This window comes from Dicentrarchus labrax, unplaced genomic scaffold (genome assembly GCF_905237075.1).
Source record: "Dicentrarchus labrax unplaced genomic scaffold, dlabrax2021, whole genome shotgun sequence".
Lineage (NCBI taxonomy): Eukaryota > Metazoa > Chordata > Actinopteri > Moronidae > Dicentrarchus > Dicentrarchus labrax.
In genome coordinates, this window is record NW_026136719.1 from 8,090,020 (window position 1) to 8,357,994 (window position 267,975).

General features: G+C 39.1%; 8 protein-coding genes and 1 long non-coding RNA gene across 36 annotated transcripts; 5 read left to right on the top strand and 4 right to left on the bottom strand.

Annotated features, from left to right (window-relative positions):
- Positions 1 to 6,424: 6,424 nt before the first annotated feature.
- On the bottom strand, positions 6,425 to 19,357 carry muc15 (mucin 15, cell surface associated). The gene is made up of 4 exons (XM_051378937.1): positions 19,190 to 19,357; positions 13,641 to 14,597; positions 10,890 to 11,060; positions 6,425 to 8,264 (listed from the first exon to the last, which is right to left on the bottom strand). The coding sequence occupies exons 2-4, from the start codon at positions 14,575 to 14,577 to the stop codon at positions 8,143 to 8,145; spliced, it is 1,230 nt and encodes a 409-aa protein (XP_051234897.1). The 5' UTR covers positions 14,578 to 14,597; positions 19,190 to 19,357; the 3' UTR covers positions 6,425 to 8,142.
- Positions 19,358 to 19,664: 307 nt separating this feature from the next.
- On the top strand, positions 19,665 to 23,774 carry LOC127351423 (uncharacterized). The gene is made up of 2 exons (XR_007880897.1): positions 19,665 to 19,903; positions 20,004 to 23,774. It is a non-coding gene; the product is annotated as an uncharacterized LOC127351423 (long non-coding RNA).
- A 31,976-nt stretch (positions 23,775 to 55,750) lies between these two features.
- Positions 55,751 to 59,168, top strand: fibinb (fin bud initiation factor b). Its single transcript, XM_051378948.1, has one exon. It carries the CDS (start codon positions 56,216 to 56,218, stop codon positions 56,837 to 56,839), a length of 624 nt encoding a protein of 207 aa, XP_051234908.1. The 5' UTR covers positions 55,751 to 56,215; the 3' UTR covers positions 56,840 to 59,168.
- Positions 59,169 to 60,803: 1,635 nt separating this feature from the next.
- Positions 60,804 to 84,207, top strand: bbox1 (butyrobetaine (gamma), 2-oxoglutarate dioxygenase (gamma-butyrobetaine hydroxylase) 1). 2 transcript variants are annotated; one of them, XM_051378936.1, is made up of 8 exons: positions 60,804 to 60,888; positions 63,828 to 64,260; positions 65,352 to 65,466; positions 77,932 to 78,130; positions 78,988 to 79,093; positions 79,293 to 79,489; positions 80,482 to 80,648; positions 82,079 to 84,207. In XM_051378936.1, exons 2-8 carry the CDS (start codon positions 63,856 to 63,858, stop codon positions 82,237 to 82,239), a joined length of 1,350 nt encoding a protein of 449 aa, XP_051234896.1. In that variant the 5' UTR covers positions 60,804 to 60,888; positions 63,828 to 63,855; the 3' UTR covers positions 82,240 to 84,207. The 2 variants fall into 2 exon arrangements, with proteins under 2 accessions (XP_051234896.1, XP_051234895.1); XM_051378935.1 differs by lacking the exon at positions 60,804 to 60,888 and adding an exon at positions 62,495 to 62,578.
- Positions 84,208 to 84,275: 68 nt separating this feature from the next.
- On the bottom strand, positions 84,276 to 135,326 carry madd (MAP-kinase activating death domain). 22 transcript variants are annotated; one of them, XM_051378895.1, is made up of 37 exons: positions 134,972 to 135,326; positions 128,421 to 128,634; positions 126,810 to 127,451; positions 123,170 to 123,473; positions 121,801 to 121,932; positions 121,561 to 121,674; positions 121,350 to 121,430; positions 119,132 to 119,188; positions 118,107 to 118,279; positions 117,736 to 117,971; positions 117,468 to 117,624; positions 117,253 to 117,356; positions 116,966 to 117,171; positions 116,531 to 116,667; positions 116,021 to 116,160; positions 114,602 to 114,703; positions 112,181 to 112,240; positions 106,898 to 107,006; positions 106,546 to 106,732; positions 105,839 to 105,989; positions 105,290 to 105,493; positions 103,821 to 103,871; positions 102,043 to 102,146; positions 101,587 to 101,670; positions 100,684 to 100,842; positions 98,868 to 98,988; positions 97,764 to 97,826; positions 96,687 to 96,807; positions 96,439 to 96,544; positions 96,198 to 96,308; positions 96,009 to 96,116; positions 95,739 to 95,903; positions 95,582 to 95,654; positions 95,037 to 95,143; positions 91,208 to 91,277; positions 88,808 to 88,854; positions 84,276 to 86,952 (listed from the first exon to the last, which is right to left on the bottom strand). In XM_051378895.1, exons 2-37 carry the CDS (start codon positions 128,477 to 128,479, stop codon positions 86,839 to 86,841), a joined length of 4,959 nt encoding a protein of 1,652 aa, XP_051234855.1. In that variant the 5' UTR covers positions 128,480 to 128,634; positions 134,972 to 135,326; the 3' UTR covers positions 84,276 to 86,838. The 22 variants fall into 22 exon arrangements, with proteins under 22 accessions (XP_051234855.1, XP_051234847.1, XP_051234846.1 ...); XM_051378887.1 differs by having other exon boundaries at positions 101,590 to 101,670; positions 116,414 to 116,667; XM_051378886.1 differs by having other exon boundaries at positions 116,414 to 116,667; positions 134,972 to 135,325.
- Positions 135,327 to 136,843: 1,517 nt separating this feature from the next.
- nr1h3 (nuclear receptor subfamily 1, group H, member 3) lies at positions 136,844 to 150,500 on the bottom strand. 3 transcript variants are annotated; one of them, XM_051378932.1, is made up of 10 exons: positions 150,346 to 150,500; positions 145,637 to 145,719; positions 144,921 to 145,163; positions 143,553 to 143,819; positions 143,179 to 143,384; positions 142,374 to 142,553; positions 141,924 to 142,023; positions 141,302 to 141,415; positions 140,965 to 141,059; positions 136,844 to 140,604 (listed from the first exon to the last, which is right to left on the bottom strand). In XM_051378932.1, the coding sequence occupies exons 2-10, from the start codon at positions 145,677 to 145,679 to the stop codon at positions 140,458 to 140,460; spliced, it is 1,395 nt and encodes a 464-aa protein (XP_051234892.1). In that variant the 5' UTR covers positions 145,680 to 145,719; positions 150,346 to 150,500; the 3' UTR covers positions 136,844 to 140,457. The 3 variants fall into 3 exon arrangements, with proteins under 3 accessions (XP_051234892.1, XP_051234891.1, XP_051234894.1); XM_051378931.1 differs by lacking the exon at positions 150,346 to 150,500 and adding an exon at positions 147,210 to 147,412; XM_051378934.1 differs by lacking the exon at positions 150,346 to 150,500 and adding an exon at positions 147,205 to 147,412.
- A 1,374-nt stretch (positions 150,501 to 151,874) lies between these two features.
- Positions 151,875 to 158,514, top strand: arl14ep (ADP-ribosylation factor-like 14 effector protein). Its single transcript, XM_051378947.1, has 5 exons — positions 151,875 to 152,079; positions 155,750 to 155,945; positions 156,065 to 156,190; positions 156,794 to 156,834; positions 157,997 to 158,514. The coding sequence occupies exons 1-5, from the start codon at positions 152,009 to 152,011 to the stop codon at positions 158,223 to 158,225; spliced, it is 663 nt and encodes a 220-aa protein (XP_051234907.1). The 5' UTR covers positions 151,875 to 152,008; the 3' UTR covers positions 158,226 to 158,514.
- A 7,642-nt stretch (positions 158,515 to 166,156) lies between these two features.
- LOC127351422 (gonadotropin subunit beta-1) lies at positions 166,157 to 177,514 on the bottom strand. Of its 4 annotated transcripts, none has more exons than XM_051378951.1 (3): positions 176,755 to 177,514; positions 167,110 to 167,293; positions 166,157 to 166,439 (listed from the first exon to the last, which is right to left on the bottom strand). In XM_051378951.1, the coding sequence occupies exons 1-3, from the start codon at positions 176,790 to 176,792 to the stop codon at positions 166,236 to 166,238; spliced, it is 426 nt and encodes a 141-aa protein (XP_051234911.1). In that variant the 5' UTR covers positions 176,793 to 177,514; the 3' UTR covers positions 166,157 to 166,235. The 4 variants fall into 4 exon arrangements, with proteins under 4 accessions (XP_051234911.1, XP_051234913.1, XP_051234912.1 ...); XM_051378953.1 differs by lacking the exon at positions 176,755 to 177,514 and adding an exon at positions 168,167 to 168,339; XM_051378952.1 differs by lacking the exon at positions 176,755 to 177,514 and adding an exon at positions 168,163 to 168,337.
- A 602-nt stretch (positions 177,515 to 178,116) lies between these two features.
- kcna4 (potassium voltage-gated channel, shaker-related subfamily, member 4) lies at positions 178,117 to 227,341 on the top strand. The gene is made up of 2 exons (XM_051378914.1): positions 178,117 to 181,459; positions 219,426 to 227,341. Exon 1 carries the CDS (start codon positions 178,118 to 178,120, stop codon positions 180,227 to 180,229), a length of 2,112 nt encoding a protein of 703 aa, XP_051234874.1. The 5' UTR covers position 178,117; the 3' UTR covers positions 180,230 to 181,459; positions 219,426 to 227,341.
- Positions 227,342 to 267,975: the final 40,634 nt, after the last annotated feature.

The window sequence follows — 267,975 nt, forward strand, 5'->3', positions numbered from 1 at the left end:
TTAACGTGGATTAACTGATTTTTTTTGGCCACTTCGGGGCAGTGGAAACAACAGCATAAACACAACACTGACATATTGTCACCTTTTTAAGTTGGTGAACTTTGTTTGTTGCATATAAATCCTGCAGATATGGAACAACATTAGCATTCATATACAGATCATGTTTCTGGTGTTTCGGTAAATGTCTAATATTCATTCCCCTTTAGCGTCTCTTGTATGTCTCCACCATTCCTGAGGGAAATATGGAGTTTTGTCATCACAGTGAACCTCACTTTATCCTAGATTCCACGAAAACTAATGTCAGGAATGAACAATAACATGAACGCCTTTCAGAAACTTGACCTGCATTTGTCTTTTGAAAACTTGAGACTTGACTTGCACTCTTCTCAAAACATGTTCTCATTGGCTAGATCTGGTCGTTGCAGGTCAAGTCAGACCACATCAGCTCAGGTCCCTTGTGGGGACACTCTTGTCTCAAAACAACTGGAATTAAGCCAAGTGACCCAGCAACGTAAACTAGTCTTTTACCTTATAATTTCATTGTGTGAAACCTGGTCCAACCTCTCCTGAAAGTAGGTAAATCTAATGTAATGATGTTCACACAGACAAAAAAGAAGACACATTTTTCATTATTATCATCTCTTTTTATGCCTGATTGATTATAAGGGTTTGATGAAAGTATTAAATCATTATCTTTGGCTGCAAGGCTTTATTACAGGGCTTTAAAGCTTTTTACTGGATTGAAAGCACACTTATCGCTGTACCTTTATGCAAGAGTTGCTGGCACTCTCTCCTTGTAGCAGCCATTGGTGTAGTTTTATTTATAAGTTCATTCTTGGCCCACTTTCTGTCATATCTTTGGAATTATACTTGTCCAAGTCTGGTGCTACATTCAAAGGACTTGTTCCTATTATCTGTTTGCCTTGAGTCCATGCATAGTTGGATAAAAGGGTTTTAGAAATACGCTTATTGACCTCACTGCAAAATGACTTCTGCTGGATGGACATGTGTCACTTGGAGGATTTAAAAATTTCACAGAGAGCCTTGAGAAAGATTTCTCAAGGGTTCGCAATTTTTTTTCATATTTTTTAGTTTCACTCCACCTCTTTAATGTACTTACCATAAATTCTCCTTTTCGCTTTCATTTCCCTCAATGGCAGAGACAGCCAGGGCTTTATTTTAAAGAGTCCCAGTTGATGCAAATTCAGATCGTCCTATTATAATGATAAAATCAGTATAAGGTTTATTTCCAGAGCACTATTTCCATCAGTTACGTCAAGACAGTCCTCCCAATACTGCCAGCATTAGTCATTTCAGCACACGCCCAAAAATGACATTTGTTTTTATTTTGCTGTGATAAAGCCCTCTAGAGATTATATTAGGTCTGCCTCACTCCATCAAAGAAGGACATAGTGTGACGCTGTTACAGAGCCACACAGAGGGATGAGGTTATAGGGTTTATGGATAGGTCAACAAAATGTTGGACAGTTCCAATTTCCTTACCACATTCAATATTGGTTTCCACTGACCATGACCACAAGACTAACAACTCTTTTCGGCTATCTGGCCCACTGGCCCCGTCTGCTCCTATCCCTGCAGCTTTATAGCAATCCACCTGATTGCTGAGGTGCTGCAGGTGTGCCTGACTAGTCAGATGGGGAGGGCGGTACCTGGAACAGGACACAAGACAGCAGAGGCAAAACATGCACACGTAACACCTTGAAGTAGTCATTTTAACCAGTATCTTTCCCTAACCCTAACTAATTCATTATTTGTGCCTGAACCTAAGCAAACCTTAACTGTATAGCAGATTTTATCTTTTCAACTGTAATTTACAACAGTTTTTACTCATTCATGAAGTATCATTCTTAATAAGTGTTAAACTACTTCTTCTCTTCACATTACTAGTCCAATTTATTCTTGGCTTTTCATGTGAAAAATGTGCTGGAAGTGTCGAGTTTCATTAGGTTTAGTGAAAGTGGAAAAACTAGAATTTATCAGTGAATGAAATTAGTTTTTCAGTGAAAGAGAGAAACTTGAAGCAGCAGAGTTATGAACCAACCAGTATTTTAATCCTGGGTTTTATAGCAAAATATACTGTACTTATACTGTGCGGTTGTTTGATATCAGTGGGGCTTAGTGAGGTAACAGCAAAGTGAAAGTCAAACTATTCTTTACCTGGCAACTGTGCCTGGAGGGTAAACTGTGTATCATGCTTTGAATATCATCGCCATGTTCCACAAGTTTACAGGTGTCTTAGTTTGCATAACTGATAGTGAAAACCCTGCATACTTTACACAGAACTCGTCAGTATTCACATTCTGTCTATGCAAATATCACTCCCCTGTCTCATCTGTATATTTGGAAACCTTTCATATTTGTTTATCTTTCCCAGAATGGGCTCTGTCAGAAGAGGACACTGACCTTTCAGATCCACCCCAGTGACCCAACAGCAGCAGCAGCAACCAGTGTGGAAAGATTCCTGACAGACAATACCCTGTCAGACACATGGGTAATGTATAAGCTGCAGAGCGACCGACCTGTGCAATGAGACAGTGACAGAGGGAGAATGTGAACCTGCTGTTTGGCCTCATTTCTCAAACTCTCTGTCATAACCTATTGAGTTAGCTTTTAAATACACCCCAGGAATCTCTTTTATGTCAGAACAGTCTGAGCTGTAGATGTACTCTTAAAATGCAAAACAATACCTTCAATTCCCCCCCCACAGTATGTTAGTTCAGCATACTTTTGGGAATATTAATCTCACTTAGTTAATTCCCTGTGGGCTTGCCCTAAACTTAGTTTGCCCAATTAAGACAGAATCCAGTCTATATCATTCTGGATACACCTGCACTGACACAAAATTGGCAACACGAGTTCTGTGCCTCCATAAGAAAAAAGTTTCCTTAATCAGCTGTGGTTTATCATTTTTATTGTTTCATAATTTTGTCATTTAGACTAAACTAAAATGTTGTTGTTATTATCCCACTCTCTTATTCTACGCTCTATTGTTTTATCTTAAAGCAGCTTTTTTTTGTACAATTGTATGTCACTCTGATTTCTTCTTTCTCTCTGCTAAGTTTAGATATTTTGCCTGCCAACACCTCCGAAGCTCAAGTTATATCGTGTTTGTTTAATCCGTACGCAAACAGAAATGTGGAAGTGAATACTAAGAGCTGTAAGTATTTAATAGAAAACTATAAATTGTCACTTTTACATTTCTGTTTGTGCACAGATACAAATAAGATGTAATTAGTGAGGTTTAAAGGTGCTGGGAAGTTGATTTTTGAACTTTAGACAGAGCTAGGCTAGCTGTTCCCCCCTGCTTCTAGTTGTTGTCCCAAGCTAAGCTAATTGCCTCCTGGCTTGAGCTCCATTATGAAGTTACAGTTATGTGTGTGGTATTGATCGTATCATTTAACTGTCCGCAAGAGAGCAAATAATGGTGTGTCCCAAAATGTCAAACTATTCCTCTAAAATGCTGGTAATGTTGTTTTTACTGTTTTTGTATGTCTTGAGACAATCAGTGGTGATAATGCACTTTAAATAAATCATAATTTTACTTAGAGAGATGTGAGTTACTTCAAATATGCCACAGTCATGTGTTATTCTGTGATTTATTAAAACTTAAATTAACTCCAAGCTAACTGGATAAAGTTTGAGGAAAATATGAGAACTGTGAAATTGTGATTTTACCTGCAACAAACAAAGACTGAAGCTGACAGTTATTTTATTTTTTGTAACCATTTCAGTGATTTGAGTGTTTTTAAAAACAAACCTAATTTTGAGAGTAGAAATTCACATTTTCTGTGTCACAAATTCACCAAATAAAGACAGGAACAATATTTCCTGAGCGTGCCAGACGCTGTAGCTGTTCAGGTGTTTTGAATGCGTTGTCAAACTGGAGTTCAAGCTGTTCCTTCTTTCACCAGAATTTCTCTCTGTGGATTAGTTGGGCAGGTTTGGCAACAGAGCCTGAAACAGCAGCTGCACATCAGCCTCAATATGTCACAGATTCCTAGTCCTCCCAGTTATTAAGTAAAACTTGGACATTTGAGGTCTACTGGGACGTGCTGATGATTTGTTCTAAATATTAATGGGCTTTTTTTCCATCATAGGTTCAATGTGGCTTATCAATAAGAAGAAAAGAACAAACTGAAACAAATTTCTTTGATCTTTAGTAATGTCAGACTATTTTCATTCTGAAAATAACATAATTACACAATATCACTGCATTAAAGACATTAAAGTAAAACTGAAGTCTGAATTCTCCTCACTTTTAATATAAGGAAATAGATGATATTGCAGCTTTTGTGCATATTTTTCTACTTTTCAAAATAGGATAACTTTTTGGACATATTTGTGGAAATAGCATCTAAGCTTAAGTCTCTGTGGGTCTTTTCCAATGGCATCGACTGCCTGACAATTGAGGGCGGGTGTTGCCTGGAGAAGCGCTGTCAACTTCCGTAGTGCTCTTCTGACTGGAGCCTGTCATATCCCAGTATAGCAAACGCTGATACAAGAAATTATTTCCCTTTTTTAACAAGCCTACATGATGTTGGTTTTGTACCATTAGCAATTTAAAGAGATAATTCGACAATTTGGGAAACACTCCAGTAACTTCCGATAACTTCTGCTGGTTGCCTGACAACCGGTCCTGTCCACAGTCCGATAGTGTGATACATAACATAAACTTTTGCATGGAATACACAAACAGGACATAGTGTGGTAATTAGTGAGATTTAGGGCCATTTCAGACCAAATGAGGTGCTGTGGTCAGTCCTTCCATTCATTTGAGTGGGGGTAGTCGGTTTAGGCTGCAGCAGTGGGGGCCGCAGGGGACACAACAAAACACTGCAACCTGTGACAGTGACCAAATGGCAATCAGACCGTTCAAACTGCTCCAGCCACCCTGAAATATCGCTGAAACAGGCGCTATCCAGGCACAGTGAATGAGGAGAGGGAGTGCCGGTAGTGAGAAAGCGACTTTTCCTATTGTTTCACAGCATTTACGTTCTAAAGCACAAATAAACATTCCCACACTGCCGAACCACCCTGTAAGTAATCGCTGGGGTGCCTGATTTGGTATCAATCTGCCCTTAGAGGTGATCATAGGCAGATTCTGTTACCATTGAATGGAGTCAGGCTAGCTGTTTTCCCTTTTTTCCAGTCTTTGTGCTAAGCTAAGCTAACTGGCTCAAGCTACATATTTATGGAATGAATATAGGAAGTCCTTAAGAATGATAAGTCCCTCAGGAATATGTGACAGTTATGAAGGAGAGCTTCTCATTGAACTCATGGCAAGAAAGCAAATAATTACATATCCCAAAAAGTAAAATTTGAGACTCTTTGTGCTGTTAAGTTTGTAGTGAACCTGCAAAGAGGAAACAGTTGTGGTGATCAGTAAATGATCAGACTGTCAAAACTCACATCAGCAGCAGGTACTCCTGTATTCTCAGCACTCAGTAGTATGTTACCTAATGATGCACATCATAGCACAGATTATGTAGGGAGTGCTCAAATCAATAATGGGACTAAGCAATGGCAGCCACTGTCAGGGACCCAGCTTGTTAACTGCTTGTGTGGCTGCTGGAATTGCATTGCTATTACTATTTTTTGTGCCCACCCACACAGATATTATACTAATAAAATGTAAGACAGTACCCCTGGAAACGGAATAAATTCTTCTTTTTAGTAATTGCAATTTGAAGTAAAAGCACATGTTCCAAGTGAAAGCCAAGTGAAAGCATCAGTAATCTGTGCACAGACTAAGTATGCAACTTTGTTTCTTGAAAAACTTTAGGTCCTTTAGCCTTCACCCTGACATAAAAGCCCCGTGTTCATTAAAAACCTCAGGATTTCAGCATAATGCACTGTTGACCGTTTAATTGTTGTCGAGGCTCATCTGATAAAGGAAGTGTTTTGGCTTATTACAACAGGTTAATCTTATAGGTTAAACTCATTTCCAGCGAGTTAGCTGGAAGAAAATGAATTTGAATTTAGCCAATAATAAATGTGACATAGCCTCAATTTAGATAGCAATCGTTTAATTTCATTTGAATTAATTTGGCTCAGCTGGAAGTGTAAATTGACCTGCCAATACCCCCCAATGAAATATGTACATTCTTTAGCGAGGACTTGGCGTCAGTTAATTGATTCCAGCACCCTGCCAAACAGTCACATCCGAAATTGTTGTGCTTAATTAAAACAGGCACAATCTCTCCACAGGGCACATATTTTTGTGATGAATGAACAAAACCCTCACTTGTGCAAATATATTCTTGATACTGAATAAGCAGTGTGTGTTTGCCTGCATGTTTTTGTGTGTGTTCAATGAATATAATAACCATTTCTGTTAGAATACCTCAAATATCTTGGACGGAGAACTCATATAAACGCATTTCATATCAAATCAAAGGAAAGGTTTTTAGAGGATTTGGTTGTTTATTAAGGCATCATCAGGTCCCATTACATTTCATAAGCAGTTGCAACTGATGTACATGTCTCCCATTATCCATCCGCCCTGCAATCTTTCTGCAGAAATCACTGTGATTCTTTAACACTGCGACACAAAATTCCTCTCTCTGATTGATGTCTGAAATTAGAACATGGAAAGAAGCAGACCTGCCTTGGCTGCCGCCGAACCGTCTAACCACACCAAATAAAAATCACACATCTCCGAGTTATTGTTGGCTGTTTAGGCCGAGCTGAGACACATATCAATCATAATAAGGACGCATATTGATTGAGTGCAGGCTTCACTCACGTAATGATGAGTGAAAGGATCGAGGGAGTTGGAAGATGGATTTTTGGGATGAATTTTTTTCATATATACAGTTATAAAAGTGTAATTTTTTTGTATAACAAAGAAAAGTAAGAAAGTTTAGAAATGAGCAATTATGAGATATTGTTAGATCTTATCATACAAAGGCATAAGATACATAAAAGAAGACTGTGTAGTTCCCTTCCTATTCCCTCCTTTCCCAACCGCATTGTCTCAGTGTAAAAAAGAGACCCTGTTCTTGCTGAAGGTTGTCACTCAAAGTTAAAGCAAACTTAGGAGAATAATAACAATAAAAAAATAAAGTTTAAAAAAATTCTGCATCAGATATGTTCTAATTTTGCTCTAGATATGCAGCAGGTAAATGCTATGTAACTCTCCAAGGTACACACAGTCGCTAGGAGAAACTCAAATCTCTGTTTGGACACCTGGAGGTCAGAAGATTTAAGCAGTATATTATGATGATATAGTTGTTGCTACTGAGTAGTGCTAAGACCAAATACACAACTCCCTTCCTGAATACCAAAACCTCTGTCTATGAATAACAAAACAGCACCCAGCCTCCCTCCACCTCCCTCACTGGTGTAGAAAAACAAACTCCAGTCTTTGGTTTGACGGTTCAATTCTCAGACTCTGGCTGTGACTGCCAGTTGTGGAAAATCTGAATAGCGCAGTTTAAATTTAACTTCTTATTTCCTTCCTTATGCAATACCAGCAGGTGATAGTTGATATGGATATCGTATTGTTCACCATGGCTCCTGAATTTTGTTGCAAAGACCTCAACAGGGCAGCTGTGTCATCTGTTATTTAGGCTGCAGAACAACAGCACTTTTCTCTTTTTCTTTTTTTTACAAATGTTTTGCATCAGCAGGAATCGTTTCTTATCGCCGATCTGAATAGTGCAAATTTTCTTGTCTTTAAGAGCATTTTGTGGCTCCTATTCACACAAAACATCATTTAAATTAAACCAAATGTTATAACAAATATACATTTTTTAACACCCTTCATTGACTGCAAAGTGTATTCTTCATTAGGAAAGTCTTCATTTGATTCCCTTTGGCAACATACATAAATGGCTGACAGTTAATTTTGGCTGTAGTAGTGTAGTTCAGATAGATTGCCTTCAGCAATCCCTCTATTTCAATGCAATAAATTTACTCAACACAATGCATAATCTAACATAAGTGCCATTTGTGGTGGCTGACAACAGACTGTTACAAACTCTTTTGTAATTTCCATCCACCAATGTCACTTTCAGACAGTCTTATTTACAAATCTCCACATTATAGGTTGTGTATTAAATGCCAATATTGGCCGACTTTCTTTCGAGGGAGTTCATGACTTTGGTCTTGGGAGTCGTTTCAGTTTCCACGGCCTCCTGGAAAGTTGGTCATTTGCATGTTGTCCCCTTGGAGTCCTGGGTTGTAATAGGCCGAACCACCAAGGTTCAAGTCCAAAGGTTCGGTGTTGTCTAATCTGAGAACTAGAAATTAGACAAGTTAACATTTGTACCATTAAACTCTACAATTAAAAGCAAACTTATGGTGAACTTATATTACACAGAAAGTACTTTACTTTACTTTACATACATACAAAGTTCAAATAGTTTTTGGTAAATTGTATGTCTATGTCTATGTATCTGACTTGCAACTAAACTTGGAATTGAAGGAAAAATCATAAAGAAACACTGTAAAGCTCTTATTCCCACAGATAACTGGCCTAACATAGACAATGCAACATCATATTGATGTATTTACAGTCCAACTTTGTGTTTTAAAACATGGTTCCCTTGTTGAGCCTCTATTTTGAACCATTTTGACCCAATATTTGTTTTTTATTTTAAATCAATCACAAAAAGAATGTATTTTCTTGCATTCAGTACTTGTAGGTGCAGAGGACAATAATGAATCAACGGGAGTGATCATTTTACTCAACAGGTCCATACACATTATGAGGAGCTTTTTGAAAGTCATTTGGGGAAGTGTAGGAAATCACTACACGTAACTGACTAAACCAAGAAGAGTAAACAAGACAGATTGAAGGTAAGTGGGTACACTTCAGCTTAACTACCAAATAACAACTGCACACAGAGACAGGGTTGCCAACCCTCCTGGGTCCACTGAGAAGAATTTGCCTCAATTTCTGGAGAGGAAAAATGATGAATTGTAACAGAAGCAGACGTTAAAATGAATTTAAGAAATAAAAACAAACGTGTTGATTTAACGTTTAATAACATGGCTAAGTAGTGAGCGAGCTTTCTACCTTATATTTTTCCTCTTATAGCATATTTTGGGAATTTTTTTTCTTACAAACAAACTGGGGTCAAATGATAGAGGGTGGCAAATTTGTAATTTTAGGATATATATAAAACTAACTTGACTTGTATGTGTACTATAGGTGGAGTAGTTGGCCTTTGGTAACGCAGGTTATAATACAAATGGGATCAAGTATTCCAGCAGGGGAAAATCAAACTGTAAAAGTGTGTTTTTTAGATTAATTTATAATTATTATTTTTTATCACTGAAAGAAAAAAAAATCTTTGGGGATCAGAAATGCTCCTTTTGCCTCTGTGTGGGCGGGTTGGTGTGTTTGACAGTGTAGTCAACAATTATTTATTCTCTGTGGATGGAATAATGACACATACAAGTGGCAGGCTTTCTCTTGCTTCTCAGAAATCTTTTATCATTACTGTTTGAGCATGCATCTTATGGGCGTGTTCGTGTTGAACAAATGTTCATACGCTGCTGTGACTGGGTAGTTCATTTCTCATGTTGCCACAATACAGAGCGCTGCATCCCTCTGCATTGTTAAAGTTATGTTGTAAAAAGAATTGCAGAGCTGTTTACCACAACAGAGCTTTTCCTCCATTTTGTTTCGGCAGATTGCTTTCGGGCATCGCCAGCATGTCCTTTAAGGATCAGTTCACATTGAAAAACATCCTGTTGTTCCTCCAATGTTACGAATGTACAGCATGTATGAAATGGGCATTCAGACCTGCCATTTAGTAATCTGACTCATTTTTAAATATGTTGGCATACCGGTCGGTATGCTGCAGCAGAAAACAAAACATGCAGCTTGATTTCAGTTAGCAGAAAGGTATGAGGAAGTGTGAGAACATTCAGGGAAAGAATGAAACTAATTGCAAACTGTCATAGTGCATGATCCTATTTTGCATGGTAAGGTTACCTTATTAGAGCAGGATGGAGTTATGTGCTAAGGCTTAGGCTAAAGGCATTTGGGGAAATACATGTATTCAATTTCTTGCTGTGAGTTAGATGAGAAGATCAACGCCATCCTCATATCTTTATGTTAAATATGTAGCTACAGCCATCAGTTACCGTAGCGTAGCATAAAATCTAGAGGAAACATGTTCTAGAGAAGGCTGTTTCCTTAAAATGTTGAACTAGGGGGAAATAGTACCCGAGTGACAGTGCACAATAATAATGAGAAACATATTTAGCACTGTTTTATTTTAACGTTACATTTCGGGTTTGCAATCTGCAATTTACAAAATGAAATCCTTAAAAAGACCTCATTAAAAGTTCCAGAATCTATAAATATGCATATGTTGTTCGTTTCTAAAGGTTTCCTGCTGGATACAAGATGCCTCCTACTTCACTGTAATGTCCATTCTCAGTGTATGTGCACTGGTGGCTTCAAGTTTCTACATCACACTTTTATGTAAGCATATAAATTGCACACTGCACCAGGATTAACCTCTCAACTATTTATGATGTCACAAATCATGCTTGTAAGCCCCGCCTCTTAAAATCTGATTTTCAGTGAGCGCAGAGAAACTCTTCACTTTCAGCAGATGAATGTGAAAACATCTTTCTAGTGTCAGACTCTGCTCATACATCATTCTGCACAGTTAAGCTCAAACATTCAACTGGAGGAACAAGAAGAAAAACATATTTTTGAGTGGAGAGGGACTTTCATATTAGGAAATCTTAAACTTCAAACTTTTGATCAAGTTGGCAACCCTAATTACAATTAATGATCAAGCAATGACGGATAACAATTACATATGCCCTAGGGTTGAATGTTCCATCAAAATACCAACCAAGTTCAGCCTTTACTGTATAGGGGCGTGTAGGAATTAACATACCTGGGTCTGAAGGATACTCCTCAACCAGTTTCCTGTGAGAGAAACCCTTCTGGTGTTTCTTTTTCAGGATGATGTAGGCCACCAGTCCCACACAGGCCACAGCCACCGCTGTTCCCAGTACAGCCCCCCACGCTCCCTTTCTTTTACTCCTCTGGAGATCTGATTCCAAACCTTTATTGGAGGAATGAGGGGTCGAGGGCATTGGGAGAGAGTAATGCATAATTTGTCAACAACAAAATTATTTATATCAACTGCTGTCTTTGAGGGTTAATTGTCAGATAATTATGGCTGAAATGTGTTTCTGAAATTGTGTTTCCAGTGGCAGCACTCTGCATAGATACACATCCCAATTAGTCAGCTGTACAGATTTGTCTAATTTGCGCTGCGATAATTAATGCAATTAACATGCCAAAATCATAATAATTTCTTGAATACATTTGAATATTTTAAGGCGTCAGGCTGTGCTCATCATCTAGATAAAGTGACGTGACTGAACATTACTTTAGTTCTCCACAGATCATTGAAATATCACAATTCTTTACATGTAAATATAGCACAGAGCTAACCATTAAACATCAACATCTGTGCCCTTGCATTATGACAGCTGCTGTACAGGTGTGGAAAAACATCAAGTATGAACTGACAAGTGCTTCTACTAACAAGATTGACCCATTCTATTCTAGCAATGAGAGTTTTGACATACAAAAGCGTAATTGTTGAAGTTACATAAAGAACTTTATACTTTACAGTTTGTGCTCAGAACAACAGCAGTGGGAAGTGGGCAGTTTGTGAAAGTGAAATTGTTTTCAGTATGTTTTGACACAGAAATAGTACATTTCTATTTTATCAGGACTCACACATAAATAATTCAGTGGCTCAGTTTATCTACATATGGCTCAATTTACCCACTTGCTAAGATCAATTTACCTCTAACCTGGGGCAAGTTGAACCAAAAGACTTTTCTCACAGTGTAGGCCTATCTCAATTCTTGTTTGCTTTAGATGCATTTTTTGTAGACATAATAAAATATGAGTGAGAGTATTTGTTTCAGTTATGTCTTATATTTCTTTTCTTGCTAGGGAGCTTTTAAGTAAAGACGTCATCCCTGTATATGTATACAGCGATTCTATGTATTAGTTTCTTTGTCTCATGCCAATAGATTAAGCAAAAAATTACATACATAAATAAAATTTGTTCTCTTGTAGGTTATAGGTGTATTCAGGTATGCTGGCTCCATGGATTGTAATGTCGGTCTGATATAGCTCAATAACTACTGGATGGATTGCTTTGAAATTTGGTATATAATCATGATTCCCCAAGGATCCCTGACTTTGGTGATCCTCTGACTTTTCTTCGATGAGGCTGATATTTATTTATGGCTTTGGCTGAAATTTATGAACAACAATTGGATGGATTACCATGAATGTGAAAGTGATCCCCTGACTTTTCACCGACTTTATGTCCAAATACCTGTAAAATTAATTACATCCCCATCATCCTCAGCTGTACATTGTGTTTAGTGATAATTAGCTATGTTTTGTTGCACGCTAACAAGTTACAGTCAACTAAAATGGTGAACATTATGCCCTGGTAAACATCAACCTGTTAACAGTGACATTGTGAGCATATTAGCATGCTGATCTTAGCCTTCGGCTCAGGTCACCACTGTGCCCAGCCTCACAGAGCTGCTTGCAAAGCTGTAGACTATTTGTCTTGCTATATTATGATGAAACATGATTCATGTAGGACCTGATGTCATTGTAATAACTGTATGTTATCTTGGTCTTGTACGGTCAAGCCACTGGAGTGAATGTTTGTTTTTTGTTTTTGATGTCAGTAAAAGCAAACTTGCCTTGTAAGTTTATATTTATAGACTATGTTTATCTGTACTCAACCGTCTGTGCTTTTGTGCACACACTGTGCCTGTCATGGTGACTGTGGAGCAGTTTTTTCTTCTTGTGTTACCCGCAGTTTCACAACTGTTTTCCCACTGTTTATTGCCGTCATCTGTTAGTGTTATGTCCTGCTGTCACATCTGTCCATGCAATGTGAGTTTTATTTTAATCCTAAACTCGCGCCAGCTCTCTAGAGGCCCCTTTTTCCCCCCTTGCCATGGTGCAGGAAAAGTAGACTTTCGAGTTGATAGATATGATAGATATGAACATCTATTAGCACTATTGTATATGGCATGCAACCTTTTCCAGACCTATCTACTTGATCTTGTGGTCGACACCAAAGGCTAGTCTCACGCCCCTGCAAAGAGGCAGCACAAGTATCTTGGACTTCAGTCCCTCTTTCAGTTTTTTTGCCACTAAAACAGGGTTTCATTGTCCTGCTTAGAAGGTGGTTGAAATAGACCCCTTCCCTCATAGCGGATACATCGATAGCACCTGAAACCCAATCCAACCTTTTCCTTTGAAAGAAGGGACGTTTGTATTCTGCCAGTGGGAAAATAGATGCAAGCAAATGTGGGTCAGGGAAAGGGCGGAATAAAAGCAATGTGTAAAACAACAGTGATATATGCTCTTTAGCAATGAGCATAGTGTTACTTTCAAACCAAGTCTCTAAAGGGGATCTGTAAAGGATTTTCTGCCTTAGTCAGTCAGGAGGTCTTGGAATTTCACACAAATGCAATTTTTCCCCGGTATCGGTCTATAATGTGATGTCATGCTTCTAGGAAAACACACAAAGCGGTTTTCTGGACACAGCAATGTGCACCAGATACTGTGACACCTGAAACTGCAGCAGTACCTCTTTCTGAGTTGGTCCCTAGGGCTGAACCTTGTTCTGTCTTGTTGGCCTTCTCAGGTGTGTTTGGAGCGGCGGCAGTTGTAGTCTCAGGGCTCATTTCTGTGGTCTCAGATAGGAAGACTGTTGTTGATGAAGAGGTGGTGGGTGTCTCGTTTATCTCTGGTGTCGTAGATGAAGACGTGGTGGGTGATTCGTTTATCTCTGGTGTCATTGTAGATGAAGACGTGGTGGGTGTTTCGTTTATCTCTGGTGTCATTGTAGATGAAGACGTGGTGGGTGTTTCGTTTATCTCTGGTGTCAATGTGGTTGTTACAGTTGTCGTCGTAGATTCTGTAGCATTAATTGACCCTGTATCTTCGTCGGGTTTTGTTGTGGATTCTTGCGTAGCGTTGCCCTCTGGAGCCATGGTTGTCGTCGGTAGATCAGTGTGATTGGAGTAATCTGGCAAGGTTGTGGAGTTTTGGGCACTCAGATCAGTTGTGGAGTTTTGAGGAGTGGTCGTTGAGTTATGAAATTCCTCCTCAGCGTTTGTCATGTTGACCTGGCTTGAGTTTGTGGGATCTGCAGTTGAAGTAGTTGGAGAAACAGTGGCGTTTTGCAATTCAGGTTGCTTGGTTGTAACATTTAGCATTGCGGGAGGCTCGGTGGTAGCGATAACAGTAACATCATCAGATCCATCATTTGCAATGGCATTCTCCTCTTCCTCATTATATATTGCCATAAAGCCAGATGGTGTCCCGCTGTTGGCCTGATCGTATTCTGTCTCAACTTCAGGAACTGTAGTGTTTTGACTTCCAGCTGTATTTTTGAGTAGTTCACGGAGCCAGCCTTTATCAATTGTCCGCCCCGGAGAGTCGGTTGAGTCTCGGAGCGATGCCAGGTGAGAGGCTTGGACAAGCAGAAGGAGGACTGCTGTGATTTTTAAATACACTTCCATTTTCCCCTTTTGGTTTTACTCTGAAACACATGACAGAACATAAAACATTTTTGTATTTCTTGAAATAAATGTCATCCATTGTGGTTTTCAAAGTCATAAAAGTAACTTTAAACATCTACAGTTCTACATCACTGAGTAAACTTCATCTGCTAATGAAGACCATGCTATACGATTGATAGCTCCACAATAGGTAAGCAAGTGGATCTTGAGTGACTTATGTGACTTTACATACACCTGCCAAGTCACAATAAACATTAACATGGGAATAATTGTCTTATCAGTATTATTGATTTCAATTATATCCCCCAACTCTACATAACTGTATGTTGACAATATACTAAAGTATATCTGTGATACGTCAAAATGAAACTTGAAATTATACACAGATTAAACACAGAACAACCTCTTAGAAACTGAGTTGCAATCATGCAATTCAGCATATATTTTTGTGGCATCCCTCCAAAACTATACCAATATAATTACATTCAATGATTAATGATTACAAATCCTTCCCTTGTAAATTTGAGTCAAAATATAAAGACATTGGAGGCTGGACATAAATGCATCTTTACTTAGAAAATTACAAAAACAAATATGTTTTTCTTTTCATTTTGTTTCCTGCTTTCTCCCAGTAACTTTGTATACCTCCTGCCTGGGATAAGCACCATCAGGAAGGAGCCACAGGTGTTAAACTTGTGTTCATCACTGCCTTTGAACTCTCCCTGGCCACACACGAAGGCTCAGCGTGTAACAAGACATCTCTGTTTGTTCCTATTTTCCAGGAGCACAAAATCACCAGCGCAGGTCAGCTGCACTGACACAAGTCATAATGAAAATCCTTGAGCGACTAATCTTGTCCCACCTCCTGTTTTTGAGGGAACTACTCAGTTGATGGAGCCTACAACATTATGAACATGACATCCCCAGCTGGTACATCAGGAGCTTGTTGGTGATTTTTTAAGGCAGTCGTCCCTGCATTGTTACATGGCGAATTATCACAATTCAACACAGTCCCAACGCAATCTTTGACTTAGTGGCAGCGTGAATTTACAGAGGTACCCTGTGAGCAATGTGTTCTCCCCTCGGCTTCACTCCAACACACAAATGACTGCAGCTCCAGTTATTCCCTACAGGGCACTCTCGTTGCAAGTCACTTTGTTGATTGGTTGCTTTGTTCTGAGCTGATTCTTATAAAGAGTGCAAAAGGCTTCGTCTACAGTGTGTAATGCTGTGGCCTGCAGCAACATAGGTTTGAACATGCAAATCTGTCATATTATTATACTATATAATTATATATATTCTGTGATAGTATTATCATAACTAGTTCCTGTGTTTAAAAAAAAAAAAGCACTGTAGAATTATTTCTTGGGTATATATGTTAATGTATATATCTATATAAACAACTATATATTGTTTCTATTTTATTGGTTTTCTATGTAATCCTATAAATATAATTATCTTTTTATTTGTGTGTAGCATGAAGGAACTGCAAACTTTCACAAAAACTAAATGTCCTTGATTCCTTGATATCCTCTTTTAATGAGTCAATAGGACAGCTGTGGTTCAGGAGCTAGAGCGGGTCATCCACTAGTCTGTAGATGGGGGGTTTGATCCCCTGCTCCTCCTGTCCACATGTCAACGTGTCCTTCGGCAAGACACTGAACCCTAAGTTGCTCCCAGTGGGCAGGATAGCGCCTTGCATGGCAGCTCCGTCGCCATCTGTGTGTGTGTGTGTGTGTGTGTGTGTGTGTGTGTGTGTGTATCAATGGGTGAATGAGAGGCCAATTATAAAGTGCTTTGTCCGTCAAGGTACAAATGTACTATATACGTGCAGTCCATTTACCACTTACTGAAAATAAATTGAAAAGAACTAAATTTCTTTTAAACCAGTGGATTGTCAATCAAATCTATCCATAGTCTTTTAAATATATATTGGAATTTCTTAAAAAGGGTGCAAGCAATTTCTCACCCATTTCAAAAATGAGACTGCTGTTCTTAAATAAGGATGTAAACAAGCAATCGTATTGATTGGCAATTAGCAATGAGACAGGAATGTTCATCTGTGGTCACTTTCTCAACGACCTTGTTTATCATCCACACATCAGCCATGTTTCTGTGTTTTTTTAACTTCTCTGTGGGAAATAAATGGAAAAACCTGTGGGTTGTTGATGGTGCAGTCTGCTGTGTGAACGCAGGATCAATCAAACGGCTCAAGTTTGCTGGTTATACCACACTATGAGCACATAATTACAGAAAATAGCTCAATCTACCAAGATAGAGTGAACAATTTAGAGCTTATAACAGTTGGACTGTGAAAATAATATTTAAGACAGCTTCATTTGCACCTAGAGATTAAAATCCACATCTGTGAACTGGATTCTGGGTCCATTTAGAAAACATGCGGTACCTATGGTGGTGTGTTTTGTTCCTAATTGGAACAATGAAGGGTATTGAGTATTGCGGTTGGAATTTCTGCCTTTAACTGCCATTGATTGATTGTATTTAAGGCTGTCTGCTATACCAATCTGACAGAAAAAACATGATTCCTCACAAAGTTTAAATTATAAAAAATCCCAATTGTAACATTAACTTGTAGCATTGTTTAATGAATTCATTGTTAAATTCAGAAGACAAGTTTTGAAGTTGCAGAATATTTAAAATTGTATCAAAAGAAAACTCACAACTCTATCATTTATATTTTTACATTTACTTTTTTGACATGTCACTACTATCAGCAACTTTGCTCCAAATTCTGTGAGATTTTTTGGGGTGGTTGTCATGGTGGTCTAGGGACTAAAATGTGTACCATGTAAACAGCAATGACCTTTGTTGCATTTCATCCCTCCCTCTCTCCACATAATACAACTAGCAGAGCATGTTGAAGTGTGACTCCTCACATACTGAACATTCTGTGGAGTGTAATTATGCTGCAGGCAGCTGAGAATTAGGTGTAAATGAGACATGTTAATTTAGAACCAGTGTAACAGGCGCAGCAGAGCTACTGGTTTGTTTTGATTTTGCACTGCGTAAATTAGCACATGGTCAACGCAGACAAGATCACGCAAAGATCAAATGATAATCTATGACTCAAAAATGTAACAGGTGACCTGTATTGAATTATATCTGCCGACGACAAATATGACCACTATTTCCTCTTTGTATGGCATATGCAGGCTATTGAATTTCAAACCAGTGATTCCTGTTTTGTGTATACTCAACATGTCACTTCCTGTCGATACTAAAAATATCCTTACATCCGTCATCACATTGGGCATAGCTGTGTGGAACAAAATCACAGCGGCAAACTGTCCACCCCACTGAGAGAGTATTTGGCTGTCAGCGCCCTACCAAAGACTCTCTGCACCGCAGCGGGTTGAAGAAACAGGCAGGGATGTTTACTTCTTACCCTTCGCACTCAGAGAAGTGGTCTGTTGAAAAGAGTTCCCACTCAGCTGGTCTGTCAGAGTTTGTAGCAGCTATCACCTCCACAGCTCTGTCAACCGTGACTACACAGAGATTCAGTCCCACATAAGCATACCCAAAGACTTAAAGAAGCACAATTATACATTCTGTGAACACTGTGAACTCCTTCAACCCACATGCAGACACTAATTAACTGACGTTTATGCCGTGAATCATTCAATCTTTTTAAAGTTCACCTGTGTTATTATCACATTTTAATATGTTTACATTTATGTTGTACATTTACTGCATCGTAGAAAGCTCAATATCTGTGTTAGACAAAATCCTGGTTGAAAGTAACTAAGTACATTTATTCAAGTACTGTAGTGAAGTACAATTTAAGGTTCTTGTAATTCCATAATATGCTTCCTATTACCTCTACCCCTTTTTCAGAGATTTCAGAGAGAATTATTGTACTTATTCCTCATAGATTTATTGAGGGTCTAGTCTTTTTAGTTAGACTGTATAAGTTGAAACAATATCCATGATCCAATAATACGATAATAAAAGACTGGCATGGGCCAATTCCAAATAAAGAGTACTTTTACTTTTCATACTTAAGTAGAATTTGTTGTTAATATTCATGTCATTTTACTTTGAATAAATGCAGGGTGTGTATTACTGTTTAGAAGTGATACTCCACCGTTTTTCCCAAGTTCATAAGTCACTGCACTACAGGGTTCTTATTTTTGAGACTTGACTTGTGTAACTACTTTGTATATGTTCCCCTGTTTAGGTTATGTAATACAGTCTACAGTATGTATGTCCCTCGTTGTTGGGATGTTTTGGCACCTAGCAACAAGCTCCTTTTACTTTCACATTGAAAATAAAAGCATTTCTGTTCCTGGAACTCTATTTTTACTGTTTCAAAGGAGGAAACAGTGGCAAAAACTACCCAAATTTCAAACATTTTACACGTTTTAAGTGTATTGTGAAATAAGTCTTTAGATTAAGATATTTCTCTAAAAAAACATTATTTATTATTGGTAATTCCTTTAGTTTAGTTTAGTAACTAACTTTAAAATATGACAGCGACTTAAATCTTATTAAACAGATTCAACATAAAAATTCCTCCATCCACTTTAAAGTCCCACACATTTCCTGAGAAAAACAAGACAAAGAAGTAAATCCTTCCTCAGTAAATCCTTACCTTATTCTTAGCCTTATATCAGATGAGAACAGGTGCACAGGCAACAAAATCTCTTCACTGAGCTGCCAACGTGTGAGAGTGAATCAGCAGTCGGCCTGGAGAGAGAAGCAGGAAAGGAGGGAGGAGGGCCCAGCAGAGTGGCATTCAGGGACCAACCTGCTCAACCTGCTCTACACCTGCCAGCAATAGCAACACACCCTGAATGGCATCCAGTTGCATGCTGTGAAAAGGCCAAACAGGATAGGGATGGAAATGAACGTAAGGACAAGAGAAGGGACAAAGGATTCAGGGGTTTGGGGAATGAGTCAATTTGTAACCGCCTCATTTCATGTTCCTATCTAAATAAGTTGATTTATATTCATTTTTAGTTGCCAGGTTGCCGGGTTGCCAGGTTAGATCTGTGAATTCCCCCAGTGGGTGGAGCCTCTGGCCAAAGGTCCTCTGAGTCCTTTCTTTTTTTTTTCACAGAGGCACTGGAAACGGCTGCTGTAGTCATGGCAACAAAAAGAAGGCTGGCGAGCTCGGGTTTCATCCACGCCTTTGTCTCTGGTCTATATCAGGCTACCAAGTGACGTGTGACTTTGTGAACTCAAAGGTATCGTGCGTCAAATGAGCCGGGATTGTTTTTGTCTCATTCCTCGGTTAACTGAGTCATGAAGCGGCTGAATTCACAAGTGAGGCGGATGAAGTGGCACTCAAAGCTGCAATGCTTTGGTGAGTCAAGAACAAGGAGTCGTACCTCTAATTCCTTCAATTTATTTTATTTTTGTGAAGAAAAGAAAAATAATGCTAATGCTCCGTTATTATATTCCAGTGTTCATGACAATGTCACAGTGAGGCAGGATGCACAACACCAGGAAGGTGAAACTGAAGCAGCAAAATGGAATACAGCCATCATTCCTGTTTATTATGTACACGTGTGCTTTTCCCGCTGTGACCTGTCAAACTGTCCTCTGTGAAAAAGGCCTATTGTTTTTGCTGCTGACAAAAATACACACAATACATAACACATGTACACTCACACTGAAGAACCCTACCAAGATTTGAAAAGCCTCAGTGAGATACCTTCATCACTTGTTTGTATTTATTTATGTATTTATTGTGTGTGTGTGTGTGTGTGTGTGTGTGTGTGTGTGTGTGTGTGTGTGTGTGTGTGTGTGTGTGGTTTGTCCACAAAAGAAATACCTTTTTTATTCATCTTTGTATTATTTATTTTCTTATTTAAATTTGCATGCTAAAGCCAAAAAGAGCAGCTGTGGCTTAAAAAAGGCTCGATCCCACCCTTATGTTGCTCCTCCTGTCCACATGTTGAAGTGTCCCTGAGCAAGACGCTGAACTCCAAATGGCTCCAGATCTTCAGACCAGCACCTTGCATGGTACTTGGTGTGTATGTGAATTGATGAATGAGAGGCACATTGTATAAAAGCATTATGTAAGCACAGTCCATTCACCAGAAATACACAAAAATACAAATATATGGATTAAATAGATGATCTCAGTGTCACCACTTGTAGCTACAGCCCTGGCTTCAGAACTGTTGAAATATTATTACCTAGGGATCAAAAACATGAATATGCATATCTAGACATGTGCTTTGTTGTCATAACCAAATGACATGTATTCAAAGTAGTGCAGTGAAGGTATCATTGTTTGGAGGTCAGCTGTTGATATACTGCCATAAATGAGGTTTAACAGTAGCTTACTGTCCCAAGCACACAAACAGCTTGTCACTGGCACCTCACATGGCCTGCCAGTGTTTGAAGCTAATGGGATCGTGTAGCCTCATCAGGGACGTGAATAATAGAAATGTCTAAATCTTGAACAGAGGATAAACAGGCTTCAGACTTCAGTGCAATACAAAAGCGTACAAAGTCATGAAAAAGTAAAAAGGTGGAGCACTTTGAAACCCAGTAAATAAAGAGCTTCATAACAGCGACAAATTTATGCACATTTATGATTCAAGTTTTATGTCAGCTTTTACTCAGTACCCAACATGACAGATATACAAAGCCAGTTTTGTTTTTGTTTTGTCTTTGGCAGTAGAGATGTGCAGTAACAGATTAAGTGAATCTGTAAAGCTGAAGTCATAACGAGATATCAGTCATTATCAGGATTACAATCATACAAATTAGCATGCAGCACATTACACAATTCCTTATGTGAGCTCATGTAACTGCATCCAAATAGTCGATTGCGTCCATTCCTGAGACACTGTCTCAGTACTGAGCTGCCAAATATTTGTAGTGCAAATAGTGAAATTAAAGCCCCTATATGTAAGATCTGATAATGTCAGACTTTGGTGTCTCTTAGTAGTATCAGAAAACATTATTTTTTCACTTGTTTTATTTGCGGTTTCCGTCTCTTAACTTTGGTTGTTGTTGCCAAATATAGTAAATAAAAGAACACAATTGCGTAGGAGAAACTACGGAGGCCATGTAATGCGCAAAAAATGCAAAGGGCCTATCTAGAGTCACTGTTTGATTTGTCTGTTCTGGGCTACTGTAGAAACATGGTGGTTCAATATAGTGGACTCTGTGGACGAGGACCAGCTCAAGGTGACGAAAACACAATTTTCAGGTGATTATCCACTAATGATATATACTATTGAGATGTCAGGGGGTCTGTCACAATGTCGGTATTTGATGCCCTGGGAATGAAAACAGGCTACATTTTCATATTTGAGCTCCTATATTCTCCTTCATTCAGTCATTCTGTCAAAAGCTATAGCTTCATAAAATAACTCCTTAAAATTGAGTAGTTTTATACACCATCAACAAATTAAATTTGTTTATAATCCATCCTAACTTATTAATTAATTCTTAATGACATCAGCATACAAATAAAAAAATATGCTGGTTTTATTTTAATTTTCAAAACAAACAGAACAAACGGGATATTGTGTTTTCTTTGGATGAAGGAAAGGAGGCACTGAAGCTGAAGGAGTATTTAACTGCTTATCTTGATTGCACAATACTGTAGATACAAATCAATTTGTTTAGGTTTTCATTAAAAAGACACCTGTAGTAGAGAGATTAATGAGCATACAAAAGGATGTCACCTTTCATTTAATAAACCTGGCCCAAACATGTATTCATTCATATGTATCTTACATTTTTTCATACACATGGAAAATGCATGATTCAGAATACATACATTATACATGTGTATATATATATATACACATAGGCCTACAGAGTGAGAGAGAGAGAGAGAGAGAGAGAGAGAGAGAGAGAGAGAGAGAGAATAAATAATTGATTCATTCTTTTTGGTGCTGAATAGCAACATAACTGCATAAATCCTATTTGCATTTGCTGCATAGCTCTTATATTTGACAATCCAAACAGACAGCTTGTAATGAAACTACAGTAACAGTTTACATTCAGTATACTGACAATCCAGAAAATAAGTGTGTAAAATGGAATACATTAAAGCTGCCTTTTGCCTATTTTTAGCACTTAAATAATTCTCCTATAGACATGGGAGACTGATATAACAGATATAAGTACAACAGAACAAAGTAGAAGCATTAAAATCACCAGAATATGAGGCTTTTCACTCAATGACAATATAATTTACCAATGTATGATTTATAATTTTGTGACATTAGGATATGCTCACTCTGATATTGGATAGACAAAATGAGTGTGAATATGTGGAAATGGACAAGCCTTTTCAGACATCTGAGGCTGCTGGCTTTTTTTTTAGGAAGCCAATTTGGAAAATGGCTGCGAAAGGGAACATGAAACAGCTAAAATGCCATAATGGGTCTGCACTTATATGAATCTTATGAAACATCCTTTGAGCTATTATTGCATTTAAGGTTAATTCAATCTGATTAGAAGCAAACACAGAAAAACAGGTCACACTGTGGATGCTTGTTTGTCTGTGCCTGGTTTGAAATTAGAAATGTGTTTCAAGATATTTTCATAAAAAGTGAAAAACAGTGTTTTCATGCTGTTACAAGCAGTTTACAGCTGTTTAGATTTATGTTTCAATTTCACAATTATAATTCTGAATTAAAGTTTTATGTGAAGAATCAAAATGTTTTATTCCAGTAAGTTCTCCAAAATGAAGCTCTCAGATGCTCTGCATAAACATTAGATTTGATGAGTGTTTTCCTGGTATGCTGAAGACTCTGTGGCTCAATCTGAACAGAAACACTTTGCAAGTCTTCTGAGAGACATAATGAAAAACTCAAACTGTGTTTGCGCTCACTTATTTCCTCAGTTGATCATAAAAAGTGCATCATTTCTACCAAGTCAAATCCTGTGGTTTTTCTCGGGAGGTTTTAATGGTTTTTGACTCAGAGTCAGTGAAAATGAAATTTAGCAGTAAATTGCCTCTAGAAGACATATTCATCTGGGTAACAACATGTAATTACACTCAAGGTGTTCTCTGTTTCATAACATGCTTGTGAAATTTTAATAACAGCTGGCTGCATACTAATTCAGTCGACTTTCTGGAGGTGTTCAATACAGGAACAATGTGTACATTTAAAGTTAAAAACAAAAAGCAAGCCCCTATTTTAACAAAAGAACATGGCTTCAGGTTATCCATGAAAATAAATGTGTTTTTCCGACAGAAACCAGGTTGTAGCTTTATATATCCTAGTGCTTTGAGCTCTCTGGGCTTGATTACAGTCTACGTCCAACTGTTATGTTACTGCGAGCTCACAAAAAGCATTAATGATACCCTCTTAAAACTCACAAAGAGCATGTGATTTGTGTGTGTGTGTGTGTGAGAGAGAGAGAGAGAGAGAGAGAGAGAGAGAGAGAGGATGTTGGCTACTTCTGCAGGTCTGGGGAGGATACTTCACTGTCAGAGTTGAATTATCTTCTTTAGGTTTGTGTCTGGCAGAAACCAGTGAGACCCAGAAGGCAGGAGGGAAAGCTGAATGGCTCTGTCTTGATATATTTTAGGTTTAACATTGTACACAATCTAACATTTCCTATTTGTATACCACTGGTTGGCATTTTTATCCTACCTTAACCCCTTAACATGTTGTTTTCCCCTGTTTTTAACCATAGTTTTAAGGTTAAAATCATGCTATTTATTATATATTCTGTATCAGCTTGTACCAACTGTTTATTGAAACTAAATCCTTTTAGAGTAGAAAAACACTTAATTTGTCAAATAGAAGTATGCAGGATTGATGAAAATAAAAGAAACACATAATACAGACAGAGAATTATAAGAAATACCTAAAAAATATTAGGAAAACATATCTCTGATATTAAAAGGAAATAATCTGCTCAAAATTATTCAAAATCGCTTGCTTTACACAAAATTCCTGCAGTTTCATTCACTGTTGATTGTACAGTATCAGTTGTTATGTAATGCTATCATTATGTAATACAAAATATCCATAAAATATGTCAGTCAGGGGTCGTCAGTTTACTCACTGATAGAAGAGGGGGGCTTTAACGAAAAAGGTTAGGAACCACTGTCTCATTTTATGCACCTATTTGATATCTTTGGAAGATTTGGTTGTGATCCTAAATGAATAAGTAGAGAAACATGACAAATGTAGATGCTTTGATACAGGACACAAGGAGTCATTGAATGGTTGGATGAGAATAGAAATGAAGTGAATCAATTGAACACCTGAGGATGGAGAGGGTTCCAGAGACTAGGAGGTTCATGTTGGTTTTCCCTTTAAATTGTCACCCATCTGTATATTAAAGGTTCGATCTGTGTCTGGTTGCAGCGAAAAATGCCACATTTCAAAAGCAGCCTGAAGTATTACAGTGTCACGATCTGGAATCAGTTAGACAAAGGAACAAAGAGATCTTACCGGCTTTCAAATGTAAATGTGGATACTAGTACAATAGACTCTGCATCTGTTACTACTGTTTCATGCATTTTAATTGTTTGTTCTTAATATATGTATCTCTGAAAGTAGCAGTATTCCTGAGTGCATTATCCTCACAAAATCAATGAAAATGCAGTAACACTTTAATTGGATAGTCCGCCTACAGATTATAGACTACAGTTTATGCCACATTTCAACAGTTTATTAGCTTTGGTTTAACAATTCAACTGTTTTACTACTATAGATGTGGGGTAAAAACTAAGCTGTATAAATGCAAATATGAACTCAGTAAGCCCCCTCCCAGTGTGTTTAGTAAATGAATGATATTACTTATAGTTTAATATTATTACATATATTTTGAATATTGAACATCTTGAATACAAAGATTAACTTGTTACTCCACTGTTACAACTTGTAATAGTGTTTAACAACATTCAACTGTCGCCTCACAGCAAGAAGGTCCAAGGTTCGAGTCCCACTTGGGGCCTTTTTATGTGGAGTTTGCTCTGGTTTACCCCCACCACAAAAAGAAAATGTTTGCTTAACCAGGAACATGTAAGTGAAAGCTTACAGATGTTCAATATTGATAAAAGAAATATAGCAGAACATGTATTTTAGGTAAATTTCTTCAGTCAGTGCCCTCGAGCAAGGCACTGGCTTAGATCTGGAGTTTGTCCACAGGCAGTGTACAGTAACTTCTCACTGCTTCAGATTTCACTATACATTGTGTATGATTGTATATGTGACAGTAAATCTATTCATGGTAGAACATTTGTTGAGCATTAGTTGAGCGTTGTTGAATATTTATAAAGTGTAGATTTTCAAGTTCCACTAAATTATTCTGAGGATATGTAAGTCTGTTCATGAATTGTCACATTGTCACACACTTTGCACTCCAAAGTAGATTGAATTCTACTTCTCTGAATCCAACACACATCTGCCTCACAGCCTTCATAAGGGACACAGGCTCAATCAGCTTTCATTATGAATAGTCAATAAAGGCTTTATGAGGCTATTTCAGAGCTTCCTGGATCTCTTTTTCCTCGTGGCTTTCTTTAAAGTCAGAAAAGCAGCCCAAATGCTCTCAAGATCTCAATAAGAAAGTGGTAAAATAGAAGATATGTATGTGGGAAGAAACATGTTGTTACTCAGTTCCGAGAAATCTGGTTGAGATGCTTTGGTTACTGTGTTACAAACTGGGTCACCCATCTAAAATTATTTATCTTCCTTAATGTGTGCAAAATGTCTTTTATGGTACATTTGGGTATCAACCAAAAGCCATTTTGGACAAAATAATAATTTCTTCAAATTATGAAGCTGAAACCTGCATTTTATTTTCACCCTTGTTTCTGGCGAAGTGTTGTGTCTGTGGGCAGGTACACACCTCAGGTGGCACAAGAATAATCTGGTTTATTAATGGACGCTGAGAGACTCAGTTACAGGGTGTTGAAGGTGGATGTAAACAACTTAACTGGAGAGCAGCAAGAAGCAAGGTTATTCTCTGCATGGAGCCAAAGGACAAGTTTGTATAAACCCTGATTATTCAGGCTAATAATACAACAGAAATCATCATGTAAATACCTCAGTGTAATTGGGTTTGGGGTTTTTCTTGAGCTGCATAATTTGAAGTCATGTTTCTGGTCACCTGATTAATATAAGTCTCTAAGTTTCTTTAGCTGCTCAATTGTCAACATCCTTCAGAGCAAGTTTATTTAAGCTGACACTAAAACTGACACAAAACCAGAAGTTTGGTGATAATTCTTATATGTTTTCTCTCTATGAAGGATCTCATACGCAATTTTATTTAGTAATTTGATCCAATGTTACTGTACTATGTAAAATACTAATAAGTGGGGCTTTAAAGCTCCAGTGTGTAAGATTTAGGAGGATTTATTGGCGGAAATGGAATATAATATTCATAACTATTCATTCATGTATAATCACTAGTGCTGTCAAACGATTAAAATATTTAATCGCGATTAATCACATTAATGTCATAGTTAACTCGCAATTAATCGCACATTTTTATCTATTCTAAATGTCCCTTGATTTCTTTTTGTCCCATTATTTTTTCTCATTTTAATGCTCTTATCAACATGGAAAAGTGGATCGGCTTGCTTTGTGCAAATGTTGTTTTTTATTGAAAACAACATTGGCATATACTGTAGTGTTCAATTTCACACTAACATTCTCACTTGGAGCAAATAATCTCTCACACAATGTAACACTGTACATCAATAAAAGGGTGAAAAAAATACTTTGTCACACAAACAGCCCCTTCAACAGCCCTTTCTAAGGGATCAAAACAGGGCGATACAAAATAAAATTACAAAGTGCACATGTAAGGTAAACTAGGACTCAGCCTATAGTGCAGTTAAACCATGGCTTAATACTTTTCTCAAGTTTGCTTTGAACATAGCAGTCAGGCTACTGCTCTTTATTCACCAGAGGCTCAACCCAGCCTCTTATTTCAAAAAGAATGAACAGTTACGGTTACCAATAAAAGGTAAGCCTACTACTTCTTTGCTTTGAGCCAGTTACTCAAACAGACAAGCCTGTTGACACTTTCAGACAACAAGGAATCCATGATCTCGCGACAAAAAAATTGACGCCGTCAAAATGGGTTTGAGTTAACGGCGTTAGTAACGCGTTAAACTGACAGCACTAATAATCACCTGAAATATTTGTGTTCTCGTTACCTTTGAATTAACAGAAGGAGCGGGTCCTCTTCTACAGAGGCCGCCATGTTGAACCGCCATGTTTCTACAGTAGCTCATAACGGACAAACCAAACACTGTCTGTAGATTGGGCATTTCCACATTTTTCATGAGTTTTGCTGCCACCGTAGTTTCTCCTTCACACTTAGAATGGGAGGGCGACGCGAGGGAGTTGCAATCTGCAACTACACCACTAGATGCCACTAAATCATACACACTGGTTCTTTAAAAATGGCCATGTTTGTATGAACACTCACAATTCACACTAATAATATAGCACAGGTGGCGATGTGTTGTTCTCTTTGATTTGATATGTTTATAACTTTAGCAACATTAGCATTTATTAGGAGTCGTGCTTCTGTCTGAATATTCACTCTCCCTTTATCTCTGGTTTAGTCTCCACTAACTTGTGAGAAAAAAATCTGGTTCTTTAATCAGATGGTTGATTTTTTTCACCAGGTTTGTTGCCGGGGAAACAGCGTACATTCAGGATTAGGGGATATGACTAAATCATACATTAAATATACTGTAAAACAACAATGTGCAAACATTTAAAACCTCATAGTGCCGCAGAGTTTAGGGTGTTAATTCTGTGTGGGGTTCTACTCTGATCCACTGTTAATATAAAAAATGTTCAGTGACAGCTGAGTTACCACAGACGTTTCTGTTTACACTTCAGTTTATTTGGACAAGTAAACTCTGATTTCCGTCACATTTGAGGCTCTGTATGAGACAAAGGAAGCTGATTTGGATGCAGAGCTTGTTCGGACAAACAAATGCGTCATGTCATGTCACTTGTCAGCCTTTGGGTGACTAATACTGAAGACATGTACAATAAAAACAAATACCAGAATCATGTCCACATACTGTCTGACACACAAGACACACCTTTACATGTTTTTGACAGTGGCTTAAAAAAAATTGCATTATAATGTGATGTTTGTTTATCCTTTATTTTTCAGTGTCCCAATGACAAACGGACAACAGCAAACATAATGGCTTTGAAATACTGTTGCCAACCAGCACTTTTAAAGGATCCAGTCCATATATCTGGAGATTCTTCCCAAAATGACTGATGGTGGCAAACACTTTTTGAACCATAATTCAAAAAGAGAAATTATCAAGAAAACATCCAGGACAGTTAAAAGATACTCTCAAACTTACTGAGTTGTCACCATCCAAAAGACATCCACTGACTCTCAAAAGCGAAGAACTGAAAGTGGTTTCTGTCACTTTTCTGGTTTTGATGTGACATAAGAAAGGTTGAAACATCAGGATAAAGCGAAATATCACAGGAACCAGCAGCTCTTAGATTATTAGCATGTGACCAACACAAAGAAGCCAAGAATGATTCCTTTGAGGACCAAGCCTGCAGGTTTTAGTTCACCTAATTTATATTTACCATCTGCTCACTAATAATGACCGATTGATCTGAACTTTCCAGTTTCATTAACAGGATCTTTATATTGAATAAAAACTGTCTCGCAAAATGTCAAACATCATCATTTACAATAAGAGCTGTTAAATCCACTAAAGCAGGAGTTCCCACACTTATAAAAACGTATTCGTATCAACGTTTTCTACAATAGATGCACGACAGACCATGGGCCCCCAATTTGAGAGGATTTTGTCTTATTGAATCTCCTCTGAGTATTTATTTTTATTTTTAGGTTTGAATATAATAAAGTTGTCAATCAGTGATCAACAATCAATCAAAAAGGCCCTCATATTTCTTCCCTTGTTGTTCCAACTTTCAAAAATGTGATAAAGGTTACATTGCTCCTTTTGCTGGGTCCCCTTAAGGACCCCTGTTGGTCCCCAGACCACAGTTTGAAAACCACTATGCCCAATGGTAAATTTCCAGTAAATCAGTCAATAAACATATTTCTCAGGAGTATTTTTAATTATTTTAATAAACTGTGTCTGTGTCCGGTTGTAATATATCCTTATTGGATCATATCATAATCAGAAATTTACAAAGATTTGTAATCATCACATTTAATTACAGATTTTAAGTAAATACAATTTGGTTTCAATAGAGAACAGCAAAACAGAAGTGAATGGCATTTTAATTTAAAATGTGAATGTCAAGACGGAGACTTTGCTCTTGGAAGTGGGTAAGATATTTTAATTATTGCACAAGATCAAAGACCTTCAGTGTGTCTCTGCTTCATTTTGAATGTATTTGATCAAATGTACTGTGTGCTAAAGGCCAACAAAGGTTTCCTTCAAGAACTTAACTTGCGAAATACAAGATTTAAATAATGTTTCAGGATGACATGTTTATTTTGTTTAATTAAGCCATTCGAGGTTTCACTTTAAAATTTAAATGCACACAAACATCAAATAAATGATGATGTATTTTCTTCAAGAACTGTCACAGTCAGTAAATGACCCATAAATAATGCAAAGTGCTGTCTTTGCATCTCAACTCAAGGGATAAACTAAACATATAAAGGTTGCTGAATGTTTGATGAGGTGACTGTGTGAAGTAACTTCCAATCACCTCTATTACAGGAGAATCACCACTTCAAGGGGAGTTGGACAATGCAGTGTATCATTCTTTTTTCTCCCTGTGTGTTTATTTATTTATTCATATTTTTGTTTCCCCTTCAAGCATTGATAAGATAGTGCTGATGCATTTTACTCCACTAGATGTCAGCATCAACCAACACCTTCACCTGTGATTATAGACTGTAAATGCTTGATAACAACAGACTGACCTTTCCAATAACACAATGACATGGCTGTAACACTAAATTAATAACTGACTAAAATCATTACTGGGAAAAAATGGGACAAACCTTCAGGAAGAGCAACACAGTGGGGATGATTCTTGCAGGACAGACAGGAGTGGAATTATAACGTAGAGAAGCAGAATTAGAGTATACAAAGAACTTCAAGGTTGCAACACTCCAAAGTACTAGAAACACAGAATGACAGAATAATGATAAAACTGCAAGGTAGCTGGGCTAAAATATACTGTACCACAGAGGACTTTATGTATAAATAAAATATAGCAGATTTGTGCAAAGTGACTGTAGGACTGAAGAGGGCAATACAACAAATACATTACAATATTCCCTTGGCAAATTCTTCTGCTCTCACACCATCAGTGCATGTAGGTGCACAGCTATGCAGCGAACTAAGCACACTTCTTCCAATGGAGGTTGAAGGCAAGGAGTTGGTCTTTGAAGTTTTTACTGGAAGCAATTGTGACACTGTGAGGACAGTGTTGGATAAAACAGCAAATGCAATGATAGCAAATCAGAAAAGGCTAATATATTATACTCCACTACATTTGTCTGACAACTTCAGTTACTAAAAACTACTTTTTTTCTGGGTTCATGACAAGTTTACTTTTAGAGATGCATGGTTCTCACGGGACAGTAATACTATAGTCATATGATGAATATGATGCATTACTGTCATTAAACTACCCAACAATACAGTTAGCTCAACCTTAATCAACTATGGCAGTGAAATACAACATGCACATTAATGCAGCAGCAATACTAATCCAAAATAAACATATAAAACACTGACAGGGACCATTTTTCTGCATAATGAGTACTTACACTTTTGATACTTTAGTTAAACTGTTTAAGAACCTTCCATGTAATCCAAGGACACTTTATATTAAGAAAACAATCAAAACTCCACATTAACAAAAAGTCTGGCTAAAAAGATTAGTCTTAAATCCAGATTTCAAAACAGAACCACACTCTTTGTTGATTGTGGCAAGGGGGGCTCTTCCAGAGCACATAGGAGCAGCAGCACTAAAGACGGTCTGATGTGCAGAGTGGCAAGTGGTTGTATTTAAAAATTAAATTGGCACCAAAACAAGATAGACTAACTTTTGTAGTTACATTGCTCCTTATTCCTGGAAGAAACAATATATCACCAGTGAGAGAACAAACTGAAGTCCCCAAAGTGTAAGTACAACACAGCAATTAATCTAGTAAACATGTGCATAACACAAGAGTGAAACTCAAGAGAGCAACATAACACCAACAGTAAATTAAAGTCTAGCTGCTTAGAATGTTGTATTAGTCTGTGCACATTAGCCTTCAACAGCTAATATAACATTTAGCTTGGTTAGCACAAAACAGAAAAACGAACTGAACAGTCACAAATTATAAACAACAATGAAAAATAGGCTTTATTAAGTGAAGTACCCACATATAATGCTCCAACAAGGGTGGATTAAAGAGGCCTGTCAATAGTTGCTTGGTCACAGATCCAGAAATAACAATGTCCGTTAAACTGTAACTGCTTTATTTGCTGTGGTTACTACAAAACATAATATCTGCAATATCTCTAATGGAAGAATAATAATCTTCCCTTGTTTTATCACAGTAAGTAATAATACCTTAAGAAAAAATGTACGATAATCGGTTGTTTGTCAGTGCCTTCAATAACTCTTATGATGTACAACACTTGGCACACAGTTAGATAAACATGAACACAGCTGAAGATGATGCATAGTGAAAACAATCAAAGTCTGACAACACACCAGAGGAAATAAGTTCTGTGGTCAAAACAATCACGCTGTTACACTGTAATTAATCCTCTGCTAATCTAACAGTTATTGTAGAAGAAATTCAAACTGAGATTTGTTTCCACTCATTGTGTTCATAGATTCTGTTTGTTAGTGTTTGGGAAGACTCCAAGGAAAAGATAGTGTTACAATGTAATGAATACTGTATGACGATGGCCGATGATTCTTCTACAGCCGAGTAAAGGGATGAAGAGCACATTCTGCCAATATATCTTGTAACAATGTCTCTTTGTGCAGCAGCTTCACTGCTTCATGCTTGTTGACACGAGGGTCATGTAACGATTCCCTCAATGACTCTAGGAGCATTACATTGTGTTCAGTTTACTCCAGTGACCTGCAGAGTCCCAGATCCTGACCAAATAAAACACATTTGACATAAGGTGGAAAGGTGTATGCTATGAGGTGAAACTGTATACGGTGTGTCATGTAACAAGAATAAAAGGTCTCCTGCAGTTTATTTTAAAATCTTGACGGAATACCTAAAGGTCCAGTGTGTGGGATTAAGTGACACCTAGTGGTAAAGTTGCAGATTGCAACCATTTGAATGCAGCTCAGCTTTCCAAGTGTGTATAGGAGCAATTACAGTGGCCTCTCTGTAGATAAAAACAGCTCATTCTAAGGTAACAAAAACACAATGATTCTTATTTTCAGGTGATTATACACTAATGAAAACATACCTAATGATAAAAAATACTCAATGAATAAACACAGTTGGAAGCTTTGCCAGTAGCTCCTTTTTTTACTTAACTTGAAAGTTGCACAGTCTTTGGCAGTGGACTGACATTCATCAGATCATACTTTACAGTTTCTTAACATTTTTAACTGACAAATAGCCTATAAACCTTGCTTTGCAGTGCTGTGAATAGTTTAACTGAACTAAAAACAGAATATACAAAGACAAAAAGTTGCTGTTTGAGCCCCAGCCTTCTAAATATGACATCGCTGCTTGGTCCTCATTGGAAACAAAGCAGAAAAAACTGAGGCCTTCCACAGAGATGACATCACCACCCAGTAATGAGCTGAAACTTCTGCCGCCCTAAAATCCAGACTCACACAAACAGTGAGACGGATAAAGGAAACAGACACAGAAATGAAATAACACATCACACATGCACGAACCATCAGACCTGTGAGAAAATATCATGAAAGATGCACAAAGGAATAATTGGATTTAATTCCATTGTTCTTTTGACATTTATTGGATGCTCAGTGTGTCCAATCTGTGTTGGAAATGGTTCACTTGAATGAAGTCCTTGATGTAATCCGTGAGATTTTTCACAGTCTTCACAGACATCAATGTCTGTTTCCCTCTGTGCAACAAAACCTCAAGTAGAATGAACCAGTTTCTCTTTCCTTTAAATAAGTATATAAAAGCCAGGACTACATTTCTTACTGTAATGTGGTCTGCAGAAAGCCACCACCACCTATTACATGACCTGTAAATTGCACAGAAGATGGCCCCATGACTGAAAAAATATTTTTACTTTTGTCAAGTTTTGTACAATATATTGATTCTTTTTGCATCTGCAGATTCTATTCCTTTTGTTGTCAGTGTGCATTTTCTCCTGCAAAACGGGACTGGCTACGCATACCTGACATTACTTTTTGAAAAGCCTGAATTCAAGAGCACAAACCCTTTCACATTTGTTTGCTTTGCAAAAAGGAAACATTTGATGCAATGTTCTATTACAGTACATTTTCGGTAGGACCGGTGCACATGCAAATTTAGACAGAATGTCCTGTGCCAAATGCAATTACTGTCAGAGTGACATTAAGTGATCCAAAGCACAGTTTCAGACTGAAATGAAAAAGAGGGTTGCCACACACCAAACAAATCAGCTCTGAACTGAACTTTAAGCATTTCCTGCAAGTGGAAGAGCAAACAGCACTTTTCACATATGTCTAAACAGGCTCACTCATCAGTTGGGAGAACAAATCATGGGATTCAGTGAAACAAAATTACGGTCCAATACAGTAATATTCATAAATGGCCGGAATAGGCCAAACACTATATAAATATACACATTGAACATTTTTCAATTGAAACAAAGGTTTGGTATTTGTTGCGATTTGGCGCCCCAAGTTTCAGAGTGCAAGTACCACTATGGTAAATATGGACAACTGTATGCATGCATTTGTTGTGATTACATAACCTATGATAAAAAAGCAACGAGTCCACCTTGCTAGCAGCCAAACATCATGCAACAATACAAGTTAATATTAGCCTTTTATTTCATGAAGCTCTCGCCAACGACTAAAAGCCAGTCCGAGATTTATTCTTATCCGATGGCTTTTCTCGCCTTTTCTGCTCTTAGCTTCCTCCGTCAATGTCCTCTTGGGTCTCTTTGCCTCTGCCATGTCTGCAGAGGCTCCTGAGCCTGGTTACGGTGCCCACTCACCCGGCTCTGGTTCTAGCATGACACCAGCTCCGCACCCTGTATGCATTCCCCACTGGTTCCCCCTCGCCTCGGGCCGGAAAACCTCCTCTCCCGCAGCGGTCCAAAGCTTGTTTGCTAGTGCCGTAAAGACACCATTCCTTCTTCGCTGCTTTAAGCTCCCAGTCCCAGAAGTCAGAGTAGCATCAAAATCATTTTAAAGCTGTTTTTATAAGGTAGAAAAGTTATATAATGGGGCTTTAAGCTACAATTTTATCTAAGAAATACACATATAATCCAAAATAGACCTCTAAGAATATTCGATAAAATAAAATACCGCATGTAAAAAATAGAATATGTTTCACACCACTTCTCCAGCCACGATGGGTAAAAAAATGAGTTTTAGCTGGTATTCAAATATAGTTAGTATTTTAATATGTTTATTCAAATGACCCCAATAATACTACTATATTACTATAATAACATTGTGAAGGAAGTCTGTGGTTCAGTATGTTTGCTCCCTGTGAAATTTACTACTTTGGGTATTACGGAAAATCTGTCACTTGCCTCCAGCAACATTTACCCTGTTAGAGATGTTCATGATTGTTGTAAGTTTGAGCCCACATTAGCATTTAATAGTTGTAAGAAGTCAGGATTAAAGCTTTTGCCAGTTTTGGTAGATTTATAGCGATGTGGAACAAAAAGCCAGTGGCCAACCCCGTCAAAATCTTTGATCTTTCTCTACAATACTTCAGTGTTTGCCCACTGATTAGATCATTCTCCATTAATGTCCCTTTGCCCAGCTATAACATAATGTGTCCAGGAAATGTCTCAAAGGCTCAGTTTTATTTTAGAACCTGGAGTTATTCAGTGTTTTGGTGACAAATGGAAAGAGTTGCGTATTCAGCACCTCTTTAAGTTCACTGTAGGAGAACAGAATTGGAAAAGCTTTGTTTCATGACACTAAAACCACAATGCTTACCTCATATGCTCCTTTATATGGTTTTCTTGTAAATCATAGTCCACATCATTTAGCTGTGCAGTGTGCCACAAAAAGGACTTGACTATTAAGGAGTGTTTACAACCAAGGTTGAAAAGGTATTTTTTTAAAGTTCTTTACGATACTTGGGAAATTACATCCTTAAATAAAATGGAAGTGAAAAGAAAAAACAAAAACCAAATTGCAGGACCAGAACCAGAAAACCACAATATCAATAAAGAAAACCATAACATATAAAACTTTAACATGCAAAGTACATAAAAACACATGCAGAATGAGGTACAGAGCTTAGAATAAAATTACTGAATGACCATTCAGTAAAAATTAGTTTAATAAGGTGTGGGTGGGCGCAGTGGGCACGTTATGAAGCTGCAACACAGATGTTAAAGACAGTGTTTAACATTTAATGGCCAAATGTCCAGATGGAGCTACACTAGTGCATGGTCACAGTTGGTCAAAGGCAATGTTTTCACACTGCTCTTATGTAACTATAGAACGGAAAAAAGTCTTTGTCTTTTTGACCATTTGTAGATTGTCCCATCACAGCACTATTGGTACAGCAGGTCTTTCTCTGCTTGTTGAAGTGGTGTGCATAAGGATATAATAGGGCAATACTTTACATTTAAAGTCTGCAATGATGGTGTTGCTTGTGCTGCTTGCCAAATAATAAATAAGCCTATTATCTCACATTTTAAAAATCTAAAATACAACAATGACCCAGCTGCAGAATCTGAATGCAAAGTTGCTCAGAATCTCCTAATCCAGTTGATTTGAGCAACGTTGGCTTAGCACTTTAAAATCAGTTCCAATCAGACATCATTCAATAATGTTTTCAGCAAGAAAGCGGAAAAATCTACAGATTACAACAGAAATGTAGAAAGTTTGAAAGAGCTACCAGCCACTGCATCTACATGAGCAGCCGTTGCCATGACGACTCCTAACAGTTACTGTTTCAGTTGACAAAATCGACAGTCGCTGGCTAGAAATGCAAAGTCTGCTTTTGTCTACTGAGATCAAGGACCCATATCAATATCATTGTAAATTGCATGTGCATGTCATGATGCGCAAGAACAGAAACCCTGGCAGGGTTGGAAACAGTAGGGTCTGGGCTAAGTGTATGCTTAAAAGGCTCAAATATATGGCAAAGCAAAGCCCAAAGGGACCTAAAATGGTGATGGCACATTAGGAACAAGAGTCCCTTTAGGGCCATGTGATGCACTCCCTCCCTGACTTGTAAAATAGTTGGTGAAAAAGTTCTGTTGAGAAATTAAACAAGAATAATATTAAGAAAAGGGCAGTCTTTCATGCAGCAGAAATTTCTGTCTCAGTCCAGTACAATGTGGGCATTAACGGTGTCGTTCACAGGCAGACAGCGGTGGGGATGGGCTCATTCCCGCGGCCTGGCACCCAAGCAAACAGTCAGGATACTCACAGAGCCTCAGCCACCATTCATGTAGCAGCACGATCCAAAGATTACCGCACTGGTTCAGCTGTCTTGCCAACAACCACACAAATTGCTTACAGCATGTGGAAAGCATGCATGCACACTGAGCTAAAATAAGTGACCACGTGGCAGAGTTTCAAGAGGCACTCAACAACTCCATTGTGCTGTGTTTGAATGGAGGTTTTAACATAGGCTGTATATACAGTGTATATATACACAGCAGAAATAGCTCTAATCAAAGTGTTTTAGTAGCTGCAGTGTTTTATTAGTAGCTCTACAATTATTCCCCTCACACCTGGTATATAAACCAAATTATTTTAAAGATTTCGATCTGGGGTCAGATCAATTTCTAAATCATCTCCTCAAGCTGTACAAGAGGCATTTAGCCAGCCCAAAGCAACAATTAATCCTTTTCCATATTTTTATCCTTTTAGACAAAATAGTTAAATGAATAAATGTGGGCAGTCTATACATTTTTTTTTCTCCTTTCAAAACACAGATAACTGATTTTTTGGTTGTACTTTAGGGACTTGTCTCAATTAGCAATGCAAGCCGCAAGTGTGCTCTCTCATGTTTAAGTTACAACAGTTAAGTTTAAGCTCCTCGCACAGACCCCCACCTTCTGTGACCTTTACCTGGGGCTAATAAGTGTTCTTGTGTAATTACATGCAGCAGACCCCTGCGCCGTGGCAATAAAAGCATACGCTTATTAAAGGGCAGCAATGGTTTCTTTCAGGACTTTCAGCACTAACTTGACTCTTGCCTTTCTTCCAATAATATGGCTAGACAGTGATTCCTTTGACAGTCTCCGGAGTCAGGATTCTGTGCCAACAGTTGATCCTGTATTTCAACATATATGTGAATACAAAGGGAGGACAGTTATTATTGTCATGTTTATATATGATCTAATTCAGTTCAGTAGTCAGAATGTTAATAATTATCTGTCAGCAGGGGCATTGTATTCAAGAAAATAAAGGTTTTAAGACTATATTTTCATAGTGATATCTGCATGCACTAAGTTGTTATTTAGGCAGTATACTGTATTTAACCAGTGTACAGATAAAATCATAACTACACTAAGATCAAAATCATTTTAGAAGCAATCAACCAAGAACCCCCTAACCCCAAAAAACATATTTTTTTACATTAGTTTTAAAGTTACCTTTGGACCAGATTTACCTTTATCCCAGAGCTCGTTTACCATTGGCTCCAAAATTAGAGACAAGGCCTGAGCCAGAACTTCCAAGAATCATTGCTAGCACAGCTCATTGACAAACAACAACGCGAAAGAGTTAACTAATCACAGTCATCAGGTGGAGGTGTTTATGTTCCTCAGAGACCCTGGCAGCTCAAACACAAAGCAACTGTTCAGACCGTAGACTGTATAATAAAAAATGGCGGTGGACTCGGTGACGTTACCCATTGGTCTCTGAAGAGCCGTTGTGAAGCTCAGTGAGGTTGAGTCTTAAACAAGTGAGTTCTATAAAAATTCACCCCCGTACAGTTTTCATGAACGCAGAATTTAGGTATAAAAACCAAAAGCTTTTTGTTCCAGGCTGTAAACATGTTTATTTCTGCTATAAAGTTGGGTATTTTAATAAGGGGGCCTAATGTACATTGATCCCTTCTGTAGCATGCTTAAGTGGCCATTCAGGGAACTGCAGTTTTTGTCTAAAATGTATTGACAAAACAGTCTCAACACAATGTGTATTTAATACCTGATCTGGAGCTTTTAATCATATCACGTAATCTTCATCAGCAGTCATGGAGGGTGTAGATGTTTATAATTTTTCCGTTTTACTTTAGCTTAGAACTTGAGAGTTCATTTTAAATCCTAATGTAGTTGACAAAACAATCACTGTGAGGTGGTTTGTAGCTGTTCTGTGCGTTTGAAAGCTCCAGAACATTGACTAAATGGCACTGCTGCGTTTACGACTACTATTTCCAAAGTAAATCATAACATCACTGGTGTCTTTGCATAGCATATAATTCACAAATGCAAATAGAAAATTAAATTGGAAATTGGAAATGAAACAGCATGAGCTCAACAGATTCATCTGGTTCCCAGGCTAGCCTTTGCAGAAAATGAAGTGGAAAAACTTGGCTTAGAATGACAACAACAGCCAACTCCACAGGCTGAACTCACAGTTCAGCACCTGTTGGCCTTGTGACCCCACAGCATGGCAGTACATAGCCCATGAAAGCTAAATGGTAACACTGCTTTGTGAGGTCACCACCTAAAATGAGAAGGACACATCAGGTACAGTCCCTGTCAGGGCAGAGCAGCTTCAAGCATCAACTGAACATGGGAAATAACCTCTCTGAGGTAAAAGAAACAGCACAGTTCAGGAGGTTGAGAAATACCAACTGAATTTCTTTCAGCTCATCTCCTCACACACTCACCAGGTGAACTTCTCTTGTTGATGGAGCCTTAGGTAATGATGGGGAATTTGGAGAAGTGAGCTCTGGGGAACAGTCTTATTGATCCGGAGCATTGTTATTGGACTTTTGTGCTGGAAATGAATTGTCTATATAACAACAGTCCTCAGGTTCATATGGAACTGGGGCTACACTGCTGAAAGAGACCTAGTAAAAATCAAACTGCAGAAGCAAATGTTGAACTGTTGAAGCCATTGTGCAGTTGTTTGGCTTCAGAATACTTTGACTGTTTGGAGTAATGTTAAGATTGTGGTTACTTTTCCATTTTAACATCTTTTTTTTTTACCTTTTACTGTCTCTCCTAAATGAGAGAGCCTTTTCTGTTTTTGTGATGACATGAGGGACAGTAAACTGTTGCTCAAGGGCCTTTACAACTTGTAACCAATTTTACTAGCAAAACAATACAACTTGCAGTACAATATAGAAAATGTAATTACACATAACAAAATACACCAGCTCAGATGATGGAAGACATATTAGGCATATAAGCTAGACTAATCACCTCCCAGTTCCAACTCAATACTTAATGCACAGACGTGAAAGTGGTAGCAATCTTCTCACTTAACTCAAGAAATCAATTAAGTGTATTTCCGACAGTGTCTATTGGTCTGATCCGTTTGAACAAAACTGTCTCAAAGAAATAATGAACAAGTTCTTGAATGAGGCCACTGATTAAGTTTTGAGCCTAACCTAGCGTGCCCACATTCTCTCTTAGCACCTCTGTGGCTGTTCTGCCACAAGTTGAACTTTAACAAAGATCAAATCTAGTCTTTAGAGACTTCTGGTATTTGTAAGTGATTGTGTCAATTTTCTGGGTTCAGGCATCATTAACCTATCTGCAGTGGTTGCTGTGGTGACAGCATGAGCATGTGCACAGTATGCTAATAAATAAAACCAAAACAGAAAGCTGCAGGCAAGATGAGGAATACAGATGTAGCCTCCTGCACTCGAGGCCAGAGCATTTAGTTGCAGTGTTTAACTCCTCGGTCACATCAGGCAGAATAAGCAGGGACAGAGGATGTTCATATGCAACCATGTTCCTGATGCAGCCTGCACTCTGGTTTTGGTATCAACATCTTTCACAAGTGGTGTAAAGAACTGCTACTTGTCAAACTCTATTTTGATGTAAATTGGTTTTCAATCATCTATGAGTGCAGTTTGCGCCTGATTTGGAAAAAATCTATATCCATGAATGCTTTTTAACGCCAAGCCTAGAGAAAAGCAGTTTGGCTTAGACTTGGTTGGCCATTCTTGACATACTGTAGCTTTGGAGATTTTCACGCCTGTCCCTATCACAGCCTGAGATTTACACACAGCGCTCGATGCAATATGGTATATGAGTCATTTCGGTTTGCGTCCAAGTGATTCTATGGTTCGTATCAATTCTCCCAACACACTGCCAGACTGATTCACTGTGGTCAAATGAATCATCTCTCAGTTAAACCAATTCTTATTCCATTCTTCTTTGAAACTGTGTGTGTGTGTGTGTGTGTGTGTGTGTGTGTGTGTGTGTGTGTGTGTGTGTGTGTGTGTGTGTGTGTGTGTGTGTGTGTGTGCGTGTGCGTGCGTGCGTGTGTGTGTGCGTGTGTTGTAGACTCTGACTCACTCTTTATTTTCACCTAATACATTGTGAGATGTCCATCTGGCCAACGCTTTGGATTCCTCTGATTGTTTGCAAAGATGACTGAGTGTTCATAAACACTCATATTCAGCCTGTTTTATACTAATGAGTGTGAGTGTATGGATCAAATCCTGTGTGACAATGTGGATGAATTAATTCTGAATCACTGCTCTGTTTCTCTTATATTTGTCATCTTCCTCTCCATACTGTAAGCACATAGAGCTTGATTTGTTTTCGGAGTAAAATTAATTTGCGTGTCATCAGCTCTGCATTTTCCAAACCTCTTGAAACCGCTTATCCAAGCTTGGCCATTGTTTAAGAGACACAATACTACTATGTGGTTTTCTGCATTTTTACCCATTTTTCTCCCAATTTGGAACAAGCACTGTGGTCTTTGCTACTGCTACTCCCACTCAGTGCAGGACAGGGCAGGGTGGAAAGCGTTGTATCTTAGTTTTATTAAGTTATACTTCTCATAGTTTCTCATTCTTGGCTTCTTCTCTCTGTCAGTATGATTTTTTCAGGTCCTTACAGACTTTGACAGGATTCTAAAGGAAGAATTCAGGGTTTTACAATAAATTATTTTTACTTTTCATCCTTTAGCGCTGTTAAATATGCATGTTTTTTTGTTTTTTTTAATTAGCTGTCAGAATATAGTAATTCTACAAAATAAAGATATATATGTAACTACAGTTGCATTATTGCATAAATGAGCTATTGGCCCCTGTTGACCACCAGGCCCCTTCCTCCTACTCTCTTTTCATTGTAGATTTACGCTGTTGCCTTCAAATGCCAACGAATAGTGCACACAGTAGATTACACTCAGCAGCTTATTTATATTCTTTGAGGGCTCTATATTATCTCAATGTTCCCCAAATGTTCTATGTGTTCTATGTGGGTTAAATTGTTATAAATTGATTTAATACAAATTTGCCATCTAGCGTTGAAGTTTTAGATTGCAACTAACTGAACAGTTTGCATCTGTATTTGACGAGCCGGCAATGCGAACGGGCTGTGAAGTGTGGAGAAACTACAGTGGCTGCGAAACGTACACAAAAGGCCAGTGTTTGGTTTGTCCGTTCTGGCTACTGTAGAAACATGGCAGAGTCCATGCACATAGATCCTGTAAATGTTACACACGGGACCTTTATAAGTGAGATTTTTTCTTCACTTTTAAAGGTCACTGGGTAATAATGTAGGAACCACATTAAGGCTCTTTTATTTCAGTGGGTATTATACCTTGAGGGTGTATTCCCAAACAAATTAGCAATTCATGATATTACCACAAACCAATTGACACACAGTGAACCTGGCACCCACAGAGCCCCTGAGGGTCTGGGGCCCTGGGGCAGTTGCCCACTTTGTCCTGTTGGTAATGCAGCCTTGGCAGGGCCTGAAAGAAGTGAGTTGGCTCAAAGATTCAATTTTCCATTAACTTCCTAACCTCCTAGGGCAGAGGGCACCACATTTAGACTGTGAAGAATCATTGCAACCAGACTCTTAACAGATCAAACACAGAAAGCATCCCTGGCAAAACTACTACTAACTATAAAACTATAACCATATATAATAATCAATATTATTATTATTATTTACAAACCACATTTCTAAACAAGGTTACAAAGTGCGTTGTCATTAAATAAAGTCTTAATTCAATCATTCTTGGTATTGTAAAATAAACTGATACTACACTTCTTGGACAGGATGTTATCCCTCAAACTCTGCAGTGTTGTATTCTATACTGTATACTATCTGTCAGTGCAGGAATTTAACATTTAACACATCTTTCCAATGTTACAATATGGCACAAGTACCAAACCATAAAGATTATATAACTGTACAGAAGTAAGTGTCTTAGCAGGCTTTTAGTGCGTGGCTTCTTTTACTTTAAAGGGAACCTGGCAGACGAAGCCAAATGAGAGATGTGACACTCAGGTGATGCAGCCAACCACAACAAATATATAAAACAAGTAGGTCTTCAACCACTAGCAGCAGCAGCATGCTTCAGATTCAGATACTTTGGTCAGTTTGCAACAACACTGTTAAAATCATCAGCAGTTAAATGGATATGTTGGAGACTGCTATATCTAAGTATCTGCAGGAGATTGCAAACTAATCATACAAATGCATATAGTTTTTGCTATTGGGCATTCTCACTTCAACACTGACTTAAAAACAACTCCCCTTTGACTTTGGTAAAGTTAGACCCTTGCCAATCCTTGCTGTTGCACACAAAACCGCAATCAGCAAATCTGGCTCTTGAGACTAGCTGGTAACTGTTTTCATCGGAACTGCAACTCAAAATTGAGTTGTGCTGAATTAACTGGCTGCTTTGTATGTTTATTTTTCCAAATTTCCTGTGCTATGACTGAAGTAGTGCATTATTTATGCTTCCCAAGTTCAAATACCACACAGTCCCTGAAGTCATTATCTACTGAATGAGACATGTACCAAATGACGCCACTCCTGACTGCATATGCAAGGCATTATCATTTTATAGTTATAGTTCTCCTGATGTTAGGCTGCGGCTTTGAAATGGAAAAAGGTCACATGTCAGGTCTCCACTATGCTTTGAGAAATACTTTTATCAGTCATGGTATATTGTTATTCCCTTTAAATGTATATTCATTCTGCACACAATTCTGTTTATACTTGGAAAAACATTTTTCAATTTGTGTTACTATATTGATTGGTTATATTCGCAGTAAGTATTCCAGTGCAAACATTCTTCAGTGTTTTCCCTTTACAATAACAAGAATCATTAGATAAACAGAGGGTATTATGCTACAAATGAACTCTATTAAAATTAAGACATCCATTTGGTTACCGGGGATTTATCTCAAAGCTGCCACCAATTTAACTTCAAAAGTTCCTTCATACCAAGTCTCAGTGAAGGTCCCTTCAGTTATTGTTGTCTTTTATGTCAGTAATTGTGTAGTTAAATTGTTGAAGTCACCACTGGACAGAGTACAAAGCACATTGTGCCTCTGATCACTCTGACGAAGACAAGTGACGCAGGACTACTTCAGCTGCAGCCAAGCTTCAAAATCTCTTAATGAAGAGGTTTCTGGGGTTTTTGTTCCTAAATGCCTGATATTTCTTCCATAGCTCTGTTAATTTTGTAGATCTGTCTTTATAAAATAGAGTTGTCTTGTTAAATTTATTGTGCAATATGCTGAGAACTACTGGAGCAATCAACAAGCATCCGGTTTCCATTCAGTTTGCCCCTCAGTTAATTTTGGTGTGATACATTTTCTCTGTTACATACATCATAAGAAAAACAACCCAGTGTCACCCGCAGATAAAACTGCTGCCCTGCTAAAGTGCAGATTGGAATGTAATGAAAATGCAAATTAAATTAATTATTTTGTAATAATTGAAATAATGTAACTGGAGATATGACATAAATTATGCGTTATGCCTGGTAATTGGCTTTAAATGGGTTTTGTTTCTGAACTCGGAATATGAGTAAGTGGTGGTATAACATAATATAAAGAACAAAATATAAATCATATCATCCTAAAAAGGCTTGATAATTGAGATAAAGATTTCATGGGTGTTAAAGCACAGCGTCGTTTATCACAAGCTGTACAGACAGTGTTCGTCAAACTCATGTCAAAGCAATTCCTGCCTCAACATTTAGAAATAGAAAGAAGAAATTGTAACATTACATTCCATCCATCTGTTTTCTTTCGCTTTTCCGGGGTCGGGTCGTGGTGGCAGCAGGCTAAGCGGGGGATTCCAGATGTCCCTCTCCCTAGTAACATTTTCCAGCTCCTCCTGGGGGATTCCGAGGCGTTCCCAGGCCACATGAGTTTTGTAATCCCTCCTGTGCTCCAATTATGAGGGTATCACACTGCTCAGCCTCCCTGGGAGAGGGTGCTGTAATGGAGGCTCTGACCGACTGTCGAGCATCGCATAATAAAATAAAAACTATGACCAGTAACTTCCTCCTCCGCTGGTTAGTTAGCGACTACTCAGAGAAAAGTAATAATTCTGCAAATAACCCCCTGTAAATTGCTCAATTCTTGCTTTTACACGTTTTTGTACGGCTTAAACAAATGATATATAAAGTGTTAATTTGTAAGTTTTAGGGCCTGGACACACAGCCCGCGTGAGCAGTGAGAACTGCTGCAGCTCGTACGACCGTGGTGTCCACACAGAGAGCGTTACTGCTGTACTGCTGCTGCCAGCCCTCTCTTTCTACATTACATTTTGCACGGTCTTTGTGCTAAGCTACGCTAGCTGGATGCTAGTGGTAGCTTTACATTCAATGTTATTTTCTAATTCCCCGCCAGAAAGCCAACAAGCTAACAAGCCAACAAACATCTTCCTAATTGTAGAAACTTTTGCTTTAATGCTAAGCTAACTGCTGTAAGTGGCTGTTTAGAGATTGATATCATAAAGAACAAAATGTGCAACTGTGTGTTCAGACTGAAGTCATTGCTCCTGTAGAGCATATAAATGAAGTCCAGTGGCTGTGTTTCATTGCAGTTTTATGTGGGTGAATCATTTTTGGCATCTGAGGAATTGCCAATAAACATTATACGGCACTTGGAAAGACAGTGCCACGCCACAAACAGAAAGCTTCATTTTCTCTGAAAAAGCAGAAATGGAAGTGAATGCATTTAATTTCTTATTAGTCTCCATAGAAATAATGACGAAACACCCACTGTCCTAAATCCAGTTTTTTTTTTCTGGCGTATGGACAAGTTCACATGAGGTTCACTGTGGTGAAGTATTCCCTGTTTCTCAGAGATCAATCAAGCCACACATGTGCGCGGACACAGTGCCAGTACAAGTCTGTGCTTTGCTGTCTATTAGTCAGATCTGTCTCTATTTTACACAGTGAGTCAAAGGATATGAGCTAGCCTGAAAAGCAACAGCTGGAGCCTGCCAGTGGCCGTAGGGAAGAAGACCATGATTTGAAACAGACAAGAACTTAGAAACTTTCTGGCAAAAGCTCTCAATAGCTCTCATAGACTGCTATATTTTTTAAGTTTTCAAATAAAAATCCATATCTGACATATATCTGACATCTTGAAAAATGTATTTGAATAGCAATATAAAACACTCTTTTCATCTTTTGATTCATAAAACACCTCAGCGGTTCCACCTTCAGGAATGTTTTGGGCGAAAGGTTAAACGTTTCAGTTGATACAAACCTCAGGACATCAAAAAACGGTCTGAAACCCATTTGAAGTAAAATGTTCAAATAAATTCATGTAGTCTTATTATGAGCAATAGTATTTTTCTCCAGTGTTTTTGTCCTGTGTGGTTGGTGGCTCTATCATGTCTAAACTTTATCCTCAGTTGCCAAAAAAAAACGTTTTATCTGACAATTTACCACAACAGGATTCAATAACATTTAAGAAAACATCTGTTAGACATGCTACTTTTTAAAAAAAATAATGGCAATGATGTTATATCAAGCAAGGAGAATTGTGTTTACAGCTGTCAGGGACAACAATTTACCAGTCACAAACCATGTTAATTAATGAAGTTATGTTCAAATGAATTGATGAATGAAGACAAAATGACATACCAAGAAACATCTTATTTTAATCCTGCTCATCTCCCAGGGACAATAATTACTTACTAAAAGAATCATGGAGTTAAAGTTAATCTTGCAATCAACATCCCCACAATGGAAATGGCTTATAGACATCACAGAGGAAGAGATCGAAAGTGGATCCACATTAGTACATTAGGTTCACATGAGGTTCATGCACAATAGAACCACAGCAAAAGAGCACATTTTATATATTACACAATGTATTATAAAATGTAAACATGTTGCTTTTTACCCCAGAGCTGGCTAAGATCAACTGTGCCTTTAGTATTTTTCTCCAGTGTTTTTGTCTTGTGTGGTTGGTTGCTCTATCATGTCTACATTTTATCCACAGTTGCCAAAAAAAAGTTTTATCTGACAATTTACCACATGAGAATTCAATAACATTTAAGAAAACATCTATTATAAATCAACATTTAAGACAAACCAGAAGAAAAATATAATGAAATGGAATAATGTTTAAAAAAGAACTAATGGTGCTATATCAAGCAAGGAAAACATTGTTTACAGCTGTCATACCAAGAAACATCCTTTTTTAATCCTGCACATCTCACAGGGACAATAATTACTGTTTTGAAAAACAGACTTACTGAAAGAATCATAGAGTGAAAGTTAATCTCGCAGTAAACATCCCCGGAGTGGAAATGGCTTGTAAACATCACAGAGGAAGCAATCAAAAGTGGATGCACATTAGCACATTAGGTTCACATGAGGTTCATACACTATAGAACCATAGCAAAAGAACACATTACATATATTACACTATTTTCTTGAGTAAAACTGAATTACCAGCCATTCTGAAATGTCTTTTGTAATAACACGGACATTGAGTGTGCAGACAAATGGATTTGTTCTTGGGCCATTATCTCAAGCTGAAATGAAATAACTTTATTAAAGTGGGAGGCATACTGTGTGCCTGGGTTGCTGGAGCAGGAGAAGATAGACACAAAGAAAAGAAAGGAATAAAAAAATAAATATGGATGGAATACATTTGGTGGAAGTAAATATAATGCAAACAGCAGTTAGCATTGTGAAAAATATAGAATATGTGCAATAATTAAATAGAGGAAATGTGTGAAAAAAGCATGTATGCTGTGGTGTTAACATTATGCATATTATGCACAATATAGAGAATATATAATACTGCATTTTTTTCACACTGTATAACATTATACAAAAATATTCAATATAGAGATATGGCTATAAAAACCATTAAGGGATCTGAAATACACCCATAAAAAGGCAGGTAGTGTAATAAATTAATATTGACAATACATAACAATTATCAGTCCAGATCAGAGTTGTTTTCATCAATAATTGTGTGGAAAAGGGAGAAACATGAATACATTTTAAAATTAGCTCTACTAAGAAAATCTTTTTGGATGAAGCAGACATTCCTCCTATAATATACATTGACTCAAAGCTGAGAAAGATTAGTTCAACAGTAATGTAAAAAGGAAGAGTTTGGTAGTTGCTCTCTGAGACTTTACTTTACACAGCGATGCTTTGAGCTAAATGCTTAAGTCAACATGCTAATATGCTAACAGTGACAAGGCTAAGATTGTGTATTTAGCTTGCTAACATTTGCTAATTGGAATGGAAAATCATCCAATAGATGTTGAGACGAGTCCATGGAGCTAGCATGGTTAAAACAGTAAATTTGTTGCTGTGCACATGCTCAGTTTTTCTAGTTAGCTGAGCAGGAGGGTGGCTAACAAGACCGCTTTGCAGGCATTTGTAAAAATGCTGCCTGTTTGAGACGTTCGACCAACATCTGCAAAGCTGGATTGTGCTAAAAGATCTGGAGAAATCCAAAAATCTGATCCAACACATCTGTTGTTATGGAAACAAGGTATATGCTTTGTTATGCATACTACAGCTACGTAAGCCTGGTGTAAAGGCTGGAAAGGGTCCAGGCCTTCTGTTAGGATTAACACTGAACCAACAGGATGGCCAACATTTATCACAGCTGTAAGACGAGGAAATCTCACACTTATGCATTAGCTCTGTCTCACCACAGCAGAGAGACAGTTTTATGCACAAAAATGATAGGAGAGTCGCCTCCATAGATACAAAGGACAATTCGCTTTACAGATACATAGTTTGAGGCTCTTCAGACAGGCCCATGCATCTTCAGCATTGGTCTGTCTCCCTGCTGTATTATCTAAATCCTCGTTGGCCCACAATCTGTCGGAAAATACAATAAATTCGCTGACTAGGAGAAACAACTGATAATGAAAAAGGATAAGAATGAATATTGGAATTTCTCTTTGTGTTACATTTTTACAAGGTCTGAGTTGCTGCACAAACAAACTCTTAACAGTCCACATGATGTATGATGTCACTGTCCCTCCCGTAGTCACTGGGTATGCTGGGCCATCATGTCTTTGGCTTTGGGCTGAGCTACAGACTGCCAGAGGGTATTGAATGGTGTCTGGATATAATCTGAGACCAACTGTGACATAAGGACTTAAAATTAGTCATGCTGTAAGAAGTGCAGCCAAAAACATTTTCACAGAGTTATGTCTAATTGAGTGAGGCTGGACGAGCGTGGCCTACATTTCTTTAGACATTTCACAATATGCAGACTACTCTAAGTCCTGGCATAAGTTGGTAAATTCTCCATTCATCCAAAAATCAATGATACATTTATGTATATGTTTTTATTCCAGATTTCATTCTCATAATTTTAAAACTTTCATTTTATATGTCATACCAAATCCTTTGAAACAATGATCCATATCATATGTTAAATGAAAATAGTGATATATATATATATATATATATATATATATATATATATATATATATATATAAACTTAGCACAAAAAGTAAATTTGTGTTTGGTTGATTATTTCTCTGTGGTAACAATGCTTTTTGTCAATAAATCTTATACCGTTGGAAAGCCTGTTTAGTTCCCTTTCAAATGGTGCCCCATTTGTAAGGAACATGCACTTGTGGGATGAGCAGCAGAGCTGAGTATGTGGGTTGTGCCCATCAAAATTTTGCCAAATCTTCTCTGCCAATGCCAAACAGGTTATTCTGCCATTGACTCGTTTGGTGCTTGGTGGATTGGATGATTGAAGTTTGAAGAAACAAGACATATTGGCAATTTAACAATTTATTCATTTCACAAACAGGAGCCTCAGTAGCGTGTGGAAGAACCATACACAGCCACAACAGCCTGGCTACTCCTCCTCATGCTGGTCACCAGCCTGGTCACACACTGCTGTGGGATGGCAACCCATTCTTCAACCAGCATTTGTCGCAAGTCAGCCAACGTGGTTGTGTTGGTCACTCTGGCATGAATAGCACGCCCAAGCTGATCCCACAAGTGTTCAATGGGGTTGAGGTCAGGACTGCTGGCAGGCCATTCCATCCTCTCCACTCCCACATTCTGGAGGTAGTCTCTGATAAAACACCGCCCTGTGGGGGCGGGCGTTGTCATCTTGGAGGATAGAGTTCGGTCCCAGACTGTGGAGATATGGGATTGCCACTGGTTGCAGAATCTCATCTCTATATCTCTCTGCATTGAGATTTCCTCCAATGATGACAAGCCTCGTTTTTCCAGTGAGGGAGATGCCACCCCAAACCATCACACTGCCTCCACCAAAAGATGTTATTCTATTGGTGCAGCAATCAGGATAGCGTTCTCCGCGTCTTCTCCACATTTTGACCCCTACGATCCAACTGCCGTAGGCAGAATCTGGACTCATCACTGAACATAACGTTCCTCCACATGTTCAGGTTCCAGTGCACGTGTTGCCGACACCAGCACAAACGGGCCTGACGGTGAAGGGCAGTCATGGCAGGACTCCTGGCAGCCCTATGAGACCAGAGATTGCCGGCGTGTAGTCTGTTCCGGATTGTCTGGGCAGAGAGCCGTCGGCCATATCGTCCTGCAAACCTTGACTGCAAATCTGTAGAAGACAGCCTACGTGCTGACAGGATGAGGAAATGGTCTTCTTGGGGTGTCGTCTTCTTGGGACGCCCACGTCGCGGCCTGTCTTTGACATCCCCCATTATATGGAACTTGGCCTTCAGTTTGGAGATGGTACTAGGGCTCACTCCAAATAATGCTGCAACTTGGTTTTGTGGAACACCAGCTTGAAGTTGCCCTATTGCTCCATTAGTTGCCCAATCAGATGCCAATCAGGCACCAGATTGGCAGCACCTGGGGGTACCAGAAGCTCAAAGCAAGTGTCAATAGCAACATCAAATAACCTGTTTGGCATTGGCAGAAAAGATTTGGCAAATTTTTCATGGGCGCAACCCACATACTCAGCTCTGCTGCTCATCCAACAAGTGCATGTTCCTTACACATGGGGCACCATTTGAAAGGGAACTAAACAGGCTTTCCAACGTATAAGATTTATTGCCAAAAAGCATTGTTACCACAGAGAAATAATCTACCAAACACAAATTTTGTTACTTTTTGTGCTAAGTTTATATATATATATATATATATATATATATATATATATACAATTATATATTGTTTATGTATAGTAATGTGTCATATGGCTCAACCTACAACATGATTCTTTTCATTTAAGTGTGCCACAATGCTACGACAGAGATTCTGGAGATAAAAAAATTATCACAACCTTCAGATAAAACAGATTGATGCGATTCATTTGTTGAAACTGATTTCTCTATTTCATGTACAAGAATCAGTAAAATCATACTTAATATTGGAATAGATTGTATTTTAACCAGGGACCCAGGACTCTAGCCCGGACTGGTAAGAAGAACCCAACATTGTTCGCAATGTAAATATCATTTTTGTGAAGTTTATAATGCCCAAGTTCAGTTGACACTGTGTCAAAAAGGTGTTGATTCAACTGTAAAGCCTGACATATACTTGCTGTTCAACCACAGTTTTCCATCGTGTTCATTTCTGAGGATGTGCACAATAGTCCGTCCAGACGGACTCATGAGGCAGCCACCATGCAAACGCATATTTAAAAGCAAGTCAGTCTACAGTACTTTGGAGGCCATTGTTTGTGACCTCTCTGCTGGACCATTGTATCAGATGGTAGTACAGTGCACAAATCATTGATGTGGATTTTGTTATGTTCACACAATTTTAAATACAGTTCAGTTTTGTTTTATTTGTGTAGCACCAAATGTTATTTTCAGTTAGGCAGTCAGTTACAGGAAGTTAGGCTGCAAGTGACTGTACAGCTAGTTGGTGAGTCACAATAAACAGATTTAAACAGTTTAAAGTCTTGGATTGTGTATCTTTTGGGAAACTGTGACATTATTACACTTTTCATTTAGAGCCAGACCATACTCCTTGTACATTTATTTACAGAGACCAAACAATTCCCACCATGAGCAAGCACTTGGCGACAGTGGCAAGGAAAAACGTCCTTTTTTCGACCAGTTGTTTGGTTTAGAGAGAGAGGGGGAGATTAAGAGAGAGACATAGAGATGCACAGCAACTACAATTGTAACAATAACAATAATAATAATAGAAATATGCCAAATAATAATAATAGCATGCCTGTCCGCTCTAACCAGTCCTGTTGTTCCCTTTCTGACCAGCAGTAGGCCTCAGTTGTTTACCCCCATTCCACAGTCATCACCTGCCAGCACACCTGTTCCTTATTCCCCGTAATCAGGCACCTAGTATACCTGTCCATAAACACTAGCTCTATACCTGATTGCTCAATGTATGCCATTGTGCTTCAGCCAGCCTTCCATGTCCTTCCTGCTTGTTTGTTAAGTTTTGATCTCTGCCTGTTTTATCCGCCTGCCTGCTCCCATTTGGTCTCGTTTACCTTTGCTGACTGCCGTCTTCTGTCCTGAAAATAGACCAAATAAACCCCACTTTAATTTTTGCCTACTCTACTTTTGTGCTCTGCTTTGCGACACAACACTTACCAGAGCTGTGACAGTAAGTGGATCCATTAATGATCATGCTGTCTCATATGAACCCAGTAACAAGGTTTCTATTAACATAATACAGTTCAGTGCAGAAGTCACTCTTAGTCTGGTCCCAAACATGGAACATAAATAAACCCTTTTTGGCAATCACAGGAAAAACTCTTTGAGCCAGATTGCTGAATCACTTTGAGTCAAGCTCAGTTTGGGAAGCAGAGGTTTGCCAAACTGGAATCTAATCCCAACTTGGTCAATTACGCTCAAAGTTGGACGCACTTTATCGCAAATTAGGTTGTTAAATGTTGGTATTGTATTGTTAAATACAAATTTCATCCAATATACAGACTGGGAGGATACAAACAGACGCCTCAGCAGCTCACACAGCAGAGAACGAGTGAGAGAAATAAAATGTCTGGATTGTGTTTTGCGTTCCAGCTTTAGTGGAAAAAGAGGGAGGTCAGTAACAACTTTTTTTTTTTTTTTTTTTTGTTAATGACTGTCCTATGTGAGTAGACGGAGTTCTCCTCTTCCAAATGACTTAATGTAAATGTAACAGTGCCACAAAAGCCTAAACAAAACATAGTGACACACCCTAAACCCAACATGACTTCATTGTCTTACTTTTTTTTCTCTTTGACACCACATTGAAATTCGCTCGGCAGCATAATGTCACAGGACAGCCACTGTTCTGCTGCTCCAGGCTGCCACTCTGCTCTCTGACAGCATATTCCCTTTTTTAGTGGAGTTAGCGCTGCAGGTTTATAATAAAACTGCACTTGCACACATGCCAGTGCATCTTATTACTGCCGAAGTAGAGGATACCATTCGTAATTGTGAAATCTTTCAGAAGCAGCAATGACACTGAGACAAGAACTTGGTGACAGACATCAAATTATGTCCTTTCAATTTCTCAGTGTTATCACTGAGGTGAGATACAGATGTGATGAGCAGTGAAGTATTTCTCCACATCATAAATCAGACTGATGCACATTGCAGACCTTGGTTTATGTAAGGCTTATGTAACACAGTCATCCAATTTCTGTTTTTGTATTATAATAAGGTATTCTATTTTCTGAATAAATTGGATATATAAACCTACTTTTAACAATGAGTTCACCACTTAAAACTTGTTCTGCTCAAGATTAATTTATGCAGGTCACAACCCTGAATAATCACTCATGCAGTGGAAAAATGAGTGCAAGACTCAGAGGTGGGTGATGGCGTGTAACGTCTGCTGTTTCCACTGGAAAGATATGCACACATTGAGTGGAATTGTGGGTTTAGCTAATTACATCACTCTTAACATGTTAATTCTTGAGATATAAGATCACATTTAAAAACAACTATACTTACCCTTGGGGGATTGCCCTTAAGCCTCCTGGAAAAAAAGTGCATCATTACATTTGAATGGCATTTCTTGGATCACCATATTAAAATGTGCCTTCCTCTTTAAACACTGCTCCCATACTGTTCCAGGAATATATTTCACAACATGTCTTTTATTTCCAGAGTAAGTACAGTTATTATCAGCGTATGTATAGTAAAAGATCTTGGCAGATTATAGGTCTAAGCTGTAACAAAGGTTTTCCGCTCTCATTACTCAACAGGTGACCATTACATGTATTTTTATTGCCTTTGAACTGAACTGGACTTGTCAGTTGATGCCAGCAGACCACTGAAAAACAGGTGGTCAGTGTGGAAGCTTCCTCAGTGACAAAGTTTTCATGGCTCCTGAATTCAACTTTGCAGTCTATGGGCTGCTAACTGCACTGGCCAGACATATGCTTCATTCCTGGTATTAGATAATGACTTGCACACATTGTCGTATTGTTAAATAAAACGCTGAACAGTTGCAGATAAAAAAAAGCTATTAAAGACATTTTAAATTCCATTCAAATTGTATTCTTAGATATGTTTCAACAGGGATACTGTGCAGGGTAAAATGGACAAAAGTCGGGTTTATCTCCACTTTAAAGAGTAGATATTTCTAACAGTGAATGACTGATATACTTTTGTACGAGCCTATATTATAGGCAGCGGTGGAAGAAGCATTCAAATTCTTTACTTAAGTAAAAAATGGCAATACTGCTGTCCCGACCTGAATTGAAAATATTATTTAAACACAAGTATGATCAGCAAAATGTACCCTATAAGTATAAAAAGCAAAAGTACTCAACAGCAGAATGATCCCTTTTATAGTTCTCCCATTATACTATCAGATCATTATTATTGATGCCTGAATCTGCAGCATTTTACTGTCGTAGCAGGTTGAGCTGGAACCAATTTGAACTACTTGATATATCCTGTTATAGTCTGAAGTTTCATCTATAACAGTGCATCATATTTTGCAAGCTCACCTCATGTAGTGTATGAAAAAACTTCATCTGTCAAGAGACTAGTAATATCTGACCGATAAATGTAGATAAAGAAACAGAAGATTTAAATACTGAAGCAAAAAGTACTTTTTATAGTACAGTAGTTGAGTACTTGTGCATATTGTAATGTAATTCATTATATTAGTCCCCTAATGGTCATTTTTTAGGATGCTTGTGTGCATCATTTATATATTGACTACATTATATTGACAAAGTAAAAGTCATAATTACACAGAATGGCCAATTTCACAATAATGTGTATTATATTATTTGGTTATAAATAGTAATGTATTATGTGTAAGCATGTTGCAGCTGGTAAAGATGGGGGATTTGAACTGATTACTGTGTATCTTCCAGTAATCTATTACATCATAATTTACTGATATTTTGTATTAATAGGCTTCTCTAAATCTTCAGTAGTAACTATAAAGTTAAGCTGTTTAATAAATTAAACAATTAAATTATACTTAAGTAAGCTACAGTAGGCCTACTTGAGGTAAATGTTTATATCCCACCACTGGTTTCAAGTTTTTTTTTTTTATAGGACTATGTGGCCACTCGTGTATGTCTCAGCAGTCTAATAACTTTTTTTTAACCATCCACGCCAGCTTGTCACGGTTATGTGAATTAACACAAACTCGGTCTTTCCTGGTTTGAGTGAGGCTCCAACAGCTTGGCCCCGCTGGCTGCCTCCTCCACACTGAAAGCAGCCTTTTAAGTGACGGAGGGGCTGTAATTTGAGAGTAGCACTGAGGTATTATTAGCCAAAAGCCGGAGCGCGGCACTTGAGACATCCAGATGTTGCGTTTGAGGCACCAAGTGAAGTCGGGTGTGCCGCTTTTTCACGCTTAAAAAACAAACTTTCATACATTGCTTTTCCCGTTCGCCAAACAGTGATGAAGGCTGGCAGGCTCGATTAAAGGAAGAGGAGTGAGGCTGTTTTACAAAAAAAAAAAAAAAAACATTTTCACACCACTTTTATCTGTTCTGGACAAAGAGGATATTGAAGAGGACGTGAAAGCAACAACATAGCCTCAGCCAACTGCGCACTTCTGGACGTTTATTGATTGATTGTAATGTTTTTCTTTCTACGCCGAATTGGAATTAAATAGTCCACCAGGCTTTACTTGAAATAACGTTTTTAAAAACTAATATTTCCCATTTTGTGAGTGTGTGTTTTTGTTTTTTTTTTTGGAGGGGGGTGGACAACTTGGGTGCATCATGGCTTTCCTTCACTTGCTCCTGTGCGCCTGGATGTTGTCAGTGCCGACGCGTGGAGCGTTTTTCACCGGCCCGCTACATCCGGAGATGTCCAACGGCACTTTCCATCATTACTTCGTGCCGGACGGAGACTACGAGGACAACGACGACCCGGAGAAGTGCCAGATGCTCTTCAAGATGACCGACGAGCGAAAGTGCGGTCTCGACGAGGACCAGGACGCCGTCATACGGGACGACTTCACCATCATCAAGAGGCAGATCGAGGACTCGGCCAGGGTGCTGGAGGGGATCGGGAAGAGCATCACGTACGACCTGGACGGGGAGGACAGCTACGGGAAGTATTTGCGCAGGGAGACGGCGCAGATAAGCGAGGCGTTCACGAACTCGGAGAAATCTCTGCTGGAGCTCGAGGTGAAGTTCAAGCAGAGCCAGGAGAGCGAGCTGAAAGAGGAGCACCGGCTCAACGACGACTTTCTGAACATGATAGTGCACACGAGGGACGTCCTGAAGGACACGTTGGACATTTCTCTGGGACTGAAGGACAAGCACGAGCTCCTGTCTCTGATCATCCGCAGCCACGGCACGAGACTGAGCAGACTGAAGAACGAGTACATGAAGCTCTGAGAGAAAATAGTTCCTGCTCGTCTCATGACAGTACTGTTTTTATTTTTCTTATGGTGGAGTGTGACCATGAGGCAGAGGCAGGGGTGAGACATCATATCAGGGATAAACCCCCCAAAAGTTTAACTTAAAGTTTATAAAAGAAAACTTTTCCCGTTTAACTCTAGAGCAGTGGTTCCCTACTTGTGGGTCAGATGATGATTAATATGATTTTTCTTATAAAATACTCGCCTTTTGGATCTATATGCAAATTAAATTCAACAATCTGAGCAGTCTGGAAGGGAATGTGCTCAAAACTTATGGACATATGAGACCAAAAAAGTTTGGGAGCCACCGCTCTAGCCTTGCAGATAGTTTTGGTTGAATTTGCCCAGGTTAAGTTGTAAAGAGGGCAACTGCCCCACAGCCCCGGACCCCCTGGGCCCCCCAAAAGCCCCACATTCACTATGTATCAGTTGTTGTTTTTTTTTAAAGAATTTGGTTATTTGCTAATTCTTTTGCAAGTTTACTCGACTAAAGTACAATACATGATGGGTCTGGCATTAAACCCTGATCTCACGGCCCTGTTTGTAAAGGGGGCCTTGTGTCAGAATCAGTTTTAAGACCTTCATTAATTTGGTCTATATTGTACCAAGTTCCCTTTGAACTCATTTAGTATCAAGATAACACACTGATCACATACAATTTCTAATGTTCCTTGACAACAAAGCTCTTCTAACATTTTCATTTAACAGTAAAAGCTTATTCAACTCACTTCTAACAAATAAAAATCGAATAATGTGAGACACAGAAACTGCGCCATTTACATCCATTGCATGGCAGAAATCTCCAAGAGGGACATATAAAAACCTAGTTATATTAATCCATTGCTACGTACTGCTATTGGTGAGTAAGAAAATGTGTTTTAAACTTCTGTTGGACTTTATCTGACCAACAATATTACTTTTTTATAGAAAGACCATGAGGGGTGGGCAATATAGATAATATCCCATTTCACAGGATATGCAGTTTTTATGACAATATTCTGAAACTTTTTCTGGATAAAAGCCATCTGAGAAATTGTTAATGGATAAAATAACCAGAAAGGAAACTGCTTTTGGCTGATCCAGCAAACTAAATACCTAATAAATAAAAAGAACTTCATCATATTGATGCAAAATGTCATAAAAAATAAAAATCCAGTATTGCCATAATGTGTTTTTTGCTCAGTGATTTGCAAATCAGTTAGAGACGTTAAAGAGATAGCTACCACAGATATGGCAAACTCTCCATCTGCAGAAATTGTCATATTGCCCTCTCTTAGAGACCATTGTCGTCAAATAAAAACACACACTAGTGGTTACATCACTATATTTAAAAAATCAGAGCAAATGTATGGCTATAATGTTAGATAAACATTATCCGTCCAAATATCAATTAACCAAAACTGCCTCTTTTCTTGGTATATGGTCATTTTTGGTCAGTGCATTGAGGTGTGTGTGTGTGTGTGTGTGTGTGTGTGTGTGTGTGTGTGTGTGTGTGTGTAAAACAACGGCTTCCAATATGAGTCAGCCTATTAAAAAAGTGAGAAAGTGAGAACTATCAGCGTTCAAAAGATGAATACTGTTGTCAGACGAAGGGTTTTCCAAAACTCATCCAGTCCACTATCAGCCAAAAAAATAGCATAAAGAGTGAGTTTTGGGGAGGTTTAGCAGATTCACGTAAATGCTGTGTTTGGTTTGATTTTGACCCCAAAAGTTGAATAAATTAGTTTTGGAAAACTCTTCATAGAGCAGTGAAGCAGCTGACAGGGTGGACCTCATGTAGCCTAGTAGCCTGGTTGAAAGCTCCTAACCAGAGCAATGCTATCGTTGCTCTTCTCTGACACGAATGTTTCTAGGATTATCAAGAATGTTTACATATGGACACCTATCTGTTGTTATTTTTTTTTTGCTTTATAGGCTAGCACACTTTGCACAATTCTTCACTGTCCCGGGTGCTAAAGGTTGTGACATGGTTTAAAATGCAAAGCCTTTACTGTGCTGTTTTTGCACAGGCAGTATAATCTTGGAAAATGTACAGTGTATTATTAGTAAGTAAGTAAATACTGTGAGTGCCAATATCTTTATTACAGAACACCCTAATATGTATTCATTGTTTATATAAAGTTTTGAAATAGAGCAGCATATATCTATTCGTGTTCACCATTAAGATATGTGGTGAGACGTAATACTTTGACGGTTAAGACTGCAGGCAGCACTCATGGACTTAAGTGTCGAACGTTAATCTGTGTGACAACATTCTTAACGGATTGTGTTGTGTCTTCTCAAATAAAGAGTTGGTGTTTGAAGTACAGTGTTGTTGCAAGGACATGTTTTTTTATGACAGAAATGATCCATTTCATGAGATAATGTTCAGAAAACGTGTTATGATTTGATCAAGAGTTGCAACTTGGGTCAAAACATAAATCCTTTCTGCTATTATTGGTCTCTTCTAGTAGTTAGTGATGTATAATTGAGAGTAAACCATTCCTTATGTTGCTGGGAATTCCATGGAGCTGCATCCAGGAGGCTTTTGTATTTAGCAGGCCTCACAATGTGGCGGTAGCGCTATAATCATTTGGACTGCATACTGTATTGACACGTGCTTTAAAATTACAAAGTTCCTCTCCATGTTTGCTTTACAAGGTTTGAGGTCTGCTGTTAATTATACACACAGGCCCCCCCCGTGAGTGCTTTGAAGGAACAGGCTGGTTGTTGGTATTTATGAGCAACAGAGATGTAAGGAAGTTGTGTTGATGGTGTTTTGAGTGGTGCGGTGGGCCTCACAAACAACTGCATTCTGCTCCAGTCTGCTGAAAACAACATTTTTTCTGTAATACTTGAGCCTTTTAACGTTGTGAATAAGGTTCAGTGAACACTTTAAGGCTCTGAGTGGAAGGAATTAAAATGTCACAAGTATCCACAACTTGTTGGAGTGCCAACTGACGTAAATTATGTAACACTGCAAAGTACAGTAGGACAGTTTCTCTTGTGGTTCCACACAGTCAATAGATACTTTGAACCCACTGATTACACTCACAATGAGGCAACATGAAGGACACACAGCCCCAAAAACCTTTAGCCTACACTGTATGTTTCCATTAGAGGGAAAATCCCTGGTTTTCTCATTTAGGTAAACAGATTTTTGGCATCATCTGTAGGAAAAAAACATTTATGTAGCATTTTATCAACAATACAGCTACCATGAGACTCAAACTATTATCCTTAGAGGAAATATAGAGTAATTTATATTTAGTACTTTTATTGCGCCCTTCAACCTAACCTTTGGATTATCTGAGATGAATCACTTCAGTGAATTTATTATGCAAATTTAAAGAGCCCCTCCAGGCATGTATTATGACATGCCTGGTTGGAACAATAATGTGTGTGTTGTTTTTTTGAGTATCATTTCCACATTAAAATCCTTAAAAAGGAAACTGCTACTTCTACCTAATTAAAAATCCCAGAATCTATGTACATGGAAATTCTGTTCATTTCTGAAGTTTTCCTACTGGACATAAGATGTCTCGTACTTCACTTGTGGCTATAAGTTTCTACATCAGATGTGTATAAGTTACATACTGGACCAGGGTTGACTTCCATATTATTTGTGAAGTCACAAATGATGTTTGTAAGCCCCGCCCCCTTAAAAATCTGATTTTCAATGAGCACAGAGAAACTTTCCACTTTCTGACTGCATATATCTATATATCTTCAGCACATACTGTATTGTATTTTTATAAAGCTCAAAGTCCACTATACGTTACAACTAACTAGTGTTACTGTTGTTGTTATTAAATAACACGTGTGCACTGATGTCAGTTGCAAAGGTGACTGATCATAAACTTACCCTTTGAATCTCGGGTCTGAAACTCTGTGAGCGTGTGTGATCCTGGGTTAATGATTGCAAAATGAAGCTTTTAAAATCTGAACTCAGGTGTTGGCAGGTGTCACTTGGATTGAACACTGTACTACACTTCTACTGTCTACTACTAGTCATCTTCCCTGAACCTGCAAAGGACGTAGAAAGAGGTATGACTGAACACGGAAAACACTCATCACTTACATTACTTTAATTATGGATTAATGGTCCAAGATGGTGTCCTTAAATTTCTTGTTACTATTGGTCCAAAACCCAAAGATCTTCAATTTACTGTCTTAAATGAAAAAATAAAGCAGCAAATCCTCACATTTTAGAGCCAGGAAGCAACAATTGTTTGGATAATCAAGATACTAAAATAATTTTTGTGCACTCAGCTGTGGACAAGAACGCAAAGGCATTACTAAGGGCATAGAGAAATAATTGTCCTAGCCACACCATGGCTCCAAATGTTAAAGTGCCAACTTTACCATCGTCCACCACTTTTGTCCAGACTGAAATATGTCAACTTAACTACTTAACTACTTACTTAACTATTAGATGGATTGCCATAACATTTTGTACTGACATTCATGATCCCCAGAGGATGACTACTTGACTTGACGTCACCTCTTGTGCCACCGTGAGGTTAACATTTTTGGTTCAGAGTGAAATATCTGTTACCGTGAACCAAATACAATTTTGCAGTCACATTAGAATATTTGTAATTATGAATTTCTTCTTCTTCAACGTCAAAACATCCAAGTCCTAATTACTACTGTGAATGTTGCACTTTTCTAAAATCTCCAGAACAGCCTCAAGTTTGTTGTTCAGTGTAATTATACCCACTTTGAATGAATTTGGTGTTATATTGCTAATGCACAGCATATTTAACTCTCACACAGCTAACGTTCTAATCATACAACTGTCTTGTGCTGTCCAATAAAGGGCATGGTTGCCAGTTGTTAACATGGGAATCTTTCCCTCCTCTACCATTTATCCAATATGGTGCGAACACTGCATTTGCTACAGATATTCAAGGACTCAATAGACCTTTTTCACAGCAGCAATTTTACATGAAATAGAAGGGTAAGCACAGGTGTTACAGGTGACAGATCGTGCAATCAATACTAATCAATATCAGACTGGTGAGACAGCTACATCAAGATTATGCAATTTGAGGTATTCTTTATTCCTTCTACTCATGAAAAGTGGACAATTATATCATGCCTTTGCCATCCTAGGAAAACAATCAGGACACCTCTGAATGATGCAGAGGGGATTTAGCAGTGGGTATAACCAATGCCTACTGAAAAATAAGTGGGTACACTTGCCTTTAGTAGCCTGCACTACACCACTGTACGCTCATTTGGTTTTGTGAAGCAACAGCTTGCAGCTCTGTGCCCAAGACAAATTTCCTCTCTGGAACAATAAAGTTAATTGTATTCTATGAGCATGCTGTCCTCTGTTGTTAAATAAATTGTTAGAGCTCTGACCCCACAAAACCATTAACTTGCCCCCCAGAGACAATAAATTTGTGGTTTAAATTCTAACTCACAACTTGCTCCCTCCTCAATTGTTTCAACACAGCAAATAACAGAAGAAAGAAAAAAGCCCTCCTCCCAGGGTGAGCTTTACAGTAAATCTCTATTTCAATCACCATTGTTTATTAAAACACTCCTGAAAAGTAGGGCGAGGTTCATGCACTTGCAGTTATTATGTCATCATGTACAGCCTCCCGGTCAACCTTTCACCTACTTCCTCTCTCTCTCACACACACACACACACACACACACACATGACAGCTGGCTTGTGTTGACGGAGGAAACGCTCGTTGGGGGAAACGTCGGCAAAACATTGCAGGTAACGTCTGTTAGTGGCAAACACTTTTTATTAATACAGACAACTTTAAAAGCAAACCGGTAGAGACACTGTGAGAGAAACCGCTGTTCGCTTCTCTGTTAACCGAGACAAGGATGGAAACTGTCGGTAAACAGGGAGGGGGGGTGTTTACGTTAACTAGCCAGCTAACAACCGCGTTAGCTACCGGCTAAAACTGTTGTCATGAACAACGGGAAGTGAACGGGACGGCAAGCTCTTTGGTTCACACACTCTTTGTTTCTAGTTCATCTACAGACGTGTGTTTAATGTTCTGTATGTTGTGTGCTATTTAAAGGGGGTAGCTTAGAGAGATCCGTTGTTAGTTTAAAGGAACTCGAGTTAGCAAACAAACAAACAAACAAACAAACACTCATATTTACCACAGAGAGGAAGGTGGATCAGAGATTGGATTTAGTACACAAACACATGGTTACACCGACTAAATCAAGTCAACAACATAAATAACAACAAAGAGCTATTGTTGGTATACTCTTGAGAGCTGTATTGACTCATTTTCTGTCAGACTGTATTGATTCATTGTCTTCATACTTTCTCTTTTTAAGGGTCCAGGTTCTCAGATGTGACAATTTGCTGCTTTCCTTATCTTAAAATACCAGTAAACTGAATTGGTTTTAGGCTGTTTGCTGCACAAAAATAGACATTTGATGACATAACTTTGGGCTGAATGGGAATTTTTCATTTTCATTGACAAAATGATCTGTCAGTTCATCCAGAAAATACTCTGCTGATTAATCACCTATGAAAATAATTTTCAATTGCAGCCCTAGTTAAATAATTGAACGCTGCTAATGTGTCTGGCACGGGGAAACCAGCTCAGCAGAACTGCACACAGGTGCGGCACACTTTGTATTTTGCTTCCTAAAATAATGTTGCCGTTTTGCACTGCAGCTTTTGGCCTGGTTTTACCTACACACAGTCATCAGACCAAGATTAGAAAACGCCTCTGGTTGGCACATGATCAGTCACAATTCCCACAGCCCCTTGAAAAAGCTCATGCTCATGTTGAACTGTATCAAAGGAGTTTGGCATTGTTCAAAAACAAGTGTAGGCCCATGATTTTGCTTTTTAAATAGGATGTAGATATAACTTATACATTTGGTTTATTATACAGCCCTAGTTTTTAAAAACACATCAACTGGAAGACTGAAATACATGATTCTATATCATCCAATTTTTTAATTTTACTGCATCTCTTTCTCATTAATTACAGAGTTGGTGGCCCTTTCTGATCTAGAGACATGTGGATGAGTACACTTTCACGTTTTGCCCTGCCTGCCCTGCGGAGGAGCACCGCTGCCATGGCGTGCCAAGCTCTGAGGGCTTGCCGTAGACCTGGACAGGCTGCAGGTCCACTACCCTCTTGTCTGTCATCGGTGCAGCTTCGTGGGCAGCATACGCTGGGGTCAGCTTCCGTCTCTTTGGCTTGCCACTCAGTGAGGCACGTCCGGGCTCTGGATGAGGACAGGCTGATGGAGGTGGAGTGGGAGGATGGAGGACACAGTCTGTACCCGTTCACCTGGCTGAGGGACAACTGTCAGTGTCCACTGTGTACCCTGGAGTCCGCTCAGGCCCGGAAACTATTGATGTCCGATCTTGATATCCACACAGGAGTCGATGTTGTGGAGGTCACCAATGACAACAAGGTAGGCTGCTGCCATTATCTGATTTGTGGTTTTTAGGGTTCACACCCTGATGTATGAATGTTATATATATATATATATAAGAAGAGAAAAAATGTTTAAATTATAATCCAAACTGGGTGTAAAAATGTCCAATAAATTTTTACAGAGCCCATATCCTGGTTCAACATTAACTTCCTTTAAGTACAGTAGTTGTGCTTTAACAGTTTTACAACTCCACTGGATGGTAATAATGGACATTTTGGGGTGCATTAAGTTTCTAAAGGTTAATCTTGTAAAAACTAAAACCCGTAAACCTCTAAAACACTGTATCACATTGCTCTATTTCTCTACCTATCTGATCTTTATTGTTACAAGATGAATATAACTTGCACATGCTTTTTTTCCTACAATGTTTCGACGATACTCTGAATGTTTTGTTTATCATTGTGTGTCAAAGTTAAACAACATAACTCATATTGTACTGTACAGTATCGTGAAACCTGTTTATTGGCATTTTCACTTTGCTGACTGTTTGAGGGCGATAAACCTGATGATAATCTGTTCTGTTAGGTAAGACAATCTAATTTTGGCAGCACACGTTCAGCCTGACCTTTAAGTCCTCCAAAGGGAACTGCCTTTGTGAGCTGTGTCCTTCAGAGGATTCAGCCCCTGGAGTGGGACACAGATATAAACAGGTTGCTTTCAACGTGACAGTGCTGCTTGCTTTTGTTGACAAAAATGCACCAAGTTTCCTGTATTGTTTCCTGTTCCAAGATTTACTGAGTAGCCTATTACAGTAAACATGTGTTTGGGGTACCACAACAATGGTTTCATGCTTGCCTCTGGCTGTAGGAGACTGGATGACACATTGGCCAAAAGCCCCAAGAAGTATTAAAAAAGCAGGTGGTAAAGATGGGAAATACTCAAGACAAGTTTGTGTTTTTTAAAGCATTTCTTTCTCCGTTTGTTGAAGCCAAAGAGCCAGTCAATAAAGTTGTCAATTACTGTTTAATTGAAAGACAGACGGCAGACTTTCAGTTGATGGCTTACCACAACACAATATTAAGAAGTGGAAACATGGAACAATCAATAAGCTTTTTGTTTCTCCACAGGTGTCCATTGTGTGGCCCGACCAGCACACCAGTGTGTTTGACGCAGAGTGGCTGAAGAAGCGCTGTTTCTCTCCTGCTGCCAGACAAGCAATGCAAGAAGAGCTTTTCCTCAATGGTGAGTCCTTTTTTATAGTTTACTTAAAAATGTTTAAAGTATATGTCTGTACTGTAGAATTTCATGTGATGAATCGGTATAGGGGACCACATTATCTCTGTAGGCACAGCTCTCGTAAGTGCTCTAGAGGAATTTGTCCACTTATAGAAATACACTCAGTTGCCAGTTTATTGGGTACACCTGGTACTTTGGAGTATGTCGTTTGTGGTAATATTGTATTGTTTCATACTCACAGGTTTGAGGTGTTATAATTATTATTATTATTATTATTATTATTATTATTATTATTATTATTATTCCTAAATTAAACCTGAAATAACAGAAATACCACTCCATATAATGCAGTACAGTTCAACAGCACCAAAAACTACAGCCTCTAAAATATTAACAACGATCTGAATTTCACCAAAAAGTTGTAGTACATTGCACTTGTTATAGCTACTGAGTGTATGCTTAATGTGTATGAGGGGCTTTTTATGCATAATTTTCAGTTAAATTTGTAAAGCATTTGAAAACTTGAATGTGCTCCTCTCCTCCCAAATGTTTTACATACTGCAACTGAATCTGGTGCTTCTCAATTCAAGGACAGCAAACATGCAGAGAACAAAGGAGTACTGGAGCACACTGATTAATTCATAGCCTTTAATTGTGCAAACAGACTAACGTTTCGACACTAGTGTGTCTTCATCAGAGTCAAAATTGACTTTGAAGATGCAGTAGTGTCAAAACGTTAGTCTGTTTGCACAATTAATGGCTATGAATTAATCAGTGTGCTCCAGTACTCCATGGTTCTCTGTATTTTTTTATGTGTATGCACGCATGAAGTCTGTGGTGTAGTACTGAAAGATAAGAAAGATAAGAAAAAAATACGCATAATGCATACAAACTGCTGTTAAAAAAGGCCTGTACTGATTGGGCTGCACTGGTCTGAAACTGATGATTGCTCTCGAATGGATTACCTTGTGGTTGATGGTAATGGTCAGAGAGATATTTTTAAAGGAGGCCATAAATCAAAACGCAGCTGTCTTAGAATTAACAGGATGAACAAAACACTGTCATGAATTATTGCATTTTCAAAGCTCAATCTGAGAACAGCAATTTGTCCGCTTGCCAAGCAGCAAGCGTTACCTGTTTGTACATCAATAACAAACCAGCAGGCCCATGAAGCTCGTCATGGATGACAATTTCCATACTGTGCTCCAATTATGAACCTTAATATTTCACATTTTATACACATCATTACCATTAAAAGTATATCCTCCTCATATCTCATATCCAGTCCATTTAGAATATCAGTGACATGACAGATTTTATACTTCATCACAGAAAGGTGATGAAATGGACAATTTCATCGATTTTGACATGTTATTAAAAACATCAATACGGTCCCACAGTCGCTGTAATTTATTGATAAATGCAAGTGGATCTAATTTTCATATTTTCCTTCCTCTGTAACCACATTAGAAAGTGTGTAATTGTGTACTTCCTTGCATTTTTTAAAAGTCAAAATAAAAATTAATGTGCAAGAGTTTCTGCATTAGTAGTGTTACAGAGAAACACAGAATTTTAAGTGTTCAGTTATATCACTTTTATGTTTTCAGACAGCAATTCTTTGCTCTCTAATCCTTACTGCTGGTTTATGAAAGAGTATGTCAAGGTTACTCCGATAGTAGTTTGTGATTTCGTTCTGAGAGTGTTTTTTTTTTTTTTGGGCACTTCAGAGTTTTTTAGAATCATAACCTTTCTTGCTATTATCTTTAGCTTTAAAAATGTTGTCGTATTCAAATAGATTTGGCTGACAATGGTAAGCTTTGCTTATAATGAAGAACATCCAAATTGTCTTAATTAGGTGTGTTCAACACCTAATATTTTGAATTGATATTTAATAGGATAACACTTGGCATATGGCAACAGCTGGAATTGAGTGGTTGTGAACAATATTCTTGTTCACGTTATGTATTATCTAATTAAGCAGCAGCTCTTGTGTGTGTGTGTGTGTGTGTGTGTTTGTGTAGCTGTTATAATTAAAAATGAGTGGACTTTCTCTGCTACCCTTTCCTGAGGAAAAAGATGCCCCTGATTTAAACTCTTCTTTCCACACTTTTTTTACTCAGTAACATAACAAGGTTGTTAAGGAAGGAGGTTTGTCTAAAGTCTGGAAAGAGAAGTCATTTTACAGTACATTTACAATGGCCCAATACGCTTTACAGTCTGCCAGACAGCAGAGGAGAAAGTTTAGCTGTCTGGAACAAGGTAGCAGCATTTCAGTGGAGCGGGGGATGGACTGTAGTCGGTTTGTGTACACACACGTGGTCCTGAAGGACCCACAGGGCTGAGCGGCTCCTGCTCTGTTCCAGACTGATTAAGGTGATGTATGTATGTGTGTGTGTGTTGCAGGACTTCATTCATGGTGAAGTGTAAACAGATCCCCCTCATAGCAACTCACAGACAGATAGTCATTTTGTAGCACAGGCTCTTTTCAGCCTTTCTCAGTGCAGAGCTAGGAGCGCTCCTGGAAGACACTGCTAAGCTCATACACCAAAACACAATACAGGATGACGTGCACACATACACACACTCTGGGTTTAATTATTTCCTCATGAGCGCCAGCCTGAAATTCCTTGCACCGAAAAATACTGGAAGTTCTACAGGCTCAAAAGATGGATGATGAACAGTGTTCACCTCCGAGGATTTCACTCACATTCTCAGTCCTCACTCCTTCATGACGTTAACTCACTGAAGCGTAGTCCACAGTTTGAATTTCTGTTTCCTTTTTCATGCAGTGCACCTAGATTTTACAGGCCCGAGTATGCCTGTTAAAGTGTTCTCAACAGTGAAAGTTAAGCGCACACAGGACACTGTGAGGTCAATATGAAAATTGGAGCTCTGGGAATATTATTCAGCCTGTACTATACCTCCTGCTTTTTATGTCTGAAGTAATGTTTTTGTCTTCTGCTTTTACCGTTTCTATGGAGTTGTGCAACTCAAACCGCAGTATGTAGTTCAGCAGCAGCTATTATTGGAGTAAGACATGGAACTTGTACTACAAGGGCACAACATTATAAAGAAAACTTTTCAATCTGTTTATTTTACAGCCACAAATATATGAATCAACTAGAACATGTTCAGATAGATAGAAATGTAGGCATCCAGTAGCTAGTACATGGCACCTACAAAAGCAGATACAGACAGGAGTAGAAGAATAAAAACATTAAAATAAAAAAACAGCAGTGAAGTGATATGCCAGTGTAATAGAGTATGTACTAATGTAAGTAGTGTAAATCTAAGGTGATTTTCAGTGTTGCTATTGCACATGTAAGGTGATTAAAAAGTGCAAGAATAATGATTACTATGGGAACTTTAAATAAAATGTATAAAATAAAATACAGATTAAAGATAATCATAGCCAAGTAACTGGCAGTCCAGCAAATGTACAGTGCACAATTTGTATAGTTTCTGATGGTGCAGGAAAATGTTAAACTTTAGGATTCTGGTTGATTAGTGACCAAATTCCCATTTTACATCATTGTCAGGCAGTACATTTTGCTTTTAAAGGACCAGTGTGTAGGATCCAGCGAAAAACGCTTAAAGCCCTATCTAGAGCCACTGTTGGCGGTTTAACGTGGCAGACTCAGTAGAAGACACAATTCTTATTATCAGGTGATTATACGCTAATAAAAACCTACCTATGAATATTATATTCAATTTCTGCTGATAGACCTTCATAAATGTTACACACTGGAACTTTAAATTACTCTCCAGCCATCTTAACTGCTCAGTCAGTTCTTCAGGTAGGCCATTATTTTTTACATGTCTATTGTAGCATATTGGAGACACATGATTTATCCGCATCTCTAGTTTATTGTCAGACCTAGCACATCTACCTCAGGCAAAGCTGAACCGAGCCACAGTACGTCTGCATCCAAACCAGCGTAAGGCAGTAGACCTTCTGAAAGGCTGACGTCTGGATAAATGGGAGCCTCGTTCAGACCCCCTACTGCCTCTGCCATATGGAAAACCGATTTAGAGTGAGGGTCAAGAAAAGATCTGCATGTTCTTACCAAACACAAGCTCACTGTTGTCAGTATTTCCTTTCCTGGGAACGAACAAATCCCTGAGCCTGTAGGCATGTGCAACCAGGAATTTAAACTGCCTGGTGTCGTAGACGGAGGAGTTCTTGGAACATTTTCTTACTAAATCTCTAATATTCCAATATAAAGTTGTTACTGTTTGGACGCTGTTTTAGTTTTGGACTGTGTTTCATGGTCGGGTTGTGAATTTTATAACTTTTGTTACACGCTTGTTACCGATTTGGTTTGTATTTCTTTGGACAAACTCCTTTGTGGGCCACTGAGTAGCGTTTTTACATTTCTAGTCAAATATATTATACTAGATTTATTTGTTTTTATCAAGCACCTTCATCTCTGTAATTGTCAACACAAGTACTACATCTCATTCATAGACCTTTAGGACCTTTGGAATTCACACGTGCCATTTTCCTGCTGGCATGCGCACTTTGAACCTTTTGTGTCACTCGGAAGAGAGTGATGATGTTGAATTGCTCTTGGAAACACCAAAAGCTTACGTCACTCACAGCCTTATCTGCACTGACTCTTCCTTTCACTGATAAATCTGTCAGTGATTTACTCAAAACGGCTGCCAGATGCTTTTAATATTTGAACCATGTCATCGTCTCAGGCCTCCCATTTTGCGCTTGTCATGTTTATTTAGCTGGGGTGGGAATCACGACTAATTTCATGTCACTAGTACTTAAAAGATGGATGTAAAACAGGTTAAATGGATTTTTAGAAATGTAAAAGTATGCCTAAATGCATAGCTTAGAGCATTTTCTCAAATATTTATCCACCAGCTTGCATGGGTAGTTTGTAAAAGGAGTCTGTCTTCTTTCAGAGATGCCTTTACAACCATTCTCTAATTCAGCAGGCTGTTTGAATTGCTCGCCCTCAACAAGGCAATAATGGAACGTCATTTGCTGCGATCACTCAGAATAAGTGCATCACCTTGTACTAACAGTTACTAAAAGTAAGTACCGCTGCCTGGGCTTCTTTGGCCAGCCACCCTTTCACATTTCTTTCTGCTCCAAGTTTATTGTGGTTTTATCAGAGTGAGAATTACCACCTACATGTTTAAAAAATAACATTTTGAGCTATGTGTTTCTGATTAAACTGATGCATATGTCTTCATACACTTATCATTCTTATTCTATTTTGCACCTAATTAAATTTAGGGTTTCTCTTTTCTTAATTTAGTCTGGCCTTGTGTTTGGTGTTTCAACACTTGCATTGATCAATACTGCACTGCATGTGTTTAAATAAGAAACTTTTATTCTAGAAAGTTCTGACCTTGGACACAGGAATTTGCCAATTAATTGTAATTTAACTATTATTTCATTGACTAGAAGTTAGCCCAATGAGACAATGTTTAAGAATGCCTATTCTGTTATAAGTTTCACAGTCTTTGTTTTTAAATTGCCAATCTACAGTTTGGACAGTTTTGGAATAACTAAATCCCTGGGACTACATTTTATCAAATATGGGCCTGTGGCCTGATGTGTATCAGTTTGGGGGGTCCTTGACACCAACACTAGTGAGAACCACTGCCCTACAGTGTAGTTTAGTCCAATGCTTTGTACCATAGCACACTAGAATATATGTGTGCAGACATATGCCAAATAAAAGCTCACAGCATAATGCTATTTTATATATAAATGACATCGAAAGGAGTATGCTGGACCAAATTTGTGAAATTTATTGTAAGAACATTTCTCAAGAGTGTGATTGACAAAAAACAATGGTGACACTAAAAGTGTGATGAGATTTCTCTCACTGTAACAGCTGTCCCTGTTATATCCTCCTCTGGCCTGCCAAAAAATGTCCCTAGTTACAAATCGCAGCCAAAAATGTGAAAAATGTCTAACCTTGAGCTGTAGATTGTCTGTCAAAACATCCCTGGCACTTCACCATGTCTTTACCTCAACTATCTGGTCTTAATCAAGTTGCAATATGAAAATCTTTGTGAAGCTGTCAAAAGTCTGACAAAGACCATACATGCAGTGTACTTTATATTAGACAGTGGTACTTGTTAATACATTATTCAGATAGATTATCTTTAGCAGGCTTGACAAGTGTAATTCTTCTATCTTAAATTCTTCTATGATGCACAAAAACATCATAAGTCATTTAAAGTTGATCCATGAACTTTGCTGTCTGAGTGCTGACAAGGACCAGAAGAACAGGAAACATTGCACCCGTTTTCCAGGCCTGAACTCTTGTTGAGTTTACTAAAAATCTATGGAGAATAGTACTTGTGAACAGTCCTTTTACTTGTTTGGAAATACAGAAAGGGACGTTCTGTGCAGCAGCTTTTAGCCTTTATGCTCAACAGCGCAAAGCTTATATTATAATTTCCACATTCACGTAGCCATGAAGGTCAGTGATGTGTATATTTTGTCATCTGCCCATGTTCACGAGAATCTTTGCTTATTCTTTGTGGATGTCCATGTGCTGACGAAAATGTATGACCACAAGCAGTTTGCACATGTGCAGACACATCTGTCTATGCAGACGCTGGTGTCTGCAGTTATTTAGAACAGTTTATCCTAGGACTTAAGGGGAGCTGAAATCTTTGAAAATACACATAACACTTTAAACAAAACATTTTTTTTGCCTGACTTTTGTAAGTTTTACGATGTCTTTAAAAAAAAATTCTTGCACTTAAATCTTTATTTTTACTTTTTTACATATTAAGTTTTGCATTTCACGTCATAGTAGTCTTACATTATTTTACTGCTTAAATTTGCACCGGTCTATACATTTGTCAGTCATTTGAAAATCACATTGATCTTCACACGCCTGTATGGATATAAATGCTATAGAGGTAATGGTTTCCTTTGTAGGTCCCATGGCAGTAGTTTGTGGTATGTCGTGTGGCATTCGGGATTCTTTGGTTTCATTTCCCAGTTTTTAATATCCTCAGCATATGTCAATTACTGTTTCATTTGGATTGGACAGTTGTCGTAAACTTCCTGACCAATTGGTCCGAGGCTCTCCTAAACAGACTCAGCTGAGTTTGGACTTTTCTCCATTAAGTCTACTGACTGATTCTATAATTCAGCCAAGTAGCAGCTGATTTGTCATTTCCCTGTCTGGCTGGTGTTTCCCCTTTGCCATCTGGTCTGAATTTAGCCTGCTATGTCATCACTCGTCAGTTGACAGAGGCTCCTGGAAACATAGCTGCGGAGGGCCATCCATGGAAAAACTTTTCCAAACCTGACCGTCACTCACAAGCAATTTACAGCTTCAGCAGACCTGACTTCTCAAACACGTGCTTACATACACGTGTACATGCTGTGTTATCAACCTAAAAGGAATTTGAGCAATCTAAACTATATACTTGAGTGTATTCATTTGTCAAAATTAGTTTTTATCACTGTGCAGTGTGCTATAGTGGACTGCAGAGGGTTTTAGCAACTCAGATTTGTCAAAATAAATGGTGGTCAGCCAAATCTTCCACAGTTTGGATGTCTCTTCGAGAGACACTGGGCTTCCTTTCAACAAATTTCACTTTTTTCCACCCACACAGTTTATTTTTCACAGTGTATTCCTGTAATTCCTTCACAGATCAACTATATTTGGGTTAAATCCCTTTTCTTTGTCATCTCTTTTGAAATTTCAACACCTTTACATCAGACAGCACGGAAAGCTCTGTGATTATAATTATTGGATTTTTCATTTCTCTGGCACGCCAGACCTCCCGCTTGGCACTTTAAATAATACTAAAAGCATTGAGTAGAAGTTGGCAAAAAGGACATAATTTGACAAAATACTGCAAGGCTCAGTAGAATATTGGGAACATGAACTTGCTGATGTAGAAAGAGTTGAGTTTGGATTAGTGTGTGGAGGGCCTGTAGCTCTCCAGTGAGAAAACACTGCTCACTCTGTCTCCTCCAAACTGGGAATGCAGAGGTTGGCTGCTCTGTCTTCCAGGCATGTTTCATAGATAAAGGTGTGTTTGTTGAATTAGTGGAGGTTGGGGTGAGTTTCTTTCAGCTCCATTGATATACAGACACACATTAAGTACACTGTGAAAACACAAACGTACATGTGAATTGTTGAGCGGAATATAACTGGGAAAACAGTTTGTTTTTATTTTTCAAATGTCTGGGCTGATGGGTCTGGTCAGAAAGAATTATTTTGAAATTTCTGAAAATGTAAAACCTTAATGAAGGCCTGAAATGACTGCATCTACATTTTCTTCTTTACAAGTAAAGCTTTGCCAACTTTGTAAGTAACTTCTTAGTTACTTTACCATGTTGTCAAACCTTTGAGAAGAAACAAAAAAGTAAACATTTGTTTTGTTGCAAATGCCGCCTTTGGCTTTGAAAGAAAAAAACATTTTACATTTCTCAATATAGATATAAATAAAACAAATAACAAATTAGCCGCTCTAAGTTGTCATGTTAATTTAATAAAAACCAATGAATGCACAACATGTTGGCAGTATGGTAATGTGATGGGTGCTATGTCTTCTCAAGAACTTGAATAATTTAGCAGATTTTTTACTTGCTGATTACAAGCTGGTTTGAAAAGGAGCTAATCTGAATTCACGTACACATGTTTTAGCAGAGATGGAACAATGTTAATGATTTATTACTTTCTACGATTAATAAGAGTCAGTCAAAAGATGCTTTATTCAGTGGTGGAGGAAGATCAGATCCTTTACTTAAAGGAAGCAATATTGCAATATAAAAATGTCACTTAAGATGTACATAAATAATATGAGCAAAACGTAGTAGTATCCAAAGTAAAAGTACTAATAATGCGGGAAAAGAAGTTGAAATGTTGTTTACAAGTGCCTAAGATCTATACTTAAGTACATTACATAAATAAATCTACATAGTAACATTCCACCATAAGCTTTATTGATACTGACATGTCACTAAAATCAAATAAATTGGAAATTTGGGGGTCAAATTGCAGCCGAAATAATGAAATCTTATTCTACTTTATTTCAGTAAAATCTCTCAAATGTGCTTTAGTACAAACAACAGCTTGAATCTAATTTATGAATCTTATTCTTTCTATAAAAAAAAAGGTTGTTTATGCCCATCTGGCTCTGAGCCCTCCACTGTGCATTCCACAGACAGCCCATTGAAGTGAGCTGATCCGAACTCTGTGATAAAACTTAACCAAGTCAAAACAAAAGCTCTCTCTGGATAACTGCAGTGATTCAAACGGAGCTTTGAAGGCGCTCCCAGCTGCAGAGGAGAGCGGCGCAGCCCTCTGAGCTTAAACAGAGCACAGTGAGGGGAAAGCCAAACTGCCATGAGCTGCCTGACAGCCACAGGAGCCTCGGCTTCAGGTTTCCTCATCTGGAAAAGCCACTGTAGCAGACCACAACCAAGGGGGGAACAGGAGAGGGGATTATGCACACATACTATCTTGTCAGACTGTCAGAGGGGTCCCTTCAAGCACATGCCAGCACAGTCTTTCCTGTGAAATCTGCAGTGATTTTACACAAATGAGCAAACTCCAATTACAGATTTTCTTCTTTTTTTTTTTTACCCCCTTGTGGGCAGCGGGAACAAGCTGTAAACACAACACTTACATATCATTACCTTTTAACAAACTTAAAAGCAAAGAACTGCTTTTTTTTTACACACCCAGCAGTTACAGATGAACAGTATCATTCATTTGAAGTTGTGTTTCTGGCCACCTGGTGAATGTAAGTCTAATATTCACTCTCTTTTAGCTTTGTTTTTGGTCTCTACTGACTCCTGAGAAAAATGTCTGGTTCTTTAGCTGCTAAATACTCCACTATGTTCACCATTTTGGTGTTGAGCAGGTTGCATACAGTGGCTTCTTAGAGCTTGTTTGCTGGAAAGAGCTGCCTGCTGCCAGCAAAAACGTTGCTGAGAGCATGGTGAGTGAACCGAAGCAGTGAAGTTGTGGGTCAGACAGCTAAACAGTGAACTGAAACTTGCTACGTAAAGCTGAGGGTAGCTGCAGATTGCCTCTCATGAATCATTTGATACATTATGATAGAAAATAAGGATTATACACGGACACTAAAAGTATCTAAAAGAAGTATCATCAGTATCATGTGTTGAAGTGTCAAAATTAAAAGTTCTTGTTATCAGAAAGTGTGTAATGTTAATGTATTACGATAACTGGATGCTAATGCATTAACAAGCAGAATTTTAAGACACAACATGTAAGATGATGCAGCATAAATGAAAGCAAACCTATTGAAAACAATGACAGAAGCAGAACAAGACCAGAGATTGGACCACAAAACTGTAGTCTAACAAGAATACACCAAAGTCTGTAGCTGTTTGAAGTGGAGTGGAATACTTTCTTCTTTAATTAAATGGAGTAGAAATACAGGGTTGAATAACACTCTATCTGCTTTAAATTTGACTGGATTTGTATCTACAGCAGTTCATGTGAAAAGGCCATAATTTGTTCTTTAATCTGCAGCCAATGTGAGCTGACGAGACAAAAAAAAAGAACCTTGTGATCCCTCACATCCAAGATTTGTGATTAGCCTTCCCAGTTAAAAACAAAGCATGTGAGGAGCTGATTACATGATTAGAAAGCACATATTCATGCAAAGTTCTCATCTTTTGTTCGACCCGGCCGCTCCAGCGTGAACTCACTCGACAGCAGCGAACGTGGTAAGGGTTCAAAATGAACTCCGAGCTTGAACTGCAGCCAGGACTGCACAGCTGATGTATATGCACACTGCGACCAACGCTCTAGCCTCTTTGTCACGAGTGACACCCTAAACCGCGGCGCTGAAACATGGCCGTGCCTGTCTTGTACGGGCACGGCCATGTTTCACAAGGTCCAGTTTCACAAGAGTAGTTGTAACATTCAGGCTTGACCTTTGCCCCAATTTCTCATTCTCTGCCTTTGTTTCCCTCCGCCCTCTTGACAAGTTTTAACAAGCAGGGGGTTCCTGACCCTTTGAACTGTGCGGCCAGAAGCTGATTATTTGTGACAACAGCCTGGAGGGAGGTCTGCAAGTCATGATGATCAGTGGTTCTGACGGATGTTGCATCTCTGTGTGCTTCGTGCCTCACTGCCTTTTAAAAAACGAGGCCCTGAAATTCCTCATCACCAGTTAAAGTCTGTCTGTTGCAACTGTAAATGTTTATGGCCTTCAGAGTGAACAGTCACATTGTCTTTTAATGTTTTTTAGACACTTTAGAGGACGATAAATTATGCATGAAGACCAGCATGCTCGCCCTGCTCTGTGTCCATCTCCTGCAGGCTTTAGCCTTGTAATCTGTTTGCGATGCAGCCTTTTGGAAAGTTGTTTTGAAGTTGGTGGGTACTGAAAAGAGACACGAGGAGGAGGCACAAACATCAGACAGGTACACAATCTCCTCAGCTAAACCCTCCTCCTCCTCCCGCAAATGTACTTAGCAGCTGTTTCTGTGGAAGTCACTGGAGAGAAGCTGCATGGAAAAACGAGCCGAGCCAGCTGGGTGGAGAGCTGTGGGAGGATTTTTTCCACTTCTGTCTGTCTGACAGAGACAGGCAGATTTTTCTCAGCGAGCTATTTAACTTTAAGTGCACAGTCTATCGCATGCAGTGGCAAGTTTTCAGATGACAGAGACCAGTGATTAAGTTATGAATTGTTTCCTTTTTGTAACGAAACAAACAAATCTGTCATACTTTTAGATATAGGTTATCCAAAGTTTAGTTTTATTTTTAAGCCTGAACAATTGCAACTACACAATGATATTGTGTTTTACTCTATACAAAGTGTGTGTTACTTCCTTTCCCTGTAGCACTCTTCTAGAACAACACCTTCAAACATTATTCAACTTTTTTTTTTACATCATCCCATAATGAAACGTGTCCTAGAAGTAGCACTGAGTTGATGGAAAGTATAAAGGAATGGACATACTCTATAGCTAATCCCTGCTGCACACCTGGATGGCCCTGGCCTATTTCTATCAGTTAGACCAAACAGTGGGATAATGTCGACACAGGTGTCTGTAGTGAATACATTATACAAGTATCTTATGTTGCTGGATTCTGAATGGTGTCCACTTGTGGCTATCCTTTATGCCTGTGCAAAAACCTGCCAATATCCTGCCAATAAACCAGTTGATGAGATTGAATTATGTGGCATGGAGTAAATGTGCATTAGAAAAAGAACATGCAGGTTCTCACTCAACAAGACAGACAAAGGGGAGAAGAAAAAATGAATTGAACTACTGATAAAGCTGCTGTGATACAGACCAGTTCTTGTTGTACAGCCTTGTTTGTTTGTCTGTTTGTTTAACAGAGCAGATACAGGACAGGACAAAAACCCGCTGTTCGTTGGAAAAGCATATGTTGGCTTATGTCTTGACAGACATACAGTGTGTTTGTAAGTAAGTCTCCGCTAAGATTAAATTATATTTCTACCTTATCCTCTTTCTCATTTCAGAGCGTTATTATTGGGACTCCAAGCTACGCATTCCCACAGCGGACTACCAGGAAGTCCTCCACGACGATAAGGCTGCGTTGGCCTGGCTCTCGGCCTTGCGCCGCGTTGGCATCGTCTACCTGAAGGGGGCTCCGGCAGAGCAAGGCCAAGTGGCGAGACTTGCTGAGAGGATTGGCTATCTCAGGCTGACATTCTACGGGTAAGACTCTGACGTTCATCCATCTTGCTGTAGTCATCCTCAGCCAAGCCGCTGTTTAATAATTGGACTCCACACTAAATCTTGAACTGCTGAATTTTCCACTGATCATATTTTAGCTGGAGCACAGCCCAGGGAGTGTTATTAGTAAAAAAATAAATACAAAAGACCTTTTTATTTACATCCCTTTTCCAGGAAATAATAATAAAAAATGTTAAAAAAGCAGCTAGATATTTTGATGAAAGAAGTGCTCACTTTATGATGTTGATGTTTAGGAAAATGTGTCCACTAGTCAATTATCTGTAGCTTTGATTCATTTTGGTTCCATGGAAACGCTTAGAGAGTGTCAGCCGTTCATCACTTTGACTTACTGCAGTGTCGATTATTTGAGGACAGAGACGAGGAAAACAACCTTAAAGCGTTCCAGCTTTTTTAAGCCAGAGGAATTACCTGGTGCACTCAGTCAGAACTGAGGTTTGGAGCGTAAAGCTTTTCCGCTGCCAGCGGATGAGCTCATACTGCTGGAAGTAGAGACTGCAGACTAAAGCTGAAGGCCTGCCATCAGAGAAACTAGACTGTTTTACGAGTCGGGCATCCAAACGAGGCATGCAAACAGAACATGGAAGATAACTTTACCTCATTAGTGCTCGACTCTTGCTGCATCTCAATGAAGTATCAACTTCACGGACTACAGTCTACGCATTCCTGTGAAGCTGCCCAGTTTGCCCTCAGGGATCCCTGCAAAGTTCATCTCATCTCTTTCTTTTCTCCACACAGCCTAATTGTCACTGCTTATCTTCTAAAGCCAAAGTTAAATAATTAACGTGGAGTTTATTAATGAATGTTATCTTTGTCCTCAGGCACACATGGCAGGTCCAGGACAAATACATGGCAAACAATGTAGCCTACACATCAGGAAGGCTGAGTCTCCATACAGACTACCCCGCTTTACACTTTGCACCTGGAGTGAGTAAAACCTGATTTGTATGGTCTATTGAGAGGATTAAACTGCACTAAACAGATATGGTATCACTTATGAATTTATGTGCTGCTTTTATAAGTTAGTTTCAACTGCTGGCATTTGGCTGGCATTTGGCTTTTTTATGTCATTAAGAGTTGTAAAACGAGCATTTGTGTGGCATGTGTGTGTTGTTGGCTGGGGTAGGTGCAGTTTCTGCACTGCATCAACCAGGCTTTGGAAGGAGGGGAGAGCGAGGTGGTGGACGGCTTCCACATGGCCGAGCAACTGCAGAGAGAAGACCCAGAGGCCTTCTGGACACTCACCTCGCTCCCCGTGGACTTCACCGACACGGGGACGGACTACTGCGACTTCATGCTGCAGTCCAAGAAATGCATAATCGAGTAAGTGGAGTTGTCAGATCATCATTTTATTCCCATACGCACGCACACACACACACACGCACGCACACACACACACACACACACACACACACACACACACACACACACACACACACACACACACACACACACACACACACACACACACACATTTACGGTCTCTAAGTGGAGCAGAGATTCTGACCTTGCAGAAATGGAAAGGACTTGCATTTTAAAAAAAAGATGCAGTGGTACATTGCACAAGTGTGAGTGTGTGATTTGAAATGGGACACTGCCATCTGCTGTTCAGAATTATTATATACCAGTAGATTCAATATGGCCTCCAAAATCATGTGGAAAGCCTTCACAGAAAGAGTGTTACAACAGCTTAATAATATTCATTGTGTTGATCAACGACCGCATGTCGGTCTAATGTTCATGTGTCCACATACTTTTGGCTATGTAGTTGAAAAAGATGTTTATTCAATTTGCCCGATAAACGATGAAGCCTTTCAATTCCTTCCCAGGTACCAAAACCAACAATTATTTTAATAATTGATGAATCTATTGATCATTTTCTATATGAATTTGTCCTTGAGTTTCCGAAGGTCTGACCAACAATCCAGTATCCAAAGATATTTAATTTACAATTGTCTAACTAAGAAATCGTCAACCTGAAAGAGCTGGAACTAGTTCATAGAGATGAAACAATGAACAGAAAAATAATCTGCAGCATCAATCATGTAAATCCTTTTTTTAATGTTAAAATTGGGATAATTTCTTTTTTTTTATTTCTTATATTAAAGTCAGATTGTACCAGATTAATTGAAAAAAATATCATTAGTTGCAGCTTCACTAGTGAATTTGGCATGTTTGCTTGATATTTGACTGATTTGACTGTTGATTGTTTGATCAATAAACACATATAAACATACAATATGTTTAAGTTGTAAATTTCACTATTCATGTTAGTTTGACACTGAGCTTTGTCCTTCCCCGTTGTCTCCGAGCAGCGTTGACACCGAGGGCCGAGTTGTGAGAATAAACTACAACAACGCCACCAGAGAGTCAGTGCTGGACCTCCCCTTACATCAGGTCCAGCCCTTCTACAGAGCCCTGAAGGCCTATGTGGATATCATGAACCGACCAGAGAACATGGTCACCTACAGAATGGAGCCAGGTCAGTGTGCACCTCTACGAACGCTACTCATTTAAGAAACAGTAAAAACGTCAGTGAGACTTTTAGGGAACAGAACATGAACTTGTACAGCCATGTAGCTAACAACATCTCCGTCATCATCATCATCAAGCAAGGTCAGGATGACATCAGAGGCAATGTCATCTCTGTCACTGTAGACTAAATCAAATTACCCAAGACTGGTGTAACCCTCTCTAAATAATCACTGCTCAGCAAAGAGATGGAGTAATGATATTGTACGAGACACTAAGGACATCAAAGTGAAGCAGAATGGTGCCATTAGTAGGGAGACGGTGTTTTCGACAGCAGCACCAAAGGTTCAGGCCTCCATGTTAGAGAGCATCCATCCTGATGACGTGTCCTTGAGGTTGCTAAAAGAGTTATTCAAACTTCAAACTAATCTGTCCGTACATTGTGAGCACGACACGGCAAGAGTATCAAACTTTATCCGTGTGTTTAAGTGGTGTGTTGTCTTTTTAACATGAGATTGCTGACTAGCTTACTGACAGTAGTAACCCATAGTTGCTTCCAAGGCCATAAAGCAGTTCACTGTTCAACCACAATATTTTGTGGGACTATACAAAAGACTATGAAAGGAAAAAAAAAATGCAGACCCCCAAAAAGATTTCCCATTATCGTGATTTTAAGTTTTTTCCGTGAAAATTGAATTTTTGATGCCAAAATCCCACTAATCGTGAATCATATCGCAGTACCTGTCAAAATATTGAAGTTTTTATCATTTCATGCAGCCCTACCCTAGAGTTACAGTTTGATCTTAACATGTTTCCTTGTCATAATACTAGGACTGACTTTTTGCCCCGGACATGCAGCTTTAGCCGTCTTTTACTGTGCTATCAACTATGAAACCATCAAGTTCACATTTTAAGTCCCTTTTTACAAGATTAAAATTCAGCTGGAAATTATTAATATTAATACCAGTTGTCATAAACCTCTTTGACAGCAGCCGTTTTTACATGAAATCCTTGGGCCAACATGCTCAATAGCAGCACCTTGACAGACCTGATTGGACCTGCAATTAATGTTATTGGAAACACCTGTGTTTACCCTGCTATTTCATGTCAAAATGGCTGCTGTGAAAAAAAGTCTTTCAGTCTACAAAACTGACTGTTGTTGGATAGATATAGATAAGAAGCCTGTGTTCCTGTCTTGAGATCAAGGACCCAATTTTACAAAAAAGACAAAGAATGTAAGGAGGAGGCTTCAGTCATTTAGTTTAAAGCATGAGGCCTTTGATCTCTGCCGATTGCTCAGCTGTTGACCCCGACCTCTGACCTCTCTGTGAATGAGGTGGGGACGAGTGACAAAATTAAATTCTTCCCTGAGAAACGTAGGATCAGATGGAGCGTACGTCAGACCCTTGTTTCTGATCTCTGGGTGTTGTTGCATTTCAGGTGACATAGTGACCTTCGATAACTGGCGTCTGCTGCACGGGCGGAGGAGCTACATTAGCAGGCCAGACAGGTTGCGACACCTGGAGGGAGCCTACCTGGACTGGGACGAGGTCATGTCTCGCCTCCGGATACTCCGCAACTCGGTCCACAATGACGCATGAGCCAGATTCAAATGGGTAGCTTTACAGCCTGTGCAATGTCGGACGGCTAAAAAAAAACGAGTTAAGCTAAATGTTGCTCTGAAGACAGACGGAAGAAATTGCAAAGACATTGAAAGAATCAGGTCAAGAGCTAAATCTCTGACTCTGAAGTAATCGAGCATCAAATCATGAAATGAAACAATTTGATGAAATACACAATGATCGAGTTAGGATGCTTTAAATAATGAAATAATTTCACATACGCAACGCTTGAATGCAAAAAGTATGAAAAAAAACCTTTTAGGTGCTCATAATGACTAGTGTCAAAAATGTTTCTAACTTAAATTGAAGAGGTTTTATACATTGTCCTGGGTACTCCACAATATGATATTGTGGAATTTATACGTTTTCTAAAATAAGTTAATAATAAGTTATCATTCCCACCTCTCTGCTTTTAATATTTGACTCAAGACATTCTGTTTATGAAATCACTCTATTTATTATGTAGTGCATTATATTTACTGGCATTTTGTTTGGCGATAAATCACAAGTCTGAAATGTCTTCTTATTGCACACTACAGTAAACAGAGTCTCTATTACTGTACACAGGAAGTTATGAAGAAGGGAGTGACTTCGGACTCAGCCCAGAATGCAAAATTTGTTCCATTACTGAGATTTGTTTGTTTTCTTACTGCCTGCTACAGTATCTTTCTACCTCTGTCTAATCCTGTGCCTACACAAAGAAAGTGATGTCCTTGACTTTCCCTTCATTCTGTAGAACCGCAGTCTGAATTAAAAAACCGCCTTAAGCTACAGTAGCCGTGCCAGAAACGGCAATATAAAATAACTTTAAACTTACAATTGACAAGATGTGTACTTCTCTACTTAACCCTGGTGTCATCTGGCCAAACGGCTTTCCTTTTATCTGCCGAGGTTTTTGCCGTGCATTTCCAAATGTTGTGCTTCCAAATGTTTTCAGACAAACTGGAGGATTAGGTATTTTGTTTTCTTCTTCTTAAGATAAATAAACCATGTAAAAACACGTGTTTATTATAAGCCACGTGTCATTGCAAAGCAGAAAACTGGCCTGTTTACTAAGAGTTGACATTTTGGGGATGCATGAATGCAATGGCTGTATGCTTTTACTAGTGCCTGTTTGAGGTGCACAAAGGATCACATCAACAGCAGCTTGTATTTCCTGAAATATTCTCTGAATAATCCACAGGTTTTTATTTTTTTTTTTATACCAAAGGAATAGTTCCTGTGGAAACTATTTACAGGAGTTCTGTGGATTATCCAGATTAACAGAGATACAGTTCTGTTGTGTCTTCTCAAGTGTCATTTTTAATATTTTGCAGCATACATTAAATTCTCCCCATCAAACTAGGATGTGGGCAGGTTTCAGAGAAAGGGATCTTAGGCATTTAAGATCCAATCTGCATGGCTACCAGGTTTGTGGTAAAATACTTTTTGTAATAAAGAAGCTGACAGTGTGTTCTTATTAAAAAGCACAATGTGCTCAGGTTTCAATATGGAGTTTGTGATGGCTTTATTCTCTGTAGCTGCTAGAGATTGGACATTGTGAGTCCTGCTCACTGCTGTTACTGAAACTTTCAAATCTTTTCCTGTAGCCAAAGAGCCCAGAGACAATCCAGAGACCGCCTTGTTTTATGTATTTTTATGTAACCTAAAGACAATATGGATGTACTCCCCATAGCAGAACCAGGCAGATAAATCCTGATGAGGCATTCGCTTACCTGTGATGGGTACGGCTGATGTTTCATCCTCTGTGGCTGCTTAAACCTTTGCTTACAGGTCGACTTAATAATAATACTGATGTACCTTTCTCCCCCTTCCTTCAGTCTTAATACTTTTGATGGTTGTGCTGCTGTTCAATATGGATTCAAATATTCAGCAAATTTGCATTTTGTAAAAACAAGTTTGAATAGTCACACCATTTGATAAAATAAATCTTCAAAGCTCCAAAAACGTCTGTCTTCCACTTCTTTATACATTTCTTTTCACATTTTTTGGACGGACAATGAACTAGGCTGAGCTTTATTTGCGACAACTTTATTATATTGCCAAAGCTGTACATATTCTATAAATACTTTTTCAAATACTGGAATACTTACACCTGGCATCTCATTTCATTTATTCCCTCTCATTACAGCAGCTGGCTAGTACAATGACAGAGATGAGTTTAATAATCCAGTTTAAAAAAAAAAGTCATTTTAACTTAAGCAGAAAGAGCTGTGTCCCGTTCCCACCAATCAAACCAATGCTGGAGATGCTTCAGATCTTATTTACACCGACGTGTGTGTGGTGTTATTAACAGAACAGCATCTTCTGGATATTCTTCTCAGTATTTCCTTTGCACGGTTACTAAAAATACAAGCATGTCAGAATAAAAAAAAACAAAACATCTTGCAGTGACATAGCTGTACCAATATATTGCTGATCTGGAGAAACTGTTCACCACATGGACGCACACACACGCACACACACACACACTCTCACTGTGAAAGTTAATGGGCCAGCGATGGGACCAGATTCAACCGTTCTTTACTATCACAGAACAGAAAACAACATTAAGACTCGGTGATCTCCTCTGGGAGAAGATCACCACAGCTGTAGGCTTCAACACATCTGAAAGATCGATCACAGGACGCGAAACTGCTGCTGTGGCTCGGAGGATTGTGTACTTTTGTCGCAAACTAATCTGTAAAAAAAAAAAAAAAACGCTCTTTGTCCTTGGCTGCTTGTGGAGTGCACTCCAAAACCGGTTCAAACTGTACCAGTGTCACAACATATTCTGTGACCAAGCTTCTATGATAGTTAATTAAATATGTTTATATAACTCTTTTTTACTGTTTGTTGGACGACACAAATGTAATAAGTCAACTTAAACTATAATAAATTATCATTATTTGCAGCCCAAGTGTGACTGCAGGACAATACTGCATGGATGTTACATTTTCTTGCTGTTGCTGTTAATATCATTCAGACTTCAAAATAATTTAGAGAAATGCCAAGTGGATGTTGCTTTCGTTATTTTTTTCAATTTCCAGATAAAGTAGGGTCACACTGTCAGAAGTTGTGATTTTATTTCAATAACTGCCAGTAATGGAGGCTTTATGGCCATATTCCCCACTCATAGTTCTTTTTAAGTGGTGACACCAAAGCTGTGGGAAACATCCGATATGTCCAACTTGGAATTACAGTTCTGCATGCAGCAAAGTTCATGTACGTGACAGTATTTGGACGTTTAAAAACACATGATGTGGGGCGCCCTGGCAGCTCATACCGCACATTAAGGCCCTACCGCAGTGGCCCAGTTTCTGGTCCTTTGCAGCAAGTCATTCCCTCTCTCCTTCCTGACTTTGTCAGCTCTTTACTGTCAAATAAAAGCAAAATGCCAAACCAATAAATTATAAAAAGATCACTGATTGGGGGTGTGGCCTGGTTTGCACCCGTAGAGAGCAACACAGCAGCAGCTTTTCTCCTCACGTGATTCAGAGTTCAAAAGACAAACTTTAAACAGTCATGTCAAACTGAAGTCATCATTTTCACTTCAATCAATAAGTACTATAGGGAAAAAAAAAGTTCTTTCTTACATTCTTCACCCTGTGAACGCCAGTTAACTTAAGAAAACCTGGCTCTGGCAATGGCTAACTACTTATTAAGTATTGCACATCTAGCAAATCAACAATTTGTAACATTTTTTTTCAGAGAAATTTACAGTCAATATATGTATATATTAAATAAATACTATATATAGAAATATATATAATATTTATTTTTCATCCTCATAACATGCAATTGATAACAGCAGACCACAGACGAGAAGTTTTACAGTAGAACTAGAACAGTAATTCAGCCTGGCGGGCCGATATAGGGCAAGAGATCACATCTGAGAACACTCACATTATTTTAGGGTTCAAACACTTTTAAGAAGCGTTTACATGCGGTGCTCTGGTGCAGTATACAGTAGCATGGGACGTCCTGCACTACGAGAGGGTCTCTGGGTGTTTCACCAGTTTAAACTTGGACAGACTGGAACTTTACAGTAACCACATATCACAGAATAACTCACAGTCATATGGAGACGGGTAGAGGGGGCGGGCGGGCGGGCGGGGGGCTGTTCTGTAGTGAATTGTCAAGGCTGTGCACGGGACCTGCATGCACTCTGTGCCTCGGGGCTATCCCTCACATCTCCTCCTATCGGTGTAAACATTTGGGGTCTTGGCAGCGGGATACAATAGAAGACTTTCACACTGAGGAGGAGAGCTCAGGGGGAGTCGCTTCTCCCGAGTTAAGGAGCAAGCAAACATTAAGCGAGTTGGTATAATCATCAGGACGACAGCAATGAGGGGTTGTATTTATTTACACGACATCACAGACCAAACACGTCTACACGACAGGGTCGAAAAAGGGGTCTTAGGCTTGTATATACAGGAGGAGGGAGCAGGAATTGTGTGCTTAAGAGTAGAGTTAGGGATTGTCAGAAGTCTGTGGTTTTAGAACTGAGATGCCATTTCAAGTAGAGAGGCACACCGAGGACAGGGGGAAGGGAGAGAGCGAGAGAGGGGGGGGGGGGAGAGGGCGCGGGGGTGTAGACTAGCTAGGAAGGGGTCTCGGTGACAGAATCTTGGGTTTTCCTTCTGCCTCCTTCCCCTTCACTGCCGCCACGTAGGAGAAAAGGCAGAGGACGGAGTAACAGATCTGATGTGCCTGCAGAAGGAAGAAATAACCATGAGGAAGATAATGGCCCAGGTGTGAGGTTACATCTGCACAGTTAGAAATAACACAAAGGAGCACAGCTGGACAAGAGCGCCCCGCATGCTTCAGAGTTAACAAAAGGTACCACGTGTTTTTGACCACTAATAACACTGGCACTGCTGATCGGCGCTTGGTTACAGTAAAGACAGCTATCGAGTGAACATGGATGTAAACAATGCACAATTTAAATTCTTTCAAAACCCTCTCTGCAAATGTTCTACGAGGAAGAAAATGCATTCAACATGTTTCTTAGACCTCAGGGATACACACAGCGGGTTCTGGTGAGTAACGCTGAACGTAAACAGGACTTTTGTTTACAAAGGGGGCTGACCAGTGCATTGTAGTCTCTCTCTAATTAAACCTATTTTCCAGTTATTGCTTTACAACCGAATACGGCTGGGTGTTCAGAAATGTGAAGAGTTTACTCTCAGTTGTCACCTTACTCAACAAGAAGACTGATACACATTCTACTTTAACCTAACTATCCGGTCTTACAGCTGTTATATTTCCTCATTTAGAGATCATGACCAGAGTGCAGCGGTCAGCACAGTACGGAACTGCAGCAGTGGGATCTGGCAACAGACTAAAGAATCAAAACCTCGCTCTACATTTGTAACGCAGTGCGCCGTTATGCAACAAAGCTCTGCACTGGACAATCGAATACATGCAGGCGCACATTCTTGGTAGATTCAGCTTTTAACTTGAAGTTTTGCAGTTCACCTCAGGATCAATCGGAGGATAACATGGTGAAAAATGTAATTGTACATTCCTGTCTTACAGTATTATATACCAGTGCAGTGTTTTGGCTTGGATATATAATCCTCCCCACTAGTGGTCGCCAAAGCTTTACACTTTAATAATATCAGGAAAACTCTGATGCAATATTGCCCTCACTGTTTGGTTTCATTGTTCAGTTTATCAGTTGTTCTGTACTGTTATTGTTATGCACTGACTATAATATGAAATATCCATAAATAAATGCAACCGATATTAGAAAAGGGGTCCCTCAAGGAAAAAGGCTGGGAACCACTGTTCCAATCCACTGGTTCTCACACTGGATGGTGAACTCTCTCTAGTGGTGCAGAGAGAAATCTCAGAAATATATTTTTTAAATTCATTTAATAACATATGATACTATCAACTTTGAATGGAAATATTTAAACTGAGATGGCTGAAATGTAATTTGGTGGTACCCCTTTGTACAGAACTCAACAATAAATAATGTTCTTATTAGGAATAAACCTGCTACAGATAAGAGCTGTCTGTAGCTGAATGGGGTCGGGCCTGTTGTAATGGTAGTACTTCTGAGGTTGTACGTGGTGTAAAATGTTTGAGAAATGCAATACCAACACACACTCTCTTTTCTTTTTTTTTTTTTTTTTGAAATCATTGCTACTTGCAATGATAATTGCTGCTTTAAGTCTGAACGCGCTGTAAAATACTGTAAGATGAAGTTTAAACATAACTCATCACACTGACTAAGGTGACTAAGGGGGGCAAACTCTCAAAAGGTTCCGTAATCCTTTAATGACCGGACGCAGTCAAATTGCTTCACTGTTGGTGATTAAGTTCACACATTTTTATAAAGTAAGTGTTAAGTGCTTCCTAGGAGACTTTGCTTTCAGTTTTCAGACTTAAATCCATGTTCATTTTCCCTGCAGGGACTCCTCCACAGTGCTGTTTGATGTTTACAGATACAAACGTTACATTTTATGAGGCCCATTTATGCTGTGCACACCCGGTGACTAACTACTCTACATGCACTGGTAAGAAGTATCGACTCAGGCAGAAGAAGTGAGGGACTCACCATGGGGGTCTTGTACTTGTGGATCACCACTTCTTTAGTTTCAGGAACTATGCCGATGCAAGAGACAAAACAAAGAATTCAAAGGCAGCAGGAACCGCAATGAGTTAACGTTTGAGAGCTTTGGGGGTTACAGAGGTGGACTTTCAACAAGGTGTAAAATGGGATGTGGGCCAAGAAGAGTCCACCTTCACAGTCAGGAGTACATTGAAGTTTAGACAGAGAGGGTAAAAAGGCCAAGTTGTTAAATCCTGCCTCTGCTGGAATACACTAATACTCTGACCGTGAGAATGGCTAATGCAATGATTAAACCGTTTATATAAAGGGAAAGCATTCAATCTGAGCTGGTGACTGTTGGTGAGACGTTCATGGCCCACAACATGGACAAATAAAAACACAAATGTCTTATAACAAGAGACTGGAAAGGTCTCAAATATGAAAAATAAAAAACAAGGGGAAAAAAAAAGGGACAACCTCCCCTCCCCAACCCCTTCCACCCCGGTGAACTGAAAGTTAAGAGACATCACAGAAAAGCAGCTACAAGAGGCCAAAATCCTTTGACCTAGGACCATGTCACTGTCCACAGGACAGATTGACTTTTCATTAGTAACTGTGAACCCATAGCAGAGATGAGAAGGCTGAGATCTGGACAGATGAAAGGGCTGGGAAAAGTTAAATCCCTCTGCTCAACATCCCCCAAAACAACAGTCTGACCAAAGATCTCCACTTGTTGAGATACAGAGGCAGACTATCAGAGAATGATAGACCACATGTTGAGATGGAGTCTGGGGTGATCTCCGAAATGAAAAGCAAGTGATGAAGGAAGCAGAGGAAAACTCATGGTACAAGAAAAGAAAAAAGGAATCCATGGAAAGGGTCGAGTGTGGACATACTTTGAATTAGTTTGAATAAGAAAGGAGAAAGGTGACAACACTTTACCTGCTGGAGAATGAAGGTTTTCATAGTGGCAAAGATGAGGGCAACATTACAAAAGCAGCACAGAGACACGACAGTAACCCAGCCTGGCACTCAACTTCCCCCTCTGACGATCATATACTGCACCGTCATACTGGAAGTCAGTTTTTTTTACCTCCTCCTACAGATGTAAACCACGCGCTAACCCTTCATTAGGCTGTTATACACCTGATGAAGCTGTATGAAGTTGTTTTTCCTCATGAAATAAAATTAAAAACTATTGGTTTTTTCAAATCAGTGTTTTTTAATATAGCAATTATATATTTTATATCTTTTATTTTTTCACTTAATGTAGATAAATTAGGTGTTCTTCTGATTCTATCAGAGCAATGAAGGCGTTTAGGAGCTAAAACTACTTATTATTATTATTAGTGATTATTGTGATTATTTTCCAGGAAACTTCATATGAAATGGTTTGAGAATTGGGTGAAATATTTTTAGCTGTTACCTTCATTTATTCATGTGTACTTGTACTACTAATTTCAAGCTGAATACGTTACTCATGCAGGAAAACATTAAAAAACAAATTAGTCTTCAGTGCTCTTAAAGCTAAAGCACAGTGGTATTCTATATTTTTAGTACTGTCAATGAATCACAGGAAAATGCTAAAACCAACTGAACTTGTGAATCTTTAAGAACACAAACATATAGCTTTATATTTCCTGAAATATCTGGGAACTGTAGTTTTTAACAAATATTACTCACACTGGAGTAAATAGTACATTTGTTTGGGACTATTTTAAGCTGAGGATTAATCCACATTTGGTGCTCTGGTGAGTGTTCACAGCAGCAGGATGGTGCGTGTGGGACTGACTGAAAATAAACTACTGTGTGTGTTCATTGTAATGAAGGAACATCTCAGCCAGTGCAACAGAGAGGCTCACTGATGTGTTTTTAATAGTTTCTGGGGAACAGTGGATCTCTGTGGCACAGCCGAATAAGGTATATATACACAGTCAATACTTTTTTTATTGGTTTTGGTCTTGGTTTTTTTTTTTTTTTAAAATGGGATTTGTCAACGATATGAAAAATATAGAATACCTGCAAACATATCCTTTCATGTTTATATTTCTCTTTTAGCTATAATGATATTCTTGTTATGGGAATATGTGAGAAAGGCAGCTCGACTCCGTCCTCACTCTTCTTTTTACTGTACAGACTTATTATTTCTCTTCCTAACTTTATGGACTAAACGAAATGTTGCTTGTTGTAAACGTCTACGCTACCATGTGATTTAAAGAAAAGCACGTCCTCAGAAGAATTGGTCACTCACTTAATCACCCACAGACATCATTGTCTCAGTGTTCCTCGAGGAGAGCGAGTATCCAATTTAGTGAACCCTTATTAGCTCTCGTCAATACGTTTGCCATGAAGCTGAGTTACTGCCGTGCCGAGTACAGGCCTAGAATCAATAGATGGTGTAATTACCAAATTCCTCCAGGACAAAGACTCCCTTCACTGTATTGCACTTTTTAATGTGACTCAGCTCTATGAAAACCTAAAAACAAACAAAAAACAAACAAAACAAGACAGAACATTATTAACTCAACAACACTGGATGAAAAGTAAACACTTCATATTTAAAAATTAACCATGTTAAAACTTGTTTTATTCAGTATGAAAGGTAAAAATAAAACAACTACACATGGAATGCAAGCTTTTAACAGCTAACGAAAGAAAAGAAAAGCACACTATGAGAAGTTTCCATGATCAAACGCATACATGGGCGACGGTTAAATGAGGAGAGATGCATTTAGTCTGCTCAAAGCTCAAAACTAATTCAACATGACTTGTTTCATCAATGAAGTGTATGAAGAATAATTTATAGTTATATCTGATTGTAAACAGCAAAGGTAGTTAAAAAAAAAAAAAAAACACACACATTTCTTTTTATGCTCAGAGATGCAATATGGCCCATATGATGCATACATGGAAGTTCCATATAAAAATGTAGACAAGGACACAAAATTAGATTTGCCATACAGCTACAACAGTTAAAAGAAAAGATAGAGAAAACAAAAAGGAACCCAATAAGATGTAACTGCTAATAAGCAAACACAGCAGAGGTTGTGTACCTTCCGCTCCTTGCAGGGGGAGAGAGCATGGGAGAGAAATGGTTTGGATTATTATCGGACAGAAGAGCACAAACACTCGACGACACTCCGAGAGGGCGCTATCCACAGGAGCCTCGTACAGATTCAAATCAAGAATCTAGCTAAGAAGTTACCAGAGCCAATATGATAAACCCGTCACAAGAGGAATCAGCCCCAAAAACTAGGAAATAGGAGAAGGAAAAAAATAAAATAAAAAGAGGACTAGAGGTTTGACTAGGGTATTGAGAGCTGGATTCACCTTTGTTTTCCTGGACTTTAAACATCTCAGTCCCCCAGAGCCCTCCATGCCTCCTCCTCCAGCAACAAGGGCTGGCACCAACACCACTTGCTCACACAGCAGACCAGATAAATGAGGGCAGTCACTGATGGACAATAAATCCCACTAAGATGTAGGATGTCACCTCCGACACCATCTCACTGCAGCTGCCCGGGACCCGACCCAGTGCTCACTCACTGAAATACTATCATTTAAAAAAAAAAAAAAAAAAAAAAGCATCCAGTGCTAAATAAAGCTCCTGCTGAGGGTTTGGTGAAACTGATTTCCTCACAAACAATTAAACCATCCGTGAAAATTCCCAATCTAACAACTGTAGCAAAGCTGCTCCTGAAAATGTATTCCAAAAGAGCCTGAGGTAGAAGAAGCAGAAGCAGCAAGGAAAAGCAGGCAGTAATCATAACAGTGACTCAGTGCAGCAACATCCAAGTTAAAGGGTCTGTCCACCTGAATTATAAAAAAAAAAAAATACATTGTATCTGGCCAAGAAGAAAGTTTTAGTTTTACAATAGAGTTTAATGGAATTTTATTTGTGACGTTCACAGCAATGAATTATATTTAAACAGACACTGACTGACTCTTTAGACACTTTGGAGAAGCAGAAACAAGCTACAACACAACATAATCACCTTTACCTCCGACTGTCCTCAAGATTATCCCACTATGGAATATTAATAGGGTTTATTCAAAATGCCCCTTTATTGTCACGTAGGTTATGATCTTAATAGTGAATCAATGATGGCCACAAACAGTGTCTGTGAAGCTTCATGTTGTATGTAATGGTTTGAATCTGATTTAACTAAATACTTGTGATTGAGCCCTGTATATTGGACAGGGGATAAGATAAATAATTGGTTCCTAAATAATAGGGTCCAACTCTCAGCTGTATATCAACTGTATATGAATATTAGATTGTATTGCTGAACTGAACCTCCATACCTCACACCCTCTGATGAATTCTGTGAGAGCCAGTAAATAAGTGAAATATGAACATTTCGTCCTCTTAACTTGTGCACTTCATACTTTTTTTTTGGAACACACAATTCATAATGATGATAAACTTGTTAGGAGATAGTCGTTTATGAATGCATCCAACAGACAGTGCAGAGCAACAATATCATTCATTTTGCTCTCAACCTGCTCTTTCTAGCAGCTAAATGCTCCACTTCGTTCACCAGCTAGTCGCAACCTCTGCCCTTTGGTGCTGAGCTGAGTAATGTACAGTGGATTTTAGAGCTTGACATGCGTAATTCTTCAATCAGTGGAGCTGATGAATAAGAATCTATTTGGTATCTAAACTGGCTGACGTGGACATTGTTGTATCGTCATATAATAATAACATTACTGCTTTATGCAAAATATAGTTTAAAAATAGTAGAAATTCACTGATTCCAGCTTCTCAAATGTAAATTATATTCTCGTTTTCTTCATGCTTTCTGTCATCTTAAACTATACATCTTTATGCTTTGGACTGCTGGTCATACGAAACAAACTATCTGAATATATATCACCTAATTATTGACTTATTGATTTATGGACTCATCAATTTATTGTAAAAATAATTAGCAAATTAAATCGACAATGGAAATAATTGTTAGTTGCAGTCCTAGTTTACACATGTTATTACGATTACAAACAACCAATTACATTGTAACAGGGGGACATCATAAAACCAAATATTATAAAGTACATATTATAAAGTACAAATTTCTCTCTTTTGGGTACTTACTTATCAGTAACCAGGACATTTTATGCTGCTGAATACTTGAAATGAAATTTTCTGAGCACCACAAATATGATTCCCCTCACCTCCACTGCACTTTGGTTAGAGGCAGAAAACTCAGACAAATACCTCAAAACTGAATTTTACCAAAACTGCCTGCATGACTGGATACCACTAAAATGTGAAGATGTTTTTTTTTTTTTTTAATTTGGATGAACTGACCCTTCAAATTGCTTTTGCTCTTGATAAATTAGTTTTAAGATGCATGTTCAATCTTGTTTACTCTTTGGTAACAACTCACTCTTTTGTTTTGTTGTTTCTAAGATGCTAAATACGTATGCAGTGTCCATCAGCAGCAATGGTCTCTGATATTTCAGCATGGTCACTTCTCAGACAATTCAACTACAGCACGTTGTTCACTCACAGCTTCACATTCTAATGAACCGGAAGAAATATACCAACCCCGACTATGACTACCTGCGCAGGTGTGAAGACAACACAAGACAATGTCAAGGGTCCAAACTTGCTATTAAATAGCCAATTATTAATGAAAAGTCTTTGCTCAAGGTCATCTGTCTTACCACTGATGCACGATACACAACACACACACACACACACACACACACACACACACACACACATATTAACACTTCATCTCCTCCCACACAGTAAATGAACAATGACATTTGAGCACCACGGATGTCAAAAGAAACTTGTGTGGAAGGATGTGTTAATATTGTTTTTAGGAAACGCATGCATATGAACACACACAGACACACACAGACACACACACACAACACACACACAGACACACACACAAACACAAACAAACACAAACAGAAACTGAAAAAAGCAAATCCAAAAAAGCAAAAGCACAAACAGGAATTCTTCCTCTAAGGGATAAACATCAGGTACGAGTAAAGGCCAATCAAACGTGTCGTCAGTCATGGCTAACATTTTGGCTAAGATTGATTTTTGATGACAATAGAGGAAGACATCACGAGATGAAAGGAAATGAGGCAAACAGGAGAGATGAACAGAAAGGTGGACAGAAGGACGGGATGAACCATCATGAGTGATCTTTATTTTCATGCCCTTGTGTGAGAGATGAGAAGCAGTTTCTCTGCTGTGGTACTAGCGTCTTACCTGGCTGTGCATGAATTTAAGGTTGATTCCTTCCAGTGTGACCTGAAGCAGACCACCTTCACCAGTTTTCATGTCCTGGACAGGGAACTCTCCGCCCAGCTCCGGACCTGAAGGGAACCACAGTTGAGTTTACAGCTAGTATAGATAATAAATAAAATCCCTCAAACCTTAACGGGCATGCAGAAAAGAAAAACATGACACACTGCTGGGATGTGGGGCAGGAACAGTTTTATCTCGTCCTAGTTGGATTTTTATTTTAATGTCAGGGGTATAATGGTGTTTGTATTCTTCCCAAAGTGTTAATCACAGTAGGTTTAGGTCAGTATGAGACCTTTATGGTTCGGTACACCCGACAATATAATCTGTCTTTCCCCTGCTGTACTAACAATAGATAACTATAATTATAAAGATAATTACACTCCAAACAATCACAAGTGTCAAAAGAAGCTATTCTCGTTTATACTGAGAAAAAAAAGGGTCAAAGGAAAGGCTAGATGGAAGCAAGAAAGAAAAACAGAAAGACAGAAAGCTCACTCCCTCCGTACCTGGTTTGATGCTTTGCTGTCTTGCTGCAGCTCTTTCCATACTGTCTTTAACACAGTAGTAGAGTTCACGACACTAGATACAAAGAGGAAAGTTATTTGAATTTGTGATCGATGCTCTGGATGAAAGTACAGGATGCTGAGAGAAGCAGTTTCTGACCTTTTTGGTATAGAACTTGTTGAGCTGCGTCTCTTGGCCGTTACGTCTCCAGAGACAAAGCACCTTGGTCTTGGGGCAGTAAGTCATATTGATGAGCTTCTCGTACCACCAGCGCTCGTACACTGTGCCGATGTTGCTGCGCAGGACTATGCAGTCATCACAGACCTGAAACAATGAAGTTTAATATTAGTGAAATAAGCAACAACATGCTCTCTACACGCAGCATTAAGGACAATTACAGATATAGTACTAGGAATTAAACATTAGTACCTCCATGAAAAAGATGTCTCCTGTGGTATCAGTGCCAGCATGTACAACAAATGTTTGCTTTTTGATGTGACGGCTTCCACTGGGCCTGACGGGAAGCTCACGGCCGTTCTAAAAATATAGTTCAGTACAAATAATTACAAAAAGGATGAACAGAAGTTGAATTGAGTTAAAACAAGGACGGATATTCACCATGTTGGCCAGTTTGTCCAGTATCTCGTTGATCTCTTGGCTGTACGTGAGGCCTATGTGGGACTTCCCCATCAAACGCCTCACTTTCTTCTTGATGTCATTTTTGTTCAACTAAACAAACAAAAACATCCACAGGGAACGTAAGCTGAGATATCCGGAGGAACACAAAAAATGTAATTTGGAATAGATCAACAAACAATTATGCTGTCCTGTGGTTAAAATGACAAACAGGCTTCCGTACTTTCATCATTAGCATGAATGCAATCATATTGTGCAGCAGCGTGGCCAGAAGTCTGTCTTCATCATCCTCCAGTCGCTTGCGGTCATGATCTCCTAGCGACAAGTATCTGTTGACCGACAAAACACAAAGAAGCAAGTATTAATAGTTCAGGATCAGAAGGCGAAGCTACATAAATATAAAACTAATTTGGCAAAACATTCACGCATCGTATGAATAACAGATCGAATAAAATGTCAGCCATGTTGAACCTTTCGATCATCTCCTGGGGTCCCTGGTCCATACCCATGCCTTCACGCTCCAACATCACAGCATCTAAGTAGGCGTCCTCCCAGAACTGCAGCTGGTCCCACAGTGTGGAGCGCTCCTTACCTGAACACATGGAGACAGTACTCATGTAGCTCCTAAGCGCTGGACAATTTCACCCACAGCACACAACGGATCCATTCAAACACAACTTATTCTGTCAGTTCTAAGTAAGTAGGTTATTTTAAAAAGATAAAATGAGATGGGAAGAGTCGGCGATACAAATGATTTATCCAGATATTATACTGTTTGCATGTTGCTTTCAATACCTCGATTTAAAGTTACTATAAAACTTCCGCAAGTAAAGAAGTACTGATATTGTAACATTTTATTGTAGCTCTCTGTTTCAACGAAGCCAGCTTTAAGAAGATGAACAAGTAGTTCATAGTTCTCAGTCATGCAGGAAAATGAGTAAGAATCAATTAGACCTTCAGTAATAACACTTATAGTAACGCATAGTAAAACCTTCACTTCAAGTGTTAGCAGCTATCCTTTATAGAGCTTTTATGGAGGTGGCTGACGTTGCATTACAGTAACTCATTGGAAATCTTGACATTTCCCAATGGTATTTACAAGCTGGTGGCTTGTATGAGTGTGCTCAACTCATAATTACATTTATGACAGCACTTGAAGGCAACATGCGCTCATCCAATATGCAAACCCATGAAATGTTAAGCTTTTAGGGCGACATGAAAGTCAAAAAACTGGGTGAAATGAGCGGAATTAAAATAAATGTTAAAAAATTAGAGCGAAAGTGGATGGAAGTCACACACACACCGTTGCTGTCTTTGAAGTCCCTGTGAGGGAAGACTATGACCAAATTCTGCACGACTACTTATATATTCCACTTCTATCTCATGTTGCGAAACACACAGATGTGCAGCTCACAAATGGACAGGAAAAACCCACATCACATCACATCAAAGATTAAACTCAGAGCTAGTCCGTGTGAACAATGGATACAACCCCCGTACACACATACATACATAGGAAAAAGGGCAAAGGCAAGAGATTAGCCCTACTTAGAGAAAAGGTTTCCATGGCAGCATCCTCTAGTTGATCCCAAACGGAGCTCTTATCGCGCCCTGGAAGAATTTCCCAGGAGGAGCAGCAGGAGGGATGAGAAGCAGCGAGAGCAGGAGGGGGTTAGGCGAAGAGGTGAGTAGGTTTAATGTCAAAAACAAGAGCAGAGCAAGCCGAGAACCACACCAGAGGAACAAAAACAAGGACAAACAGAGACATATCGTGCTAATTTACTCACTAATTTACGGCCGATAGCTTGCACTTATACACAGTGTAATTTAAAAAATAAATGTTTAGCACAGTTGAGTAGATGAGCAATGACATTGTTATTGGGACTGTATGTTTAAATATGATATTGACTTTAAGTCCTAATTGTTTTTACATATTTAAAGACTGCAGTTTAACATAAAATGTCAAATGAATTCAGTTTTGTTATGATAAAAATATGATTACAATTAAACACGACTAATTAATCTGCAGCAGCTGCAGTCATGAATTACCATAATGCAAATAAATATTCTTAAAAGGACCAAAATTTAAAAACTTTTTTAATTTCTTCATTTGCTTTGATGTTAATTCTGTTTTCACATGCAAGTATTTTCAGACAGCAGTGAATACAACTTCCCACTTAAATCAGTAGTGTTAATTCATCACTATGTAAAACTGGACAAATTACATCTCCATCAGCATAACTGTTTGTCTTTTAACAGATGTTCAGTTCACTGTTTCATAACAAACATTTAACATTACACTACTTCTAGGTAATCACATGTCTGACTTTTGGCTGGCCTTTTTTCCAGTATAACTCTTTCCATAATTATTGAAAGTTCACTGTTGTTACATTAACGAGGCAAACCAAAGCCAGAGCTGGCACAATCTGAAAGGTCATCTAGCGACAATGTCTTGAGTGGAAGTGATTTTTAATATTATAAGGTTGTTTGGTTCAAAAGACTTTCTTTGACAAACAAAGATAATGTTAGTAAAGCAAATACAGACAAAGAGAATACTAAGTGTTTTTAAGAACACCGGAAGGAAACTTCAGAAGTGTCAGCAGACATAACTATAAGAGGAAGTATAGCAGTAAACTAGAGAGCGGAACATACCCAGCAGGCCTTCACAAAGGTAAATCCTCATACTGATGTCCTCCACGGGCTGCGCAGGCGGCCCCTTTGCCATAGCAAGTACATGATCTTTTGCACTTGGTTTCAGAGTGTGGGTCTTTCCCTGTGAAAACAAGAGAACAACATGCTGTTAGTATATTGTGTTTTTATAGTTGTACTGGATTTATATGCTGCAATGTGTGCCTGTAGATATGTGTATATAATAGTGTGATAGAGATTATGTAATGCTGTTGCATGTGCATGAAATGGTTTTAGTGTCTGGTGATTAGTGTTGCTTTGTTGCTTCCTAAGGAATGGAGATGGAAATGAGCTAATAGCTAAATCTGGCATAAACCATCTCTTCTCATTTTGAGATAATTTTTTTTTGCGTTAGTTCAGGCAGGCCACAAAGTCAAGCTCAGCTCTCAATTCCAGCTACATCAGCTGATCACAGCTAATCATAAACACACAGTCAGCTGACAGCTCAGCTGATTCCCTCAAGCATCCAATTGGCAAATATCATTCAGGGCGCCTTATTTAAGCTGCTCCAGCCTGCCTATCTTTGCTGTTTCCTCTACAAGCTGTTTTGCAACCCACGTCCACCCCAGCTCCTCCTTTTATGCTGTATCTAATTAATCAATGTCATTTTCTGATTGCCATTGATGCTTGCTCTGTTCTATACCCTGGGGGGTCTCTGCTGCCGCTCTCCTTGTCTTAAACTTTTCCATGTATGCAACTGGAAGGGCAGGAAGGTGTGCTCTCCCTGCCTTAAGGTTGTCCTGGTAGGCACGTGGAAGGACAAGGAGGTCCCAGAACAGAGTCATACCGCCAGATGTAACATTCTGCTTTGGAAATAAAAGTTCTTTTGACAAAAAGTGGTCCTGACTGAACTACTAATAATAATGTTTGTGACATTTTTTTTTTAACAGCCAATTTAGTATTTTAGTAGTCTAGTATTTATGATGTTTTGGTTTTGCCCGGTTGTGATCATAGGATCATGCGTACTGCAGATTTTATTCAGGTCGAGTACTATTATCCAAACAATAGTCTGGCTCTAGGAATCCCAATCAACATAATACCAATGACTTCGCTGACAACAGGAGAAAAGTATAAACATAAGATATGAATCTAGACATAATAGTTCCTTATTGCAATTAATAATCATTCAACTTACTAGCAATACTAAAACTTAATTTATGCAGCAAGTAGCAAAACATAACACTATTGAAGATAGAAACTCATTCTCAAACTAATGAAGCAATCTTGCATATCGACATTTACACAGTTGAAACTATAATCAGTGTCTACATAGAAGGATTGTAGAACTGATGTAAAGACATCTTCCTGCCCAATTTGATGAACTTAGGTAGAGGAAAGTTGGAGTAGGAGGGGATTTTCCACACGTACAGTCCTCCAGACCCGAGGTGCATTCAGAGTCGTTTGATGTTGCACATTGAAATACTCTCAATCATTAACCAGCAGTTGAGCTTTAACACATCACACATTTTCAATTGCCGGATTGCAGCCAGAGTTCATTCTTGGCAAAAAGGAAAATACAGAAGCAATTTTCCAGGACATTAAACCTTTTTCTCTCATTTTCAAGTGTTTTTCAGTAGTGGAAAACTAGCCTGCAATATTCAAGTTTTTCTCATATGCATGGGAACCCTGAAATCCCATCCACTTCAGGCACCTTCTGTAGAGCTTTTCAACTTATTCATGACTGTTGTTTGTAATTGAATAGTCTTATTTTAAGTTGGCTATTATGTACTGTATCTCACTGTATAATCTACATGTCACTTATAGTGAGTTTTATACTTACAAACACTGTACTTGTGGCTGGATTGGTTTCAATCTCACTGTCAGAAAGAGTTCCTCTGGACTGATTTAAATGAGGAGCAATTCTTCCACCGAGGCCGTCTCCCGCTGTGCTGCTCAGGTCACTGTCGGCGCCAAGAGTCTCTCCAGAGCTATTGCTTATCTAAAAATAAAAATCCAGGTGTAACAACAGTACACAAGTGGAGGTGTTTTATGTCCAGAAGGTTTGGTACAAAGAGCAGGTTTTGGCATTCATTGTAAGTAAGAAAAGTAACACCAACCTCACAGTCACCAAACAGTCGAGACTAAGTGATCTGTTCAATTTGTAAACACACTGCCAATAATATGTTCAACATGCCACCCATTTTCTTATCTATCCTGTTATTTTATTATGTTTTTAAGGAAAATAAGACTTTAAAGGTTCAGTGTGTAACATTCAGGGGGATCTATTGGCAGAAATATATGTTCATAGGTTTGTTTTAATTAGTGTGTAATCACCTGAATATAGGAATTATAGTGTTTTCGTTAGCTGAGAATATTTTTATCTAGACACTGCAGCACTCTGCCATGTTGAACCACCATGTTTCTACAGTATCCCAGAACAGACAGACCAAACACTGGCTCTAGATAGGGCCTTTCCTGTTTTTTGCGTGTTTCACGACCACCATAGTTTCTCCTACACACTTCATAGCCCGTTCTCATTCCCAAGTCATCAAATTCAGACTTGAGCCGTGTTCAGTTAGTTGAATTCTACAACTTCACAGCTAGATGCTACTAAATCCTACACACTGGTCTTTTAAATGGTTTGGATCAAAAATACCATCCTGGAACCTGCAGCTAATATTGTGAAGTGTCGCTGGAATAGAAAGGAACAAAGTGCGTCATATCTGAGTTGGCTGTGCCCTACCACTGTGCTAGCCTCTGAGTCCTGGCTGGTGCTTCTCGTCAGAATCGGTGGCTCTGAGCTTGTTACAGACTCTGTGTCGCTCTTCTGTAAACCCAAAGAAAAAAAAGAAAGAGGAGATATTTCATACGTAGACAGTAAAAATGTGCTCTTCACAATTAGCAGTTTTGAACATTTAAAGACCAACACCATAGATTGAAGGTTACAAGCATAGCAGACTTTGGTGAAGGCTGAAAGTGTAGCTATACAACTGGACACTGACACTGAAGATCAGTTTCATCTTCAGGCCTGTCTGTTGTGTGTGCAGCCTGCAGCTCTTAGGGTGTTTGACTATGATATTAGTATCTTGTTTGTTTAGCAGCATGAAAAAGAAATGACTGGTGAACCCCATCTAGCTATTAAAATTCTTTAATTGACAAAAGTTTAAAATTTTCACACAATAATTCTACATGAACAAACCTGAGATCCAGATGTGACACTGAGGCCACTGTCAGCACTGATCTGTGATTTCTTCTCCTCTGCATCTGTCACCTGGGGGCGCTGCTGCTTCGCTCCTTCAGACCCTACAGGACAGACATAATTATCAGCATGGTTTCCATGAATACGGCTGCATTATCTTTTTGCCTCACTGAGAGTCGCCTCACTCAAAGCCACCACAGCACAGCAACACTGATGCTACGTCAAAGCCTCTATTTAAACACTGCATGACACAGCAAAGCATACAGTATAACGCTACTTTATTTATGTTTGTGAAATTATACTTATATCAAAGACTCAGAGCCTTAAGCTGCCTCTAGCTAAAATGCAGGGTGACTATAATACAGCTATTTAATAGGAAAACTTGTTTTTTTTTTACACAACTTTCTCTATACAATACTGGAGCTTATATGAGCAGTAACAGATTAAGTTTTTAAAGACCAGACAGACAAGTTACAAAGGGGCAAGCAGAGAGCGCCATAAACTTGGGGGAAAAAGTTACAAATGAAAACAAAACTGCAAGAGCGCGACATTAATTCTCAGTCAATGCTGCAAATGTGGCCCAAGTTACACCAAAAACAACAAACAGACACAGGCAGTTAGGCATGCAGACAAACTGATGGACGGTAAAGGGGACGTTTTCTGTTTCAAGTGTGATTTGTACTTTGTTATTTATCATAGACATGGTGACAGGTAGATCCTGACACTTCCTTGTTTTTCAGTTTTTTTTGTGTCACTGGACGTTTGCAAACAGTTTAGTATAAAAAGGTGCCAGCAACTGTAGAATATTGGCTGTAGATACAAAACTCACAGCAAGCCACTTGAAACTGGAAAAAATACAGTTAAAAGAGCAGGACAGGGCAGCAGGTATTCATTTCTGCTCATCTTGATGCATGGTGTCAAGGGATAAAAATAAAACACTGGAAAACAGAATGACATATCGCTTGAAGCTTAAGCCAGTGACAATAACATAAAATTCCCATATTGTTTTTAAATCAAGGACCCTATGAGTATGAAGAGTCTAAATGTGTAGAATGAGATATAAATATATATATATATATATATATATATATATATATATATATAAATAAGATATAAACCTGTTTAAACTGTCAAAAAAAAAAATATATATATATATATACACACACAGCATTACATTCCCGTGTTTGCTTCTACAGTATGTTCTGCAACACACCTTCTGAGCTACAGCCATTAGGCTAACAAAGCTAAGGTGATTACATACTGTATTAAAGTAAAACTAGCACTGTAATGCCTGCTGGAGGAACTTACCAAAACATACCGAGACTTGCTGCCATCTCAAGTCTTGATTAAACAGAACATGGAATATTTTTGGAAGTGAAACAAGGGTGTAATTTCTCTCAGGGTAATATCTGTCAGAGATTCAGTGACCCTAGTTGTCATATAGCAAACACAGTAAATTTAATACCACTAGAGGATACCAACACTACTGCATATGATTCCAGTGTCATGTGTGCGAAACTAGAAAATCATTCAAATAAACTGAGCTAAAATCAAGCTGATACACATCTCATTTGTAGTAAAATCTTGATCTTACTCCAAGGCACTTATATTTTTTCACTTATCCATTTTGACATTTTTTATTAGGAGCAATCCTTTTCATTTATTCATGTAGAAAGACACTGTTGAGTTTGAAAATGTGGAGAGAAGGGGGTGGGAAGAGGTCAACAGCTGAACACCCCAATCCTTTTTCTTTTTCTGGTGTGTGAAAAGTCTCTTACTCTGTGGTTTTTCCATAGCTTTTTGCTTATCCTGGTGCTTGCTCCACAATTCTACCCAAGATGCATTGCAAGCAAGGAGAGAAAGACAGAGAGAGAGTCAGAGAGCTGGTTGAAAAGGCATGTATGGTGGATGAGCATTAAAATAAAAACAAAAACAAAATAAGCATTGAGAATCTGTCATTACTGAATGAGGGTGTTTTGTAATGTTTGCATGTAACTGCACTTTAATCTGGACACAATAAGAAGAAAACAAGAAGCATTTTGTTGTCAAGTTGGATCCACTGTGTGTGACAGCTACTACGGTAACATTACAACACACCCAGACCTCCTGGCCCAAAGTCCTGGAGAGCCACACAGTGACGTCGGACTGAGCTTTGGCTCTGACCACAGGCCCCCGGTTTCATCGACTGCATTTGTCTGGCTCTCCAGAGCAAAGGTGACAGAGAGAGATGGGTGATTCGGAAAAGAGCGTGGGATGGGGTTGAGAGGCCGACTAGCCAGCAGGTGAAATGGAGCAGTTGCAGAAGCCGGGATGCAAGTCTCACAGCATTCTGTAGAATTGAAGGTGCAACTTCTAACAGGAAAAGAAGGGGTGCGGGTAGGAGAGGTGTCAGGGTGGTTGACTAAAAGTGTCCCCCGTATACAGACCCAGAATAATTCTCTGAACATTAAGTGGTAAAGAGATTATTTAGGATTTTCTAAGTCAGTTGGTTCTTTGTCGACCAATAGCAAACACTTGCTGCTGTGAAATTTGTCTCTTTACTGGGACTGTTTACTGGGGAGTGATGCTTCCACCCTCCATGCTGAGAGCAAAGGGAACTGCCATTTTCTACAGCACGCCTCGCAGAAACCTGCAGTAAAGGCAAACCTGGGACGATTTGACTATCGATGCGCATACCTCTGGTTTCCCTCGTCCACTACTGCAGATTTAGGTATTGGAAGACCAAAACAAAGACATGCATTCAAGGTGCTAAGAGGCTGAAAACAGATCTCCAGAGAGGAGGCAAACAGGGGCACAGATGTTTAAGGAAGGGGAGACAAACACACGCAGTCCAGCCTGGAACACAGGGAAATATTCCAGACACTTTTCAAGGCTACTTCAGATCTGCATTGGGAATATTTTAACCAGAGCCAAATTATTAATTTAGATTTTCTCTTTAAATCATTTTTTATTTTTAAAAGTCATTACCAGACACAAATTTACCAATACTAAAGTATTGGGTTTGAAAGGCACAGATATTTTGAAACGTTGATATTGCTCACTCCAGTGATTATCACCAGTATTTCAGGTCAAAGTGTGTGGAATATTATAACACCTGTAAGAATCTGCCTGGGAAAAGTAAAGGGATCTTTCTTTGAGACGGTTGGAGGGGGGGTGGGAGACTGGTAGTAAGGTTGATGAGCTTGTAGGGGATGGGGTAAGAGATCTCACAGTGCACATGCAACCGGGGCTGGAGTGGTGTACACACCAATCGAGGCAATAAAGTTCTCCTCATTCAGACTCCGGGTATCAAAATGGCGGGCTCCTTTGCCCGTTGTGTGGTGCGGCAGCTGCAGATGAGGAACATTCAGAAGGCCCTGAGGTCTGGCAGTCTCCATACGACCAGTAGGACTCTCTTTACTCCCCGGGCTGCCAGCACTGTCTGTGGGGCTTCGCTTGCGTTTTTCTGGGTCTACCAAGTTACCAAAATTAAGGGGCCAAAGACAGAGTTCATCAAAATTACAGAAAGAGGTAAAGGTTTAAACTGGGAGAGGATTAACAGTATTAGAAAAAGAAGAAAAAACACTGATAGGATCTAAATTTTACAATTACAATGTCTTAGTCGGTCAACATAGCATGCTGCTTAAAGCTTAATTTAAACACAATGCAAAGACATGGACAAGTGTTAGTAGCACAAGCCCATTGCTGTTATGCACAGGAAGACTTAAAATAATAAACTGACACATTTTTAAATAATCTACGTTGTATAAATCAGGCAATCCAGCACTAAATGTATACATTTCTGTGCTCCACGTACCTTTGGTTTGATAGTGTGTGCGCGCTATTTCCAATAAACTGAAGACACTGGCCATTCCTCCGAGCCCTGCATTAGTGTAAGAGTGCTCCAGACTGGAAACTGTGCACTTCAAGATGTCCAGCATGCCTTTGTACACCTTTCTGCTCACCTCCTGGAAACAAAACACAGTAACAAGGTTTATAATGATTTTAACAGAACATAAAAAAAGCACAACTACAAGTACCATGGTCTAAAGATAGAGGGTGTCTCACTAATCTGAGAATAATTTCTTGCAGTGAGTTCATGTGACTTTGTTGTCAATCATCAAGTAACGTACAGCTGCAAAACATCACTTTATGGGTTTATGGGTTTGTGTCATGACAGTAAACTGGATATCTTTGGATTTTGGACAGTTAAACTGACTTAAACTAATATTATAAACAGGCATTTTTCACTATTTTCTGACTTAAGGATAAATCAGACTAATCAACAGAAAAGTCGACAAAGAAAATTCATTAGTTGCAGCCATAATAAAATTTAATTTGCTGGACAAAAAACCTTGAATGAAGAAAAACACAGTATTTGCAAATCACCATGCTACCAACAATAAAGAATTAAACTGCATAATTTAATTTATGCAGACTTCAGTGGTCTAAATGTGCCTTTATTCCTGCTTCCTTTCTTTGTACATCAATTCACAGTGGAGAAGGGAAAGGCAAGTATCTCACCACATCACGTATGATCTCCTGTCTGGCATCTTCCTCCGACTGGATGGCTCTGTTCAGCTTACTCAGCACAAAGACACGGAGCTGCTCATTCTCCAAGAGGCGGCGCACTTTCTTCATGTTGAGCCAGCCGACTCCCTGACCATCCAGAACACTCTGCACCACTTCCTTCAAGAACTGTTGGTTCTCACTGAATCAAAGGAACACAGTTTCAGTCATATTCACGAGATACAAGTAATTACACAACACTTACTACACACACCGTAGCATCCCGAAATAAAACACATGTAATGACAATATGCTGTAGTCTTTCATGTTGGAAGACAGAAGTTGTACATTTATAAGAATTGAATACCTTGTGTTGTTGACTCGACCCTGAGGAGAGGGCGATTCTCTCTTCACTGTTGGACTGTGCTTGATTACTGAAGACTTCTGGTCCACAAGTGCTCGAGGTGCACGTGCGCCTGGAAGAAGAACCAAAATCAGTTTTCCGAACACCACGGAGCAAAAATAACCAAAATAACAAAAAGTGCAAACTACTAGGTCACTAGACAGAAAAGCACTCAGCAGAGGTGGACTGGGAACACACAAAGGCACTTTCTCACCAGGAACTGTAAACCAGGACAGGAAACAACTTTGAAACTAGTCTTTTTTTTAAGCTACCACATCAAATAGAAAATAAAGCAGTTCACATCACTATGTGAAGAGGACAAACACACACACCTGGAATCTAGTGAAGGTTATCTACTGCTGAACAGACGAATTACTGTAGCTGCTAGAGTCTATTATTACAACAAGAGAGGTGAAGGACAAATCAAACAGGGACATGGTGCCCACACACACACACACACACACACACACACACACACACACACACACACACACACACACACACACACACACACACACACACACACACAAAAAAAAAAAAAAAGTGCTCTTGGTGGTGGCATCACACATTAGCATAGATATGGGAGGTCAGACGGAGGATAGTGTGTACAGCAACTACATCAGTGACATCATGCATGAAAGAAAGTATAAGGATGTGTGGATGGCAAGAAAAATGAGCTACACTACAACGTCACAAGCTGACTCATTTTAATACACTGCTGCAATGGGATGCTGATCGGCATCTGCAAGTGAACCACTTGGGGGGGTTGGGTCAATCATTTTATCATTATATTATAATCACTAAAGGACACTCGCAAAACGTTTCAGAAAGTCTATGTTCTTACTTAAGTGACTCAAACAAATACATATGAGACTTGACCCAGACTTCACTGGATCCATTTGAGTCCAAACCACTGCAGTATTTATTGAGGCTGGTCATTAATGACTGTCATATCTTGATGCAGAAGCCTTTTATAACTTGTAACTAGCATCTCAGGACAAAATAAATTCCTCTGATGTAAACTTTCATTCTATCTAAAGCGTTATTTTTATCATCTGTGTCCTTAGCTCACACTACACGCTTTAATCAGCCTCTCTGCAACTTACAACTTCTATGACCCGCATTGAACAGCTCCATTGACTCGCAACAACATGGTGCTCACACTACATGTAAACACTGAAGCCCCGGGCAGTTTAGTCCATTGGCAATTCCAGTAAAGTTAATTCAAATTAGCAGGTCGCATCCTCATCAATGCTGACAAAAAGAGTGAAAGGCAGCATTGTCTTTTCTGCAGTTAAGTTCTAACCAAGCATCGGCAGACTAATCTGCACGTGTAACCCATCAAATGAAACCTGAGCTCACGTATTTGTCTGGTTCAAAGGCTAGGGAAGTTTTATATTACAGATATATCACATATCTAGTAAAATACTACTCCAGTAATATATAAAGTTTATTACAGTTTTTAACTATTCCACTAATCATCCAACAGTTAAAAAGTTGATGGTTCAGGCAATTAATCAGGTGTCCAGACTGCACAACAAATGATAATTTGGCCCAATTCTAACATTAGTGTGTGCGGTATATACTACGAAGCCTGTATGATTACTATCATTGTTGTATGGCCTGGCTCAGATTAAACTCTTTGTCAGAGTCAGAGTTGGGCAGGTCATGACTTTGCTATCCTGGGGAAAAAAATGGGACACTGCTGGGAAGTGGCAGGGAAGCGTTCTGGGGCTATTACCTTACATGGTATCGGATTGGCGCACAGACACATGTACATACAGGAAGGATTTCCAATACTGGTATTGGAGCAACTGTAGATGAAATAAAACCCAACCAGATCAAGCTATGAGATAAATTAGAGCCATGCTGGAACACATATGGTCAGGCCTAATTGGGCTTAGGTTGAGTCACAGCTCAAGTGAACATTTAAATATATAACGATAATCATGCCATCGAGCCATCATAACAATGTGTTTCTTTCATTTAGAAATCTTTAACAAATGTAGCATGTTTAAGAGTATCTATCTTCAGCAATTCTCTGGCAACAGTTTTACTTTAACTGCAATACATTAAATCCTCAACAACACTTGAAATAAAATACAAGCACACGACTTTCATTCAGTCATTAGCTGGCTAAAAAAATCCAGTTGGTCTAAGCACAGTAATCCACAGCTCTACAGATCTATACTGTAATGAGTGCTCATGAGTATGTCCTGAAATAGACAAAGACAATAAAGTCAAATCTAAATGTGCGATGAGCTCACAATTTCTCCATTTTGTTACTTGCTGATTCTGTTTCTAAGCATGAAAGGATGTGGGAGGAGCACCCTCCTACAAGGACAGAAAGCTTCTCTGATGGAACATCTGTCATTACAAGGCTGCTTTATTGCAAGTTTTTGACAGCGGGGATCTATTGTTTATTATTGTTGCTGGAGTGTCATGGGGACAAGAAATTAGGTTTTATTCCAGATACCAATTCTCTACACAAGCAGAATGTTTCAGTATGTTTTAGTTTAAAAAACAGTAATGCTTACCTGCTTATGACTTATTCTCAAAATGACTGCAATAGAAACATCTCTTGAAACCCAGAGGCCCTTGATGAGTATATTAAACACTGCTGTAGGAAGATGGTAGAGACTATGCACTAGGGACCTATGGATTTTGTCCACCATGGATATGGGCAGATATATCTCAGGTTACATGAAAAAGTTTGTGGTAAACAAACAGTAGTAGCACCAGTGGAGTCTGTGGCTGGAGGCCTTCATCAATATGTTTTGCTGGACAGCATGCAGGTCTTGGCCATATCTCAGCTTTTAACTGTGGCTTTTACAGCGGCTAGAAAAAGCCCAGAGGTATATCAATGGAGGATACTTTGAGGCTGCAGCTTTTTTAAATGGTCCTTGACCTTAGTGGTCAAATGATTTTTTGACCTAAGTAACAAGGGAGAGATTGTAGCAAAGCCAATGTGAAACCCAAGACTGAGCCAGCAAAAGCTTAACTGCACAAACAGGTCAGCTTGCAAACAACAACTTAGCTAACAGATCACCAGCATACGAGTCACTCTACTATCAACATCAGTGTGATTTTAACCCTGTACTGACATGGCCAGGTCGAAAATCATAAGACTAAATCCAGTCAACAGACACTCTAAAGCATGACTCAAATTAGACATAGTCAATCACAGAAAGACTGTGAGAGAAATATCACAAACGTAATACTAGTTTACAATTAAAGGATTCTAGTCTATATATCATCTAGGGGGACTAGAACATTACATGTTATTACATGTGCTATTCAGACATTTTTGATCCCATTAAAAGTGCATGTATGTAATTTCCTCTTCTTAGTCCAGTATTGCCGTTGGCCAGAGGTGGAAAGTAAAGAAGTATAAATACTTTGTTACTGTACTTGTTGTTTTTTACAGGTACCTGTACATTACTTGGAGTATTTATTTCCCATATACCTTTTACTTTTACTACTTAGGTTTGAATGAATTTGAGGGGAATTATTGATTAATATATAGTTTTTAGCATCATTACACACCTTCCCAACATCATAAGTACCTGTACTTTACTTGAGTAAATAATGTGTGTACTTTTGCCACCTATACCAGGCTGTGGCACAAAATACCCCTTCAGATGGTCCACCAATAATAAAAAGTCTCTTCTAGACATTATGTGTAGCAGACAGACAACTGAGAAACCTTGACAGATAGGAAACCATTTACACCAAAAAACAAACCTAATTGGAATCCTGCAAGTACAAAGAAAGAAAAACCTGATAGCCTTCAGGGAAAATGAGCCTGCAATTCAGTAAATTCACTGTTATCATGTGAACTGCAGGTAAGCTTTCTATCAAGGCTAGTCAACATGATGAATTGATTTAAGATTTCATAATGGTAATGTCATCATGATTCTGCATTACCAGAAGACAGCAGCCCAAAACGATTGGCTATCACAGACGAGGACTGGATAACTAGTTTTCATGATGTGTGTTTACTCAGATGGGTTTTTGATACTCATATATACACAGTGACCGGTTTAGGTGTGAATGACGTTTCCTGAGAAAGGGGTTGTGTTTTCTACATAACTTGTAAGGTCTTCTTTTATAGTATTTTATTTGCCTTTGTTATTTTCTGCCTGTATTAATGGTCCTGTTTTAAGTGCATCACTAATGGTAAGCTTTTTATTTATCAATTGATTGACTGTATTAATATCCTGTGGCTAGCCGGACTCCTGAGCTCCATTAATGCCCTCATGGAATATGTGTTTGTGTGTTAGTGTTACTACTGTTGTGGCATTATGTCTTTCATTGTTGTCTGACTTGTCTGTGCTTTGTTATTTTGCATGTGCAATCAATCTAGCTTCACCTCTGGGGTTAATAACCACCACCAAAGACAAAATTCACTTCAAGCAACTAACCACAAAATATATGTGAAGGCACATTTCTTCTAATGTTGTAATTATACCAACACATACCCAAAGCCTCTTGAGATAACTGACAAACAGTGACAGCCTCAGTTCCCCAAACTCCCCCAAAAACTGCTATGAAACACATGCCCCAGAATATGAAGTCGGAGTGTGTAATCTAAATAACTTCTCATTTTATCTGCCAGGTTGTATCTTTATGACATAAAACAACCATCTAGACAACCGGTATCTCGCCTGGCAAAAGCCTGCATTAAGTTCGCTGATGATAAATAGGGATTTTCACCAAAATGTGCATAATTTTACTGTAGTCACTGCTCATTGTGTACAACACAATTACAGCATGATTGGGCCCAACCCCAATTGTACTCTGTGGGAGCAAAAACGACAAGAAAACAATGACAAACAACGGATGCTAACTTAGTCAATTCTATTCTTATTCTGTTTGTCCAACATCCTGTCTTGTGCTTCATTTGCTTCCCTGTGTTTGTTTGCATAATGGATTGTTTCACTGTTTCCTATGATTACCTGATGTTAGATCTAGGTATACTTCATCATAAGTCCTTTACAACTCACTTCTGACAAGGACAGTTCAATAAATAAAATGAATCATACTGTGGGGTGAAACAGTTAGTCTGAGGAAGGGGAACAGTCACTATGAATGGCGGCGTGGTAAGACAACAAACTCAATGCTCCACTGGATCTTTGATGACACACACGGTGACTGAAATGAGGATAGACAGAAGGGGATGCTGGGAGATGTAGTTGACTGGCTTGGAGAAGCATGCAGCTCACTCGATAAAAGGGCAGAACCCACCTTCTCCGCTCCCCGGGCCGGCCTCTGTAATTATCTCCATTAGAGAATTTAGCCCAAATACTGCACACAAAACCCAGAATTAGTGCCGCGAAAAGGTGGACAGAGAGAGGGACACCGGCCCAGACACAACCAGTCTGAACATCAACCCATAACAGACATGCACACTCAACATGGCGCCAAAACAAAGACAATAAAAAAGTAAAAGAGAAAAGTGCAGACAGAAAAGAGAAAAAGACAATATGTATTGATGATGGTTTCAACCCTGAAAGTGTCTGATAAGATGACTAATGCCATGTGTTTGGCAACACATTCAACATTTACAGTACCAAGTAGGAGCTGTGTATAGCTCATACTTTGTTGTATTTATCAGCTTGAACCATGTGAATAATGCTGAACTGTCCAGTTCAACAATGAAAATGTATATCTAGAGCAATGGATGGATTTGTTTCTTAGCAATTTATGCATGATGTAAGGTAGACATCTTGTTTGGAGCACAAAAACACAAAAGACAATCATGATACACAGTAAAATTCTTCAGTAGAAAACCTGTGAGCTACAAAGTTTCATCACTGTTTTTGTTAAAATAGTGAGTGACCTCATAAAAGGGTAGGAAACACTCGACAATGGGAGCCACCAAACAAGCAAGCAAGGCAAAAACACACAGAATCAGGAGGAAGGAACTAATTTCCATTCACTGAGGACAGATCTTTCTGTGAACACCATCCACAGACATAAATGTAACTATATGAATTAGGTAAATGCAGTTAAAAAGGACTGAGCATCCTTCTTGTAGTAATAAGGATGTGCAGATGCCACACCAATAACAGTTTGTAGTCACAGAGGAAAAAGTGTGCATCATAATGCACCAAATAGACTCTCACCAGTCACACAGAGCGGAAGGGCAAAGGAACAGAGGGGAAGGTATGGATATACACGAATGGCATTAAAGGTGTATCTTCTATCTTAGTCCTATGCTGAGAAACAGGGTGTAAGATAGGTATAGGTCACTTCAAGGATAAAGAAATACCTAGTCAGGGGGCTAAAACAAACTATCACACCAGACATAACATACCCGGGCTGTCAGGGTCATCTGAACAACAAAGACAAAACACATCATAATCAAAGGAACAGAAATTTTTTTTATGGCAGCTATTCCACATGGAGTGGAGCTATTGAGTTAGATTACCATGCTTCACCTGTTTTTTCTCTCAGTTAAAGTGAAAATCCAGCCTAAACAGAATTCGTAAACAGAATTGAAAAAAAAAAAAAAAACTAAACTATTAGCAAGTTTAATAACTCCATCCTGAAGTACAATTTTAGTCCCTGTAATGTTAGCAAAGCATGACAGATTTGTCTAGGCTCTGCATAATATACCTTCTCTAGTGTTCATAACAGTTCATAAATAGCTGAAAATGAGAATCAGCTGCCACGGCGGTTTGATTCATTTTATTATGCTTAGGTTTCCACTCATGTGTAACTGCAGTCCTTATACCCATAAAACCATAAATCATGCAGTTGCTTCATCTTTCTCTGCTTGATTGGAAAAAGACCTGCCTTATTTCTCGGCTTCCAAAAGATAATCAGGTGTGCATTTGATCCAATGTATCGTATAAACTACTCAAAACATGCTTAATGTGAACACGTTCTACACCATCAGCTAATGGTATAGTAGAAAAATAAAAAAGAGATCTCATCTCTGCAAATGAAGAACAAACTGTGCATGACCACGGCAACAACAAATGGGAAGTCTGTTTTTGTCTGGATTTTCCCATTACTCTCGAGAGAAAAACTTTGTTTGATACATCCTCAATATTCTCCTTTTAAATAGTGCCATATTTGTTTGGCAATCCAGTGGGAAGAAAGTCAGGCCATAAAAACAGCTCTACAAACCTGCTTGCTCCATTTCCTCCTCAATATCAAAATTGAAATATTCTTATTCCCAAAAAAGTAATTTAAAAAAAGAAAACAAAAAGGCAGAGAAGGACAAGCGATAAATTAATTGAATAAGGATACTGACGTTTAAAAAATACTAAATAAAAAATGCAGGCCATTAGCATGATGAGTTAGGAATTGTATTAAATGAAAGGATTCAAATTTGTGAATAATCTAAAGTATGATAAAACATAATTTACAAAATCTCTTAATAAACAGTTAAATGACGTAAAACATGAAGCCAGTGATAAAAAAAACAACTAAATAGGTGGGTCAGAAAAATGTTGACAATAATGGCACGAAATCTTTTCTTATTAGCTCTTATTCTTTAACTTCATCAACTCACCCTACTGCACATTTAGTCCTAAACAAGAGATTCTATAATGATACTTATTACTCTTGAAACCACACAGAACAACTTGGACAGACAATAAAAACACCAATTGCATGAGGGATATAAAGGTGGTCAGGTAAGCTGTGTTGTCCTACCTTTTAGACTAGGGAAAGGTGTTGCTTTGTCCCTCGCTGCCTTGTTGGGAAGCGCAAGATTGGACAGACTGAAACTGGTGCCATGGTTCTTGTAAAGATTGCCTGTAGTGGGAGTTATAATAATATAATCAGACAACAGAAATACAGTTTAAATGATCAAGCAAAGCCAAAGGTAACTAAGGGTGAATAAATATCATTATTATTATTAGTGCTGTCAGTTAAACGCGTTATTAACGGCGTTAATGCAAACCCATTTTAACGGCGTACATTTTTTTATCGAGAGTTTAGCGTTTGTTTAACTTTGTAGTTTTTTTAACATGCTGTTGCAACAACTAGTTACGTTAGACAAACTACAACAACACACCGGATCTAGCTAGACCGGAAACAAAACAACAGGCACGCCGCACACACTTGTTTAAGAGTAGTAGACGTTACGTTTTGAGTGGATGGCGAGCGCGAGACGCCGAAATGGATGCCAATAATATTCTGAATGGAAAGTTTACTTTTAAAAAGTTGCCAAATGGTTCCATTGACAAGACCAAAGTGATCTGTGTGTTTTGTCCTTGTGAACTGAGCTATCATCGCAGCACGTCCAGTCTGAAATGCCACTTGATGGCCAAGTACACAGCTGATGCCAATTCTCCGCCCCCTTGTCAAAGCCAGGCAACAATGGATGATTTTTCAATAAAAACAACATTTGCACAAAGCAAGCTGATCCACTTTTCCATGTTGATAAGAGCATTAAAATGAGAAGAAAAATAATGGGACAAAAAGAAATCAAGGGACATTTAGAATAGATAAAAATGTGCGATTAATTGCGAGTTAACTATGACATTAATACGTTTAATCGCGATTAAATATCTTAATCGTTTGACAGCACTAATTATTATACATATTTACAGAAAAGTGCTTAGTATGTGAAGAGTAGTAAGCATAGTAAATACAGTATGTAAATGGCCACATCTACAATAAAAACAGACTCTTCGAGTGATCCCTTTCACATTACACATTGTATTTTAAACAATTCACATTATAAAAGAGTACATTATCATAAAATGTACTTTTATGCATCTACTGATTCTAGACCCAGTCTATAGTGTTCATTGAAATGGCCTCAGATCAGGTATATTCTGTCCTCTAGACAAAACAGAAAACAATATGACAAGGAGAGATCATGTTCAGTCTCTGGTTATAGGCAACCACGCTCACTGTATAATATGCACTTTAATGCATTTTTGAATTTGTGAGGGGGCGTGATCAAGCTTAAACTGGGTGTTAAGTCTTTAAGAATGGGTGAATTGAAGTGCTTTTGGTTTTGGCCCTCCAATTCATCATCACCCACATAAATCAGCCCACTTTCCATGTTTTACAATCTGGACTTAGCTGAAAAGCAACCAAATGAAATTCAAATGTTCTTACTGGCAAAGGACATGAGTCCTCCAAATCCATCACCGCTGCTGTTGGAAATGGTGGAGTTTGGTGAGCTGTTGCGGGAGTCTCCCTCCCCATCAGACTCTCCTGGGAGCCTTAGGCTACTAGGACGTAAGGGGCGCTGTAACCTAAAATGAATGACCAAAAGACATTACCGTGTGTCACAGGCACAGGAACAGGAAAATACATGCATACTGTATGGGAAACTCTCAAGCATTCACACCACATCACAACATCACACCACCAAAGATTCAAGACCACCATGAATGGAAGAATTAATTTGTCATGCTGGGTTTTGAGAGAATATTGCATGGTTTGGTCATAGAGCCCATTTGAATGATGATAATGTAGTCATTCAAGTGATGAACAAGTTTAACACACTTGTTGCCATTGAGGTTCTGGTTGAATCGAGGGGTGTATGACTCCACTTGCTCTTCTGCATCAGGGTCATCCTCTGAGGGGAAGCCGTACTGAGGCTCAAAGTATGGGTTATCATACTCTTGCTTTTTGTTGGTTGGGTCCACCAGGCCAGCATCAGCTGGAGGTCTGAGGAATGGCTGACTGCCCAATGCAGGGACAGGGTTCTGTAAAGCGGCACTTGCTGATGCTTCAATTTCAGGTGCGTCCCCTTGCTCCTGGAAAAATGAGCACACAGATTAATGGGAATTGAGAAAATTCCTCCTTGTGTAAATATTGCTCTCCTTTCCTTTATTTTACATTTCACATACAGATTATATCAGTTCTGCACTGCTTTAGTTTGGCCATATTCATTATTCTGATAAATATGACACTGACAAGTCTACAGCTCATGTTAAAAGTTTTATCTAGAAGAACATAATAAAAAGCCCCGTCCAAATTAGTCATCAAAATATGAGAAGTTACTTTCTACAAAAAAAAGACGTTTCCGAGAGTGAATTTGGAATGATCACACACATGATTGACTCCCTGGATGACTGTGCTGGGACTTGAGCTTGCAGTTGTGCTGGAGCTCGAGCGAAGAGGTTGGCCATCAGAGGGTTCGGTGGGACCGTCCCCACTGGGTGGACCCTCCGAGCCATGACGTTCCCTAAAGTCCTCAAAGTCTTGAAACTCAACCTCACTAGCATCTCCCAGTGCAGCATGGGTAGGCGGGTCCAAGCCTAAGACATCAAGGTAAAATATTACAAGAGAGAAAATGGCATGAATGTGGTCAATGCGTATCTTGTAATGAAACAACTTACTTGGTGTATCTCCCTGGATGTCACCTTGGATCATCTCACTCACAAGGTCGCCGAGTGAGGAATAGGACGAACTGGAGTCATCGTATGCCTCACTATCACTACCACTGCAACAAATACAACGTATAACCAAGAGCTGCCTTATTTAAACGACCTAAAGCAAATACTAGCAGATTTAATTGTAGTGTTACGCTTCAAAGGATCTTGTTCTTTCTTACCTGTCTGTGGGGTCAGACTCATTGCCCTCATCCTCCAAGGGACCGGCCATCGCTTCAACCAGCTGGGAGCTTCCATCATACACTCGGTAGAGCACTGGCTGTAGCTGGTGAGCATACCACTTGGGCTTGTCTCCAATTAGGGAGGGGTCAAACACATCTGAAACAGAAGTGTGCAGACACCATCAGACACACTTCACTTACTTTAACATATTTTCTGTAATGCAAACTGAACGAGATACAGATTACTTTCATCTTAAATGAGTCTTACTGTTATGTATCCTCTGAAAGGCAAGGTTGGTAGGATTGAGAGCCCACTCTCCATAGAACTCCACTGCCTGGGTGTGAGAAAGTTTATCTGCAAAGCTAGTGCGTCGTGGCCGGGATGCAAGAAAAGAAGTTGACTGGAAAGCCACCACAGGCCGGGGGAAGAGGCGCAAGGTGCGAGTGTGCATCTGGAACCCTTGGAGAACATTGGGGGAGTTGAAGAACCGTACCATGGCGACCCTGTAAAGCAGAACAATAAGTTAAACTTAATATTTCTTTTGATCTGTAAAATAAATATTTACAATATAATTAGGACTGTACAATATATAGTGGAGTAAAAACAATGGACAATGAAAAGAGACACTGGTGGCTTACCTGGTGGCTACATCCACAGAATCAACGTCATTGCCGTAAATTAAAGGGTTGAACTCTGTGGAGGACGGCGAAGCTTTGTCTCGCCCAGGTGGGAGCAGGGGCATCTCCTGACCTTCCTGGAACTTCTCCAGGTTCAGAATGGGTTGGGTGTTCAAACTCATACTGGCCAAGGCCTAGAACAAGTGACAGTGACACAAATTAGAAACACAGCAGTGGATCTGAACACAAAAACACAGCGCTGTGATGGACCACTCCCACGATTGGCATCAACATTTAGTTATTAAAATCAATTTCTATATTTAATGGGACCTTTTCTAAATGTTTGCCCTCTCTATAGAGGGGAAACAATTAGGGCCAGAGTGACTGCTTGAAAGGGTACTTGCAAAATCTTGCAAAAATTTTATGGGATGATTCAGATTGCTAAAACTGATAAAAATAGATCCTTCTTACTACCAAGCATGCTCAGTAGTGTGCTAAAGGGAGGTAAGAGGTGATAAACTATAGGTTCCCAATCCAGGTTTTCCCCCATCTTTAAAGTGTTCACAATTTTATTTCACTCTCATTATTAATAGCAGCTGAAGGATCAGTTTTGTGCATGTTGATGCCTGTGGTGGGTGTGTCACTTTGGAGAGGAGGGGCACAAGGGAAGTAAGTCACTATGCATGGTTTGCTTTGAGGGAACTGCTGCAGACTCAAGTGTCAATGTTTAGCTTAGCATAATGGAACATTTAGTTGCTGGGTCTGGATGAATGTTAACTTTGTCAAGGTGATTAGCCTCATCATATCTTGTTTTGGTTACGAGAACACTCACTGATGCCAAGATAGATGCACGCACATTCAGTCATGCTCAAGCCAGAGCTAAGCAGTGTATCAAAAACTGGTCCGCAACATTCTGTGACCCTGTTATGCATTTTATTCAAGTCTTGGAGAGTAGGAGACAAGTAGTAGTGACAAGCAAAATAATGTGAGAGAGAAGATATCCGTGCAGGGGCATTACACATTCCACAGGAGGAGAAATGAGTAACCTTATTTTCAGAGGAGAAGATCTGCTTTTGGGTGATCACGGTCAACCTAACCAGACACTAGGAAGGGGATAAGAGAGATGCGAGGAGAATCACATGAAGGCCTGGGATGATAACTTTGTGACTGACACTGGAACAGCACATGACGGAAGGGTCACCACCGTGGCCCTTTCCCTTTCTTTTCTTTGCCTCCTTTCGACAGTACTTCCCTATTTGTCTATTTTAGCTGACAGTGAATAAAGTATATTTTGACACCACCCAAATGTGACTCAAATAGATCTAACTAAATATGCTGATGTTATTTTCGCAATGAGAAAGAGGTGTCTTGCCGCTTCATCATTTTCAATTTTATAATTTACTGAAGAAAGGAGATAAGAAAAGATACATTTGTGTTCGTTTTGACAAGGTGATGGACGGCCAGTAGAGTTTAATAGAGAGAGAATTTGCAAGACTGAGTGAGAGTGAAGACAGAAATTCTGAGGAAACAAGACCAGAGGAGAAAGAGGAATATGGGGAAAGAAGAGATGTTTTTTTATGCCTAACATGAAAGACAGTGAAAAACACAGACAAAGCAATAATGTGACCAAAAACCAGACTTCACCTACAGAATCCAGCCACTAAAAGACACATGAAGGCCATCCATGGTGACCAACTGGGACAAACCAGTGGTCACAATGGAGACCGATGACAATGACAGACACAACACAGCAGATCTTTTCATAAACACAGATAAAATACTTGCACAATAAAGCACCTGTAGCTAAATTTAAAATCTTACTTGTGAGTTCTTATTGTTCTTTAAAAAAAAAAAAAAAAAGGCGGGTAAGGAGAAATAACACAAGCACCATTTTTTGTAAATAAATTAGCCGCTTGTTAGGGACCAATTTATTTTAGTTATCCAGTGTTAAGTGCAAGTATTTTTCAGTGACTCTCACATCAGCAGCATTCTGCTTTGGCATCACAGTCTTCAGATAATCAGTTCAACCATCTTCAGTGACATTTTCTCCATTCACAGATGTCAGTATTTTGTGTTTTTTTTCTCTCCAAATACACAACTGCTAATCTGAGGCTTTGCACACTCCTACACACCAGCCTCTCGGTCACACATCCGCACACAGGGAGAGAGCTGAAAATCACACAGAGCTAACGAACCGGTTCTGATTCAAGGCATATTAAACAAAATGAGTATGTGTGCAAGGATTTTAATCTAATAACTGTTTGTTTTAATTAGTATCAAAACCATTAAGCAAGTTCAAGTTTGAGTCAAGTTTGAGTTGGCTGTATTCAACGAGACAGTAAAATAAAAAGTTCTACTTGGAACATAAAACAGCTTTAGTGCATTTAATTACTTCATAGATTGTGAAGCTTTGAGCTTGCTTGACTGAAAAAAAAATCCTTAGTATTCATCTGCAACACCTACATTATTTTTATTAAAAGCAATATTTGACTTCATTTTAATGTTTTAGGTCATGTTAGTATGTTGATCTCATTTTATACTGAAGAAAAATGTAGATAATTATTATAATAATGCCATATGTGAGCCTTACTATACCTGGTAAACATAAAAGGACTGTGATTAACTTCTTACTGCAAATGATGGCTGAAAGTAGAGACATGATGAACGTAATAAGCACACTCAGGGATCATATCAGCAGTTTCCATATTTGCGAAGAAGGGCCTTTGTGTGCTATGTTAATGGTGTTGCAAGGCTTTTCCATGAATCAGAACCAGATTCTGCTGTTATGTTAGATAATTGGGTTAGGGGGGCAAGTTAGTTACTACCAGCATTACTAAAGGTTTTGCTTAGGTAGCAGGGTCCTAGGGTCTGATTTTACCTCCAAGAGCTAGAGCATGCAAAGAAAACAGGAAAAAAAGAAAAACATTTGTTCATGTTAGTGCACTACAAAACCCATTTCAAATGCGCTCACACCCGTCTACAATACATACAACTCTGTTGAAGAAGGAAGCACCTACTCCTTACACTGCTGAAAGAGAAGTTTTACATTCATATGATTGCATTTAACTAAAAGTTACAAGAACACACAACAAAGGTGGGCTCCAGAGCAGCACCTGGATTCCAGAAATTTCTCTGCGAAATGTTTGTATGTGTCAGTAGTCCCACTGGTTTTGGGCTGAGCACTGGCTTTCACAGTGCAGCAGATTCAGAAAAACTTGTAAAATGTAAAATGTAAAAGGGAACCAGACAAATTGCATGCAGTACCTGTTTCAGATGTTTCTTAAGCTCGCCTGCTTCAGGTTCTGGAAGAGGTGGTAGAATCTCTGCATTGGTGGGTGCTATAACCTGCAGACAACAATTTAAATTTAGATATGAAAAAAAAAAAGGTGTTCAACTAAGATGAATTAGATTTTATCCGTCAAGTTAATCTGGATGTTATAGAAACATCATTAAGACACCACGTTGATGTGCTGACCTTGCTGCTGTCAAGGTCCACAAGCCACAGATCATCTGGCATTTTGAAATCCGCTTTGTAGAGGAAGAAGCTGGCTGGTACACCTATAATGTAGGGAGTGGGGGCAAGAAGGAGCTTTGGGGAGGAGAAAATATGCCAGTCAGTCGCAACTTGATATGTCCACAACAAACAGCATTTGCATTTAAAACCTGCATGTTTGGGTAAAATATTGTTGTGTTTAAAACAAATGGCAAGTTTTACCTGTTCGGCAGAGGCCATGCATGTTGGCAGTAAGGGGATGACAGGAAACATGTACTCCAGAGGGTAGATCATGGCGACAAAGGCCATGACACTCATAGACAATGCATTGTAATCTCTGGATTGAAGAATGACCTGAGAAAAAAAATAAAAAACACAACATACATGGGTTTTATAAGGCAAGCATTACAAACTTATTTTCCTGAGTATTTCAGTCCAAACTTTGTGGGTGTTCACAGCCCTGTTATGTTCATACTGTCACAAAGTCACCTGGTTGACTTCTTGCTCTGGTGCTGTATCACACAATCCTCCCATCTACCCATACTTTCTCTTTTTGTCTGTAATGTACAGGTTTGAAGGTCCAAACTGTGCCTTGGATTCATAACCACAATATTAAAATTGAACCGTTATGAAAAATTCATTTGGTAGCACAAAGTCCTTGAAAGGAAACAACTCTGAAAGCTTTCAGGCAGCACTTAGTTCAGCCTGACTGAATTTAATGATGTATTGAATTCTTATTCAAAAAACCAAAATGGATGAATACAAGATGGCAGCGTTTCAGGCTGAGAAGGTCTTAGAGGTGGTCGACCCCGAGGAGGAGAAGGGTGGAAGGCTGCAAACAACGCTAACTAATCATGCATCATGGATGCAGCATTCTGCATTTCAAGCTTAATATTTTTGGGTGGAAAAACATCTATTCAGGCAGTTGGCCCAGATAAATTCTATATTTGAGAAACAGTAAGTGACAGAAAAGCAGATACTGCCCAACATTTGTCCAGCAGTATGTGCTGCAGCAGTGTGACGGAAGCTGTGAAGCTTAGGTTTGATTCAGGGTGGCTGCAAATGAACCAGTGTATCAATGTCAGTGTAAACCAAGAGCAACAACAGAACACTACACCAGCACCAGCCAAACAAGGACTTCTATTACATCCCTACTAATGCTTCTAGTGTTAATGATAGAAGAGAGAGATGAAGAGTTTTTCCTTTCAGTGATACGATGTACATGGCCTTCTTTTTACCCATCATGCTTTGTCCACACTGCAGTAAAATGGCTTCAGTGAGCCTAAGTCTAACAGAAAATGTCTGATGAAGGTCAGTCGGGGCATTTCTCAGGAGACCTTTAAAAAAAAGTTCTTTGTCCATGCAGGGACACACAGCTACACTCCAAAAGAAACCTCTGGCCAATCACAACATACTAAATATAGCCTTGCTTGTTATTACACGTTGACTCTAATAAAATGCAGTCCAAGACAACCACACATCTGCTCCTGTTTTTTAAAATAAAAAAGGAAAAAAAAGAAACAGGCCCATGTGATGACTTATAAGAGACAGTTTGCATCCTGAACTCACTGCTGTCTCTCTCTCTCCTTACCTTGTGCTCTAGCAGGACACAGCTGAGGACCTGAAGACAGGCGTCTACACCCAGCAGCTCTAAGGGCAGGTGCAGTGGGAAGTCGACCATGGAGAAGCGAGAGTTGTCAGGCAGGGCAAAGGTGAGTGGCCGTTTGAGTTCATGGGGCAGCACTTCCACATCTACACGCCTCTGACCCGCCACTGGTACCGGTGAACGCAGCAACCGGTACACCCAGGATTCGATCTCCCGTAGGTCGGCCAGCAGCTGGCTTCCTTTCTCTTCCACCGACAGTGCTCCCGTGAACACCCGCCACATGGTGTCCCTGGGAAGGAGACAAACCGAGTGCATGTTCAGAACTCATTGTATACATGAGGATTTTCTTTACATTAATTTATTCCTTTTTTTAATAATTCTGGATCTATAAAATAGATAGTAAAAAACGCCCCAGTGTGAGGTCTACAAATTGCTTATTTTTCTGTTTTTTTCCAACCAATTGTCCAACATAATGACATCCAGAAGCAATTTGAAGACATCCTATGACAATATGACTCTTTAAAATGTCTTCCTTTGTCCAACCAGCAGTCAAAAACAAAATATATGAAATTTAATTGGACGGCCTTGGAATAAGACTCAACTATCTTTCTCTAGAATGTCTGACCCCACCTTTAAATACCCAAAGACTAATTGTTTTAGTGCTAGCTGAAGCAGCATGCAACAAAGGAAGAATAACATACTTTGGCTTTATCATACTGCCACTCATCTCCCCAAAGAACTAAACTAAACCAGAAAAACCCACAGGTATAAATATTAAAGCAGAAGCCACTCTTAAAATGCCTTACTGGAACTGATGGTGTCTCAAGCTTAAGCTGTCTCAAACAAAACACTGCAACAGCATGATCTTTTTCTTCTTCTTAGCACTGATATAATCAAAAGTGTTTCACCGACATGTAAAATATGTTAAGCTTAACAAATAACATGTATCGATTTTAGTCAACAGAGTTAGAAAACGATTAAACTAAATAATTTGCTGAATTTATTGCTACAAACAGCTACCACAAGGCCTCAGCAAACACCCAGTGAAATCACTATCATGATGAGCAAATGAGACGGCCCTAATTAGATTGGAAATGCAGGAGAGGCTCTTAAGCAATTGGCGAAATATTGATGTGAAAACTCCACTCTACTCACACATGGTGCCATTAAACCCTTTCTAGAGTGTGTACTCTGTGTGTGTGTGTGTGTGTGTGTGTGTGTGTGTGTGTGTGTGTGTGTGTGTGTAGAAGGAGGGAGATAAATCATTAGTCCTATGGAGCCCTCCCACCAACTGCAGCTGCTACCCAAAGGCAGCCAGAGACCTCAATCTGTCAGCGCCGCCATAGTACAAAGCGCTCGCAGCCATTATGCAATGGCTCTCCTCCTTCTCTGTCATTGCCACACCACATTTCAACCAACCATCTCAGGTCTGTTGAGCCGTTGGCTCGGATGGCCTTTTCGAGGTTGTCAGAGAAACCACAATTCTATACTGATGATATGTGGATCCGCTGCAGCGTTTTACCAGAGAAAATAAATGTTAAGGTATGATATTAACTGTGCATTACACATTCCTATGGTCCCTTGAGGTGATGAGGGGAAAAGCTGCACTGGTTCTACAGCTATATATAGATGACTGTGGAGAAAACACGTGTACCTTGGGTGACCAGCAATCATACTGGGCCTAAGCCAGCGTGAAGTGACAGCCTCATTAACACTTTGTCACTCCAAAATTGCAATCTATTGTATCACCCATGGCAACAGGAGAACCAAAAGAGCTTGGCAAATAATGCCACATCACAACACAATGTCACTAAATAATACAGCAAACAGCTGTGGGTATTTTCTGCAGCTTCAATAAAATATGAATCAATAACGACTGGTGGTTGATAAAGAATAATCAACATACAGTATTATCGACTATTTTCTTCAAGTCTAAAAAGCAAAATACCCTGCTACACTTCTCCATAATGCTGTCTGTATACCATGCAGCTCCTGCAGAGTTCTGGTTTTATTTTCTGGTTTATGGTTAAAACTTTTTTTATAGAATGGATGGCGCACAACTAAAAAGCAGCTCAAGTATCAAGTATCTTACTTACATGTTCTGTGGCCTTGTGTTGTATATGTATCTATATGTTCTGTGTCTTTGTTGATGTCCTGAGCACACTGAAGCAAATCCCTAGCAACTTGCATCGAGTTGTATGGCAATAAAGTATTGAATCTTGAATCTTGAATCTTGAATAAAATCTTGGTGTCTCCAACTAAACTCTCACCAACATTTCTGGTCACGTGTCTAAGACATGACTTCAATACACAATGCAATACAACACACAATTATATAACATTTCTTCATACCTCAGTTGAACCTCTAACACTGGATGTAATAATATTTGCTGTAATACAAATCATTCAAAGCAAAACCTTTTAAATGCTCTGTGGATATTTTGGTTGCCATTATTTATCATTAAGGTGGAGTGTGATAGCATAAAGCGTACTGTGAAAACATGACACAAGCTGCAGATGGCCTGAAAAAACAGACAAAGGCTCTTGTGTTAATTCTGCAACACAAACATACACAAAACAGGTGGACAATGAGGGAAGCAGATGGGTTGGGGGGGGGGGCAGTAGACATTGCCAAAAACATCAGCAAATAAACAACATATTTTTACTATGTCATGTCAACATGAATGCACTGATGATATTCAACCTGATGACGATGAAGAAGACAGGTTACAAATAAATAAATTATTACTATTATTATAATGCATGACCTGTTCTTACCTACTTTTCTTGCATTTTTAAGCAGTGTTATTAATTCTTTTTAAGGAATTTATAGGTGCACATGTACACATTAACTATGAGCCAAATGCTTTCAAACCAGACTTATAGTGGTTCAGCCATTTATTTATTCTTTACTTCCTGTATTTAACTCTAGAGTTAAATTATTTACCATGTTTTAAGATATTTAACTCAAATGTTCTTTAACAGAGTTGTTTAAGAAAGCAGCCTTCTGAGTACCTTATTGTGCATCTTTTGTCTACATGTCTATTTTCATTCCAACTGAAAAATAAAATATACCATCTTGGTCATTTTTCCCCACTAAAATCAGCATCTGTCTCAAAGGTAAGGCTCTACCTCGAGGGTGTGAAGTTAGTTACATTACAAGATGGAATCATTTTGGAAGGCATGAACGTTGCTGTTTCTGACCAAGTTGAGGGACTAAAAATTGAAGGCATCCATGAGTTCATTAAAATCGATGGTTTTATCCCTTTGGTAATATGAATGTACTCAGAAGAGTTTATGGCAATCTGCCTGTTAAAGTATGATATCTTGTGATCAGAGCTGACATTTGGCCTAAGGGTGACACAACAGAAAAGGCCATGACAAAAGAAGTGTTCATCATTTGGCAAGCATGAATGTGCTCAGCAGTTTCATAGCAATCAACCAGATTTTGTGTTTGCTCTGATATTGGCCCTGTGAACTTTAGCAGCCCCTTCAAACCACATTAGCTATGTGCCTCTAAAATAGTATGTTTGTCTTCATTCCCACTGGGGTGAAACGGTAGTAGCACAGCAAAGAAACAAAGAAAAGCTGCATGTACACTTGAAGATGCAATCTTAAGCCTCACCTCTGCGTGGCGCGAGGGAGCCCAGCTCGTTGAGTGAGCCTCTGACTGCAGCAGTCCACCAGCCTCTTGAGAATATATAAGCATTCCCTAAAGGTGGAGAAGAAGGGGTAGTGACTGAGTATGCACAGCGAGGTCAGCGTGCTGTTGCGATTCCTGGCTGCCATCTTTGCAGCGCTTCGTCTGTGCTGTGGGGACTTGCCGGCATTTAGCTCGGCACTTGGTTGTCCGCTCTCTTCTCCGGAGGCAGACGGAGGTGCTGACTCAGCAGTGTTAGGTGGAGATAACGTGGAGGGTGGGCCTCCGCCGCTGCCATCGGACCCTTCACTAGCGGTCTCCGCCGCCTGTGATGCGGCGTCCGTGTGGCCGCTCTTGTCCACTCGAGTACGGTGATGTCCCCGTTGGAAAGAACGGTAGAAGTTGACACAGATTCCGTAGCGGGTGATTCCTGAGTCCTTGTCGGTCAGCGTGAAAACAAACGAGGAGTCGTCACGAAGGCTAACCCTTCGCTGGCGTATACTTAGGCATCCCTCTGGTTGGCAGAAAAACACCACATCTGGTGGGAGCGGGAAGTCATGGTGGTCCTCCAGCGGGTATCGGCGGAGGAGCTGAGGTGTCTGGGCCACACTGTCACTACTTGGTTGCCTGGACAGAACACAGACAAAGATTTGTTTAAAGCATAAACGTAAATTAGTCCTATCTGGTTTTATAACTCTTTTCTCTGTCCATTTTACAACTCTGCGATCCATTTCCATTTATGTACAAACTCAGTTTTGAATTTAATTTGAAAGGGTCATTAAGTGATGAGAGGAGCATTTCATAAAAGGAGGAATCAAAGCCTTTGGATACTTGATAGCACAACCCAACGGCTGACAAAGCACCAACAGTAGTCCGGTGGTTACAGATGCAAATTTCTATGTTTCTATGTTTAGCCAAGAATCCAAGAAAAAACTGGTGAGGGGAGGTAAACAAAAACCATCCTATCCCACAACAACTCTGAAATTGCCCTTAAGCCTAACACTTAAATCCCTAAATGTCCCAGTAGAAATACTCAGTGGCTAACACTAAAAGCAGTGGCAGACAGGACCTTTCTCCAATTTCACTGTGTTCATGTGAATCATCCTTTTCCCCTGTGGCTACAGTTCTTGAAACAATGTGCTACTATGCTTCATTATACATGCTACATCATGTGGGAGAATGTTGTGTTTGGTTTTAAATACGGTGTTTGATGTTGCGATTGTGAGTGATGACGTTGCCTTGTGCTGTGGCAAAAGCAGAGCTGGGACGCATGTATTTTATGCAAGACTACCCTGCAATTTTCTGCTCGAACCTCTGCAACAACACTCCCTACGGCTGCAATGAATGTTGTCATTGAAATAAAGGGGTTTTGGCGATTTGTGGTACAACTGTTGGTCCAACAGGGCCAAAATGGCTGTTAAGAAAATGAAATGTTGTTAATCAGTTTAGAAGATACCATTCCAAGATTTAGACTATAGATATTTCCTCAATTGGCATCACTACACTTCAGTTTTCAAAGCAATATTTACAGCCTCCCTTAGAACCTAAGATATTCCTTTGAACTAAAACTACTTCTTAGTCAGATTAAGTTCTTACCTTGCTCCGACCACCACCAGGTAGTCGAGAAGGCGGGGGCACGGTTTCTTTTTCTCCATCTTGGATTGACCACGTCCTGTGTGTCACAGCATCCAGGATTTAAGTTGCGTATTGAGTCAGCGGGGCCTTTCCATCACAACTGGGAAGGTTCAGGTGTAAAGTTGAGACACAGCTCCTTGATTATCATTGTGACGGTTCAAAAGATGAGTCAAATCTGTAAAACAAGAAAAAGATGAACAAATATCATTTTATGTTTTGTGGTTCTATGGACACCATGATATAAACAATTTCCACAGTACTTCTTAAGATTCTGGCAGTTTCTGCATGACATATACTGACGGTTTTGATTATTATAGGGTTTTCTCGACCCCACAAAACACTTCAATATATGAAGGAATCAGAATGTGATTTATTTTTATTGTGCATTGTGTGCATTTTAAAATAGTTGTACATAAACACTATAAAATGACCTCATATACTGAATACTGAAAGTATTTAAGTATTCAAAGAGATATTTCTCAACTGTTCTGTTGCACAAGAAACAAGCTGTCTGTTTCAGCTATACACTGGTATGGTGGTATATGAAAAATTCCTATCATACAGGAAATCAAAACCAGTATACTGGTTCATCCAGTATATCGCCCAGCACTGCACATGAGTGTAAACCAATGAGAAACAATGTGGACACATTATGAAGAAATCAGGTCCACTACGAGTGCATAACACCAACCAGCCACATGATATTTCAGAGTTTTGGGGTAAATATGGTAGCACGAGTTATAGTCTTTGACTTTTTTTTAAATGTCAAGGCCTTTAAAGAAGTTTTGCAGTCTATGCAAGTTTTCAGCTGTGTCCACTTTCCCCTGTACCTGTCTCATCTACTACTTCAGTCAGCATTAACTACTTTTAATAAGAAACCTTTCATCCCCACATAACAAGTGGTGGTTCACATACAGGTACATTAGGAGAGGCATGAGATCTACTAAGCTTTTTCAGATTAATGATTGTGTTGTTCTGTCCCTGGTTGTTCAAACATGTAACAGATAACTCATCAAGGAAGCGGCTGACAGATCAGCAAAGATGCAATCTGAATCTGGATCTAATAATATGTTTTCGTGCTATCAAACAGCATTGTCGCTCTGCTGGAAATGTCACTACAATGTCACATCTACATTTTACATCACCAGGAAATGAAAGACATTCACAAAGACGCCATGTTGATCTTACAAATTCCCATTTTAGAGTGTGATCATCTCTACCAGGCAGGGTACATGGCAGACAATAAGACAAAGCTGGAGGAGCATACAAGATGTCAGACATGACAAGCCTACATCAGCATCTCCAGTGTTAAAGAGTGTTGCCAACATTTTCCTAAAAATTAAAAAGGTAATAAAAGCGTCCTTCTAAAAAAAAAAGTGGACTCAAAAATGCATGTTACATTCCTATAAAGCTTTCAAAGTGTTGGGTTGATTTTTCTGTTATGATGATTATGTCAGCTGGTTGTTTTTGTTGGGGGATAAAGACTTTCCAGTGGAGTCCTGCTGATATAGTAAGCAGCTTAGGGACCTTGGTGGTATAAGCACCCTTCGTAGCTTGCACTATGGCCCTTACAGCTTTGTGACTGACAGGTGCTCAACCAGCACCTCTACAGATGGCTATTCCCTACCATTGAGCTGTTTACAGCTCCAGTCTAGCATCGTCTCAAGATCCTGTAATCTTCAAATTCGGACACAGAAGGATGAAAATGTCTTATATGGCAACATAAAGTACATATGTACGACTGAACAGCTATTCTCTGACAACATTACAACTTCAAAATATTTCTGCTGCTTTGGAGAGAGGACATGGTGACAAGTGAGCAGGCAGTGCTTAATACAAACAAAGCTACACAAACAGTACTGGTGCTTAATCCTTTCAAATGAACAGTGTTCTGGGTGTACTGCTGTAAAGGTAAGATGAGAATGCATAAACCACTCAATTTAAAAACAAAGAAAACCAAACCAGGAGAGGTTAGGGATTATGCTAGGCTCATCTCTTAAGACTTTTGTTTAAAACTATTTGCAGAAACAGAATTTATTTCCACATTCCCACAGATATTGATTACAAATACTGCAATAATCTGACACATTACTGATAGACATTAGGAACTGGCCACACGCACACCTCCTTGTGTAACCAGAGGTTAGGATCAAATTCAATTCAATTCTTTAACATCCATGTCTCTTAGTTAACTCCTATTAATAGCATTGTGTTTCTCACCTACAGCTACACAAACAGCATCTAAAGAGATGATTTTCATTTCAAAGAACAGCTTGTGACTGCAGTGAAGACTACAGTCAGATGAGAACTTGGTATCTCTGTCTCTTCCACAACAGATTTCTCCCAGCATGAATGTTAAACGTTGTTACAAAATGGCGGCTCTACAAAGAAGCCCATACTGTTTATATCGAACACCTAAAAAACTGACTGCTACCCCTGATGCCTGTTGAAAACCACACACACACATATATATAATTATATGATACTTCATATATTATACTACCAATCACATTGAGGAGCAAGGACAATAAAAAAAAAAAAAAAAGCAGACATATCTGACAGGACAAGCCCACAACTTTATTACATGTCTGGTGAAAACATACAGCATGACAGATCTAGAGTAGAGTGTCATGCCATTGCAAACAGCCTTTACTCTAGCACCAACAAATGAGAAACTCCACCCAGAAACGCAAACACACTGTCTCTTAAAGGCTGTTATCCCTGCACTGATAAGCTAATGGATCTATAATTGAGCCAGTGGTTCATGCGTACTACATTCCATACATTCAATTTGAAAAAGCAATGAGTAACCTCGGGGGGGAAACTAATAGAAAATGTGTCACAGGTTTAAATTAGAAGAGCTAAGAGATAGCAGAGCAGATCCAGGTTGAGGAAAAAATGTATTATTAACTCTTACTATTTTCAATAATCAGACAGAGGTCTGCAGTGGCAAGCTTAATTTGATTTACTTGTTTGTGAATTTATTCAATTCAAGAAGCCGCAGACAATTAAATAGAAAGATTTATAGGTTGTTAATTAAACATGAAAACAAGTGTAATAAATATACAAAATTGGAAATGATGAATTTGTGCACATTTTGTGCAAATTGTCCTGTTTCAGTGCTGTTATATGAGCATTTTGAGGGAAGGTCGATCCGACATGGTTGCGTCATTGTCCAGTTGCAGCATCATGTTTCCACAACAGTGTCAATGTCCACTGGACGCATTTCAGAGGCAGTATCTTAAAGCAGCTGAGACTTTGTGTCATTTTCTTCATTTTTCATGGTTTTTGGAGTTCAGCTGCAAGTTACTGACTTGTAAATATGTTTCTATCTCAATAGCTTCAACTGTAAACATAGGTTGGCTACATGGACATTAAAACCAATGTATTTAATGTGATTAACATATGAAATTCATGATTGAAGTATTAATTTGAAGTATGAATTTATATCAATTGCAAATAAATTACAAATGAACTTAGATCAGACCAGGCATACAAAGATAACAGGGCAGACAAATAGACTGCATGTAAGTCATGAGTGGAACACTACAGTCACACATCCTGACAAAGGCTGTCATTAACCCCAGCAGACACAGCACAGCTAGCGTGTGACGCAGCTGCATCCAGCGGGCATTAAGGGTGACTTTATCACAGAAGGCTTCAGGTGCACTGTGGGTCTAATTATGTCTAATAGCACCAATTGTGAGTAGAGGAGCTATTCACAGAGGGACATCTTGATGTAGCACAATGGTAAAATGGTAAAATGTCTGATTCATTACTGAATAGATCCGTAATACAGAATGCTTGCCTTACACCATTGTCACTGATAGATTAGTATCAAAACGTAGCCACTTTAGTTACTCCTATTATGTTTTTCATGTTTGCAAAGAAAATAAGCTGCTCTACACTTGACAGTGTTAAGACAGTGTTAACACTGTCCAATGCACCAGTATTTTTATGTGTGCGCTGCCATAAGAAGACACGGTTCAAACAGCACTACAAAGTGGGCTGAAACACGTCTTGTTGAGTCAGCTTAATGTCAGCACTCATCACATTTAGTAAAATTATTCAAATAATACGCAAGTCTGACAGTCTCCTACTTGCTTTTGCATGTCACTGAACAAGAAGACCGAAGTAATTGTCACTTAACATTAATAACTGTATCTGCTGAGAGGCTGTTAAGAATATAACCTCATGTTGAGACACTCCATTTTAAAGAGTTTTTAATTCTAGCTATTTCTACTTACACTGCACAACTCTGAGCATGTTGGAGAGTGGTAACAACTTGAACCTTCCTCACAGCAATGGCTGATTACAGAAAGGAAATTATTCCAACAGTAAGGGCTAGGCCTATGCAGAATACAGATCTAACCCTATTTATCTTACAAAGCCATCAGGAAAATGAATCAATGTGCAGGTCTGGCAACATGAATGCTTCCTGGTGCCAAGCCAAAATGGCTATTTTATGAAGCAGCAGAGCTAGAAGCAGACTCATCCAGCACAAAGATACAGGACCACAGCATTATTTTTAGATAACGACGGAAGGACTACGCCACTTCACTGAGTGTATGTAATGAGTGAGCATCGTATTGAACCGTGTTTGTCTCTCTAAAAAGAGAAGAGATAAAAGAATCACCATAATACTGTGTAATCTTCAAAGGCAAGCTAATGATGTAGGTTAACACAACAGATGAATCTGATCAGAGTGGTCTGCAGGCAGCACTCACTGCTTATATAAGCGCAGAGTGGAGATGGATATGATTCACAGGCCTCCAACATGGACAGCATTTCCTGCCAGTCACAACGAACAGCAGTAACTAGCAACGCAAAAGAATCTGTTGAAGTAGTTTTAGTTAAGCAAGGACACACACACACACACAAGAGAGGGCTGAAGTGTCGACTGGGAAATTTCGGTTACTGCATTGTCCCTTTTAGGTTAGTCTTTTCTCACTAAAGGCTAGTTGGAACTCTGAGGGCCTTGACTCACAAAATACAACGCTCTCCTTTATATTTATATATTAATTCCTAAGAAAATCTTTAAAAAAGGCACTTGGTGCAAGGCCAGGTTTGTAGGCTTTCTCCGGCCTGTGATCCATATTCTTGGGCTCAAACGTCACATAACTAAAGCACCTACAGTGTTCTGGTGTCTCCTTGTCAGTAGTAAAATAACTGTGTGCGTTCATTTGCATTCGTTCCTAAATGTTTACTTTTTTCGCTTGTGTAGTAACAGTGGTAGTTGGGTGCGGTGGTGTGGTGACAGTTCGCATCTGGGTCATGTGCCATCACGGAAACTGTCACATCAAATTGAGTTTGGTAAGCTTTTACTTCTTCTTGAGTAACACAGTGGCAGCTCAGACCAATGTGTATTACCCAACAGCATCACCCAGCAATGATGACATGCAAACCTTGGTTTTAAGAACATATAATATACCAACACTATTGTCTTAAAATATCCCAAAGATCATGGCTAAGAAACTCCTGTATAAACTAGATTATGTATTTGTCGTATGCAACCATTTGTCATTGTTTTATTGGGCTTTACATCCAAATCTTACTTCAGGATCAATAAAGCTGACACATCTTGAGTCACACTATGAAGCTAGTCTGTAACATCTACGGCTGCTTACACTATTCTTAGTATTTTGAACCAGAAATAGACCTTCCACATATTTTTAACCTGATTATTAAAAAAAAAAAAAAACAATACTACACAAATGTTACTTCACCTATACACAAATAAACACACACAGCTAGATGTAATACAGATTACACATTAGGCAATGTAGCATCAGGATGACATCTGTCTTCACCTTGACATCCATAACTAACCTCTGTATTCATCTCAACGCCACAGTCATTCAGTCCATTTCCCATTAAATTAACAATTAATCTCCACAGTCGTGTTTTCCTAATGGAAACCGGTTTGACATCGTGTAAGATAATACAACTGCAGACGGGATAACACAGGCATAATGACAGTGACACACCATTAGCACCAATCCCCCACATCAGCTAATGTTACTTAACGTTAGGTTGGATTTATTTATCTATTTATTACTTTATATTATTTATTTTTTAAACTACCTAACAAGCTGAGAGGAGGATAACATTCACGGTAACAAACGATGCCAACGCCTTCCTGATGAGTTGAGAGAGAGCTGGCAGTGTAAAGCTTAAAGCTGAGTTATCTTTTATTTAATATATATATATATATATATATTGACAGGCTGTCAGGCCTTTGACTCGTCCTACATGTTCACCCACACGGTGCATCCTCTCACCTCCACTCACTGCTAGCTTTATGCTTTCCTACGCCACGGATGGATTAGCTAGCTAGCCAGATAGCTAACAGTAGCTTGACCGACTGGTCTCGTAAATAGTAACGAAGGGTTTCTCTCCCTTCCTTCCTCCCTTCCTCCCTCCCTCCCTCCCCCTCCAAGCCGCCAGGAAGCAGCTCGTAACATACCCAATACACACGGTGGTGGATGGGTTTTAAGTGAGAACATCCTTACCTTCGCTCACGTTAGCTGATTAGCCGCTAACGTTGAGTACGAAGCCAGCTGCTGATGACGGCCCTGGGTGGTGGGTGCCCTCCTCTTCGGTCCCACACGGGGAGGAAGGCAGCGGTGTTAGTCTGAATTAAACCTCCTTTTCATTTACATAACAGCACCGCATTGGAGACGACGGCTGGGTTTGGGGCTTGCTGTTCCGCAGCATGATAAATGATGTGAATTGTGTGTGTCCGCCTCTCTCTCTCTCTCTCAGCTACAACCTGCCTTCACAACATCCTCTTCATCATCATCATCATCATCATCCGTCTGCAGGGAGTTCCGCATATACTCAGAGCCCGACCCTAACGGAAGCGACACACCAGCCTGACCAAAAAACACTTAATGCTCGCTACTGGGTCTGTAGTAATAGATTACTCACTGATCAGTCTGAACAGTTTGCAGTATTTTTGATGTTTTAATTGCTGAACAGTGCCGGACAAAAGCTTTTTGGGGACCTATGATCTGAGAGCCACCCCACCACCCCCCCCAAACTGTGTAATTCATATTTTTCTTTCCTTAAAGGAAAACAGGCTCTGGAAAAAATGAAAACGGCAATACGACTTTTTATTATTAATTATTATGAAGTATTAAAATATTAAGTACCAGTGTTTAGGATTTAGTGGCATCTAGTGGTGTAGTTGCAGATTACAACTCTCGTGAATGACCCTCTCTAGAGCCAGTGTTTTGTTTATTCGTTCTTGGCTACTACATGGCAGCTCAACATGACGGACTACATGTAAGGCGACCTGCTCCCTCTGTAGATAAAAACAGCTCATTCTAAGGTAATGAAAACACAACGATTCTTATTTTGAGGTGATAATAAACTAGTGAAAACGTACCTATGGATATTATATTCCATTTCTGCCAATAGATCCTCTTAAATGTTACACACTGGACATTTAAAATAGTACTAACTGTAAAACACTGTTACACAAACCTGATAAAGAGACCATAACGTTTTTGTTAAGATCCCAAAACATTTTATGGATCTCCTAAATACCAAGATTTTGTCTCGGGCCCTCAATCTCAAAATGTTTCTATAGCACCCCAAAATCCTAAAACGTGGGATAAAAGTTTGGAATAGACCTTATCACAATTTTACACATCAAAATCAATTGCATGAAGCTTTTTGTGACTTCAGTGAGAGCTGTGTGATTTAATAAATAGCCTTTGTCAGCAGTCAAGCAGCATTGTGGGTAATGTAGGCACCAGGTTTTGACAGTCCAACAGTGTTATAGGTGCTCAGTGCTACATTAGGGGTTCATTATCGTATAATATTTTAGCATATAATACTTGAATGCCCTTACCCAGAACTCATATTAAGTGAGAACCAAATGTAATATATTTTGTATGTTGTAAAATGTAGGCCTATACTTTGAATATGATCATGATGTTTTTGTTTCTTATCCATCCTTGTTATGACCACTTCATACTGAGTATATAGTATGTAGTAGTGTAGTATTGCATATGTTTCAGATATCATCCTCTTTGAACTCTTGATATCTCCAAGGGACAACTTCAGCTCATCATCTATGAAAATTTTAAATCTTAGGCATTCATATTATGTAGCTTACAAAAAATCCATATATATTTGTTGCAATATTGACATTCTGATAGCCTCAATGACTAAAGTGACTTGAGCAAGTAATAGAAATGTTTTACTCTCCAGCAAATAAAATCAAGCTGGATGGTGTCCCATTTAAATACCAAATAAATCTAAGTACATCATCATTAAGGTCTTGGTGCACTGAAGTCAGTCTAATTTGAGTCCCAGAGCATCAACAAGTAAAAAATAAAATAAAATCAATTAAAATAATCATCAAACAAGTGATCTTGATTCCAAACATATCAGCACTACAGCATAGCTTTAATTTAAACTGTACATACAAAACAGAAGGTCTTCAGGAGTTACAAGTATTAAAATAGGTTTGCATTTCTATATATCAATAATGTTTACAGTGTCACTCTTTGAAGACAGGAATTAAATGAGATCAGAGATTGCAATTACAGTATATACAGTACAATTAACCTTGATACCTACAGCATTAACAGAACATGTACACTAAGAAACAAAGATTTAAGAGTCAACAACCAATGCTTTTTGCTCATTTGATCAGAGTACAGCACACCATGACACATCATTTCACTTCAGTTGAGGGCGTTTGGCATGGTGGATAATTCACCCCTATGTTACAGAGAAACCTGGTCAGTGTTTGCCTGGAGAAAGCAGCAAACCAACACACAAACACAAACCTCATATTTCATTGCAAAGGGACCCAAAAGAAAATATTACATATCCAACTGAAACAAATGACTGGTATGGTTTCAAAATGCTGCACGCATCTGTAGTAATCTGCTTCTTTTAATATTGATCCATCTGTCAAAAAGAAAACCCATTAAATAAATTACTAAAGAGTAAGATGGATGTAAGAAAATCAATAACAAAAACCTGTTCCCATTTTCAGAGCATTAGTAACAAGTAAATCAAATTCTGAGAGGAAGGCAAAAGGCTTGATACAACATGTGGTCAGAAAATGCCAGGACACCATTAACTTCTTTCTTTATGTGTTCCTGCTGAATGAAAAAGTGTTCCTCAGGAAAATCTTTTTAAGTCTGACATTTAATTCAACTTTCAAATTAGCAATGAAACACAATACAGCTAAAGATGGGAATGAAACTTTAACTCTCCATGTTGTCTTGAATAACTGGACCACACTTGCTTCCAGTAGCAACAACAATTACATAACTGGAGCCCTTTTGTCAGGTGTTTTTCCCAGCAACTGTTGGAGGAGAGGAAGAAAAACACTGGTTGCTTTTCTTTCTGTGATGATTCTGCAGGCTCAATAACATACTGTACCGCTGTGAATACAATAAAACATCCATTCAACCCACCAATAGGTGGAGCTCTCAGTGTGTTGTCCATTTACAGTCATATCTTATTGTTTAAGAGTCAACCAGTTAGGTTAAAGTCACACCAGGCAGAAGCAATGAATTATGGTTTACTCCTCCAGTTAGCCATTAGATCATTTAATCAACACAATGAAACATAGAAAGTTGAATTGAATGGTAAATACAACCTAGGCAGTTAACTCACCAATTCATGCTTTTACCATTATTAGAGAACTGTACTACTCCCTTGATCTGTTTAGACTGAGACATATGCTCCTGTCCCGTGCAATGGACAGGGATATAAAACAATACATCTTTGTCATCGTAAGACATTTTAACACGTCACAGTAGGAAAAGCACATGTAAATAATAAAATGAATGATGGCTCAATTAAACTGCTTCAGTTTTTAGGGTCCTAGTATAGTGCATGGTGGCTAACTGTCAACATGGCTTACTGGGACACTGTGCCATTTCTTTTATGTTATTAGTAATACCCGTGCTTTTCCTACTGTGACAAATCGAAATCTCTGCTGTGAAAAAGGCCTGTTTTTAAAAAACATGGTTGGACCATCTGGGAGATCCATAACAAGTCATTCATTTTAACAACAACATTATGCCATTATGCAATACAGACATATTGGTGGATGAAGTAAGAGGAAAAAAAGACAACCCAAGTCCAACACTGAAATTAAAATTATTAAAACATAAAATCACCAAGTGCTTTTGGATCAAATCAAAACCAGGCTTGCCTGTTGTTTTAACTGCTGTGAATTTACTGGGAGTCGGATGGATTTCTATTTGTGTGTTCTGTGCTGAAAATGGTAAAAAGCATAACACAAAATGCCTGAATTGAACTGTACTATACTTTATGAGAATAAACTTCACAATTATGAATTTGCATTGACATTCACTTATCATCTGTTAAACGCAAATTTCAAGTTTACACTGCACAAGGAAATGCATGGAAAACACAGAATGAATATTAACATCTAAAATCTCTTAAGTTATAAAGTTTATTATAACTTAAATTTGTAATGTTTCTACTCATTTCCTGTCGTTCTCTGCTCCCTGTTAATAAAGAGTTTGGTACAGGTTTTAGCGAAGCTCCAGAATTTGACCAGTTAAAGCTGTTGGTGTTGAGTACCCGAAGGAAGATACTCAATAATAGTAGACCTTCAGATCAACCTAGTTTTCCTCGAGATATTCAGCTATACATCTTTTACTCAGTATCATTCATACAGTATATTATCAAAAATAAAAAGCAGTGAAATTCTCTATATCCTGTTCAAACTACACGTATGTTGTTTCTCTCGCCTTTAAATGCTTGGTAAAAAAAACAAAAAACAAAATATGAAAATAATTGTACTGCTTTGTAATGAAATGAAAAAAAGCACATCTCACATACACATATTGATGAATAAGGTGTTAATAGATATCCATTCTATTTTGATTTAAGAATACAACTTTGTCAGTATGTTATTTTATTATTTTGAAAGGAGGGTCAGAGATGATAGTTTGACTTCCGTTTCTTAACATTTCATTTTATCTTTACATGGAATATGAAGACACTTGAGTACCAGCTTCTTCAAGGTACCAGTGCTCTGTGTAAAAAAACCAACAAAAAACTAAAAGATTTTGTCGCATCACCATTTCCTGTTAATGAGGGCGCAGTCTGACAGTCACCTGTAGAGGTTTACTTTCTTGTGCGTTAGTATATGATTGTACAATCTTATGGATACTTTTCATGTGTGCACTCTATACATATTTTACGTGAAAATAAATATACAATTTACATGAAAGTTAATGGGCATCTATAAATGACCAAAAGGGTCCCTTATGCACGTGGAAGAAGACTAAAGTAATCTAATTCTAAAATTAAAGAAGCCTCCAGTTCTAGGAGGTCTGCTTCACATTACTTTACCTGAGCGACTACACCAACCTTTTGATTTCTGCACTTACTCCAAACAAACACAAACTAATTGTTGCCATATCACAACACCAACCCTAGATGCCCTACCATTTTACCTAACATCAATAAAGTGAACAGCAGATATGGGTCTGCTCATGCTTAACTCTGTATCCATTTCCACCTATTGCACAATTGCAAAAAATCACTCTTTCAACTGAATGTGCAGCTGTAATCCTGACATTTGAGACAGCCAAAGCCAAGACCTGCTCAGAAATTTCTCATTATAATTGTTAGAGGATGAGTACAGAACTGCACCAGAGACTGACATAACTATATTAAATCAGAGATAAAGGCTACAGAGCCTGATGCTGGTATTTAATATCGCCATAATCATGTCAGCATCTACAGAAAAAGAACATCAACAAAACGGTCAAAGAAAACTAGGTGTCCATTGTTCTACTTATGAACACAAAACCATTTATCAGTCTGTTCGAGAGCAAAGGGCAATGATGCTCTCCTCCCACCAAAAGAAAACAAATCTCAATGCGGTAACCATTCCCTGACCAGATGGGCAGAAAGGAGTCTGTGTTTCTGCTCGATGTCTGTCTCAGGCTTCATAAAGCCACAGAATGGGACATCAGGTTTGCAGTCACTCATTGACGTCCCAGATTTCAGACAGCAGCGGGGGAAGCTTCTTGTCCTGGAGGCGAAGGGCAAAAACCTGCTCCGAGTGGACGCTACTTAGTGTACGAAGGCTCACCAGCTTCATCAGCATACGGGGAAACATCAAATGATCCTGAGGAAACCATAGAAACAAACATTTTTAAAATACTAGGAGAAGACAGGAGACCTGTTGCCCTACAATCGCTTCTGTGACATCTATAGGAATGTCTTACAATGTTGAACTGTCACCTTTAGTTGATGGGGGGGGATTAAAGAATTTAGGTGGCTCATATTTACTAGCTGCATTACACTAAAAACTGTTTCTCCCAATAGCCCCTCTCATCTAGTTCTTATAAATGTTTAAGCCCCTCACCAGTCTGAACAAAACAACTTAACCTCAGCCCTGACCCAATGTGCTTGTCGTGCTGACGCCAACCAGGTTATGCTGACATACCGTAGGTCAAATGAGAAGAGGTCACCACTGAGTACTTACATTTGGTCTCTTTATCATGATGTAAGAGCGCAGTGCATCCACATAGGGTTGCTGCAGCCTCTCCACCAGATCATGATCCTGCACATTTGGACGATCTAGACAGAGTTCCCCAAACAAAACAAAACCCATTAATTTCTTTCCATACAGATAAAATTATCAGATTGGTTTAGTGTGAAATGTGATTCATGCTGTCTGAAAAATGCAAAATCTACAACTGTAAACAGCAGGTTTGCCCCTTAAACAATTCACATGGGCAGCATTAGTTCTAAAAACATCTTCACTTTGAGCCCTGTGAAGTGAGGAATCCCTGCAGGTTGTGTAGTTTATGAATTCTGACCTGCAGAAAAGATGTTTATGGCGATGAGCAGGGCATATTCGGCCTCGTCCAGATGAAGGTCATTCATTCCTTTTGAAAACTCAAAGATGGGGTTAATGAACTCAAACTGAAGCCCTGAAGAGGTGAAAGTTGAGAGGGAGAAAAGGAAACATGTTAAAAAAGGAAATGTGATGCAACAATACAGCATTCGCTTTAGTGTTTCTTTAGTAGGAGTGGAAGTATTAGAAAACAGTGACGTAAGAGCAACAAATCTTTCTTTTTCTATATAAATTACATATCAAACATATACAATTTTGTGTTATATATATGTAATATATACTAATATATATATATATATATATATATATACACACACACATATATATACATACACTATACACAGCATTTATGAGTTTCATATGTTGTAGTTCATGTCTGATGGTTATTGTCTAGATGTTGTAATAGTTTAGGCAAGGAGGGTAAGAACAATAGACAATTTACATTGAGACAAAATATGCAAAACTTGGCTGAGTCTGCTCATATTTTTTTAAACAGCACACAAGACAGATGGATTACAGGCAAAGTGATGGCTAATATTCATATCTTCTATAAACATTTGACGGCAAGAAATACACAAATGCACCTGCTTTGGCGAAATCCTCCTTATTGTAGCTGAAATCCTTCAGAAATGTTATGCTATCAATAGCAGGATTGTATCGCCGAGATGTCTCAAGCAGCATAATCTGAGGGAACAAAAGGCATCTTGGTGAATGAAATATTAATATACAGCCAAACTAAGACAAACTGATATGTCAAAATGATGTAGGTAGCAACTAAGTTTCCACAACAGCAAGAACTAAAATGTGTACTATTGTGTATGATAAAGCTGCACAGAATAATGACTTTAGGACTATATTTTGAAAAGATTACATTAATCTTTCTTCTAAAAAGTTCTTGCATTTAGTTCACTTGCAACATATTCAAGAAAATGTTGAATAAATTATGCAGTAACAATGCCTTGCATTCAGATTTTAACATTTCAAAATTCAAGCTATAGCTACAAGACAATATCTCACGATAAATCATGACAAACCTCAATAGTAGACGTCTTAAGTAGAGCAATCTGGTCCTCCCTCGTGAGCTCCAGGAAACCAGGAAGCTGCTTAGCAAAATCCACAATCTCTTGGACTGACATGATTGCTAGCTCAGTAAAGTGGGCGAACCTCTGCTGACGCACTTCTCGATTCTGCAAGTCCTGACTCTGTGGCCAGGGCTGTTGGACACACAGACACACACACACACACACACGGACACGGACACGGACACACACACAGACACACACACACAGACACACACACACACACACACACACAGACACACACACACACACACACACACACACACACACAGACACACACAGACACACACACAGACACACACACAGTTATGAATTGGTTAGCATGGAGTAAACATTCCCATGATATGTTGTCAATACAGCAAAGCAGTAGAAAGTGGACAGCAGAGATACTTAATTCAAGTACACTTTGACCAGACATAAACTATAGATGTGAGACAGATGCGACTCAATGCTCCCACACACATCAATAGGCGCACGGTTACTGTATTTTCTCCTAGTGCTGCCGTGTCCTGGCAGAATATTGGCCACCCACACTGAATACCTAACCTGAAAGCAATCCTTGTTACAGTGAAGCACATGTTCCAATTAATTGTTAATACCACCAAACAGTTGGAAGGTATTCATGTTTGTTTGTTTTTTGCCAAAGTAGGCCTACTGAATTTAGCCATAAAATGCCTGGTCACTAAATAGGTAATATTACATGAGAGACAATTATCTGGTCATAACAAACCTAAGTCTCTCTTCTGAGACGTTAACTTACAGTCACTTTTGGTCGATCAAGGAAAGACCTCTTGTTGCATTGTTTCTGCATGGCCACCAGCTTCTCAATCATCTCTTGCTGCTGTGGATCCAGTGGGGCCGCTTCCTGTAGAGGGGTGGGGGTGACAACTGTGGACGTGCGGGCCGTTTCCTCCTCGTGCTGCTTCTTCATCTTTTTCAGTCTGATTTGTTCCTCAGAGAGCACACCTACAGGACAAAGAGGGATGCACAACTTGACTAAAACTCAATCTCTGAGCTAGTAGGATGTTCCATTTTATTCTCATGATTTTCACTCTGGCTGAAATTCCACAGGCCGAAATGCAGTGGAAACTAAATTTTCTCTATCTCTGATTCATTTGGCATATGGACACTCACACTGCTCCAGCATGCCCGCCTCCCGACACTTGCGCAGGCGGCACTGCTGGCACTTGCGGCGCATGTACATGTCCATTTCGCAGCGGCCGTTGTTCTTGCAGGAGTACTGGGCACTTTTAATGACGCTGCGTCGAAAGAAGCCCTTGCAGCCCTCACAGCTCAACACATTGTAATGGAAGCCAGAGGCCTTGTCTCCACACACACTGCACACCTCATTGCCAAGCATCTTAGGAGCAGGCCCCTTTTTTCTCTTCACTGGCTGACCATCTGTACGCACATAAAAGAGAGGGGATAAACTATATTAACCACTTTCAGCAATTTCAGTCAAGGAAATTCTCTGAGGCAGAAACTTGCATGCAGAGGTTATTCAAAATGGGCTGGAGGTTAGACTACCCTCATTTGAATAAAGGAACTATAAGTACTTCTAGGCATCTGATCTAAACAGAGATAAGTCAGAGACAGCTTTGTATGCATAATATCCAAGTACATAATGCCAGATATGCAATGCAAATTCACCGAGTTACACACATCCTGTCATACATCTAGCAAGTCCAGATCTAGTAAGCAATTATTATTATTCTACAATTAAGATTGTAAAATAAACATTTAAACAAAAATAAGTATGGTAAATGGACTGTACTTGTATAGTGCCTTTCTAATCTTCCAACCACTAAAAGCATTTTACACATTTACACACATTCATACACTGATGGCAAATCCCATCACAAGCAGAAGTTAATAGTCATTTATCCACATTCAAACACCGAAGCGCAGCACTGGGAGCAAATTGGGCTCCGGTATCTTGGAGGAGCCGGGGGAATCCGGGATCTGTTTTCGGTTGGAATTATAATTAAAATAAAAGTAAGAAAGCCAACAATTGCGGCATGAAAATGAGTCTAGACATGTCTTGATTAAGATTAGTAGAAAGAAATACCAGTTAGTCCAGTCTTTGAAAGTTGTCACACCAGTCCAATTATGCACACAAACAAACTTGGAAGGAACATAAACACACAAACACAACACAAACACGTACTACTATATTAGATTCCAGATTTAAAACTGGTTTATCAGCAGCTAACTGGGAACGTGCTAGGAAACTACTTCCATAAAATGTTAAGATCACAATTTCCCTGCAACTTAACCAAGATGTCTGCTCTGACGTTGTCATTTTCAGAAAGTGATTCACTCACACAGTGATTTACTGTATTCCCTCAACGATGACTAATGTTGACTAATTTACAGAAACGCTCCATCTAAAAGCAGTTTTTTGTTAAGCCTTCAATACAAGGATTCAAATCTAATGTCAGCTGTGGAAGGAAACATTAAATGGTGTACTGCAGCTATTTAAAGTAAGTACTTTTCTCTGACCTGTGCTAGCAGATGTGTCACCTGCAGCTGGATCCAGTTTAATGTCAGTAAGCTCTATTGGCAAAGGGCTGCTCATCTCAGTCAGTGAAGGGCCATTATGAGGGGGGACGGGGAAGTCATCTGGGTGGGAGAGGTCAGCCAGCGACAGCAGGCTATCGTGCTTCATTGTAGCGCTTCCACTGCTCTCCTCAACCATGCAGTCCAGCTGCAGCTCAGAGGCCCCATCAAACACCTTACTCTCATCTGACGGAAGAGACACAAACACATTCAAAACAACCACCAACCACCTTTTAACCATTGTGACAGGTGTCCATAATAAACGTTGACGTTCGTCAGCCAAAATCTGATACGTAACAGAAACACGCATACAATATAATGTAATACTCGTGGAATAAATGCTACTCTTGTTTATCAAGTTTATATTACGTATCTGCTGAAACAAAAGCCATCATGTGCCACATATGGATTCACTATAGAAAACTGATTCAGCACCTATGCATGAACTTGATTTTATTATAAATCAAAATGTTCCTTTTAGGTTGACAAAATAATAGATAATAGCATAAATAGTCCAGGCAGGATAGCCACTCCTAGAGCATACAACAAGAACATTATACACACTTTGTGGCATAGTAAAACAAAGATGAACTCAGAGAACTGATCCCAGTCCATTTTGATTTCACACAATGCACAAATACAAAAGTGGTTCCTCTTACCATGACCAACATCTGGGATATCAGTCACAGACAGCGTGGACATCTTCTGCACAGCAGCTTGTCATAACGAAATCAACGTGTACCTGTGGAATAAAAATAACACTCATACTCAATTATGATGCCAATTAAACCAAACCAGAGCCAGAATTATAAACTAAACTTTGGTTTAGTAGAAACTAAAAATGAAAATTAATGAAGCAAACAAACACTGTGGTAGATTACGTACAGTAACTCTGACAGCTGTGTACGCATTCAAAACAGGGATGTGGTTAAATTACATCAATGATCTTGCACAGCATAATGCACTTCTTAGAAAGATCCAAAATATTACAAGTCTTGGTTGTCTCACATCGTGCCTATAAAAAAAAAAAAAAAAAAAAAACGTGTACAGGAAAGCCAACTGGCTGTAAAAGCAGAACTGAAAGTTTGTCATGTGCCACATAGGTTTGCATTTCAGGAAACTGATTCAGCAGACACATGCATGATTTGGGCTATTCTTAACCAGCCTGCAAAAAGGAAGCCAATTTCTTTCATTGTTGTGACAAAAAAATATAAAAAAAAGACATAAATTATAATATAATACTAATACTAATATAAAGTATAATAATGATTATTATGTGATGTAATGTGGAACTGCACTACACCCATTTTATGACAAATTAATGACATATATCAATTGTTATTTCATCAGGTCACCCTAACGAGAACTAATGCAGTATAATGCAATAAATGCTACTTTCATGAAGGTTATAGTGTTCAGTTTTTTGCTGAAACTGTTTTTAACTTTATGGTTATTATGTAGGCTATATTTGGTGGTGTTATTGAACTGTATTACATTATACTTTTCTGATATTTAATCAACCATCTTTGATATAAATGAGGTGGATTCCCAATCGGAATTTGGTTTGCTGATGTTAGTATATCATTATTATTAATCAATTAGTGAAGTTAAGCTGCTCGTTATTAGCCCCATTCATTGTATGTGTATCTGTGTGTGTGTGTGTGTGTGTGTGTGTGGGGGGGGTATTGTTAAGAGCCACAGAGAGAAGCAAAAAGTACAAAAAGTTAAAAAGAATGAAAGGAGAACTCATGAAAGTCTCAAATTACATAACTCTAGTCATGTTGCGATCACCAGAAATTAAAGGGGGAAACCACAATAAAACAGAACAAATAAAGAAACACTTTAGTGGTGACAGAGGAAAATATTCCAAGCCCCAATGATAAGCTTCTAAATAGCATGATAAACCAGTAAAGCGGTTATTGTTGCAGCAGTGCAAGATAAGAGCTTTTACATAGTAGGTAATAATGAAGGAGACACCTGTGTGCATAAACTTCTGACTGTGTTTACTTAATGTTGGCTAATGTTACATTAAAATGACGCCAAGTATTACTGACTATACTATATTTGCTTTTAAAAATATCCATGTCAGAATTTAACAGCAAATTTGTTGGGATTTTTCCTCTAAAGTAACGTTGATATGTGCCAGTTTAATACAAAGCTCAAATTACTCCAACTCAAATCAAATGGCCACAGTGACTCTGTGACACACGCATAGTGTGGGACTGACCTTACCTCTGAAGTTGATGTCTTATTTATCGCCTATCCATCTTGCCCATGTGAGTCCACAACCTCAGTCTGTCAATATCGCTGTACTGATGGAGAATTGGCTTGCCTGAGGAGCCTTGAGGATGCCCAAACCCCAGTGGCTTATTGGGCACAAGTTTAATGACTCAATATTTTGAAGAGAGTGAGTAGGAAAGAAGACGAGTCCCTTTCTACAATGCCCAATGGGAGACAGGAGGGAAAATAGAGAGAAAGAGGGGGAGGGAGGAGGAGGGAGAGTGAAAGAGGGAACACAAGAGGTTACTATTGGTCATGTGCATGGCTCTTAAATCCCCACAGGGCTGTGGCGCTCCAGCCTTTTTCCTCTTTGAGTGTTTAAGAAGCCCATTTTACCAAGACAGTCTCGTACCACACAGACACCTACGGAAGACCCCATCTTTTCTCCAGTTCTTTCAAAATATAACCAGTACAGTCGCGCACTGCCTGAGATCCCAATCTGTAAAGGCTGTTCTAAGCCTTTCACACAAAATATCACACTGCATATGAAGATGAAATTCACAAACAAGATTACAACAAGCTTTAATGGGTCAATAATTTAACTGAAAGAGAAAGGCTCTGGTCTGATACTGAGATTCATAACAGGTCTAATATTCACATATTGAGGAAACCACAAATCAATATGACAAATATCCTGTCAGCATAGCAGATATATAAGTCTACAATTCTTTGACTTCTGTGATAACAACCTCTAAAATCTGTTTTTTAATGCTTATGGTAATAAAATAGATCAACTTTTATTGGGTGAATTCACATTCTTTGGTTGTAAAACCTACTCTGCCTTTGAACTCATGTCATCCCCACCCCAATCTCTATGCTCAAGTCCAATGTCCCCTGCATCTTATCAGCCAGTCACCTTTGTCCATGTCCATGTTTTCATAGACTCCTGCAAATTAAATGAAAGTGCCAACAAAATCAATAAAGCAGCGAATAAAACCAACATCTTTCATTATTTTAAAACAGCCTTTTTCAATCACATAGTTCTGCACAGAATATAATAACATAATGTTCCACAGCACTCATAATGGAGCTGCTTTAGAAATTACAACCTCCTATAACTGATTACAACTCAGTCATAATCAGTCAATATTATACGTTAGCCTCTACCTGAAAAGACAGGAACAGTTCTTATCTTACATGTCAACTAGTCAAACCAGTTCCTTCATGATGAACGATCTTATAATTAAACTAGATTTGTAATGCCAAGACAATCTCTTACCGATACCATGCTTATTGTAAGACAAGCCAGTGTATATGTAACTACTACTTATTATTTAGCAACTAGAACTGAAACATAATTATTCAACTAGTCGATCTATTCATCAGCGATAATTTAGATGGTTGATTACTCAGTTCATTCAAAACCGAACCCAAAAATGTTCACGCTCATGTGAGAATATTAGTTTTCTTTGTCTTCTTTGATTATTAGCTGGATACCTGTAGGTTCTGGACTACTGGTTGGACAAAAGAAGCCATTTTAATATGTAAACTTACATAAATAATATTGTCCACTTTTTTTTTTACAATTTTCTTACATGTTATAGGAAAAAAAAATGAATTGATCACTCAAGAACATAATTAGCTAAAAAAATATGTTTTAACTTTATTTGAATAGTCTACCTACAGACTGTTGGTGTATTTGTAAAATTTTAACTGTTTAACAAACAAAGGTTTGGTTAGGTTTAGGCACAAATTTGGGTTAGAGTCTGTTCATGAATTGTCACATATATACTAGATAATCTGTCAAACATCTACAAATTATAAACTATCTGTAGGCGAATATCCACATTTTTAGTTGCAGTCAGGACATTACAAAGCCTGAAAAACTTGCAGCAACGCCCCAAGTCCCCGTCAGCGAACCTGTCGGTGGGGTCCGGGGTGATTGTGAGAAAGTTGTGTAGTAAATGCCTCCCAGTCAGTAAACCAAACATCAGTGTACGAATACAGTCAGCACGAGTGAGTGGGAAATGTTCCTTTCTCAAAATCTCAGGGCGCCAACGGATGTAACTCTCACCGGTGAAGCAAAAACGGACTACCACACTCAGCAACAACTCAGTGTGAAAGCAAAGAGTCAGTGCTTTCAGGAGTCACAGACTCCAACGTGAATCAAAGTTCCCACCAACACACTTATGGAAGAGGAAGGAAGGACATTCAGTGCTTAAGGCCTTGCAGCAGACCCACCCAGATGTTTTCACTTCTTCTGTCTACAGACATCTGCTCAGGTTAACACTGGGTGGTGCTGGGAAACATGTAAGGTCACCAAACTAGTGAATATGATAAAAAAAAAAAAAAAAAAAAAGGATGTACCATAAGTCAATCCCACCACACTGACAAACAGGTGTAACAGATGTCAGCCATGTACACGACCACACAGAGGACTAATCTGCTAAAGTCAAAGCACCTGTGTGGGTGGACCAGGGATTGTTTTTTAGGAGCTTTTAGTTAAAACCTTATTTCGACCCCCACCCCACACACACACACACACACACACACACACTACAACCAAGCACATTTAGTAAGATTCAAGACCACAACCAGGCGTATTAAACTAGAAACAAGATGAGACAGCATGGCAGGCTTTGTTAACTAAATTAACCAATTTTAAAAAGCTACCCTCGGTGGTTAGTTAGTTCGCTTAACCAACACTTGACGTTACAACCATTGGCGTTATTTCGCAACCGTGTTATGTAAGTGAACACCTGACAGAGCAAGCTGCGACTTAAAACACATTTAACTAGTTTTCCCCACACTGCTGTGTTGTGGATGTTTGGACCGCAGACGTGCTGCTAACATTAGCCGAGTTAAGTGAGTTAGTTAACCAGCCTTAATGTCAGCTCACTGGCTGGAAAACAAGTTCGGTGTGTAAACATTAGATAATGTTAACAATACTTGAATTTAAATAAAATAAAATAATAAAAACCCCCTACAACTGGATATTCAGGTGAGATTAGCTTCACAGTCAATCCAAACAAGGCCAGTGTCGTTAGCCTAACAACCCTCGCAGTCGGAAGGAACTCCCTTTTAACAAGTTCAACTTCACATGACGGACAACGTTAGAAACGACAAAGAGCAAAACAGCTTGACTTGCCAGAGACTTCACGAGTGTGCGACTACTTGCTAGTCAGGGTAGGGCCGTCCGTCTGTCTGTCCGTCTGTCTGTCCGTCCGTGGCTGCTGACAGCGGCTTTCACACCCGCAGCTAGCATGTTAGCTCGCTAGGCAGCGTAGTTAAATATCATGTGATTTCAGCGGCCCCTGGTAGCTCAGGCTGGAGCAGCAGGAGACACACACACACACACACACACACACACACACACACACACACACAGAGAGAGAGGGGACTTTACTGCCCAGGGTTTAGTCTTACAGACTGCAACTGAGTGTGTGAAGTCGCAGAAACATCTCCAGATCATGTGGTAATAATGATATCACATATACAACATTATGGTTGGCATTACAGACCTTTAAACTTTGTTCTTATGGGACTCTCTCTCTCTGATTTTATTCATGCCAGTGTGAACAATACAAACTATATGGAATCTGAGCTTTTCAGTTCAGACTCAGGTCAGATTGTTTTTTTTTGTTTTTGTTTTTTTATTTTTGTGCAATGTGACCTCAGTGTGAACAGTCATATCAGAGTTCATGTGACTTTTACATCACGTCTGTTTTTCGACATTCAAATGACACAAGGACAAATAAATCTACAAGACAGGGCCGTTCTTTCTGAGGAGGCTCAGGTCCTTCAATGTATGTGCACTGAGGCTACTAAGGATGTTTTACAGTTGCACTATATTCCCCAATGCTGCTGTGTGTAATTTCTCCTGCAGGGGATTAATAAAGGTATATCTTATCTTGGATCACCAGTCTGTAGTGGCCAGTGTCATCTTCTTTGCTGTTGAGGAAGGCCATCAGCCATCAAACTCCACAACACCACAGCACCCAGTGCCTTGTACCGCCACTGGCTGAGGCTGTTAACGTTTGCATTTTGGGTGTTTAGCAGCCGTCATAGTTTTTCCTTTGCACTTGGAAAGGGAGGATGAATGCACAGATATACACAGGTTTATCATATTCCACTTTATTGTATATATTTTATATTTTATACTTTATTTTTTTTATTATATTTTGTTTTATTGTATTGTGTTTGTTCTCTTTATTTACTCTTTGCACTACTGTGCCACATTATTGTTTTATTTCATCTTATTTTACTGGATTATTATTGTCATAGTTTGGGTAATTTTATCTATAAAAAAATTGTGTAATAGCTAAAATGGTAACACTCAAGTGCCTCAAAATTGTACTTAAGCACAGCACTGTGTAAATGTATTTAGGTACTTGGATTTAGAAGGTATTTATTATTTTAATTCTAATCTGCACAGAAGACATTAAAACATCTGTTTCAGTAGTTTGTACATAAAACAACACATGTGCAGTTCTTCTTAGATTTTAAACAAAACATCTAGATTAGTGTGAAACCTATATAATACAGTTTATAGTTGTGTCATGCAGTTGTTTAGACTCTTTTTCTACGACAGTGAGGAAACAATTTAATGTTTATCTGAGTCGCCACCAGAGGGCAGACTCTCCCAATGCCAAACCGGAAGTGGAAGCGGATGTCCTCATTTATCTCCACCGAAGAAGAAGCCGAACGATCAACAATCACAAAGTGTAGATTTATTTTTTTTTTTTCTGCTCGTTTTCAGCACAATTGTCTCCATTACCGGATAGTTTCGACACAGAAAAAAAAAGGACACCATGCCCGTCATTTGTGCGGTTGTAGGGTGCAACAATAAGTTTGTCAAAGGATCGGAAATAAGATTTTACCGGTAAGTTTTAACCGGTTGAACGGAAGTTTTTTTTCGGCACACATCAGTTAGCTTAACGTTTATTTACTCTTAACATGGAAAAAAAAAAAAAAACTTTGTTATTAACTTGTACGTTCATCGACGATATTGCCTCTTGAATAATGAAAGTAGTAAAGTCACGTTAAAACAATATTGCGACTTTAACGTCCTGGTGTTTGGTGAATCCGAGCTGACGTTAACGTTGGTCCTCAAAGCGATATTAACTCCACATTAGCAACCATTAAAACCATCACACAGTGCGACATCTCTTCTGGTATTAGTGTGTGTGTAAGGCTGAACCATACTCCAGCAACAACAGGATATTACTAAGTGTATCATTTCACCTGAAAACCTCCTAAATGTACAGCACATTAAAGTGCCTGTCCAAATATATATTGTACACTGGAAACATTTTAGGTTTGACATCAAAAATATGGGACTATATACGATATTATCGCGTATCGTGGTGATAAAAAAACACATTTATCGTGGTTTCCATGGTGATAATCGTGAGTATTCTTGCAGGGATTGACTTGAAAAAGCTGTGTAGCTCACCAGAATACGCTCCTATAATGATTGCATGATTTATTTTGAAAAAGGGGGGCGTAGGTTAGACAACATCTTTCCAAAATCCGGCTCGGCTTTGCCTGTTTTATCCCCCACAAAATTAAAGTAAGATTAGACCGGATGTACTGAAATATTAAGGATTGCAGTACATGCAAAAAAATAAATGTTTTTCTTTAGAAAACGTAAGGTAAAGTGATTCCAGTATGTTTTAGTGCCGTCAAAGTGTGTGTTTTCATGATTATCGTGATAATATCGTGTATCGCAATTATTTTTGCCAAGATAATTGTGACGTTAAATGTTCATATCGCCCCATGCCTAGACAAGAGTTTGCATTTCAGCTTTTATTTGCAGGTATTTGCATTAAGATCTTGAAACAGATGTTTCTTGTTGTTTCTTCTCTCAGTTTTCAGACAGCCTTTGTATCTAAAAAGGTGTAAGAAATAGTAGACCAGAGCAGTCTATGGGAGAAAAACCAAGCTATTTTGAAGCTTAGCTGAAGGTGGAAAAATTCACACATTGCACAAACGTTGCCTATAGCCAGTACAACCGTTGGAATGTCCTGAAGAGAAAATAAGCCGCTGGTGTACTGAGCAACAGACGTCGAACCGGTAGATCTAGGAAAACATCCACAGTTGATAACAGAGACTTTGTGAGAGCTGTAAAGACAAGCTCTAAAACAACTGTCAGTGACATCTTCCACAGCCTCCTGAGGGCAGGAGTGAAGGTATTACAATTCACCGTTTGCAGAAGACTTCAGGAACAAAAGTACGGACTAACAGAGGTTACACAGGAGGATGTAAACCACACATCAGCAATAAGAATTGGAATTTGCCCAAAAAAAGTTATAGAGATGAGGCTCAAAACTTCTGGGAAAAGTTTTACGGAGTGATGAGACAATGGTTAACCTTTACCAAAGTGATGGAAAGGCTGACGTGAGAAGAAAGAAATGCTCTGCTCGTGATCCCAAGCACACAAGCTCATCTGTGGATTGGGCTCGCATGGCTGCTTCTGGGACGGGTTCATTGATCTTCATTGATGATGTAACACATGATGGCAGCAGCAGAATGAAGTTGGATCTCCACAGAAACATTTTGTCAGCCACTTTAAGGAGCAATGCATCCAAACTGATCAGGACATCCTAAACCCTATTGAGAATGCATTTCACCTGCCAAAGAGGGATTCATCTTTTGATGTCAAACCCAAATAAAGGAACCTAATCTAATGTTTTTAGTTTGCAGTAAAAATAAAGAAATTGGCCCCGCTGTTCCAATAGCTTTTCCATCAACAAATTGAATTTATCTAAGAAAATACAGTGAGTAAAGATACAATAATACGTCTTAACTATTTGCTCTTTCCACTGCTGTATTTTATCACATATAGTTGTCTTACATTAGTCTGATTTTGTGAACAGACGTGTCAGTGACAGACAGTTTTACCATATCAGCAGGGCTCCAGAGTGCGACCAATTTTTAAGAGTGCGACTAATCATTTTTCTAGGTCGTATTAGATCTCTCTGTGTTCTCCTGCGACCGAACTCACACACTCATGGTAGGATCATATCGTGTTCTAAACCAATAAGAGACAGAGCTCGGGCGGGTCTTTGCCTCTGATTGGCTGTGGTCCCGTTCACCGCGCTAAATTGTGTGTGTTTAAAAAGCAAGTAGAGGTGCATGTTACTTAAATGTAGAGTATGATTAAGTGCAAACAATTCATAAAGAACAAACTTGTCTGGCCATAAAAAAGAGCAGCAAGTTACATTAAAAATGTTATAAAAGATAAATACAAGAACATTTTGCAGGCTGGTAAGTGACTTTAAAGTAGATAACAGTGAACAAATGAGGTGAATAGATTAGGTGTCTGCTGACATGTTGAATGTCTGTATGATTGTAGCAGTTAAAAAAAAGCCCACAGAACTGGCACAGGGGGCGGCCCACCAAGCCAGGATATGTGCGGTGAATGGTTCCTTTTTTGAGGTTCTCCGCATCCCCAACAGAATAAAGGAAGCTCCCTCTTGCAAAACATCTCAATGTAACACAGACCATCTGTGGTATATTGAGAGCATGACTTCCTGCCGTCTGGTGCTGTATTTTTGGACCCAGCAGCCTACATAAATATCTTAGTCCGTCACCTGAGAATCTGTATCTCTTTATCTTTATGTATATCTCTTTGCAACTTCATCAGCTGTGTTTTTTAATCTCAATTACTGCAATAAAACACATATTTATGAAACCTCTGATGGCATTTTGACAAGCAGTCTTCATTAGCATAGCAATATAACACTTGGCCTGAGTAATAATACTACCACTTGAATCAATATAAAAAGACTGTTGCAACTACAAACAGCCAACAGATTTCAATGAAATGAGAAATGACAATATATATGTAATATTTTAATGCAGGATAATTAAAATGATGCAACATACTTAGAAAGACTATTGACATGGACATGCTAAAACACATTAATTCCTAAAAAAAAAAAAAAGGTAGGCGCACCAGTGCAACCAATGCAAAAAGTAAGTCTGGAGCCCTGATCAGGTATGCTGAGGCTTGCCAAACTAAGCACATATCAAACTTCAAAGTCGGCTTTATGTTTACGCGGTTACAAAGAGCTTTCAGGCAGTGTAGTTGGGACTAGAAAAAAAAAAGTTTGAAACTAAAAATCAACTTAAACATAAACTAGTAATATAAATGAATAAAATACTCAAAGCAAGTACAAAGACAGCAAACCTGCACTTACACACTAAACCTTTTAACATGTAGGGTTAAAGAGGACTTATGATGTCGATAAAATGTTACTGCATAAAATGTTGTACACTGGTTGATGCTTCAGACAACTGCGTAGGCCCACTTGATTATTTCCAACACATAGCATAGAAAAGACTGTATAAGTTAGAGATTTGGAAAGCATCCTGACCTGGTGTTAAGATAACTGTGTCCAGTTGTAAATGTACAGAGTTAAAGACGTATTTGTTCTCATCTAGTTTGACAGTTTACCATCAGGTTGGCGGTCATCATCGTAGCAGGTGTGATGGTTGAAATCATGCAGCCTGGTTTGAAGCTGTTTCCTCCGTCTCCTGTGTATCAGGTTCCCACTCAGCAAACCTCAACTTGCTGCCAAATGGGTGCACAGCCTGGGGATGAAAAACTTCATCCCGACTGCCAACACCTGTCTCTGCTCGGAGCATTTCCGGACGGACTGCTTCAGAGACTACAATGGCAAACAGTTTCTGCGGGAGGATGCAGTGCCCACCATATTCACCCAAGGGCATGATTCATCAAAGGTGTGGGTTCACAATATTATCTAGACTATTCTTCAGTCATTCTTCACTATTCAGTCCAAACAAGTCAAACTGTTTTACTCTGAAGTGAATAGATAACAATAGATGTGAAAATTCCACAGATTGAACTTCGGAAAAGAGGGGTGGTGCCAAAGGAGACGAACGTCGCAAATCAGATAGGACCACCAGCAGACAGAGACAGAGTGAGAGAGGCCAGTCTACGCAGAGACAAAAGAGGAGGAATGAGGGTGAGTTTTCTCTCTCTCTCTCTCTCTCTCTCTCTCCCACTGTTGTCTGTACTGTGGGCAGACAGTGTTGTATTAAGTATCATACCAGACAGACGACTCCTTTTTGAAGAATACCTGTTTTAAGTAGTAGGTGGGGATAAAACCTGCATAAATACCTTAAATCCTTAGCTTCCCTCATTGTCCTGATTGTCACACAAAAACAACAAACTGATGTTACAGTTTAAGAAGGTAGAATTTGATTTCACATTGATCCTTTTGACTTAAAAACTGTCAAAAGTGTTTTATTTGAACTTGTTATTGACATAACGGGAGTCTACGCAAGGCTCCAGAGACCGGGGTCTAGTTTATCAAAATGTAATAGTGAGAAATGAATGTTCTTATTGTCAGAGGCATCACTGGAGCCAGTCAGAGCTGAACACTCACCAGCATCCAGTGATTAAACTGGATCACTTGTAACAAAGTAATCTCTGTGCTGCCTTAAGAGCATTAAACCACAATTTTTCACATGTCTGGTTTCTTCGTATGATCGACCACAGCAAATACATTAACTACCGTGGAGATAATTTACCTGAGCATAAAATGTACTTATTTATTTTGTCACAGGGTGGACGAGGAAGCCGTGGGGGAAAACAAATGTCTGACAGGTGAGACAGCATGTGGGTGTTTCTTCATTCTCACAGTAGCTCTAATGAATTATACAATAGAAGTATGTCTTTATAGTTTGCACCTATCTGTCTCTGCTATTCAGTTATAGCCCATCTCAGATAAACCTGCTGCTAGGCACCTGCTAGGTTTGTGTGGGGAATGGGGATGATTGCCGAGCCTAAATGGAAATTTAGCTTCTTCTTCTGACTCCGTTTGTAATGTGGCCATCACCAGACTTTATTGTGATACAGAAAAATACAAATGAAGAGCTACTGGTGACATATCTTACATTCCTGGGGTCCTAATGTAAGTTATGATGCATTTCTCTTCCTTTATATGCACAGATATATTTTCAGCACAGGTACAATAGATAAAAAAAAACACTATTCCAACATTTACTAGTTAGAAATTCATGGTTAAAGAGGCAGACACACACATTTCCTCACCCACAGTGGCTTAATAGAGCAGAACGAAATACAGCTACATGTTGCATTCTAAGTAGAGGGCTTTATTCAGCTTTGACTTACAGAGGTTACAATAGATTCAAATAACAACCCAGTTTCATGCCAGGGGGGAGGGACTTTTACTCGTCTAACCTTGCTTGTTTATCTAGTATCACAGCTGGCCATAGGCGGTGACCTGTCTAGTTAAAGTATATGCATATATTGATTCAAGAAAGAAAAAATATAGTGTGTGAATTGTGATTAACTCATTATATTCTTTACTCTTATATTACACACGCATATGTGGGGAATCAGAAGTTAATGTATGACAAGATGAGGCAGGTTTCCCAAGTGTTGGTGCTCTCAACACATTTTAAATTGCACTATTGTATCTGTATCAGTGTAGGAGTTTTCAAAAGCTGGTTTACCTTTAGGCCCCTGACTGGTTAATGAGATTAATTCAATCTGAATGTGGATAGACATTTCATAATGATGTGAAAGACAAAACTGTCCCCAGGTTTTCAGCCCTCAGTTAATGTTTCATAATATTTGTTTGTCATTGCCAGACTGGAGGAGTTTATATATTTAGCTGTGATCATTTTATACTGTCAGATATAAATGAAACTGTAATTAAAGACAACCATTGAGCGGGAAAATGCTTCAAGAAATTGTTGCACAAGCCACTCGGAAATGTCAGTGTTTCATCTTGTGCACGCAGACAGACCATCGGAGCCAAGAGCAGAGTGTACGACAACAAAGGCCGACTGATCTCCAACAGCAAGGACATGTGCGACTGTCTGGATGAGGACTGCATGGGCTGCTTCTACCCCTGCCCCGAATGCGGCTCGCGCAAGTGTGGAGTGGAGTGCCGCTGCGACAGGAAGTGGCTTTACGAACAGGTGGAGGTGGAAGGTGGAGAGATCATCCGAAACAAGTTTGCCAGTTAATTAGCAGTGACAGTTCCAGGGAGCTTCTGGGGGATCAAAACACGCTCTTTCCCTGAACTCAGCTGCAAAGTTAGTCCGATGTACCTTTCAAAACTTTAAAAAAAAGAATCTTCCATTATGTTCACTGATATTTATCAGGTTTTACAAAGTTCCTGCCCGTGGTAGAAAACTATAAGAATAATGTAAGTATTTTGCCGAATGCTGGATGTTCATTTTGTCCTTTGTCTGTTGCGCTCTCCAGTGAAAATGTTTGTGCGCTATTCTGTGTTAATAAACATTAAGAACAATGTTTAAGACTGCACTGTTGATGTGCTGTAACATCTGAAGAGGGGGGAATAACTTGACTCAGTAATTTCAGTCTCAAGTGAAATCCCAAATTCCACTTTGTCCCATTGAGTTGCTTAATTTTGTCTATTTTAAAGATATTTCTAATGTTTGTTTTACTTACATAATAAGTAAAAGAAGAAAATATATAAGAAATCATATTAGTGGGAGAAAAACATTTCAGTCTTTGTTGTGATCGAGCTCCAAAACACTATGTTTGACTTCTCTTGTGATATCTCCACTCAAACATCATATCTTCAGGGACTGCTGATCACAGTCAGAACCGCTCCACTGAAACACTCTTACAGATAACAGTTAATCCAAGAGAAAGCATACTGGTTTTAGTGGTTAAAATTCTTCTTCTTTGGGAGCTGCTGTAAATCACAAAATTAACAATATTCTCTCTAAAGAAAGTGGTTCAAAGATGAGGTCTTAACCTTTCTCACTGTCTAGTCTCACTGTATATCTGTCCAAAGGTTAGTCATAGGCATGTGTAAGAGAAGTAATCCCTAAATCACAACATACCCTCCTTTTTTCACAGCCAAAAGTCATGATTCCATTATGCCTCCTATAGAAAGCACTATCAGTGTGATGTTATATTAAGGCCTTTTAACAAGTAAAGACATTAATGTGTCTGTGAGTCATCTCTATAATCCACCTATAAATCCCCTTTTAGTTTTCTAATTAGTTTTTATCTCCATTAGGTCATTTTTGCCTAATTATCACAGACTGGACACTAGAGGACCCATATTTTTACTTCCCCTACACACTGACCAAAGGCAATATGCAAGCAGCATGACTCAGCAGTTCATTACGCTGGCTAAAGGAAGAGTTGCTCAGACAGTAATGTCTCATTCATACACATCCTACTGTCCTTGAGCACAGCTATAGGTCAAGTGTCATACAGTCCAGGGATGCTTTGCTCTGTGTGCTGTGGCTGGAAAGCATCCTGCCAAATCTCAACTTTGACGAATTACAATGGTGGATATTAATGCAAATTAAATGCTGTAGTCCTCATTGTCTTGTAGGGGGAATGTGATGAGCAGTCAGCTTTACCATAATATGGCAAAAAACGATGTTTTTATAAATCTAGGTGTGCTGTTTTGTTATTTTTGCTCTGTTTTCATTGCCGGCGTCCTCTTAATGCATTTTATAGCTCATTTTTAGAGGGCTACATATAAACGAAGCTTATTAATATTTATAAAACCTAGTCGATGAGAGCAGAGAGCGAGTCGATGCAAACAAGACATTCATCAAAGCAGCTGAAAGTTTTGCTTCAAGCTCGAATTTAATTTACTTTTAGTTAACATATTTTCTTAGTGGGGCAGTACAGGAGATACTCCAGAACCAGATATCAGCCTTTAAATGACACATACCGCCTTATACCAGCTGCTGGCAGGAATATTAAGCACATTAGTTATTGTTATGTTGATTTGAGGAAATTCCTTGTATTTGTAACTTTTCATCTAGCACCATTCAGCATTCATTTATTTATGTGTGGAGAACAAACAGAATATACAGTAAAAAGTTTCTATCATTTTTTTAACTGTGACACGGAGTGGGTATCTCAACATCTACTTGATGGATTGCCATGAAATCTCCTCCGGAAGAAATATCCTAATGACTTTGGTGATCCTAGCTTTTCCTTTAGTGCCACCATGAGGTTCACATTTGTAGTTTTTAATGAAATATCTTGTGAATTATTGAGTAGCTTGCCGTGAAATTTGATACAGATATTCATATTCCCCTCAGGATGAATTGTAATAACTGTAGCCATCCCATAACTGAAATGAGCGCTATCATTAGGTCCAAATTTGAATCTGTCCACTACATTTAGAGACCAACTTTGTATAAAACGAATGACATTGATGTTAGCGTGCTGACATTTGCTCAAAGCACCTCTGTGCCTTAATAGAGCCTCACAGAGCCACTATCATGGCTGTGGTCTTGTTAATAGGCTACATAATTTCATTTGCTTACACAAAGCAGCCTGGTTGCCGTGGGAATGAATAAATTACTGTTTGTTTCAGAGGAGGGCTGCAGCTCTGATACATTTCAGTTTGGTGTGCCTCACTCACACCAGTACTCTTACTGTTTATAATCACACATTAATTACATCCAGGCTGCCAAATTAGAGCAATAACAAAAATCATACAGAAACAAATGCAGGAAAGCACAGTTCAGCAAAGAAGCTTAAAACAGCTTTCTCTTGCAAATTCCCGTGGTACATATTCATGAGCCCTGAGTGCTTTTAACAGCCGTTAATAAAAGATAGTAGTGATAATATTGTGCCCTGGACCGTGCCGTAACCTTCTAAAAAATCTATTGTCCGTAGTTTTTAGAAAATTCAACTCAAGGCTGAATTCATCATGGCCTGACACAAAGCCATCCACTACATAACCATGTCCATTTCCTCCCTCCAGCAGAGCGACAGACTCGTCTATAAACTTGATAAAATGTCTATCTAAATATTGGCTGCGGCAGTCATTAGTGAGAGGAGAGCACAGACCTCCAGGGATCCACTGGATAAAAACAAGCCACTGTTAAAGGACACCAATGACCTGAAAGGACTGAAACCTGTCAGCATATCCAGCCCGCAGTTCACTTTGAACTGGTGATGTGTCAGAAGAGTTTGTGTAAGTGTGTGTAGAGTTAAAGGCTGAAACAAAATCTATGAATGTGATGGTGAGAAGGTTGACAGAGAAGAAATGGGGTTGTTGTAGTGACTGCAGCATAGGTAGTTGGATTGATGAAGTGAGGCAGTGGCCCCAAGTTACTGAGAAAGGTACCTTATATGGATGGCAATCTTAATGTTATTAAAATTTTACATACTGGTGAGATATTTGTTACAACAGTAGCCAGAACTAGAGAATCAGTCAAGAATTGCATTGAATCATCACAGACCAGTTAAAAACGTAAATACAAAATGTAGCCGACAGCATACATTTGATGACCGTGATGCTTTTGCATTAGTGCGGCATGAAGGAAAGCGAAGGAAGGTATAAGGAAAAACAGAAGAGCAACTCTTCCTCAGGTGACTGAGAATGTCATTGCAGGATGTGAAGAGACTGCGTCAGCAGGAACAGTCCATTTACACAGAGGGATATTATAATCGGGTCTGCAGTGCATGAACCGCTCATTACAAAGATGAATGCACATTTGAGAGTTAAGTGGTGCATTCATAGGCACTGGTCTACATAAATGTGGAAAAGAGAGATATGGTCAGATGAGTCATCCTTCACCATATTCTCAACAAGTGGGCAAATGCATGTATGGTGAACACAGTACAGGCCTGAATGCTTTACCCCCACAGTGAGGGGATCTGATGGCTCTGTTGTGCTTTTGGGGCCATTTTGCTGGCATGGTTTGGGTCCACTTGATCCTTTAGAGGGAAAGCTCACTACAAATTAATATAAAGTCGTTCTGAGTGATCAGCTTTAACCTATGATGAGACATTTATATCCTGATGGGACTGGTCTATTCCAGGATGACAATTCTCCTATCCATATAGGGATAGAGGGGTCACTGAGTAGATTGATGAGTATGAAAATGATGTGAATCATATGCTTTGGCCTTCACAGTTATTAGATCTCAAACCAATTAAACACCTTTTGGCAGATTTTGGACCGATGTGCTCGACAGTGCTCCACCTTGATAAATCACCTAATGGGGAAATATATATAGGAAGAATGGTGTTCATCCCTCCGTAGAGTTCCACAGACTTCAATCAATTTGACATCCTCAAATGTCTCATTTTGTCCCCAACGCAAAGGTATTCAGTTTACTGTTGGAACCAAAGAAACTAGAAAATATTCACATTTAAGAAGCTAAAATCAGAGAATTTGGACAATTATTTAAAAAAATTATTCAAAACGATTAATTGATCATCAAAATAGTGGGCAATTAATTTAATAGTTAACTGCTAAACAATTAATTGACTAATTGCTGCAGCTCTAACAAACTCCATCACCTTACTAAGACACTTTAAGTTTTTATTTTAATTTGTGCTGGTTAAACGCTTACTTCACCATGCTAACATGCTCTCAATGACAATTCTAACGTGTTGATGTTTAGCATGTATAATGTTAACCATGTTCACAATCTTAGTTTAGCATGTTAGCATGATAACTTACTAATTAGAACACAAAGAGTAGCTGAGGCCGAAGGGAATGTCATTAAAGGTATTTGTTCATAAAAACAACTTAAAGTTTTGATCTGACGATGATGGCGCTGCATAAAAAGGGATCCCCAAAGTTATTACAATTCGTCCTTGTGATGCATTTTCACAATTTCTTGAAACTTTTTTTTTTTATTTTAAAAGAAAAATGATTCATCAAACAAACAACAGAGACATTATGACCGATACCAATTATTACCTCCTGCCCTAAAATAATATGTCGTCCTGCTTTTGTCTATTTAGCAATGGGCGGAAGACAACAAATTAACCTGAACCTCTGGCAAGAAGCTGATGTTTTCACGTACAGGTTTGTTGCTTTATGAGCTGCTTATCTCTTAAACAACAGATTTCCTTGAAAGTTACTGGTCAGCCTCTGGCCAAAGAGCGATTAATTAGAGGTCGGTATCAAGTTAGATATGGGATTCCTGTCATGAATGCCTTTTTTTTTTTTTAGCCGTAACTATTAAACTAACAGAGATCACAAATATCGATTTCCAACTTTAGCTCTAGGGTTTGGGATCGATTAATTCAATTCGACCAAAGCTGTAAGTGGTAGAAATTATGTCTTTGGGGAGTTATTCAGCACTGGTGGAGGTTTGTGCCCTTCTAATGCCTTTTATTCGCCAATATTTCTAGATAAGGACTTTATCGCTGTCAAGAACGTCTTTATCTCCATCTCCCCGAGATTCATTCACAGGTCACATATATCCTGTGCTGGCTGTGTGCTTCAGGGTGCTTGTATTGAAATAAAAAAAAATGTTGATGTTGTGATATAGTACAGGCTAACAGGCAGTGCTCTCACACACACTACCTTCAGGCCACAGTCCATCTGTCATGTCTTCAAATACTCCTCCACTACAAGCAACTTGGGTCAGGTTTGCCTGCAGGGTCGGTTACTGCTGCTTCTAGTCTCAACTCCTTTTTCCTTCCAGCCTCCAAACTAACTTTTCTGTCTCAGAAATACTTCTCTCTGTCATATATATTTTCTCCCTGAACCTGCCACAATGTACTTTCTGTAAAATTCCAGCATTGGATTTCTTTCCAACCTCTTTTTCCACAATGTATCATTCTGCTCCATTACAAAGCATTAAATGAGCAAGCTCCAACCTCTCTCTTTTTCGACCTATTACAAGCATACGCCCCCGTCCAGGTCACTCAGGACGGCTGACCAGTTACTCCTTGTTCTAACAAGATTGAGGCTAAACACAGAGGAGATCGCGCCTTTGCAGCTGAAGCCTGAAGCCTGGAATGAGCTGCCTCTGCATGTTAAGCTGGCCCCCACCCTGCCTGCTTTTAAATCCAATCTTAAAACACATTTTTAACACACAATGAGTGTTACTTTTTTAAATATTATTGTTGTTTTAAATAAAGTTGGATAGGATTATGTTGTATCATTAATCATTTCATTGATTGTCTCCCTTGTTAGGGCACTTTGACCTTTGCACTATGGCTGGTGGAAATATGGTTGAATACGTTTTCTACAGTTGTACAAATCACTCCAGATTAAGGCTCCAAATTAGATTTGCTGGCAAAAATGTGACAAAATACACTGATTTCTGAAGTAACTCCAGTTCTTAAAAAGTTTCTAAACTTCACAAAAAGACAATGTCACTATTCTATCCATTTCTTTGCCATATGTGAGCTATAATAGTCCATTTTACAAGCTATAAAAATAAATATGTCATCATTTGGAGCTGCTCTTTCTTTTTCCTCCTCCTTTTTCACTTCATTTTATAAATAAACTGGGAAGCAACTAGTCCGTCTGCCCCCCTACAGGGTCAACACTGTCATGCCTCAAAGCAAACATTAAATACTAAAATAAATCATGGCATGATGATTTTCCTAATGACATTCCTTCACTGCGCTAATGTTGATGACACTTTACACTTTTAGCCAGAATTAGATGCTGTCCACACTAAAAAAAGATCATGTTAGGGCAAAGCTAAGGCAAAGGTGCCAAGTCACAACACTGTAGGTAGCAATTAACAGCATGTCTTGTTATGAGTGAGTTCTCTGTCATTAGCAGGGGCCTCAAGGTATGTCCAGATTAATAAGATGTTACTCTAACAATATGCAGACACAGAAGCTGCTCCTGTTTTTGGCTCAAAACAAGCCTTTTCTGTTCTCTATCACAAAAACGGTGATAGAGTACAGTGGACTTCAAAGGGAGAAAGATGATTTATCATTCTTCTCATTTCTCTGCAAAGATGTTCATTAGTTCTGTCTTTGAAGAGTTTTGAATCCTACTTTCCTGAATTTTAAAACTCCTCCGCTGAGTACTGCTGGGGTTTGACTTCTTATATTTTTGTTGAGTGCTGATATTGAGTCCTCTTCTAGTGAAAATACACAATGAACGCCTGTTGTTTGGAGGAACTTCATGAGCGGTCACCTCCATTAACCAAGAAGAAATCTTAATCACAGGGCCATTCATATACTATGTCTGAAAACTGCTAATGAGGGAAGAACAGCCAATATTTAGAAAATTAATCTGTTATCTTAGCTCAGCATAAAGCCTGAATACAGGTGGAAACAGCCAGGCTGGCTTTGTCCAACTGTTAAATTAACAGCTCACTAACTAACATGTTATATCTTGTTTGTTTAATGCCGTCAAAAAATGAAGAGTAAAAAGTTGTGGTTTTAGGAGGTTTTGTGCTGGACTACAGCTTTTTCCAAACTTTATGCTAAGCTAAGCGTCTCCTGTCTGTAGGTTTATATTAAATGTACATCAGGAGTAATATAGGTCTTCTAACATTTGGCTCTAAAGCGAAAAATGTCAAATTATTCCTTTAATAACAGTGCAGATCCTCAACACACACAGGGTCCTATTGCAAGAAAATGACCATCATCATATATTTGTTGATACAGTATTCATTACTCATGTTGCATAACATTATGCCCTTGACATTATCTTCCTTGTATCTGCTACTCCCAAACAATGTATGGCATTGTAAGTACCATACAGAGTCCTGATGAAAGGAAGATTTTGCATACTGAGCTATTTCTAAATTTAGTGTATCCTACTGAAGAGAGCCACTGATCAGCAGGCACTTTTGCATATACTGCAAACTCTATATTTTCATTTCCACCTGTCAACAAAGAGGCGATGCAGGCTCTTTCTGTTATAGGATGACCTCCGGTTCTCAGCATGAAAACTTGAATCTCAGGATTATTGAATGTTAAGGGTCAGTGACTTTGGTCAGGAAAATGTTGGTGTAACATTTCATCTCTTAGTCGGCCTTTATAACTTTGGAGTCACTCCGCTATCTCACTGCACAGTTTCTGACGCACTGACTTATGACATTTCCTCTGTGTTGGCAAACAGAACAGAGGTTGAAATGTGCTGCTAATTATAACTGACAGCAATGTTGTACAAGACGCCAAAGGACACATTTAAAACATAACTTATGAATAAAAGACAAAACCCCAAAACTTAAGTGATACCTGTTTATTTTAGTACCAAGTCAAGTGACACAACATAATAACTAATGTAGGATAGATGACAGGTTTCTTTAAAAGGACAGACAACTGGGTATGTCTCCAGGAAAGCGCCCGCAGTCTGTGTTTTCTGTGTTACAAGTGGTACACTCGCAGTTTCTGGCCACAGGGTAGGTGACACCCACTGGACAACCTTTAATGTGTTTCACCTCATAGGACCAGTCTCCGTTACAGATTCTCTGTTCAGGCCTCTCATAGTGGCTGAGGTAGACCAGATCCTGCCATCGAAATCAAAACACAACAGTATGTGATTAAACACATGGACATAAATGCCACTAGGTGATAAAATGATAAACCATAACAAAAAGGTCTTTTCAGGACATTTTAAGTTTTAAATAAAAAATCTTTCCAGCAGCAGATAATTGTAAACTACTGTCTTCTGCCTGCATTCACGCAGATATAGACGCAAAGCATGGTTTTAAATAGAGACAAAATTGTTGTCTAAACACTAAAACAAATGAAAGTAATCTGCTATAATCTGCAATTGACAGGTTTTTTAATAAAAGAACTAAAACTTGACCACATCATAACCTAACAGACGCTGAGAAAGGTTTGTTTACGTCATACATTTTTGTAAATACAACAGTAAACCTGGAGGCTATTTCAAGAAGCGTTTACAGAGTTCAGTAAAACATGCATGCACATTTTTTTTTGTTTTTGCTTGCTCCAGTTTCACTCAGTAAAGTTGTTCAGATTATTTATTAATCTTGTTTCATTCTCTTCTCCCCAATTTTGTTCAGTAGAGAAAGATAGAAAATGCTATACAAAAAATCAATCAATCAATACTATACAGTAACTTTAAACACTAGTGCAGTGTGAGCGGAAAAAATGCACAGGTTGGCACACAGCTCATTAGTTATTATAGAGGCAGTAGGAATCCTCGGTTACCTCGTGGTAGCACTGTCCTTCACATATGGTGGTGTAGATGACCTCGGTGAGGCCACAACTCTCCACTTGGATGCTGATGTTGGTGGGATGACAGCCGAAGCTGCAGCCCTGCCCCGCCCGCGCCAGTGCCAGCACTGCTACCATGACAACTAGCTGCATCCTCTGCTGGGTGCAGCACAGACACCTGCCACAAGAGGGGATCAGGTCTCACATCAGATGCTTCAAAACCATGTCAGAACATGGGAATGTGGATTAAAGTGAGGCACTGTGTGATCATCACTTTGTGATGCTTGTGGGTTAACAGTGGTCTTCATAAGATATATAATAGACAAGATACATTTCGAACTGTGGAAACAGAAATAGTCTTTTGGAGTGCCTCTATTAACTGAAATTAATTTCTTCACCCTCTAAACTTTCTACCAGGGCTTAGAGGGTTGGTTCATCTAAATGAACTCTGGTTCTATTTGAGACATGTCTGAGATTTCGACCCAAATACTGAGGTGAATGAAATTTTGCATATGGTACTCAAAGCTTTGAACAAAAATTACGTTTTAAAAATTCAACAACATGTCTTTTTGGAACAATATCCAACTCTGAAAGTCATAAACTTGTCTATCAAATATGATACAAATGGCGTTATAGCATTAATATGCTGTATTCACTATGTATGACTATTATTAACACAAAATTCAAATATTCTTTAACAACATCAGCAGAACAAAGGTTGATTATGAATAATGAGAATATCAGTGATCATTTAAATTATTTTATAGACCTCTTCCAATTAAATTCCTCTATGCAGAGATTTATCCTCACATATACCATTAACTATAATAGAATTATGGTTTCCGGCATATACTATACCTTTAAATTAACTTGATGTGAGAGAATCTCCCCAGGTAGTGCTGAAACTGGCTCCTTTTCGTATAAACTTGACTGTTTTATCGTTTGTTTTAACAGAAAGTCAGTGTGTGTTAAAAGTCCAAATCAGTTGTATAACTCTATATAATCTTTACAACAGAATAATTAACACATTTGCAGCAGTTTACTTACGTACTATCGATCTCTGCTGTTGCTTTGAACCTTGCTTCTTCTGTCAATCTCTAAACATCTGTAACAGCTTTCAACCTGTGACTGTCCCCTTTGTTACTTAAATAGTGAGGCTCATAAATCCTTTTAATCTATTCAACCTTGGACTCGGTGTAATTTTTCATAGCTGTTTAGACTTAAACAAACCCTCATTTCTTTCCATCAACAGTTCAGGGGTGGCCCGTGGCTCAAGGCCTTTTTTTCTTCTCCACAATATTAAAACCATCTTCAGCCCCCACAGTGGAAACACTTACACCAGCGTCAATAATTAATTTGCCATGCTCCATCTTCATTGCTTTCTATCATTTCCATGTATTAATGGCACATTGTTGTTGTATTTGCAGTGATTGTATCATTTTATCAGTGATTATATACAAATATACATACATATACACACATACACAATATACTCTATAACTTTTGTCAGCTTATTGAAAAAAAAGTTTGATTACTTATATATTTGAAGTAATCTCTGAAATGCATTTTTTTCTGAGGTAAAGGTTATCCTTACTTGTTCATGATTGGGCAAAAGTGTGTGCTAGTAGACAAACTTGAGTGAGTTTTCATGAGTAAGGATTAACTAAGAAAACATAACATTTGAAATTCCGTATTTGATTTCTCAAACCACTTAAAGACACTGTTTTTATGTAATTATGTCTTCTTTTAAATCATTAACCATGCGTTGGTTTTTGTTTGTTGAGAAATAAGACCATCCCAGTGAATATTAGTACAGTCTATGAGTCTGATTTGGAGACATCAAGACACGAGTATCAAAAAAGAAAAGCACTGCCAGACCCCTATGGGATGCCAAAGCCAAAAAAGTTTCCCACAGTGGCTTTAAGTTTCATTCAGTGCAGTACAAAACAGATATATCAACGTCTACAACTGCAGGGAACCTCAATCTGTAAAAATAATTGATCTGTATGAATCATACATTTACTTAACTATAGACTGCCTCCAAAATATTTTTTATGAATATGGTGCAATTTAATTCTAAATTATGTAAAAGTAGCAATCTCACACTGAACAAATACTCTGTTATATATAAAGGTTCTGCATTAAAGTAAAAGAAAGTATCAAAAGCAAAAAGCCGTTACATAGAACATCCTCTTTCGGAGTATTATATTATTGCTTATCATGTTTTATTATTCATCACTAACGCATGCAGTGTTGTAGCTGGTCAATGTGTAGCTAAAGTTCTCTACTGATGGTTAGTTTAGTCCATAAAATGTTAAAGTTAAGTAAATATAACTAAGTATATTTCCTCAAGTGCTGAGTACACATTTTCTTTTTATGCCACTCTATACGTCTACTCCACATTAACATTAGTTATTTTAATATCTGTCTTTAAGATCTCAACCAGCTCCAACAGTAAATCTCTGCTTTTATATTAATGCATGATTATCAGTAATCTGATTACATATAACAGTATGTCTGCATTAATAACTTTTACTTTTAATAACTTGAAGTACATTTTATTGATTATACATATTTCTACTGTTACCACTGTGTGGTATTAGTACTTTTACTTAATGAAGGATCTGAATACTTCCTCCATCTCTGGTTTAAAGTAACATATAACTACTCAAGTAAAATCCCTCAAAATTGTACCTCACTACAGTACTTGAGTAAATGTTTTTTCCACCCCTTCCTGCCTCCCTTTTGTTTCAGGCAGATAGAGCAGCCAAGCCTGCGACTGTGTGTTTTTGAGAAATTCTGTAGTCTGCTGCATTCAGTAAAAAGTTAGCACTGCACCACGAGCTGGACAGTCTGCAGTGACAGTAGAATATAAGTACTTGGGCAGCAGCCACGGTTCATCCAACTGCTGCTCCGTCTGCCCTTGCAGCCACCAGGGACTCAGGTTCCCCAGGATCCTGTCGTACTGCCATACCTGCCTAACAAGGACTTCTATAGAGTTTTACCCTCGTCCTGTATGGCACTATTTCCTTTTGGAAACCTCAGCAGAAACACATCATTGTTAGCATGCATTTTGTCCTTAATGAACACTAGTCATAGCTTATTAATCTTGTATTCAGAGTAGAACACATGATTAGTAATTTTCTGAGTAGTGTGAATAACAGCTTGTAATTCCTCTTAAAGTGAGCGCATCTGCACTGAAACCTGATTTATTAAGTATGGAGCTGAAACCATTACACCCACACATGCACTGCATTGATATGTTGTCTGCATTAACACCTTCTTTTATTTACAAAAGGTAATTTAATACATTTAGGTTCATGTCAATATTTGGTCCTAAAAATAGCCTATTTGTGCTGCAGCAAGCTAAAAGAAAACAACACTACAGAAGCATTAAAATAGATGTCCGAGGGAACATCTTATATCTCTCTCAGCCATAAGCCTGCCCTGTGATGTCCACTGGGAATCAATTTGGAAATGATGGACGAGGTGATGGTGTCAGTGCCCGGGATGATTTTCTGGTTCATAACTCGAAGCACTACTATAAAAAGAAAGCTCATTTGGGTGTAAAAGCTCAAACAAGCTTTATATGAAGCCACACATAAAACAGCTCAGAGCCGTACATCTTGCTGACATCACAGATTTGAGTCATGGGTCATTGGTTTTGAGCTCTGGAAAGGAGTCCTCTCGCTTTTTTATCAACACACCATAAACACTGCCATAACAGGACTGACAGCATCCACAAACCCACTCAGTCACACATTGCTCCCCTCTCTGCAGAGCCTTGCCTCCTCTGCTGCTTCCATCTGCTACTGTACGGGTCCGTGATCACTGTCAGCAACAGAAACAGACTCCTTTATAATCATTGTGTCGCATGAAAAAAAAAGCACTCACCGAGGCCCTGAACACACCACATCACCCTACACTCACGTTTTCACCCTCTTTCCATCAGGTCTAAACAAAAACGCCTCCGCAGCGCTGCCAAGGACAAGACTTTTGTTTGGTGACTGTGCTGGATGTTTCTGTGTGCAGGCTGAGAGTGGACGTAGGTGGTAGGTGTGTTTATGTGTATCGACTACTGATGATTCTCTGTCTTCTGTTCTCTACTTTCTCTGTTCCCTTTCCATTTTAATATCCAGTCTCTTTTATTACTTTTATAAGCCCATCTGTGTTCTATTAAATATCTTGTGACCACATAATTAAGAATATACTTAACATACTTGCTGTGGTCTTTTAAACTGTGTGCTGTCGCCAGGATTAAGAAAAAAACAAAAAAAACATTCCAAGTAATTCTTCCAAATTGCCCCAACACAACCCGTCCCACCTCAGGCAACAAGGAACTTTCACATTTTGTGGAGTCTGGGGGCCCTTGTGGACAAAAGCGGTAGTGTTTCTACCACCTTGTTTCATTGATTTCAAGGAGAATCCCACTGAATCCACCCCAGTGGCAGGCATTAAGAATAACTATATAGAAATAGCCAATCGTAATAGTCATCAATATATAACCAGTTAAAAATGTCTTGTAGTACATTTAACTATTATATCTCTCTACATTAGGGTCTAAATGTTGCCTCTCACTGACAGGTGTGTCATTCTGGTGGATGCTTAATCCTTTTAATTAAAATTTTTGTTTATTTTTTAGTATTTAAGATATTTAATGACATGTGTAATATGTGACATAGTAAAACGTAGAAAACTCCTTCTGATAAAATGTTAAACACAAGTATATGTCACTTCACTCAGTGAATCAAAATATTTAATTAGGAATTTTAATGACATTTTTGTGTGCGTGTTGTGTATTGTGTATATGTATTTTGGTCTTTAAACTATAACAATTAGTTAAACATTATATTTTACCGACTTTAAGTGCATCAAGATGATATGTTGTGTTATCCTTTTACAAAATGATGTTGTTGGTATTAAAAATAGTTTGACGATAAAACACAGTTCATTTTTTTAAAGATAAAGAGCAACTTAGTACTCTAAGGCTCCTTATCGCAGCATCCCGGGCCTCTTTGCTGCATGTCTTGTCTTCTCTGACTCCCCATGCCATATTCTTTAAAGGTACTCCGACAATTCAGCATTTGTCTTCTATAACATTGTCAGACTCATGGTTGATGTTTAAAAAAGGATCCATATAAACCAGAACTAGACAAATAGTTTTTTTTATTCCATGCAAATCCAGTGGCCAGTGGCTGGCAAATGAAGTAAACACTTTAGTAACTGCAGTTCCTCAAATGGTCTCTTGGGGCTGGCTGTGAGTCAATCTCTATATGGCCCCATAGAAATAAACATGTTTACAGCCTCGTACAGAAAAAATGTTTTGTCTTCAAACCTAAATTCCCCGTTCATGACAACTGTGCGGGGGTTGAATTTTTATAGAACTCATTCCTATAAATTATATCAAGGCGTATTGTTATGCATAATTAAGTGCATGGATGCTTTGATTGACAGGTGGGTGCCGTCAGCAACCAGGCTTCATTCGGCCCACCTAAGCTCCAACCGCGCTTCACGTCTTTTTCTATTTTTGGATTAGCAGGGAGCCAGCGGAGTCAGGATTGCCAAGACACTGAGTTTCACAACAGCTCTTTAAAAACCTGTGGGTGACGGCTCTGACACCATTTTTAATTATACAGTCTATGGTCAAAACCTGGTGCCTACATTACCCACAGTGAAACTGTAACTGTAGCAGACCTCTAGGACTGCCTTCTTTCATTCACGTAATATTACAAAAATTAGACACATACTATCACAGACAGATGCAGAAAAACTAATCCATGCATTTGTTACTTCAAGGCTGGATTACTGCAACTCCTTATTATCAGGTTGCCCCAATAAGTCCATTAAAACGCTCCAATTAATTCAGAACGCTGCAGCACGAGTACTGACAGGAACTAGAAAAAGAGATCACATCTCTCCTGTACCAGCTTCTCTGCATTGGCTCCCTGTAAAATGTAGAATAGAATTTAAAATCCTCCTCCTCACCTATAAAGCTCTTCACGGTCAGGCCCTTTCACATCTTAAAGAGCTCATAGAACCCTATTACCCCACTAGAACATTACGTTCTCTGAATGCTGGGCTACTTGTGGTTCCTATAGTCTCTAAAAGTAGAACAGGAGCCAGAGCCTTCAGTTACCAAGCTCCTCTCCTGTGGAACCAGCTTCCAGTTGTGGTTCGGGAGGCAGACACCCTCACCACATTCAAGAGTAGGCTTAAGACATTCCTCTTTGATAAAGCTTATAGTTAGGGCTGGATCAGGTGAGTCCTGAACCATCCCTTAGTTATGCTGCTATAGGCCTAGACTACCGGGGGATTTCCCATGGTGCACTGAGCTCCTCCCTTCCTCTCTCTTTCTGCACTCATTCATGTCCCATTAATGCATGTTACTAACTTCACTTCTTCCCCGGAGTTTTTGTGCTTTCTCGTCTCGCAGGTTCTTATCGATCCTGGTGGAGCCTCCTGCCATGGTCCTGCTAGATTGCCATTACCAATACTGTTGTTGCTGTGCACCTGTCTGTCTGTCTGTCTGTCTGTCTGTCTCTCGCTCTCTCTCTCTCTCTCTCTCTCTCTCTCTCTCTCTCTCTCTCACCCCAACTGGTTGAGACAGACGACCACCCACCTAGAGCCGAAGGATCTGTCCTAGGTTTCTGCCTTTTAACAGGCAGTTTTTCCTTGCCCTTGTCGCCAAGTGCTTGCTCCTGGTGGTACTGTTGGGTCTCTGTAATTAATGTTTTAAAGAGTTCGGTCTAGACCTACTCTATTTGAAAAGTGTCCTGAGATAACTTCTGTTATGAATTGGCGCCATACAAATAAAATTGAATTTAATTGAATTGAATTAATGTAGGCTCAAGCGGCTGGCCTCAAGTAGAGATGAGGAGCGGGATACAGTGGTCTGGTAACCCACTTCTTTGTAACTCCATATCCCCAGACTGTTTGTCATTTTCATCCTTGTAGTCTAAAGACCCAACCAACATCGACTCAAGTCAGATCACTTGAGGCATGTTATCAGATTTCACGCAGCTCCCTCTGAAGCCACAAAAGGATTTATACGCGTATTTATAATTTTTCATATATGTAATAGTACTCCCCAACACCTGTAAACAAACTTTTATGTGGAAAATTCTCTCTCTCTCTCTCTCTCTCTCTCTCTCTCTCTCTCTCTCTCTCTCTCTCTCTCTCTCTCTCTTTAACACCAGACTACCCTTTTTGATGAAGGTTTCACACCCAACAGTGATGTCACGGTGTCCTGGAGTACATTTGTGCATCACTGCAGCAAGGTGAGAAGTTAAACCACTGAAGGTTAGCAAAGAAAAGATTTTGGTAAGGTGATAAGTTGCTTTTTAAATTTAATTATTATATATTTCCACACATTAACCATATCATGATATGTATCAATATAAATATTCATTATGATGGTTTTTGACCATATTGCCAGCCCTATGTGAAAGTGAATAGTTTAACTTAGAGATTGTTTCATGCAGTGTTGTGCAATTTGTTCCCAGGAATCTGTACCTAAACTAAATGAAACCTTCCTGTTGTCCACTGATGCAAAACTTGACTTTCCATCATACTGACAAGGTTAAAATGTTATCATTGCACCATTAACTCTTACACTTCAGTGTCAAAAGTCTCCAACTTTTCTGACTTCATCAGCCAGTTTTGAATGACATTCTTGTAAAAATGACACAAAGGAAAATAGTTTTCATGATCACTTTTGAATACAGGTTTTATAATTTTTAAAAGTCACGTAATGATAAACAAATGGGAGAACTGTAAATAAATATATGTTTCAAAAAGATGCAGGAGTACTTTGTCAACAGATGCAGTTGTGTTGCAGCTTTGGCATCTGTTCAAAGTGCATCTAAACTTGTGTGCAATAAAGCACCTTTGCCTCTTATTATTACTGACCTCACAACTCCCCCTGGTGCTGACTGAGGTAGATGCTCAATGAAGTGCAAGAGGTGAGTTTGCATGATGTGTGTGGTGGGTGGAAGGTTGCCTACATGTTGTGCAGACTAGAAAAGAGCTCCTCTAATGTCTTAGGTAAGTATCTGAAATATAAAGAGAGATAACTGTGAAGACAAGCTCTTTAAAGAATCAGTGAGTGATATTTGCACTGTCAGCAGTACAGATTATTTCACTAGCATAAGCCTCTGCATTGGATTTTACATTGGAATATTGCATCAGTTGTCTGATTGGAATAACTGTTGGCTGTTCTTGTCCTAATTAGAGTTTCTGAGTCAAATAGATAGTTGGAATCAAATGGACTGAACCTGAATGGGTTTATAGCTACTGATTGCTGTGTATCCCGGCACCAGGCCTCTGTGGTACCTGCAGAAAAACCAATTATCTGCACAATCAAATTAAACCTGGGAGGTTTCAAAGGTGTAATGAATAAACCTTTTACTGTCCCATAGCGCAAAATGATCCAAATAAATCTGTGGTGGCAATAAGGTGATCAATAATAGTGACTCCACAGTTAATTCCCTAGGTATTGAAATGTCTGGTTTTTAAAGTTTTAAAGGCTGTGTGCACTTTTGACTTAGTTTCCATTGCTCACACAAAGTAATGCATTCTTAATTGCTTTTTCAATAGTAATGCATTGTTTGACTAATTAATACCTGAGCACAGTGATTTGTTAAGATGGCTTGTTGTGTTACAGTCTTCTAATTGATGACTGCTTCCTCTCAAAAACTCAGGTTAGTTTGGGTCTCTCTCATGTAAAGGAACTTAGAGAGTAAAGTGTTTTGCTGTTTTTAACACAAGCTATTTCAGGGTGAGAGGATGACCTCTAATTTATACAGAATATGAAGTGTTGGTTATATGATTTAAACAGGAAACGGTGTGAACTGGTTATGTATATACTTACACCATGCTAATAAGATTTCAGTCATTTTGGGTGACACAGAAACATTGTGGTTTCTGCTGTTGGGATTTTTTTTTACCATAAACCTGATGATGGCGGGGCCCCGGAGCAGCTTGCCGCTGAAGCGTCTCGACATTTAAATGATTGTTGTTATGCTCAAGTATGGATTTATTAATGTTTTTTGACACTACTACTTGATGAAGACAAAATGTTAAAAAAGAAAATAGTTAAATAACGATTCCTGAGAATTAGTACATGTAGTACATGAATGATTTCTAAAAGGTAAAACAGGACAAAAACAACCAGTGCTCTGGTGGGTGGGGAGGTTGGCTTCAACTGCAACCTGCAAAGTGCACCCACGTTTCAAGTATTAACGTTACTTTAGGAATTAATGGAGAGTAATGCATTACTTTTTTGGGGTAAGGGCACCGGTTGCCACCCAGCAGTGTGGATGAAGGGCAGAGGAGGCTCGGGTGTGAGACTGCAGCACGGTGCGCAGTGACCGGCTGCCTCCACTGGGGGAGGACCGAGCACCGCCTGCATGCGCTGCAGTACATGAACGACTTTCTCACCGAGACTCTCCATCATTACACACACACACACACACACACACACACACACACACACACACACACACACACACACACACAATGGGAAGGATACCGGAGTATAGGTAGGGCTACAGCGGCAGACAGACAGATGTGTGATGCTCAGACTCTACCGTGGGGCCATTTCCCCTCTCCTCTCCTGCGTGAAGGTAAACTTTTACCCACCCTCGCGTCTTTTCGCCGTGATCGTGTGCAGCTGTCATTGATGCCAACTCGCTGCTTGCACACCTGCTTCTTTTTTTTTCTTTTTTCTTCAATGATTATTGCTGCCAGTGTATGAGGGGCGATGCAGCAGAAACGGGGGCTGAAGTGGCAATAGATCCTGTTGAATTGAGACAAGACGTCGAGACGCAGCCAAAAAGTGTCCTCCTCAGAGTGCGTCAGAGCACGGATGTATTTAGTGGATGATATGGTCGCTGGTTGGATACGACGAGGGATCTGTGATTTTACCCCCCAAAATCAAGAGGGAATTTGGGCAAAAGAGAAGAACTGCATCCTCACGTAGCCTCCCTCCTCCTCTTCCTTCTCCTCCTCCTCCTCCTCCTCCAGCAGATTTGTTTGTAAGGGGGCTTAGGCGATTTCGTTTGCCCCCTTTTCACATGTAAGTATGGATGTCAGAATGAAGGGTTAGGGATATTTTAATGGGGGAGATTTCGTGCGTAATGTCTGTCTCTAAACATAAATGTCTTCCATGCATTCATTTACGAAAGCCAACCATCATGTTCACCCAGCAATAATAATAACAGTAATTATCATAATAACGGCATGCCAATCAAGTTTTACCATCCCTAAATTGCAAAAGATGCGTATTATTCTGGACTATGCAGTCGCCAAAACAACGGACATCAATATGAATAGATCATTTTTTCGCCTAAACCAACTGCTGTTTTCTCTTCTCTTGTCTTTTTCTCGCAGCTCCAGAGAGCGTCAGAGGAATAAAGTCATTCAGATTCAGCGGAGCCCGATAATATAACAGAAAAGATCCAGTTTTTTTATCTCATCACATAAAATGGCAACCAGGAGTGACCACGGAGGATCAAAAGACGTATTTGGGCGCAAGCCGCGGCCGTGGAGAGATTAACCACCTGATGGGCACCGGAGAAACCGAGGAGAGACTGTTTTGGTGTCGCTTGTTGACTTGGTGATTTATAATGCTGAACAAATAAAGGGCGCTGCAAGTTTTGACACAGAGCGTCTGCGTAACAGGCTGTGCCACCGGCCCTTACGTATTTTGGTTATGGTAATGATGTCATAAAATATTGGAGGCCTGTGCCTAAACGGGAAGACAGGCTGATCAATATCTCCTATCATGTAAGTAGCCACATGGACTGCACTCAACATGGACCTAATTGAGGTGTGTTTGTTATTCTGACATTCTCACATTCACAACTGATTGGTCGAACCGGTTGATGCCTCATTTTCTCTCTCTGCGCGCTTTAAGCTGCAACTTTTATCCTCTGGCCTGCATCCACATCGCCCTGAGGCGGTTACTGTAGCGCCCACGGACCGAACCGCTCATTGACTTAAAATGGAGTTTGCCATGGTGGGTGCGGACGGCGGGTGCAATAGTCACCTGCCTTACGGATATGCCCAAGCTCGCGCACGGGAGAGGGAGCGCGAGAGGGAGCGCCAGGCTGCCCAGTCGAGAGCGGCGGCTGCAGCGGCCGCTACCGACGGTGGGTCCGGTACGGAGGGAGGAGGCGGCGGCGGCGGCGGCGGCGGCAGCGGCAGCGGCGGCGGCAGCGGAGGCGTGGGGGGGTCCACCTCCACCTCCACCTCCTCCTCGAGCGCTCATCTCCTTAACAACTGCCAGCATCAGTCTCGCGCCGCCTCCTCCACGAACGCCAACATCAGCAGCGGCGGTACCGCCTCGCGCCCCTCCTCCTCCTCCTCCTCCACCTCCTCCTCGCAGCCGCCACAGCACCAGCAGGAGCCCGAGCAGCAGCAGCAGAAGCAGCAGAGAGTTCTCAGAGAGCGGAAAAAGCAGCGCGGCGTCGGACGGTGGAGACGCAGCCGGACGACTCTCGGCGACGACCTGCGCCACTCGGAGCTGGCGCTGCTCGGATCCGAGGAGGACATCATGATAGAGGAGGAAGAGGCCGAGGGAGCCGAGGAAGGGGAGGAGGAGGAGGGGGGCCGGGGAAGCAAGAGGTCGAGTTTTCTGTGTAACATGGATGATGAGGAGACCGTCTCGCTCACTGACAGGCGCCCTCAGTCCGGATACGAAAATGTTTACAGCGAGTGCGGCTGCTGCGAGAGAGTGGTCATCAACGTGTCGGGACTCAAGTTTGAAACTCAGCTCAAGACTCTCACTCAGTTCCCGGACACTCTCCTGGGAGACCCCGACAAGCGAATCAGGTACTTCGACCCGCTGAGGAACGAATACTTCTTCGACCGGAACCGACCGAGCTTTGACGCCATTCTTTACTATTACCAGTCAGGGGGGCGGTTGAAAAGACCAGTCAACGTCCCGTTTGACATCTTCTCCGAGGAGGTGAAGTTTTATGAACTCGGGGAAGAGGCGATACTTAAGTTTCGGGAGGATGAGGGTTTTGTCAAAGAGGAGGAAAAACCTCTACCGGAGGACGAGTTCAAGCGCCAAATCTGGCTGCTTTTCGAGTATCCGGAGAGCTCGAGCCCTGCCAGGGGGATAGCAGTCGTGTCCGTCCTGGTTATAGTGATTTCTATTGTCATTTTCTGCCTGGAGACGCTGCCGGAGTTCAGGGATGAAAAAGAGTATCTACAGCCACGACACAACTCCACTCAGCCCGACCACGGATTTACTCCTTTCAACGACCCGTTTTTCATCGTGGAGACTGTTTGCATCATCTGGTTCTCCTTTGAGATTATAGTCCGCTTCTTTGCGAGTCCGAGCAAACCGGCTTTCTTTAAAAACATTATGAACTCAATAGACATTGTATCCATTTTGCCTTATTTCATAACTCTCGGCACGGACCTGGCGCAGCACCAAGGCAACGGGCAGCAAGCGATGAGCTTTGCCATCCTGAGAATAATCCGCCTGGTCAGGGTGTTTCGCATCTTCAAACTGTCCAGGCACTCCAAGGGGCTGCAGATCCTGGGTCATACCCTGCGCGCCAGCATGAGGGAGCTGGCCCTCCTCATTTTCTTTCTGGTCATAGGGGTCATCCTGTTCTCCAGCGCGGTGTACTTCGCCGAGGCGGACGAGCCCACCTCTCAGTTCACTAGCATCCCCGACGCTTTCTGGTGGGCCGTGGTGACCATGACGACGGTGGGCTACGGTGACATGAAGCCCATCACTGTCGGTGGGAAGATAGTGGGCTCCCTGTGCGCGATCGCGGGCGTGTTAACCATCGCGCTCCCGGTGCCGGTCATAGTGTCCAACTTCAACTACTTTTACCACAGGGAGACCGATAACGAAGACCAGACGCCGGTGGTGGAGAGCATGCCCCCGGGCTGCCCGTATTTCCCGGACTTTTTAAGGAAATTCAAAGGCTCGCCCTCTGGTTCCTCGCTGGGTGACAAAGCGGAGTATATGGAGATGGAGGAAGGGGTAACGGAGTCGCTTTGCGGGCTGGACAAGAGCCCCAGTAAAGGAAACGGCACAGACATAGGCAGGAAAAACAGTACTAACTCAAAATCCATTCAGACTGACGTGTGATTACAAGTAGAGTTTCATTTTTTTCGTTTTTCTCTAAGGAAGAATACGCCCTATAAAGATACTGTATGCCCAAGAGGAGCAGGTGGTCCCCCTAACACAAGTTTTACGCACGCCTCAGAGCCCCCCTCCACATACACACACACACACACACACACACACACACACACACACACACACACACACACACACACACACACAAAGACACACAGGTCACCATTGGCAGGTTCATTCTCTCCATCTCAGAACAATATAGCTTCTCCCAAATCCTCTCCACACCGATGGACCTTTAGGAACAATAATGACCAGTATTTGTTTAATGGGTTGATTAATCAATTAATCTAACCTGTGCAGGCTTCCAAATCTGACATAAAATCGGAATTCGAGACAAGACAGGCTATGCATTCGCACTTTATGAGTTTCATCCGTCAATAACAGAAAGGGTAGGGATGGTCGTTTTGCTGTTATGCAATAAAGTTCAAATTTGTTTGCACTAATGTAGAATTTGCGCTCAGTTTGGCCGGTTTTTCTTTCAGAGACAGAAACTGTAGGCCATGCAAATGGCAATAATTTAGTCATCCTCTGACCACTTAGCTGAAGAATGTTTGAGCAACTTCCTAAAAGAGAGCAAACTAAGGATAATAATAACTTCTTTCATACGCTGCCAATAAAAATTGGACTCCATTAAAGGAAACACCGAAGACAGATACACAACTTTTGTTACTGTTCCAACACTTAATATTAACAACAACAAAAAAAGCTCATTGATAAGACATAGCATTTAGCAGTCATCAAATGAACCAGGGCTAGAGTTATTTCTATGACATCTACACAAATTTCCACAACAGGCAAAAAAAAAAAAAGAAAGAAAGAAAAAAAAAGCCTTGTTGTTGAGCCACCATGAGCGCTAAGCACAGGAATCAGTTAAAAAATGGCTGGAGAGATGGCTTGCCCCGCCAGGTTTTATATGGACAGGCTTGGGGCGTTGGCGACAGTAGTTTCCCCAGTTTCATTTAAACCACCTCAAAATGACAATATCCCTTTACACGGACGCAGATGGAAAGCTATAGCAAAAATGACTTTGTTGCGGAAACTCCTTGAAGGGGAGTTTGCGAGCAACTTCCTCTCCTGTCCGCTGGACTTCGTGCACAAATTGTTTTTTGTTTTTTTTCTCAAGAGGACTATGATTATCTCCAAGCTCAGAGGATCTCCGGGATGTGGATGTCTTCCAAGGTATGTAACCTACAGTTCACGTGTGACAGTGATTATCATCCAGTGATGGGAGGGAGCCAATAATAATGCTCCTGAAAATATAGAGAAATATCCGAAAGATGATAAACACCGCAAATGCAACACTTAACACGTACCAGATATACAGCATATTTAATAACATGTCACCCTGACATTTGTTTTCAACACTTGGTTGCCCCCTAGTCCAAAGAATGACGCATGACTACGCGTGCGTAATAGTGCGTAAAATACTGGAGATGGAAGCTGGGAGAATTTGGCGCACATTCCAGCCATTGTGCGGTCAGTTAATGTTTCTTCTGTACTACGTTTATGCTACACTCAGGTCTAATATCGAAAACATACAACCACCCTCTCATTCTAACTAGCTGTAAAATAAGGTGACATCAGGTCAGCCTGCTGAGAATTTATACCAAAGGTTTCCACATGTGGCTTATTATTGTCTGAAAAGTTTACGGTTGCAGTACTTAAGCTTGAGAACAGTATTTTTTTATACATATATATCTATAAGTTATGTTAAAGTGCTACAGAATTTACTGCCTGCTTTGTTGTCTTGACAGTGTTCACGTAAAGAGATAATTCCTTTTAAGTTTTTTGATTTTAGTCTTTCTTGGGTTGTCTCTGCTGTCCAGTCGTCTTATTGATCTCACCTTCCCAAGCAGCCAGAATATATTGTTTCACTATTATACACCTAAACCATGGCCTTCATAATTACAAATGTGAAAATTAATTAGTTTGGCTACTCTATACATGTTGTTCTCCAGATATCCAAGCAAAACAACCCGCCCCCATTTGAAAATGTGTTGTGCCTACTTCAGTTGGATGTTTAAGCTTCAGTTTGCAGAATGATGTGTTTGCAAAGTTTGACACTCCACATGTATCTGCTGAGGGGACTGAAGTCTCTCTGTGCTCACCTTAAATCTCAGTTTAAGACGTGTATGTACCAGCAGGATTTTGTGACATCACAACTAATTTGAAAGCCAATGGGGGTCCAATGTGTAACTTACACAAGTGTGATGTGGGAACTCGAAGCCTCCAGTGCACAAACACTGAGAGTAGACCAAAGGAAAGTAGGAGACATCTTCTGCCAAGCAGTTAAACCCTTTAAAAACATATACATATTCATAGATTCTGGATCTCCCAACAAGGGTTAAGTAAATGTAATTTAATTTAAAGAAATTTTAAATAGGTAAAAAAACAGACACAAACACACAAATTACTATTAATAGGAGTCTTAAAACATTTATGGAGGGGGTTTAAGATGGGATCACAAAATATACATTATATATTATTATAATAAATAAACTAATACAACAAAAAATATATAATTTTGAAGTATGTCAGCATTCGTTTATGATCCACACAAACTCTTAACTGGGTTCTTGAGAATTCCTGACCTTACAAACTGTGTCATATATTTGGAAAAAGTTAAGAAAAACATTGTAATTGTTTATTATTATTTGTATTTTTTTATTATAATTGGAAAAGCCAAAATGTAACTTAACAGTACTTCCAGTGTTTAGAGTATTGATAATCAAAATATACCATATACTGTACTTACAAATATGCCAACTTCTGTCACAATCAGAGGACACTTGCATTCATACAGTAGATCCATGCACGTTGTCACTCACTCCATCAGCACTTCTCAGCACATAATCACTGTATCAGCGTATAATAATTTATTACACTGTGTTTTCATATCCTCAGAGGAACTATTCATACAAGATATTTTCAACACCTGCACCCACAACCACACGCACACACACACACACACACACACACACACACACACACACACACACACACACACAGAGCACCATCCTGGCACAGAGCCAACTCCTCTTGATACCTCACACTTCGCACTTACATAATGTGGCTTATGGCAAGAGGCGCAATCCAAAACATTTTTCAAGCAAAATGTGTGGGTCAGGCATATTCTTAGGCCTGTAGCTGCTGAGCGGACTGCGAAAACAGCCTGTATCATCCTGAGCCACAGAACGGAGCTGAATGGTTTTGACTGCTCATAGCGTCCCACTGTCACGTGCACGGTGACTCTTTGTAGTGCAGATTTAGACCATATGGTTGGGCCATGTGACAAAGTGAAAGTTATTTATGGTTATTTCTCAAAAAGTATTCCATGCCTGTCAAAGGACATAGAGGAGAGGTGGAAAGAGAGTGTGCGGTACATAAAGTCAGACTAGGTTATGTAATAATAGGAAGAACAGAGTGTAAGTGAGTCGAGTTGATCAACAGAAAGTTAATCGCAAGTTTTGCAAATCAGTTATTCAGTCATTTGTCTGGTAAAGACAGCAAACATTTGCTGGTTCCAGCCAAGGTTATTAAATAAAAATGTACAGGGAATGTTTTTAGTTTCAGTCAATTTAGTAAAATTTGTCAGCACAGGAAGCATGAGGAGGCATTGGTGCATTATGTTTATTGAGACTGGGATGCTTACATGACTCAGTCAGTGTGTTTGTATTGTAATACCTGAACTTCTTAAATCTTTCCTGGAACTGAACTAAAACTAAACATTTTCAAGCAATAAAAACTAAACTGAAACAAGCAAACCCACTCTGAACCTGAAACTTAACTGTATATAAAACGAAAATTTAAAACAAAATAAAAGTGAATGAAAAACACAAAACTATAAAAACTGGCTGCAGCATCTCCGGTGTGGCGATTTGCAGCTTGACTCTATTTTATTCAGTGTAACATGATTAAGATGACTTTGACAGAAGAGTTTGAAAATATGACTTTAGGCTATGAGAGCTGATGTGCTTCTGTCAATATCCATGTCTCATATGGACTAAATGATTAATTAGATCTGAACTGACAGATTTACAGATAATGGAAGTAATAATAAGTCACAGCTCTAAGAGGTATTGACACAGCCGCAGTATTGTACCTCTTGTGGATGGACTGCTCATTGATAAATGGAGCGAAGCCTGCAAGCTAGTTCAGGCAGTCAACTCGAGCTGCGCTGCTATACACACATGACATGCCTCACTCCATAATCACTAACCAGGCGCACCCTTCCCATCTGGCGGTCTATTTAAACTGCACAATTTCCCATCTCTCCCTCTGCTCTGTCAATGCTGCTGTTGCCCTGCATCTGTATTGCTGCCCGATGCACTGTAAGCTATTGCTGCCTGCTGCACTGTAAGCCCCCCAAGCCTTTTGTATTTTGAAATCCACAGGTGGGAATCCTTTAGGGTAGCTCATGATACCTGATGTTATCTGTAAATTAAGAGGAAAAAAATCCATCAAATGCCAAAATATAGACAAATCAATCAATTAATCCATACTCTTTCACTGACATTGTGTTCAGTTTTGTCATGCAACCTTTCACACAGCTATAATGGTCTTAAGCTGACAAAAGGCTCAACTACTAAAAAGCAGAACAGTTCCAGATTATAATGTCTAACATCTCAGAGTTAATCAGTTCTTTTCAAACTGGGCTGAGTAAATGTAACAGAGCAGTATTCAGGTTTTTCATTGTTGTAATCACTCCGGCATCTACGTTTACAAATGTTTCATTGAATTTGGCTCCTCACAGCCCACATTTTATGTGACAGACGACTCGTCTGGATGGAACAACCTGCTCTGCATAACAGAAGCCAAATTGTGCTGACAACCATAGGTCAAAGTCACAGCTGACCCTGCTGACAAATGGCTCATTTAGCTGCTCAGAAAATGACTCCTACCTGCAGCCAAGACATCCATCTATCTTCTACATCCGCTAATACCTGTTCAGGGTCACAGGGGGCTGGAGCCCATCCCAGCATACACTGAATGAGAGGCAGGGAACACTGGCCAAGTTGCCAGAAATTCAATGAGAGAGAATAAAGACAGATACACACATTTTCACACCGTATGCCGAAATTCCACGAGGCACAACTTTATGACGTTGCATCTGTGATGTGGTTTGGCTCCGCACATCTTCAAATCCCACCAAGAGCGTTTCAGAAGCTTCTTGCCTGCCTAACTTTAATGACTATTTTTTTTCCTTAAAAAAAAGATACAAAGTGGTGTGTTTCTTCCTCTTCTGAGATGCACTTCTTGTCATCCATAGTGTTAAATCTTCTTTGGCTGATTGACTTCGGGCTTGGTGCCACAATACTGATGTTGCATGAAATTCAATCCAGAGTCTGCACGGGGTATTTTATTTTGAAAATTGTCCTTGTGCTCTATGCTGTTTCTGTGTCTGAGTTACTGCCAATGAGATCTGGTCTGTGCTGCTTGACGTGGGTGGGTCGTGGGGTCTGACAATCATGCGATCATGATCCCTATACATGATACTAATGCAGTCTAATGCAACAGCCCTGCAGTAAACCTGACCTTTATGAAGGTTATAATGTTCAGATTACAGGTTTTTTTGAAGGCTGGAGTTTGTGGTCCTGCTGAAATGAGTTGTGCAAATATTTAGTTGACCCCATTTATATTAATAAAGGTTTATCACAGTAAATATTAGACACACCTATCAGTATAACACAATATAAGTCAACACCATCACAGAATTATAACCTCTCAAATGGCCATAAACTTGAATTAACGCCTCTCTAAAACAGCTTCCACAAAATGTGCAACAATCAAAACGCTCTATCCTTACTCCTCTATCAAGGATTTTCTTGCATGGCTGTTGTTTTAGATGTTGTTGCATTAGTTGTAGTGACGTGTACTTAATAAACTGGCAACTAGCCATGAGATAAATATACGGAGTGACGTTGAACTGCCATGTTTCAACAGCAGCCCGAATAGAAAAAACAATGGCTTTGGATGGGGCCTTTTATGAGTTTCACGGCCACTGTAGTTTCTTCCACACACTAGGAACATGTGAGGGAAGGGTGTTGCAAACAGCAACTACAATGCTAGATTGATAGATAACGCTAAATCCTACACACCAGACCTTTAACAGAATTATCAAGGTGCAAGAGAGAGGAAGATGTCAATCAAACACTGTTTACATGCCAAGGACAGGTCTAATCAGCCAAAAAAATGAAATCACTAAAGGTGCGTTGGCGATTCAGAAATTCTACTCACACATTATTGCCTACCAAAACTTAAAAGGTTAAATGTTTAAATCTGAGCAGGAAAGTTCCTCTTGCTCTCACAGTTTTTCCACTGATCCAGCCGGCCATTTTCTCATTGATATAATGATTTTGTGGAAAAATCATTAATCAAGTGAAATTACATAGAATGGAACAACATAATAATGCCATAATAATTGTTTGAGAAAAGACTCTTACATGTATTGTTTTATGTAATTATTGCAAATAATCTACTCATAGATGAGCCATCATGCCTCACTGATAAAATATTTTCCTTGGAAGTAACCAAAGCAACATGAAAAGAAAACAAAAAACAGAGTGGAATTTCATGAGGCTGGAATGTCTCTACATTCATCTGTCTTGCCAATACATTAATCAGGCCAGATAAAGGGCTGTCAGCTAGCTGCGTTGCCAACACACACAACAGACAATCCCAGCTGTTGTCATCATGTGAGTATTTACGATAATTGTCGCCACTTTAAAGAAAATGAGCCGGCATGAGCTACCTTCTTGTAAAATCATTAACAAATGGTTCAAAGAGGAGGGGATTGAATCATCAATTTAAATTTAAGAAGGCCTTACTACTTGGGACATTCCTGGTGACTAATTTTGCCATCGATTAAATAGAAATATACATTTAGACTAGTCGACTAGTCAGAAAACTGTCAAAATTGATCACAATTTAAATATTCTGTAAACCCACAGCCAGGCTCGTTTTACCATCCTCTTTCCCCTGAATAGTTCCATCTCAAGGCATTAGGGGCAGCTGGGACGACATCTCCGCGGGTGGCTGGTGGCTGGTAAAGACTAGGGATAAGGATTGAGACCCGGTTCTATAAGGACCAAGTTTCCGAATTTCTAAAAACTAGAAAATTGGGACTGCTATCTGCTATCGAGACTAGCGGGTCTTATAACGTAATGTCTCAAGTAGGACTGAAACAATACCTTGAGTATCTCGATTACTAAAAATCATATATCCATATAAGTATATACAGTGCACTGTGTTTTGCACAGATAATGAACAAACACGATCAGATCCTTTAGTTAAGTAAAAGTACTAATACCACAATATGAAAAATACTCCACTACAAGTACAGTGAGGGTATAGGAGAAGAGGAAACTCTGAAACTAATGTAAAAGACCTGTCTTTTTCTATTGTATATTTACTATTGCTCTGTTTCTACTATTACTTTAATAAAGCAAAAGTGTTTCTTGATCAGTTGATGGAAAGATCGATAGAATACTCCATTACTTAATTAATCGATAGCTTCAGTCCTGGTCTTGAGAGACGAGAGTTGTGTCATTTAAATCAAATCACTGATGCACAAACATAAATCAATATAATAGAATTTTTTAATTAAATTGAATTGCCTGCCAACTGCAATTAATCAATAAAAGCACTACTAGTTCTGTTAAGAATGTATTGTTGTCTTCAACCCAATGAATAGAAAAGTATCGATAGTGTTATCAATAAAGAATTGGATTGTTAGGCAGTCTCAAAAATGGTGTCAATGGTGTAACGATCCCTATCCCTAGTAAAGACGCAATAAACCAGCATTGTGCATTAAATAAAACATATTTCTGGTCAACTTTTATACGACTAGTTGACTAATCACGCACATCCCTACCTACTACCACAGTAGTAACCCAAAGTGATATTTCCCAGACCAATGAACACATTAACTAACTACATCAGTGTGTGGAGTTACAGGATTACATTAGAAAAAACCTTGTTCAAGACAAACCCATCTGCTTTCTACTGTAGTATTCAGAGGTCAGGCTAACCTTGGCTGCTACCTTGCTCTTTATTGGATTTGGTTGTGTTGAGCAACGTTACCTTGGATAGCATTATGTCAAACCAAACACCTTGGTTAGTTCTCCTCCTGAAAGCCTTTTCTCTTCTAACGTTAAAGGTGGAACAAACTGATGAAAAGTGATGGACTAGTTAGCTCTACACAGCATTACAAGAATAATGTTTTTTTTATTTCCATCTCTTCAGCTGACATTTTGCTTAGAAGTGAATGGAAACAGTATAAGTTTAAGTGGTTAGAATATAGCACATCTAAGGATGATGCACTGCGGTGCGTGCCACCAGTTTCCTCAACTAGGTTCTGATTATTTTAGTAAAATGACAGTTTACATTTTGGCCCCCAAAAATGTGGCTTTGTGGCCAGTAAAATATTTTAATCTTCAATCTTCAGCTTCAGTCTTTTAGCACAATATCCCAGAAGTAGGCATCAAGTGCTTAAGACCCCAAGATTCTTATTTTAAAACAAGTCAGCTGGAAACATAAAGAAAACCTGAGACAGAAAAGCTACAATTGATAAAATCTGCCAGAGATAGTTGTCATTTTAGCCAGCAACATCAACACCAGATAGAAATAATTAGCCCTTTGCATACTTCTGTCTGATCAGGGACATATTTTTATCCAAAATGACAATGAATTTATTATCATTATCATAGTAAACTGCACATGTTCTAAGTTAACAGTCAACTGGACAACTTGCCCTTTCATTGACCAATTAACTGTTCCATGGTAACCTCTTACTCGCTCCAGGCCATCATGTAGTTGACAAAGACTGTTTGTCACCTCCCATTTTCCACGTAAACAAAATGTTCACAGCCCAGTCTGACGAGAGCAGTTAATAAAGCACTCTTGGGATTACAGCCCCAGTGTAAGTTTAAACCAGCTCACGGTTTCCACGCAGCAGTTACATAATGTCCCTCTATTGAAGGATAGCAACCTGATTCTTTGCACCCTCCACTATATCCCCTCTTTCTAATTGGCTGCATTAATCTGACTGTATCCCAGGCTTTATTATGTTACTTCATTCGAGACGTGTAGATTGTATTGCTAATTACACATATGCCTCCGTGTTGGGTTTCTCCTCCCACAGACAAATCTGCTGCTTTTGTATGCTTATGCTATTGCCTTACACTTATTAAAAAACAGCAGTTGTCACATGTTATGCATTTCAAAGAGAAATGCTGATTTGGTTTTATAGGTTCCAAAATGATGGCAAATAATAAAATAAAATAGATTAGAAAATCAATATTTCCAGTATAATATGGTGTACTGCTTTGTCAGTTTACCTGCAGCGTACACACAGGTATGTGTGGTCAAAATGTTGATTAAGTTTGCTGTCACACACACAATCTGGGGCAACAGAGGATTACAGATTTGTTATGGCATTGGGAAAGGTAAGCATTTCAAAGATCTGTCATATCAAGTTTAGGCTTTTCCCCCCTCATTTTCCAGAGTGCTACCTAAAACCCCACAGTGCTGCAGGTTTTTATGAACAAGCTTGAGATTTGATTAAATGGAGCAGCTGCTCAACCATAAAAAAGTTTTCTCTACCACTCCCTGTGAAGATGAGCTGGTGAGCAGAGGACGGGCGCCCTGCTGGTCCTGTAAACTTTTGAGGGGCCGCAGATGCTGATCGCGCTGTGGGAATCACACACACACACACACACACACACACACACACACACACACACACACACAGCCTTGGAAATCATTGGAGAGTGAACTCGATAGCCATGCATGCACTTCAGGAGTAATCTATTGTAATTGGTTGAGTTTACATCTGGAGATGCTGCTAAAAACTTTTTGGCACAGATTTCACCTTTATCAAAAAATGTGCGATTTGGATATTGCACTTGATTTGGTAACATTTTTCAATTAATTGTGCAGCCCTAATGCAAGCCATAATATCAGTGTCTGTATCAGCTCCCACAAATTAGCATCAATTGTATTATTTAAACTAGTCTTGAACAAAAATAAGGGTTTGAAAAGAATAAATAAATAAAATTAAAGCTGTAGCTTCCCTGACAGTGATATTGGTTGCTGGAAGTGATCTGGAGTGTGCAGATGATAAAATTGTCATGAGATGTTGCTGTCTTTTGTTGAAATTCATGAAATATTGCCTTTAAACCACTAGAGGAAACCTTGAACATATACAGTGCAGCAAAAACTAAATGGGTTTGATAATTCAGAGCAGATGTGAGAAAACAATCTCAGGAAAAAGTGTAATTCTGTTTTTAGATCACTGTGCTACAGTTTGATCACTGGGTCCAACTCTCTGCACAAATGCCAAACATGGAAATGCTACAAGGCCATACAGTGCTGCTCATCAGGTTTGTTTGATCTACATACATCACCCTATTTTGGAGTCTAAGCATGTTAGCTGTAGCACTGAAATGCACCATGCTGATTTTGTACACCTAGAAACTCTCACTTGGAAAGATGTGGTCATATCCTGTTCCTGCTTATGTAATGTCACATGAGACCCATTAGTCATATCAGTTTGTCTTGTCAAAGCTGATATTACTTTGTAGAGTTAAAATAACCTAATGTATGCAACTTTATGCCTTATAAGTTTTGTTTGAATTGTTTAGGGCTTTCTTATTTTGGCGGTTACAGTTCGGGTTATAATAAATATTTGAAAAGAAAGGATCGATCCATTATTGATTCATTTAATTTTGCTCTTTGTTTTCTCAATCTCTCTTTGGGTCAGTGGCGGTCAGAACTGCAATTAAATGCAGAGAGCGCGCTGTGGAAAGAGTTTGTCTAAAAATACCAGAAGCTACTCATGATTAGATCAGACAACTGACGAATTCTCCTTGTTCTTTTCACAAAGGACTCGTGTAGGACAAACCAAGCCTGATGACATGAGGATGGTCGGGTCAGACAGTGCATCACATTAATGTACTGTCATTGTTTACATTACATAAAATACGAGTACACATACAAGGAATTTGACCCTGGCTTTTTGTTACTCTTGGTGTAACACACCATTCCAATAGAAATGGAGAAACAGGCATGAAGCTGAAAACAAGGAAGAACGCAAAAACAATGCAAAATAAACAGAACTTTTACTTGCATACATACAAGAAGGTGAAAAAAACAGGTGTATATATAAAGCAACAACTACCATCGACAAAGATTTGCTATATACAAAGGTTTAAAACAACTTATTTTTCAATCAGAAAATCTGCTCTTTGTGCATATATATTGCAGAATAACCAAATAAGAGGAGCAGCCTTTAGAGAGGCTCTAACTAATGATGAGTCAAATTACATTATTAATGTAGTCCTGCTATATTAGGCTACAGCACACATCTCATGCCTTAACTTTAGCAACATAACATACAGCATAGTTCATATTAGATTTTCCTTTCTTACCAACTTCAGACTGGTGTGTTTTTTAAACCTTTTGGAGACTAAGCCTACTGAACCCTCCACCTTTCTTGCACTGAGTATTCAATTTAATGATGTTATGAATCAAAATTAAAGGTGCATTAATGAATGGTGTTTATATTGATTCAAATGTGCAATGTGTAGGTGTATTTACAAAGTTGTAAAGAATTATTAACAAGTCTGCATCTAGGCTGCAAATTGACTACATTGTGTCGTTTTACTTCTCCGATAAATCGTATTCACAGTGTACACTATCTGCCCTACAGCAAACAGCAGACAGACAAAGTTAACAACTAGCTGGTGAAGAAGTTCAAGACCCAAATATTTCACTAGAGTTAGTGGTGGTAAATTCCTCTTGTGGACACATGACTCCAAAGAGATGATAATGTCGCTCCTTCTTGACTGGATGTGTAAATAAAAAACTCCTTGCTAACACATTAAGTAAAACCAAACTAAAGTAATAATATGTCATGGTTTTGTATATGTCCACTTGTTTTGGCGTTCTTCAGCTCTTAATGGCCAGAAATCCATTAATCAACATCAGTTGAGTGGTCAGGAAAGTTACACGCAGTGCTTAATGTATGTCAGCCAATTAATCATTCAGCGCACATCATCTCTTTTTGACTGAGCAATTTGTGCAAGATGACAGGCATGGGACAAACTACTTTAAGATTCCCAGTTAAAGAAAGAGTTGTGCTCTTATATACACTGCACATTAAAGGCATACTATGTAGTTTTTCGGTTTTGTCAAACAGCTACCCCTAGAGTCGCTGTTTTTACCCCCTAAAGTGAATCCAGTGTCTTCCATTGAGGCTACTTGTTATGTCCTAATGTATGTAACTGTCGAGTTCTGGTTCGCTTTGCTATGAATTTTCCTTATACTAAATTTTGTTTACCATCAAAATTACTTCGAAGCTGTTATATTAAGGTAAAAATCTGGCATAGTGTGCCTTTAACTGAAAATCTTTGTACTGTTTGCTACAACTTTTTCTACAAATCCTGTGTGTCTGCAGTTAGACGGAAACCTCAATGCACTGAACAGCACATTGATTCTTCAACACCCACAGTATTATGCCGCACAGTCTAGATTAATACTAGCAGCAATTCCTCTTTTGCTTCCACCCTTTTCTCCAAAACCTGTTTGGTTGTCTTCCTTTTTTTTTCTTGGTCTGTAATATATCAGCAGCTTGACAAAATGTTTCAATGATTACATCTTACACAGTTTGATAGCACTGTCAGTAAGCAGTATATCACCATTATCTAACAGACATTACAGACTTGTGGTCTATTACTCACTTGTGGTGCTGTTTAAACTTCCGGGTATATTCAGATAAAATTTGGGCCTGTATTCAGTGCAGAGTACAACTGAATGCAGGCATCTTATACGAGTATTTTTTCCACAAGGTCTGGTCAGTCTGACAACTGTTAATGTTAAATGCTGATAGGTAATATCCAGTTATGTAAGTGCCACGTGTGCAGTCAACATTTATTACAGTCAGACGACCTCAAGTTTCACCCCATGGTCAGTCTCGGCCGGCGTGGACATGGAAAACAAATCCTAGATGAGCCTGGATCAGGGGGCGTCTCCTCCTGTATCGATCACTGTTATGTAAACTTGAGCCCGGCACTCCAACAATAAAGCTTTTTCGGCTTTTGTCCTGCCCCAGCAGCGATTGTACGCACTGGAAAATGGCTGCCATGACCAGACCTCTACAGACCTCGTCTCCCACTCGTTCTCTCTGCTCTCCTGCATTGGAGTGACTAGATGCTTTTATGTGGAGTGACTAATGCTCGCTCTAAAGGGCCTGGGGTGTATCTCACTGTGTGTGCATGTGTGCGGGTATGTGCATTTGTCTGTGTGCACGCGAATGCTGTACGCAACCAATCAGCACGCCGGGGCATGACTCGCTTACATGAAGATGAGTCAGTTTCATGGTCTGCAAAGACCGAGATCCCCCACACACACACTTCATCTCGATCCATGCAAATGGTTTGATTTGTAATTGTGCAGAAGAGTTACTGTGTACCATAACGCTCTAGTGGCAATTCATGCGCGTGTAAGGATGCTCGGATGAGAGTTACAGTGAGAGCATGAGGTTGGAGGTGAGAATGATGAGTGCAGATTGCCACAAACAATAACATTCATTGTGTGCCTGTTTTATAGTGCAAGAGTCGGGAAATGTTGTTGTTTGTGTGCCCAGTAAGGATGAAAAAAGGGATAAAGAACAGAAGGAATTGTAAAACTAAGTGTCTCAAAATGCAAATGGATGCTTGTACATAGATACACATCGAATGACACATGCATCACACATCCATGATAAGTCTTTATCTTGTCATTGTCATCAATTTCTGTATTACTAATAAATTAGGGGGGAAAAAATCACAATAAATTCGAAACATCCCTCAATGTACAAAACAATGATCAGCATTTTTTTCTGAAGAGAAGTAGTATTAGTAGTGAAAGTGAAGTGAAATATTGGTTGTGTTTTTGTTCATCCAATGTCACTCTTATTTTTATATTGTAGTGTTCTTTACACTCAGATATGCAAAGTACAGTGTCTATAGTGGCTGAAGCCGTCTGTGCTTTGTTTCCCTCTGGACAAAATAAGGAAATTACAATAATTACAAAGATCATTGGTTGTATTGTTTTTACTGCTGCGGCTTTCTTGACTTGCAAAATGATCTTTAAATTGACAACAATTGTTTGTTTAATTCATGGCATATTTCCCAGAATCAAATCATTTGTCCCTTGCCATTGACTACCATTCATATTCTTTCCATAAAAAGGCCCCATGGGTCCCTCAAGGGAATGGCGTTAATGCTCACCTTTAGTGTCAGAATTAATTTCAGTCAGTGGAGGAACTCCTCACTTTTTTCCTTCTACGGTACATCTTCTGCTTTGTGTGTGAATGCACACAATGTAGTTATCATTATGTAGGTGGGTCGGCACAGTGGCTCAGTGTTTAGCACGGTCAACTCACAGCAAGAAGGTATTCGGTTTGGGTATAGATAATGAATGGATGGATGGCTTATGTGGGTGATTTACTCAGCAGTTACTGGTTTGCCTGAAACACAGCACAGCGACTGTGTTTCTGTTGGTTTTGTGGTCAAGGGTTTTTTAACTGTTAGTCTTGAGTCTTTGTAATGTGTATGTGGAGAATTTCCAGTGTTTATGCTGTTTCTTGCTGATTTCATCATGTTGCATTAGATATCTTGGACCTTGTATTTGCTTAACACCTTAATAATGTAATTGTTCGCTGGTTAGCTGAGGTTAAAGTAGCTTTACAAAAGAAACATCGTAGTGGGTGTTGCACGTTTTCTCTATCGCCTCTCTCTACAGGGCACTGTCACTCTAAGCAGAAATAGAAAGCTGAGGGGAAGGAGGAGCATTTTACAGAAATTAATTCAAAGCAGCAGCTGGCCAACGGGTGAATCATTGCAACTGAAATATCTACCAACCAATTCTTACACACTTCATCTCCAGCAAGTATTTTTTTCTATCCATGTCTGTTTTTCATCTCTGTCTCCAAGAATACAATGTTTGTATACTACTAATTTGTTATCCCAATAACGTGATGGGAAATGTAATTGCTCCTGGGATTATGTTCAATTACTTTTTTTTTTTTTTTTAAGTGAAAGAAGCACTACATTGTTGTACCACACAGAAAGGATGAGAGGCATGGTAGGGTGAATGTTGGGAGTACAAAGTGCAGAAGACCGAGACTGGGGAGTCCTGAGTCCCGTGCGTGGTTAGATTTAGGCAACAAGATTGTGGTTTTGATTAAGTGTTCAAGTCTTATCTCATGCTTCACATCACTGTTGACTTTTTCTGCTTTAATCCAGAATCTTCCCCTAACCTTAAAAAACAAAAATTAAAAGGAAAAGTTTGGCATTTTGGGACGCTGTTGCTTTAATAGTGCTGTAGTTGCTACAAGCAGATATTGTATTGCAAGAGCAGAAACTGTAGGAAAACAAATGAAATACATTATCGGTGAACAATTTACTGACTTTTTCAATACTGTCATTTAGCAGCTTGGCAGATACATTAATTAACAACATTTCCTAATTTTGTGGAGAAAAACAGCAACATTTTGTTTGTTTCCTTCAAAACACTGAATTGCAACTATTAGTTGATCGAAAACCATTTTGCAAAAGCAAAATTACCAAACATCAGTTCCAGGTTCTCAAATGTGAGAGTTTGCTGCTTATTTGGTGTTACATTATAGTTATCACCTCGCGCTCTAGGATACTGCGATGGGCATTTATCACCATTTTTTGTTGATTAATCAAGACAGTAATCAGCAGATTGTGAAAATAATCATTAGTTGCAGACTTGCTGTATATAAACTGAACTTGTAGGAGACAGGGATGTGTTTTTTAAAGTTGGAAGTCAGCATGTTTCTGTTGACACTGAAACCAATATGCTGTCTAATATAGCCGATATTAATGCTGATTTTGCAAACTGGGTGTGCTTTTAACATTTCAAGATGTGCTAAGTTTTAATGATGAGTGAAATATTCTGTTCTATATCTGGAACACATTTTACATTCAGATACAGTAGTTAAATACCAAAAATGCCAAAGAGTAGACATACTGTTATAATGTGAAACTTTATATTGTACCAATATCGAAATAAAGTAGTGGAAAGTGAAATAGTGGTTGAATAAGGCAACTGGTCCTCAAAATGTCTGTGTGTCTCTGGTACTGGTTGAAATTTCACTTTAGCTGCCACGTTTGCTCAAATAACTTCTCCGTCTGTCTTCTGCAAATATCTGGTGAATGTAAACTCGAGTCCTGTGTCATTTACCAAACTGCTCTCGACTGTTTCCCTCCGTGGCATATTGCAGTCACCCCCCCCGCCCCCGATTCCCTCTTTGATCACACACACACACCCTCCTACAGGCTTCCACAGTTTCTGTTTTCCCTTTTGATTTCATTTACTGCAGTAGGTCGGTTTTAATTTATTTATGCTCCTTTACCTCTCATTCAGATAATTTGTTATCGTGCCTTTCTGCTCCTGTCTCTCTCTGCTGATTCGGGCCAATTAGTGTGTTCTTGATGGCTTCTTTCGAGGTGTGAACTGTGGTTAATTTTTATTTTCTGTGCTGATATAAGTAAATTATTAAGCTCTGAATTAAGTTTAGCGGGCAGCACCTTAGGCTGTACATCAGGCTTTTAAAACATGTCATGGAGTGTGGGTCCAGCAATGAAATCTCGGCAAGTTTTAGGTGAATAGTTTTGAGACTTTAAACGTTATGATGAAGTTTTGGAAGCAGAAGAAAGCAGCCATTTCATTGGTTTAAATCATAACTAACTGAACTTTCATTTTGTTTATTTATGTACCAGTAATGATAAGGCAGGATGCCAATCCAAAAATGCTAGGACTGCTTTTGTAGAGAGTTATGTTTTTATATATTGGTAGATGATTTTGTAAATGCTACGACATGTTATTAAAAACAGGATGTGGAAATAATTCTCCCAGCGGACAACTGTTACCAGTTTTGGCTTCGCTCATACCTCCAAGGGTGAAAAACATCTTTATGTTCAAGGGACTTTGCAGTTTAATTTTCCTTGGGCCAGGTCCACGCAGCTATTTTGGTAGGCTTTCACTGACGTCTGTTGGATTATGCAGAGAAACCACAACGTCCTCTTTAAGGATTTTTGTTTTACTTCTCAGGCCACTAACAGTAAATCCTTTCTCCCTCCAGCCAACTCCTGGTTTTATACAGTCATGGTTTTCTGCCTCTTCATTAGACGTTAGACTCTGCAGTTGGCAGATTTAAATTGCTACCACAGCACTGATGGAAAATTCCATTTAATTTTTACTGTTAACAAATGGTTGATTTGTTGATTTTTCCTGCAGCCACAGTATCTCTTTGTGTGGGCCAGAGATCTTCTGCACACAGTATCTGGTGTGCAGAAAATATAAAATGTCTCAAAATTGAACTGAATGAAAATAGACTGCTAAATGGATCACACAGAACAAGTGAAAAAAGAAAAAGATTTTATTTTATTCCTCTCATTTTAATATTATTCAGATGCCTCCACAAGCCCATGTTTTTTTCATCTCAAGACAACCTTCTTACAGATTCTTACACTGTGACTCAGACAATTAAGTAAATCTGTGCAGATAATATCATAACTCTATTTTCTCAGGCCACTATTGTGAATTAATAATTTTAGCTGTCATCAACAGCAGTAATTATGGTAGGGAAATACTGGATTTGCTTACAGCAGTAAATATTGAAGTACTAAGTGTGGACAGAATTGACCTTTGAAGGTGTGGTCACAAAGTAGGTTCCAAAATGGAGTAAAGTCATTTTAGCTAACTACTAGCTCATCATGCAGGAGCTATTTATTCAGATGTAGCCTTTGTGCAACATTCAGACACACTAAGAGAGAGCAGAAGTTCGATCCTTTACTTTTACCACTGTGAGCAAATGCTGTTTCAATACACAAACAAACACCAAACTCCCTTCACAACTCAGCAGAATAACAGAGAGATAAGAGAGTGACTCTGGTCCAGTGCATCAGCTGCACTTACTGCTGCACAGCCATTAGGGGATAGAAAGGTGAATCAGTGAGTGAGTGATAACTGATCAACCAGCCCATCAGTGAATGACTAAATGTGTGATTGTATAAATGAATTTGAGAATTAATGAATCAACCAGTGAATAACTGATTGATTGAATGAATGAATAAAAGAGCTGACGAATGAATGAATGAGTGTATGTATGGAAGAAAAATAAAGAGTAAATTAAGAGTGAGTAGGTGAATTAAAGACTTGATATCCAAACATCAGCCAGTGAATGAATGATTTAAAGAATGACTGAATGGGTAAGAATGAAGGAACAAGAATGAATGAATCAGTGGGTCCATCGAGTTTGTGAATGAAAGAAAAGAGTCAGTGAATGAATGATTGAATGAAAGAATATGAGTGAGTGAGTGAGGGAGAGAGTTCTGAAAGTGATTTGTATCTAAACAAGTTTGAGAAGCAGTTTATTCAAAGTTATTCAAAATAAATAAATTAATATGAGTTTCAGTCCAATTATTATTTTAAAAGAACTTGAGTGTCTTCTAAATACACGAGAATGCTTCAGTGGCCCGCTGTATACTGTAGAACACAAGATATAGTACTCTGCTGTATGAAGACAAATGAAATGTTCAGTTTCATTACTTAAACATCTTACAATCAGAATCAGATTCTTCATACAAAACTGAGATCTTTCCAGACATGTTTTTTGCCTTCTGGTGCAGTGTGTCAGCATGTGGGGAAAGACACATTATTAGTTATCTCAGTGTTTGCCTCTGTGGGTTTCCTGTGAGCTAATTGGAGCCCTCCCATGTGTCCCAGCTGAAAAAACTGCATGTTTGTGGTTAAAAATAGGTACAGCATTTCCTGCTGTGCCAGGGACGGGATTTGTTTCAAAAAGACCCTACCTTGGTTCTGCTTGTTAGTTCTAGTGGTAGCTGCTGCAACTAATATGCTGCAGTCCTGTACAAATGCAAACAAAACACATTATGCACTGCATTATTTAAAAAAGGGAGGTGATGAATAACATAATAAAACAAAATAACTGTTGACTGAATTAGTGGTCGACCGATATGGGTTGTTCACTGCCTGATGCTCAGGCTGATATTTAGAGAGCAAGGCTGCAGATGGCCGATATATAAAGCCGATATCAAATCAAAGAAAAATCATGTATAATTTTATTCTGTTCCATAGGAGATTCATGCACATGTTCACAGCAGGATGCATGACAGTTATAGTACAGCGGATGATACCAACTTCTTCCCCCACCTTCCCTAAACTCACAAAGCGCTAACATCTTTCCACAACAGCCACACTGACAAGGCTTCCTGCAGTTGTGTCTGAAGACATTTTTTGTCTATTAGCCTCGTGAGCGCAGACATCGGCTGATGCCGATTTACTCAAAATGCCAAATAATTGGCCCGATTGAATATACTGAATAGTCATTTTCATTCCAACTCCTAACTTGACATAACACTGAGACTTAACTCAGTCTCTGGAAACTGATGAAACTCCTATAAATAATAAACCAGACTTTATACACCGTGTTTGCTTACAGTATTTACAGTAAAACACCTGCTACATGGAATCCTGAGTGACCTTTTATCAGATATGTTTGTTTTAACGTTTATGGGCCTATATAACTATAACTATAACCAAATTCAGATACATATAAACATACATACAGTTCATATAAACGGATACATTTACTTTGACTCAAGGATACAGTACAGACTGTTGGGAATTGTAAAACACAGTCAGGGCACATGGACTCTGACTGAGCAGATGTGAACCACTGATATAAGCTTTTTATGATGCAGACTATTTGATTTTGGTTCCTTTTACTTTCCCTACCAGACTCAATTGAAAGTTTCAATAAGAAACTTGCCAAGAAGCTACATGATAACCATGAAAACTTTCTATGCAAAGCTGAGCTTTTTGTCAAACAGTTTGTTCTATGCACAACTGAGCTGTAAGATGAGAATGATGGTGTTTTCAGCCGGACCTTTATCCTGCACTGCTAGAGATAGAATACATTTGGCACTGAAAGTCTGGCACAATGGAGGTGATGCAGTTTGGACCGTTTAAGCCTTAAAATCAAGCCTAAACCCATTACACATTTCTAGATGGCACAAGTACAGTGTCAGATTCAAACACTTTTACAATTCTTTCACATTAACTGTGACATGTTAACAGTTTATGTTGTAGATATTGTGACAGATTTTGTTACAGAATGTAACAGTTTGCATAAAGTCACAGCTTAAAGAAGAATATTTAAGGAATGCATGGACCTTTTGATGCTCTGCTGGTTCTATGTTTTATGGACATATCTTAATGTATGTGTTTTGATCCAGAAAATTAAGGAAGTTATGTTTTTGTCTTGGGCATTTTAACCAAAAACAGCATTATGTTGAAAAACAAATGATAAAATACGATCCAAAAAGTCCAGTTTGAGTAACAGATAGATGGCCCATCAGACGCCAAAATAACAGCGGTTTTAAAATACTGTGAGGAAGGATTTCACAGCTCTACTTAAAGCATCAACAAGGAACTTTCATTTTTGTGTTGATTCTGGTGGCCCCTGTGGACAAAAGCGGTAGTGTTCCTCCACCTCGTCACGTCATTGATTTCAGGGTTAATCCGACTGGAATTGAATCGGTGACTGGCAGTAAGAACAACTATATAGAAATAGCCAATCTTCTCGCTTTTCACTGTCTTGTGTGCTTATGTAGGTCATATAGAGGCATCAGTATTAAATTGAGACCGTTTCATAACCAGTTAAAAAGTCCTTGTAGTAGGTTTACCTGCTGGATAACCCAAAAAGGTTAAATTTTTTATGCAGGAGACCATCCGATGTGCTGTTATCTGCGTTGCCTTAGACAGTTTATTTGAGCTGCATATCAGCTGCATACCTCAGAAAACTGAACTGATTTCCTTTAAATTTAGACAGGCTTTCCTTTTCTTTTGCTGCTTAGAGCAATTAATTAGATTTTAGTGGAGATGTGGATCATTGAGGTGTTCAATTATACTCATATCAAACTAATAGACAGAAACCCCATTTTAAATGCAATTGTAATACATGCAGGTTCAGGGACTCTTCAGATAGGTATGATGTCTTCAGTTGTGACTATCAGTGTGAGAAATTGTTCAGTGTTGGCAGAGGTTTGTACTTTTTGTTTCTCTCTTCTTCTTTTTTTTGGTCTATTGTTGTCAAACCCCTCTCCCTGTGCACACCAGGCTCTCCCCGTGTGTCAGACTTGATCAATTGGCTCCATGTATTGTTGTTCCTGGGTTGCATTCCCATGCATTATGTTGAAAACACCCTCCCAAAGGATGGGGTGGAGGGCACCATAAGTCATAAGAAAGAAACCCGTGTTTGGGGTAAATGTAATCATTGTCATAGCAACAAGGACTGGAATCTCTGATAGGGGCTATTTGTCTATGGAAAACACTATCCTCAACAGTGTGTGTGTGTGTGTGTGTGTGTGTGTGTGTGTGTGTGTGTGTGTGTGTGTGTTCCTTGTGTGGCCATGTGTTTGAGTTTGGTAAGTGAGAGTGTAAAACCCCCACCAAAAACATCTGTGTGTGAACATTTGCACTTTCTGTAATTCTGTACTTTTTTTCCATGTCTCACCCTCACTTTGGAAAATGTGTGTTTTGGACAGCGGAGGTTTTTCCAAACAGAGCACTGGCAAATGGGATGGCTTTCAAAAAGAGAAAAAAATATTTATATATGAATGATTTTCTTATGTGACTCTGCTGCACATTCTGGAGTGAAATTCAGCTGCTAAACAGCAACAAGGAGCCTCATGATATCAGTAACAGTTTGGGGTCTTGGCTGTCGTGCTACATGCTGTTTTTAAGTGGCTCTCTGTAACAGCTGGGGAGCAGGGTTTAATCCACAGTGCAGGGCTGAATTATGCATTACACTGTGAATATTACACCATGTCTTTAAATGCAGTGCTTGTCCTGTCTTCTCGGTCTACTCTGTTTCTGCAGCTACTCAGCTGTAGATGCCACATGAAGGGAGGGAGAGTGTGCAAGAGAAAAAAGAACAGTTACTTCAGTATTTTATGAAGATTCCTCTCTGTGCTTCTATAGAGAGTTTTTACTCTGTGTTTACAATAATGTGCTACATTCTTTAACCTGTTGTATGTGCACTGTTTGGGGCATATTTAGTAGACTTTCAGGTTTCTCATATTTCTGTGTTTTATTTCCTCACTCCTCATGACCACAAACAGCAAATGGAGTACGTCATTTGCTGTTTGTAGTTTGCATTTAATTCAATGACCAATGACTAGAAAACATCCTAACCTTATTATTATTATTATTTGTAATTAAGTCTGTATATTAATCTACTACTACATAGTAAGCTGCAGTGTATGTCTAGACTTTGATCATTTAGCACATTGAGCCATTATTGCTCTGTGAAAGATTGCAACAACACTAAGTGATGGCTTATTGTTCGCTGTTTTGATACAAATATGTTATATATTCATTTAGTTTAGTTACAAAGTGTTGAGTTAAAAAAAGTTTTAGACCATTTGTAACGTTTGACAGTCGACGTCATCAAGCCAGCCTACCATCTACTTCAGTTACACAAAGTGAGGCTTGATTACATGTACACAGAAGGCAGATAACAAGAACTCAGTCTGTGCTTGCGTGTTTGTGTAATTGGAGGTGTTTATCCAAAAAGTTATTAAGTTACAGATCACATTTATAAAGCCAGGCGGCAACCAACTGTAAAAATTACATGATTATTTCAAAGTGTTCAAATAAAAACATTTCACTTAAATGATTTCATAAGTGACTTTTACTGCTTGGTTGGGGGACCACAAGAGCCAGAGTGAAGCAGTTATGAATTCCTGAACTAAAATTAAAAAACGTTTGGCTGCTTTTTGTAATTGAAAGCCTCCCCCAGACCATATTCAAGTGGAATACACACACACAGGCTGTGTGATGTCATTTGACGCATTTCACATGACGCCCATAACACACCCTGGACGTGCCTCACGCCAAATTCCAGACCAAATGTGAGAGAGCAAATAGTTTCCACAAGGTAGTGGACAGAATGAAGAGCAGCTAGGGAGCTAAATAAGAACAACATCAGAATGTACAGAATCACAATACTCATTTTCTTAGCAGGTAGTCTCATCCTCTCTGATATTTTCTGCTATGAGATTGCCAACAGGGTGAGAATTCAGATGCGAACCAAATCAACTTTTGCACCATTCATCTTTACAGCCGCTACCATAACTTCCACCTCCTGTCAATGTCAGAATCCCATTGGACATGGGTTGTGGAGATCAGAGTATTTGGAGTCAAAGGTCAATTTAGTTACACTGTGACTTGTGCTAGTGTATGTGAGGACAGCCCTTCTGTTCAAGGGTAATAATGGCTTTGTTCTGCGTAGGGTCAAACTTGCACTTTTGTAGTGAAAGCCAGTTACGGACAGAAGGAGTAGTCATGGTACAGAGGCGAGATAGTGCCCATCCAGTAGCAAATGTAATACAATTAGTAGTCATTGATACTGGAAAAAAACAGCACTGGCATAACCTGACTCAAAAACCAGTGTGAAAGTTTATGTAGAAAACACTGGTTAACCTCTGAAGGTAATCAATATCATATTTTTTTTCTAAAGGAAAGGAAACATTGATTATATTATACCATGTAAGATTTGGTATTTTTGCAATTTAGTACATCACTGTTGTAAATATTGACAGCTTTACACATTCATTTGTTATAATTATTTATGATCAAAAACTTGCGAGTCGACAACTTTGCTAACACAGCCAAACATCAAGCAAGTGCATCACAAGACACAGCGACCCAGCTAATAATACTTACTGGTCCAAAACCTCGCTGTCTGTCTTGCCACCTTTTATTTCACGAAGCTTAAAAGTTAATATTTTCCTTACATTTCTGAATTTCATGATCCTAACAATAGTAAATTATAAAAACAGACAGGTACAAAAACATGTAAGCATGAGTATTCATCCCATGCAAGGCACAACTACTTCACTATAGGGCTCCTTTTCATGTAAACATTGAAAAAACAAAAAGGTATAGAGATATCTCTTTAAGAGAAATCCTCCACCTAAAGATTCACTTTTGGGTCCAGAATGAGGCTTAATGACAGTCCTGGAAGCCGGCCCATAATCAATCCAGTAATCATGCTTACCTTTATACCACTGCAATTAACCTCAAGTGTCTAATCAAGTAATATTGGAGCACACAGAAAAAGACCTTTTTCAGTCGTCCTCATCAGCTGTTTGCAGAGCCCGTCTTTTCCTCCCGCCTCTTTCACCTTTTCTCTCCCGTTAATTAAGTCCAAATGTTTGAATCAGCTGCCTTGACCAGACGCCAAGCCATTCTTCCCTTTCTGCTTTCACGGCAAAAGAAAATGATCACATTCATTTTTTCTTTCTGAATCCAGCGAATAGTGCATTGTGTATGTAGATAATCAACAGAGGAGCCGGCTGCTGTGAATGCATAAGTTGATGCTGTTTTCCTCCCCCACACTATTCTGACACAATCAAATATTAACAAAAATCCTGTTGAAGGAAATGCTGTCATCTTGTTATGTGGGGGTAGAAGTAGAAGCATGTGTACAGTTTGCTCCACATTCAAAGTTTGTGGTTTCACACATTTTACTGTAACATACACCTATGGCACACAACATTAGAGCAGCCGTTTGCAGTGCAACCAAACAAACTCATGTTGTTTTAATAAAGATGACAGTCAATAATTGGCTTTTTTCCATCATGCCATGAGCAACCACAATCTTATTTCATGCTGCGCACAGTGCAAGTAGTTTTCCACACAACAGTGGGACACAGTAAAGTTGTTACCTTGCTGTTGGAGGTGTGCAGCTTGTTGCCTGTTAACTCCTCATCGAACATCTCACTGTAGCTGTTCCTTCTCGTCCCATTACTCTCTGTAATATTTTAACTTTATTTTAGTGAGGGAAAATGGCAGTTGTCTTGTGCATTTATAATGAACAAGCACAAATACATTGCACTTTCTGTGACAACTTCACAACAAAAGCCACCCGTGTTTCAACACTTGAACACTTTTAAAGGTCCAGTGTGTAACATTTATGAGGATCTATTGGTAGAAATGGAATATAATATTCACACTTAGGTTTTCATTTGTGTATAAACACCTGAAAATAAGAATTGTTGCGTTTCTGTTACCTTAGAAGGAGCCGTTTTTATCCACAAATGCTGGGGATCTTCCACCATCATGTTTCTACAGTAGCCCACACAAATGAAGCCTCTGGCTCTAGATGTTATTCATGTTCTTTGTGGCCACATAGTTTCTCTTACACTCTTGTAGCGCCAGATGCCACAAAATCTTACACACTGGTCCTTTAATGTGAGGGAGCAGCAGTAGGAAATGTTGGGTTCGCATTAGCAGTAACTTAATACAGCTGATATCGCTGTACTGTAGGACCGTGAACAGTAAACAGTGAGGTTGATATCAATGAGGATTACATGCATGCATTGTTTCCTGTCTGTGTGAAGGCAGTTTGAATCCTGTGCAGCAATGGTAGACTACTACTAGACTACTAACAATGAAAACTCCTATATAGAAAGTTAAATCTAAATCTACATGTATTTCTCATTGGAGGAAATTACATTTTAAATTCTGAAACCAGGGGTTTTCTTATAAATTTGAGACTACCTTAGCAACAGCATGAACAGAGTTGCTGAGTATTGTTTATTATTGCAAAACTGATTGGATTTGTACTATTGGATTATAGCAGTCTGGCTAAATGTTAATGCAGGTATTGTCTCAGCCTGAGTCCCTTGAAGGAGAGGTAGCAATTATAGAGTGTACAGTAGAGAAAGATGTAGAAGTAGTAAAAGAAGTAGGAGTGGTTGTTAAGAAAATAAACCTGAACATTTAAATGAAAGAGGCTTTTTGAAATGAGAGCAGAAGGAGATTTACAATGGAACAGTTCAAAGAGACTGAGGAGTTTGAGGAGCTGTATCTCCCTCAATTTCATGAAAGGAGCATGATGCCTTAAGTGCAAATACAATATGTGCTCTGTGCATGAAAAGTCAGAAAAATACTTTTTTTTTAAACCATGAAAGGATTATGAGAAGAAGGCACGGCTAGAAACAGACAGAGGTTTGACATTGAAAGAGCGTGCTGGAAAAACTGCAGGATAATTGACTGTCCTCTACTCACACAATGCAGGACCTGTTCCCAGCTGACACAATACAGTATCCTTATCTGAATTTCAGCTTGTCACTTAATTCACACAACAGTCTGAAAAAATAAAAAACTGCAAAACCCCTTTAATTTAAAGTCTGAAAACCTCTCTATGTGGAATTAAGATAATTTTCCTAGGCTTAAAGGTAACATGAAACAGCTAGACATCAGTTTATAACTAGTGGTGGGTAAATGGTGAGGTTACTGCATAGGGCTGCATAGTTAAATCAAAATGTTATCAAAATTGCCACCAAATCGCAGGAGCTGCAATTTTCTGATAAAGGTAAAATGTGTAATAATTGTAATGAAATTATAAATTATAATTAAGTATTGTTGTACTGCAGTGATACCCTGGCCTACAAATCTTGTTTTCCAGATGTAAGAGAACATATTTGTTTGATAGAGACCCCAACAAATGTCACGTCATCATGATTACAACCAACTGAACACCCTTGACTTAACCAAGCAAGCACGTAGCAGAAACTAGGTTGGCCGCGAAACTCGTAAAAAATGTTTGGCTTGTCCGTTCTGGGCTACTGTAGAAACATGGTGATTCAACATAGCTGCAAGAATTTTTATATTATAGACTAACGAAAACATATCTTTGAATATTATATTATTGACAACCTAATAATTAGATCATCACATTCAACTTGTCTAATACATGCAAACAAATTAGATCAGATAAAAATGCTATGTTACACCAAAATATCTATATTTTTTATTACATTTATCCAAATTTAGCTTTTTGCGAAATACTAGATGTTAGGCCTCAATCTGGGAAGGAAAAAGGTTGAACTGCTCACAGATCACGACCACACTGAGGCTATAATGTATGTGGAGGGGTCACAAATTTCCTTTATTTAAAAGGGCCAAAAAGGTTAAAAATCGGTGCTATAATCAATTACAGATGAATAAATCCTCCTCCCCTGGGTTACTAATGTGACCGGTGCTAATTTTACCTTGAAAATGCAGCTGTAACTCAATATGCAACAACTAAACAATTCACTGTGTGCATGTAACAATACCACAGATTTAATATCACAGTACTGTGGCCTGCTGTGGGTTATTGCTTCATTATTCATCCTCGCAAATTGCCAAGTGCGGTGTTGAGGTGAGCTGAGTCAACCCAAACAGGTGAACAGGGCCAATGTGTGAGTCACTGCGCTCATGTTCATGTTCTGCAGTTTTACACATTTGTAAAAACTAAAATATGTCACGTTACAGCTTTGCACATACTCTCAGGCATGAAGGTAGTATTTGCACATATGTTTTCAAACTGGGAGGATTAGGAAACAGGAAATATCAACTTTTCTGCAACAACCCACTGCTATGGATGGATAGATCTGTCTGATGCATGACCACAGTTTCCCATTTAGAAAAAAAATAAATTGCAAGCACAAAAGTAGCCAGTTGGACAGGAGACACTAAGAAGTTTGCCATCTGGGAAAGAGCCGACACTTGTGGGAAAGACTTGTTAGAGGGCTTTGATTTTTGCTACAGAGAGATGGGGGTTGCCATGTTTCCTCTCGAGATGTTTCAAAAAGTCAAAGCATGCACCTAAATTGTATTTCCATGTTGCAAATGTTTACATTTTACATTGGCAGCAAATGAAGGAACAAAGAGAGAAACTTACTATTTAAGTTAAGACTTCAGAGTGACATAGCTCATTAAGATTTTCTTGTGAAGGAAAGTAGATAAAGATGTCTGAGGAAGGCACGATTTAGGGCAGACAGGAGGCGCTGTGGGAGATGTGACAGACAAATTAATTCAGCAGTTTGACAAGACTCTGTATTGTTGTCCATCCAAGGGAAGGCTCAACGAACAGAGCACACTGACAGAGCCAAAACGTGGCTACAATGCCACAGTAAACACATGAAAGTTGGTTGGCATCCATTTCCAACCCCTCCCCCCACTGGCTTATTGTGTAGGAGTCAAGCCTTTGCAGTCAGGTTACACCGGTATTAATGCAGCTTCAGAGGCTGACATTACTGTGGATCATACAGTTTGTTGTTTTGATTCATGTGTGGGCCATTTCAACCCAACACAATTACCTGTTGATTTTGAACATAGCGCACACTATAATTGTGGACAAAATGTAGTTTCTTAACCACTTACTGAGCCATTTCAGCAGTTTACAGCTGTAAAAAACAGCTGTTGAATCAGGGGTTGTTTTTACTAATGGTTGGTAATTATCTGGAAGTCAGTGAAATGTGTAGTGCAGTGTAATACTCAGAGTTGAGTGTCCATATTGCCTCAGGCCACTGCCCCCTTGCCCTTTTTGGCTAAAGTGTCCTTCTCTTTTTTTGTGTGTTTATTCAACCCAGTCTCACCCAATGGTTTATTTGTTTAATTGAGCTGCTGCGTGCTTCTCAAAATGTTTGCGCATGACTCTGCAAGAGCAGATGATGAGTGGGCAGTAATGTGATGTCTGGTCTCATAAAGCCACACCTCAGCTAATGCCAAGACGACTGGGAGGTTGGTTACAATAGGGCAACACGGGCAAAACCATCAAATCCTGTTTAGGCAAAACTGAGCACTGGTGTTCAATTCATTACAAAGTAATTATCATTTACTTTTTGTGACACTCAACTATATGTATTCACAAAGATAGAAATATGCATGCATGCTCTGCTTCAGATATATAAAGCTGTGCATACACATATTTTTTTCTCAATCACTGTGAAAGTGATCAGACTGGCAAACCTGATTTTCACTCCCACAGTTCGCCATACATGGATATATACACTACTTTAATCACTCCTCCAGCAGTACAACAAGCACATTTGGCAGTGGTTGCAGGTAGGATGATGGTTGGGGAATGTGTCTGTGTTGCTACTTTAGCAATTCATGAAGGTAGGCGGCTAGCTGCTCAGTGTGCATGGGAGGGGGCACCTGGTTGTCTATCCTAGCCAGGCCAACAGAGGGGGGACAAAAAATATGAGTATCCCAACAAATCAATTGGGAGGAAAACTATTTCTGCAGTGTGCAAATGGTGGTCATGGAAAGGTCAAAAAGTGGTGAATTTAAAGACAAATCTTTAGTTGTAGAGCTGCTTGGTTGCCTTTGTGACAAACAATAAGATGACTCCACTGAACTCAAGAGGAACATCACACCAAAATCACCTTAAAAAGTGCTCTATATGTAGACAAAATATCAACTCCTGGAAGTGTTCAAAGCTGTTTTGCATTTCATCTTAATGTTGCAGTGATACATTTTTTCACACTACACTACATACACTAAGTAATAAGATATACAACAGATTTATCTCTCCCCTGCAGTGGGTTTCAGGCTGTTGGCCATGCTTGATAAATCAAACTGATCAGACAGTCTGTTACAGGCTGTTCAGCAGCAGTTTTCAAACTAATTGCTTGTTACTGGTGTATTGGTCCAAACCTCTGACAAAATACAATTAAATTCGGTTCAAAGTTTGGATTAATTTTAATTCAGCAAGGTTTAATTTAGCAAGCTTGGCAGTAAGTGTTGTTCTGTCTGATCAGAGCAATAAACTAATTTAGAGCTGATCACATTCTGACCTGGAATTAGGAATGAAGAATTGACTATTGAACCTGGAAGAAGTCATTAATTAAAAAAAAAAAAAAGAACATCTGAAGAAGACACATAGAAACCCTTAAAGACTTGCAGCAGTAGTTGCCAATGTGAGGAGAGCATATTTCTGCTACACAAAACTCAGATTTTCTGTTTCTTTGCTTTCTTGAATATCTGTTTTAAAACGTTATATAAATTATGTCTTACATCTTTCTTAGGTCAATGTAATGATAAATTACATAAAATACCCTATAGCAGGAAATTACATAAACAATCACATGTGGAAATAAATGTTTTCACCTGTGAAAAATATAACCTGGGATATTACATGTGACGTCTCACATTTCACATATACAAAAATATCAAAAAAGCACATTTTTTTAGTAGGTTTAAAATGATCAGTGAAATTAGCTCATTCTTCTAGTTAAATTCTTCTTTTAAATTTCAAATTAACTTTTAAAATGAAAATACAGCAGATTTAGCTCGTTGTCACCTCACACATCACATAAAAAGTGAGCTTAAAAAGATGGTTAAAAACATTTCAACCACCCTTTTATTATTTTTTTCACATCAAGTTATTTTGAATCCACAGTTTTCATAGTTTTAAAGTTGTTGCACCTGTCTAACGCCCCGCCACGGCTGCAGCCTTATAACCAAATATCCAAAACCCAACTCCAATGGTTCAGTTGTGCAAAATGAGTCTTAGTTTGTTATTTAGTTTGTAAGTTAGGGAATGTTTTGCCAGCAGTTTCCATTATCAAGGGAAACAAAATGTTAATTTTTCTGCTTGGCAGCACGACTGGCAGGCATCTACATCTGCTGTTGGTAAGTGATTGTAGGCGTTTCATTAAGTCACTGTTGAAGTGCACATGTGAGAAATGCCTGCGGGGGCACGAGATAGAGGGGGCTGGTTTGGAGGTGGTACGACGTGACTGACGGAGATGAGCAGATAATGACAGTTTTCATTTTGGGTAAACGGCTCGGTGCTTTTGTTCACACAGATTATGAAATTGTGCTTAATGTACCAAGACCACAGTTAAAATCTATACATGAAATAAATAAAGTGAGATAGAAAAAGTACCCCATGTAGTAGTGATCCCCAACCAGTGGTACTTGTACCCTGGGGGGTACTTCTGTAGTTAAGTGGAAAGATAATAGATTAGCCACATTTTGAGTAACAACTGAACACCATGTGTACAAGCAAGCAGAAAGGTGTAAACATCTAAAAGTAATGGATGAGTGGCTGAAACGTCCAGCTTCTGCAGTACAACGGTAAAACTCGACCAAACCGACCTCAACATTACCAGTTCTAATGTATTTTATAACAGTGTTAAATAAGACCCAGTTCAAATTCTTCAAACAGTTTATCTAACAAGACAGTGTGTTTGTCGAACAAAAATGGTCGTGAACTATCTAGCATGAGTCTACAGCTTTGTTAGTGGCTCTGTGCGTCTAGCTAAATGCAAATGTCAGTAGTAAGTATTTTCAAATTAAAATTTTGACCTGATGATGGCACTATGTGAAACATGTATGCATCATAAAGGGATTATAATATGGGACCATTAATGTCTGTAGAAAATAGTTGTTGACACAGACCCCAGAACGCATCTGAACAAGGGTGGTGGGGGGCATAATTTCAAGGCATGCAGAGCAGGTGAGGGGAATGCATTGAAACAGACATAGGTCTATAATACTGATGTATGAGTATGGAGTAACATCATACGACATACAGAACAACACACAGTGCAATATTAATTGGGATGGACCCATGCAGTTACTCATATACACTTCGCTATCAACAACAAGAAGAAATCTGTAACCAGCATTGTATTTTGGTTAAATTAGCATTTCCTTGTTCTCCTTTTAAGCCTATTAATCACAGCAGCCAAGATGTGTTTCAGAGACTGCAAACAGTCCTGACTTTGACATTTTGGACTCTAAACCATTCGTTCTGTCAGTAAGTTGTGGGGCTAAAAGATTAGATAAGAGCTGCTGTCTCTTTTTATCAATGTCACAGAAACATCTAAACTTATAGATTATTTGGCTGCTGGCATTGAAGTAATTGGCGCTAACCCAGTTTTCATCTGCTTCTGCTGTCTCGTATCATACTACATATACTGTACATTGGTTATGTAACTCAAAGACAGAACTGTATATTTGGACAATGGATAACTGCTCATTCAGGGAATAAACAATAACTGGGAATTGTGTTTTGTAATATTCAGCATACCTCTCATTTTGTTAATTGTGACCCCTACATGTGTCGTTTAAAGTGGACCGGCGCATCGTGGCATTAATGATGTTTCCTGACCGCTGCATCCATTTGTGTCCTGCCTTTAATTCAGTGTGACAGTCTGTCATGGTGTAATGTGACTCGCTGTGTTGCACATGTGCTTTCCAAACTGCACCTCTCACCCTCATACACAAACATAAACAAACAGACAACACCTGAAGCTTGGCTTGTCATGCAGCAGCTAACACATCTAATGAGTACGGTGTGAGCCGACAAGAAAACAGCGATGGGAGCGCTCGAGTTCGGGTTCCATAGAGCGCATTCATGGACAAGTCTGCCTAAATGAACAGCATCAGATGAGCAGATGTGCAAGTTTTTTCCCACAGAAAAGTGCTGACAGCGAGCTCGGTGGCAGGGTTGAAATGAGCACAGTGTGTGTTATGTCCCCGGCGTACATTGTGCTGCACGTACCACCGATCCTGGCCTGAATATTTATAGTCCGTCGTGTGTTCATCTGTGTATGTTTGTATTCGTGTGTGTGACTGGGAAAGCCAGTGTGGATCTGAGAGCCCTGCAGGGGTGTGAGGCAAGAAGCAGCAAGAGGCAGAAAATCCCCGCTGCCTTTGGATTAGTGTCAGCAAGCAGGAAGCCAGGCACCGTGCTACATGTGCATGTGCACTCTCCTAAAGTCAGTCCCTGCAGGATTATTTTATTTTGCTGTCCAGGTTAGGAACATAACCCTCCCCTAATTTAGTAGCAAATACACTTATATTACCTGATGTTGATGGGAGTCATTTGATCAGATTGGTAATTGCTGTGTGATTACAGTGATTTGTAAAAATTGCAGCACAGTCCTTGCCTTATGTGGTAGACATACAACATGTATTTGTCAAGGCAATTTTGTAGCGATTTGTTAATAAAAACTACATCCTGTGATTTTAAAACTTCCTGAGGGGCCTGTAAACATTTGTGTCTCGCTGGTACCCACCAAAGAGAAGCACATACTGCTTTTGTGGGTCATGATTGTTCATCATCTGACCCTCTCATTCTCCGACAAGCCACACAAACACTGCCATGGTAACAAATAACGTCTGAAATACTTAGCAAAGGACAGTCAAAGTCATGTCTGTTATAATACCATCTCTGTTTCTTGGGCAGCATTGAGACTTCCTTTGTAAATTGAAACAGGTGACTTGCCTGTGAAACTCCCTCTGCTGCTTTGATGATGATAGTTTAGAGTGCTTGTGACACGCAGATCAGAAGAAGATTTAGATGAGAGTATTAACAAAAACACTTCAGTGTCGGAGAGGATATTCTCAAGGGAGGGAGAGCTTAAGTGCTGTCATAATCATACAGTTTTAGTTTAAATAAAATTAATGGGTGAAGGGTGAGCTGACAGTTTTCTACCTGTAGCAGACCCAGAGGTTTTTTTTTGGTGTTGCTTTGTGCCAAGCTGAATAACTGAATAACAAATGACACCGCACTAAAATCACAGCCTTATAGTCAGGGGCCATTGACACAGACCATGCCTCATTGCACCAGTACGTCTTGAGGGAAATTCATTTTTCCTCCTTTATTTTATTATTTTATTTTACTATTTTCATAGTATAAACCGCCATTTCTGAAGTGTATGATGTTGGGGTGTGTGTGTATGTCCAGATCTCAGCATATACATTTCTGAATTAAAATGTTATATATATATAATTTCTTCTCTAGTACAACTGCATTCTGTTAAGACGGAAAATTTGTTTACTGGCCAACAACACATTAAACATCACACACACTGCTCAGAGATTATGTTAGATGAACATGGCAGACAGATTTGTCCGTTAACTGCCTCATAGAAAAGATTTACCACCTCAGAGGTTGCAGGAGGCTGCAGGGTTGATGTGCAGGCAACGATAACGAGTAATGAGAAGCTGTTATGTCTCATTTCCCAACTTGATTCAGCAGTAATAGTATTTACAGCCAATGTCCTCACCTATTTGCCCTCTTGAGGAGTTTGTTCCAGTCTGAGGTACAGACATTATTGCTCTGTCCATGTGGAAAACTTTTTTTCCTCGCATGTCTCTGCAGGGGCCAGATGGATATAAAACTCTGTGTAGGTTTATGACTAAAACTAAAGCTGTGCATAGGCATTTATCTGTTCTCAATCTCAGCCATGTGAAAGGTGAAGATGACGATAAATACTGTAGACATGCACCTGTTTGTACATCAATTGTTCTGTCTTTAACGGTAGGACAACCAAAAGTAGAACAATTTCATCTATTGTCTGTGTTGCATCACTAATGCCCTCCAAGAACGCCTGAGCTGTCCTTATTCAAAGACATTATGCACAGCTATGGCTATTTATAGCAGCTATATTGCTATTCATTTATCACACATGTACCATCGTCGGCGGTGATCTTAACTGTCATCATCAAATGTCAGAAAGGTGATGAAGAGTCAAAAAGGTAGCTTCAGTCCAAAGACACTGAGTTTGCTCTTACAGAGATCTCAAGATCTCTGCAGTCACACTTGTGCTCTTTATTCTCAATGGTTGGATGTTCCTGTAAAGGAGCAATGTGTAATCTGGTAATCTTGTGTGAGAACATTGTCAAGGCCTCAGCTCAGCCTACACCGCTCAGAAAACTAATAACTGCTCTAGTTTAAAAGGTCCAGTGTGTAACATTTAGGAGGATCTATTGGCCAAAATTAAATATAATGTTCACAAGTTTTCATTAGTGCATAACCACCTGAATATAGGAACTGTTTCCTTAGAACAGTTTTCATCTACAGATACTGCAGGTCACCTTCCATGGAGTCTGCTATGTTGAACCTCCACGTCTCTACAGTAGCCCAGAACAGACACACCAAACCCTGGCTGTTTTTTGTGAGTTTCTCCTCCACACTTCCTGTTAGCCAAGTTGAGGTGTCCTTTTGTTTTGTGTTGCCCTAACCCAGGGGTCAGCAACCCTGTTGCTATTTCTCATGAATGAACTGCTGTGTAGGAAGAGGATTTTAATCCAACTAATCTCTGATTGGTCAACTGCTTCTCTGACAGATGAAAGCAGCTGTTAAGGGCTTATATGATGTGGGAAGTGATTCAGAGTTCTTGGCTGCATGGAGGGAGACAATAGTGTTTGTTCCAAAACTGTAAAGCGAATTTCAGAAATCAGGTTGAACTGTTGAGTCATTTGGATTTATTAACTCTATCAACCCCCTGCAGATATGCTAATATCATTTCCTGCTTTGGGGTTGTAATCTTCCCCCACGTAATATTGTACCTGCAGGTTCTGTCTCTTCCAGTCTCAACTGGCCGCTTTCTGCAAATGATTTTAAATCCAATGCCCCTGGGCTTTTGAATTGTGAATAGTGATAGCTTTTGGGTAGCAGGTGGTTTTGTAGATCTGAACAGGTTTAACCTGATGCTCTTGGCTTAGCCCTGAGGAGGCAGTGCCATAAAGTGAAAGACTGTAGGATGAATGTGGCACTGAAAACAGTCCTGCTTCCTGCTGTGCCACAGAAGTGAAAGTATCCAGGTGTGCACACAGCTGGCAGGCCAGGTACATAACGTACAGATTCCATGGCTTCTACGGTTACTGTCTTAGGAACCCAATAAATGAAGTATTGTATCTAGCCTCACCAGTGCTCTCCATCAGTTCCTAGTATTTCAGCACTGACTGATAGAGTAAGCTAATGTGCACAGGTGTCGTTTCAGACAAACTCCTTGTACAGACTTTGTGGTGGAAGCTGGATCAACCATTCAGCTTGTTTGACAAGCACACCACATTGTTGAGATTTGTGAGATGTTAGCGTCTGCTCCACTGTGACCCACATGTACCCATAACTCTCTGTTCTCCTACTGTAGATGCTTCTGCAGTTAGCCATATGGCCGTATCAGGTGTCATCTTTCTGTATATACTTTTGGTCAGACTTAGAGAGAAGTGTTTAAAGTGATTAATGTAAAAGTGTCTATTTGGAAAGTTGTAGGAGGCTCCCACAGCTTGGTCCTGCCTACAGTGACTATGTTAACATGCCAGTCTTTGGACATGCATACACTGCATTCGGAATTTGCGTCTCAGTTGTGATTTTTACTGCAGTTTGTGACACACAGCCTCTTGCCTGTTTATGGTCAGCTCTGTGATTTGGAAACAAACCAACCAATCATTGTCATTAGCCATGTAAACAGCTTAGTAGGACAATTGTCTTTTTGCAATAATGGCCAAGGGCGGAATATTTTGTGCACGTAAATGTTGTCAGTGTCTTGAGTGAGTCCTCGTTTTCCTGAATCTTTGCAACAGAGGTAGCAAGTGCAAAGTTAGCATGACTCCTAAAGTCACAACAACCACATTTATGAAAAATGTAATGAGACCAGAATTGTCCTTTAAGGTATGGTCAGGGTTTGGCAACTGAAACACTTTTTTAAATAAAATTCTGAATATTTTACAGGTCTGTGACAGTGCGCAACTCCAAACTCTTGCATGAGAGTCAAACACAATTCAGTACCCTATTTCCACACCCTTACCTTTTGCCTCGTTACATAAAGGGCACAGTACTTAATAACTCGATGACCATTTTAATATATCTTCTTTGTTTCTTTGCTACACAGGAAAATTAATTCTGCAGTTATACACTATGAAATACTATAAAATTTGGCATTCTGACAACTTTGGCAACCAAAATGTGCAAATCTGGCAGCCACTTCTAAAACTCCTGGAGTCAGGCCTTGCTCCTTTTCATTTTTTTTTATCTTAATCATCTTCAGTAAACTCATTGCAACAAAGCTCCTCACACAACAAATGACTCATTCTAATATCACAGCCTTCCATTAGAAAGAAATGAAGCTTAATTTGTTGCCAGGTATCAGCTCATACAAAAGTTTTTTTATGTCTTTATGAAATTTTCTGCACAGTAATAATGGCTTTGATTCTCAGATCGCAGTATGGGTCACCTGTCGTCATGTTGCAGCAGCAACAAACATACCAACTAACATTTCATTCAGTGTGTATTTTGGTGTTGTAGTATGCAGTCCCGGTATGGCCCTGTTTCCCTCCAGCTGTAGGTTGCCTACTTTAAACTCGACACACACAGGAGCTGCTTTTATTTCAACACAAACACCTGAGAAAAAGGACTTGAGTGCAGAACACTGTGCTCCACTGTAAACAACTTACTTCATTTTCCTTTCTCGGAGTGACACCGACATTTTAGCCTCAGAGTTAAATAAGTGTGAGGTAGCAGACACTGAATAATATTAAGGATATCCTCTGATCTCACATGAATTCTCCTTGTTGCCACACATCAGTAATTTCTCTCTGTATATTCACTGTTTATTCTGACTGGAATATTGAATTTCATATTTGTCCTCTTATCATTACAGGTACAGGGTATTCGAGGGTAAATACAAGGACACAGTACCTGTGTATTTAGTAAAGTAGATCCACAAACAAACAAAACCTGAAACATAAACAACCACAGGTTTAGCTCCAAAATCTTAATAAGGGAATTAGATAAAAACACTCAGTATGTTTGTTGTAATTGCCTTGTGCCTGCTGCAGCTATGATTGCATACAGAATGTCTGCTACTCCAGGGAGACTATGTGGAAATCCTGAAATTATTGAGGTGGAGAATTATACAACAGCTGCTCTGTTAAAAGAGGACGCTTGTCTCTAATAGTCTGCATCTTAATAAGCACAAATAGCTATGACACAGAACAGTTATTCTGTGAAATGTTTCACCCTACAGGGGGTAGCCAGAATAACTTAAACACTTCATGAAGAAGGAATTTAAATTTGAGCTAAATCAACATTACAAACACAGATACAGAACAGGATGATATTAGGCTGAATGCCACTTAGCAGCGGTTGTTGTGATCAGTTGATAATCGGTTTGAAATGAACACCAGGTCTCCTGAGTCGAACGCCAGTGTTTTGTTGACCCATCTATCCACCCCGGCCTCCTCCCTACACAGACTTAGTCGCACTATAACAACGTCACCTGACTTCCTCCTTCACTCCAGTCATATTTACTGCAGCTGCTAGAGAACTTTGTGACTTGAACATAAACAAATGTCGTTTTTGGGGCACTTGCTGAAATGACTGATGCGGTCTATCCTATGCTCCACCTGCCTGTAAAAGTAATTTAAAGTCTTTTATCCCTTCTCCTGCCATCCATCTTCTCTGTTCTTCATGGGTTATTTTCTATGCTTTTGTGTGGCTTCATTACTTTTTGTTTTGTGAGGATATTTAGATATTATCTGTATGTATTTATTTCCAATTCCACATATAGTTTTTAGGGTTATAGCATTTGATTGTTTTTACTTTGTGATTATCAGTGGGTTTTTTTGTATTATGTGTGTATTTGTTGACATGATGAGTACAATTGTCCTTGCAGGGATGAATAAAGTTCACTGAATTAAACTGAATTTTAGTATTACCATTAACCACAGCTGCCCGCCAGTAGACTAGACATTAAAAACTCATGCTGTACTCTTGTTCAAACCAACACAGTCTTATTTAAATTCTACTGATGATCCTAAAGTTTCCAAAGACACCAAATATGTGTATGACATTTTTTCTTCTTCTTTTTTGCATTACATAAAATGTATTTATAAATTACACACTCATCAAAGATTTTAAATGCTCCCAAACAAACAACAGTGTTTTAAGTACTACAATAAGACTTTTTCACCATCTAGAATATTTACATTTGATTGAACGGTGCAAGAATAAAAAACATGGTGCCTTTGGATTGAATATTTTACTCAGTGACAACATTGTATATATGCAAAACAGAACTTCAACTTTAATTAATATGAAACTGTCAAAGTGAAATAAGATGATTTTAACAACCTTTGAGCTACTTAAGGGGAAATAAAAAGGAAAACCTGTGTGTGAAGTGGTACATATTGATAGACTATTATTTTTTTCTGCAACTCTGTGACCCACTATTGAGGTAGTATTCTACAGTTAATGTGCTTAACAAACCTCAGACATAACCCCTCCCCAAGTGCTTCAAAAGGAATTGCTGCTTAAGGGCTTTGATTATTATCTTTAGTGGGATGCATGTTGCCCAACCTCTGGGTGGGAAAGGAAAATATGTGCAGTATCAGTTTGGCGTTCAGGGTGCCATTTTCTCAAGAATGATGATAGATTCGCATCCGTTTCCTGTTTCTCTCTCTGTTGCAGCGCTGCCAGTTACAAGGAGAGGGAGTATCCCCCACATCTCTGGAAAATTGCAGAGAGCAAGCAAAACATTGTGACTGGTCATCTTGAGCACGAGCGGAGACTGAAAAGCAACAATTGAACGGGACTCGGCATTTGGACGAGTGGATGAGAGCTACTGTGTGACATCAGTAAACAAACCCTCGAGGGTTGAGACTGAAGTTGGAAAATGAGTAAGTCGTGGCCCAAAATGATTGCCTTAATTACTACACATATACTGATATATGAAGTGATGAAACTAAGAGACTTATAAAAGTTTAAAGATGTTTTCTTTACATGTGAAAAAAGTGTCTTGTAAGGAACAGATGTGAATATTTTAATATGATAGAGATAATGTTTGGTTGTAATGTCGACATAATGTTTTAGTTGGGTCGGCTTCGTAGGTGTCATTGGTTACTAAATGGTGAGTTTGCTCTCTGCTTATGTGCAGTCAGCACAGTACGACTTAATCTATTTTTATCTTGTTTCATATTGTCAACCAAACAAGGCTGGCCTGAGTTGCTCACTCAAATGCTGGCAACAAACTCTTAATTCACATCGTGTCATAACACATGAAAATCCTCATTCAGAAAGTGTATAGAGGGTTGGGAGAGAAATATGAGACATATATTGACTGGCTCAATGCAACACACTGAAATACATCAGAAGAATATCCTCTTACATTAAGATCCACTTACACTAAAGCAAAGATGTCAGGCACATAAACACCATCATAAATATCTGCCACACTTACTTTCTATCACAGAAAAACAGCGGATGAAACTCGCCGGGCTTTCACCGCCCGAGAATCATCGACGCAAAGATGAAATACCTTAGGTTTTTTTCTCAGATGCAAATTTAGAGCTGACCAGCTGCTTTGTTGATATGTTTTCACTTTGAATTTAACTGTATGCAAAAGTAACATGGACGTGTGTTATATATTTTTTTAAACCTAGCCTTGATAATTACATAACCAAAGTGAAACCCTGAATTTATTGTATGTTGTGGACTTCTGGAAAATGTTGTGACATAGATGCACACTGAATAGGAAAAAAAATGTAAATAGCAGACATTTATACTTGTGTGTCCTAAGATGTGTTGCAGATAGAGTAAATTGAGACTTTTTACTTTCTTTGACTGTTATGACCATCGATCATAATCATCTGTGTTTGGTTTGTTCTCGCTGATACAATCATGTTACTCATATTGTTGCGAATGCTGCTCCAACATTCTTCATTGTCATGTTTTTGGCAGTTTCTTTCTTTCTGTCTTTCTTTTCTTTTTTTTTTTTTACATACTGCCCATGAAAATTCCACCTACTCATTGATTTGGCATACTAAAACATGAGGCTGCTGATGTTGTTTGTGCAGTTTTGTCAGAGAAGCGTTGGAGTTTGTTACCTCTCTTAGACCTGCAATGTTGCCCTTGAATTTAATGATTAGAAATGTCCACTGACATGGCAGTTTTATTTTAGTTTTTGGAAGTAGTAGTAAGTTGTATCACATATTTTACTGAAGACAGTATTTTACTTTCCCATATTTTCCTTTGACAAACATCTTTTGCATACTGTGTCAACTATAATGGCACTTAAAAAGCTTGAATTAAGAGCTCTTGATCCTAGTGTCTTTTTCCTATACTCCTAAAGAAAATCCAAAGTTCACATTCTCTTCACTTTTTCCGAAAAATTCGTATCTGTAATTACCTCAATAATAGCATCCCTCAGAAAAGCTGTTTACTGAATGTTCCAGATATTTCCTTAGCGTCAGAAAAACTCGTAACCACAAAATAGCCACAACAGTTTTAAAACAGATGTCAATAGTTTACTTGGGAAATCCTTATGGGAAGGTTGTTTTTATTGGGAGGGAGTCCACACCAAAAGTTTTACCAGAAAATCTCCAACACAGTTTAGGGACTGTGAAATCGAAAGTTGTTGCTTCTTTCAAAAATAAGTAAAAGAAAAGAAAGATAACTGAAACTGAAAATTAAACTGACAGTGGACTGTCATATCAGGTTGCCTGTTAACTCAGATCAGATTATTTAATTATCTATTTGAGAATGAATAAGCTAACTACAAGAGAGGACAATTACATGAGGATTTAGGTAACAGTAGTTTTACAGTTTTACAAATAGTTTTGGGGAATACACCTCTTTCCAAGAGTTGGATGAGAAGATCTATGAAACTCTAATGTGGATACAGTAAATATGAGGCTACAGCCAGCAACCAGTTAGCTTACCCCTTATTTATTTATGCATATCATATGAATATTCAAGCTCATCATATTAATAGTTCTACATCAGGACCTCCAGCCATTTGGATCAAGTAGTGGCCCATCTGTTGGTTGCCTGGCAACCTCACAGTGATGACAAGACTTCAAGAAGTTACCAAATAATGATTCAGCACATAACCCATGGTAAAACATACACTTCAGTGTATGTATGAACTATAACAGACAACATATAGTGTGTTACTTACTCCAACAAAACCAGTTTTGTTACCTTTGGACAGAGCCAGGCGAGCTAAACTTCCTCCTTTTCTAGTCTTTACGCTAAGATAAGCAAAGCCAACCAGCTGCCTGCTGAAGCTACATATTTACTGTACAATCTTCTTAGCCAAGTGTATATTCCAAAATGTCCTTTCAGAGGTAAATTATAGCACACTAATCTTGTCAGATTATGGGCCTCAATCACAAGCTGCTCCGAACCTGAGCGGATCAGCCGGCAGTGGCCTTAGTTCTGGCCTGGAGTTTCATCAAGAGGGGCCGGCCTGATGATTTGAGGCTGAATTCTGATGCAGAACTATCATATCAACAGCCGTTAATGAGAGACAAATTAATCTAGCTAGTGATATGTTGAGCTGCAGCTCTGTATTATCACAAAGCAGCACAGAAGACGCTAAGCCAAAGAGTAATATGCCCACAGGTTGCTAGAGAGAAAAAGAACAGGACAAGCATGAGAATTGATCTTCGAGGCCACCACGTCCAATCAAGCAGAACAAATAGCACCAAAGGAGACAAAGAAATCTGTTTAACTGGACGGTCATTTCCTCAATCTATGAAGTAAAACTATTCATTTGGTTAGAGGCTGCAATTATGTCAAGTTGCACTGATACAGTGCCCTCACTTAAATCAGGACATCAGTAGTAACCCAGAGAATGGCAGTGTACTATAATGTACGAAGCAAGAAAATAATAAAGGTCAATTTTGAAGCAGATTGAATATTACAGATAGAAAAACTATTTATCCTCATGTGTGAGTTGAATGAGACTCAAAATAAAAAGGTTATAAACCTCAGTTATCCACATGGATATTTATCAAGAGGTTCATATCATGAGTGAAAAAATATCCTAAAGACTAAAAAACAAAATCAACATTTTCTTCGACTTACTAGATATTCCTGTGGATGTTAAAATTACCTGTAGTACTTATTTTGTGATAAGTGTTGTAAGCTGTTAGGGAGGTTAACAGATGGGGCGTTAGATAACACACAGAACAAGGTGAGATGAGGTTTTTTTTTAAAATTATGATTAAAGTCACAGTCGCAGCTACTGGCCAGAGGAGCAAGAAAAGGAGGCGATTCATTTTCAGTTCTAATGTTAAAAACAAACAGCCTGTCAAATTGAATAGAACTGAGCTCATTAGAAAGAAAATTCTTGTTGTGGATTGATTTCGCATCTCGGTGTGAGAAACTGCTTTTCTGTTGAAGCTCACGTATTTCTGAGGCCTAAACATCTCTGAGACTCCTCCAATCCTCTGTGCTTTCCACTGAGCAACTCGGTAAGATTAACTTTAAGTCGAATGCCTCTGCGAATCAATAACAAAGGATTTCTTCTAAAAAACAACCAATTGACCACAGATCTAAAGCCATGCAAAACAACAGCCCTGTGTTAAGATTTAGTGATGTACTAAATTTAAACAGCTTTCAGTGTTGCCAGATTAGGCTGACACAAAACAGCCCAATCGGATCACCGGGCCTTCCAATTCGTCATAAATATAGTCTAATTTTCAATTTTCATATATAAAACAGGTGCTGGGAAGGAGCCTCAGGATTTTCCTCCATCCTCCTGTTTTATTTGTACAATTAGGCAAACCCCAAGCCACCCTAAACAAGGTTATAACAATGAAAATCTCAACCAAATCTGTTGCATAGCAGTTTAACATTCAAATATTTGCTTGTGCAAATAGATATAAGATTTACAGATCATTTACCACAGCTATAACTAAATAATAACTAGGAAAAAAGTTTCACCCGAGGTGTACTAAACTTAAATCTCATGTTTTTACTGAGGAGTATTATTGAAATTGACGGGGTCAGTTCTCAGAAGAGATTAGCAGCTGATCCACATTTTTGCTATAAAAAGTAGCCCAAATCATCACAAGCTGCCCAAAAGCATTTCTTATCCACCTCATCAAATAAATAAAAAAGGCCAATCTGGCAACACTGACTGCCCATAGTGATCAGGATGGATGGGATCCAGAAACTATTTGGACATCTAAGTTTATTGTTCATGTCCTGAATTTGGTTTAAAAAGAGAGCTCTCCAAAAGCTGAGGGACATATTTAAAAAAGACAAACTGACTAAGCCCAATATCTTCACATTGCACCCAGGCAGCACTGTAGACGTCTCCATAAGGCTCAGTTTGATATAACATATCATGGACACATACACAAATAAAAGTAACGCATTAGTCTGAGGATAGAAACAGTGTTTGCTGTAACATCCACAGCGTTAGATAACACTAGGAACCCGTTTTATGTCTTAATCTCCTTATAAACAAGGTGGCTTATGAGGAGCAATGCAAAACTGTTGAACAGTGACGCAGTTTCTGTTCGTTTAGTACTTGTGCTGAATAGTATGTGACAGACCAGATTTCGGGTTGTTTTGCACCATCTGCTTCCTGCAGAACAGTATTAGTGCTCTTTGCTGCAAATACAATGATTACAGTGTTTGCCTGGTCACATCTGTATTTAGGAAATTGTCTCAGATAGGAGACAAATAAAATGCTTTGGAGAATTTATACGTATTTGTTGAAAGGCCTTGGTATAGACAGCTAATGTCAGGATATTGCTCAAATTACTGGGTTAACAACAAGGATACCACACGGCATTTGATCTGAGAAATACTCAGTGGTCACTCCATAAAGCTGTCATTTTGGTGATAATTACAAGATGATACATTTTATCGGAGATTATAACATTGATTTAATGATAACAGCCTTCATTAGCTTAAATATACCCAAATGTAACTTTCTTATTTTGGAACACTGTTCGCTTTCTGGCTCATAGTGTACCAGAGCAGTGAGGAGACAGACTATGTTATAGGAATTATATGCTGAAGAAGAGGGGGATTAGCATTTCCACCAATGTATCACAGTGTCATAGTGTGAAAAAAGTTACACACACACACACACACACACACACACACACACACACACACACACACACACACACGGAGTCCGAGAGTCACAGCAGCCAGTGAGTTCACTGCTGCCAGAGTTTCCTTGAGCAACTTGACTGCTGCTGTCCTGTCTGCGTGTCTCAAACGGATATGTGAACACACTCCTACAGTAATTACACCAGCCCTCATTCATGAAGCTACTGGACATTCAGATATGAGCTTTACAGTCAGTACAATTAAAGAGATATGTCTTTGATTGTGGATCACAAACACAGCTGCAACACCCAGTCGATTATTCGATTAGAGAGTCAACAGAAAATGAATTGGCAAAGACTTTGATAATCGTTTTAGTGATTTTTTTAGGCATTAATGCCAAACGTTCTCTGGTTCCAGCTTCTCAAATGTGAGGATTTGATGGTTTTAACAGTCCCTCCAGGATTTCACAGGCTTTTTTTGGAACTGAAATGCCTGATATCATGGCCGCTTTTCTAAAAAATGCATGTTGCAAAGTTTATAGGCATTTTTCTTTGCAATAAAATAGTGGGAGAAAATGACAATCACACAAATAGTTGTGATTATGATCTCTTTTTTTTGTCTATAATTCATTATAAATAAAAAGCATCTTGTTCCAGTGAGGATAAAATCCCACTGTTTGGACACAACTAGAAACAAGGAAGCGAGTTTGGTGACATATATAATGATTTTGTGGTGATTGGACAAAATTGCAAGGTCGCACAGAATTCACATGGGTTGGTTGAATTTGCTTTAATTGTTGCAATTGCAACTTCCAGGAGGGACTGTTTTAATCTGCCATATATGACAGTCAATTGATTATCTTTGAGTTTTTCTGTCAAACAATCTGAATATATAAAAGGTATCTTTCAAAATTTTTGTGACATTTTATTGAACAATAAATCAATTAATTAAATCAGTTATTAAAATAATCCTTAGTTGCAGCCCTAATGGAAAACAACACGAATGTTAGGTCTTATGGTCTGTGATATAGCAATGTATTGCTTCATATCACTTTTGGTAACAAATAGTTCAATGCTCTGGGAGCTGAACACACTTCAACATAAGAAAAATCTTCACCACGTTGTTAAAGCATTTAAAAAAAAAGTAAAACATGGTTAAATTGAAACACGCAAATAAAGAAAATACAACAAAATTCAGATTTTCTTTGGTTGTGTTTTCTATATTTGCAGTGCATTCTGTTATGTTGGACATGTGTTGTCCTTTGACCGTGTTTTGCCCCTTTGAATGTGTTTTCTTTAATTGCAGTGTGTTGAGCTCTCAGGGCCACCGTAATTCTTGATAGATTTAACAGCCTGCTGACAGTCTTAAAGAAGATTTTGAAAGCACAGAACATTAATGGATGATTAGACGCTGTGTACTACACTATTACTATGGTGACACTTGGTAACCGCAGCAGATCTTTTGTCAGATTACATTCAACAGACTACATGTGGTGGCATGGCACATTTATTTTCAACAAGCCTCCAAATGTATGGGCCAAGAATCATTTAGCATGTATACGTTTGACATACAATGTGTAAATTGCCATTTTTTGTCTCTGATTCATCAATCTACAATATAATTTAATATTTAGATGACAAAGTCTCAAGTGTCTTTGTATTTCTCAACTTTACTCCACGAGAGCTTGATGAAGGCGGGCCACTGTGTGTTAAATAAAATAATGAGCTACACAAACATACAAATATAAAATATATATTTACATGAGAGTTTGACAGGACAAGGATGGGATTTAAACCCATAATAATCAGGTGTCTATGCAAGTTGGTGCAGTTTGGTCAGCCAAGGCCACGGTCACACTGAAGCGATGGTTATAATCCAGTATATCTACATTAGTCATTATGATTCTCACTATCATCTCACCTACAGAGAGGTAAACTATCTACATGCAGCCAGCAGAGATGTTGCTGCTCTGGCATAATTGTGTTTTGGGAAGACGGTGGTGGTGCATTTGTTTTAATGTTACTGCTTCACGTTATGCGAATGCTTAATATTCAAACTGTTTATCTGCCACTGCCTTGTCACTCATAACAAAAGAGGGAAATTATCATCAATCAGCAAAGGAAAACTGACAGTAACTATTAACGAACATGTAAAATATTTCTACAGTTCAGGTGTTGAGAAATATCCATGTGAGTTTTGGCCAGCCTTGCTTTTATTCTGCATGATGCTTTGTTTTGAGAAAAATGCATCCTAATCCAAGGTATGTTTGTATTCTTTTTCCTGAGGGTGCTCCTCTCCTTCTCTTTCACTCTCTCTATCTCTCTGTATCTTTGGAGCTTGTCACTTCTGACCTTAATTCTCCCTTTTTGTTTTCTTCTTTGTTTTATTTTTTGGTAAACCTTCCGACTTCTGGATTTTCTACATTCATAACATTTTGTAGACAGCAATATGAGATGTGATTGAAAATGGAATATGTGCAATGTTGATTAAAGAAAAATATAATATATTAAATAAAAATTCAGAAAACAGAAGTGTTTTAAGGTGTGCTTTTTTTGTTTGTCAGAGGTGAACTGCTGATGACTAGGACATAGATTTTACTGCAGCAGCATCTCACTTTAAACCCACACACTACCTCGGGTTCAAAAGTAGTTTAGCCGACTTTGAGCTGAGAGCATCAGAGCAGCAAACAGAAATGACCGATAGCTTTGTAGTTAGGTCATTTTGAGACTTGTAAAAGTTTATAGCCTACCATGCTGTTATCCCCCGTAGCTGAGTCAGTGATTTGACTGACAATAAGGTGCTTCTCGATTGATGATTCAAGTCATCTACGTTTAGTGGGAAGCCATACTGTTTTCACCTGTCAATCTAGATGTATTTAGTTTGACTGTGCGACCGCAGTAAGGGTGGTGTTGCTACAGGGTTCAAGACATGAATTAAGCAACAAATGAGTCTGTCCACAGGAGTTTTCTACCCTCTCTAATAAAAGATACAACATTGTTTAACCTCCAGACCAGGGTGGTGTCAGTAGCCTTGCTTATTAGTAACCAAATTGAGTCCGAGTCTTGTGTCCAAATAAAGGAAGATTACTACACAGAACCTTATATAATATTTGATGTAAAGAGAGGGCAGAGGTCCCTGTGTGTTCAGTTAAGAACAACTGACAATTAAAGTAGGTAGATAGAAATGTGTTTTTCTGTGATTTTGGTGTTGTTTCACTGGCCCGTGTAAAACAATTTGAAGAACCATCTGTTTGAAAAAATCCAGTTGAAGAACCCTGATTTGTTTTGGTTATCTGAAGGTGAAATGTTGAGTTGGCCCGTAAAGGAAGTGATTTCTGTCTTAGCAAGATTTATAGAAAATGCATGACAGAGAACACTGTATCCAACATTATGAGACATTTCTGTCATGGAAATTAAATGTTATGAAATGTTCTCTTTTTAAATTTGTGGAACTGTACATTATGATTTGTTATGTCCTGGCTGTTGCTGCTGTCCCATATGTGCTGGGCACCACATGGTGCAGGATACTTCGATCAATCAATCACTCATAAAAAGGGGTAAATGGAAATGGAATTTGTAAGAATTTCCTCAATTCTGAGTCATAGTCTTTTTGCTTCTTACAACTCTCACTTTTACACAGCTGTGATCACGGTGCGATTATGATCTAGAGAGACAGAGAGAAGCAGGTTATTCTCTTCTCTGGTGGTTTCTGAGATAACATTTCCCCATCCTTTTGCTCAACCTCTACTCCAGCACCGCTGCAAAAGCAATAAGATCATCATTGCAAGAAATGTATATTAAACCAATTACTATATCTACTCTGACTATTCTGCTACTGTATTCTCAGTGTTAAAAACCAAAATGATAATGTCATGCAATCCAGCGCTTGGTGTTGGCATACAGAGAAGCTAATTTGCTAAAGCTCAGCATATCTCCCTCCCTGACTGTAACTGTTTTGTTTGCTGTTGGCTGAACTGTTGGGACATGTTTATGTACATCGCTTGTGTCCCTCAGACAGAATCAGCTCTGTCAGCAGCGGCTGAGTATCACGGTGACAGAACGTTTTCATCCACCGTGGCCTTTTACGGTGGTTGCTTTTGAAACTTGATGCCTGAGCCATTCATGTTCGACACCGTTTAAATATTTTAAATAGGTCCGTTGTGGTGCAATTACTTGACTCTTGGACAAACACCAGTTCATCCGTCAAGCTGGTGATGGACACACAGCAGCCAGGCTGTGCTTTTTCTCCTCACTGCAAAACACACAAGTCACGGAGGATTCAGCCTGTTCACCTTCAACAAACCTTCACAAATCAGGGAAAAGCAACAAATAGTTCATAACATTTAATATTTTTAATGCCCAACAGACCTTTGAGAAACTAAAGGAATTTGTCATGAATCTGTTTGCATGACCCTGAAAGGTCGATGTATGTCTCTGGGATCAGGTCAGGGTGAGGAAAATTAGAACAGATATATATAGTAACTCACCCTTTACAACTGTCTGCACAAAACAAGACCAGGTACACAAGGTCTATCCTACACAGTCACAGGAGCATTGCACACACACGCATGCACAAAGCAACCACAAACACTGAAAAGCACTAAACGTTTGCCACACACCCAGACCAACTCATTCAAATGACTGCTCCGTCACTGTAAGCCAACCTGAAAAATCAGCGATGCAGCAGATGCTGGAGATGCTGTTTTGCTCATGTGGTTGTACTTGCATAAACTATGAATGTGAACAAATCAGTCAGTCTGAGGTAGCTGCAAACCATTATTGTAACATGTTACTTCTTGGATTTCTTTTGTATGCGTGTGTGTGCACTCTACATACACTGAAACAGTGAAATAATGCTGTTTGATGTATATTGGTAATTCTGACAGCCTAAACATATTTATTTTTATATTTAAATTTTAGTGTTTGACCAAAGCATTTTTCCTAATCAGACTTAAAATAAGTTAGCGGCCGTTTGTGTAAGTTTACATTGTAACATCCTGGGGTAGGCATGCACCAGCCCCAGCATGCACTTGGGCACCAATGTGAGTTCTTGCATTGTTAACGTTGTTATTGGGATTTATATTATGTTCTATAATGTTTCCACTTTTTCTATACTTGTTTAGAATGTGGTTAGGCCACAAGTGGTACAACTGGTACACAGTGCTCCACAATGTAAGCACATACTGTATAGTTGGCTGAGTAGAGGCTAATGTAAGCCATGAATCCAAAGGCTCTTACTTTTATCTTCTGCCAGCATGCTGACCCCAAAAACTTTGCCACACTTGGCAAAATGGATCAATCTCTTATTTTATTTTTTATTTTTTAAAAGATGAGTCCAGGTTAAAATAGTTTAACTTATTTAGAGCTGAAAAATCACAATAATCTTAGTGTAATTATAAATGTTACATACAGACAGAAATGCTGCCACAGCACTGTCTCAGCTTCACACTTGTCCCATCTTCTGCCGCTTCTGTCAGTGTCTGCTACGGTCTTCCAGGAAAAGACCCCATCACTCAGAGGTGTAAGACAACACCTGACAGGAAACAATATCTCGGCACATGGTCGGAGCCTGCTCTCATACATTCATGCCAGTGAATTTGGCGTTCACCGTTTCCCCTCTGCATGGAAACCCAACGCCGCTGTACTGCATGCTGCCGGCCCCTGAAACCCAATCAGCCAAATCCCAAAAGGTACCTGCTCCTTTACAAACAACGCTTCTGTCGCAAGGGCCGCGGATGGAAAAGTTGTCAGCAACAATTGTGTTTGCTGCTATAGACAAACTGTTCTTTTACATCCTGAAAATGTCAGTAGGCCTTCTGCCAGACAAATACAGCATGACTCAGGCCAGTGACCTCCCCAGGGGAACATTTACCAGCTTCTGCACTTAGATCCAGTGGCGCTGACCTTGGACTTACTCCCCTGGCATACTCCTTTCACTCTCAATTTATTAAATTTGACAGTCAATGACGTTGGATGGATGTGTTGTAAAGGATAGATATAGCATTTTTCAGTATTGCTGTCATATTTATCTATGTCTGAGATGATAGATTTATGTAGACTTAGAAAAATAGGGATTGAGAGCTAGAGATTAATAGAGATAGATAAAGGGACAGATAGATGGATGGATGGACCAATAGATCAATGTAAAGACAGATAAGTTCACTACATGCAAACATCCCGACAAACTGCAAAATAAGATCAATTCTGAGGAAAAGTGAGTGGAGAGAAAGAGACAAGAAAGCAGAGCAATCCCAAATCAACCAAGTTACGTCGAACCATCAGCGATTTTTATTGGATTTATCTGACAGCCAAAGAGCTGCTTTGAAGTTAGCAGGCTTAAGCAGCTTGTTAAGTTTCAAATCTTTCTGCACACAAAGTGGGAAGAAATCACAGTTTGGGTTGTCAGGGTAAGGTGTTATTACTCTGATAAGACTATCCTAAGTGTGAATTCAATCCAAATGTGTTTCACTTCTTGCAGCTTCCTTACAAACAGTGAGAAATGGATACTGTCAGATATTTTTTTTGGTTTATTAATAACTGTCTCATCCACATATTCATGGTGTTTTAATTAGGTATGAGTGCGTACGCCATTATCAGTTTCTGCATCCATTCAACCAACTAAATTATCTGTATTTGTATCCACACTCCGGAGCGGGTAGGATTAAGTTGTTAATTTAGGCCTGAAATTGATACGGGTTGATCAGAAGTTGCTGTATTTATTAGAAAACTTTACAGCAGCCTTAGAATTGTGCTTCAGAGCAATGTTTTGACCACAAGAGTAAGAGAGCTATTCACTTTTTTTTTTTTTTTAAGAAAAATTACTATATTCACGATTTAAATATTGACACACTTTACTCTGATGAAACTCATACTCATAAAGAAGGTATATCACTGGATACTTGTTTCAGCCGAATCCTCACTCAACCCTGGTTTTAATGTTCATGCTTTTTTTCTGTAACAGAAGCTTCTGGGTTTTAACATTTTCAAAAGACAGAAAGTGCCATCCGTTGTCAAAATGTCAAATCTCAGATGCTGAGAGCTGCACTCGACCCAGAATAGAGCCTCTGACAGATCTTCATCCATCTCTGACACTTCAAGGTGTGAGAATGGAAAGAGGTCAGGGTTCAAAGTGTCCAAAACAGGCCCTGGTCTGGTCTGGCATCTGTACTCAGCAGGTTTGGCATCTCGGTGTCGGGGCCTCCCACGACATGTAAGTGTATCCTCGCTGCCAATCATGGCCGTTGTCTCCAAGGTAAGGTGGAGGTGAGTCTATTTCTGTTTGGAAAAAAAATGTGTTTTCTCTGCTCATGTGGTGGAAGAGACCAAACAGGTGACTGAGTGTGTCCTTTTCCACCTCGCTCATCCCTCCACTGCAGGCCAGACAGAGCGTCTCCCTACACAGCTTTCTCAGACCATGATGCATGATAGCCCAAAGTGGTCGCACAGCTGGGTCACTGCTGAGCACCTCGCCGCTCTGACGCGTTAGTGAATAGCAGCACAATTCATTCTGTTGCAGATTGCGCGATTCAGTCACCGCCAGAGTAGCTTGCTCTCAAATTGATACCGCTTGAAAAGAGAGAAGAAACGAGGCAGTGATCTCACTGACATCTGAATTAGTCATGTGATCGGTCTCGCTCTGCTCGTCTGCTGGAGATCAATTGAAGTGTATTCCCCAAACTCCTGAGGATGCTGGTAGCAGAGAAGCGGGTAGTAACTTCGGGGGAGTGGGAAGGGAGGAAAGGAGGGGATGGTTTCAGTGTTGAAAAGCACTTGGGTCGAAGTGTATGAAGAGAAATTTCTGTTTGTTGTCATGGTAACAAGCAATGTGGTCTGTAGCAAAAACATATCCCTAGCATAGAGGCTTGATCAGGATCCAGCGGCACAGCTCTTCTCCTCCATTTTGAACGTTGGAACGCTGATAGTGTTGCAAAATGTTTAATGCTCTGAATCATCTGAAATATACAGATCAGCAGAGCTGAAGAGAAAAAGGGAGAGATTCATACGTAAAACTCAGCTATAGTACTATCATGGTGGATGTAGACTTGATAAATGCGAGGTGTGTCACTGAATTGTTGTGAGGAGTGTGAGGAAGACGTTGCTATTTATGGTGAGTGGGATTTCAATGCAACCATGCATAAAGGTGAGAAAAAATGTCAACAGTAACATTTAACTGTAAGGGGGATATGGAACAATGCAAGAAGCAGATTTAAGCACCATCAGTATAAGCATTGTTCTGACAGTCTGAAGATTAAAGCCACATATATATGATTAGAAACAGTGCTGGGTGGTGCCGAGATATTTTCAATGACTTGTTAATGTAATTAACCTGTTATTTATTACTATTATTATTTTATATATAGAATTATGTATTTTGATTACATATACTCCTAGAAATGCTTTCCTCAGACTGTTAAACACAGGCAGTGCAGGACATTTTGAGATGTCCTGCCAGATTCGGGCAGTTCTGCAGAATAAACACTGTATCTCTGCAGGGCTGGTTGATTCTTGTTGGATTTTGATATTGCTGCAGGACAAAAATGAGCAGGAACCAAACCCTTTAGCCTGCTTGTTCTTGCTTTTTGCAGGGTCTTATGATCTGTACTGTAAGGATATTTAAGGACAAATATAAGGAAATATCAGAGGCATTTACATTACAGTTAAAATAATATATAATATAAAAATATTTCAACATTTTGTCAAGTAAAATATGAGTCATAGGCTACGTAGTGACTCCTGACCTGGCGTCTTTTCCTCTATATTTTGCTGAATCTCAGTAGTGGTGGCTAGAAGTCTTGAGTCTTCCTAGCTAGGCTAGCTATGGATTCCATATCCCAAACTAGAAAGATAATTTTTATTTATTTATTTATTTTTTTTTCTTGTCAAATATCACTCAGAAATATTCTTTGCTGAAAGATTCCCTAGGCCAGCATCCTTGGATGGAAATAATTACCGAAACAAGATGTGCTCAAAAGCATCCATTTATTTTTGTCGAATTAAAAGATTTTTATTTTGTAATTTCAATTATGAATAGAAAAATAATTAATTAATTCAAAGGCAACAGAGTGGCTCAGTGGTCACATCAAGGGTTCGATTCAATGAGGCTGAATTTGTCCGTTCCGTCCTTGTTTCTGTGGATTTACACCACATTTCCACCAGCGGTCCAAACACAATGTGAATGGGAAGGATTGTCTGTTTATACGTTTTAGCCCTTTGGCCAGCCTGGCCATGGTTTGCCCCACCTCTTGCCCTGTGTAAGCTGGGAAATGCACCCCACCAGCCTGAACAGGATAAGTGGATATAAATGATTGATAGACGGATGAAAACAAAGTCTTGAAGTTTAGGGCTAGAAATGGAAAATAACCCTTCAAGTGACAGAATGAAGGATTAAGTTTAGGTTAAGATGGGGATTAAAAATGTGGAATTAGGAATATACAGGGCTTTAGGTTACAGTTAAAGGAGTGAATGTTGTCAGTGGAGGTCGTCTGAAGTGTAGTAAGACAAATGTGTGTCTGTGTGTGTGTGTGTGTGTGTGTGTGTGTGTGTGTGTGTGTGTGTGGTTTCATGGAGGAAGAGACAGTGTATCAAAAAGCAGAAAAGCTGTATTGTCTACAAAGATCCTGTGTGAGATCTGGGACTCTCCACTTTTGAATCTGACAACTTTCAGACTTCACTGTGAATGTAGCAAACAGAGAGAGTGAGAGCACAATCACAACACTTTTCCCTTCAAGGTAGACACCAGAAAAAACAACACACTCTTCTTCTCTGCCTCATTCACACACACACACACACACACACACACACACACACACACACACACACACACACACACACACACACACACGAAGAGTGACTGAAGAAAGCAGCATCTGCAGATGTAGCATGTGCCTGCCATTCACTCTTGACTGTAATCCCCTGCACAACCACAGCTGTAAACTGTCAGATGTCTGCTTTGATTGTCTGTGCGTGTTTGAGCAAAAAAGCCACACGTCTCCCTTTCCTTCAAGAAAACACGGTTAAAATTAGCATGACCTTTTTAAAATCTTGTTTTTCCAGGCACAAAAATAGAAATCAAATGGCTCGCAGGGAAACAAAAGCCTTCCCCCATTCTGAACATTACACAGTCTGCGCCTGGGAGCTCAGGCTTTGCATAAAATGAGCATTGATAAATTTAGCAGTGCTTACGTAACTCACGCTCAGTTTGAATCTTAGTGATGAGGGAGAAAAAGACGTTCATTTCATTTCAGCTTCACCCTCTGCTAATGAATTTTTGCGGTAAAGCCGCAAACATGCAGCAGCAGTGACAGCGGCGCTTGACAAGGAGCAAGAACGGAGAGTCACTAAGCTGACGAATGCTACAGTGTGAAGCCAATGTTATAGAAATGTTTGTCAGAAGTTTACCCCCTCACACACCTCCTCCTCCTCCTCCTCCTCCCTCCCAACAGGCAGCCTCAACATGAATATCCACATCCATAAACCCCAGAGAAGCTGTCAGTCTATTTTGGTGTTACCTGCATTCAACTTTCACTATGTAGAGTAAAAGCTTCTGGCAGAGATTCCAACCCCCCCACCCCCAAAAAAAGAAATGAACTGCACACTGTTTATATTCAAAGAATTGTCACCAAAGAATAGTTGTTTTACAAATAGCTCTGACAGTAAAAAGAATAAACCCTGTCAGTTCTGCAGGATGTGTTCTTTTCTCTTCACTGCGTCTGGAGGCAAGAAACGCTCAGATGCACTGAGGCATGATGGTAAGAGATACCCATCAAAGAGTGTGTTAGCCAAGGAGAAACCACTCTCCTTCACTTTGGATGGACAATTCTGTATCAATTTGAATAGTGTTGCAGACATCCACAGTCACAAAGCCATATATTGTATTAATTCAAGAATCAGGAGATGCATTTCAACACACTCCTGGCTTGGCTTCTGTGTTCGGTGGAGAGGGCAGACAGGGAAATAAACAGCACCGCTGCAAAGCGAATGTCAATTCATCTCATCACCAGGAAGCAATTACCTCTCTCTAGACTGTTGCTTAGCTGCTTCTCTGCTCCACAGACACATCCAGAGACTTGAAGGGAGAACATACTGAAGGGCTGCACACAATCTCTTCCAATTCTCCCCTGGCAAAATGACCATCCAGCCATGCCAAATGTGGATCAGGAGCAAGAGAGACGAGCATAACACAGGCAAAAGGAATTCTGGGTAATACAATGCCAGTGATAAGCCTTTAGATACTCCTCTGTCCATTTTGTTCAACATGAGCAGACACTGGGATGGTTGTAGGCCCACTGAGTGCTAGGTGGATAGAACAGTTTCTCCACTGCTACTTCTGATGATGCAACATCAACAGAGCCGTGCAGCGGGAAAAGTTGAGCAAGAAGAGAGTTCTGATGCAGCTATAGATTTGTTCTATTTGTAGATAGCGTACGAAAATACAGATATGATCGGAAAGGTTAAATTAACCACAGTCATGGCTGAAGTGAGGCCTTCGGGGGCCCCTCATTCCACACAGGACAATCTGATGGCAGATACGACCATGAGTACAACCTTGTTTGATTAATAAAACTGTATAAACATTTTTGGTAAGAATAAGATGTCTTTTATTGATAGCGTGTAGTAGTTCAGGCAGGAAGTGTGGGGAGTGAGAGGGAGATAACATGCAATAACAGTCCTGATTTGAACAAGAATTAATGTTGTTTACATGGTATGTGTAAGCCCCTTGGCCCCCGTGGTGCCCGGTTTTTAACCAGCCATGAACTTTAAATAAACAGAGCACGGTGTTAAAACAATTAGCTGATTAATCAACAGGAAATTAACTTGGGGAAAAAAAATTGGGAAAATCAAATAATCATTAAAATCAGTTATCAAGCTAAATACCAAACATTTACTAGTTCCAACTTCTCAGATGTAAGGATTTACAACTTTTCTTTGTATTGTATAATTGTAAACTGAATATATTTGAGTTTTGGACAAAACAAGTAATTTATAGATGCCACCTTGGTCTCTGGAAACCTCTGATGGACATTTTTCAATATTATTTGAAATATATTTATAGTGTAAATAGTTTATCGATCAAAAGGAAAACAACTATAGCACCATATCATACCTCCACGCAGACACAGAAAAAACAAAAGGTCCAAATCAATATCATAATATAAATTTGCAGGAAGCTGAACGCTTGCCTTGCAAGTGTGTATGAGAGGCCCTAAATAAAGCCCAAAGGTCAGTTATGGCCCAGCCCTAGAAATAAGTAACAGACAAATCAGTGTAAATATTTGCTAGATGCAATAAATTAATTGAATGGAATTTGTTATTTGGTACAATGGAAATACAAAATCATATCAGATAGAAAAAAATGACTGATTCAAAACTTTACACATATAAAAAAATATATTTATTCCTTCTTGATGTTTCAAACCTCTCGACGACTAAACTCTGACTTCAGTAGAACTGATCAGGAAAATAAATGATGAAAGACAGCAGGTGCACCTGGCGCCAACCTGGGACAGATGTTGTGTCGTTAACACAAATTGCATTATTAATACGCCAACAGACCCCAATGAGCCAGACAAACTTGATTCCTTGCAGTAATGCAGTGACAGGCAGCAACTCCAACTTTCTTCTTCTCAATGAAATGTGAAGGACGAGGTATGTCAAACCAAGGCAGATGGGAAGCCCAGTCCCTGAAGCCCACATTACTAATTAAGGTCTAATGATATGTGATGTTAAAATCTCCTCCCCTAGCTATTTTTCACCACATGTTTGGGTACATAAGACTCTTGACCTCTGGCTTTCGCAGATGCTGTTTCAAATGACACAAGGTGGCCTTTTGCTCTGTCTACTCCCTGTATGTAGACGATGGAGAGAATTTAAATGAACACTTGCTATCGGCTTTACACTGTGCATGCATGGTTAATGTCCCATCTGCACTTAACTGCAATCCAGTCCAGCTCGTCTCCTGTCATCACATTGCTCTTGCAAATATAAAATGTCAACATGCCTTTCCCTGAAACACTTAAGGTGGTTTGAGTTTCAAGGGAGCTTTATTTTCAACACTAAGTATATTTACATGCACACCGCAGCATTATCAGGAGTAATCAACTAACAACTAAATTAGCTTTTATCGATAATGATGTTTACATGGTTCCAAGTTAAGTGGTTTATTTAATAACAATTTTTTTATGGATTTACTTCATAATTGGGGTACAAATCAACAGAAGAAGCAGTTTTCACATCTCTTTCTCTTTTAAAAAACGGGTATAGAACTACTCACGTGGCAAATGTTGGCTGAGACATGTACTGTAGTTTTAACATACTATGGGGACTGTAAAACAGCTTCAGGCTCAAAAGATTAAGTAGGTTAAGCAAGCGATAATTCATAGCAAGGTGTCTTGATATACAAAATTAAAAGACCAGATGGAGGTGAAGAGTGGCATTTCCTCCTCTGAGATTGTAGAATGGTGAATTGTGAAGAGTTATTTTTGGTTTTTAAGGATCAAAAGTCCCTTTCATTTTCTGCATAGACAACGGCAGGTGACCGGCTGTTGGATTACTTCCAAGGCTTGGATAGGCATGAATCTGTTGAATCATAAGTACAGAAGCTGTTAGAAAATATCCGGTTCTTTTATAGAACGTCAAAGGTACAATACTGTGTAGATAAAAATGGTAAGGAGAGAAGTGACTTTGAGGTTCATTTAGGTAAGAAACGCTGAGCACAATCAATCACTTAACATTCTGCTGTTTTCCCCATTAATGAAAGCTTTGCACTTTTGGATGGATTTAGTAACTATGGTTCTGTGTTTTGAATTTCTGATTGTCACATCGAATTGGCTTCAATCCTGGCTGAGGTTCATGGGTTTCACAGTATTTACAGCCATCTGCTATAACAAACTGAAGGAAAAAACCTGATTTCTCAGAAACAAAGTTAGAACTATTAAGCTAAAAGCCACAACATAAACCTAAAGGAAGGAACATTTGGGGTACCATTTAAGGAAAACGATGAAATGGGAATCAGTGAGTCAATCATTTTATATATATATATAATATATATATATATATATATATACACACACACACATATAGCACAGTCAAAAAGAAGAGCTCAGATCAAATCACCATTTAAAAGTTTTTACTCACTTTAACCAATGGTTTGCTGAACTGTTAGCAAGTAGCAACTGTAGCAAATACTGATGCTATGGATACCTACAGTTTAATATACTCTTTAAACACATAATAACTTGTATTTGGTGTAAATTATGTCTTGTTATACTCTTAACAAACTGCCAGGGAACAAGAAATTAGTATTTACAAGTCTTCCAAATTAAATCACTATATACATTGTTGACAGAGACATCACTTTATGATTTGACGCCATGATTAAGGTTTGTTTAGTTTGATACTATGGTTTGGGTTTAAATATGTACTTTGTTATCATTAGGGAAACATGGTGATTTGGGTTCCGCATTAAGGGAAAGGGGATCTTCATTGTCATGGTTACAAAAATAAACATGTGGTTAAGGTTATGAAACCGGTGTTCTGGTGTTTTGCTGACCCGACGAACCACACCCAACCTCCTCCCTATGCGGGCTTCCTCTTTTACTCTCGTCATAACAACTACAGCCACTAGAGGGATTTGTCACTTGAACGTAAACAGATGCCGCTTTGGGGCACGTAATGATATGATTTCTTCTTGGGAGGACAGTTTCTGTGTTAAGTTTGTTTCTGTATTACATTTGACCATTATTTTGTGCGTGCGTGTGTGTGTGTGTGTGTGTGTGTGTGTGTGTGTGTGTGTGTGTGTGCATTGCATTTTTGAAGATGTAGTTTAATTCATGCAGGCATTATAAATATTATATATCTGGATGATTTACTGATGTGAAAGCAAGTGGTTCAGCCAAGATGTAATCCTATATACGAATATAAAAAAAAAACTGCTAACTCTGTCTCTTTTCATGCAAGAGGGGCTCAATAGTCTTGAGATCTGAGTCTTATTAGTAAACCCAGGATACTTTGTTGTAAAAATTCTGACTTTTTCTAAACCTTAGTACCATATGTTTTCCTGTGCACATGCATGCATAATATTTTCCAAGAACATCTTGGCCAAAAAGTTAGGGATACTGAAATTTTAATGTTTATAAATGATCTACTGTGTACTGAATTACTAATGGAGAAGGTGCTGCAGAGAGAAGATGAAAGGCTGACAGTGAAATATGAATGCTGAGAGGTTTCTGGGAGAAAGAGAAGGGAGAGGGAGAAACAGAATGCAGTACTTCAGTTCAAAATAACACCGCCCTCAAACAAACACTGATCAACCGACCTTTGTCCCTTAATACAATTCTTCCTTATTTTCCATATAAACAACTCAGCAGACAGCTACTTAATAAGTACATGGTATGGTGTTTTCTTTTTACTGTACTTGGGTCAGAAAATAAACAACCACAATGATAAATTAAGTGTAAATCACTCCCAACTAGAGCTCGACTAATAAACTTGACATCAGATTAATGCAGATGTCGCCATTATTGATACACCAAATGGGAAATTCTGGGCCGATACCAATGTATCCAATCATTAAATTAACAATTTGGCTGATAGCCAATGGCAGTACTTATGTTTTTATACTGTTATTTATTCAACCTTTTGTGCAGGGAAATAAAAATGTCTACAAAGATACTGTAAGCATCTCTGCCTCATTGCAGTTATTCCTTTTCTCATCCAAGATGCGAGAGACACGGAGCTCAACAGCCGCACACTGTCCGTGCTATTGTATGTAGCACATCGGTATTTGTGGGCATTTTGTGCCAGTGCTGGAAAATGGAGGTGACTATTTCTCCAGTATCCAGTAAGTGGGCACTAACCAACACAACATTATTCGGTGCAAAACTGATGCGACACAACAGATAAACAGCGGCCACTGACGACGTTGAATGCCATCTTATTCGCCGATATTAGGCGAACATCGGCGATACCGGTGTTTTCAATTTTCAATGTCATTCTAATTAATTTATTTATGGTTTATTTGAAAGGGACAGATACAGACTGAAAACAGCTATCCGATGCAAGTATCATAGTTCTTATAGCGAATGGGGATCGCAACACCTTTCCCATGAAGGGTTTTTATGAAACAGGAAGGTAAAAAAAATGAGTAAATGGAATAAAAAAAAAAAAACATAAAACCGAATTAAAGACAATATCAAAACTATACAGAAGTACAACATAGGTTATTGCTTATGTATTGTGTTTATGTAACAAAAAGGAAAATACTATTGGCAGATATGTCTGTGCTGAATTTTTTTCAAGTGCTTTATCAGTATCGTCCTCAAACACCCAGTATCAGTGACACATTTTGTTTTCCAAAAAGGACTGCATACAGCGTTCACTAACAGCCTCCTGGAAAATAAAATCAAAAACCATTTTGACTCCCTCAAACCTCTCATAGAGCACATGTGCGACACTTTAATACAGGTGTAATACAGAGCTTTCTTTCCAATAGTGTCAAACTCCACCACCAGGGAGGAGAGACCCCGTTTCATACTGACACACCCCACCACACAGAGACAGGATGACATACTCACAGTCATCATCCTCTTGTTCAGACAGAATGTGGCAATACAGAGAGAGAGAGAGAGACAGAGAGGTGGTGAGACAAAGACAGAGGGAGACAGACCGAGAGCCTGCAGCGAACATGACCCTCCCCGTCTAGACTAAACCAAACAATACACACCAACTCCCCGCTGGCTGGAAGCTTTAAATCATGCACATAAACAAATGCAGGAATTCACTGGTTGTTTGGTATTGATCAACTCTTCTCGCTGTGTGCACATTTACCTATTAAATGCTCTTTATATGGAGAAAACAATGGACTTGATTTAACAATGTGAACAAACATTTAAGGATATGTTGCTTTTATAACTTAAATTCACACTAAACTTTTATCTCAAGTCAACAAATCAATATTTATACAAGCAGTCAAGCAGTGTAATGACTGCAAATAAATACATTAAAATGTTAGAAATCAATCTCTCTCTCCTATACTCCCTACTTTAACAGTCTAGTGTTAAAATGGCTGAATATTTTTAAATAACCCAACAAGTGTTTATGCTCTTTATAAATTGCTTTATTTTTCATTTTATCATTTTATTTGCTTTTTTAATATGTATTCTAGTAATGTTCTTGTATTATGTTTCCTCTTTTCTTGTTGAAACCCATTTCTTTGCTGCTGCAGTGACAGAATTTCCCGACAGGGATCAATAAAGTTTCATCTCATCTTATCTTTTATGAATCTGAGCACAAGGGCAAAACCCTCAGTAACATAAAAGACAGTGACTGTGAAGTCGGGTTCAGAGAGCCACTGCGACTTTATGTCCTCTGCTTTATGTTTGTGTGCAGATAATCTGCATTACCAAACATGTTTTAAGGGGAATTGTAATGCCACACTCCTTAAGTTTAACAGAGAACATTGATATTGAGTATATCTGCAAAAAAGTCACAGCAAATAATATCCCCTCAATTGCAGTTCGGAAAGGCTGCTAAAAATATGGATAAATTAAAGCTGCTACATTCTTAGCTAAATGTTGAAAATAACAAAAGGTCATGAGATGGAATGAATAGTATCCTACAACTCAACATCATTCCCATCTGTTTAACTCAACACTTTGACTGCAGATGCAGCATCCACAAGAACAGATTCAAGCACAACAGCAACATAAGTTGTCAGCGATTACGTAAGTTTTAGAAAATGCACATTTTGTCCCTGTTAGCTAAACCACTTATCTGGAATGGAAAGTGAGTGCACCTGAAACGCCTATTACATAGAAACAGGACTAAAGGAAGTGGCCTCATGGGCCCTGTAAGGCCCATTACACATCAGAAAATAATATGGTTGGATTGTTGAAATATGGAGATACTGTTGGCCTCTGCTATCATTGCAAGTAGGGGGATGAAAAATATACAGTTTGGAAGAAAGAGCATGTTTCCAAAATAAACTTTTGATCAGCTCTACGGTGGCCATTTTAGGACATCTTGAATGTCTGAGCTGTGTTTTGATTTGAGTCTAAGCATGTGAGCAAACTAACTGAGAACTGGAGTAAGTAAGTAAAAGCTATCTTGTGATTAGCACAACTTCGACTCCTGGTAAACAACAAGAACAAGTTGCTGATTATGTCTCCTCAAAGTAAATAAAAAAGAATCAATGGTTCAACTCCCAAAAAATACCTGAATTTCTTACATGGAATTTTGTATGTTTTCATGCAGCTTTAACACTGATACTTTAACATGTTCTGACTCCCAACTCGTCAGATACTGCAGCTGAGTCAGTGGCTCTCTGCTTTAAAATATGACACTTCAGGTGCCCCTCTTGTGTCATTTTTTTACTCTGCGGTAAAGTTAGCATGGATAAATATGCCAAGTCCAGCTAGACTGTCAAAATTAAGCTTGCATGGTTAATGTTGTGAAACGGCCTTAGTTCAGTTAGGTTTACGCCCACATACTTGGTTAGGTTTTGGAAAAGATCGGAAGTTATGTTACATACCTGACGTAATTTTAGACATTGGGGCACAAACTGCAGTCTCCTGGGTTAAAGTCCTGTGTTTGTTTGAGCTATCCATCCACCCCACCACCCTTCTCTTACGTCATCTGACTTTGAGGGCGGACACGTCCAGAAATGACACTAGAGGCCCCTACAAAGTCATTTTTTGAAGCGGAGGGGCACTGATTATACAACACTCACAATAAACACCAATAGATTCAGACTTCTTTTAAAAACACCAATAAAAACTAATGTGTCCTATAGCATCCATGTTGAATGCTTTTCAGTTCTTTTTGCATTTAACCATAAATAACTTGCACAAGTATTCGATTTCTAAAAATGTCCTAATTTTTAGGCTAACAATTTCTCAGCTGACAGTTTATTTTATCAATGATGAATAGGATTTAGTAAAGGCCAGTGAGATTAAAGACTAATCGAGGCGTGCCAACCAAAATAAGCTGGCACACTACAAAAGTTTTGAGAAGCAAGCTTCCAGCTGCCTTCTGTTCACTGCTATTGATCATCAGAGGAGACAGACTGGCAGGATGTAGTGATGGTGTGCTGGTCCAGGTCCCCAGACTGGCTCTGCAGAAGAATAAATGTCTTTGCTGCTTCATGCATGGACCATCTAATGAGTGCTGGACTGATTCTGGTATAAGGTACTGTATCTGTTTAAAGCTTCAGCTTATTCCTTTGTTTTCATCTCACCAGGAGTGTGACTGTTAACAATTAAAATTTCAATGCTTCATGTGGGAATGATATAGTACACTTTGTGTGTATAGTGTATAGTTCATTTAAATACATTTGTCTGACATAAAGTTGATGAGAGGGGGTAAATACACAAACAGCAAACAGCGTTTGTAAGATATCTTTGGGGTGAAAGTAAAGCATGCACAGTGTAAGAGTGGACATAAAACACCAACCCTTTCTATGGCTCTCTGTGGATTGTGCTGAGTGGTGCAGTAGGTATAAAATGTGCAAGAGTCACATGATGCACACTGTATAGAGCAAAAAATAAATGCCTCACAAGATAGCCTGTCTATTAACATGTTATTGTACAATTTCTTTCTTTATACTTTTTGACTGAAAAGAAGAAAAGTCAAATTTAGAAGCTCCTCAGTAATCTTACTGTAATCAGCATAGCCAGCACTAATATGCCAACAGTGACAGCACAGGTGCTAATGTGATAATAGAACTGCATAACTAGTGAAACCCCACTAACCCCCTTGTTCCCTTAAATAAGAACTTGATAACACACGCTGACAGCTCTCTCTTCTGGGCCTTGTTCTGTTTTCTTAATGCAGGCAAACGTGATGTGAAAAAATGCCTGCACACTTACTCAATGCCACAAAAATGTAATAATGACATCGTTTCAATCCCAGCTGGATCTTCATCAGGTCAGGCAACATAATGTCACCATCATTTACAAACTTATGACTTTTGAGTTAGTATAGCAAGTCCCTCCTGATGCTTTTTTAGTTAGAGGTTGAAAAAGCTAAATGACTTCATAGTATTTTATGGCACAGTGCAGGGATTGTAGGCAGCTAACTGGATGTGCCAAATTTGGTTTGGAGCTTGCAAGTTGCTTTTGATTAATTAACTTATAATATAGAGTCACAATAACAGGGACTTTGCAGCAGACTGGCTTTTGCCCTAAACAAATGTCGTATAGTATAGAAAAAAACAGAAAACAGATGCGTTGAGGGAGGGTCAGTTTGGACGTCTTACAGTGGACATTCATTTTAGCGTTCCTCACTTTTACACATTTAAGAGGAACACAACAACAGGCAGAGTGAAGTACACTGCACCGGCTGACTCTCCACTCCATCAGTGACATCAGCGCCCACTGCTTCTCCCAGCATCACCGAGCACTAAGTGCAACGATGTAACAGGAAATACCATAAACAACTCAGGTGGTATAAATCATGGGGAAATTACTTATCCATGAAAATAGGAATTGTTTAATTGGTTTTGGTGTTAATACAGTATATATTTGAACATTCAGCTATTTTAGTGTACAATATTTTTCTGTCTTATAATACTAGGTCACATTCAAAACAGGTATACGTAGCAAGGACTTTCAGTCCCACAAGACTGCACCATGCACCTGGACATAAATGATTCTTTGGAAACTGCTACATCAAGCTTATTTAGAGAAATTAGAGGAGAAAAAAAATCACAATATTACACTGGAGGATATGAGATTCTTTGGAATTAACTATTTATTTACCTTATGCATCATCCACAACGTTAAAATCCTTACACATATCACACGCACATATCTTTGTTGCAGCAATATAACCTTTTTCAAACAATATTCAAACTGAAATGGAGAGCTTCAAGGTTGTTTTTGCCTTATCTGCCATATAAAGCCCGGTCCATGTGCCTCGTGGTTTATCTGCACCCATGTTAACAGGTTAGAGCCACCAGGCTGTATCCATGCTTAACTAGAATAGGGCTGCCCCCAATAGTTGACTTAATCGTTAGTCGTTGAGTCTTAGTCCACCCACTTTTCATTAGTCGGATAGTCTCAGAAAAACAAAAACAACGTCAATCTTCTGGTGTTGTGTCATGGCTCTGCTCCTCTCCTTCTCCCTTTGCTCCTCCTCCTTCCCTGTGTGTGTGTGTGTGTGTGTGTGTGTGTGTGTGTGTGTGTGTGTGTGTGTGTGTTGTGTCTAATTAGGGTGCGGCCTCCATTCACCTCACCTGTGCGCTATCTCACCCGATCTCAATCATTCATTTGTCTCAGCCCTCAAAAACCCCGGTCACCCCTTCATTCGGGGCTAGATTGTTAGTCAGCGAACTTGGTGGTACTCCTGTGCCTCCTCTCAGTGAGTAGCTAGTTCCATGTGGTTTTCTTGTACCTGCTCTCCCCTGGGATCCTATCTCACCTGAGTTTCAGGGATCCTATCCCTCCAGAGTTTCAGGGATCCTATCCCTCCAGAGTTTCAGGGATCCTATCTCACCTGAGTTTCAGGGATCACTCTCCTGCAGTTCGGGTTCCAGAGTCAGCTCTCCTGTGTCTCCGTGTCTTCAGTCACTCCGCCAGTTCATCAGCCTCCCGTGCTGTTCAGTTCCCTGAGTCAGCTCCCCAGTGCTTCCGTGTCTTCGGTCTTCCTGCCGATTCTCCAGTCCATTCTGGCCGAGGCCGCCCCTCATCCCTCCCAGTGTGTGTTTGTGTGTGTGTGTGTGTGTGTGTGTTAGTAAAGCCCCTTAAAACCCTTCATCCAGTCTGTGTGTCTGCTCCTGGGTCCAGCCATAACACTATCCCTGACATGTTGCGCCGTGTCACAGGAAGAATCAGGGTATTGTCGCAACAAAGACCTTTTTTATTGTAACACAGTGAGACTAATGTGCGCCTATGTTCATTGACAGTAGGCACTGTTGCATATGTTAACTGTGCTAGCTATTTAGCGGCCTTATTAGCTGACTATACCAGGACTGGGAGCTTGAATGACAGGGGGAGTTACTTGCATAGGAGCAGCGGACCCAGCGGGGAATACTGCTAACAAGCGGTGCCAGAATGAGTGACAGAACCGGAGTGGACCAAAAGAGCCGACTAGGACTGTGGGGATGAAGACACGCCTGCTTCAGGCAGCGACAGGAGAGACATGAAACAAAGGAAGAAAAGTTGGTAGCTAGTTGATTTGTAAGTAACTGATAACGTTATACATCATCCATCGTATCGATAAGTCCGCCAGTATTTGTTTTTGTGAAGTTGGAAGTTATTTATTCTATGCTTTGAACAACGAGACTTGTGTGATGTGACGCTGTGTTGAAGTAAATTAAATAAATGCTCAATCCCATGGCTGGTTGCTCTGACACATTCAGATATTACCGCTTTTTCCGTTATCATTTAACAAGCAGCTGTTAAATCTATATATTTCAATTAGTTAAATTAATATCTGAAACGTACTTAGACTAGTCGACTGCCAGTTTTCCTAGTCTGCTAGGAAAAACTTTAGTCAGGGGAAGCCCAACACTAGAGTCGAGGTTTCACCTATTTTTTCAGCAGGCGGTTCCCAGCAACAATAGCCAGTCGAAAGGTACTGTTCATAGTCCTATCGACATACAACATATACACCTTTCACTACAGTGTCAAAGTCTGTGTCTGTAGAACATGTCACAGACATGAAAATATAATATATATTCTTAAGTCAACGGCCACTGATCTGTTTTAAGTTAAAAGCTCTCCAGCGTTTCTGTGCACCGAATCTATTTGTTAAGAAGGCTTTTATTGTATTGTGTTCAATCATTCAGTCAATGGCAAACTCAATGCAGAAAGCAGAAGCGCTATGTGTGTGGACACCCCAGGCATGTGAGCTTCAGCAGTTCAGCAAGGCAGCCGTCAAGCACTGCTCACGCATGCTGTGTGGACCACAGGTAAGTCTACATTTTTCTGGTTCTAAACAGCCTCCTCCATCCCCAATAATACAAGCAGACTTGGCAATTCTGCCATAAATCTGCTCAGGATGAGTTGCACTACACCTCACATACCTTTGTGTACTGAGGCTGGGCTGAAGATGAAAAGAGGGCATTGTATTTCCTATGGTTCACCAGCTCTGTAAAGGGTGGTGGTTGATGGTAATGGATCAACCTGTTTCTTTTTGTTTTGTTCCCCTTCTCGTTGTTTTTTACATAAAACAAAGCTTAATACAGTATTACATGCCTGAAGCTGAAAATAGTAAGACATGAATAACTGCATACCTTTTTATCAAATCCCTCAGCAAGGGCATTTGGGGGGTATTCAGTATGCTTTGTTTTTAATAGTTTTTTTGTAAAGAGACAGTTGTCATCCTGTTGAAATGAGGGATAATCTGCAAGCTTGCCCTGTGTATGTCGTGTACTGTGCGTGTCTTTAGCCTGCACACAAAAGATGAATTAGTTGCAGTTAACAAAAGCCAAAACTTGTCAATGGGGAAAATTCAACGTCACTAATAGGCTTTGAGTTTGTGTTTGAACGGGTTCACAGCTGTCTGGCTTTCCAACACAAAGTTGATGTCATTTCATCTAGCAGAACATAACAAATACAACAATGACTTTCACATTGCAGACGTATGCTTTCAAACTGCATTATGCCTCTAAAACTGGACCTCTAATTTAATCAGTGGATCGCAGTTGGAATGGATCTAAAATGCTTAAAAGTAAACAAAATATTGAAAGATTTGAATTTACTGAAACTCAAGGCACTATATATACTATATTGGCAGTGACCCAAAAAGCAAAGATTATCATACTTTCTTGACTTTGGTTTAGAATGTGCTCCATGAGCATCACATGAACATTTTTCTTTTCATGTCAAAACTGTTTTTAATCTGAATCTTGATAGGCTTCCTAAGGTGTGCAACACCTTCCATAGATGACCCACATTGACAATATACAATTAGTGGACAGAGCTACCTGGTCTGTAAAGTAAAGCCAACCCTGTAGTGTCTTAAATCTGCATTCATAAGTCCAATAGAACAGAGTCTTATGGAAAAATGACCTTACTTCTTACTGGATTTATCAGCTCAGTAAACAGTTTCCTAATGAATTTCAAATTTTCCTCCATACACCATGATGTTCATATAGTAAATTATCGTCCCATTTAGAGTAAAACAGACAATAAAGCAGGGTATGCTTTAGGTTGGGGCTACCTTGCGATTGACAAGTCATTCTCAGTGAGAACGAAACTCAGATGAAACTGTCAAACTAGGCAGTGCTGATCAAATATGAATCAGGATTCTGTTACTGCACTGACTATTTCTCACCTAAAATCTTTCCAGAAACATTTTAGTATACTGTTTATCTGTAATGTAAGAGTGTGCGACCTGGCGAGCCACTATTTTTACCCGCTACGGACGAGTCGAAAGTCAGTTTAACTGTATGTAACAGTATGTCACCTGAAAAAGATGACCATAAGGTGACGCCACGATAGGTAGGAAGTATGTTTGATTTCAATAAATATCTCGTAAAAAAATCTAAGTGCTCCAGAAATAATTGGAACAATGTGTCAAGTATTTCCTCATAGGCCTTTTTTTTTACAGAAGACATTTTGACATAGCAGGAAAAGCACAAATGTTACATTACAATGGCTCCGTTTCAAGTGTGCCAGTGAGCCATGACAGTGTGACAGTGGCAATGAAGCAGCTAAATGGAATTCAGCCATTGTTCATTTTATCATTTACACACCTGTGCTTTTCCTACTATTAAATGTCAAAATGCCTTCCTACTGCTAAGAGGCATGGGCTGACTGTGACTTTGTTTTGGGGGAACGTCAGCACCTTCAGAGCCTCTTCTTCAGCCTTCCAACATCAGACTCATGGTTGCACGGACGATGATTATCATTCTGGACGATAAAACTGACCCACATCTGTCAGCTGCCAATGTATCATTTGCTGAGTGAACTGCAACAGCCAGTGATGAATGGACCTGCCTCCTCTGCTCAATATGATGCTGGCTGGCTCGCTGTCCAGCACCGGGATGCCTGACAAGAATCGTCAGAGCAAAAACAACTTTGCCAATGTCCACCATTTGGTTATGTTGTATTCAAATTTTCAACATGGAAAGAACAAAATCTAGAATGGTGATTGAGAATAAAATGTACTTTTACTGTAATGGAGTGTTACAAGGGCTGGGCAATACAGTTGAAATCAATTATCACAATATTAATGAGAATATTAATATGAAGACCAAGCATTTTTTACCGGCCAGAATAATAAATTGCTTTTTCATGTGCCATATATTAGTTTTAGTACATTTCATAGAGATGATAAAGTATTATGTTGAATACAAAATTTAAAAAGAGGCTAAAGTTAATTTTAAAGCGAAATACTTTTAGAATATTGATCAATGGTTGATTAATTCAAGCCTGAATACAATTCCACTTTGGCGTTTAATTTTTTATTCCATGACTACTATAGTACAAACAATTACCTTCCAGTGTCGTGGATAGCCTTACATTAAATGGTCCATTTTCTACTCCTGGAGCTTTCGGAGTTGCAGCTGAATGCTCTGGAAACAGTGAGTTGAAGAAGAAGAAGACGTTTACATTTTTTTGCTTTCTAGCTGCTTCAGTTTGAGGGTCCTGGTATTGTTCATGCTGGCTCTCTGGCACACTGTCATGGCTTACTGGGACACATTGTTAATGATGTTAGTAACCCCGGAGCTTTTCCTGCTATGAATAAGGCCAATTAACAGGTATTCAGGAGGTTGCACTTTATTGCAGCACAGGTTGTTTGTGATGATTTGGTATTGTTGCACATTATGTTTCTCAGTTGCGAAGAGTAGTAATAAATAATACAACTCCTGTCCTGTTAATGTTGACATTATAGAGAGAAGTCACGTCAAGGCTCGCACCTGTTCCACTAGCTTCTGTAACGCAATGCAATTTCTTTCATGGTCTGAAAACCTTGTTATGCACCTCACATTACTTAATGTCAAGTCTAGACTTTGTTTAGAGCAAAGATAATTTCTGCATCAATGTAAGGTTTAATAAACGACTACTTATACATGGTTTTTACGATTTTTGTGAGTTTCAGGGCAACTGTAGTTTCTCCACACAGTCTCAATCCCAGGTCATCAGATACAGACGTCTACTTTATAATTAAAGGCTCCTGATGTCTAAAAACTTCTACAGCATTCAGTCTTCTCTGTTGTTATTACAGATATATCTGAACTAAGCGTGAAGCCTCAACTCTCTCATGGATGGGACTCTTTTGTCAGGGCCATGACATTTAGCCTGCAGAGGGCTTATGGGAAATGGTGTTTGTTAAAAGCCATTAAAATACATAAAAATGTAATAAACAACAACTGAAGTGCCAGGTTGCTGCCACAAAGCTTTAAAGGCTTACAGAAGAGTTAGATCTCTAATGCAGTAAAACAATATTTTCCCAGAATCAGGTTTGAGGATATCTTTGAAGGAAGAGAACTAAGGGAATTTACTGTGAAAGCCCATCAAACTTACTCATCCTCCTCATCTCTTAATACACTAAAGCTGAGCTGCCTGTTGGATGAAGTGGATTCCCCTTAGGTACTTTTTCTGCAGCGTGACTAAGTCCCTGTTATTTCTTCCCCCAACTACAACAATAACAGCATTCGTTTGCTGTTTTGAACAAACAGAAAAACCAGAGAGGGCAAACTAGTGCACTGGCAGTGGGATGATCTGTGGATCACCTGCGGGTGGTTGCCTCCATGTGTAGAGTTTGTTTTTTTTCTCCCTGTCTTTTGGCTCTAGGATCTGTATGTGCCTGACATGGAAAACCAACACTCTTGAAATAACAACCATCACAGACCCTGCTGGTAGAAAGTCCCAGACATGACTGGGGACTCATTTTCAATTCATTCGGTATGTTGTAGGGTGGATGTCGTCATTTGTTTCACCATTTAACAAAGAATACTGATTAAAATGCTTAAGGGCAACATTGATGACAAACAGGTGAAAACCTGTCAAATCATTTCCAGTTTCACACATATTGAGTTCTAGCTGGAAAAAAGAGGTGCAAACTGGCAGCTGATAGTCTGACATCATCTAGCCACATCTGTAAACAGGTGAATGCACTGCTGCGCTTTCTACTCACGCTCACAAACCACTCCAAATGCTATAAAAAATGCTCTAAATAGCTTATATAAACAATGGAATTTGACAGTCCTCTGAAGTTTGCTCAGTTTGGTCCCTAAGCCTGGTCTTGTTATATCTGGTTGCACATTTAAAAATGCAGCCAATAATTTTAACACTTACACCACGAGGTAAGAAAAATGGAACAACCAGGCAGAGAGCTGACAGCTAATATACACATGGTCCATTAACTGCAATGAATGAGAGATGATGATGTTAAAGCCTGAAGTATAGCTAAATGTTTAATGAAGTCTGGATTAATGAAGACCTAAACAAGAAGTAGAAATATCCTGATAAATATATTGATTCAAAAGAACACTATACTGGAATAACAGAAAGTGAGGATCAACTTCATTTAAAACAGGTTAAAGATGATGAGTTCAGGTCCGGATTTGCAGTTTCAATATAGGACGCAAGTTGTACAGATTCCTGCCTAGCAGTGCCTGTATGTGTTTGTTGTTTCCGTAGGGTAGTCATATTAAAAATGATCATGTGAAATTCTTCTCTGGAACCGACTCGTGTCGTATCCAAGTAGTGTCACGGAAATCTCCTGCTGTGCACCGAGTCGTCCTGGAGGTGCCGACGGTGCCCCACATGCCCCAGAATCAGCATGACAAGCTGTTAATCACGTCCGGTCATTTATCTGTCAGAGTCCGCCCAAGTGTCACGCAGGGAGGATGGACAATTCCCCACAACACAGTCACACAGCCACCTCCAGCTGTCTGGCTGAATGGCTGTCGGTGTCTCAAAGCCAGCGTTCACAGTTTGGGCCCTCTGACTCATGCACTTCAACGGAGGATGATGTCACTCCGACGACTTCAACAAGCGGTCCAGTCCAACACCTGACTGACAACGAGCAGCCCTTCTTTCGTTCATCGAGTTTATTTTGGTAGTCTCAGCATTGTAGCCCCCCCCAAGTTTATTTTTACAAACATACATGACGGCTTAGAGGGCAAAAACTGTGCATCTGCAAAGTGAACACAGTGCTGTTTTCAACAGAAACCAATGCGCTGTGCTTGTGTATGCCTTGAAAAAAAAAAAATTTAAAATATAAGCATCCAATCGCCTAACCCTAATGTCTACCCTTTAACTTTATTCTAAATCTTAGATTAATTAAGGGTTTGATCAGATGAAATAATAAGGATACAATTCAACTAGAACATAGGACAAATACTTTCTGTTTAGGATTACATCTATTGAAATAAAATGATCAAACCTTACCAAAAACAACCTTCACACAACAATATAAAATCAAGTCTAAACCAGCACATTGTAGAAATCTCCTCAAATCACTCTTTTTTCAGTATTTTTGAAGCAATAATCTTCTTTTAAGTACAGAAATACAAAAACAGCCAGACACACGGGGGAAAACAAAGCAAAACACTGAATGCCTCCATTACATTGATCTAGAAATAGCAACTGTAAAAATTGTGCTCATGCTTAAATAACACATATTCACTGAAACATTTGGTTTTCTGTGACATGTAAATCAGTTAGAACTGTCAGAACAATCATAATGCCTAAGACGCTTTGGTAAAATGCTGCACAAAATGCTCAGATTTCCCCCTCAAACACTGTGAGTCACTGCACATAAATAAAATGCTGATCCAAAATCATAATTTTAAACATGCGTACAACTCAGCACAAGTCAGTGCTTATCAGCTGAGGAGACAGGTAGCCCAGGGTAACACTAACACGACATTATATCTGTAGACATGATCTGGTTACCGTTAGGCCTGACGTGAAGGATTTCATACACAGATTTATTTCTGTATATAGCTGCCTATATGTGACTTGCATTCATGTTCTGTGAAAAACTCCAAACATCCAAAATGCACTCGGCAGCACACGCTTTGTCAGAAGAAAAAAAAGGAATTAAACACCAAGCAAACATGCATATTGTCAAATTGATTATTTGGCATTTACAAGCTTTTGCCTTAAGTTTTGGATGTTGCAGTTTCCCACACTGCATGAACACACCACAGTCAAACAACACAATTATGGTGCCTATGTGAGAACCATCAGAGATATTCAGTACATATGAACTAATCTTTACTGAATCTTCAAAGTGAACTGACAACGCTGAGTCACCATCGTCCCTGACTGAATGACTGGTGACTGTGCGCATTGTGGTCAGCTCAGACGTGATACACAGTACGTTACGAACTTTCTTGTTTATAGCATAAGACTGCCAAAACCACAGAAACCAAAACAAAACCAAAATAAACCACGTAGTCCCTTGCATTTCTCAACTCTACAGAGCATTTTAGCATCTTTCAGCTCACTGATTTAGTTTTTGGGTCCACAACTTCACTGTTCTGGTTCATGCTCAGTGCTTTTGTCAGTGTAGTTTGCAGCAGCAGCAGCAGCAGCAGCAGCAGGCAGCCATTTGTAATGAAAAAGCCTTAATAGATCCACTGTACGCTACCTGTTCAGCACTAAACAGACAATGGTATCTGCTGTATCTCTCCATAGGCAACTGTAGTGCAGCGATATAATAAACAAGCTGTAAGCACAACTATTGTCATGAAACAGGTCAGTAGTTGTGCTTACAGCTTGTTTCCTGCTCCCAAGTGGCCAAAAATAATAATTATAATAATTATTATTCCAATAATATTAACAACAACTGCAACAAAAGGGAAAATAATTAATTAAACTAAAAGTAAAGGGTTTTGGTTTTAAAATTAGGATTTTTTTTGTCTGTGTTTCACTGAAGGAGAACTGAACATTGTACCACGAAATTAAAATGACCTTCTTAGAACATTTACTGTTATCCCTTTAAAAATACAAAGCTACAATTAACTGACACAATTTTCTCTGCAGTGCTGCCTCAGTAGCCTGTTAACTCAGAAGTGTCCCGTCACACCACATTGGATTCTCTGTGCAGGCGTTTGTTCTGGCCAAATACCAATTGATTTTTGGAACGACAAGTGGCCGGCGCCCAGATGGTTATATCATCATTCATTGTTTCAGACCCATCCAGATTAATTTGATCACAGCAGGATAAAAATGGTCAATCAGGCTGTAATGTAGCTGTAATATTGTGTATGACATGATGTTCCAACCCCACAAACAGGCAGACCGGGAGGAGGGGACGCTGAAATGACAGGAGGCAGATGTCCAGCCGGGAGAAGTTTCATCAATCAGCGAGAAGTGTTCTCTGACAGCATCTTAAAACCCACAGATTGTCTTAAAACTGAGTTGTGTTGCACAACAGTGTTTGTGATTTGATTGAACTGTACACTGCTGAAACACGAGACACGCTGTGCTGTTGTTTATAACCCAAAATCCCTGATATGGGAAGAAAAATTATCAGCCTCCTCCTCATGATGGAAGAGTCAAATTGGTGAGAAAATAGCACATACAATTCAGGTTTAATATACTGTATTTCAGTCATCCATTTTCATTCAGGGGTCTAACTGCTTTTGAATATCAGCAATATTTCAAAGATGCATGCCAAGTAATCCTCAGCATAATTAGAATCCCTTACAGATTCATTTGTAATTCCTGAAGGCAAAAAGTTTCTGGTTCAACCAGAAGAAACTATAGTGCTTTAGAATTGTAAATGTGTTTATCCTAGATTCCAAAATAATCTGAATTTAAAGGACCAGTGTGTAGTGTTTAGTGGCATCTAGTGGTGTAGTTGCAGATAACAACTCCCTCGCTTCATCCTCCCCTTCAATGCACGAAGGAGAAACTAGAGCAAAACCACGCTTTCTTTTGAAAAAGTATTTGCCGACTAATATCCAAACACACCTCCGAGCTATGATATCACTCTGCAGCTACAATCCTCAACCTCACGGTCAAGTGCAGTTGATGGGCTTAGCTGGTCACCCTAAATCACACTTGATTGGGTAAAAAGAGAGGGATTTTGATATAAAAACATTCAGATTTTTTTAAACATAAAATTTAGCATACACTAAATGATAACTGAACATGCAAGTCTATTTTGTTACTTCGCTGTCTTTGAAGGTTAAGCATGAAAGTTCATTCTTGACATTTTGAAATATTAGTTTGAGAAAACAAACCCCAACAAGGACCACTAAACAGCTTTTCCAGAGCTTCGTCAGCAGCCGGAGTTTGCCCAGTTGTCATACAGAAGGATCTGTTGACATGTTACATCACTAACAAGTCTGCTTTTATAGTTCACAAAGTTCCATTATCATTAGAAGATCATTCAGTTGTAGGTTCACATTGATTTTAAATGTCTGCTCTGATTTATCACACAAGGACACAACTTTGACAACAAGATGATATTCATTGTGATGGATTGCCTCAAGCAAGTTTTAAAGACTGGCTAAATTTGATTTTCACATTGTACAGAAATAACTGGAAACCTGGAAGGTTTGAAAATCATAAAAGAAATGTAAAACAGTGGTGGAGAGGAGTTCAGACTAAAGTAAATTAAAATTATGCTATTTAGATAGGCTAAGACATTGCTATGGTTCTTTAAATCTATCTTGATTAACAACTACAGTCATTTCTGTTTGAAGTTGTTCAATTTCACACTGCATTTAATTCATATATCATCATGCTGCATTTCTTTTGATACCTGTCATCTTACATCGGATTGTATATTAATCTTATGGACAAGCAGGAATCCTGGTTTGGTTTCAAAAACATGACAAAACCATCAGAACAATGGGAAGGGGAGCTTAAAAACTTGATCTTCTTATGAAAAATCAATAACAAAACCACATTCTGTAAACAAGGTGGCACTAAATACCGTGTTACTGAAAAACTCTTTATTTTCATATTCTCAAATATTAGCGAAAAGAAACAGCATTGCAGGTCTGCACCAACATGTCATCAGGTTGATTTGCTTATTCAATTGTTTATCCAACACCAGGTCAGAAATTCAAAATTATAAATGATATCAAAAAATCTTATTATGAGATTTGATTTTGCAATTGTTTACTCTATTGTTTTAGGGTTTTATTAGCGGCACAGCCCACTGTTTCAAGCTGCTTTCAAGGCCTAGTCTTGTTTTTGAAATTTGGACTTTGAACACACTGCTGCACTTCTTTTTGTAAACACTATGACCTGGTACTGTAAAGCAGATTTTCCAACATCTTTCCCTGGGGATGACCATGCTCTTAAGAGCCTACTGGCATTTATTTCAAAGCTTTTTTTTTTTTTAACACATCTGTTTTATTAAATAGTTCACAGATACATGAGACAAAATAGATGTTAAGTAACAAGCATAAAATGTTTTCAGCAGATCTGAGCACAGAGGACAGCACAGAGATCACTTGTCTGGGAGATTTTACATTAAGGCGCAAAAGGTCTCCCACTGTATTTTAAAAAACCCAAGTACAAATATCTCACTGCATCTACACAGCAATACAGGGGAAAAAATGAATATCATTACACATTTTGCCGCCAGGCTTCATCAGAATTGCTCATCCATGAAGTCTGGTGGTGAAACAATGAGTGATACTTCTTTGAGTGGGCTACTGTTTACACCGACCGCCACCTGAGAGGAACACACTGCTGTTTACACAACATGTACAGTCATAGATGTGCACAATAAGGTAAATGAGCAGAGTTGGGTTTTTTTCCTCCTGTGTAGAACGATGGTTCAATACATGCTTTGAATATGCTGTGACTTTTCTGTACCGTCATAGATGTAATTCCTAGGAAGCATAATGCTGGGTATTATTTAGCTTGAAACCTTCTCCCATCATACATCAGTGGATTGTTTTTCTTGGGGTACAGATACAGACACCAAATATTTTACTGCATTTGGTTAAGTCATGTTAAGTTAAGTAGTTAGTTAAATAAATAAAAAGTTAAAAAAGTTAAAAAAAGTAAAAGAAAAGTAAAGTTGGGTTAAATACTTTATGTAAATTAACTGATGAGTTTTGGTATCACAGAGGACATGAAACGTGGTCTCCTGTGTCCCTCCATAAGTGGACTTAATCGCTCTTGTTACTACATCACCTCACAGAAGTTTTTGGGAAGGATTGCTGTACTACACAATTTGGTAAGGCTGGGGCTGGGGATCAGGATTCAATTAACATTGATGTGAAAGAGGGAAAAGCTACACATTTTTACATCCAAGAAGTGGGAATAGGCTAATGTTTGACTGTTTTTTATCTGATAAATAATATTTAACAATATATAAATGATCACAATGTTGTCTTATCTGCATGCTTTTAATATGATCCTGGATTCTCCAAATATCAAATCTTGAACCATTTCTTTGGTGGTGAGAACTGACTGAACCTTGAAAATGTAAAGAGTTGGCTTTGACACGTTCATACAATGTCAAGTCCCATCCAGCTCAGTGGCTTTATGTGTAGGCTTCCCTCCCAGCCAGTGTTCGAGAGGTCAGCACCTAGTTACATCAGTACTTGGCACTCAACCTGAAAAAAATCGCCCTGGGAGTAAATCAGTCCACTAGACTCGGACTGTGGCCGAAGACGTACTGTAAATACTGTATCATGTGACAATAGATGAAAGGCGTTTTTTACAGTTTTATTCTTCAAAGTAGCCTGCATTGTTTCACGTCACCTAATTTTTACATTAGACATTAATCTAAAGACTTCTAGATATCAACATTCATCAAAGCTTGTGCCACGATACACCACCTATATGTGCGTAAAAAACTCTGAAGCAATGTTAGGAAAAGTTCAGCTGTCACAACTACTTTGAATACAAATACTTGTTTGACAGCGCCGCACAACAGGGAACAAAGTGTGTAAAAAATAGTACTGCAAATTGTCCTCGCTGTCACGTCGGCTTGACATTAATAAGCACGTCTGAACGAATAGAAAACAGTCTCTATTCTGATCGAAGCTGCAGCCACGTCACCCACAACAGCAGCGACCCAAAGCAAGACTAACATTCTCAGATGCATCTCAATTGAGTCACTGACGCAGCCCTAACCCATTTCCAAATGAGCGTCTGGCAAGACCCTCCTTGTCAAGGCAGATAGGATGACTGCGCTGAGTCGTGTGGACAAATGGTGAGGGCGTTGAGCTGCAAACAGAATGAAAATGACCAAGAGAGACAGAGGGAGATATGGAGAGAGAGACAGAGATTGAAGGAGGCATAGCGCTGGCTTATGCAGCTCCCACACACTTAATGTTTCCATGTTGTCGTTTTTTTGTTTTTGCAAGGATGATTCTGCGATGATGAATCACCATGTGACCTATATCTGAGCACCCAGGCTTAGAGAAAATTAAATAGATATCATTAGTTGGCTGCTCCCATCCACTTGTTCCAAATTACAGCCATTTAATAGCCTACCGCTCTTTCAGGGAGGCTCCTGCTTAACTGCTGAGTTAAGAATGTGTGATTGTTTGCGTGCATCTAGCTGCTGGATGATAGGCTTGTGAATGTGTGTATGCAAATGTGTGTGTTTTTAGCTGATCACAGTGCGCCTCAGTGAGTTTTCAATGCTGCACTGCAAATAAAACATGAAATTTGAATCACCTCTAAATGTCAAAGTGTATTCAGCGGGCAGCTTATTTCATTTAAGTATAAACATTTGGTACAAAATCATGAAAGAAAATATTATTTGTGATAAAATGTTTCCTTTTAATTTGATCTGGTTGGCCTCCTCTTAAACTCTCAAATTCACTGCCCTCCAGTTTTAAATTGAACTCAGATGAAGCCAAAGAAACAAGACTTACAAGGTGTATTTAAGCTGATCCAAATGCAAATCAAGATGAAAACAAATCACATTTTCCAGACTAACTTGACCCAAAAAATATCATGCACTTGACCCACTGGTTCTCAGTGCATAATTTTTTTCAGAAAATCAGAAAAACTTGCATTTGACTGCTGAGAGAGGCACGCAAAGTCTCAGCCTCAGGATCTGAGCAGTACATTCTCATTTCAGGACCAATGAATTATCATAATGAGCCGTCCATGGATTTCGTCGATGTGTATTTATGACAAACATGCTGTTGCAAGCTTCCCTGAGGCTCTGTCTACATACATACACTGCATGTCTTCGTGTGTGTCCGCTTTACTGTTGACTGAATAATTCGGTGCAATGTGCACTCCTAGAAAGTCATTTTCTTGCTCAACATGGGGGAGGAGATTACCACTCACCAGACCCAAGGTCCAACAACAAATTGCACATGAATATAATATATATATATATATATATATATATATATATAAAAAGGCAATTTCAGAAAGAGGTCGGAAAATATGTTGGAAAAGCCACTTTCCCGTTGTTGCTGCTGCATTTCAACCTGGAAAAAGAAGCTTGTAGTGATATTGTGGAATGAATTAAGATAGTGGATCTGGGGGCATCCTGGTGGTCTAGTGATTTAAAGGACCAGTGTGGAGGATTTAGCGACATCTACCAGTGAGGTTGCAGATTGCAACCAACTAACTGAATACCCCTGGCCTCACCCTCCTCTTCCAAGCCTGTAGGAGAAATTATGGTGACTGAGAAAAACCCAAAGGTCCTATCTGGAACCAGTATTGTGTTAGTCTGTTCTGGGCTACTGTAGAAACATGGCAGGTCAACTTGACAGCCTCTGTAGAAAAGGATCGTTGTAGATAAAAACAGCTCATTCTAATCACAATAAACACAACAATTCCCATTTTCAGGTGACTATACACTAATGAAAACATACTTGTGAATATTATATTCCATTTCTGCCAATAGATCCTCCTAAATGTTACTCACTGGACTTGACTGTGTATGTGTGTAAATATAAATCATGCTCATATGAAAGAGTTATTGGTGGCCATTTTTGCTCGCTTTCTACATACTGGTGGTGAAGACATCCCTTCTTAGAGTGACTCCAATGAAAGAGATGGAGGACGATATGTATGCACATACGGGCATGGGCCCATTGTTACAGCCGATTCAAAATAATGTGAGCTGATCCTTTGCTGCAGTTGGTGAGAGTATATGTTAAAAATGTGGAGCAGAAGGGGGTAAGAGAATCCGACTATGGGTTCATGTGCCAATCAAGACTTCATCCAGTTTTCGGTCACACTCTTCCTGTCTCTTCTCTAAAAGGATGCAGCCTTCATCGCTGCCAGCTCAGAGGAGAATGATGGGGTGAACATGAACAGTAGTGCATGTAGGAATAAGACCCACTGCTAAAAGTGGGCATGACTGACAGAGTGAATGTTTTGGAAACATATAAAACATGGGCGAAATGGGCGATACAGACCCACCATGTGAGACCTTCTGAGAGCTGCTTTCAGTGCAGATTGTTTTTGAAGTACAAGTATTGGCCTTAATATAGCTGCTGTTGTTTGGACAGGGCCTGCAGTTCAAAGCCAGAATACAGTTTGGGAGTCCAGAAATGAAGTAAAATTGAATTTGGGGTAACTGTGATCATGTTTCTGCAGAGCTTCCAAACACTAGTCCACTAGATCCAAATATAATATATTCTCTCTCTCTCTCTCTCTCTCTCTCTCTCTCTCTCTCTCTCTCTCTCTCTCTCACACACACACACACACACACACACACACACACACACTCACACAAACCCTTGTAATGCCCCCCCTCAACATTACTCTCACTCACACATACACACTTCTCTCTCCTCTGTGCTACATGCACTCAGAGCTGGCAGCTTCAACCCCCCAGCTAGTAAAGCGACAGGGGGAGCAAACAAACTACACATGTGCACATGCAACAAGGATCCTCCCAGGCTGCACACACTGACTGGTTTCACACACAGTCACGTGGCACAAGAGCTTCCTATCAGATGGCAACCAAGAATCACTATGACTCCATTAAAGTCAGGATAAACAGGATACAGGAGGTGTTGTTGTAGGTTTGAGGCACTCTAGCAGGGAGTTAATGGGATGTGAACACAATCTGACACGTTGGGGAACCCCAAGCTGACCTACAAAGCGGCAAGGACTTCGATAGTGCGGAACAAATCTCCAGTTTGCTGTTACACAGAAAGGTATCAGTCCCTTTATTACATTTGTAGTTAAATTGATTTTTTGTCCCCAAAAAAAACAAAAAGATTTTTAAAAAAATTTTAAAAAAGGGGGGGGTCCCCGGGGGGGAAAAAAAAAAAAAATTAAAACAACCGCTCTAATATGTCCAACAAATTTAGCTTAAATACATTACAGTGGGTGTTTAAATTGAATACGGTAGGTGTTTAAATTTCTCTGACAAAGAGGCTAAAGCAAAAATAACTACGGAAAACATTGAAAACATTTAAAAAATGTGTATGAATGACATTAAATTCACATAAGTACTTTACAAAGGTGAAAACGAGCATCAAGTGAAAAGGCCAAACATATTTCTTCCAATTTCATCAGATTTAAAAATTTGTAAAATTAATATGTTTGGGTTTTTAGTGAAAATACTATTTGAAGTTGTCCCTATGAGACCTACAGGCTAAAAACAATGGCAATTTCACAATTTCTTGACATTACATACAACAACTTATTGGCTTCATCCAGAAAACAATAAATATTTAAGCCATAATGAAACTCAGCTTTTCTAATCTTTTCAGTTTGTTGTGGGCAGTTTAGGTGGTTGACAAATAATAAAGCATTCAGTAGAGCCAGAGTAGAATCTGTAGGTTTGATAAAGATTCACTGATTCTGAAAAGGTCTTTTATTTTTTGCAAGATCAAAAAACTGAGAGCGAGAATAACTCATAATGACCTTTGGAAACGATACTCTTTGAAGCTATCTGCCACCTCCATAATCCTCAAAAGAGCAAAGTCAGAATGCAATTGTGAATAAAAGGAACTGAGCTCGCACCCCCACACACATACACACTCGACACAAATACTCATACACACATACATGTCCTTTTCCACTCCCTCAGTTATATAACCTTAATGCAAGAGACAGCTTGACTCAGACATCCTGGGCCCATCTTGTGATCGCCGTTTACTTCGGCATGCTGGGGAATTCATTCATTCATTACCATGTTGAGCCGATGACCTGTGTGTCAAGAGAGATGAATCATGTGGAAAGGAAGCACTGGCCTCGTCTGTCTGTGTGTGTGTGTGTGTGTGTGTGTGTGTGTGTGTGTGTGTAACGTGTGTGTTTGTGGACAGGAGATGTTGCTGCCTGTCTCTATTCCTGCCTCCTGTTTTACATAAATTAAAGCCACAAATCCCCTTATAAAAACACACATACACCTTATTCCTTCTTTTGCATTCATATTTCTGCGCACTTGAACTTTCTTGACTCGGGCGGCAGAAGTGGGGCATTATGCAGTTCAAATACTGTTTAGGGACCCCAGTATGCAGTATATTGAATTACATTATGCGAAAATAACACATGTATACTGCATGCAAAAAAATGAATCATTTTGCCCAAAGCTGCATGGTATTAGCATAAAGTAGGCATGTCTCCACAGGGGAGACTTCTGGGTATCCATAGAACCCATTTTCATTCAGATATCTTAAAGTCAGAGGTCAAGGGAATGGCCATGTCGATTTTTCCATCGCCAAAATTTTGCCCAATGAATGGATGTGTTAGGTCATCTAGCCTCATATGATACGCCTATCTTCACTGCATCAGAAGGCCAGTTTTTGGTAGGCTAGCTAGCATGTCTACTTGCACAGAAGAAGGTGAACAGTAAGGCAGCCCATAACATGGAAAAGTCTTTATTCTTTCACCTCTATCTAGTTTTGATAAACTGTCATTTGAACTCAAAACATCTTTAATGTAAAAATTATGATTATGAGAAACAAGATAGACAAAGCTGGACTTCCCTCCAAAAGAATGTAATTATATCCATAATGACTCTTCATGCAAACACATCTGTTTAATCTGTTTATTCACAATTTATTACGGTTGCGGTTACGAGGGTTCTCTTATATAAGCTGTATAAAATCTGTATTAAAGCTGTACATAGTGTACATAGAACTCTAATTCTATTTTTTCCTATTTTCATTTTCTATTGTTTTTTATGTTCTTGTCTTATTTTGTTATTTAATGTGTATTTCTTCTCAGTATCTGCTGTGTTGTATCTGGACCTGCTGTAACATGTGAATTTTCCCCAGTGTGTCAATAAAGTCTATCTTATCTTAAAATCTGTAATGTGTGGGTCCGTCATCTGGCACCAGTTCTGTTCACAAAGTCAAGATAAATATGATCATGAAGAGGGCACAGACTAATGCCAGTTTTCAAGTAAAAAGTCAGTGTGGTTAATTAAATAATATTTTATTTGCAAACAGCTGATAGTCGTCAGCCAAACAGCAGCTCACAGATTAGCTTGTTAGCAGTGATGCTAACTCGGTTACCCAGGTTGGTTATGTGACCCCTCGCCTTGCAGTTGTAGCAGTCCATTGTGAGTCCCTCGGGTTGACACAGGTAGATAGTTATGGCAACGCTTCCTCTTCTGTATCCCTCCCCCCATCCCCCATCCTCCATCCTCCATCCCCCATAACACACACACAACACACACACAACACACACACACACACACACACACACACACACACACACACACACACACACACACTCCCATGTAGAGGGAGCAACAGGCGTTCAGGTTCCTGCCTGGCAGATGCACGTGGGAGACTCAGGGCTCCCAGAGGCCTTTGGTGCAGCATGCGGGCGGGCCACACTGACAGCCAGGCACAGAGCCGACGGTGACAAATAGTAGTGGACTTTTTACGCCTCAGCAACTTGCAACACCCCCCGCCTCCCCACCTCCAACACACACTCACCCTCGGCACCCCCATCCCCACCTCCACCTCCATCTCTTTTCCCATCAATGACACATACACAGCTCCTGGCTTACCGTGCAGGGACGGAAAATAAAAATAAAAATAAAACTACAACAACAACAACGACAACAAAAAGAAAGAGCAAGAACTGCAGAAATATTATGCATCATCATATTCCACCCTGGCTGAACCTGAGGGGAGGAGGAAAGTCTCAGAGAGGCTCAACAAGGTGAGGCTATATATTGAAGATTTACAAGACTCTCACTTAATTTTTTTGCATTCAAATGCAACAATAAATATAAATCAGATTAAAGCATGGGTCACATCAAGCTGCCATGTAAACACCTTGGCCAATTTATCTTAAAACTGTTATCACATCATAATCAAAAGTATGACTGGATTAGTGGACCTGCATGACTCATCAGTCTCACAGAAATCTGATTTGTGTTGATTTTGTGCACAATGTGATGGTTTACAGTGTCATCACAGACACCACAGTTAAAAACTTAAGTACACTGCAGAATACAGAGATTTAACAGGCGGTGATAGTGCAGTGCTTAATCAGCATTGTGTGGAATAATTTGGCAAGGGCTTGAATGTAACGGACGTTTATTTACTGGATGTAAAAGTGCAGAGCTCCAGCTTTCAGTACAAATTTGAGGTACTTGAGTATTTTCAGTTTTATGCAACTTTATCCTTCTACTCCACTACATCTCAGAGGCAAATACTGTACATTATACTCCTCTATGTTAGTCTGACAGGCTGAGTTACTAGTTTCTTTTTCAGATTCTGATTTTTCATACCCTACCTGTCCAGTGAAAACCACACATTTGAGGCTTCTGGATTTGTTTTTTTCGAATTAACTGGAGGATCCAAAACCAGTTCAATCCATAACACTCACAGTAAAGTGTTTGAGTGTTCATATTTCACAACAGCATCAAATAAATGTGCCAAACAACAACAAAAAGAAATTAAAGCTCAGCTTCAGTCTAAAACTGTATGTGCAAACACATGCACAGACTTTAACTACAGATTAAAACAATAAAAAAAAAAATGTCTATACCAATATCTCCAATATTATTAACTTACAATGGGCTAACGTTACCAACCAGACAGGTTAGCTGTAATATGTAGCAACACAAACAGCACTTACCTGGATCCCCAATGATGAGCTCCCAGCTGCTGTCAGAGTGGGCAGGAAATCTCCACCTGCGGCTTCAAATGGTGTCTGAGGCCGTTTGACACGTTGGAGAATAGCGGGGAGCAAGCCACAAAACAGGATTATTCCTCCAAAAAAACCTCCTGAAGCGACAGTATCAAAGTGCTGACGGTTAGCTGGTTAATATAATGCTGCATGAGAGCTGCAGAGAGGAGCAAAGAGTGGGCAGAGGCAGTTCAAACGGCCCGCCATGTTTTAAAAAAAGGTGCGTTAAGTGGAGTTCATCATCATCATCCTCCTCATCCATCATCATCATCATCATCATCATCCTCCTCATCATCATCATCATCATCATCATCATCATCATCATCATCATAATCATCATCATATGGTGCTGCCAGTGGTGGCAGCAGGGGCGGATCTATAGGGGTGGCCACATGGCTTTAGTTCAGTGAGAAAAGACATGTAATTGTAGAAATATGTGAAGATTTACAAATAGAACTATTTCTAATGTGATTTCTAATGCCACCTTTAGATATTTATATTCAATGTTTTACTAATGTGCCACAATAATGTAATGTTTTTTAGTTAAAATGTCTTTTTAGGGCTTTTTACCATCAAATGCTGATATATGTGCTTGTTTGCAATTAAATCAGCATACACTTCTGCCATCCCTTAAAGGCTCCATGCCTCCATACCTACTTTTTTAGTGTGTAACATTTAAGAGGATCTATTAGCAGAAACGGACTACAATATTGATTGGTAGTCTAAGTTTTCATTAGTGTATAATCTCCTGAATATAGGAATCGTTGTGTTTTTGTTACCTTAGAATGAGCAGTTTCTATCTACAGATGCTGAAACACCATGTTTCTACAAAAGCCCAGAAGAGACAAACCAAACACTGGCTTTAAATATGGGCGTTAATGTTTTTCACGCATTTTGCAGTCACCATATTTTCTCCTACGGCTTTGAAAGGGGAGGATGAAGCAACGGACACTACTACTAATCAGCAACTATACTACTAGCTGCCATTAAATCCTACACACTGGTCTTTTTACTGAGCCTTAAAATACTTACTTACTACATTTAAGTATGGGAACGTTAATATAAAAAGGAACTGAGAGGTTGTTAATGTGAAAAACCAGATTAAGGTAAATGTATTAGTAGCAAGAGGTCCAGAGTTCATACTGTACAGCAGGCTGTAATCTCAGTGAGTGTGTGGAATGAGTTGAGTATATTGATCTGTGAATGAGCAGGGATTAGATACTCATCCTCGGTGTGTGTCCGTGTGTGTGTGTGCACATAGACATACTTATGCCTGAGAGTCACTGCCAATAAGATAACGACCAAAATTCCATAATCCCAATGCAATTACCTCCTGAAAAATAGAGAAACTCGTTCGGAGCAGGGAGAATGCCCCAGACCATTGACTTTATTATTGTGCCATTATTGTGGCACATTCAGAAACCCTCAGGGCTCTTTGTATCAATGCTGCTCAGTCAGAAATGTCAAAAAGAAAATGTCTGCAGTTGTAGACTATTACACATATCTCATGTATCTGAAGTACAGATATTTAATAGCATCTTGGTGCACTTACATTTAACTGAATTCGATATTGTTGTTTGAGTTGTGATGTAATGTCCATTTGATGACAGCATATTAACCTACTAGGGAGCAAAAATGCACAATGGATGCCCCTCCTGTTTGCCACAAGCAGAAACCAGCATGTACCTCCGCCCCTTCAAGTACCCACCAAGTGTAGGTGCTCCCGGTGCTCAAAGCTCCCATAATAACACAATAGCTTGTGTTACAGGACCTGTATTCTACTTGGCCTGTGGTCTTACCTTTAATTAGGATTTTACCTCCAAGAACACATTCTCTGATTGAAAATTAAAGATATTAAAAACTATATCTACATCCCCATCTTTCCCCGTGGCCTAATCCAAGGATGTCGATAAGCATTTTATTATCCACTTTAGAAAATCTTTTAATGCACATTTAATGTTCCCGGTGGCTCTGATCAGGTGTGACTCACAGTCATTGACCCTCAACACTGTCGAGATGCTATCAGTTAGATAAAACAAGTACACCTGCAGCATTTAAAATATTTAATACTATAATACACACACACACACACACACACACACACACACACATACACACACATACACACACACACACACACACACACACGGCTGATTAATGCCCTATGTCATTATCACTGTGATAGATTCAAACAACTTGTAATTGTAA

What these genes read in the sequence shown, in the direction of transcription:
- bbox1 (XM_051378936.1), top strand. Translation starts at nt 63,856, where the DNA reads ATGTGGATGAGTACACTTTCACGTTTTGCCCTGCCTGCCCTGCGGAGG. An exon ending in AGAAGAGCTTTTCCTCAATG is followed by an intron (nt 65,467 to 77,931) that starts GTGAGTCCTTTT and finishes TTCTCATTTCAG; the next exon opens with AGCGTTATTATTGGGACTCC. An exon ending in TCCAAGAAATGCATAATCGA is followed by an intron (nt 79,490 to 80,481) that starts GTAAGTGGAGTT and finishes GTCTCCGAGCAG; the next exon opens with CGTTGACACCGAGGGCCGAG.
- muc15 (XM_051378937.1), bottom strand. Translation starts at nt 14,577, where the DNA reads ATGGAAGTGTATTTAAAAATCACAGCAGTCCTCCTTCTGCTTGTCCAA. An exon ending in AGGGACCAACTCAGAAAGAG is followed by an intron (nt 11,061 to 13,640) that starts GTACTGCTGCAG and finishes CCTCCAATAAAG; the next exon opens with GTTTGGAATCAGATCTCCAG. An exon ending in GGAGTATCCTTCAGACCCAG is followed by an intron (nt 8,265 to 10,889) that starts GTATGTTAATTC and finishes TCTAATTTCTAG; the next exon opens with TTCTCAGATTAGACAACACC.
- fibinb (XM_051378948.1), top strand. Translation starts at nt 56,216, where the DNA reads ATGGCTTTCCTTCACTTGCTCCTGTGCGCCTGGATGTTGTCAGTGCCG.
- kcna4 (XM_051378914.1), top strand. Translation starts at nt 178,118, where the DNA reads ATGGAGTTTGCCATGGTGGGTGCGGACGGCGGGTGCAATAGTCACCTG.
- nr1h3 (XM_051378932.1), bottom strand. Translation starts at nt 145,679, where the DNA reads ATGTCCACGCTGTCTGTGACTGATATCCCAGATGTTGGTCATG. An exon ending in TATCCCAGATGTTGGTCATG is followed by an intron (nt 145,164 to 145,636) that starts GTAAGAGGAACC and finishes CTCTTCCGTCAG; the next exon opens with ATGAGAGTAAGGTGTTTGAT. An exon ending in TTAAGACGTCTACTATTGAG is followed by an intron (nt 142,024 to 142,373) that starts GTTTGTCATGAT and finishes TTGTTCCCTCAG; the next exon opens with ATTATGCTGCTTGAGACATC.
- arl14ep (XM_051378947.1), top strand. Translation starts at nt 152,009, where the DNA reads ATGCCCGTCATTTGTGCGGTTGTAGGGTGCAACAATAAGTTTGTCAAA. An exon ending in TCGGAAATAAGATTTTACCG is followed by an intron (nt 152,080 to 155,749) that starts GTAAGTTTTAAC and finishes CCTGTGTATCAG; the next exon opens with GTTCCCACTCAGCAAACCTC. An exon ending in ACAAAAGAGGAGGAATGAGG is followed by an intron (nt 156,191 to 156,793) that starts GTGAGTTTTCTC and finishes ATTTTGTCACAG; the next exon opens with GGTGGACGAGGAAGCCGTGG.
- madd (XM_051378886.1), bottom strand. Translation starts at nt 128,479, where the DNA reads ATGGAGAAAAAGAAACCGTGCCCCCGCCTTCTCGACTACCTGGTGGTG. An exon ending in CAGCCACAAGTACAGTGTTT is followed by an intron (nt 98,989 to 100,683) that starts GTAAGTATAAAA and finishes TTGTTTTCACAG; the next exon opens with GGAAAGACCCACACTCTGAA. An exon ending in ACAGCAAAGCATCAAACCAG is followed by an intron (nt 95,144 to 95,581) that starts GTACGGAGGGAG and finishes GGTTCCCTTCAG; the next exon opens with GTCCGGAGCTGGGCGGAGAG.
- LOC127351422 (XM_051378951.1), bottom strand. Translation starts at nt 176,792, where the DNA reads ATGACAGCTGCACACGATCACGGCGAAAAGACGCGAGG. An exon ending in CACGGCGAAAAGACGCGAGG is followed by an intron (nt 167,294 to 176,754) that starts GTGGGTAAAAGT and finishes CTCTTGTGGCAG; the next exon opens with GTGTCTGTGCTGCACCCAGC. An exon ending in AAGGACAGTGCTACCACGAG is followed by an intron (nt 166,440 to 167,109) that starts GTAACCGAGGAT and finishes TTTCGATGGCAG; the next exon opens with GATCTGGTCTACCTCAGCCA.